Here is a 288,358-nt window from a genome sequence, read left to right as displayed (position 1 = left end):
GTAGTAGATCAGCAAATGAAAGCATACAGCTACTGTTCAGCAGAGGTTTTAGCTAGAACCTTAGGCAGGAGCATGCAAGGTCAGATAGCCGAGGTGTGGAGGTTGGGCTTCAGTGGTTTTTGGAGCATCCTGCAGGGTTTATCTCCTAAGAAAAAAAAACATAAAGAAGTGTGAGAGGAGGAATTGAGAGGAAAACGTATAGGTTTAGTAGATGGTAAGGAAAGGATGTGATAAGGGGTAAGTATAAAGTATAGTAGTCAAAAGCAGTATAGGAGAGGTTGGGAAGGTGGGAGGACAGGTAACAATAGACTAGTAAGACTATAAGGTATGGATATTTCAGGAGAGAGAATAGGGATTAGAGTGAGTGGCATTTGGCAAAGTGTGTAAACAGTAAACATTTCAGTCTGTCTACATAAGACAAATCTGGAAGACCTTGAATTTTAAGGAACACTTGTGGTCTCTCCAGTTATTGCATGTGTTTGGAAAGGATCATACCAAAGGGAGCATTATACTCTGTTATTGGCCTGATGAGGGAGGAGTACCAGGGGGGGTTATAACCTCTCTCTTTCTGGAGGTAGTGCCCTTACTTATAAGATAATCAATATAAAATGCCCTTCTTACCACTGTAAAGACAAGGAGATCAAAGTTAAAGTTGCTGTTGACCTGTGTGCCCAGATCTCTCACCACTGACTGTGTGCTTAGGCTATTGCTATTGATGTGGTAGTTTGCAGGAACATCCCCTTGCAGAAGGGAATGATGATGCATTTTTTGCATGACGTTTTAAGACTATGACTGTGGCACCAGTCATTAGTCTACTAAGACCTTCTTGCAGGATGTTCAGATAGCTAGGGGTTGCAATGATCGCTCCCAGTTTGCAGTCATCAGTAAACTTTAACCACAGTCCTTTAGTTTTTAGCCTGTAGAAGTAGAGTCTGAACAGTAGGTGTCCTAGAACCAATCCCTGTGGAACACAACTAGTTACAGATCTGTTGGAGGAGGTGGAATCCCCAATTTTGACCATATAAGTTCTGTCAATGGGCCAGTTTGCAACCCACCTGACACTATATGGTTTGATACTCAGCTGGGTGAGTTTATCAGTGAAGCCTGAGTGAGGGATTGTGTCAAAAACCTTGGCTAAGTCTAGGTAGGCCATATGCACGGATTTGCCCTCGTCTAGGGCTTTGTTGAGTGTCTCGAAGCCCACCAAGTTTAACAAGCATGATCTCCCCTTGACCAAGCCAAACTGGGTGGGGTTGAGTATTTGGAGGTTGTCTATATCTTTGTTAATAAGGTCTGTGATGATTCATTCCATAGCATTGCAGATAAGGCTGGTCAGGCTAACTGGTCTGTAGTTCCAGGGGGTCAGTGGATGCACCCTCTTCGTGAAAAGGGATGATGGTAGCGGTTTTACATTCTGCTTGAAAGAGGCTAGTGCATAGGCTGTAGTTGAAAAGCATGCCTAATAGTGATGCTAATTCCTGTTTTAACTAATGTAGAGCACAGCCTGGGATGTTGTCTGGTCCCATAAAGGCTGTGTTTTTGGCATTGGAGAGGGCATTTAAAACCTGCTGCTTGGAGATGCTAGATGGGGGGACAGATGGTAGGGATGCTTTGGGGTATATGTGGCAGGGATAGGGCAGTGAAGTTTTCACTGAACCGCTCAGCCAGGTTTGCTATATCCACAGGTTCTGTATATGTAGTACCATTAACTATGAGTTCATTGCAAATCTGGGCCTTATCTTTGAGATTATGGATGTAACTAAAAATGCCTTATTATCCTTAGTTAGGGAAGCTAATATGGATTCGTAGTTAGCTTTGAAGGACTTCACTAGAAGTCTTATTTGTTTGTTTAAGTTGAGGAGGGAGTGTTTCCAGTTTAAGACTGTTCCTTCCTACTCGTAGACAGCAATTTCTTTTTCCTGTTGTATAGCCTATTAATGGCAGTTGTCCACCAGGCAGGTTTGTTTTTCCTTGAAGATCTTGCTTTGGTTCTGCCAGGTACAGCAGAGTCAGTACAATTGTACAGGTGTTCTTAAAAAGCATTGGTGTATAACTCAGCATAGCTGAATGTTCCATCAGTGGGAGGAGGGGCTATGAAGCTATTTATGCTATCACGTAAGAGGGTGTAATTGGCCTTGAAGAATTTTTTTAGTCTAGTTTTTGCTAAGTGGCTCATGTGTTCTAGTTACTTCTAGCGAGACTGATTTGTGGTCAGATCTCACCAAGGATGGCCACTCACTGGGTGTGGTGCAGAGGTCCCCCATATTGGTAAGCACCAGATTCAGAATGTTTGAGCCCCGTGTGGGTGTTTCATCCAGCTAGTCCAGGGCAAGTGAGTTAGAACACGTGCAATTTACCCAGTCAATGGATGGGTAATTAAAGTCACATAAAACCAGGATGTTTGGCTGTGTCTTGATTGACTCAAGTAAATCCATGTAGGCTGAGTAAATGTCCTGATTCATGGAGAGGGTCCTGTAGCTGGCAATGACGTGAAGAGGGGGTCTTATCTACAGTCAGTTGCACCCGAAGTATTCAAGGGAATCATGCTCTTTAACCAGTCTAGAGGTATATTTATCTGTAATGAATATTGATACACCACACCTTCAATTTGTGGTCTGAACGTGTGGAAGGAAATGTAACCTGGTAAGTTGGGTGCTGTCCTTAGCCTGAAACCAGGTCTCGTGACTACATAAATGTCAGCATCTTCCAAGGTGAGGACTGCTTCTAGTGAGTGCAGTTTCTTGTTTAGACTCCTAGCATTTAGCAGCATAACCTCAAGGTTGTTTTTAAGAGGTTATATTTACGTCTGGGAATTTTTTTCTTGTGACATGACTTAAAAAAAAAAATATGGGAGTGGCAAGAGCCTTAGCCAGTAACTGAAATTTCAGGGGTGACATATGATCATCTCTGGCAAAGCATTGAGGTCTGTTGACCATGTCATCCCAAGCTGACAGATACTGATTCCCCTTTGAATGACACCAGAAACTAAGCCAGTTGTTGAAGTCGATCATTTTTTTATTTATAATGAGGTATCATCCATCCTAGGCAAAGGTAAAATACTGTTTAAGGATAGGGACATACCTGCCTGAGACACACAATCACAGTTCTCAGTCATTTCTATCTTCATGTAGTCCACTGAGGTACATCTCAAGCTGTTCACACCAACATGAACTATGATGGTGTCATAACAGTACCTGTCATTGAGAGCCTTGAGTGTGTGTGTGTGTGTGTGTGTGTGTGTGTGTGTGTGTGTGTGTGTGTGTGTGTGTGTGTGTGTGTGTGATGTAGTGGATCCGGACGCCTGACAGACATCTGACCATGACTTTTTCCTTATCCAACCTGGTGAGAGGGACATCCGTGTGTGTGTCACAATTGAGTTGCCTATTACTAAGATGTTTGTTTTTGTGTTGTGCCTTAGGGGCTTGACTTGTGTCACTGGTGTGTGATATGTGTACTCTTTTCTGCAGAGTATGTAGTATGTGAATTGTGTTTGTGTTTGGGAGGTCTGTGATGTTTAGGTAAGCTTCTTGTAAGGGCCTCCACATACATTGGTTTATGTGTTCTTGGTTTGGTAGGTGGAGGAGGTGAGGTGTGCATGCTGACAACCTGCTTTCATATCAGATGAACTGACTGGTGGATGAGAGAGCCTGGATTCTAGTTTCTTGATATAGATGCATCTCTCACATAATGAATTTGTGTGGACTAGAAAAAGTGGGTTGTCAGTTTACATGAGGCAATGCTACATTGCCTATGGATGCCTATGTTGACCAGGCTGGCTGGAGAAACTGTGAGAAACTGTCCATCCATAATGCTAGGTAAGTTGATGTGGTCAGAAAACAGGGAGAGGACAGGAAGGACAAGGTAAAGTAGAGGACAGGAGAAGTGGACAAAAAAATACAAGGTTCTAGTGGGTAGGATCTGTGTTGGTACCTCAGGAGCTTCACTGAATGTATGCATCACCTGTCAGTGAATGACAATAATGAGAATTCACAGATGTAGTGCCAGCAGAGTACTAAGGGAAAATTTGCAAGCAGAAGTGTTTGTGTCTACACCTGCCACTGCTGCTTGGCAGTGCATGATGCTGAAACCCGAGCAAATATGCACCATAGCAAATGACAGCAAACTGATTTAAACAAATTAACCAATAAAAAAGCTCAAACCTGAGCTTTGTTACAGCAGCCTTCAATCTGATGTTTTCTAACAGCACACTCCTGCCACTAGGATGTAGGGGAACCCTCTACAACAAAAGATGGCCTGGTATAATGCTCAAGCTATACAAACAGAACTAGATTCAGCAGGTCTGAATTTAGTCTATGCTACAGCAAGCAAAGTGTAACAGTTTCAGACAAACAACAGTTCAAATAAGCAGGCACGATAAGCCTTTGATCAGCAACTCCAGGCTCAGAAGGGCAGAGATTACACTCTGCTCCCACAAGCCTTCTTAATGTAAAATAACTGTCCTGAAGCCCAAGCACTTAAACTAAAACTAAGACAGAATAACGGGCACACTAAGCCTTCAACCAGAAATTCCCAAGTTATAAGAATATAAACTACCTCTCCTGCCCCAAGAGTGAAGACCCTTGTATTTTTTTGTCCACTTCTCCTGTCCTCTACTTTACCTTGTCCTTCCTGTCCTCTCCCTGTTTTCTGACCACATCAACCTTAATGTAAAACAACTGGCCTGAAGCCCAAGTGCTTAAACCAAACTAAGAGGCTTAAAATAACAGTTAAAAATGAATCAGGCTACTACAACCAGTAATAAATGCAACAGAATAATGCAATTGAACACTTTTAAGAATAAGCAGCAAAAGCAAAGTAGGACAAAACACAAGTACAGTAAAAGCAGCTGAATAAAGTGCACTTTTTAAGTTAAGTGGAAATGGAGTAAACAGAAGCTAACTCAAAGTTAAGAAACTAAGGGGGTGGGTCTTCCCAAATAATCTCTCTGTACTCAGTAGAATGAGCTGATGAGATGGGACTGGGAGGAGTGTCCAAAATCAGATTTATAGTAGTGGTGGGCAACTCAGAAGCCACCAAGTTTAAGAATGCAACAACAGTTGGGCAGGTGAGTGGGAGAAATACAATGCAGACAGTGATCAGCAATATTCATAGGTAGGTACTAGGCTTTTGGCCCTAGGGCATGATTAAGCCTAGCCAACATGTTACAGCTTTTGCCTCCCACGTGGTTTAGTTACCTGCATCTCTGTTGAGCAGGGCCACAGAAGTAATTCCTGGGGCGAATTTCCGGTTTCCCATTCACTCATCAAGATTCTTCTTGAAGAGCGCTAATGAGGAGCTCTGCCCCACCTGTATGGGGACCTTATTCCAGAGCAGGGGAAGTCTCTGGGACATGAATCTGTCCCTCCAACAAGTCCTGTTTATTGTTGAGGTCAGGTTTAGGTCCCTTGAGCATGTAGCTCTGGTGGATTGGGTTTTCCTTAGGTGGAGCATTTCCAGCAATTCTGGGTTTGACATAGCCTTGTATGTCTGGCAGAGATCACCTCTGAGTAGCCTGTATGCGAACAAGTACAGTTTGAGCTTTTTTAGCCTCGTGGCATAGGGCATCTGTTTAAAACACGTTATCCTCTTGTGAAGTATTTTTGAGGCCTCTCCAGTTGTTGCACGTGTCTTGTAATGTGCATCCCAAATGGGGTATTATATTCAATAACGGGTTGGTAATGAGTGATGAGTGGAAGGGGACAATAACTTCCTTTTTCCTAGATGCAAACCCCTTTGTGATCAGGTGGGCCATGTAGAAGGATTTTCTTACCACTTTCGCGATATGGTTGTCGAAGGAGAGATTGTTATCCACTTGAGTCCCTATTTCTCTTATCACACTCTTTAAGTGGGCTGTCACCTATGTTGTAATTCATGGGTACTTGTTTTTTCCCAAAAGGGATAACAATGCACTTTTTGGCATTTAGCTTGAGGCCATGATTTTGGCACCATGTATCTGTTTCAGTGAGATCCTTTTGGGAGGGTGTCCACGTCAGTAGGAGTCTCAATTATGGCACCCAGTTTGCAGTTGTCTGCGAACTTTGTTAGCCATAGTCCCTCCATGTTTACTTGTATCTCCGAGAAGTAGATACCAAACAGGAGGGGTTCCAAGACTGAGCCCTGTGGTACTCCACTTGTCACAGGTTTGGAGTTGGATCTAGCGTTTTTTATTCTCACTGAATGGGTTCTATCCTTGAGCCAGTTAACAACCCATCTTGTAGGGGTTTGTATTTAGGTTGGTGAGTTTGTACTTCCCAAAGGGGATGGTATCGAAGGCCTTTGCCAGGTCAAGGTATGCTGTGTGGACCACCTTTCCCTCATCTATTGCTTTAGTAACCACCTCAAAGAAGTCAACCAGGTTTAGGAGACATGACTTTACCTTTACAAATCCAAACCGGGTAAGGTCTAGGGTTTGTAGCTTCCCAATGTCGTTGTTTGAGTTACATGATGATGCATTCCATGGCCTTGCAGACGAGGCTCGTCAGGTTGATGGGGCAGTAATTCCCGGGGTCAGTGGTGGCACCTCCCTTGTGGAGTGGGATAACTGTTGCCATACGTCACTCAGTGGGCACATAGCCTGTGGTGAGGCTGTGGTTGAACATGGTATTAAGGTGAGGGATTCATTAGTTTTGGAGTTCATGTAACACACAGCCTGGGATGCTGTCTGGACCCATGGATGCTGTGTTTTTTGCTTTAGAGAGTGCTGTTTTCACCTGGTTGTCTGTAATTTTAGGGGCAGCACAGTCTTCTGGTATGGATTTGGGCCCCTTAGGGGTGAGGGTGGGGTAAAATTTGCACTGAACTTATCTGCCAATATGTTGGCGATATCCGTTGGTTCCATGAATTTAGAACCATTATGCTGTAGCTCAGAGCAGATCTGAGAGTTGCTGTTTACGTTCTTGACATAGCTAAAAATGATTTGTATTTGTCTTTGGTGTCTGTTGTGATTTTTCTTTCAAAGCTCACCTTAGAGGATTTTATAAGGGTTCTTAGCTTTCTGCTGAGGTTGGTCAGGGGAGCACCTCCATTCCTGGGTTTTTACTCTTTTTTTGTAATTTGTTCCTTCTATTATATAGCTTATTTATGGCCTGGGTCCACCAGACTGGTTTCCTCTTTTTGGAGGAGTGGGTCATAGTCTTGTTTGGGATAGCACGGTCCATGCACTCATGTAAGTGCTTGTAGAGTGCTTTTGTGTAAGATATAGCAGATTCAATCATATTGACATTCTGCAATGGAGTAACAAAGTTTGCCACCTCCATCTTGAGTAGCATAAAGTTTGCTTTGGAGAAGTTTTTCACCACTGTTTCCTTGGGGGGGGGGGGGAGTGAGGGCGGTAAGTGGATATCTAAGGTGATGAGTTTATGATCTAATCTGATTAATGAGGTATTTACCTCAGGTGTGGAGCACTTGTCCCCCATGTTGGTGATGACCAAGACCAGTATATTGTTTCCCCTTGTGGGGGTGTTTATAAGCTGGTTATTAGTGCTTCTGCAGTTCTCCCAGCTGATCTTTGGGTAATTGAAATCATCTAGTATTAGGGTGTTCAGTTGCACCCTCATGTTTTCCAGTACCTCGAGGAGTGGGTGTCTTGGGGCAGGGATGGTGATCTGTAGCAAGATACAATCTCGACTGCAGTTTTGCCCATTGTCAGTTGCACTTAGATGATCTCTGAGGCATCATACTTTGCAACCAGTCTGGAGGCATGGTTATCCTTGATGAATATGGATATGCCTCCCTTTGTATTTTGGTCCAGGTTTTGTGGCCAAAATGTGTGGTATGAGTTGTAGCCTGGAATCGCTGGGGTGCTGTCTTGAGCCTTGAACCAGGTCTCCGTTACTGCACAGATATCAATGTTCTCCATTTTGAGGAGTGCCTTGAGAGAGTGCATTTTGAGGTTTAAACTCCTAGCACTGAGCAGCATGACCCTCAGTTTTTTTGTCACTAGTACTTGTTACGGAGGTGGGTTTGTCTTTTGAGCCTTGCCTAAAAAAGGCACAATGGGGGTGGCAAGAGCCTTTGTCAGTATCCTGAATCCCAGGGGTGACAGGTGCAAGCCATCTCTGGTGAAGCATCGAGGATTGTCGAGCATGTCATCCCAGGCAGACAAATACTGGATCCCCTTTGAATGACACCAGAAACTTGGCCAATTGTTGAAATTTATCATTTTATTTTTGTACTGAGGTATCATTCTTGGTGAGGGTAAGATGCTACTCAGGGCTAGGATCATATCTGCCTTGGTTACATAATCAGAGATCCCTTCTATGTCCCTTTTCATGTAATCCAGGGAGGTATGTCTCAGGTCATTCAAACCAACATGGACAGTGACAGAGTCATATTTGTACTTGTGGAGTGACCTGGGTAATGTGGCGGATTCTGGCGCCCGACAAGCAACTGACAGTGACTTTCTCTTTGTCCAGTCTGGTGAGTGGGACATCAGTGTGCCTGACTATGGAGTCACCTATTACAAGTGTGTTAGGTATGGTGTTTTGCCTTAAGGGCTGCGGTTGTGTGGCACTCTGGTTTTGGAGGTTGTGTTGATTGCGGTGTGTTTGTGTGTATAGGTTGCTTGCTTGTCTGCTTTGGAGGTGTCTGTTGTTTCCACAGATTTTTATTTAGAGCCCTCCGAATATGTCTTTGTGTATCTATGTGTGGGATTTGCAGTTGCTTGTTTGGTGGGTCTATGTGTAGTAAGTGGGGTGTTGCAGGTTGGTACCTTCTCCTCATGACTGTCAATTTCAGTCATGGCTGGAGAGAGCTTTGCCTCAAGTTTGGCTGTGTAAGTGCATCTCTCGCAGATTTTGGTGTCACGTGGTAGGAGGAGAGGGTTGTCTGTGTACATGAGGCAGTTGTGACATTGTTTCAGGATGCCCAGATTCATCAGGTGAACATGAGAATACACTGGGAGCTGGCTATTGGACATGCCTGAATGGGTTGAGGAACTTATTCTTGTTTACCTGGTGGGAGGAGAGTAAACAGACTGTTCCCTACAAACAACTGTTGGGGATCGAGCACTGTAGTTTGTTAGTGCTTCTGTCACTTTTTTGTAGCAAGTGTTAGTCAGAAAGCGCTGATTTAAGTGCTTGAGTGCAGGGGGTTACTATATCGGTACAGATCAAGTGCAGGGTAAACTACAGCTGACTTGAGTGTTTAGAATGAGAGAAGGCTAGTTTCAAGGGAAAAATTGAAGTGCAGACTTTTTGGCTTTGAGAATGGTTTAACCCTAGCTAACCGGCGCTGCCCGGCACGCAAAACCGCACAATTACGTTTTTTATAGCAGGAAGATCAAAAGAGATAGAATTAGCTCAAACTGGCCAATAAAGCTACAATTTCTGAGTAGAAACCACTCCTCCAAAGACAGATAAGCAGCCCAAGGTTCACCACTCTCACTGATGAACAAAGAAAATTCCTTCCACCTTAGTTAAGGTATGGGTAACACAGAAACTAAAACACTACCCAGAAGTCAGCGAAATCTGAAATCCGGATACAACTAGGTATAGAAAGGCGGGAAACTAGAGTAGAGGTAGAGTACAGCAAGCAAGCCAAATAAGCACTCCAGTTAAATAAAGATATTTGTAGCTAAATGAGGAATGTTATTTCTCAGCTCCTCACACATTAGCTGATGTTATTCACTGTTTGCAAACAAATTCTTTGCTAACATTTCCAACTGACCCTAGCCAAGACCTCTTAAAACTCCAACAGTAATGCTGTCATAATATTCCCTTCCCTCTTATCAATGTATAGCACCCCTTTTACTGTTTCTCTCCGTTATACTAAATTGCCCTAAAGATAAGACTCATAATTTCCCTCTCACACCAATAAATTAGGAATCATATAAGCTCCTGCCATATACTAAATTAGCCCCAATGAAAGCAACACAGTAAATGTACTTTAAGTGAAATAGTTTTGCATTTTCCTTGAATGAACTTTAAGCTTCAAATGATATTGCCAGTAGATCATTTACAGTTGTGGGGCAGTCACAATTGCTATTCCAGCACAATGGCCAAAAGGAAAAAGTTGCAAAGAATAATAAGAACAGCAGAAAAGATAGTTCTCACTAATCTTCCGACCTTACAGGAGCTCTTTGAACTGAGATGTAAAAAGAGGTCCCACAAAATACTGAGTGACACTTCTCATTCAGCGTATGGTTGGTTCACTAAACTTGCTTCTGACAGAAGGTTACAGAGTATCCATTGTAAGACCTCCAGATTCATGAACAGTTTTTATCCAACTCCAATAAGACTCATTAATGCAGACATAAATCTGGATGTATCAAAACTATAATACGTTGTTACTCCCTCATTCTTTTTCTTTTCCATACAGTAATTGTATTTATTTATTGCATACTAAAATTAATATATTCTCATTTAAGTGCAATCCCTGTCACTTCCTTATGTGCAATATCACCCAATCTCACCTCTGTGTATAGTGTGTTTCATTTCATGTGTTATCTAGTAGTCAGTGTTGTCCAATGTAATAGTGTACAGGCATGTGTGACAGCTACTTAGATATTTAGTTTTGTACTATAGATGTCCTTCAACAAAAAGGGATTCGGCTGTAGGTCATGGGGCTCTGGTCAGTCAGCTCAGTCGACGCCATTGGTGATCAGTTCGGGCCGGCAAGCATTCAGTGTCGCCCATTTTCCACCAGTCTTAGGTTGAGAAGCATTAAGCAAACGCCGCCCGAAGCAATCAGAGCAGCTACTGGCGTGGGCGGCACTGACTGCTTCAATCCCGATGAGGCGTGATCAACCGCTCTTGTCGCTAGACGAACTCAGCACTTCTATAATACTTGTTTATCTTGCGGGATTTTATCCTGTACCTCAACCCCTTCATAGAGATAGTTACCTATTGCATACTGTGTTTTGCTTAGCTTGTGGGATGGCAGCTCCTGTCTAGCCTGTGCTTCTTCTTTTGACGACCGCATTTGCGCCACCGGACTTTGCTGAACAGATTTCGGCCAGCTTTTGCTCTATTAAGAGCCGCCCGAAAGCCCCATTTTTTGAATAAAGCAAAAACCTCGATACGTCCGTGGACGGTTCCTCATGTTCCGCTGCAAGCCGCGCAAAAAAACCACTTTTGAGGGCCGGTTAGTGGCCGAACACGGGTTAAACAAAGTCTTGCTGTAACGGCTTGCCAGAAACCTCCTTGCCTTCTTCTTTCAGAAAGGTTTCCTTCTTCAGGCGTTTCTTCTTCTCCTCCAAGGGCTTTCCTGAAATCCATTCCCCTGCGCATTTTTCCTGCTAGGCCAGCATGCAGGCGAAGCTTTAAGGCCCTTGAGCGGGCTCTATGGCCCCAGCACTCAAAGCCTACAATCTCCTAGGCTGCTGCACTTCCCAGCCACCAGTCGCATCAAAACCTGTGCAGCAGCTCCCCCCTTCCCTGCTCCATTACTCCCTCCTCCAGCTGGCTTTTCCAGCTCCTCATCCCCAGAGGGCAAAAGGGTCGTCTCAAAGAGGCCTAGAGCCAGCTCCAGCTGCCCCCCTCCTCCTCTGATGACTCAGAACAGAGCAGATCTTACAGACCCTCCCTCCTCATGACTACTCCTTGATGAGACAGGGCTTGCCAGCTTCTCCTCTCTTCTCCTTCTCTCCTTGAGGTCCTTCAGCTGAGGAGTCCATCCAATTCTTTTCCTTGGAAGGACCTTTCCTTCGGGTGGGAAACCAGCTATGCTTAAAAATTTCAGACAGTGACTGTGCCAAGACAGCATACACCTTTCGCTATTTTTCTGCTTTCCTTTCAGCTATAGCTCTGCTACCCTTTCAGCTAGAGGCTTGATATGAAATTTCAGACTGATTCAACATATCAAATTATGCATAACAGATAAAAGAAAGGTAAACTAAAGCTACATAAAATAGAGCAGGTTAGTAACCATTTATTAAAATGTGGCTATGCAAGGTTATCAAACGGCACTTTAAAATTTGGCTAGAAATGCAGAGAAGGGATGCATTATCAAAAGGCATGCATACCAGATCATGTCAAATCTAAGCTTTTGGATGCACCTATGGATGAAGGTCAATTTATGCTTATCCCCGCACAGCTGGTGTACTAAAAAATGGAAGAAAAAAGATGGATGAGTCAATTCCAAAAAGAACTTGCAAAGCAAAACAGAAAAAGCTTGCAGACTCCTGCAAAGCAAGGGGCAGTGAAAGAAACTCAACAACTTCAACTCTTAGCGCAGGCCCGGAGAGGCAGGAGAGACAAATCTAGAGGCATGCCTACGGGAGGCGCCCAGCACGCCAGAGGCAAGGTAAAGCCAGTCAAACCTACACGCAGGAACAACCAAGCAACATACCAGGACAACGCGGACGCACGCCTACCAGGGACAAACTAGAAGCACTCTAACACACTTGGCGGTGGCACTGAAAACCAGGAAACAACTGAAAGAGAAACTGGCAGAGATTTAAGAAACCTTATTTCAAAGAGGTGGGCATCCATTACACTACTAATCAAGGTTGAGAAGCTCTGAAAAAAATATCTCAATTATTAATCTGACACAAATACTAAAGAAATATCTAAAATCCATAGAGGGAAAGCAAAGAATGAGCAGACAATCTAATGACTCAAAAGGACACAAGTGGAAGCTCTGGAAAAGAAGACAAGAATTGGTAAGGAGATCCTGGTACCCAGAAAAGCCCTAATAGCTTCCCTATTCTTTTAAATTCACTATGCTGTGTCTACACAAACTTAAACCCATCAAAATTCAAAGGCTTCCCAAGCAGCTTCCTCTACCAGCTTAAGCAAGGAGTCTTGGCTGGTCATGTTCTCAAGAGGCAGATCTACCCTCAGCCAGAAGATTTGAAGAGCAAAGATACCTCTCAGCATCTTTGCTTGATTTATCTGCATCCTTCTAGTCTGCCGAAGTTTGTTGGATGAAATGCATGGCATCTGCTGAATCCCTGTATCACAAACTTCCTATCTCACAAATGAACAGCGCCTACCTGAAGGACAATACAAGGGCCAACAACACCGACTTACAGAGAACAATACACAGACAAAAGCCCTGGGATATACAGTCAATATAAAAGAATAAGGCTGATTCCATCCCAATAAAGTCAAGGCTGATTCCATCCCACTTCTACTGCAAACAAGGGTGCATTTCTAACTGCAGATCAGAAAAAGCAAAACTTCTAACTGCAGAAAAGAACTAAAGAAAAAGCTCACATATCTACAAAGCAGAGAAAACAAAAGCTAACTGATCAGGCTGCATGCTCTATGCTACTGGCATCCATACCTCATTGCATCCTGCAGCCAAGAAAGCCCTAAAGAATTTGTGGTCAAGAACAGATCCTGTACCAAAAAATTCAGCCCAGCACAACTGCAAGCAAGAGTAGAATGCCTGGCTCAAAGCCTCCCAATCAACACAGGGCAGCCCAGGCAAACCATCAGGCAACCAAAACATGCAAAAACCAAGACAAACCATCACTTACAGATGGGGGGGACAGATGCCCTGGTGCAAAGCATGGGGGGCACGCATAAGCAAGGCTGCATCTGCACCTGAATATAATTGAAACGAGCTGCATCTAAAGAAAAATCTAAAGATTTCAGACCTTTCTCCAGGAAGGCACCAATTGATAAGGACAGACAACACCACAGTTATGTGGTACATCCACAACAACAAGGTTATGTGGTCTCATCAACAAACGAGGCTGGCACACTACCCCTATGGGATGTGGCTCTGAGCCATATGGCTCTGGGCTCTGAGCTGCAGGCAGGGAAGGAAAACATGTTTCAAAAGGAAAAGGGAACTGGAACTATACAGATGTAACAATGTATGCCAGATGCCCAATACCTGCAATGGCATCCGACAGGAATCAAAACAGACACAAACAGACTTGTTTGCATCCCCATTCAACCACCATTTGAAGAAATTGCATTCCACTCACCACCTGAAACTCACTTGGAAGGTGGACTACCACTTTGGACTCTTTATCTCTGACAGCCTGACTTCCAGTGCATACTGCAGCCACCACTTCCTTTGAAAGTGGACCGCAGGCGTTGAGATTCTGAGGATAAGCCCAAGATGGCCATGAACTCCATTGGAAGCCAACAGCCAGGAGCATGTCACTGCACATGGGGATGATGTCTGACATGTATCCCAGCCCAACACCCACATCCCTGCTAACACAGAACAACTACAACATCCAAACTGCAAAACTAAAACTGCTAACACTGCTAACAGCAATTAACCCACACAATGGTTAAAAGTTAAAATCCCCAGGGTTAGAGACCTTCAACTCCTAGCAACAGACCAGAATGCAAGAAAAAAGCAAAAATATGGAATCATGGAAAAGATATCTCTCATGGCATGCAACAGAAGTGAACAACATGAAATGGAAGGAGTAACATGGAGAGTACTTCCATGGGCTCTTTCAGGCCTTCCCCTATTTTTCCATCATATATGCATCAGCTATTTCAGCTCAGCTGATCTTGGCTCCTCCTGTCTTCCTCTCTCCTCTCAGCTTTTCTGTTCAGAAGAAAATGTAAAGGAAAAATGTAAACCCCAGGAAAACCTCATTGTTTTAGAGCATGGACTGACTGACCTTGCTAGAAAAACTCTTCCTCAGCTCTTTTCGAACCAGCAGCAGAAGCAGAATTACACTACTTTCCCTTTGCTTTCCAGCTTCAATAGAACTACATCAGAAGGTCTGAACTACAGGCATTATTAATGGTGCAACCCTTCCTGATCTCTTCCATCAAGATAGTGTCCATCCTACATTATCCTACATTTATGCCTAGGTGGTATCCAGAGTCTCTTTAAAATCAGGCTATCACCCACCCTACATTCTTCCCAACCCACAGAACAGGGGAGAAAGGCTCTTACACCTTGGATGTATACACACCAATCACTACTACTACCTGGACAAAACAAAAAAAAAAGAAAAAAGAAGACTAACTTCTGGTATGCAACAGGAAAGGAAGGAAAGGAAATTTCTAAACAGACAAAACCAAATGGAAAGGAAATTGATTATTAGATTTTATTTTTGGAAAGAAAGAAGAAAACTCCAACTCCAATCAGGCCTCTCACCACAGAAGGGCTACAGCCACTACACTAGCTTTGCTAGAGGCTACCAGGGACAGCACATTAGGGAGGCTGCTACTTGGACCTCTGCGTGCATACATGTGCACCATTATAACTTACCTCTATACTCTAGATCCCCGTGCTGGTTTGCTGGTTTTGCCACTGCTAACTACACCATAATCTCTTCTCTCTCATTCCCTCCTTCCTTGTTCCTCCCCTAGTTTAGCTATATGTATTCACTGCAGATGCATCCTTGAAGGACATAGTACACAGTTTGTACCCTACCATAAATACCCACCATAATGTCCGATGTCATAGAGCAATCAGGATTACTCCCCCTCCTTCCCTCTGAGGTAGGGCTAGGGTATTTATTTGCCTCCAGCCAGCTTGGGATTATTATGGTATATTGTTGTATATATATACATATATGTATTGTTTGTTGTTTTTTGTCTTTTTGTTTTTGGAAACTTTGGCATTTATTATTTATCCATCAGCCATTAGGGCACAGGCATCTGGGAAACACTGAGAAAAATGAGAAATGCCTTGCCTGCCTTCTAAATAAAAATAATGCATACTGGTGAAGTGGTGCGACACCAGACCAGCCGGCCAGACCCTTTGGAATCCGGCCGACCGGAAGGGCTGCCTGACCAGGACAACCACAACCCATTTGTAAAGACTGCAGATGCATTCCTCTCGGACATCTACATTTATGGTAGGTACAAAACTGTACTTTATTATTTATTCTTAAATACCCTTCATGTCTGTCTTTTTGTGTTTTCCTCCTGTAAAATAGCTGACACTCAAAATGTTGTTTAGGTAGCACTTATGTTTCGTAAATGACAATAAAGTTTCTTTGAATCATTAACTTGGGGTTCTCTAAGGAAACATTTTAGGCCTTCTACTCTCTTCAGTATATATTTACCACTGAATCTGCTGTACTTAAACATCTCTTTGTACACAGATGGCATTGTCATAAAAAAATCTAAACAATACCAGATCTTCCACATTGCAATAAGATTTCAGTTTGTTATAAAACTAGTGCTAGTAATCACTGTACAAAAATCCTCTGTTCTGTTTTTTGGTGCAGCTAAAAGACTATCCAAAATTAAACAAATTGTTAGTCCAGACCCAAGCAGGAATTCAGCTACATAACAAAACAGAGAAAAGATACTTGGAGATCTTACTAGATATTACCTCTACTTGCCAGAACCCATAACCTCAAAAGTCCTACAGTGACTAAAGACAGCCTGTGAAGTTATCATATCTTACATTTGAATCTCATCACACAATAGCCATCATTTTATTGATTTCAGGATGTAACATTTTCACTGCCAGCTCACAGCACTAGCTTGTTACAAACTACCAAAAACAAAATCCTGAAATTAATGCATCTTGCCAGCAACAGAGAGCATCACTGTATAACAATACAGAAAGCTAAATGCTGCCAAGCCCAACTACTTGATAAACTCATTAATTTTCACACAGCTCAAAGAAATATAGTGCCCCTGTCCACCTAACAAACTCCATGTGAAACTATTTACCCCTTAAGAAATACAAATGGCCTCAAGCTTAGTAGATCTCAATAGTCTTTTGCTGCCTGTGGAAGTTCTTTCACTAAACTACTCCTTGCTTACTGGAACAGTCTACCTAACAAAATTACTTCCACACAAACACTGCAACTATTTTATTAAAAATTGAGATTACATCTACAGAAAGAGTTAAATATACTTGTTTGGATAATTTCAGTACAGTACCTCACAACTTCCACTTACAACATTATTGTGCTGCTGGGCAGCCTATTGCTTCAGACTGTGTGGAACATTCCACATCTGAGATTAATTTAGCCCCCTGTTCTACTGTTCTGCATTGAACAGCGATGGTTCCAGTTTGCGACTTTTGATTGGTTTATGTACTGCAATTACAGCCAATCGGGTAATGTCTCCTGAGGCAAAGGGAGCCAATGTGGAGGCACAGAAAGCAGCCAATCATGTGATGATAGTTTTTGCAGTGCTATAATACCTTCAAAGAGGTTATTGCAGGGTGCAGAAAAATCATCACACTTGGATTTACACCTGGCAAGGAGGTCTTCATCTGACTGTATTTTAGATGGTATTTCCTTAATTAAGGAGGGTTTGCATGCTCCGATCATATATAAGACGGGCAAGACACAAACTGGATGAGGAGGTACTGGCTGAATGGGAGTCACTAATGGCACTGCAGTGTATCAGGTACAGTGTCCATACACAAGATCACTAACAACCTGAGGGAAAACGGCTGAGAATTGATTTACTTGGGTTGGGACAGTCGTGGTGGTGGTGCTGTTGTGCTGCTGACTGCTATTGCTTTCTGGGAGCTATACCTCTGCCTTGAATTATTTTCTTTTGCTACTGATTGCATTTGGGGATTGTGGACTACTGGATTTATTGAGCCGAAGCTCCTTTGTTCCCTTATTAGAGTTAAGTGGCTGAATGTGTAGAGTGTAGGAGAAATTAAACATTGTCTCAGACAGGAGCAGAGCTCCATATTTTTTGCAGAATGTCCAGATTATGCCTTATGTTTTTAGTCTGTTCCTCATAAAATTTGTTTTTCTTGCAAATCACTGAGGATTCAAGTAACTAAAAATGACTTGTTTGAGTTTCAGACTTCATATTCTTCAAACAATATATGCTAACACAAATACTGTTATTCAAGCAATGTTCTAAGTTTAAAATAGCAATATTTAAAATCTGTCCCTATTTTTGGCATTTATCCCTCCATTGTTTTAGATTTCTTGCTCCAAGTTCGGCTACTGATAGTGCTCTGCATTATAGGGGGTCTGCACTACAGTACCATTTTTTAAACACATTTATTAAATGTTCACACTTAAAGCAATGATATAGATACACATGTAAGTCTATTTTTTTATTCCTGTTTCTGTTTATGCTCTGCACCTAGATAGTGTTTATGTCTTCTCCCTAAATGCCCCAATCCCTTTTAATCTTCTTTCTGTTTCTACTGTTTGTTTACTTCTGCTATAATTTGGTGCTTGTACAATAATGTCGAATAATATTTTCCTGTAAACATAATAGATATTTCCCTATTTTTTCCTTTTATGTCTTCATTGTTTCTACTGTTGACTGTTCATTACAGTTACTGTAATTTGATGGTTGTGGTTTTCTAATGTAGACAGTATCTTCATATATATATATATATATATATATATATATATATATATCAAAGAAAATATTCTCATGTAAAGACTTCTGACTGTTCATTACTATACTTTGTTTGTAGCTTATTAATGTACATACTATTTTCCTGTAAGCTTAAGTTCCTGTGATTGCTAGTTGTCATCTCCCCAGAGTCAAAGAACCTTGACCAACTTGACCTTTTATTGACATAAGACCATGCGTAAGACTAAAACAACGTAGTGCCACTGTTTTATTTTTTATTCACCTAACTTTATTTTAGTCATGTATTGACCAGTCTATGATTTTTGAATCCAGTGTTAGCTCTTGCCCTTTTAATATCTCCTAAAACAAGTGACTTTTTGTGAAATGTATTGAACTACACTTAATTGAAGTAATAAGAATTAAAAGTAAGAACTTAGTTCAGAAAATCTATATTAATTCACATTCTCTATTTTTTTCAATGTCTCAAGTTAATTTAAGTTAATAGTAACAATTTTTTTAAGTGTCTGTGATTATTTCTGGATTTGTTCCTATGTAGTTGAGAGCTAGGCTGGTGACTTCTTGACAAAAGGTGGTGCATTAAATTAAATAAATGTTGGTAAGTTATAGACTTCTTTCTCTTACTCTGTCCGTGACTCAGGATAATAGCAATCTCTTAAGTTTCCCTGGTTAATTCCAGGTTTATCCCCGACTTTTCTCTGATTTGTCCTTGATTGAGTGAGTTAATGGATTTAGCTGGTAGAGATGTGGAGCGGGTTGGAAAAGCTGGTGCTAACGGACAATTTTTTTAATAGTTACACTTGAATTACTGTTATATAGCCATTTTCTACTGAGTATATTACATTTTATCAGTGGTTTCTGCAATTTTATTTGTTTTATTTATTGACATTTGATTACTGGGGTAGTCTGAATGTGAATTGCCTGCTTAAGTAAATGTTATGGGCTGTAGTTTTAACTTTGAGTTAGATGCAGGTGCTTTCTTAAGATCTATGCTGATCAGTAATACAATTTTTGAGTGTCATTATGTAGCAAATATACTTTGATATTTATTTTCCAGGAACTTTTTAAAGGAATTACAATCTGAGTGTCGGCCAAGTAGAGTGGTTCATAATTTGTGCATGAATTATGGCTTTTCAGTAAGGCAAGGCAAGATTAGTGTCATGCACTATTGTAAAGATAATGTAGATTGAAGCAAACTGAAGCTACTGTTAACTTTTTTAATGAATTATAGCCTCATCACAAATGCTTTTTTACTTTTTCATAATGACCAGGAAATTTAGGTTGCTGTAGGATGTATTTGATTAATCACAATGCAGTTAGTAATGCCTCATGCTGAGTATTGCTTGGCCAATGTATTTTGATGTAAAACCTGTTATATTTATTGCTGTATTAAATTAATTTAAGGCTTTTCAGCAGTGCTACATTAGTTGCATACAAACTGTTCTATTCACTTTTTACACTAACTGCTATTCTTGTATGTAAATCTTGTTGCCCAGAAAATGTAGGTTAATGCATGCAGTGGTTCATACTGATTTGTTTGGAAAATGTAGATAGATGCACAATGTTTCATTTAGATTAAAACATCCTTGCTTTTGACAGTGTAAGTTACTACTTGCAACAACTCTTGTTATTTTTCAGAAAACGTAGGGTGATCTGATTATTATAGGCTATGTGAAGGCTACCACCCTAGCTAGATAGAATTTTGTAAATAATTGTATGTCATTGTAAATATTAATGTAATCCACAAGCTTGTTCTACAAATGTAAAGAGAACTATATGGTAGGATTCAACTATATGTTATACTGATCTTCAAAAATGTAATCAAAGTGCACTCTGCTGGAGGAAAGTTGATAAGTCAAGCATTGTATGACTGATCTCAAGCTCGAAGACAAGATGTCTGGACTAAGGAATTCTTTCTGTTGTCTTAGGACAAGAGTTAATTACTAGATTTTGAATATAAAATGTATTTTATTGCTGTAGCTTCCTACAGGTGCAGATTACAAAAATAAATGTAAATTTTAAGTTCTGTGAGTCTGGGAAACTAAATCAGAACTGTTAAGAATGATGTAATCTGAAATGACTAAGCAGTACTGTGTTATCAATTTAAGGATAGAAAGAAAGGAAAGCATTTTGGATTTTGTCTGAACCTGAACATATCAACTCCCCAGCACTCTGCCTTTGCTCTGTAAGTAGGATTTTAGATCTTAGTATTTCTCTTAGAGTTAGATAGAAATTTAGCCAGATTAGTCTGTTTTCTATATTTATGTCAGACTATTCTACAGTATTATTTTAAACCATTTTCCTGTGATCTCTGAACTCTGTAATGTCATTGTGTTGAAGTAATAAGATTTGTCTTGTGGCTTTATTTATTAAATATGTTTAAACCTTTCAACTATGGCTGTTTTGTGTAAAGGTAATTTAAGCTCTGAGTACATTGCATGTATTTGGTGATACTGTCCAAGCCATTCCAATAGCTTTAGCCCTGGGTCACACTTACTATTTGGATAACAGTAATATTACACAGTGAAATTGGTTACCCTATGGAAAGGGCCTTATTAGTAGCTGATAAGAGTAGTTTGTGGCAGTGATCACTACCTTATAGCCTGGCAGGAGGGGGCATAGCTGGAGAACCTGTGCCAGCCTTCCCCAGGAGTGTGTGTGTGTGTGTGTGTGTGTGTGTGTGTGTGTGTGTGTGTGTGTGTGTGTATGTGTGTATAAACCAAATCTCAAAGTGTGTGTGTCAACTACTTGGGCATGGACATGAAGCATTGGTTGGACAGAGAAGGGTACTGGAGGTTTTGGCTTGACTCCTTTGCTGGGATCTGAACCCTATAGCTGTGCCAGTGGGGAGTCTTATTGGGGATCTGGAGAGAAAGGGAGAAACCAGCCCCAGACTGACTGTGATTGCTGTGCGCTCTTAAGGGAAATTGTACTTTACTGTGTGGGTACTTGTTATCCTTCTCCAATGTGCATGCGCCCCTCACTATTGCTAGTGGTGAGGATTGGGACTCCTTGATTACTGGGCCAGTGCATGGGCATCACATATTAATTGTTTGGCAGTGGTGGGATATCCACATCCAGTATTAATTGGTTGATAGTGGTGAGTTAGCCTCATCACATATGAACTGGCTTGTAGAGGTGTGGATAGTGAATTCCTGCAGCTTGTGTACAGTGATCACTGAAGGTGTTTTTGTGCTCAAAGTCAGCCACGCAGTGAATATTCAGAGTTCAGATCACAATTGTTTTATTTCTTTTGTTAGCTTAGTTCGTCAGGGGGAGCAGGCAAGCATATCAGCAGAGGAGTATGGCAAGCTGACAAGGAGCCAGTTGGCTGAGATGTGCCAGGCTAAGGGTCTGGTGCATGGAAACCTGACTAAGGCAGACATGATTGCAGCTTTGCTCACAGCTGCATCAGAAAACAGTAATCAGGAGGATAATCAGACTGACAATGGAGATGTACAACACTCAGAGAATGGACAACTCAATCTTTCTGCAGAGGATTTAAAAATCCATCTGGAGCTAAAGAGACTTGAGTTGGAGGCCAGGCATTTGGAAATGGAAGCTGTGGAGAAGGAGAGGCAGAGGCAGCATGAAAAGGAGGTGCTGACTCTGCACCAGAGTCATGGAAGTAATGGGGAAGGGAGTAACCGAACCCCAGAAGTACAAAAGGTCAGTAAATTTCTTCCAGAATTTACAGAGGGGGATAATTTTGATAGTTTCATTCGTATGTCTGAGAGGGCATGTAAACAGTATGATGTTGACCAAAAGTTCTGGGTATGGTTCTTGACCCCCTTACTCCATGGCAAAACTGTAAATGTACTTTCCAAATTATCTGACATTGACTGTTTTAACTATAATGCTGTAAAAGATTGATTGTTAGAATTTTTTAAGTTAACACCTGAAACTTATAGGAAAATGTTTTGTGAGCATGACACAAAGCAGATGAAAGTGTGTGTGAATATGTTGCTGAACTGAGCACATATTTTCAAAGGTGGGTGAGTCAACATTAGGTCTCCACTTTTGAAGGGCTGGTAGACCTTTTGGTGAGGGAACAAGCCCTTAGCACTTTGCCAGAGGACATGAGGATCTGCTTAGCTGATAGACAATGTGCTACATCAGATGATTTGGGGAAGAAGGGAGACCTATAGCTAGCAAGCAGGGCATCACTGCACAGGAAAGGGGCACCCAGTGCTGCTCATGGGTCTAAGGGAACCCATGGTGTGCAGCCCATACTACCCCAACAGAATCTGCCAGTAGCAAGGGAAGCCACTAGTCCAGGTACACATCCAGGACCTAGGGTTAAATGTTTTGAATGCAGCCGGTGGAGCCATGTGGCATATAGATGTCCATGGAGGCAAGGTGGGGAACAAAAGGTGAGGAAGCCAGTAAGTGGGAAAGTCAAAATGCCAACAGTAGGTTATCTTGAGACAACAGGGGTACCAAACTACCACAAGAGGTTATATCCTATCCTAGTGAATGGCAAAGAGGCCATTGCTAAGAGAGAGAGAGAGCCTCTGACATAGCCATTGCACAGAGGAGCACTACTTGCCTGCCCAGTCTACTCAAGTCAGAGCTTTAGGAGGGACCCCATTCAAAATACCTTTGGCTAGGGTTCACCTTGACTGGGAGGGTGGAAAAGGATGCCAGCAAGTAGGTGTGTTTGAGGTTATCACTGCAGATGTCCTCATAGGGAATGATTTTGATAATCCAGTACCATGTGCTCATGCAGTTACATGCCATCAGGCTTGAAGACAAGCATGTGGGTCTGACATCCTGGGGGAGACCCAGACAGTGCACACTTGCAGCCAGGAATGGTGAGGTGGTTACTTCAGGGAGGGAGCTACGGCATAGCAGTGAGACTGAAGATGAGCCACAGCTGCTTGTGGGTACTGATGTTTCCTTGGACAGAGTGACTGCAAGGGTAGAGTTGAGTACCCAGGCTGACAGTGAGCCACTGCTGTCACAGGATAAAAGACTTTCTTTGGAAGGGGAGCTGGGAAGGGTTACTAAGAGAGAGTTGAGACAGGGTCAGCTCTCAGACCCTACATTGCAAGGCCTGAGGCAGGTAGCTAATGAGGCACCTGACTCTCAAGGGAAGGAGGAATCTGTATAGTGGGACAAACGGTTACTGTATAGAGAGTGGACCCCTGAGGGAGAGCTAGAAAGTGAGAGAATACAGCAGTTCGTAGTGCCTATAGCCTTCCATGTAGCGCTTTTAGCCATAACCTATGATATTCCCTTTGCAGATCATATGGGTATAAAACATACAAAGAGATGTATTATGCAGAACTTTTATTGGTCTGGGATTTCCAGAGATGTAACAGGGTACTGCAGGACCTGTGAGCAGTGCCAAAGGGTAGGCAAGGCAGGAGACAAGGTGAGAGTTCCTTTGTCTTTGCCTGTGATTGAAGAGCCATTTCAGAGGGTAGCCATGGATATTGTGGGGCCTCTGAGTACCCCAAGTTCCACAGGGAAAAAGTATATCCTAGTGATAGTAGATTATGCTACAAGATACCCTGAGGCAGTGGCTTTGTCCTCCATTGAGGCAGAGAAGGTGGTAAATGCTTTGTTAGAGGTTTTCAGCAGGGTAGGTTTCCCAGAAGAAATACTGACTGACAGAGGTGCCACTTTCATGTCAGACCTGCTGGCCTGTCTGTGGAAGTACTTTAGGGTGAAGCACCTGAAGACCACCCCCTACCATCCCCAGACTAATGGTCTTGTTGAGAGGTTAAATTCTGCAGTCAAGTCCATGTTATGAGTATTTGCAGACCAGTTTAAGAGGGATTGGGACAAATATTTGCCCCATCTGTTGGCTTTCAGAGAGAGGTACCCCAGGAATCCACAGGTTTTTCACCGTTTGAGTTGCTGTATGGGCATAGAGTGAAGAGACCTCTAGATTTCATTTGTGATGAGTGGGAAGGTGTGTGTGAATCTTACAAGGAGTCTGCTGTGGCATATATCCTAAACCTCAGGACAAGGCTCAGGGAACTCATGGAATTGGCCCAGGACAACCTGTCAGAAGCTCAACAACAGAAAAAAGGTCTGGTATGACGGGAATTCTCGAGCTAGAGAGTATGCTGTAGGGCAGCAGGTAATGGTTCTCAGTACTATCAGATGCAACAAGCTGCAAGCAGCTTGGGAGGGACCCTACAGGCTGGTAAGAAGGGTAAGTGATGTTAACTACATGGTAGAACTGCTAGGCAGGACCACATATTGTACCATGTTAACATGATGAAACCTTACCATGATAGGGAGGCTCTTGTGCTGAGTATTTGCAGTGGATTGCAGGAGGAGACTGAGGAAGATCTGGTAACTGATCTACTCAGTGAGGCTCAGACTGACACATCAGTGGAAGGGTAGCAATGTCCCAGCAGCTATCTCCTACCCATGTTTGAGAAATCCGAGCAGTGTTACAGGAGTTTGGGGGCATGTTCACTGGGAAACCAGGGTGCACCCACCTGGTGCAGCACCGGGTGGCTACAGAACCCTAAAAGCCTATTAGGCAGACCCCTTATAGGGTGCCTGAGAGAGTCAAATAGACTCTGAGGGACGAGATACAGGAAATGTTGGAACTAGGGGTGATTCAAGAGTCCAACGGTCCCTGGGCCTCCCCTGTTGAGCTCCTGCCAGTGAAGGATGGCAGCACCAGGTTCTGTGTGGACTACAGGAAATTAAATATTCACACACAGAGTCAGATGCTTACCCCATGCCTAGGACAGATGAGGCCCTAGAGCATCTGGGTGGGGATAAGTAACTTACCACCATTGATCTTACCAAGGGTTACTGGCAGGTGCCCTTGACTCCCAGTGCTAGAGATAGGCCAGCCTTTGTGATTCCTTTTGGCTTGTATGAGTTCACAAATATGCCCTTTAGGATGAAAAATGCCACAGCAACTTTCCAGAGGCTGCTAGATCACATCCTAGCAGGAGCAGGAGGGTTTGACATTGCTTACCTAGATGATATTTTGTTTCTACAGCCATTCCTGGCAAGAGTACCTTCAACATGTTAGGGAGGTGCTGCACAGACTACAGAGGTCAGGGTTGATCATTAAGCTGAACAAATGTCAGGTGGGTATGGCAGACATAGAGGGGGGAGTGGTAAGATCAGGCCAGAACCTGCCAAAGTGGAAGCCATTCAGGCATGGCCTGCACCTGTTACAAAAAAGCAGGTGAGGGTATTCTTAGAGACAGCAGGTACTACAGAAAGTGTGTCCCCAGTTATAGTACCATAGCTGCTCTCCTCACAGACCTGACAAGGAAAAACAGGCCAGATAAAGTAGTGTGAACCACTGCATGTGAGCAGGCATTCCAGAAGCTTAAAGAAGCTTTGGGAGGACCCCCTGTATTAGCCAGTCCAGGTTACAGCAAATAATTTGTTGTGCAGGTGGATGCTTCAAACCATGTGGTGGGGGCTGTACTTAGCCAGATTTCTTCAAAGGGTGAAGAGCATCCAGTGGTTTATCTCAGTCGTAGGCTCCAACCCAGGGAGGAATGCTATTCAGCTGTAGAAAAGGAATGTCTAGCCATAGTGTGGGCACTGCAGAAACTTCAGCCTTATCTTTATGGAAGAAATTTCACTGTAGTTGCAGATCACAATCCCCTAACATGGTTACACCGAACCAGCATGCAAAATGCCAAATTACTAAGATAGAACCTAGGGTTGCAAGCACATATATCAGTGCATTACCACAGTGGGGTTAACAATGCTAATGAAGATGGGCTCTTAAGACAGGGAATTGGGTAAGGTATACTCAGACCTAACCCTCTCAAGCAATGTTTCTCAAGGGTCACTTGAAAAACTAGATTGAGTTCTCCAGGGAGATATGTGAAGGCTACCACCCTAGCTAGATAGACTTTTGTAAATAGTTCTATGTCATTGTAAATATTAATGTAATACACAGGCTTGTTCTAGAAATGAAAAGAGAACTATAAGGTAGGATTAAACTGTATGTTGTACTGAGCTTCAAAAATGTAACCACAGTGCACTCTGCTGGAAGAAAGCTGATAAGTCAAACATTGTATGACAGCTTGATCTCAAGCTCTAGGAGACAGGATGTCTGGAATAAGGAATTCTTTCTGTTGTCTTAGGACAAGAGTTAATTACTAGATTTTTACATATAAAATGTCTTTTATTACTGTGGTTTCCTGCAGGTGCAGATTACAAAAAATAATGTAATTTTTAAGTTCTGTGAGCCTGGGAAACTAACCCAGAACTGTTAAGATTTATGTGATCTGGAATGATTCAGCAGTACTGTGCTATCAGTTTAAGGACAGAAAGAAAGGAAAGCATTTTGGATTTTGTCTGAACCTGAACACATCAACTCCCCAGCACTCTGACTTTGCTCTGTAAGTAGGATCTTAGATCTTAGTATTTCTCTTAGAGTTAGATAGAAATTTAGCCAGATTAGTCCAGCTGGTTTCTATATTTATGTCAGACTATTCTACAGTATTATTTTAAAGAATTTTCATATGATCTCTGAACTCTGTAATGTCATTATGTTGAAGTAATAAGATTTGTTTTGTTGGTTATATTATTTATTAAATATTCTTAAACCTTTCAGCTGTAGCTGTTTTGTGAAAAGTTAATTTAAGATAGTGTAAACTCTTAGAGTACATTGCATGTATTTTTGGTGATAATGTCCAAGCCACTCAGATAGTTTTAGTCCTGGGTCACACTTACTGTTTGGATAACAGTAATAATTACACAGTAAAATTGGTCACCCTTTGGGAAAGGCCTTATTAGTAGCTGATAAGAATAATTGGTGGCAGTGATTACTACCTTATAGCCTGGCAGGAGGGGGCATAGATGGAGAACCTGTGCCAGCCTTCCCCAGGAGTGTCTGTGTGTTTGTATATAAACCAAATCTCAGTGTGTATGTCAGCTACTTGGGGAGGGACAAGAAGCACTGGTTGGATAGAGAGGGTACTGAGGTTTTGGCTTGACTACTTGGCTTGGATCTGAACCCTATAGCTGTGCCAATGGGGAGTCTTATTGGGGATCTGGAGAGAAAGGGAGAAACCAGCCCCAGATTGACTGATCTCTGTGTGCATTTAAGGGAATTGTACTTTACTGTGTGGGCACTTGTTATCCTTCCCAATCTGCACGCCCCTCACTGGTGCTATTGGTGAGGATTGGGGCTCCTTGATTACTGGCTCAGTGCACGGCTGTCATAGGCTATTAGTGCATCGCAATGTTTCATACTGATTATTATAGGATTTTAGGACATTGCGATATTTTATAGTGATTATTATAGGATGTTAGGACATTGTAATTTTTTATACTGATATTAGTACGTTGTAATGGTTTATACTTTTTATTATAGGACATTAGCATTTCCTGCTTCACAAAAGGCCCTTGTGGGGTATGCTATGTCCTTCTGCTTGAAGATGGAAAATCTTGCTCATAACCATGACTAGAATCACTTGCTGATACTGTGAAGGCTTCCAGATTCTGATTCATTTTAATACTGCCTACTTGATTTTAGTCAGAAGTCAGACCTGACAAGACATCAAGTTTCATGTCTGTTTACAGATTTATGTCCAAATTCTATCATGTTATGTCTTTTGTGAATGTCACATTCTATGAAAAAGTACTGAGGTACATAGTTTGTATTAACTTTTAAACTCTAAACTAGGCACTTTTGCCAAGTACAGACCAGTGTATGCAGGGCAAGGCTAGAACGCATCTGAAGTGGTGACAGGGAAGTAAAGTACAGGTGGTATTGGCAAGATATTTGTGTGTAGTAGTTTATATATTCATTGCTACTGTTTAAGTACATAGTGTATCCTGTAGGTACAGTTCACGCTTCAGTTTGCACAAGTGTTCTGCAAGTACATTTGTTAAGCTGAGTTTATTAATATTTAACATGGATTTGAAAATAGTCAAGGGTGTTGAGCATACTGTAAATTTCATCTGTGCAATGAAAATCATACTATCTCTCACTGGCAAGGTGGGCAAATGAGCACCAGAGGATTGCAAGTGTCATCATGGAGGCAAGGGAGTGACAAACCTTCAGCAAGTTAAAGTACACTTAATGTGATCATGCAGGCCTTTGATCAAAAGGAACAGAGATGAACAGGAGGAGTTGCTGCAGAGGCAGCAAACTTTCAGTGATGTGGGGAAGTCGTGGGCCTCTTGACACTTTTCTTTGATCTGAGGAGACTGGTTTGCCACTTTTTTAGTATAACCCCATTACTTTCTCTTTGTTCATTAACATCCCTGTTTTACAATCCTGCTTGATACAGACTGCCTGGCTCATGACAAGGGCAGGGGTGTGGATATAGATGGCACTCCAAAGAATTTATTTGCCTTTCTTCACCGGCAAAGTTTGACTGGGTAATACCCATTTTCAGTGGAGGCTTGGTGAGAAAAGCATCATTTGCTCACATTGCATTATACTAAGTGCCATTTAAGCACAGAATGGTAACATTTATACACAAATAGTAGTTACATTTATCCATTTTAAGATTTTACAGAGGTGAAAGTTACTAAAGAGAAAGCCCACATGCAACTTATTGTATTGCACAGGCAACAATTATGTATAAAAATTATTTCAAGTGAAAGATTGAGAGTGTTCTGTTTAAGAAGAGAAAGAGATGTACAATTTTTTCAGCCAAGTTGGCAAGTGCATTTGACTGGTTTTCTTTGAGTAGGTGTGGAATAAAATATGCTTTCTACAATACCCGCGGCACCAATTTCACAGTTCATCATGATGGACAGCATGATTTGCAGTGACATGCCAAGCATGAGAAACAGACAGAATTGCAAACGTGTAGCTGGAAGGACTATTGCAGACTTCTTTGGACCTCAGAGATTAACAAGTACAAGGATTATTGTGGCAGAGATTGGTTTTGCGTCTCTCCTTGCAAAATACGACTTGTTGTTTGAAGCAGCAGAACACATCCTGAAATTTATTAAGAAATGTGCAGAGGATCAGTATGTTCTCAGGAAAAGGAAGTGGAGCAACAAAGGCAGCATGCATTGCATGGAATGTTCTGGGGCCTCTCATTACCAGAGTGAAGCTGCTGCCAGTTGCCAGAAATCACCATTCTGTGTGTATATGGACCGAAGCACAGACATGGGAGATGACAAATGTTTGCTGATCCTTGTCAGTTACCTAGATGAACAGACAGGCAAAAATGTAATATGTTTCCTTCTTATGCCAAAACATGTGCATCAGGAACTGGGCAAGCATTGTTTGATGCTTTTATGCCAACTCTGGCAACATTTGACATTCCAGTTTACAACATTATGGGGTTTTCTCATACGATTCTGGCTCAGTGATTGAAAATCACAATTCTGTGTGATCTTGTTAAAGGATGTGAAGCCTACCATGATTAACATGGAGCGTCTCTGCCACTTGACAGATCTACGTAGTAAAGCTGGTGTAGAAGCACTACAATCACCAGTTGACAAACTTGTATCTGATGTGTACTGCTGTTTCAGTTTCAGTGCACAAAGATAACATTGCAAGAATTTGCTTTGTTCACAGACACTGAACCCCTCAAGGTTATTAGACATACAGCTGCTAAATATCCAAGTCTTGGAAAGGCCATTAGCAGAACCTTGGGCATGTGGCCAGCCCTAAAGTCATATTTTTTTGTGTGCAGAGCCACAGTCTGCTAAAATTAACTTGTTTTCCACCCATCTGCAGAGTCATGAATTGCATATGATTTTTATGCTTCCTAGTATGTACTGGAATCATTAGTTCAACATTCAGCTTCAGAGCTGAGACAATCGGCTACTGACACTGCATGTCACTGTTCATAAACTCCTGTAGCGGTATGCTGGCAGACTCCTGACACCTGCAGCTGCTGTCTGACTTGCCCAACACAGTGCTGTTTCTGTGCTGAACTAACTGTATTCTTCCAAGCAGAGATCTGTGTATTGGCTATTATGTCAACCAGTACATGAATAGCAATGAGGAGGATTTTCCTGAGACAGTTTTAGAATTTAACTTTTATATAAAAGTTACAGCTTTTTATGCTGCAGTACTGCAGAAAATGGTTAGCAAGTTCTTCATGCAAGACCATTTATTGAAAGATGCTGCATTTGTTATTAATCTTGACAAAAAAAAATTGGACATACCTTCTGGACTTTTCATCAGGAATTTTGGTTTCCATCTGGGTGTTTTTGGGAATGATGCTGAGACTGAAGAATTAATTGATGGGTTTACCCAGTATCAGATTAAGAACTCAGGAAACCTGACAAATCCAGTAGATGAGTCCAACTCCTATGTGTCCAAGTTCTGTGCACACCTTCTGAAGGATCTTTATGGTGATTAGAAGCTGCTACTTTTAAAGCAGGTGATGATGACTTGACTTTGCTTTCCACATTTAAATGCAGAAGCTGAAAGAGCTGTTAGCATGGTATGGAAAGTAAAGACTGAATTGCATCAGTTTCTCAGTGTTAGCAGTTAAAAATGAACAAAGAACTGGACTGCTGTGATTTTAAGGTACCAAAACATGTCTTAGATGTTGTTAAGAAATCCACAGCAGCAAACAGTAAGTGTGCATCTAAAGTATGATAGGATGCTGTTTGTTCATGCACTTCATGCAGACATGCAAATATGGAATCAGTTGTGGGAAATATGTAGCAGAACTGTTTAGAAAATGTAGTAAATGTAGGAAGTGGTGTTAGTAAGCATTTTATTTTAGTTTTGGTTCTATATAGAAGTGCTGTTTCATATTTATTTATGTTGTAGTTATAGTGGTTTTGCAGATTATAAAATAAAACTTTTGGATTTAAATCACAACTGCGTCTTGCTGTACTTTACAAAAGTACATTATTCACTAACTTGATAATTCTGACAGAAAGCCCACTTCAACAAGGCTGCATGGAAATGGTTCATTTATGTATGGTATGAAAATATGGTGCTCCACATTTTGTATGGTATGAAAATAGGATGTTCCACATTTTGTATGGTATGAAAATAGGGTGCTCCACATTTTGTATGGTATGAAAATAGGGTGCTCCACATTTTGTATGGTATGAAAATAGGGTGCTCCACATTTTATATGGTATGAAAATAGGGTGTTCCACATTTTGTATGGTATGAAAATAGGGTGTTCCACATTGAAAATAGGGTGTTCCACATTTTGTATGGTATGAAAATAGGGTGCTCCACATTTTGTATGGTATGAAAATATGGTGATCCACATTTTGTATGGTATGAAAATAGGGTGCTCCACATTTTGTATGGTATGAAAATAGGGTGCTCCACATTTTGTATGGTATGAAAATAGGGTGCTCCACACTTTGTATGGTATGAAAATAGGGTGCTCCACATTTTGTATGGTATGAAAATATGGTGCTCAACATTTTGTATGGTATGAAAATAGGGTGCTCCACATTTTGTATGGTATGAAAATAGGGTGCTCCACATTTTGTATGGTATAAAAATATGGTGTTCCACATTTTGACTGTCACACTGTGCTAGGCTCTGCATTCCACGGTGACCTCATGAGAGGTTGAGACCTATGTTGTGTTGCTTTTCATTGTCTTCTGCTTTGCTATGTATATTTTTATGAGTAAACCAGTTTTGTTCATTCAGGTTGTGGCTGTAAAGAGTCCCAGACAACATTCACCCTGTTAACAAAATAAATAAACATTTTCCTTCAAACTTATACAACCATTTATTCTGTCCACCACTTTCTTTTAACAAATGATGTCACTGTCTGTTTACAAACTTTACCCATAACAGACTGAAACCTTCAAACCCAAAATGGATTCCCTCTATCACCCTGTCAGCTGTGTAGCCACACCATTTTCTTATTATTATAATCCTGTCTTACTAAGTTTCTCTCTTAGACACCTTTACAGCCTCATGTTACTTAAATCACCACCCAGTAAAACTATATCATCCGTGTAAGCTGAAACACAATTACCTTAACCCTCTCATAAATTAATCCTTTCACCAATACTTCTCATCTTAAAAATTCTCAACAACCATTTCTACAAATACCAGAAAGTAACAGACTTGGTGGGCACTCATGTTTTATGTCCTTCTCAATGCATATCCATCTCACAACTATATCTCTCACCACTGGCCTATGTGCTCATCCCTATACACCTCCTTTAACCAGCCAGTTTATAATTGTTCCAAACCTATACTTATACTTTTAAGAATTCTGTTATGTAATACATTGTTTAATGCTTTCTTTATACCCAAGAAACATTAAATGTCTTGCCTTCCATTCTTATTTAATGTTACATTAATAATACTTATTGCTTTAATAAAGCTGATTCTTCTTGTTTCTTCCATCTTCATCCTCTCATATCTTTCTACCCTACATTTTATTATTCTAGCAAGGACTTTACAGTAAGTGTTCAACACAGTCAAAGGCTTCCAATTCTTCAAATTCATTTAATTCCCGTTTTGTATGCATATCAACTTAACTATACCGTCATACACCTCCCTATGGGGACTGTAGCCCAGGTGTATTCATCCAGTGTGCATACCATAATCTGTAGCTGCCACTTATATAGATTTAAGTAATATCCATAAGCTAAACCATCTCCTACAGCTGCACCCACTACTTTACTTCCATCAAAACCCATTCAATATTTTCTTCTGTAATAATTATTTCCCATAATACCAAATACCTGAACTTTCTTGTCCTACTGACTGCCCTTCTTAATTAAATTTTGTTTTCGCAAGTTCATCTTCCCTCTAAATTTTACACTCATTGTTATGTACCCGATACTTTCTTTCATACTTACTTTACAGGAATGATGAAATATTCTTCTTCCTTGATATCTAGAACATCTGTTTCTTTTACAAAGTCTTTAACTTTCTCTCCATTTGCTTAACAGCTCATTTCCCTTGACAAGAATTTATTCCTTACCATATTCTAACTTTTTGTGCAATAATTCCATCACATGTTTGTAACAACTCCTTCTAGAGTACCTCACCTAAGTTTACGCATGGGTTTACTATGTTTTTGTGCTATTTTCTTGCTGCTACTTGCTCCGAAAGGCAAGTACTCTCACTAACTCCATCTTCCTTAAGTACTTAGCCCTCCTCACATCCTGTACAATAAAACTGTGCAGCCCCACCAGAACCCTTACTCTAAATGTAAAAATCCATGCCAAGTCCCTAAACCTAAAATCCCATTCCTGCTCCCTAACCCTAAGACTCCATTCCCACTGCCTAAACAGAAAATCCCCCTCCCACCCCTAAACCTAAAACCCCTTTCCTGACCATAGCCCTAATCTGCACTTCGCCACCTCCTACTCCCTCACCATGGCTGCTGCACTTAACTTTGCCTAAATTGAAATAATGTCTTTGGCTAAGCTGCGGCAACTGGCTTGCCTGAACATGCAACAAGCAGCAACCTGTCAGAGCTACAAAACACCCGCGTCCTTGGCTTCAAGACAGTAGTCTTCAATCGCTTGTAGAATACCTGTTTACCACAGTGATCTGAAACCCTCAGCATATAACATTCAAAAGCAACATTTTTAGGCTATACAGCTTGTATCTTGTCCATCTCATCATCCTTAAATTTTTTTCGTCAGCAAAGAACCATGTAGAGTCTAATGAAGTAATTTTGCTTTTGATGAAAGCCCTCACTCTAGAAAATAAAGTTTGTGTTATTCCTTTGGTATATTTTTAGCTCCTTCAAGCCTCCTTCCACTGTGAATATGATTTTTTTTTTACTTTTACCTTTATTTTAGTTCCAGTAAAAGGCTTTCAGCTTTTCCCAGTTAGAGGTCGCCACAGTGGAATGCCGGTCCGCTTATGATTGGCAGTAGATTTTACGGTGCCAAGGTGCCAGCCTGATGCCCAGACTTCAATGAAGGTACACCCATTCACACACGCACCTACCTGCATGTCTTTAAATGTCACTCGACTGGGGAGGACATGCAGACTCCACACAGAAAGTGCTCCAGCCGAGAATCGAACCGGAGAACCTCTTGCTGTGAGGCGACAACGCTAACCGCTGCATCACCGAGCCTCCTTTATTTTAGTTCCAGTCCAGTAACAGCTGTAATATCTTTATATCACCACTCTGCTTCCATCTTATCTTCTCCTACAGTAGATCTCTCTCTCAATACCTCTGACTTCCCCGCCTCTAATTATTTAATTTCAGTATTTTCAGTCACAGTTTTCTAGAACTTAATAGTTGTTTCAGTTCCCCATACATCCCTCAGGAAAGCAAATGGACCCATTTTCTGTATAGGTCCATTACCATCACAAAAGAAACATCTAGTTTCTCCCAGATTTCAGATATTATTTTTCCCCTTAAAAATAAATCACCAGTATTCCTGGGTTCATCATTTTCTTTATTTTTAACAGCATATCCCTTTTCTACATCCAGTCCATATTCCATTTCTTTCACTATTTAGTGTCACCCAAATGGTATAATTTATTGACAAAGAAAGTCTTTGTAAATGGAATAGTGTAATGCCTGCAAATGCCTGTATCTTTCTACACCTGCTGTCCATTTAATGAAGACAAGTGTAGGTTTTTAGTAAAGTCTTAGTATTCAGGGAGTCAAAAAACAGAAACTCAATACTGTTTAGATTTGAAGCACATGTCAAATGGCTTCTCAGACTCATAAGTGTGTCAGCACTAACTTGCTATACTACTGCACCTATGGGTCTATGTGCAGTCTCCCAAAATACATAATAACTCAGATCATTGACTGCTTTTCCAACACCTGAAAACAAGAAAGCAGTGCTCGGCACCTTTGTAGAAAATGTGCAGTGGTCCCTTTCCTTCCAACACTTGCACAACATTTTTCTCTTGGTCTGTTCTCTGTAGCACCTTTTTTTCCTTCAGTCAAGGAGCATTGATGCAGGTTTTCAATTCAACCCTCTAGCACATCATTTTGGGCTCCTGTTTATGTACCAGTAGGAAATTATTCCAACTCTGAGATCACTCATTCCATCATCTCGGATGAGGAAACATCTATGGCACCATTTGCAGTTCCGCTGGGTTGAAGTAAGATCTCAGGTAAACCATCCGTGATGTTAGAGTCATCTGTTTTGCTCTGTCACTACCATCTCCCTTTTATACTACACCTCCATGGCACCCAACACAGCTGTTTAAACAGGAACTGGAAAGGGCCATCAATAAAAGAGTAGGAGCATTTCCACAATGTCCTTGCCAAATTACTGCTGTAATCAATTTTAATACCATCATAGGTATTAAATAAAAATAGGCCTTATGCTTAGTGGGACTGACCCAGGCAGCAAAAAGGTAAACAAATTTGAACCAGTAAAGTCCTAGCTTCTGCTGCTTCCTGTAGGGGAACTTAAGTCCAGGACATCAGCAGTGCTGCAGCATGGACTACTGGTCATACAAGTATCAGACATTGCAGTCCGGACTTTCACGCTGGAATTTTGAAAGACAAGTCCTGAATATCGTCCTATAGTTAGTTAAACTCTGACCCAATTAATTTGAATCAATAGCTCGGTACTCATTTTTGAGTCAGTCACTGTGATGTCCCAGATCATAAATGCTTTGGAAATGTAGCTTGCACCAGATGTAACTCCGGACTGTTAAAAGTAACAGATCAAAAGGTGCAGTATTCTACTCGCCAACCTACCTACCTGCCTACTTCCTGAGGTATGGTACTGTCATGATTCCTTTGACAAGTGGAAAGGGTCACCTTGACTTTGGAGTCTTATCCTTTCATTTTTGGATATGAAAGAATCGCGATAAAGGGGAGATCTGACATTCTTTTTATGACTGTCCCTTCTGTGACACTGATGTGGGATGATTCCCAACAAAGAGGAGTGAACCCAATAGAGAGAAACATTTGGCTGAAGTCTTCCATTGGGTGGTTTAAGGATATATTTGTTTATTCAAATTTCTTTAAAGATACATTGCTGTCGAGAATTTGGATTCATGGTGCTGCATAACTTTCCTTTTCCTGTGTTTACAGATTTTATCATAAGAAGTCTTGATTTAGTGTGTTGCCATACAGTATGTTGTGGCAAGATGGGGTGTGAAGTAAGATAAGGTTATTCAGGGAGCAGCACTCCAAATCATGGGATTTCCCTGTGTAGAGTATTGTTTATTACACTAATTTCTTCACTACAGTCTGTAATCACCTGCGATGTACACGCTTTAAACACAGACTACTATCTCATCGGCAACAGTTATTTATTTGCTATGCCATTTACAGCTTATTATATATAAGTTGCAACAAAACAGCTGTTCAAAATAAGTGCATCTTGCAGAAAATGCATTTTTAAAAATTGCATTTACCCATTATGGGAGATTTGACTGAAATTTCATAAATGAAGTACAAGAAGCTTTAATAGTTATATGTATTTTTTATTTTTATTATTATTACATTTTTATTTGTTTGTTCTTGAAGTACTAATTGAGAAATCATCCTCTTGGTCAAACTGTCATGTTCTGTATTGTATATGCCCACATAGTATTTAATGTGTATCCTTACTACTGTTATTCCTGGCTATGGAGTATTTTGCATTCTTACATGCTGAATGCTCTGTTTTGCAATTATGTTATTCTTCCATGTTGCAGAAATAGCTGTTAAAGGTCTTTTTCTTTCCCTGTTACAAATTTGAAGTAAGTAGAATTTAGCTTGTTAAGATGCGTATTTTCTGTCATCAACAATTATTACTAATTGGATGAAAACTGAACCCAACAATTCTGCAGTTAATTTCCAGGACATTGAAAGACTAGAGGTAGTGCATAGGAAAACTACACAAATAGTAAAAAAGAGTACATGTGATATCTTCCAGGTTCATAGGTAAACACTAGGTTAGCTGCCCTTGCGGGCCATTTTAAGCCTAGCTAATTTCCCTTTTTATATTCATAATAACCTATCCCATTTGGTTATAGATTGGCCTTACCCATCTCATGGTCAATAATTAACCATATTACCCTTAATAAGAATAACCGTGATTATACCATAGATAATTTGAAGGGACCCATGTATGGGATAACACATGTAGAAGCTGCCTCTGTCCATTAGTAGTACAGGGACAGTCCTGGGGTAAATTTTCTTTTTCCCATCCATAGTTCTAAGTTCCACTTAATTTTATGGCCAGGGATGAAGTTTGTTTTATGTGGTTGAGGAGTCTGTTCCACAGCAGTGGTATCCTTTGGGAAATGTATCTGTCCCAGCAAACCATTCTATTGCTGTTGCAAAAGAGATGTAGATCCCCAGACCAACTATTTCTGATGCCATTTAACTTCCTGATATGCAGTAAATCCATCAGTAATGGGTCAGAGGATGCCTTATATGCCAGATACAGGTCACCTCTTAGCAGTCTGTAGGATATCGAGTATAGTAAAAGGACTTTGAGTTGGTCCATGTAGGAAGGTATTGTTTAAGCCTTGTATCCTTTCAGAAAGGTGTCTCTATGGCCATTGCAGTTGCGGAATGTGTTTGAACAGATACATGCCAAAGGAGGCATTGTATTCAATGATTGACCTAGTGAGGGCTGAGTAAAGGGGGACAGTGACTTCCCTAGATCTAGACACAATCCTTTTGTTTATAATCTGTGCAGTATAGAAGGACCTTCTTACAATAGACACATGTTGGTCAAAAGTTAGGTCACTGTCCACTTAAGTTCCCAAATCCCAAACAACTGGGCTACCTCTTAAGGGCATGTTGTCAGCATGGTATTTCCCTAGGGTAGATGACTTCTCAAAGGATACAATAATACATTTTTTGGCATTTAGTTTCAGTAAGTGATTTTGACACTAGTTATTTTTTTGGGATAAACCTTCCAACACAGGTTTAGTGACTTTGTATGCTCATTCCTGAGATTTGTGAGGAAAGTTAAGAAATAATGACTACAGTGTCCCCAGCCCCTATACAAACAATAGCAACATCCAGTGCACACCTCTGAGGTTTGATCATGAAGAAAATTAAGGAAATAATGACCACACCATTTCTAGCCCCCACACAAACACTGTGAGTAGGGCTTGTTATAAAACAGGTGGATTTCAGGGTAGATGCTATCATGAAGTTCAAGTCAAAGTCCACTAATACAGATTGAAGTATGGGGGCCACTGGACCTTCTATAAGCTCTAAGGGTCTGGATCATCTGTGGTGCATTTTATGCCTTATTTCTGAAAGGTAATGTCTTTTTAACTTCTACCTAGAAGCGTTATGTATGTGCCCATCACAACTGCATGTGTCCATAGCTAAGAAGTGGTGAAAATAGTCTATCACAAGATGCACAAGCAGACTTTTTGTGTACTCATGCTTCAGGCAAATTAGAGGAAGGCCATTTCCTGTACAGAATTTCTTTCAGGTGTTAGATGAAAACAGAGCTCATGAATAAACTGAGCGAATGGACAGTTCCTTTCACACACATCCTGCTCCTGCCAAGCCACCAAAGATGGTCGCCATCATGTTTAAGACTAATGCATGTGATGGAAAGTAAAAGACATTATCCAACTTATTTCTCCTAAATGCTTTGCAACCCCCCCAACCTCTCAAGTGTGCCTCATTATGAGGAATGTTTCTCATTCTGAACCTTAAAATTTCCACTTATGTTCTTCAATCTCAGTCTTAAAAAGTCTGTGTTCCTCCATATTCACCTTCAGTGAATGACTGCATTGCAGTTTAACACTTGCCTCGGGCAACTATGTACAGCATATTCTCTACAGTTAATAACTTATTGGTAGGAATTTAAAAATGATCATTGAATGTTTGGTAAAGATGAATTTTGCTTAAGTCCATATGGTGCAAAGTTTGTCTTTAGTAAATAAAATACAAAATCAAGACTTTTTATAAGTAAAACAAAATCAATCAATGATGGCTTAACAGTTCTATAGAAGTATACTTCTGCAATGTACAAAGTCCTCACAATTAAGCACATGAATTAGTAAGTGTATTAAATGTAGAAAATTCCTCTGTTACAGTAGTTGAACTATGGGATAGCTGTGAATTAGTGTTCCCAGGTTAAATAAAATATGACTATTTCAGAGAATCTAAGAATGGTGCTGCTGTTCTTGTTGATAATACAGTGACCTCTGACATTATTTTAAGGATATTACAAATAAGACATTAGTTGTATATTTAAAAGTTAGAATAGATAAGGAAGATATCAGGTTTATAATCTCCTATAGGAAACTATCACTGGAGAAAATATCGAATAAGAACCATTTACATTGTCTTAGCATGGGCTGTAATAATGTGATTCTGATTAGGGACCTATATTACCCAAAGATAGCTCAAGTTAATTATACTAGTACCCTTTTCTGATCATGATTTTTTTGTATATTATTCTAGATCATGGTTGGTCACGATTAATACGAACACCAACAAGGAATAGTAATATTTTGGACATACTTGTCAATATTATTGCCCTGAAATGCCCCATGGAATATTAGATCGTAAACCCATTGATTTTTAGGTTAAGTCCACAGGGACTAAGTCATCTATGTCTTATAAAAAGTATAATTTTAGTCTACATAACTGTGATGAGATTATTAGTAATCTGACCAAGTATGATAAGACTATTTGTGATGACCATGCTGGAATACATAAACTTGAAATTATTATTATTAGTTATATAGATAAGACAGAGGCACCTTATGATAAGCAAAAACGGTACTTGCGTATTATCGCAACCAGATTGTTAATGGCAATACCAGTTGCTTAACGATTATGAAATACGGTCAGTATAGTTGTACAAATGTTGTCTAATGTGGGTCCTTGTAGCACAACACTCTTTGGGTACTTCTGTTTTTTTTAGTTTTTTTTTAAACGCATCTTCAAATAATCCAAAACCTGTGTTATACAATACTGCCAGCATTTCTGTTATTTGAAGCCCACCTGCTGCATGTTTCTTTGTCGTTTAATTAATTTACTGTCAGTTGTACAACCCAGGTTTTGGATTATTTGAAGATGCATTTAAAAAAAAAGGAAAATAACATACTGCTTGGCTTTCTGTCTGCATTTTACTGTCAGCATTTCTGTTATTTTAAGTCCACATGCTAAGAAAGCAAGGAATGCAGTTCAGGGTGAAAGCAGCAATGGTAAGTCAGGTGTGCGTCTATAAGGCACGCAAAACAGGAAAAGGATTTCTGAAACTGTTCATGTTTGTAAAAGTAATTTAAATTTTTTTGGCAGTACTAACAACTTAGAATGACAGTTTCAACTATCATATGCAGTTGTATCTGTGCAGGTATGCACTTTTCGCAACTGAGAAAATCTGGTTGCGATAATACATAAGTACTGCAAAAACAAATGTATCATTTTTGGTGGAACAACTGCTTAGTGAAATAATATAAAAGGGAAAATAATATTTAGAAAGTTTCTAACAAGACACAATAAAAATATTCTTAATAAAATGTGCAAACAGTTTAAGTTGCGTCTGAAAGAGGAGAAAATAACTTATGAAAGGCATTTGCAGGTGATGATAAGAAATTATTTATGACTAACACTTGCAATCCTGTATCACCTGTAATTCACCAAGAAATGTTAATATCTGAGCCACAGGTATTTATTTATTATTTATTTATTTATTTTATATTTGTTAACCGGGATGGTCCGACTGGATGCATGTCCTTTTTCAGTGGAGGCCCGGGGAGAAAAGCTCCAACAGAGTTACATTGATAATTAGGTACAGTAAATGAGCTGAAAGAACTTAACAAAAACATAGGCTATTTACATACAAGTACAAGACTGCCATTACTATTTCTGAGATTACTACAAATGTAACATTATTAACATATTAGCAAGGACGGTAGGCAGTATAATGACATAGAGTTAGACAGGATACATATTTCTTTATCACAGTATACAAAGTACTTATCATCTTAGCTAGTTGTTTATGTTTTAGTTAATGGCACAGAGCTAGTCTGGGTTTGAGCAAGGACATAGCCAGTGTGACTTGAAGTGGAGTTTTAGACTATTTTTGAATTGACTTAGAGAAGTTGCAAGCATGATGTTATTTGGGAGAGAGTTCCATATTTTACCAGTGGTGTTGGCAAATAGCGCGTCACCACCTAGGTTGAGAGATTTAGTTGTTTGGACAAGGAGTCTGTTTGCTGAGCGAAGGCAGCTTAGATTGGAGTAGGGAGTCATTAAATTCTTTAGTGCTGGGGTATTCTCAGGTTGTTTAAGGATTTTGAAGGCCTCTATGAGTTGGGACTGGTGAAGAAGGAGTGGGAATTCTATCCATCCAAGCTTTTTCAGGTTAGTACAGTGGTGTGTTCTGTAGGGTAGGCCTGTAACGAACCTGGCAATGTGATTATAGCAGGATGAGAGCTTGGCCAGATCAGATTTGTTAAGGTGAGTGAGGACAGGAGAGGCATATAGTAGGGTAGAGAGAAGGTGTGAACAGGCTGTGGCTGCCCTGGCATTCGGGGTAAGGAAGGCTTTAATTCTATATAGGGTCCCAAGTTTCTTGTTGACTGACTTAATGGCTTGGTTGATATGTATATCAAATCTGAGTTTATTGTCAATGTTTACTCCTAATAGCTTTGTATAGGTGTCTGGGGAGATGATGGTCCCATTATTGGATTTTATAGTGAAGTTTTCAGTCGGAGATCTATTGGTTGGGTAGAAGAGAAGTAACTTGGTTTTGTTTGGATTTAAGATCAGGAGATGGTTGGCAAGCCAGTTTTCGACTTTGGTGAAGCTATGTTGGGTGGTAGTTAGTAGATTTGCAAGAGAGGCATTGGAACATATTATAGTCGAGTCATCTGCATATTGAATGCAGGTGGCTTCAGGGATGACTGTTTGGATGTCGTTTATGAAGACTGAAAAGAGGAGAGGTCCTAATATGGAACCTTGAGGAACTCCTATGGTATTTGGTAGTAGGCAGGAGAGCTTGTTTTGCCACATTACTGCTTGTTGTCTCCCAGTGAGGTAAACTTGAAACCAGTCAAGGGCTGGAGTATCTAGATACAGGGATTTTAAAGTATATAGAAGTAACTGATGGTTTACCATATCGAAGGCTTTCGATAGGTCCAGGAAGAGAGCGGAGGATATTTTTTTATTATTCCGGTTAAGATTAATGTTTTCAGTAAAAGAGAGGAGGGCAGTGGTTGTACTATGATGGGGTCTGAATCCATATTGAGAGTCTGTGAGTAGTTTATTTTGGGTTAGATAGAGCATTAGTTGGTTGTGCATGCACTTTTCCATAATTTTGGCAAGTGGTGATAGTATGGCTATAGGTCTAGTTCTGTGGATGAACCTCCTTTGTGGAGTGGAATAACATAGGATATTTTCCAAATTGAGGGGATTGAGGCCTCGGTTATGGTTCTGTTAATTAGGATTGAGATAGGGTAGGCTACGACATCTGCAGCAATTTGCAGGTATTCAGCCGGCAGAAGATCGGCTGAAAGGGTGGTTGGCTTCAGTTTTTTCAAAAGGGATCTGATAAAGGATGTGGACACTGGCTGGAAGTTAAAAGAGAGTGGTGAGTCGGGTATAGTGTTTATAGAAGTGTGGGGAGGAGAAAGTTGGTTAGCTAATGACTGGATGGTTTCTGTGAAGAAAGTATTGAATGAATTGGCTATATCTTCTTGGCTCTTGTCAGATAATGTTCCTGGGGTCGGAGTAGTGGATTTGCCTGGTTGGAGAAGTTTATTTATGCCTGCCCAGTACTTTTGAGGGTTATTTTGATGTTTATGTTGCAGATTGTAGAAGTAATTTTTCTTATCTAGTATGATGGCTTTTTTAGTCTCATTTCTAAGTTGTTGGAATTTGATACGATCTAGGGGTAGTTTGGTAGTGCCCCATTTATCCCACGCTTTGTCTCTAGTTGTTATTTTGGTTTTGGTGTCTGTTGTTAGCCAGGGTGCTAGTTGAGTTTTAATTCTTATTGAGCGTTTAGGGGCATGCGAGTCAAGTATAGTAAGGAATGAATTGTTAAATGATGACACTGCCTCATCAAGGGGAAGGAACTTTAGTTTTGTCCAGTTACATGATTTGAGTTCAAGTTGAAATTTAGTTGGGTCAAAGTTTTTCTTGGATCTGATAGACCTATAAATAGGTAAGCTTGTACAATTAATTTTGTCTTTCATGATGTATGTGAGCAGGTGATCACTAAGATCATTAGGGAAAGTTCCAGACATATAGTTCTGGGGATGACTGTTGGTGAGTATCCAGTCTAGTATACTCTCTTTTTGGTTATTGTTACCTGTACGTGTGGGAGATGATATTATCTGAGAAAATCCATGTAGGTTAACAGGGATGGGGTTGGACTGTGCTGTGCATTGGTTCCAGTCAATATTAACATCGCCCAGGACAATGGTTTCTTGAGGGTAGTTGATGGCTATCCAATGTAGAATGACCTCTAGTGTTTCTACATTGTTCCTAGGGGGAATATAGGTGACAATTAGGTTAATGCCCTTATGATTATTTAGTAGAATTTTTAGAGCTAGTATTTCAGCGTTAGAGACCTGGGGTGGTTGTATAGGGTTAGTTATGATGTTAAGTGTGCTATTATATAAGACGGCTATTCCACCTCCTCTTTTCTTTACTCTATCTGCCCTAAGTATATTGTAACCAGGAGGTAGGATCTCATTGTCTTTGGTTGATGGCCGGAGCCATGTTTCAGATAGACACATTATGTTGGGGAGGTATGTGGCTAGTAATTTCAAATTTATTCAGTCTTATGATAAATTCTTCGACTATGTGGAAATGGGATAGTGAGACTTTTTGTTAACTCCAGTTCAAAGTATATGACTAACTTTAATTATGACAGACCAAGCAAAGTAAGGAATAGTATGTCAGTGGAACCTGGAAGTTTAATAGTAAATATACAAGAAACACTGACTATATTGCATAAATTTTAATAGACTTTTACAACAAGGTCTAGTTCGGGAATCATGAAAAGCATCTTCTTCTGTGACTCCTGTTGTGAAGAAAGGAGATAAATTGAATGTTAAAAACTATAGATCGATTAGTTTGACTTCCTTATTAGGTAATGGTTTTAAAAGGTGTATTACCCAACTTCTCTTAGACCCTGTAAACAGTAAAAATAAAACTGATCTAGGTCAACATGGCTCTACCCCTGGTAGAGCAATACTCATGGCTATTCTAGAATTCTATGACCAGATTACACTAGCTATCGATGAAGGCTTATCGCTGGGACTTGTGTTTTTGGATCTCACTAAGGCATTTGATACTCTTTCTCATCATGCAATATGCATTGCCTTTGCTGGATATGACTACAATCCTTATATGATTAACTTGATTATGAATTGGTTAACCGCACAAGATATGGTGTACCTCAGAGGTCTGTTTTAGGTCTATTATTGTTTAATTTGGTATTTCCACCAGTCCTGTTTGTAATGTTTGTTGGGCCAATAAACATACTGATTACTGTAACATTGGTTTAATTACATCTTCAGATGAACATTTTAACGACATAATTTATCAGCATGGAAGACAGTCTGAATATTTACCTATAGGGTGTCAGGTACCTCAGAGGTCTGTTTTAGGTCCATTTTCATTTAATTTGTTTTCCACCAGTCCTGTTTATAATGTTTGTCAGTCCAATAAACATGCTGGTGTTTGTAAAACTAGCTTCATTACATCATCAGATGAACATTTCAATGACATAAATACATTTTTAAATAATTTATCAGCATGGAAGACAGTCTGAATACTTACCTATAGGGTGTCAGGTACCTCAGAGGTCTGTTTTAGGTCCATGTTTTGTTTAATTTGGTATTTTTCACCAGTCCTGTTTGTAATGTGTGTTGGCCCAATAAACATGCTGATGATTGTAAAATTAGCTTTATTGCATCATCAGGTGAACATTTCAATGACAAACATGGCAAACATTAATGGTTGCATTTAGCTCTAATAAGTTTCAGGTCCTTTGTTTTGGAAAGACTGTTAAATAAATTCTGCTTAATGAATGTATATTATCAGCCATAAATGAATATAAAGATTTAGGAATTATGGCTGATAAACTTTCGATTCAAGCTCACTTACATGTCACCAAAATTAGGGCACCAAGAAATTTAGGTTTAATTTTCAAATCACTGTCATTGAGAGAGATCCTTTATAAAGATATATGTTGGTGTGCTACATGACATTCTGTATGTATAACAAATGTGAATTACAGAAATTGGAGTCTGTTCAAAAACTTTTCATTAAGTGTTTACCATCTGTAAATTACCTGTTATAATAAAAGATGCAGTTATCTGAATTTGTTCCCCATGCATTACAAGTATTTTAAAGGTAAGGCAATCATACTGAGCCTTGAAAATTATGATCCTTGACATCTATAAACCTAAAAAATCAATTAGTGAAACCCTCTACAACTATCTTCCCTCTATCCACTGGAATAAGCTGCCTTTAACAATCAGATCTTTTACATAGCCCCACCATTTAAAATCACCCTAAAAGTCCACTTTACAAATACCTGGACTTGCTCCTGTACACAACCACAGTGAACTTAATCACTTGGCCCTCTTTGCATACATCCCCTTCTCAATTCATACATAATTTTTGCTATAGAAATCTTAACTCCTAATACCCTTTTCACTTAATTTCTCCACTATTCATATTTACCTCCCTCCCTTCTTTTCCTAATTAGCTTACTCTCCTTTCTCAGATTTCACTGGATTCTAACTACCACTACTCTCTTCTCTTATTTACACATTTAAAAAAATCTCTAATTTTCTCTCTTTTACCCATAGCCACCCCCCTTTTTTCCTCGTTACTTTACTTTTTCTATTACCTGCTCTCTCCATCAGCTTCCCCTCTGTTTATTATTACTGATGTACATGCTGTTGCCTGTAAGAACTAAGATTTGATTTACAGTACTTCTGTACTCTTTTCTTAAACTCTGAGTTAACTGTCATTACTTCCCCTCTATATGGTGAAGTCCTTATGTACTGGAAATATATGAATGACTTTAACATATTGTTTTATTGTCTTTTTTTTTTTTTTTTTGTAAATAACACCTTTAAACTCTCATGCTACAACTGGGAATCCAGATATTATAATGCATGTTTATATTACCTCATATATACTGTATTGTTTGTAAACATTTTTGTGGTGTATGTAATACTTTTCTCCCCGGGCCTCTGCTGAGAAAGGGCACAAGCTCAGTCAGACATTCCCGGTCAACAAATGTCAAATAAACAAAAAATAATAAATAACTCTTTGAACTCACAAGTATCGGGGTATTGCTTTCCAAATTACACATTGTAAATGTTCCTTACATAGTAAATATATTATACCATAATTATGGAACTGGCTACCACATACATTAGAATGGCTACAAATTTAACCAAGTTCAAATCTAACCTGGACTTATGGATGGAAAACTGTTTTTATTCTCATACTTCAGCTCCCTTCACACATACACACACATGCCATTGTAATGACAGGTTTTGTATCACAATGTCATTTTGAGAACAAGAAGTATGAACATCTAAAGTCAGACAATATTGACTGATTGCAATCCTCAGCTGATATACAAGAAAATCAAATAGTTTTTGAGGGAAAGTGTAGTGCCACACATCTTATTGTTCAAAGAATGTATGTTGTTGCAAAATGTGTTATTAACGTAAAAATAAATTGTTCCTGATTTTGTGACTTCAGTGCTCTATTTTTCACTTTGTCCAGAATTCTTGAGTAAATAAGTTGAGAATTACAGTATATTGTTTCCTGCCAATATTTATGAAAGTCTAAGAAAGAGAAAAACCCTCTCTGAAGATCAAGGGTGACTGCTCTCTTCTCGAGCACTGAGACTGATCGCTCTAGGCTGCTTATCTACACTGCTTGTCTCACACAGTACGTAATAATTATGAGCTTGCAAGCAGGATGTGTGTTTGTATTATTATTTCACATTCATTCTCCGATTACTCACATTACCTTGTTTAAGATAAAGTGCATGAGGAGAGAATGAATCGTTTGTCTGCCCTCCTTTTCCCCAATCAGTGGCAGCTTTTGTGGGGCACCCATAATGTCAAGCCCCTGCAGCTGTGGGTAGTGTGGGTGCCTAATGTCACTTTTGGCACATTTTACTATAAAAAGGTGAACGTAGTTGTGAGATTTGATAGATCTGTGTGTGATCACTGGGTTATATTACTTTCATGTTAGAGAAGTGCATGATTGTAGGAACTTTGTCCTTTTGATTAGTGTCACTGCCATTCCCTGCTAAGAACTATACCCTGGAGAAGAAAGAGTGATTGCTAGATATCAAGAGAGTTAAACCAATTATGTGTTGTCATGGCTGTATTTCTGCTATACATATAGCTTCTGTGCATGTATAGTTTTATCTTCCTTTGTCAATTGTTATTCTGCAGTTTTTTTTTTTGCCTTGTATTGTGGTTCTGTTCTTGTTTTACAAGTACTGTAGCTATGCTTATTTTTGTATTTACCTATAGGGTGTCAGGTACCTCAGAGGTCTGTTTTAGGTCCATTTTCATTTAATTTGTTTTCCACCAGTCCTGTTTATAATGTTTGTCAGTCCAATAAACATGCTGGTGTTTGTAAAACTAGCTTCATTACATCATCAGATGAACATTTCAATGACATAAATACATTTTTAAATAATTTATCAGCATGGAAGACAGTCTGAATACTTACCTATAGGGTGTCAGGTACCTCAGAGGTCTGTTTTAGGTCCATGTTTTGTTTAATTTGGTATTTTTCACCAGTCCTGTTTGTAATGTGTGTTGGCCCAATAAACATGCTGATGATTGTAAAATTAGCTTTATTGCATCATCAGGTGAACATTTCAATGACAAACATGGCAAACATTAATGGTTGCATTTAGCTCTAATAAGTTTCAGGTCCTTTGTTTTGGAAAGACTGTTAAATAAATTCTGCTTAATGAATGTATATTATCAGCCATAAATGAATATAAAGATTTAGGAATTATGGCTGATAAACTTTCGATTCAAGCTCACTTACATGTCACCAAAATTAGGGCACCAAGAAATTTAGGTTTACTGTTCAAATCACTGTCATTGAGAGAGATCCTTTATAAAGATATATGTTGGTGTGCTACATGACATTCTGTATGTATAACAAATGTGAATTACAGAAATTGGAGTCTGTTCAAAAACTTTTCATTAAGTGTTTACCATCTGTAAATTACCTGTTATAATAAAAGATGCAGTTATCTGAATTTGTTCCCCATGCATTACAAGTATTTTAAAGGTAAGGCAATCATACTGAGCCTTGAAAATTATGATCCTTGACATCTATAAACCTAAAAAATCAATTAGTGAAACCCTCTACAACTATCTTCCCTCTATCCACTGGAATAAGCTGCCTTTAACAATCAGATCTTTTACATAGCCCCACCATTTAAAATCACCCTAAAAGTCCACTTTACAAATACCTGGACTTGCTCCTGTACACAACCACAGTGAACGTAATCACTTGGCCCTCTTTGCATACATCCCCTTCTCAATTCATACATAATTTTTGCTATAGAAATCTTAACTCCTAATACCCTTTTCACTTAATTTCTCCACTATTCATATTTACCTCCCTCCCTTCTTTTCCTAATTAGCTTACTCTCCTTTCTCAGGTTTTACTGGATTCTAACTACCTCTACTCTCTTCTCTTATTTACACATTTAAAAAAAATCTCTAATTTTCCCTCTTTTACCCATAGCCACCCCCCTTTTTTCCTCGTTACTTTACTTTTTCTATTACCTGCTCTCTCCATCAGCTTCCCCTCTGTTTATTATTACTGATGTACATGATGTTGCCTGTAAGAACTAAGATTTGATTTACAGTACTTCTGTACTCTTTTCTTAAACTCTGAGTTAACTGTCATTACTTCCCCTCTAAATGGTGAAGTCCTTATGTACTGGAAATATATGAATGACTTTAACATATTGTTTTATTGTCTTTTTTTTTTTTTTGTAAATAACACCTTTAAACTCTCATGCTACAACTGGGAATCCAGATATTATAATGCATGTTTATATTACCTCATATGTACTGTATTGTTTGTAAACATTTTTGTGGTGTATGTAATACCTTTCTCCCCGGGCCTCTGCTGGGAAAGGGCACAAGCTCAGTCAGACATTCCCGGTCAACAAATGTCAAATAAACAAAAAATAATAAATAACTCTTTGAACTCACAAGTATTGGGGTATTACTTTCCAAATTACACATTGTAAATGTTCCTTACATAGTAAATATATTATACATATTATACCATAATTATGGAACTGGCTACCACATACATTAGAATGGCTACAAATTTAACCAAGTTCAAATCTAATCTGGACTTATGGATGGAAAACTGTTTTTATTCTCATACTTCAGCCCCCCTTCACACATACACACACATGCCATTGTAATGACAGGTTTTGTATCACAATGTCATTTTGAGAACAAGAAGTATGAACATCTAAAGTCAGACAATATTGACTGATTGCAATCCTCAGCTGATATACAAGAAAATCAAATAGTTTTTGAGGGAAAGTGTAGTGTCACACATCTTATTGTTCAAAGAATGTATGTTGTTGCAAAATGTGTTATTAGCGTAAAAATAAATTGTTCCTGATTTTGTGACTTCAGTGCTCTGTTATTTTTCGCTTTGTCCAGAATTCTTGAGTAAATAAGTTGAGAATTACAGTATATTGTTTCCTGCCAATATTTATGAAAGTCTAAGAAAGAGAAAAACCCTCTCTGAAGATCAAGGGTGACTGCTCTCTTCTTGAGCACTGAGACTGATCGCTCTAGGCTGCTTATTTACACTGCTTGTCTCACACAGTACGTAATAATTATGAGCTTGCAAGCAGGATGTGTGTTTGTATTATTATTTCACATTCATTCTCCAATTACTCACATTACCTTGTTTAAGATAAAGTGCATGAGGAGAGAATGAATCGTTTGTCTGCCCTCCTTTTCCCCAATCAGTGGCAGCTTTTGTGGGGCACCCATAATGTCAAGCCCCTGCAGCTGTGGGTAGTGTGGCTGCCTAATGTCACTTTTGGCACATTTTACTATAAAAAGGTGAACGTAGTTATGAGATTTGATAGATCTGTGTGTGATCACTGGGTTATATTACTTTCATGTTAGAGAAGTGCATGATTGTAGGAACTATGTCCTTTTGATTAGTGTCACTGCCATTCCCTGCTAAGAACTATACCCTGGAGAAGAAAGAGTGATTGCTAGATATCAAGAGAGTTAAACCAATTATGTGTTGTCATGGCTGTATTTCTGCTATACATATAGCTTCTGTGCATGTATAGTTTTATCTTCCTTTGTCAATTGTTATTCTGCAGTTTTTTTTTTTTGCCTTGTATTGAGGTTCTGTTCTTGTTTTACAAGTACTGTAGCTATGCTTATTTTTGTATTGTACCATATATTGTACCGGGCACGCAGTGGTGCAGCAGTTAGCATTGTCGCCTCACAGCAAGACGTTCTCAGGTTTAATTCTTGGCTTGGGTACCTTCTGTGTGGAGTCTGCATTTCCTCCCTTCATTAGGGTGAGTTTCCTCTGACGTTCCAAAGACATGCGTCTGAACCGTTTCTTCCTTGTCCTCTGCTGAAAATGGACTCTGTCCCAGTCGGACTTTCCTGGTAAGCAAATGTTAAATAAATGTGTGTGTGTGTCTATATATATATATATATATATATATATATATATATATAATGTGTATATATCATTCTCTGTATAGCTATATAATATACGTCTGTATTATATACATACATACATATATATATATATATATATATATATATATATATGTGTGTGTGTGTGTCTGTGTATCTATACACAGACACACACACACACACACACACACACATATATATATATATATATATATATATATATATATATATATATATATATATATTATTTTTTTTTAATTATTTGTCTTTGTTTACCAGGAAAATCTGACTGGATAATACACATTTTCAACAGAGGTCCAGGGAGAAAAGCTCCATTTGCTTAGATTGTATTATACTAAATTCTAGTTAAACACAACATTTATATTTACATGAATACACATACAGTAGTTACATTTATACATTCTAAGATTTTACAGAGGTAGAAATTACTAAAGAGCACACATGCAACTTAATGGATTGTACAGGCAGCAGTTATGTAAAAAAATTGTTTTGTCATTTCAGTCAGAGGCTGACAGTATTCTGTTTAAGAAGAGTATTTGGTGAGCATTGTATGGTGAGCACAAAGTCTTAAGCTTGTGATGAACATGTGCAGGACCAAGATTGGTTAAGATGTTGTTTAAGCAGTAGTTTAAAACTATTGAGTTTTAGAGTTTTATTTGTGTGGGGATACTTTTCCAGAGTTTAGTAACATATTATGAGTAGACAGGAGTGTCCTGCAGCATTATTTGACTTTATTTGTCAGTAATAAGAACTTGTTACTAGAATGGAGTTTTGTAGTGCAGCACAGTTTTTGGATGATGAATGAGTTTGTGATAGCTGTGAATATGTTGGGTAGTTGTGCAGTTCAAGCTAGTTTCATTGCTTTAAGCTGTGACAGTGGTGAGTCTTATGAGAGAGATTGGCGGCAAATTTAGTTATTTTATTATAGCAGCAGACAACTAACTTTCTTAGAATATTGTTTAAGTTTGTGTGGATAGGAGCAGAGTATAAGAGAGTTAGCAATAAGAAGGTGGTGGCTAGAGTTTTTCTTGCAGTATTTGTAAGGAATCCATTGATCCTATAAAGGCAGCCTTGTTTCTGGTGTGTAGATTTAATGATGTGCAGTATATGCTGGTCATAGTTGAGATTGTCATCTATTATAATTCCTAGAAGTTTACTGTGAGTTATAGTTTCAATGGTAGTATTTGCTGACTTTATAGTAAAATATTGCTTTTGATTTTGGCAACTTTTTGATGTAAAAAAACATTAACTTAGTTTCTATGGGATCGAGTAAGAGGTTTGATGCTTTGAACCAGGTTTCTATGGAGGAGAAAGATTTTTGGGAAATGTCTTGGAGTTTATTTATTGCTGAGGCTGCACATATTAATGTTGAGTCTCCTGCATACTGAGCTAAACTAGCATCGTGAGTGAAGGTGTCTAAGTTATTAATAAATGCATTAAATAGGAGATAACCCAGGATAGAGCCCTGATGGACATCTGAAGTAACTGTTTGAAAGGATGAGTAGGTTTGTTGCCATTTAACAGCTTGTTGCATTTCAGACAGGTAACTAAGAAACCACAACAAGGAATACTATAAAAGTTCTATTGAGGATAGTCCACTGTGCATTTGGTGGTGTGAGACAGCATCAAATGCCTTTGCCAACTCTAAGAACATGATGGACTCAAGTAGATCATTGTTTCTATGTTGGTTTATTATCTTGGTAAAATGTAGAGCAATAGTGCTGCTGCTGTGCTGGGGTCTAAAGCCATGTTGTGTTTCTGAGAGCAGTTTTTTTTGAGGTTGGGTATTGCATCAGCTGCATATGGATGCATTTCTCTAATATTTTGGAGAGGGGGAGGGAATCGCTATTGGTCTGTAGTTATTAAACTTGGTAGATGTACTGCCTTTGTATAGGAGTATGATGTAGGATTTTTTCCACAGTGATGGGATGTATCTTTCTGCTATGGACCTATTAATTAATGTGGCCATTTTTAGGTTGTCTGATCATAGTTTGTCTACAGCTACAGAAATAGTTTTTAGTTTAAGAAGCAACTTCATTATGAGCTAGCTGGGTATTTGACTAAACTTGTGCTATGGGTGGTTTTGGTTGGACAGGGGTAGAGGGGGCAGATGTATTAGTGTCTAAGAGAGAGATAATATTGATTGTATAAAGTAGGAATTAAACTGTGTGGGGACAGAATCTGTCATATAGTCTGGTTTTGTAAAAGGAGTGGTGGTCTTGCCAGGCTAAAGTAGTTTAGTAGTTTATTTAGTGATGACAAGAAAGTTGTGGGTTGTTTTAATGTTTGTCTTGTAGGTTTGGTATAGTTTGTTTGCTTGTCCTGTTTGACATGGAGTTTTGCATGGTTTCTAAGACATCTAAATTGCTGGAAGGCATTTTGAGTTCTATGTTTATACCAATTTTTCCCGGCTTTATCCCTTTTTATCATGAACTTTTTGTTTCTTTTGTCAGCCATGGTGTGGGGCTGGACTTTACTCTTTTATTACATACTGGAGCTAGATTACTTAAGGTCTGTAAGAATGTTATTAAAGTGTTCTACAGCAGTGTCTAGTGGCATTGTTCTAAGTACATTCCACTTATATTGTTTTAGTGTTTAATTAAAAATATATTTTCTGAAATTGGTTGTATTTTCTATTTGATCATAGATAATATGTTTATCTAGGTTATGGTGAGTTCTAATGGCATATATTGGTATATGGTCACTTACACTATTTGACAGGCAGCATATTTGTCAGTTTGTCTGGTTTGTTTGTAAGAATCCAGTCTAGTGTTGTGTTTCCCTGAAGTTTTATTGAGTTTGGTGGGTGTGGTTATTAATTGTTTGAAGTTGTACATGTTTATGGATTCAGTGGGGGTATTTGAATTTGAGTTGTCCAACTATATTTAAGTCTCCCAGTATTACTGTTTCATGATTAATTTGTTGGGATATGCAATACAGAATGTTTTTAGCATTATCAATGTTATTCTCTGCTGGTATATAAATTGCTGTATAAACATATAGTTTTCCTATTGTTGATTTTTAGGGGTATTATTAGAAGTTCAGCATTGTTAAATCTGGGTATTTCCTGTGGAGTAGGTTGATACTTAAATAATTTTTATAGATGATTGCTACACTACCTGTACACTTCTTTTGTCAGTCATGACTGAGTATATTATATTCTGGGTGGGATCTCATTATCCTTTATTTGTTTTTTAACCACGTTTCTGTAGCTATGACTAGATCAGTAGGGTATCTGACAAAGGAGGCATTTATGTCATATATTTTATTGCACATGCTTCTTAGGTTCATATTTAGTTAGGCAAATTTGGGTTCTGTTTTTTGTTGAGAGGTATTAGGTGACTGGTTTGTTTTGGGGTTGGAAATTATGGTTTTATGAACAGTGGGAACCAAGGTTGATGTAAATATCTCCAGTATTTTTTTTAATTGACATTTTACAGAGAGAAGAGTGTGGCCAGTTATATTTTGGTTGTGGTTTGGTATTTGACCATAAATTTGGATACTTAGTTTTGTGATATTTATAGAAAAATTAGATGTGATTTGTTGTAGAAATAGGGTGTTGTGAAGAAATACAAGCTGGGTAGATATTGACATTCTTTGCGAGGATTGGTTGAAACCCTAAGTGTCTGAAGGAGGTGGGTTTGATAATTGGTGATAAAGGCTAGTTGAGTGAGGAGGAATAGTAAAATAATCTGAGTTAGGGGCATCTTATTTAACTTGGGTTTTATCTTTGTGGTAAATTAGGATTAGAAAATGTCAGGAGAGTACTGGATTGGTTGTAGAGATGTAATGTGTTTTTTATAGGGGCAAGGAGTACAATAGTTTGAGAGAGAGTCTTGGGTGGTAAACTAGAGTGGGTGTTACTATTGGGAATAATTCTATTGATTGTTTTCTTCTGGAGGGAACTGATGGTATTGATTTGAATAATATGTGGGTGGTGCTATTAAAGTATAAATGTAGAGTAACAAGGGTTGGGTGGGAATTGGGGGTAGGGTAGGGGAGCAGAGAGAGAGAGACTGAGCATTAACAAGGGTGAATGAAGTGGGTTGAAAACTTGGCAAAGAGACAGAGAAAAATAATCAGTGACTGAACATTCTGTAATTTTTATGAGACATCTAAAGATGTATTCACTAACAAAATGGTTATAGTTGCTGTCTGTTTCTATGTATATATGTCTGTATTTCTAAAGTTAAAATCCAATTCCTTATGCAGTATGAATAAAATGGTGCTGCACCGTTTTATTCATACTGCATAAGGAATTGGATTTTATCTGTAGGTTCCACAGTTGATTCGTTTTTCGTTGTATTTCTAAAGTTGTGTGAGTATGTCTGTCTGTCCTTCTGAGTGTGCCTGTGTGTGTGTGTGTGTGTGTGTGTGTGTGTGTGTGTGTGTGTGTGTGTGGACATTAAATACTTAGCATATTTTGGATATACAGTACTTCCTCCAATAACAATTACATATGCTACAGCAAGTTTAAAGCATTAGCCAGTGGAATTACTTTACATTAAAAATACAAAAAGGGACATAATATAAAGACAAATACAAAATGTATCAGCTAGCCCATTCTCTAAATACAATAATGCTTTCCAGGGTTTGTGTTATTGTATAAATAATGCCCTTCCAGGGATTTAGAAGCCCAATACTACATATGTTATTTACACAGTAGTATACACCCTGTCAGGCATTATTGCTTACTTAAAATTAAATAGTGGAAAACATTTTGGATACAGTTAAGTATGTGACTATTCTGCTGAGGTACAGACTCCTAGATGGACTATTTTCGACAACGAGTCTCTATTTTTAATTACTGAACATCTGTTAAATGTTTTTCATCACCCAAGTCCAGCAAGGCCAATTACAAGGCCAGGACAGCCTCCCAGGCTAAAGACAATCACAAGGCCGCTTTCAGCTATGTCAGGGATCTTAAAGGTAATACTTAACAGTGCACAGAACTAGTGATAAATGGCACAACCTTCACTGACCAGGGTAACACAGAGAAAAATTAATTAGCCAGTTGATTTGCTAACTTCACCCTCCCCACTGCCTACCATGACAACCCTTTTAGCACATACTCCTAACTATCAACATGGAGTAGTTCCTGGAAGTGCTCGCTAAAGTAAAAAAATACTGCTTCAGTCGGCCTTGAAAATATCCTCAGTTGCCTGTTTAACCTAAAATATGACCTAGCAGGACCATTTGAGGCACCCTTCAACTACAGCCTCAAAACAGGTTAAGTGCCAGGTGAATGGGAGGCTGCAGTAGTCATCCCTCTTCATAAGGATGGACCATCAACTGACCCCAGGAACTTCAGACCCATCAGTCATATAAATCCAATATGCAAAGCCATGGAATGAATTATCATGAAATGATTAACAAGGAAGGTGGCTTTTTTAAGGGGAAGGTCTTGCCATGTTCTTCGTGTTTCACTGTTGCAGTCGTTACATTTGGGTAATCTGCTGGCAGGTTGCCCACAGTCAGCCTGATTAACAAAGTCTTGGGTCCTGTGTCGGTTGCTGTCCCTTCTTCCATGACATCAGGTTGTCAGGGGTATAAAACATGGAGCCGATGCCATTATATCAGTCTTTCTTGCCGCACGGTGCCCAAAGCAGAAGCAGTTCGCAAGTGCCCATCGGCCGACTCCTGAAATTTTCTTTTTTGAGTTTCAGAACCGAAGTCTTCAACTAAAAGGTAAGTACCCCAATGGGAAACTTTTGCTTCCTCCTTACCAATGTCAGTAAACATTAATAATTCCATTACTTGTGGGAAGCAAATACCTCATAAGGATTTTCATTTGTACCATATTCCTTGCCTAGGCCCTGATCATAATGTACCTTGTTGTCGGTTTTGTGCTAGATTTAATCAACGCACTATTAAGCGTCGGTATATTTTTGCTTCTAAATACTTTGGTTCACGATTTAACTATCCAGAAATGTCGTCGGTTAGCAATCCGACTACCAGAATATCTAAAAAATGCAAAGAAAAAGACAGAGACAGGCCGTCGAGGTCCAAAACTGATGACGACGCTTCTCCTAAGCCAGTCGGTAGTTCGCCGGTACTCAGTGAGATGCTTTTGCAGCCTCTGATGCCCACTACTTTTGACTCGCAGGCCTCTACTGAGACCCATTTGGAGTCCGGTATGCCACGAGATGCTTTAAGTATTGAACCCGCAGATGTCTCTACCTTGGATGGGTCTGGAGCCGCTGTGCAGGCACCGGCTTCTGAGGGTGTCTTCAGGCCTAAAGATTTGTATATTAAACCGACGCCATCTTCAAAACTAAGGCCAAAATCTACTTCTATGTCTAAAAAAATGATGCTTGGGCCACTTGTACAGGCCCCTATGCCTAAAAAACAAATGATCAGAATGGCTGAAGATTTAATTACCCTGATTAGGGGTAGCCAACTCCCTCCTTCTAAGAGGCCCAGGCAAGACATGGATTATGAATCTTCTGAACAGGATTCTTTTTCTTCTGACTCTTCTAATGAACAGGATTTGTCTTTTCCTACTTATGAGGACTCTGATGCAGAAAATTCCATTTCTTTTGCTTCTCCTCCTGAGGATTTTTCTTTTGGGGAAACTTTACATACTTTACGAGAACATTTCCACTGGGAAAGTCAGGATTTCTCTGAATCTAAAAAGAGACTTAGGGATTTTCTTCTTCTTCCTCAGCATAGGTCTTTGGCTATACCTCCTGGTGTAGACATTGTTCATAGGTTCATACTAGGCTATCTGCCCTGGGGCAATTATAAGTCTAGCCTGATTCTGTATGGCTTACGCCACCCCTTGATTTGAGTATACTGTGCCCTTTTTAAGGTTTAGTTTACTGTGCCTCTGTCTAATAGGACACGGGAGTAGTCCCTGGGACAAACCTACGATCCCCCATCCACCTATCGAGATTCTTCTTGAAGAGATTCAGTGAGATGCTCTGCCTCACATGAACTGGAATTCTATTCCAGAACGAAGGGAGCCTCTGGGTTATGAAACTGTCCCTCCAGCAAGTTCTATTTATTTCTGTGCTGAGGTTCAAGTCCCTCGAGCGTGTGGCTCTAAGGGATTTAGATTTACTGAGGTGGAGCATGTCCATTAATTCTGGATTTGACATATCTTTGTATGTCAGGCATAGATCGTTTCAAAGTAGGCGGTATGCAACTGAGTAGAGCTGGAGTTTTTTTAACCGAGCAGCATATGGCATCTGTTTGAGACCCTTGATCCTCTTGGTGAGATACTTTTGGGGTCTTTCTAATTGCTGCAGGTGTCGGGTAAGGTACATCCCAAAAGGGGCATTGTATTCTATGATGGGCCTGATGAGGGATGAATAAAGCGGCACGATTACCTCTCTTGATCTAGATGTGAAACCCTTCGTGATGAGGTGGGCTATGTAGAAGGTCTTTCTAACCACTTTGGCAATGTGGTTTTCAAAGGAGAGATTGCTATCAACTTGGGTCCCCAGGTCCCTAATAACTTTCTCTGTACTTAATGGGTTTCCGCCTATGTGGTAATTTGTGGGCACATTGTTTTTGCCAAAGGGTATGACTATACATTTTTTGGCATTTAGCTTTAAACCATGGTGCTGGCACCAGTTATCTGTCTCTGTGAGACCTTTTTGAAGGATGTTTGTGTCAGCTGGAGAGTTGATTATGGCGCCCAGTTGGCAGTCATCTGCGAACTTGGTGAGCCATAGTCCTCCCACGTTTGCCTGTACCTCGGAAAAGTATATATCGAATAAGAGTGGTCCCAGGACAGAACCCTGTGGGATGCCACTTGTGACCGGTTTCGAGTCTGACATGGCTCCAGCAACTCTCACTCTGTGAGTTCTGTCTTTGAGCCAGTTTGCGACCCATCTTGTGACATAGGGGTTTATATTTAATCTGGATAGCTTATCTATGATGCCCGAGTGGGGTATTGTGTCAAAAGCCTTTGCAAGGTCCAGATAGGCTGTGTGGACTACCTTCCCTTCATCTATGGCTTTGGTGACTGTTTCGAAGAAGTCAACCAGGTTCAAAAGGCAGGATCTACCCTTGACAAAGTCGAACTGGGTAGGATCTAGTGTCTGTAGGTCCCCAATGTCTTTGTTTATGAGCTCCATGATGATCCTCTCCATAGCCTTGCAGACTAAGCTAGTCAGGCTTATGTGGCGATAGTTTCCAGGGTCCGTAGAGGCTCCACCTTTGTGGTGTGGGACCACTGTTGCTGTACGCCATTCTGTGGGCACATATCCTGTAGTGAGGCTGAGATTGTATAGCTGTTTTATTTGAGGGATTAGTTCCTCTTGGAGTTCATGTAGGACACAACCTGTGACGCCATCTGGTCCCATGGAAGCAGTGTTTTTTGCTTTGGAGAGGGCAGCCTTCACCTGAGCATCAGAGATGTTTGGGAGGCAGCCCTCTGCCGGATAGATACTTGATCTTTTGGGGAGTTTGCACTGAACCTGTCTGCCAGGATATTGGCGATGTCTGTGGGTTCAGTGTATTTTTTGTCGTTTAGAATCAACTCAGAACAAGTCTGGGAGTTGCATCCCAGGTACCTAACATAACTGAAAAAAGCCTTATGATTGTCTTTGGTGTCCTGTGCAATTTTTCTCTCGAAGCTGGCCTTGGAGGATTTTCTGAGGGATCGTAATTTTTTGCTAGTACTGATCAGAGATGCCTTCCCTATTAGGGATTTTGCTCTATCATGTAGTAGCTTCCTCCTTCTGTTGCACAGTTTATTTATGGCAGGGGTCCACCAGACTGGACGCCTGCCTTTGGATGATTGGGTCGGTTTTGTTTGGGATAGCATGATCCATGCATTCCTGGAGATGTCCGTAGAATGCATTTATATAGGATTCTGCAGTTTGGGCCATAGTTCCCACTGGCCCTGGGGCCTTGAAGGATTCCACTTCGGTTTTGAGAAGTGAGAAGTTTGCTTTTGAGAAGTTTTTCACTGTGGTTTTCTGGGCTTGGGGTGGGGTCGGGATGTGGACATCCAGTGAGGGATATACCAATGAGGGATATACTTCTGGTGTGGGGCATAGAGTCCCCATGTTGGTAATGATCAGGTCTAGTATGTTGTCCCCTCTTGTGGGAGTGGTGACAAGTTGTTCCATAGCATTTGAGTTTATAATTTCCAGGAACCTTTGGGCTAAGGTGCTGGGGCTTGAGTAGTGCTCCCAGTTAATGTTTGGGTAGTTGAAGTCGCCCAATATAATGGTGTTCGGAGAGATCTTCATGTTCTCCAATGTTTTCAGGAAAGCCGAGTGGGATTCCTGACTTTGAGAGGGTGGTCTGTAGGATGCTATAAACTGAAAAGCAGTCTTGCCCACTGTTAGTTGTACATGGATGGTCTCCGATACTTCGTGCAATGTCACTAACCTGGAGGTGTGGATATCCTTGATAAATATGGAAACTCTCCCTCCTTTTGTGGTTCGGTCCGGGTTTTGGGGCCGAAAAGCATGATATGAGGTATAGCCTGGTAGTGCTGGGGTGCTCTCTGGAGCCTTGAACCAGGTTTCTGTCACTGCACAGATATCAATGTTCTCCATACTGAGGAGAGCTTCGAGAGCATGCATCTTGAGGTTAAGACTTCTGGCGTTAAGCAGCATTACCCTTAGTTTCTTGTTCCTTGTGCTGTCTATGGGGGTGGGTTTGACTTTTGAGCCTTGCCTAAAAAAGGCACTATGGGGGCGGCAAGAGCCTTTGCCAATATCCGAAAGCCCAGTGGTGACAGGTGCAAGCCGTCCCTAGTGAAGCAACGTGGCTTGTCGAGCATGTCATCCCAGGCTGACAGACACTGGATCCCCTTTGAATGACACCAAAATTTTAGCCAATTGTTAAAATTGATCATTTTGTCTTTGTACTGTGGCATCATTCTAGGTGAGGGTAAGATGCTGCTCAAGGTCAGGATCATACCAGCCTGGGCTACATGATCAGAGAGCTCCTCTATGTCTCTTTTCATGTAGTCCAGGGAGGTACGTCTCAGGTCATTCACACCAGCATGTACTATGACTGAGTCATATTTGTATTTGCTTTGGAGTGACCTGATTGCTTGCGTTATGTGGTGGATCCTAGCACCCGACAGGCAGCTCACCGTGACCTTCTCTTTATTCAGCCTGGTGAGCAGGACGTCAGTGTGTCTGACAATAGAGTTACCTATTACAAGAGTATCAGGTGTGTTATTCAGCCTTAAGGGCTGTGGCTGCTTGGCACACTGGCTTTGTGGGCTATGTGTTGTGCGTGTTTTGTTTTGAGGTAGCGTTTGCTTGGATGTCTGCTTTGGAGGTCTCTGTTGCTTAGGTAGATTTTTATTTAGAGCCTCCGAGTATGTTTTTGTGTATTTATGTGTTTGGTTCGCTGATGTGGTGGGACTATGTGATACTGGAATTGTGTTGTGTGATGTTACCTTCTCCTCCTGACTGGTTACACCAGTTTTGAGATGAGAGAGCTCAGCCTCCAGTTTGGCTAAATAGTTGCATCTCTCACATATATTTGAAGCTGTTTGGAGGAGGAGAGGGTTGTCCGTGTACATGAGATAGTTGTAACATTGCCTCAAAATTCCCAGATTCACCAGCTGGACTGGAGAGGAAACCATTGACTGACCTTTGGACATGCTAGAGTAATATAGGGAAACTGAATTTAAGATGGACCAATAGAGGACAGGGTAATCATAGAGAGTATAAGAGTAAGTAGTGCTTATGGTTTAATAGTGATAACTTGTAGGATTACTTAATTGGACCAGTGAAGGGCCTTAGAATGAGAATATGGTGTTTAATTTGAGAGATAGAGCAGTTCTAAGGGAAAAAGTGAAGAGCAGACTTTGTGGAGCCAGGAATAGTTTAAACCCAATTAGGCGGCGCTGCCCGCTGTTGCGCTATGCACAAAAACACGCAAAACCGCACAAAAGAGGGTTTTAAGAGAGGAAGATGAAGGAGTTTGGAATTGACCCAAAATGGCCAATAAAACTACAGTTTCAAGTCAGTAACCACTCCCACAGGGGCAGACAGGCTGCTCAATGTTTTTCACTGCCACTGATCAACAGAGAGACTTCCCTTTAGCCCAAGCAAAAAATGGCCTCCAAGAAACTTACAAAACAGTTCAAGAACAGCAAGCCTGTAACTGAACTTTTTTAAATCTCAGAAAAGTGGGAAAAAAGCAAGATTTTTTGTTTTTTCAGAGATAGCAGAGGTTCACAAGTATCAACAAGTTATAACAGTGCAGTAAATGACCCCACACAAGAGTGCTAGGCCAAAGACAGATAAAATGCAAGTTTTGAGAAAAAAACGATTTTAAAAATAAGTGCAAACATGAAATTCAGTGAACAGCTCTAGGTTGCGCTCTAAATACAGTTACTAATGCAGAAATCAAGTTTAACAATCCAGAAAATGCTCAAAATATGTGGCTATGCAGAAAAACTTAGCAAATAAACAGATGAAAAATACTTAAAATCTCAAAAGTGGCTCCTTTCTTCTCTCAGCGTTTTCTCCTCTTGGTGGGTGCTTCACCAACAGCCGACAAGAAGAAGAAGTTGGTGATGTTTTTTTCAGAATCTAGTATGGCTCCTGATTCTCTGCCTCTGGCTCCTTGTCTTCTGCTTCTCCTCCTGAGGATTTTTCTTTTGGGGAAACTTTACATACTTTACGAGAACATTTCCACTGGGAAAGTCAGGATTTCTCTGAATCTAAAAAGAGACTTAGGGATTTTCTTCTTCTTCCTCAGCATAGGCCTTTGGCTATACCTCCTGTTGTAGACATTGTTGGTGATGTTTTTTCAGAATCTAGTATGGCTCCTGATTCTCTGCCTCCGGCTCCTTGTAAACCAGACAGATACTACAGAGTTCCTGACTCTCACAAATTCCTTTTCAAAAATCGCACTGCTGATCCTGAAACCATTTATCAGGGTCCCGAGGGCATTAAGGCCTTTACTGCTAAAAATCCTACTCCTTCTGATAGAGATTCCAGGGCTCTAGATAGATGGGGTAAGAAGGTTTACACTTCTGTGACCTTGGCAATCAGGACTTTAAACTGTCAGTTTCATATGCTTAAATATTAACAGCATATCATGGGACTACTTAAACAGAAAATGATGTTAATTTCTGACTGTCTGGAAAATAAAGATTTACAGGATTTATTGCATTCAGCTGAACAAGTTGGTAAACATACTTTGCAATGTGGTTTTGATTCTTTGGAGGCCTCTTGCAGGGCTGCTGTAACTGGATCTGTGCTAAGAAGGCATGCTTGGCTCAAAGAGTAAACTCTGCCTAACCATGTTAAAGCAAAATTGTTGGATGATCCTTTACAACAGGACCATCTCTTTGGTAATAAGGCTGAAAAGTGTTAAAAAAAGATGGAAGATAAAGCTAAATCTATGCAAACTGTGAAAGATTTCTTACAAATGCAACCTCCAAGATTTAGTAGGCACTGGCCTACTAAGAAGTGGTCCTTTCCAGTCCCCTCGAGAGCCGCTCAAGTCAAATCAAGACATTCCAAAGGCTCCAGCTTTCAGTCATAAGGAACTTTTAGAACAAAACAATGGGGTGCCTCCATCTCCAAATCTGGAAACAAAAAGGCACCTCCCTATGGTAGACAGTCTCAATGACTTTCCTCTACAATCACCAAGCACTTACCTGTTAGCCGCCCCTTTGGGAGGAAAACTGGCACTTCATGCGCAAAACTGGAAACTTATTACCCAGGACAAATGGGGTTTTTATATAGTATCCCAGGGATACAGATTTCATTTCCACACATTGCCAATCCCAAATGGATGGCCAGATCTGCCCCCAAATAAGTGGGCAGAGGCCCAGAAACAAGTTCTGTCCCTCATGAACATGGGGGCTATTCAACCAGTACCAGAAGAGGAAAAGGGGCAAAGTTTCTATTCAAGACTTTTCCTGGTACCCAGAAAAGACAAATCATGGCGTCCAATTCTGGACTAATCCACTTTACGCACATTTCTGGACATACCAAAATTCAAGATGCTGACTCTTCAACAGTTACTACCTATGCTAGGCAAAGATGCCTGGTTGGTAACTCTAGACTTAAAAGAGGCTTACCCTGCATATCCCAATCAGGGAATCTTGCAGAAGATACCTCTGCTTCAAAGCAGGCTACTTGCATTACCAGTTCTCTGCATTGCCCTTTGGCTTATCTACTGCGCACAGGGTCTTCACAAAGTGCCTGGCACCAGTAATTGCATTTTGCAGGCAAAGAAATATTCAAATATATCCATACCTGGACGATTGTCTAATTCAGGCAGAAAACAAGGACATTCTTCTAAAGCAGGCATTTGTAAAAAGGGTTCTAACTTGTCTAGGGTACACCATAAACGAAAATAAATCACAACTGGTACTCCCTCAAAAAATTATATTCCTGGGTGCAAGCTTGAATACAACTGCCCAGATGACTTACCTTGCAACAGAAAAGAAAATTCAATTGGTGACTTACTTCAAACAGGTGGCCACAAAAACCCTGCTATCTGCAAGACAAATTCTTCAAGCCTTGAGGTTCAGGGCCTCCTGCATTCTTCTAATTCCATATGCAAGACTGCATATGAGGAAACTTCAGTGGTACTTAAAAAGTTTATGGAGTCAACATTGTCACAGCCTGGATACAATGATTTCTGTCATACCTTGCCTGCAACTAGAGTTCCTATGGTGGGCAGAGGCCTGCCACCAAAACAAGGGACTGCCTTTCACTCCACCCCACCCAAACCCTAACTACAGACGCATCAGACTATGCTTGGGGGGGCTCATCTGGCAGGGAAGTGCATTCAGGGCAAATGGAGCCCAATTCAAATGCACCTACATATCAATCAGAAAGAGATGCTAGCTGTACAGAATGCACTGACAGCCTTCAAGGACTACCTTCATCCAGGACAACTAATGATAAAGACAGACAACACCACAGTTATGTGGTACATAAACAAGCAGGGGGATACACATTCCTACCCCCTTTGCAGACTAGCCATGGCATTGTAGAACATGGCCTTGACCTACCAAATACAAGTACAAGCTCAATTCCTGCCAGGAAAGCTAAATACTATGGCAGACGAGCTAAGCAGAAATCTCATGGACCCACACGAATGGAAACTGGAACCACAAGTTTTCAACATGTTGACACGCAAATGGGGGAGCCCAGACATAGATCTTTTTGCCTCACCCCAGAACTATCAGTTGGACAAATTCTGCACAAGAATTCATCACAAAAAAGCTTGGAAAGTGGATGCTCTATCATTCAGCTGAAAAAACCTATCCGTCTGTGCTTTTCCCCCACTGCCTTTGCTCTCCAAAGTTCTACTAAAAGTCAAACAGGACAAACCAAAAATGATTCTGATTACTCCTGACTGGCCTCGCCAACATTGGCACCAACTCCTGCACACTGTGTCACACCTTCCTCCATGGCACCTGCCTCAGACACCTTACCTACTGTCTCAGCAGAACTACCAAATTCTGCACACTCAGCTCCAAACATTGAATCTTGCAGAGTGGGGCTAATCAACTAATTTCACCCTTGACATCCCTCAGCAAACCTGTGATGGATGTCATTTTGAAGGCTAGAAGGCTTAGTACTAGAAAATCCTATGCTGACAAATGGAAAAGATTCTGTGCCTGGAACCAGTCACAAGGAATAAGCACAGCAATGCTCAATATTCCTCAGATTCTGCAATACTTAACTGAGATGCTTCACAAGGGCCTATCTTTCTCTTCCATAAAAATCCATGCCTCTGCCATTTCAGCTCATTACAACACAGAACCTCCCCTCTTCTCTCATCCTCTGCTTAAGCAGTATCTCAGAGGGGCCAAAAATTTAAGACCTCTCAGGAGAGCACCAGCTCCTGCATGGGACTTCAATTTTGTTTTGGAAAAACTCACTCTCCCTCCTTTTGAGCCAGCTGCTACTGCAGGCCTAAAATTTCTCTCCTGGAAAACAGCTTTCCTTTTAGCAGTCACTTCAGCTACAAGGATTTCAGAATTACAGGCTCTTATGGCAGTGGAGCCTTTCATTATTTTTCATCTGGACAGGTTGGCTCTCAGGACCAATCCATCTTTCATGCCTAAGGTGGCATCCAGTGTGGCTCTTAATCAGACAATTCATCTGCCAACTTTCTTTCCCAATCCACAGAACAAGGGTAAGTGGATTCTGCATTCATTGATATACACAGACAACTTAGATTCTACTTAAACAGGACAAAATCTCTAAGAAAATCTGAACAACTATTGGTGGCATTTGCTGCAGGGGCAGAGGGAAAGGCTATTTCAAAGCAGACTATTTACAAATGGGTAAATCATTGTATTCATTTCTGCTATATGCACTATGGTAAACCTATCCCCAAGGGGATCAGATCTCATTCCACCAGGGCTGCCTCTACTTCTGCAGCCTTTCTCAGAGGGGTTCCTACCAAGGACATTCTAGAAGCTGCTACCTGGAGCTCAGTTCATACATTCACCAAACATTACCATTTACCTCTCTTCTCTAAATCCAGAGCTGGCTTTGAGGAACCCCTCTGAGAAAGGCTGCAGAAGTAGAGGCAGCCCTGGTGGAATGAGATCTGATCCCCTTGGGGATAGGTTTACCATGGTGCATATAGCAGAAATGAATACATTGGGAGGGTGGCCTAATGGTTAAGGTGTTTGCCTCACAAACACAAGGTACAGGGTTTGAGTCTCGCAAGGGATAATTGGCTAGGCTTAAAATGGCTCGCAAGAGCAGTTAGCTTAGTACTAATCTATGAACCTATGAACCTATGAACTGCTGTCCTTATAGCTGCTCCTAATGCTGTATAAATCCATCCTCCCAACCATATCTTTGGGATTCTACCCAAATGTAATGACTGCAACAGTGAAACACGAAGAACAAAGTACAGTTGTGTACACTTACTATAAATGTAGATGTTCATAGAGTTCATAGTTCATAGATTAGTACTAGGCTAACTGCCCATTTGGGCTATTATAAGCCTAGCCAATTACCCCATGTCAGAATCAAACCGTGCATCTTGTGTTTATAAGGTAAACACTTTAACCAGTATGCCAACCTCCCACCACATGCTCAGTGTATTCACTGTTGCAGTCCTGGTTACCCACCCTCCAGCCCCCTGTTTTTCTCTTACTATACCTCTCCTTTCTTTTACTATGCTTAAAAGCCTTTTTGGTGTATTTTCTTTTGTTTGGAGGAATATTTGTTTGTGTTTTAAATTATATACATATATAAATATATATATATTTTGCTCCCCATTGGGGGGGCACCTGACATCTGGGTCAAGAAAAACTGATGTAATGGCGTTGGCTGCATGTTTTATACCCCTGACGACCTGACGTCATGGAAGAAGGGACAGCAACTGACACAGGACCCAAGACTTTGTTAATCAGGCTGACTGAGGGCAACCTGCCAGCAGATTACCCAAATGTAATGACTGCAACAGTGAATACACTCGAACATCTACATTTATGGTAAGTGTACACAACTGTACTTTCTTAACATACAGCCAAATTTATCGGGAGTGCCACCATGGCTATGGATAAGGGGGGAAAATGGTGCATACCACCTACCTTGACCTGGCCAAGACGTTGAATACAATACCCCACTCTGGTATTATTAACAAACTCATACAACTAGGCATAAATCTGTACCAAACTCACTGGACTTCCAGCTGGCTCACAGATAGGGCACAAGAAGTCAGGATCTGTGAGACTACCTCCACCAAGATACCAGTCACCAGTGGAGTACCCCAGGGCTCTGTGTTGGTCTTGCTCCTGTTTGGCATCTATTCCTCTAAATGAAGTCAAGGCTAATGTTAAAGGCCTTTGACTTGCCAAGTTCACAGATTACTATAAATTGGGAGCAATCACAAGTTCCCCCCATGACACCAACATTCTGCAAGAGGGTCAAACAGAAACAAATGACTGGTGTCAAAGCCACAGATTAAAACTCAATGCAAAGAAATGCATTATAGTGCCCTTTGAGAAAGCATCCACCCAAGCTAATTACTTCATTGATTAAACACCCCTAAGAGGTGACCTGATAGAGGTCAAACATTATGTATACAGTAATCTGACATTTGAGCAACATGTACCCAAGATAGTAAGACAATTATTTTGTCGCCCAGCACATAAGCAAGGGTATGGCATCCAGGTCCAAGGAAGTAATAGTACCAGTCTACTCAGCCCTTATCAGACCACTCATTGAGTACACTGCCCCCTTTGGCATGTGTGCAGTCAGGCACTTAGAACAGTTGGAATGCCCTCAAAGGTTCCTCAGCAGAAGCATCCAGGGTATGAATACACTGCCCTACACAGATCGACTTAAGGTCCTCTCTCTGTACACAGGCTCCTATAGATTACTGAGAGGCCATCTATGCGCAGCACGTAAGGCATCTAGCTCTGATGGGTCTGTTGCACATCTGCAAGGCAAACAACACCAGAAACACTAGATCCAAGAACATGATCTTTTGTCTGCAGCATAAATAAAACCTGCTGGAGGAATTGATATGTGTCTCAAAGGATCCCCCTTTATGGAATAAGCTCCTTATCTTCATGAAGCAGAGTTCATCCCTGACCTTGTTCAAAAAAAACCTTGATCACTGAATGGGAAATTGCAAATTCATGCCTGGCATGGCCCCATATCTCTGACTGACAGATCTACAGTAAGTAAATTAATCCCCAACTAACATACCCCTTAGCTACCTCCTTACTAACATACCCCACCATATAGGTGTGCAAAGAACTCTGGGACAAAACTGGGTTGGGTTGCACAGCTAGGCTTGTAAAGACCCTGGTCGTCATTGGCCTAGTTTCCATTACTGGTTTATTTTCAGTCAAGTGGATCTTGCCTGTACACCCTGCACTTGAATTTAACTAGCTTCAGAAGAAGTCCACCATGGCATTATGTTGACAAGTTAAGTCTCAAAGGTGAAACCTGTACTTGTCTAAAGTGTGTTATAACTTAAAAAACAACCAGATAAATGTAACTATGCAAATGTATAGTAAATATTTATTGATGCTTGCAATGATTTTATATATAAAATAAGCACATTATTGCATTTTTATGGCATACAGGAGTGCTATAAAGATCTCTAGTAACTTTGTTTCTTAATTTTATATAATTGTAGGTCATTTTCCTGTATTACAAGCCCAGTGCATTACGTAACTGGAAGATGGAAGCCATATGTATATGTAATAAAATAAAATAAAAATACGAGCCACATCCAAGAGTAGTACATTCTTAAATGCCTCTTCACTGCCATTGTTGAACTTCTAAAACTGGTGGCTTAACTAAGAGGAAATACAGAACAGAGAACAACTAACATAGATTATTCACCTCAATGTCTGCTTGCCACTAATTTACTGATTTATTTTATAGGAAAGTCCTAAAAATTTGTTTATTTTAATATATTTAATAAGACATAACCCCTCGCTGACCCTCTTCAAGCGAAATCTGGACGCATGGATGGGAAATCGCAAATTCACCCCTGGGATCTCCTCTGTGTCCCTGCTAGACAGAGGCACAGTAAACTAATCTAATAGGGAGGCGGAAGCCAAATACACTCTGGCTAGGCTTATAAATGCCCTAGAGCAGATAGCCTAGTATCTACCTATGAACCTATATAAGTACTGCTGGAAATGGTGTTAAATGATCAGCCATCCAGAAGTGATGTAATTAGCTGAACTGAGCACTGTAGCTTGACTGTTTATCGAATTGTAATAATGAATGCTTGTGATTTAGCACAGTGAGTAAATCTATTTTGTTTTAATGTATTTTTACTAAATTGTTAGTATCTAAGTTGGTAATGAGTGCAACTGAAAAGCTTTGTTAGTAAGTGTATGCACTACACCAGGTCACTCCGCATGCTCTGTGTGTCTGAGGTCATCCAAGGGCAAATGATTAGTTCCTTTAAGCAAGTAACATGGCCACTACAAAGTCATGCCAGCACAGTACAGCTGCTCAAATTCCTGCCAAGGAGTCATTATTCCCAGACCTTCTTCACTGTCTACTAACTTTGTTCTTTAATTCTATATGATTATTCATTTTATTCTCCTGTATTACAAGCACAGCACATTAAGTAATTGGAATATATAAAGTATATGTACATGTATTAAAATGAAAATATGAGCCACATCCATGAGGAGTACAGCATTACATGCCTCTTCACTGCAAAGTGCTTCACCTAACCCTAACTCCATAGAAAAATGCTTTTATAGGTGCCAGCCTTACCTGTGCTGGAAGAGGTGAGCTAATGTGTTGAGTTTGGTCTTTAGATTTGAGCTGTGATGTTTGGAAGAGAGAGCAGCCTTATAAAGACAGATTTAACAGCTGTGATAGGGTAAGCTTGATATGTATGCATTTTTCCATGTACAGTAATCCTTAGCATATGGCCAGTGGAGAAAATAGTGCATAAATCTGTACATTATGTAGTTTCTATAGAGTGTCTTATTGTTGCAGCAGCATTGTGGACTACAGTTTTTTCCCTCTGCCATACACACTACATTGATGTGTGACCAAGACATAGTGAACTGACTGCACTGTATGTCTTTGTTTCAGCAGAGTTAGTACTCTTAACTTTTTTTTGTACCATTAAGACTCCAAGATGGAGAAACCCGCAGATGAGCTTGTGCAAGTGACACTTTGAGTGTTAAATTGATATTTCCTGTTTAACTGGCCTCCCATCTCACAGTATGACCAGCAATTGTTTGTCATTCCTACATATCTGTTTAATATGTCATTTCGCAGTGACATGCCTGCTGCTATAGACTTAGTATGTCAAATGATGGAGAATGCTTCTTGCACAATTAAGTACAAAGACCGTTTTATGTTCTTGTTACAAATGTGTATTTGAATGTTCGAAGTCCATTTCATAGCTGCTTTGCTTAATGGTTTGTCTTTACTATAAGGTTGTTTATAAGATGCACTGTTAATTCACTCTAGTATTTAAGTTGCTGTTTAGTTCAAAACGTATCACAGTAGCTCATTTGTGGTTCTGTAGGAAAGGTTAAACTGCAAGCTGAGACTTCATAGATCTCTCAAGTGAGTTAAATGTGTAATCACAATGATAAAATAGAAAAATTGAGTTTGGTGTTCTTGATCATGTGAAGACAGATTGACTGTAAATGAGAATGGGTATAACCTCTCAACACTGCATCCTATGGTAAAAGATAGTCTACTAATCCAGAAGTCTTTGAAGGAGTATTACAAATGTGCATTCTCTGGTGCAGGTTTTTCTTTTTTGTGGTGTATGACCAAAAACTGGGCCATTTGCAAATTGGAGAACACAGGAAAGATGGAGAGTCCCCACATAAAAAATATTAGGAAGTATTTTGTATTGATTAGTTTTTATCCCTTTGAGAAGTTGTGAATTTATGATTAACATCATAGAACACTTTACTGGATGATCCGATTACCATAGGCACCATCTTGAACTGCTGGATTTGGTAAATAGGAGAAGGAAAGAAAAAATGCAGAGATAAGGTGACAAAGAAACAAATGTAAATCAGGTAATAGAAAGATCCGTACTTAGACATCTTTATTCTTTCTATAATTAATCATAATCCACCTGCAGCATGCTATAATTAATCATAACATTCTTAAAAAGTACATTCCACAAATTAAATCTAAATAAAATAAATATGCAGCCACCCTACACAGATGTTCCTGGATCTGTTATCAACAAATTACTTGCACTAAATTTTGAGCTGCTGTTCCTGTGTTTTAAAGTAAATACCAGCACTAGCTGGCCTAGGGCCACCTTATCAGCACATTCACTGAAGACATTGGTTTACTTAAAAAACATTTTCTGGGAGGTACGTAAGAACTTCCTGAATGAGAAGAACCAGCTTATCTGCTGAGTGGGAACCGCAAACATGGTGGAAAGTTAGAGGGTTCACTAAGAATATGATGTTGGTAGGCAGGACAGCTGACCACAGAAAAGGTATGAGACCAAACATTTAACAACACCAACATCCTTCCCTGAGAGTGGTAAGTACACGTTTTGATTTCTCTTCCTTTTTGGAGCCCTGCTGTTCAACCAGTAAAGCAACACAAAATTGAGACTGATGGAATGAGGCAAAAACCTCACTCCTGCTTGAAGTCTGTATAGTCCTCCTAAAAGAGGTTACAAGCATAAACAGGGAAGTCAGTGTCATTTATTCCCAAACATCCATGATGGATCATAACCAGGGAAATCAGTGTCATTTATTTTCAAACATCCATGGCTGATCATAACCAGGGAAGTCAGTGTCACTTTTTCTCCAAACATCCTTGATGGATCATAAACAGGGAAGATGGTGTCACTTGATCCCAAACATCCATGATGGATCATAATCAGGGAAGTCAGTGTCACTTGTTCTCCAGACATCCTTGATGGATAAAAACTAGGGAAGATGGTGTCAGTTGTTCCTCAAGCATCCTTGACAGATCATAAACAGGGAAATATATGCCACTTGTTCCTTAAACATCCATGATGGATCATAAACAAGGAAGTCAGTTTAACTTGTTCCCTAACATCCATGATGGATCATAAACAAAGAAGTCATTGTCACTTGTTCACAAACATGCACAACTGATTCAGTGGTAACGATGATACTCTTGTAAGCTGTAGTTCCACATACAGCATCTTTAACTACCCCAATCGGTATATACATATACAAATAAATGAGCTGTTTTCTTTTTTTTAAGAACTCTGATACTTTAGTAAACATTTTAGATATGTGAAGTCACATGGATGATGCTTTGTTATAGATATATCCAGTGGCTGGGCTTTAGGCTTTGAGACTCACTGTCGCTTCTAGATGTCAGAATGAGTGAGTTGTGAATACTGATTGATTGTGTCTTCAGTTCTTCCATTGGTGCAGCTTCTAGGAAGAACAGCAACACATTATCCATATACTAAACCTTGTGACTGGTGCGGTGCTGGTTGTCTTTGCCTGATTCTGAAAAAGAATGTTAAGATGGCTTCACATGTGCAGTCTTGAGCTCTTAAGTTAGTCTGTGTTGTCAGCAGCAAAATAAATGCATTTTCTTGTTTGTTGACACAGTGAATATTTGCCTTTATTTTATATAAATAAATGCATTTCTTCAGCAATAATTACTTTAGCATTATGTGCTGGGAAATTGTGCTCTAACAGTGTCTTCACATGTACTGTTGTGTGTTCTGTGGGCCATTTGTAAGACAGTTTTGGTCAGAAGTTCTTTCAAGGACATATACCAGGCAGCAATAGGAGTACACAGTCAATAATAACTTTAAGGGGCACATAACAGCATTCCTTACTTGTTTCCATATCCAGCACTAGGGATTAGGTCAGATTATGGTTGTTTTTTAAGGCCTGCTGAAGACTGTTATCAGATATATGGGATCAGTCAGCAAGAAAACTTGAAGTTTTGTCATGATCCAGTTCCTCCAGGGATAAGTCTGCAGTGTTTCAAGGGATCTAGCTCTGGTACTAAAGAAAACCATCCATGAAATACACAAAGACCAGCAGAGATTTAGGATTAATCTGCTTATTTTAGTCTTAAAAAATGGGGATCTAAGATCCATTTTGAATGTTGTTCATCTCAACCTTTCCAGATGTTATTTTTTGACATTTTTAACACTGTATTTATAATGGGTGAGATCATGGTCACAGTAAACGGTTATTACTCTAGTCCTGGCATTAGGACACTAAGTCTAAAAGCAAGATATGCATCCCTGGTTAACAGCCTGTATAAATTGTAATTGTATTCAATCGGTTCAAGTCTTATTCCTCTAGTAGGTGTGCGTGTGTGTGTGTGTGTGTGTGTGTGTGTGTGTGTGTGTGTGTGTGTGTGTGTGTGTGTGTGTGTGTGTGTGTGTGTGTGTGTGTGTGTGCGTGTGTGTGTGTAAACCTAGGTTCATCTGCTCCCATCTGACCCTTACAAAATCCTAACGTATGGTTCTAGGGATATTAGAAAGCCCTTGCAGGATTATAAACCATAACAAATTTATTATCACAGCCAGTTCCAGACAAGGGTAAAATCATTGTGCAGTTCCTCCTGTAATGTTTTATTATAGGAAACTGATTTCAGTACCGATGTATCACCTGTATACAGTGTGATAATTTGAGAATTTTAAAAGGCAAATTATGAGGGGTCCAAGGAAGGAGCTTTGGGGAATATCTTCCTTAATGATCTCATCCTTGAATGAATCCTAAAACACCACGGTTGAGAGAATCAAACCACTGTACTGTTTCTTCACTAAGAGCACAGAATGAGAACATTCCTAACAGCAGGCTGTAGTCGATTGTTTCAAAGGCCCTTTCAAGGTGTTAGCGCACCTCCATTAATTCATTAAGACCTACCAGCAGTCAGTTAAGTATGACATTCCTGACTGCCAGCAGGCTGGATTACAATTGCCTAAAGCTGCAAGTCAGAAAGAAAACTAAGTGTGGGAAAATCTTTTTGGCTGAACAAGAACATTTGCTTTTTGCATTGTCTAAGATGTTGCTGTTCTTAATCATGGCTCTGAATACTTCAAATTAAGTATTGTGGTTAAGTTACAGTGAAATACCAGTACTGTTTGTAGTCCACCTTTCATACACTGTTGTTTTAAATAGTACAAGGAAGCCCACACAACTAGTGTTATAAAAGTAATAACATCAAATGATTGATCCATATTGTCATATGTCTGATTGGTAATACAAGACAGCACAGCTGTGCTAAAACCAGTCTTAATCTCATACTGTTGTAAGGAAAGGATGTTAAAACAGTTATATATATATATATATATATATATATATATATATATATATATATATATATAAACTCTCCTTCAATGGAAATTCCCTGGAGAGCAGACATCAACTGTTGCCAGTCCCTGATGGCTTTTAAAAATATTACGCCTTGCATATTTAAAACTGTAAAAGAATGCCAGTTCTAAAAGGGAAAGATTGAAAGTGTGAATAGTTTGGCAAGAACAGGACATCTTGTCCACAAGAATTAGTGTGGAGTGTATTTGCTGCAGTGTTTTTGGAAAGATAACTTTATTCATGAGATCAAATGCTGCCCTATGAGCAATCTGCAGGAAGTAAAATGGGGGAAATGCCAGTAGCAGGGGTTGGAAAACATACCCGTGGAAAGCTTATGAGTGCTTTGTGGGGATGCGGGATAATAAGGTCCTTAAATTTTAACAGCAAATTCATGTCCAGTATTGTATATTTGTCTTACTAGCCTTAGTAAGATATGAGTGTTCTCCAGAACTTCACTTCTTATGTAGCCAGAGATTACCCATTTTATAGACCTACAGTAAGTCAATTTATCCACATTAATGACTTTTTTGCTGTCCCTTCATAGATCTCACAATTTTTGATGCTTAGGAAGGTCACTTAACTCCGGTTTACAAATCTACAGTTTTTAACTCTCTCCTTTCATGTTTTTTTCCTAAGGGAATAAATAAATTATGGGCATCTGTTGCCTTTAATCCTCATAGTCATAATATGAAACAGTCTCTCTTCCACCAGTAAAATGAGGTTAAAAATGATATAGGCAGGGCCTCTGTAGGGTTATTCAAGTTTTACATCTGGTTCCAGTCATTGAATCCACCTCTGCTGCCAATGTGATTGCCATGCCTATATATATTGTCCAAACAAAGGGGACACTTTCTGTGTTTTAAGTGACCATTGGGTCATTACTGAGCAGTGAACACTGATAGAGTTTGGCAAGACAAAAAATTACAACAACCTGTTGACATTATTATTTATAGTACCTGCATCTAATATTGTCCCAACACCAGTACTAGGAATTTATCTGGTAGGGACAATGACCAGCTGTGTCAGATTCAGAAAATACATTGTTGGTAGTGTCTTAAAAGAGCCCCCTTAACCAATACATTTTAAGATCCTTAAGAAAAATAACCTGTCATTATTGCAGCTCATGAAAATTTTATTTATATATTCCTTACATGGAGAGGGGAAGAAGGTTGGATGAATATATAAATCAGAAATAAGAATAATCGTCATTCAGTAATGAGTTAACTTTAATTTTGTTATCCATTCAGAATCAGAGTTAAGAGATGTTACCTGCTGTACACTTTACATGACTCTGCTCTTGGCAGTGGCAATCAACTTATGAAGTCACAGACCCCCCCCCCCCCCATTTCATTTTGTTCATCATTACAGTACTGGGCATAGCACTTGATAAAGGCTTTTCTATGTCGTACATATGTTACTGCCAAACCCCATACTTTGAGGTCATTCCTGACCTTTAGCTAGTATCTCTCTGGAATTTGCTTGCCTTGTGTGTCTAAGTCAGTTTTCTTCAATCACTCTGGTTTCCCTCTGTTTTTTTCCACCTCCCAAAGACATGCTGTTTGATTGGCTGTGTGATGCCTGTGCACTGGCCCAGCAATCAAGGAGCCTCAATCCTCACCACGAACACCAGTGAGGGGCATCCATATAGGGAAAGGATAATAAATACACACACAGTAAAGTACAATTTCCCTTATGAGCACACAGAGGTCACAGTCAGTCTGGGGATGGTGTCTCCCTTTCCTCTCCAGATCCCCAATAAGACTCCCCCATTGGCACAGCTATAGGGTCCAGATCTCAGCCTAGTGGACAAGCTAAAACCTCCAGCACCCTCTCTGTCCAACCAGTGCTTCATGTCCCTGCCCAAGTAGCTGACACACACACACACTTTGAGATAAGAGTTTTATACAACCACACAGACACTCATGGGAAGGCTGGCACAGGTTCTCCAGCTGTGCCCCTTTTACCCAGACTATATGGTAGAAATCACTGCCACCGCCCAGCTAATATTTATCAGGTACTCAATGGCCATTATGAAGGGTGTCCAATTATTACTGTGCAATATTATTATCCAAAGGGTAAGTGTGACTGAACAGTCAAGGCTTATTAGAGTGACTTGGTACAGTATCACTATGTACATGCAATGTACTCTAGAGCTTAAATTAAGTCTACATAAAACAGCCACAGTTGAAAGGTTTAAAACTATTTAATAATAAATAATAAAAACACAAGACAATACTTCTTACTACACACTGCTAGTCAAGAGTTCAAATATCACAGAAAACTACTTAAAATAATAGGGTCTATATCAAAATCACAAAAGACGGGAACCGCAAATACAAATACGTCGACAAGTAAAGAGTGAACTACCATAAGAGCAAACCACCTAGTGAGCGAAAACTAAAACATCGAATGGATTTCCCTAACCAACAGTGCCATGCAGGTATACTTAAACTAAGTACAAAAAAGTAACATAACACACTTTTGCAGGGGGAGGGCAAGCCCCCCTGCACCCCCACACAAACCCCCCTACTTAAATAAACCAACTCTGAGAATGCACTACAGTGGGGGGAAGGGTATATTCCCTTATCCCCAGAATCGCACTGCTGGCCAAACAAATCCGTTTGATGTTTTGCCTTTCGCTCAGTAGGTGGTTCGCTCTTCAGGTAGTTAGCTCTTTACGTGTCGACATATTTATATTTGCAGTTTCCATCCTTCGTGATTTTGATATAAACCTGTATAAGATGGTCCAAATGCATTGCAGAAAAAGCTCCAAGAAGTTTTCAACAAGATCAGGGTGTGTTTTTCAACCAGTCAAAAAAGCAGGCAAGGTTACATCTCCAGGAAGTATTGAGCAGAAAAGAATATCCACCAGTGTTGTAAGAAACAAGAAAAATGGGAACATAAAATGGCAACAATTTCAACCACAGCCATGCTTTCTAAGGAAACAACCAAAGGAACAACTGATGACTGCAGTGTACTGTTTAACTCCTCCTTCCATTTCTTCTGCAAGCTGCAAGGTAACAACTTGCGTATGTCTACCTTTCTTGACATGGAAATATCTGTGTTAAGAAGACTTTTTTTTATTCATTCCATTACTTAGAGCAGATTTAACTAACGGTATTATTGAGCTCAAACTGATTATCAGAACATTAACTGAAGTGCTGGGGCTGGAATTAGTTTTTTAATACCTTTATTAACTTCACACATTAGACAGTTACATGAGTACACACAGTTATAAAACAGAAAGCAAACCATTACAAAGATTTTTTTTTCCTTTTCAGTCCTTATACATGGTTTCTTTTATAACAATTACTCAGTTTAATATTACTTAAATGTCCTGCTTTCCCTGAAATTTCATTCTTCCTCATAAGCAATTTTCTGTATTCATGTATTGTTTCCACAGATTCCATTCATTGTTATGCAGTTAAGATTCTGCCTCCAATATTTTTATCTTGTTTACAGCACTCAATTATTTTGTTATGGTTGGTCTAGTTTTTGATTTACTAGAAATTTTTTTGGCAGCCAACAACATTAAACTTAGCATGGCCTTACTTGGTCAAGGCAATTCAGTTTCTATATCCCATCTGAAAAGATGATTTCCTTATTTACAATAATTTGCACCCCAACATTTCTGACAAAGTACCTTGTAGTAAGTTTTTAAAATATACCAACTTATTGTTTTCCCAAAATATACATGTTCCTAAATACTTCTTCTCATTCCCATCACACCTCCGACAGTTGCTGTCTAACTGTGAAAGGGTTTTCCCAAGTTTATTTGAGGTATAAAATACCTATGCAAATATGTCCATGCAAAAATCCCGAACTTTCAAAGTTGTGTTGCATTCTTGGAAGGCATACAAATATCCTTCCATTCTGCTTTTATATATTACCTTTCTATTCTCTTTTCCATTATTTTGTAACCTTTTCTGTTAATATTATAGTTGTTGTTGTGTCTTTCGGCTTTTCCCGGTTAGGGGTCGCCACAGCGGAACTCCGGTCCGCTAATGATTGGTAGCGGATTTTTACGTGCCGAGTTACCAGTCCTGACGCCCAACCTTCAATGAAGGTACGCCCATTCACGCATGTCTCCACGCAGATGACAGTCTAGCTGAGAATCTAACCGGACAGCGTCTTACTGTGAGGTGACAACGCTACCGCAGCACCGCCACCGCGGATTGTTTATATTATAGTTATCGTGCATTATTTTATATGCCCTACTAATTAGCCTTTTTTTAACAGCAGCTTCTGTTCTAAACTGAGCTATAAACTCAGTGATTTACCACCACCCATCCCTTTCTCTTTGACTATACTCTGTTATCAATCAATGGTAGGGAAGGCAGTCTCCAACCTATAGTCCAAAATTGTTCCTGGCCTCATCCCACTCTATGACTTCTCCTCTAGAGTTATTTGCTCCCAATACCTTGGTTCCTTTGCTAATTTTATCCAATAATTTCCAGCTCTATCTTATCTATTTTATATGTCCCTACTTGTGGTTGTCCCTACAGGTAAAAATTTCCTTTTTCCATTCCTGTATTGGCTAAGTTTTCAAAATGCTTTCTGCTACTTTGTAAGTATAATATTCTGCATGGTTGATATTGTTCTCCTTTTAGACCTGCATCCAAAGTCCTGCTGTCTACTTATATTATCAACTCCCCCAATTTCGACATAATTTTTTCCACTTTGAGTTGCAGTTTTCTGCTTGTGTTATATATATGAGCGTTAACCGTACAGCTTTAAATTATCTATTCAAATCTGGTAATCCTAAACCACCTTGTTCTGTTGTAAGAAGCAACTTATCCCACTTACTTCACCCCCTCTTTCCCACCCAAATAAATTATTTCAACTCTTTATTAAATATGGTCCACATCTTCTGATCTGGATGATAAAAATATGTTTGACTTGTATATATAAAATACTAAAGGGACTAAAAACATTGTCACTGCTTGTACCTTACTATCCATATCCGTACTCAAGAGGTTGAACTTCCCAGTGTTTGAATTATCTTGTGTTTAGTCCCTTCCTGCATAACCCAGCTATGTAATAGAATCATTTTAATGCATATACCTAAATATTTCATGTTGTTATGTCCCCATAAATATGGATATTGCTGAACCAATTCATGTGTGAGAACATGGTTTATTACTATAGCTTTTGTCTTATCTTCATTTATTTTAAATCACTGAAAAACTTGAAACTGTCTCAAAATGTTGCATAATACTGAAATACCCTTTTCTGGTTTTATCAAGTACAAAATTATATCATTTGCAAATAGGTTAATTTTTCTTGAGTGTCATACCAGTTATATTGTTAAATTTGTGAGGCCCTTTATTTTCTGTGCCAGTGTCTCTATATCAATTTGTCGAAGGTTCATCTCTATGAACCTTTCTTCATCTACCAGAAACTACCAAATGTTCAGTTCTGCGAACATTCACATCAACGAAAGATTTAATTAGGGAAAAGAAGCAGTTGGCCAACAACACAAATTTGCCCTTTTCCCCCCTATAGTGTGATCTTGGAGTTGATATATATATATATATATATATATATATATATATATATATATATATATATATATATATATATACATATATATAGAGAGAGAGAGAGAGAGAGAAAGAGTTAGTGGGGGGGGCACAACCCCCCACTTGGGTGTGTTTGACATACTATGGTATGTGTGTTCCGATGTAATGTTGGCCAAGTGCTTCCCTTCCCTGGTGAAATATTTTTTTGATGTGAACATTCGCGGAACTGAAATTCAGTGGTTTCGGGTCGATGAAGAAAGGTTCACGGAAGTAGACATTCAACAAATTGATATAGACCCATCTCTAAGTATAAGGCAACTAAAAGAGAAAAAGGACACTCTGCCTGGTTTCTCCTTGTCAAAAAGAACCCACCCCATCTTGATTCTTCCCTCTTACTCTTCATAAATCTTAATTAACTCCATTATTATTTCAGGAAATGCAAATGGTGCCATTGTCCTACTCATAAAATCCCAGGTAACTCTACCAAATGCCTTCTCGGCATCAAGACACTCCAACAATATCAGGGTCTTCCTGCACTCTGCTTCCATTTGGATCATCATTATTCTGTTAATACTATCAAATGTTTGCCTCCCCTCAACAAAACCACACTGATCCATACAGATCAGTTTTGACAGCAACCTCAGACATTGTCCTAGCCAGTATAGAAATAAACGCTTTATACTCATGGTTGAAAACTGAAATTAGTCAACATGAAGTTGAATTTAGAGATTCGTTGCTGTCTTTGGGCAATACATCTACCACAGCTTGCTATTAAGATGCTAATACTCTCCCACCTTTTTAACATACTGTTAAATAAATCCTTCTAGATCTTCATTGCTTTTTTCCCTCCTAAATTCCAAACTGCTACAGGAATACAATCTGTTCCTGGGGACTTCCCTGTTGAATGGTTATACATCCTTACTTTTATCATGAGTGGAATTAGATTAGGTGAAAACAGCAGCCGCTTGCCCAAGCCAAGCACATTTAACTTCCATCCCCCACATTTTCTCCTTTAGCACCTTCTAAATCCTTTTGTGAAACCTACATCAGGGAAACTTTAAGCTTAAATGGTAAAGAGAGACAAACATTTGTCAATTTATGCTACAGCAGACATGTGGGATTCATGAAAGATGACAAAAGTGGGAGTCTTGCTATCAGAGATAGAATGATATATGAAACCTGTCATATATTGAATGACAGACAGTTCTAAAGATGTTGACCTAACCTTCTTGGACTCATTACTTAATTATTTTAGACACTTCTGTACCTACACCTTTTTCCTGGTCCAGTATACCAGAACATGGTCTAAATTCTACTGAACCCACTTTTTGACCTATAGTTGCTTTGAGGGGGCACCCGTGGTAGTGGTGCTGCGGTAGCGTTGTCATCTCACAGCAAGACGTTGTCGCGTTCGATTCTCAGCTAGACCGTCTTCAGTGTGGAGGCATTCGTGAATGGGCGTGCCTTCGTTGAAGGTTGTGCATCAGGGCTGGTAACTCGGCACGTACAAATCCACTACCAAACATTAGCAGACCGGAGTTCTGCTGTGGCGACCCCTAACCGGGATAAGCCGAAAGACACAACAAGTTGCTTTGAAGGGGCCAGAAATGTAATGTATTTCATTATATTTAGACACTGTTCTTATTAAGATCGCTCAGTGCACAGTGACTTTTATTAAAGAAATGGGATTGTCAAAATAAAAAAATAAATAAGCTGGTTCAGTTAAGTCTGACGACGTGGCTGGTGAAGTCTTTTTAATCCTTGCATATAATACTTTAATTTATATTATTTTTCCCTGGGACAGAGACACTGATATGGTTCAAAATTTGTTTACAAACTAATTAGAGAAGTTGCCATAAGAGCAGCAGTTAACTCAATGTCTGCAAATTAGTTCTAAATGAGTGAGAAAGTTATAGTATGGTTATAGTATGTATACCTTACAGATGTATAACAAGATTCTGTTCTGACTTTAATCAAAAAAGGTTCTCATTGGATGTGTATAGAAAAGCAAAATTTAGTAATAATTACATTCGTGCAGGTAGTGGTCATCCTCTACTAAAATAAATGTAATCAGGAATTAAGCTGTCAAGAGTGGCATCTGACAATGAATCTGTAACTGGTTTGCAGGATTTTACAATGTTTTTCGAAGAGAAGAGAGGGCATGGTTCTATTTTCAACGAGAATATTGTAAATGGAGTAAGATGAGGTAAAAACATGTATTTTCCACTTTTATATAATTCAAGTACAGACGTAGCTGGAAATAACTCTTGAATGTTTTTGCCCAGGTTGATAAGGGCATCTGTAATAATTATGCACAAACATGCACAACTGATAGTGATTCTATCAAACATGTTCTAGGTCTATTTAATACATTTTGAACTGGTTACTGCCTTGGGCTTGAGCAAGACAAAGACTTCCAAAGACAATGAGAATTATCCTGATGGCTGCCACAAATGATGCTGTTTTATCAACAATGGACCAATACTGATTCTGTCTTACACAGGTACCAGTTATGCTGTTTTATCAGCAATGGACCAAATTCTGTCTTGCACAGGTATTAGTGGTGCCGTTTTATCATCAGAGGACCAATACTGATTCTGTCTTACACAGGTACAAGTGGTGCTGTTTTATCAGCACTGAACCAAATTCTGTCTTACACAGGTACTAGTGGTGCCATTTTATCAGCAAAGGGCCAATACTGATTCAGTCTTACACAGGTACCACTGGTGCTGTTTCATCACCAATGAACCAATACTTATTCTGTCTTACACAAGTACCAGTACAGGAATCATTGAGAAGTTTTCTTGTAGTAGCACAGGGGCAGTTTACTATGCTACCTGCACATCTTGTTCTACATTTTGTATTGAGAAGACCACTAATAAACTGAGCTTAAAAGTATTATACATGTCTATGGTACAAAAACAAAAATAGTGGTAATGCATTGTTCAGGTACTCAGGCGTTTTAACAATTTTAAGAAAGTTCCAATTTTGGTTCTGATATAAGTTGCTGAGAATATACATGGTGGAGATGAAAAAAAAATATTCTGAGATATTAGATCTACACTGGTAGATTAAATTAGACGCCTGCCGACTCCCTGGTCTTAAATATTAACATCACAAATGTGGATTCCCTGGTCTTCATAACCATTTAAATCCCAAATGTATTAAACTCATGTGTGTTTACAAATTATGGCATTCTGTTTTGAACTTAAGTACTTACATATATTTGTAACTTGTATCTTAAATGTGCTTTGTACAAGTGTTTATCAGGTTCTATCACATGATCAGCAGTAACTTGTTAATTGGACTATTTCATTACATATTGCATTTCATGCAAAAAATGTTGCTTGTATTTAGTGTAAATCAGTTCTGAAGTCTGATGAGATAAAAACACAAGATCAAGTGGTGAAATAATCAGTGTCATTTTAGAGGTGGTTCATTTTGTTTGTCTTCATTTTCCTAGTGTAACATTGGCTTGGAAGAGGATTTTTCTTAGTAGCTTTTAAAGTACTGTTGAAGTGTTCCACCAACCTGCATAACTGTTTGTTGTACTGCTTCAGCTGGTAGTATACAAATGCTGTACTCTGTGTTTTACTATTTGCTAAATGTTTTTTCTTTTCTTATTAGCCTTTCCTGTTGTCTCTTTTGAGATCCACTTGACTAATTATATTACCTTTTCCTTGACTTGCTTTATTGTAACATTTTGTTTCACCTTTGATTGTAGTTTTGATATTTCCCTAGTTAGCGCACTCCTCTTCCTAACTGATTTTCAAACATTTTGTGAATTTTTCCCATGTTCTTAAAGTTATCTCACTTAAATCATTCTATACTTATAAATGGTACAAGGAAAGATGACAGTGAACTATGTATAGTATCAAGTTGCTCTTTGTGAGAACGATAGTAGCAGGAAGTGTCCTTTTCTGGGTGTATGTCACACTACTGCTAAAATGTACTAAAAGAGATAAAATCCCTGAGGAGCAAGTTTAGTAAATACCTATAAACCCTTAAGAATGACCTCAATGTCCAAAATATTTGTCTATCTGTGAAGTTTGCTAATCAGTCATTAACTCTTTGCTGCAAACATCTAAAAGTGAGCTTCCCCATCTCAAATTCTCAAGAAAAGTACAGCAGTGGTCATTTGATTGTCTGGTTCCTCTCTGCTAAATGTGACGCTACTGGATACATTTAATTAGTTTTCCCACAAAAAGAAAATCTCTACTACAAAGCAAGGTCAGATATTATTTTCACTTTGGTACCATTGTGAACTTCACGATTCAGTGCGATTTCAAGATATTAAGCTCCATATCTGTGAGGAGGTTATTTCAATGCCAACAGGGAAACATTTTGTTAGCCAGGTAAATTAACTGGCTCTTATCAGAACCTTCAGACCCTCCTCAGTCACGACTGTTTGATATGAGCAAGGATAAATGTAAAACATATGCAAAATATTGATCAGCCTGTGAAGGCTGTAAAGGCTGCCAGCCTAGCCAGATAAAATTTTGTAGATAATTCTGTCATGTGTAAATATTAATGTAAGACAGGCTTGTTCTCTTAAATGTAAAAATACTGCATTGACTATTGAACTGTAAAAAATGTTAACAGTGCACTCTGCTGTAAGAAAGCTAAGTCAAGCATTTTATGATGGTCTTTGATATTAAAATTCAGAGCCAATATGTCTAGAGGGAGGCATCCTGCCTATTGTTTTAAGATTAGAGTTAATTGCTAGAATTTGCATGTATAAATGTCCTTTATTGCTCTGGTTTCTGACCAGGTGTAAAGAATGGAAATGTAGTTTCTGTTAGCCTAAGAACACCAGAGAAATGTGAAGAATTATGTCATGTGAAGTAGCTCTGTGTTATCAATTTAAAGACAGAGAATCAGAGAGCTCAGAGCATTTTGTCTTAAGAACATCCAGCATCACCAGCACTGCTTTTCTCTAGATGTAAGTTATTTAGAACTGTGTTTTCTCTTAGAAATAGCTAGGACTTAGGAAGATTAGACTAAGTGTTTTTCTGTGTTGATGTCAGAACTTTTCTACGGTATTATTTTAAGTATTTCTCTGTGATCTCTGAATTCTTGACTAGCACTGTGTAGTAAGAAGTATTGTCTTGTGTTTTTATTTATTATTAAATATTTTTAAACCTTTCAACTGTGGCTGTTTTATGTAGAGTTCATTTAAGCTCTAGAGTACATTGCATGTATATAGTGATACTGTACAAAGTCACTCCAATAAGCATTGACTGTTCAGTCACACTTACCATTTGGATAATAATATTGCACAGTAATAATTGGACACCCTTCATAAGGGCCTTTGAGTAGCTGATAAATATTAGCTGGATGGTGGCAGTGATTTCTATATTGTAGTCTGGGTAAAAAGGGCACAGCTGGAGAACCTGTGCCAGCCTTCTCCATGAGTGTCTGTGTGGTTGTATATAACTCATATCTCAAAGTGAGTGTGTGTGTCAGCTACTTGGGCAGTGACATGAAGCACTGGTTGGACAGGGAGGGTGCTGGAGGCTTTAGCTTGCCCACTAGGCTGAGATCTGGATCCTATAGCTGTGCCAATGGGGAGTCTTATTTGGGATCTGAAGAGAAAGGGAGACACCAGCCCCAGACTGACTGTGATCTCTGTGTGTGTATTTATTATCCTTTCCCTATATGGACGCCCCTCACTGGTGTTAGTGGGGAGGATTGAGGCTTCTTGATTGCTGGGCAAGTGCACGGGCATCACATATTAATTGTTTCACAGTGGTGAGATATCCACATCACATATTAATTGGTTGGAAAATACTAACTGGCTTGTAGTGGTGTGGGTAGAGTGAATTCCTGTAGCTTGTGTACAGTGATCATTGAAGGTGTTTTATACTCTAAATCAGCCACACACTGAATACTCCGAGTTCAGATCACAATTGTTTTATTTCTTTTGTTAGTTTAGTTAGTCAGGGAGAGCAGGCAGCATGTCAGCAGAGGAGTATGGAAAGCTGACAAGGAGCCAGCTGGCCTAGATGTGCCAGGCTGGTGCATGGAAACCTGACTAAGGCAGACATAATTGCAGCTTTGGTCACAGCTGCATCAGAAAACAGCAACCAGGAGGATAATCAGACTGGCAGTGGAGATGTACCACCCTCAAAGAATGGACAGCTCAACCTTTCTGCAGAGGACTTAAAAGTCCATCTGGAGCTAAATAGACTTGAGTTGGAGGCTAGGTGTTTGGAAATAGAAGCAGTTGAGAGACTGAGATGTCTGCAGGCTGAGGAGAATGAGAAACTGCTATGCCTGGAAGCTGAGGAAAAGGAGAGGTAGCATGAGAGGGAGATGCTGACTCTTCACCAGAGTTGTGGAGGTAATGGGGAAGGAAGTAACTGGACCCCAGAAGCACAAAAGGTCAGTAAATGTCTTCCGCAGTTTAAAGAGGGGGATAATTTTGATAGTTTCATTCATATGTTTGAGAGGGTATGTAAACAGGATGATGTTGGCCAAAGGCTCTGGGTACGGTTCCTGACCCCCTTACTCCATGGTAAAGCTGTAACTGTGTCTAAAATGTCTGATGTTGACTGTTTTAATTACACTGTTGTTAAGCATTGCTTGTTAGAATATATTGAGCTAACACCTGAAACTTATAGGAAAAAGTTTCATGGGTATAGATGCAAGGCAGATGAAAGTGTGTGTGACTATGTTGCTGAACTGAGCACTTATTTTCATAGTTGGGTGAGTGGATGTCAGGCCACCACTTTTGAAGGGCTGGCAGATCTTTTGGTGAGGGAACAAGCCCTTAGCACTTTGCCTGAGGACATGAGGATCTGGTTAGCTGATAGACAATGTGCTACTTCAGATGAGTTGGGAAAGAAGAGAGACCTATACCTAGCAAGCAGGGCATCCCTGCACAGGAAAGGGACCCCCAGTATTGCTCATGGGTCTAAAGGAACCCATGTTGGGCAGCACAGACTGCCCCAAAAGAATCTGCCAGTAGCAGGGGAAGCCACTAGTCCAGGGACATGTCCAGGACCTAGGGTTAAATGTTTTGAATGCAACTGGTGGGGCCATATGGCATACAGATGTCCACGGAGGCAAGGTGGGGAACAAAAGGTGAGAGAGCCAGTAAATGGGAAAGACAAAATGCCAATAGTAGGTTGTCTTGGGACAACAAGGGTACCAAACTATCATCCTGCAGATGTCCTGATAGGGAAGGATTTGGATGAGGCAGTACCATGTGCTTATGCAGTTACATTCAGTCAGGCTAGGAGACAAGCATGTGGGTCTGGTAGCCTGGGGGAGACCCAGACAGCCTGCATACTTGGAGCCAGGACTGGTGAGGGAGTTACTTCAGGGAGGGAGGGAGCTACTTTGTAGCAGTGAGACTGAAGGTGAGCCACAGCTGCTTATGGGTACTGATGTTCCCTTGGACAGAGTGACTGCAAAGGTAGAGGTGAATATTAGTACCCAGGTTGACAGTGAGGCACCACTGTCAGAGGATGCCAGACTACCTGTGGAAGGGGAGCTGGAAAGGGTTACATAGACAGAGTTGAGACAGGCTCAGCTCTCAGACCCTACATTACATAGCCTGAGGGAGGTAGCTAGTGAGGCACCTGATTCTCAAGGGAAGGGGGAATCTGTATACTGGGACAAAGGGTTACTGTCTAGAGAATGGACCCCTGCGGGAGGGCTAGAAGGTGAGAGAGTACAGCAGTTGGTAGTGGCTAGAGCCTACCATCTGGCACTTCTAGCCATAGCCCATGATATTCCCTTTGCAGGCCATATGGGCATAAAACATATTATGCAGAACTTCAATTGGCCTGGAATTTCCAGAGATGTAACAGGGTACTGCAGGACTTGTGAGCAGTGCCAAAAGGTAGGCAAGGCAGGAGACAAGGTGAGAGCTCCTTTAATGCCTAGGTCTGTGACTTAGAAGCCATTTCAAAGGGTAGCTATGGATTTTGTGGGGACTCTGAGTACTCCAAGTTCCACAGGGAAAAAGTATATCCTAGTGGTAGTGGATTATGCTACACAATACGCTGAGGCAGTGGCTCTATCCTCCATTGAGGCAGAAAAGGTGGCAAATGCTTTGTTAGAGATTTTCAGCAGGGTAGGTTTCCCAAAAGAAATACTGACAGACAGAGGTGCCAATTTCATGTTAGACCTGCTGGTTTGTCTGTGGAAGTACTGTGGGGTGAAACACCTGAAGACCATCCTCTACCATCCCCAGACTAATGCTCTTGTTGAGAGGTTAAACTCTACAATCAAGTTCATGCTACGGGCATTTGCAGACCAGTTTAAGAGTGAGTGGGCCAAATGTTTGCCCCATCTGTTTGCTTACAAAGAGGTTCCCCAGGAATCTACAAGTTTTTCACTCTTTGAGTTGCTGTATGGGTATAGGGTGAGGGGACCTCTCAATTTAATTTGAGATGAGTGGGAAGGTGAGTGTGAATCTCACAAGGAGTCTGTTGTGGCATTTGTCTTAAAACTCAGGACAAGGCTCAGGAAACTCATGGGCTTGGCCCAGGAGAACCTGGAGGAAGCCCAACAACAGAAAAAAAGGTGTGGTATGACAGGAATGCTCGAGTTAGAGAGTATGCTGAGGGGCAACAAGTAATGGTTCTCATTCCTGTCAGACACAAGCTGCAAGCAGCTTGGGAGGGACCCTACAAGGTGGTAAGAAAGGTAAGTGATATTAACTACATGGTGGAAGTGCTAGGCAGGAAGCAGGGGCACAAACTGTACCATGTTAACATGATGAAATCTTACCATGAAGGGAGGCCCTTGTGCTGAGCATTTGCAGTGGATTGCAGGAGAAGTCTGAGGGATATCTGGTGACTAATCTCCTCAGTGAGGCTCGGACTGATTCCAAAGTGGAAGAGGTAGCAATGTCCCAGCAGCTATCTCCTACCAGGTTCAAGAAATCTGAGCAGTGTTACAGGAGTTTGGGGACATGTTCCCTGGGAAACCAGGGTGCACCCACCTGGTGCAGCACCAGGTGGATACAGGACCCGAAAGGCCTATTAGCCAGGCCCCTTATAGGGTGCGTGAGGGAGCCAAATGGACTCTAAGGGAGGAGATACAGGAAATGTTGGAACTAGGGGTGATCCAAGAGTCCAACAGTCCTTGGGCCTCCCCAGTGGTGCTGGTGCCAAAGAAAGATGGCAGCACCAGGTTCTGTGTGGACTACAGGAAATTAAATAGTCACACAGAGTCAGATGTTTACCCTATGCCTTGGACAGACAAAGCCTAGAGCAGCTAGGTGCGGCTAAGTATCTTACACCCATTGAGCTTACCAAGCATTACTGGCAGGTGCTTTTGACTCCCAGTGCTAGAGAGAAGTCAGCCTTTGTGACTCCTTTTCATTTGTATGAGTTCACAGAGGTGCCCTTTGGGATGAAAAATGCCCTAGCGGCTTTCCAGAGGCTAGTAGATCATATCCTAGCAGGAGCAGGAGGGTTTGCCCTTGCTTACCTATATGATATTGCCATCTACAGCCATTCCTGGCAAGAGCACCTTCAACATGTCAGGGAGGTGCTGGGCAGACTACAGAGGGCAGGGTTGACCATTAAGCCAAACAAATGTCAGATGGGTATGGCAGAGGTTTCCTACCTCTGATATACAATTGGGAGTGGTAAGATCAGGCCAGAACCTGCTAAAGTAGAAGCCATTCAGGCATGGCCTGCAACTGTTACCAAAAAGCAGGTGAGGGCATTCTTAGGGACAGCAGGGTACTACAGAATGTTCATCCCCAGTTATAGTACCATAGCTGCTCCCCTCACAGACCTGACAAGGAAGAACAGATCCAGCCAGCAAAGTGCCAAGTTGCTAAGATGGAACCTAGGGTTGCAAGCATATGTCAGTGCAGCACCTCATTGGGATTAGCAATGCCAACGCAGGTGGGCTTTCAAGACAGGGAATGGCATAAGGTATACTCAGATAAACCTAACCCTCTCAAGCAGTGTTTCTCAAGGGTCACTTGAAAAACTAGCTTGAGTTTTCCAGTGGGGAAGATGTGTGAAGATAGGTTAATTATGCCAGCCTAGCCAGATAGAATTTTGTAGATAATTCTGTCATTTGTAAATATTAATGTAAGACAGGCTTGTTCTCTTAAATATGAAGACTGCATTGGATATTGAACTGCAAAAATGTAACAACAGTGCACTCTGCTGTTAGAAAGCTAAGTCAAGCATTTTATGATTGTCTTTGATGTTAAAATTCGGAGCCTATATGTCTAGAGGGAGGCATCCTGCCTATAGTCTTAAGACTGGAGTTAATGGCTAGAATTTGCATGTATAAATGTCCTTTATTGCTCTGGTTTCTGACCAGATGTAAAGAATGTAAATGTAGTTTCTGTTAGCCTGGGAACACCAGAGAAGTGTGAAGAATGATGTCATGTGAAGCAGCTCTGTGTTATCAATTTAAAGAGAGAGAATCAAAGACCTCAGAGTAATTTGTCTTGAAAACATCCAACATCACAAGCACTGCTTTGCTCTAGATGTAAGTTATTTAGAACTGTGTTTTCTCTTAGAAATAACTAGGAATTAGGAAGATTAGACTAAGTGTTTTTCTGTGTTGATGTCTGAACTTTTCTGCGGTATTATTTTGGGTCTATATTAAAATCACGAAAGACGGAAACCGCAAATACATCGACACATAAAAAGCAAACTACCAGAAGAGCAAACCACCTATTGAACGAAAAGCAAAACATCAAACAGATTAGTTTGGCCAGTAGTGTGATTCTGGGGATAAGAGAATATACCCTTTCCCCCACTCTAGTGCAGTCTTGGAGTTGGTATCTTTAAGCAGGGTGGGGAGGAGAGCGCAGCCCTCCACATGGGGGGTGCAGGGGGCTTGCCCCCCTGCAAAAGTGTGTTATGTTACTTTTTTGTACTTATTTTAGGTATACCTGCATGGCACTGTTGGTTAGGGAAATCCATTCGATGTTTTGGTTTTCGCTCACTAGGTGGTTTGCTCTTTATGTGTCGACGTATTTGCGGTTTCCATCTTTCATGATTTTGATATAGACCCTGTTATACATACTGGTTCTATATCCCCCAAAAAAATCATCTGCATTAGAAACCCCCCCTTTCATTGCTGATTGGCTCAACAGATGCTATACCACTAGCCTGTCTGTTCTTTTATCATTGTTGTAGTTAGAAGCTGGGACAGAATATGCATTACTGTTATCGTATGCTGATGTCCCTATGTAATTTCATCTTCCTATTTTCAAACTGATTTTAAAATTGACAAGTACTTAAAAGACGTTATCATATTCTGTCAGGAAAAGTATTATCTGAAATTATTTTAACATTCAGATCAAAAATTTTATTTTCTAATTTAGCTGTTGCATCACTATGTTTGAGTAAAACAGACATGAAATCACATCACAGTTTACTTCTTGTTTTACATACTACCACATATTGCATTTCATTACAGAATCCCTTATAAATCATATTTCTTTCTACTAATTGTAGGTATCATTAAATCGTTCTAACACATAGTTCTTTGCTGTAATTGGAGGATACTTATTTGAACCATCACAGCTGGTAATCACGGTGTCATCATCTGGATGTACAAAGAATGCGACAGACTGACGGATAATATTCTTGTCATCAGAGGGCAGCATTACTCTGTGTTTCTGTGGGGAAAAACACATTTTGTTCTGAGTGATAATCTTTGTTAGAGAAAAAACATCAGTGGTAGAGATATTATAAACTGAGTGTAGTACTTTATAAAGGAGAAATCATTTTTTACAAAAATATTAGGTTTATTTCAATTTATTAACTAAATGATATTCTACAGGACAAGCAAATCTGTAAAACACAGAGTGTACTCCAGTTAGGTCAAAAGGTTGGATTTTGTTTTCAGCAATTGCTCCAAAGTTCTCATAAGGAAGTGCCTTCCCATTTTCCTTTTGTGAACTGCTTGATTTGTCTGAAAATGTGACAGTGGTTGGGAGGGAATCTGATACGCTAAAATGAGAAGTTAGAGACATCTTGAAGTGAAGTGGGCATATTTTACAGTATTGAGCACATTTAAAGGTATGTTGTACTCAGAATATAGAGAAGATTTGTTGATGGAGTGAAGCACTGGTTGGTATTTGGAAGTGTCTGTGAAGCTTTCTCCTGTCATTTTCAGCCACCTTTCCTTTTCTTTTTGTTTTTTCTCTTCCTGCTTCCTTTAAAGAATTATTGAGAACTATTGACTTAAACACAAATTACAATTTGTCAATAGTGTTGTGCGGATGAAGTATCTGTACCATTGGATTCATCTATCCACCCGTCTGCATCTGACAGTCTACCTGGCAAATTATTTAATACAGCAGCTGGGGCTATTGCATGTCCAGTCTCATTTCTAATAAATCGATCTGTATCTGAAAATAAAATCCACTCACTATGGAAAACAAATCGTTCATTATTCAACTGCACAAGGGTGGAATCAATACAAATCTTTCAAACTACAGGCCGACTGCCATTTTGTGTCCCTTATCAAAATCTTAGAAAAATGTATTCATACACAACTTCTCAACTGTTTACTAGAGAACCAGCTTCTGTTTTCAACCCAACACTGCTTCTGTCCTCATCACAGCACAACTTTTATACTGAATTCTGTTAACACTCACAGAAATGACAGAAACCTAGGCTCCATCACCTCATTTGACTTACTAAGAGCAGATGAAGTTAGATCAGAGGAGCTGTCTGAAATTCCATTTGGAGTAAAAAAGGCCTGACACTTCTTGGCATCTAGGGGAGTAACAGTATCCCTAATGATAAAAAAGTCAAAAGTAGTGTGTCCCTGTACTAGATGAGACCATCTTGGTTATCGTAAATCAGAAACCATTGGTCCAAACAAGGAATCAGTTTTGTTCCTTGCAGTGGCAGAAAAGTTGATGCTGTCAACTTGCACTTTGTAATCAATCTAGGGGTTGAAGTAAAGCCACATGGTGATATTCTGAAGTGATAATGACTAGATCCTGCTCAAGACTGAAATAATCTTCTTGCACTCTTCCTGAGTTCACTTAGGTCCAATATTGGCCTTAGATCCCATATATCTTTTGGAACAAAAAGAAATCATCTGGAATGCTAGGTATGACACTTCTGGTCATGTACAACCTCCTGGTTGATTCTTTTTTGAAAGCCAACTGCACTTCTTTACTTGTTACACTTTCTTTTTAAAGGAGAACATCTGACAAGGGTAGATAGTAGGACGGAGTAAAAAGGACAGAATGTCATGTTTGACTGTCATTTCCCTTACCCATGTAACAGCCTTGATACTGAAACAGGCCAATGCAGGAAGGGAACATCCCCCCTTCCAGCAGTGGCCAGACTGAACTCCCAGAAAAATGTTTATGACCTCAGCATTTGGATCAATGTCCTTGTTTGTAATCAACCAAGAAACTTCACTTACTTACTTGAAGTTTTTATCACACAAGCTGCAGGTTTTGGTGAAACCAAGGTTTCCACTGACACATGTGTATTCAAGTGCAGCAGAATTGTGACTGAGGATCCCACATGTATTTTTAAGGGTTTGCCCTTTCTCCTCCATAGATAGTGACTTATCAGTTTCTGGTACAAACAGCAAGACACTCCCAAAGAGCAAATCCATAAAGGACACTTTGACATCCTTCAAAATGCAGTATGTAGTCTATGACTATGCCACTTTCTGCTATCATAGCAACCCACCCACCTCATCATATGTGGAATGGAACACCAGACTGCTTTAAGATGATGCTGTGGAAACCTAACACTTTCCTTGAGGTCACAGTCATGCAATCCCTTGAGGAAATGCTGTACTTAATTCAACAATTCTGAGCCCACAATAAACACACCTTAAGGGGACAGATTATTCAGTCTGCCTTACTCATTACTGGAGCCTGGTGTTAGGGTTTTTAATGTGTAGTTCACAATGTCCATAATAATACCTAATGCTTGTACAAACACCCAAGAGGGTTTCTCCATTGCCTGAAGATGTTTTCATCTTTATTGATGATGGAATATCACTCGTGGACCATCTCATCTCTTGCACATAAGTTTTAAAATCTGCCCAAATTTTGAATTATCTAAAGTGAATAAGGAAAAGGTGTCCCATCCTTCCCGTTAACATCTTTAGAATTGTGTTCATAACTTTATGAGGGCTCCAAGCATGTCTTGCCTTCTTTATTATCCAAGGTCCCAACATGGCAAACTCTGCTGGCCTTGTAGACTTGCTTGGTTGTGCCATTGGGGTATGGAGGAGAGGATGGATCACTGACTGGAGAAGGCAAACCTCAGGGAGGATGGATCACTGACTGGAGAAGGCAAACCTCAGGGAGGATGGATCACTGACTGGAGAAGGCAAACCTCAGGGAGGATGGATCACTGATTGGACAAGGTAAACCTCAGGGAGGACAGATCACTAACTGGAGAAAGTAAACTTCAAGGAGGATGGGTAGGAAGCTGCTAGAGACAGAGAGTTACAGAGATTTGTCAGAAGGGGACTATGACTATCTTAAACATTGTAGACTGGAGTGCAGACCATGGGTGAGGTAAGTAATTCCCTCGGTTATAATAAATGGGGCTGCCACATTTTCACCCTTTGCTTTTGGCCTTAATGCTAAGAGAGCACTAATCACACCAGTAAGATCGATGCCTGCAGAGATGGAGATGGTCCAACCACAGCTGAATATCTGACACTGAGACCATTTATGGCAGGTAGGCTGACAGTGGAGGCAGAGGTTATAGGGGGGCCAGCACATGGGGATCCACTGTCAGGTGAACCATCACCTGTTTAGCAGGCATGGGGTAAACAGTTGTCTGTATACTGTTATCAGGTAAATCAGTCCCTAGTCTTGCTCAAGTATGACTCTCCCTGAAAATCCTTCTGCTTTCATGTTTTTATGGTAGCTGACACCTTATAATCAGCCTTGTGTGTGATTGCAGTACAACTGACAGTAGAAGTGAAGACCAAATAGTGCAGACAGCTATGTTCCTGCGAAGGTGGAGGAATTTGTAAACAAAAAGCATAGGACTAGCAAAAGGAGCCTCCTGAGGCTAAGTGACTATCAAGATAGGCAGCTTTGTTTTGGACTCTGCCTCTTGTTCCATGAGGTTTTGTAATGTTTCAAACATTTTCAGGTGAAAGGCTAGAAGGCTTAATGCTGCTAATCACTTTTTTCCCCTTCTTATTATGCTTCTTGTTTTGAGAAGATTTAGCTGAATGGAAAGTTCCTGATCTAACCATTAAAGGCTGTCTGACATAAAGTCGTTTTTAAATTTTTTTCTGCTGTACCATTTTGTGGGAGTGTTACACCCTCTACAGACTGAACAACTTTGCGTATAATGTGATAGACTCAGACAAATTAAACTCAAGTTGTTTTTCTGCAGGAGGATTTTTTTTTTGCCCCTATGGCACATGGTATTAAAAAACTGTGATGGACAGACAGTCTAAAGTCCGACTGAGAATGTTGGCAAATAATATAAAATCTCAGGATGAATAAGTTGTAACTGAATTTGTAATCAAACAAGGCATGAAAAGAATCCAAGAATTCAAGTATGTTTAACTTAGGAATGTAATTTTTTCCCAAAGGCAACTTGGAGTCATCAGGTATGTTACTAAACTCATGGTGTGAAAGAATGGGTTCTTCCAATGACGCTGGCTGTTGAAAGAAAGCATGATTTAGCAGCCTGGGAAAAATGGGACAGCCAAGTGCTCTTAAAACCAGTTGCATCAGTTCTAAAACCCTTCTTGCAGCCAAAACTCTTTGATCTCAGTTTATACCAGTGTTACTTCAGTACTCCTCAAATAACACACAGAATCTTCCAGACATTAATATTTTTACCTTATTTTGTAATTTTCGCATCATCGCCTTTATCAGAATATAATGATATCTCAAGGTTGTATTTCCCAACCTCAGAGATTTCAATTCAGTTTTATTTCTATCTAGGAAGTCAGTCTATCTGGCACATACTGTACTTTTCCTTTAGCACACTTAGTTTTCATCTTGTGAAGTGAAAATGTAACAGCTGCAAGATTTAAGTGCCTGTTCTTGTGAGTAAGAGAGTTTCTTTGCTGTCCTGGGCAGTTTCCTTCGCAGTGTAAAGACCACCTGGAGTATCTCCTGAAAAAAGGCCACAGATCTAGTGGGATTTAAATCCACAAATACATTAATTTCTGAGTTCTTTAAAAGCACAGCTCAAATTTAGTGGAAGAAATGTGTTACGGCAAGATGTAAATCAGAACATAATTATAAATGAAAGAAGAAAAGTTAAACCATAACATTTCAAAATTGCAGTATTTCTTAGTCTAATAAGATGTTTAAGGTGTGTATCATATAGATTTTACCACTGAACAAGAGGTCAAAGAGACACTCACTTTGGATGTGTTTCATAATGGGCTGGTTGCACAATACACACCCCTGTATTTACAGCTAACACAAGTGTTATCTAACAAAATGTAATCTCAAAGTATGCAATATTTGATGAAAACTGTAAAAATATAGTACCCTTTTTGGACTTACATTACAGAAAACAATAGCCATATATGACTACAGAATGCATGAGAAAATTATATAATCACTGGTCACATAACATTATGCTGTCAGTGTAGAAAAAAAACCTCTCTCTGATTGTTTTTTCTTTCATAAAGCATGGATGACTTACTGTTGAGATTAGAAGATCAGACGTCCATCTTTGCATCAGATCTCCAATATTAACAAGAACTGCTCCTGGAATTGGTGGACTGTAAATATATTCTCCAGTTCTGTGCATTACCTGCCAGAGAATCCAATAAGTGTTTATTGCTTACTGTACTGTTGCCAGTCTACTTTTATTTATAAAGTATTTTCTTAAATTATGACCAGGAGTACATTAAGCATCTCTAACTCTTACATATGTACTGTAGTAGCCATACTTCATAAAAATACATATGTTTAGAATGTTTTAACTAATTTGCATGATGCTGTTTATTTTTTATTGCCAGCATGTAAAAGATGCAACCATTCACAAAGCAAGCAAAAAGAAACCATCAGTGCTTAATACATTAAGGTAGTTTGTAATACCCCCTTGTAAAAAAGGACAAAATGAACAAGGGCTTTGTGTAATGATAAAACACCAATAAGAAAGCAATAGCAAAGAAAGGGCATTTCTGCTGACTACCAAGCATTCCTGTTCCTGAACACATTATAGTCGAGTGAAACTAAACAAATGTGATACAGCTCTTCTGTATAAGGTCTCAGAGGAGTGCAAGCAAAATAAGATAACATAAGGGGTACTGTAGCTTGGTTATTAAGGGCACTGCCTGAATGATGGACTGACACAGCATCCTACTGGTTACTTCCAAAGTGGGAAGGGGAGGCTATAATGCTTCAGGGGGCAAAGCAGACATCTGGCTAGTTGCTAGGTGAATTGCTGAAGCCATTACCCTCCAACAGCCTTAAATCTTGAGTATGATAGGAGCCTGAGCTGACTCAGACTTCTAGAGGCATGATGCAGTTTCAGTAAAAGATAATACTGTCCATTATTTACTAAGTAGTGGCTTGCATGTCAAATCAGTGAAAAAAAAGCCTTCAGATCTTATAGGCATTGTACTTCACATATATGTTCCCTGCACAAGACATATAACATAAAGGTGACATATGGACTCAAACACTCAGAACTTCTTTGCAACCAGTCTGAACATCATTATCATACATTGGTCTGCTGTGCTGTTACCCAACCATTTTTCAGATAAGTGCCCTGTTGGGGTTTCTTCTCTTCTTTTTTTTTACTATTGTCTGGTATTGTGTTCATGTCATCAGGAAAGGGAAAATGTCAGTGGGGAAGGCAGATTCCACAAAAAGACCATATGATAAGTATAATTTTTGCATGGTTGCTTCCCACAATCATACACACTGTTCTGTCTGCCAGGTGATTGCGCCTAAGACTCTACATAGTTGCCTATCTTCATTATCCATATATCTTGAGAACTAATGACTTAAGCTGTTGACTCAGGGTGTTATGGTGGAGTCCTGCTGTCCCAAGGGCCAGCCATCTGCTAAGAAGGCCAACAAGGTTAGGCCTGACCCAGTTGTTCTCCAGATTCTACTGAACATTTCTTTAGAAGCTATTGAAAGTCCTGAAGACCATCTGGTGTTTGCTCTGGATTCCTCTGCTGCGACCCTGTCAGAGGCCATCATGGATCCAAATTCTTACATGTTCTCTGAGGCTTTACCAACATCTGCACCCGATATTGAGGGGAAAGCTCAGCTGATTATATCTGAGGGACCGAGGGGGATTCCTCAGATTTTAGTGAAGGAGAAAATTCCTACCACAATTATTGAGTCGCGTCAAAGGTCTGACCCACTGAGGAATTTCTGGTTGGATGTCCCAGGACAAAAAAAAAAAAAAAACAGAAGCCTAAGCATATTTCCCCATCGTTAAGGATCCCCAGCATGAATTGCCTCAAAGCACTGTTGGGATAGGTCACTTGCTTAAGGTCTCACACTAGGCCAAGGAAAGGCTGAAGAAATCAAAACCCTTAACCATGCAAAGCATCTCGTTAACAGCTCATAACCTTAACCCTAATAGAATTTAAATGTGAATTTCCACAAGGGTTATCATCTCCTGCCCTTAAGTTAGTAGGACTTTTAATCCACAGTCTTGGAAAAATCATTTTAAGAAATCTGTGTCTGTTTTTTGTATTATCCATCACAGTATTATTTTTTACTGATATGTCAGAAAGATTTGATGTATACGTAAATATCACTACATGTATAATTTTTGTTTTGAATGTCTGAAAATGTTTGTCTTCTATCAACCAGTAGTTAATGCTGCAGCAATTGTCTGTAGAGATCCTTGATCATTAATTATATCTAAAATTTTCAGATTAGTGCCTAAAATTTAATAGTATGGTCTCATTTCTTTTGCTCAGAGCTTTAAAATATAGGCCTAAAAATTCATTTATTTGTTAATTAATAAAGCATAGCGTGTGGATTTTGTACCAAGCCATACCCATATCTCCATCAGGTCTCCAAAGTGAAACAGCATTGCGCATGTTAGAACAATGTAGATAATGGGAATTAGCAAACCAAATGTCTAAACCCAGAATAAGTGATAGCCAAAAGGGCTGTATATGACAACCTTGGTCATATACTGTGACTGGAAGAGGCATGGCCCTCCTCCCATGCTTTACTGCAAAGGGACCAGGAGAGAGAGGGAGATTTGTGGTGACTTATTACCATAATAGGCCCTTCCTGTGGATTACAGTGGTTGGAGGTGGTAATGACCAGTATTCTGAATTATCTGAATTATATCTGAGAATATCAAAACAATCCTGTCTTGGTTTGTGATTTGTTGTGGAGTTGACTGGTAAGAGAAGTTTTATTTGAATTTATATTGCATTTGTTATCACTATTTTTAACTGTTTGTAGGTAGGAAGAGACTGCTTATTAATAAGCTTTACTTTGATTCATATTTTGTTGTTTTATCTTTAGTTTCACTTTTGGTTGTGAGAAAGGGATAGGTTTTGGACAGGCAAGCTCAAGCCACCACAAGGGGCCTAGACAGCTATAAATTTACACAGACTGCAAAGAGGAAAATTCTGAGCATATCAAAACAATCCTGTCTTGGTTTCTGATTTGTTGTGGAGTTGACTGGTAAGAGCAGTTATATTTGAATTTATATTACATTTGTTATCACTATTTTTTAACTGTTTGCAGGAAGAAACTGCTTATTAACAAGCTTTACTTTGATTCATATTTTATTTTACCTTTAGTTTCACTTTTGGTTGTGAGAAAGGGATAGGTTTTAGACAGGCAAGCTCAAGCCACCACAAGGGGCTTAGACAGCTATAAATTTACACAGACTGCAAAGAGGAAATTCTGAGCATATCAAAACAATCCTGTCTTGGTTGCTGATTTGTTGTGGAGTTGACTGGTAAGAGCAGTTTTATTTGAATTTATATTACATTTGTTATCACTATTTTTAACTGTTTGTAGGTAGGAAGAGACTGCTTATTAACAAGCTTTACTTTGATTCATATTTTGTTGTTTTACCTCTAGTTTCACTTTTGGTTGTGAGAAAGGGATAGGTTTTGGACATGCAAGCCACCACAAGGGGCATAGACAGCTATAAATTTACACAGACTGCAGTAGCGTTGCCACCCCTCCGTTTTTTTTTCCAGAGTGCCCGGAAATCAGTAGGGCACTCCGGTTCTCCGGTTCTTGCTCTCGGAGTCCGGAAATAGCGACGTCAGGCTCGTCAGCGCGTATGGTAAAAAAAAAAAAAAAAAATTAACATTCCCGTCTTGGACTCTCGTTGATTGGCTGCTTGCTGCAGATGAGGCTCGTGCAGCAAGGAGCCAATCAACACATAGAATTGCAAGTCAAATCCCCGCAAAGCCCGCGAAAATTACTGCATAAAAAGCGGCGCTTCAGCTACTAATTTTACCTTTTACTCTCTACTATAAAAGGTGGTGCTTAAGATCTGAAATTTCTTGGACGTCTTCGGTGGATTGCTGGTTCATTTGCTGCTGCTGCCTGGAAGGATTGCCCTAGCCCTGCTGCCTGGAAGGATTGCCCTAGCCCTGCTCCCTGGAAGGATTGCCTAGCCCTGCTGCTTGCCTTGCTTGCTGGAGTCTTGCCCTGGAGAAGTGCTGTGGACTGGCCGACTGGGTGGTGTTGTGTTCCCCTGCTTGCTGGCCCTTTAGCTGCCTGTTCTCTTCTGCCGCTGAGAGCTTGTTTAAGTAGCCCTGCTGATGATTTTTCTGGAGGTAAGTGGAATTTTTTTAATGGATGAATTCTTTGGAATTAAGGTAGATTTTCAAAGATTACTGTGACAAGGGAATGAAATATTGCCAGCACAGCTACTAGTGAATTTTTTAAATATTAAATTTATATTAATTCACTAGCTGTGCTGGCACTATCTCATTCATTGATGGTGACAAGATGTGTGTAACTGTATCTAGATGTTCAACATGTGGTGATTATTAACTAGAACAGTTTCTAATCTGGTTTTGGACTTGGTTGCAGTGAATATATAATGACTTCATGATTTGTATAAGATGCTTGGACTGTAGATCTGTCTTTTCTAGTCTGTCATCACCGTGATGTTTACCTTGACCTGTGTTTCTTCCTAGGGTGTCTATGTCGTACAGTCTTCATATTATAGTGAGGCTTAAATGTAGCTTTTTGTCTAGTTTGTCATCACAACTGTTTACCTTTTATCTGTGTTTTCTAGGGTATACCGTCTATACCAAAGCTTAGCTCATTTGATGTTACAGTGAATATATGATTACATGATTTGTATAGGATGCTTGGACTGTAGAACTGTCTTTTCTAGTCTATCATCACCGTGATGTTTACCTTGACCTGTGTTTCTTCCTAGGGTGTCTTTCTAGGGTGTACAGTCTTTGTATTATAATGAGGCTTAAATGTAGCTTTTTGTCTAGTTTGTTATCATAACTGTTTACCTTTTATCTGTGTTTTCTAGGGTATACTGTCTATATACCAAGGCTTAGTTCGTTTGATGTTACAGTGAATATATGACTACATGATTTGTATAGGATGCTTGGACTGTAGAACTGTCTTTTCTAGTCTATCATCACCGTGATGTTTACCTTGACCTGTGTTTCTTCCTAGGGTGTCTTTCTAGGGTGTACAGTCTTCGTATTATAGTGAAGCTTAAATGTAGCTTTTTGTCTAGTTTGTCATCACAACTGTTTACCTTTTATCTGTGTTTTCTAGGGTATACCGTCTATACCAAAGCTTAGTTCATTTGATGTTACAGTGAATATATGACTACATGATTTGTATAGGATGCTTGGACTGTAGAACTGTCTTTTCTAGTCTATCATCACCGTGATGTTTACCTTGACCTGTTTTTCTTCCTAGGGCGTACAGTCTTTGTATTACAGTGAGGCTTAAATGTAGCTTTTTGTCTAGTTTGTCATCACAACTATCTGTGTTTTCTAGGGTATACCGTCTATACCAAAGCTTAGCTCATTTGATGTTACAGTGAATATATGATTACATGATTTGTATAGGATGCTTGGACTGTAGAACTGTCTTTTCTAGTCTATCATCACCGTGATGTTTACCTTGACCTGTTTTTCTTCCTAGGGTGTACAGTCTTTGTATTACAGTGAGGCTTAAATGTAGCTTTTTGTCTAGTTTGTCATCACAACTGTTTACCTTTTATCTGTGTTTTCTAGGGTATACCGTCTATACCAAAGCTTAGCTCATTTGATGTTACAGTGAATATATGACTACATGATTTGTATAGGATGCTTGGACTGTAGAACTGTCTTTTCTAGTCTATCATCACCGTGATGTTTACCTTGACCTGTTTTTCTTTCTAGGTGTCTTGGGTATATAGCAAGGCTTAATGTAGTTGCTTTTCTTTGGGACTGTCAATGTGAAATATCTTGTGTGGTTTTTGAGCTTGTTACAGTGAATATACACGGGATATTTTCTAATGTTTTGTTGTGTAGATATTTAAGTTTTGAGACTACTTAAATATTTATTTAGTGACACTGGGCCACTACCTTGGCATTGGTCAAACTAGCAATGTTTATTACTATTGCACAGAATGGCTGAACACACTTTGTTAGGGCCTTAAAGTTGCTTATAAGGAGTAGCTGGCTGATTATGTTGTAGTCTGGGGAAAAGGGGGGCATAGTTAGTAAACTTGTGCCAGCCTTTCCCTTGTGTATATAAATCGGACCTCAAGTGTGTCTCAACTGCTTTAGCAGGGGCCCAAAGCACTGTTTGATAAATAGGGTGCTGGAGGTCTTCACTTGGCCACTATGCTCAACTCTAACTGTGCCAGTGGGAAGAGGTGGTGGTGAGGATCTGGAGTGGAAAAGGGGAGAAACCAGCCCCAAGTTGACTGGTCTCTGTGCTTTTAAGACAAATTGCACTTAATATGGGGTGTTGCATCTGGAATTGTGGGGCTACGGAATTCGTCTTTATGTCTGCCCATATGGTCTGTTATCATTATGCAAGTTATTACTGTTGTAGCCAGAGGGTATTATGATTGCTGAGTTACATATTTCATGTTTATCATTGTGTTGGCCCACACTATGTCCTGTTTGTCTTTATGCAAGTTATTACAATTGTAGCCAGAGGGTATGATTGCTGAGCTGCCATGTATTTCATCTTTATTTTGTCAGTCCACAGTATGCCTGAACTTTCTTGCTGTGTTCAGACTCAGCTGGATAACGTTTGCACTGGGTTCTACATAAAAGTAGAGGGTCTTAATTTGGTGCATTGCTGTAGTGTCTGACCCATGTGTTTTACACACAGTCGAATGCCTTCTGTGCATATTCTGCTGTCACACCAGGTTCATGTGTAACAGCTGCAGAAAGTCCCTCAGACAGGAGTTGCTTCTGCCTTTCATTGCTTTACCTTCACTGTAATTTTTCATGAGGAGTCTCATTTTTTTTCCCTATACCAACTTGGTATTACTAGGGTGTGAAAGTCTGGAGATTCACATGTGAATGTGAACTCTGGCTAGTGGCTACTGACTGACACAGGTCCCACCAGGCACTGGTGTTGGTCACAAGTGTTTTGATTTTCTATTAATAGCTGTTTTGGTTTATTATAGTGTTGAGCAAGGATCCTACAGGAATCATGTTCAGGAAAAGGTCAATGGATCATCAAGAAGAGGCTGAAAGCGTCTCCTAAGAGGTTTTTCTGCAGTTATAATAAGGTGTGGGAGCAAAGCTACTCATGGGTGCGACCTGTTCCAAATGCAGATGCCATGGCAAAGTGCACATCCTGTGGAACAACTTTCACTGTAAAATGGGATGGGGAAAAGGCATTGAAAAGCCATCAGAAGTCAGACAAACATCATCAAAGCCTTCAGCTCCAGAGGCAGAACCTCGTAATGACCAAGTTTATTCAGCCACGTAGTGTAACCAGTGAAGCTTCCAAAGTCACTGCAGCTGAAGTGACAGCAGTCTATCATGGAGTGAAACATGGTCACTCATATGTATCCATAGATTGTGGAGGTAAGCTGGCACCGACAGTCTTCCCTGATTCTACTTTGGCTTGAAATTCACCTGTGGGAAGACAAAATCTGAGAGTATTGTCATGAATGTCCTTGCACCTCATTCAGAGGAGCTCCTTCTGCAGGAACTTGGCAATTCCTATTTCTCAGTGGGATCAGATGCATCCAATAAAGGGAACAGAAAAATGTTCCCTTTAGTTATTCAGTACTTTACTCACACCCATGGCACACAACAGAAACTCCTTGATTTCTATGAGGATCATAACGAAAGTTCTGAATGTATCTTTACTAGAATAAAGGACATCCTTGTGCATAAAGGACTCAAAGTACAAAACATTGCTAGCTATGCTGCAGACAATACCTCAGTCAATTATGGAAAGCACAGGTCTGTTTTTAAAAGTTTGAAATCTGAGGTGCCTCACATCATTGCAGCAAACTGTTTATGCCATGTAATACATAACTGTGCCAAGCATGCAAGCAAGGCCCTTGCAAAGTTTGATGTGGAGACTCTGGTTTTGAAAGTACATAGTGAGTTTTCAGCATCTGCTAAAAAAATGGCACTGTTGAAAGGCTTCTATTCTTTCCTAGACCAGGACTTTAAGGAAATAAAAAAGGAGAATAGTTGTGTACTGTACCAAAGTCCAGCCTACGAAACCAGTATCAAATAAAAGTCAAATAACGCGGCAGGACACTGCTATTCCTTAAAATCTTTATTGCATATAAACACAAGATGAGCACTTTCGGGACAATTCCCTTCATCAGATAAAATTCACAATAAAATAACCCTTTTTTAAACTAATACATATCCAATAGGATTCAATAAAAAACCTGCCTATTCTGGAGGGTGGGTTTAACCAGTACCACATCATTTAAACCAGGTGTACGATTGGCCATAAGCTCAATGATCCACCTGGATTCTGCTAATTCAGTCAAATGCTTCACATCACCCCCTCTGTTGTTAAGTTTTATGTTTACTATAGCTCTAAAGGTAAAGTTATGTGTGGCGTTATCCATCACATGTCTACTTAATGCATTGTGTACATCCCCATTTCTAATGCTTGATAGGTGCTGTAATATCCTTGTCTTTAACATCTGGTTAGTTTTCCCCACATAAAAACTGGGGCAATGACTACACTCAGCTAGATATACTATATCAGTCATACGACAGGTGGCCCTCCCTTTCAGCAAGAATTGCCTATGTGTAACAGGGTGTACAAAATTGGTCTTCTTATTAATATGGCCACAAGCTTTACACCTCCCACAGGGAAACGTACCTGTTGTCATTGTGGTCACTGAATTATTACTGTTTAACCTTTCTTTACATAGCAAATCCTTCAGATTCTTGTTTCTTCTATATCTGAAGTTGGGTCTTTGTCCTATTATATCAATTAGCCCTTCGTCACTGGTTAAAATATTCCAATTATTTCGAACGATATTACAGATGTCACCTATATTACTGCTATATGTAAACATTACTTGGGGACTTCTTATAGCTGTAACTTTCTTATGAACTCTATCCATCTGGGCTGGGGTACGTCTTAACCAAGGTTTATATTTGTTCTCCCTAAAACCTTTACTGGTATTTATTAAATTATCCACATTTTCTTTTTGATATCCCCTCTGTTGTAAGCTGCCCTTAAATGTAACTAGTTCTTTTTCATAATCATCATCATCCAGACATATTCTGGAGATCCTACTCGCCTGTCCCTGTACAATGTTTGAATATGTATAACGTGGATGCATACTGTCATGCGGCAGTATCGTATTCTTCCAGCATTCTTTCTTATATAACCTAGATGTAAAACCATCAGCATTCTGTACTAAGTTCACATCCAAAAAATCTATAGAGTCAAATGAGGCTTTTAAGGTAAATCTAAAAAATGTGGTAGTAGAATGTAAAAATCTCACAAACTGCTGCAGCATGTTCAAATCCCCATCCCACAGAATAAAAACGTTGTCCACAAAACGCACATACATCTTTAAATATCCCTTCCAACCATCATTACATAATATATGGGTTAGGACAAGATTAGCATAAGTGTTGGCACAGGGGGTGCCCATGGCTACCCCCTGTGCCTGTCTGTATATGGAGTCCGCTCCTATGAATACGTTATTCTCCAATACCAATAGTAAAAGCTCCTTTATCAAATTAGTCTTGACCTCAGTTACTCCTATATCCTTTAGGAGGGTGCCTAGCATAGCCACTCCATACTCATTGTTGATAACTGTGAATAAGTTATTAACATCTAGAGTGGCCATCAATAACCTATCCTTTTTATCCATATAATCCACTCTACCCAACTTCATTAAAAAGTCTCCTGTATCCAACAATATATTTTCGATCCCATCAACATAGGGTTTAAGTTGATGTTCCAACCATATAGAGATATTTTCAGTTACCCACCCCCTCCCTGAAACTATGGGTCTTAGGGGTGGGTTTTCCAGAGACTTATGAATCTTTGGGAGTGCCTTAAAAACAGGAGTAACTGCTTTTTCTAACCAGAGAAAATCAAAAGTTTCATCAGTGATTTTCATCTCAAACTTCAGCCTTTGCAGGGCATGGTGTACCCTGTCTATAGCTTGTCTCACTCCTAATGGATTAATCTGAACATACGTACTTTCATCTAGGAGCAATTCTCTTAGTCTATCATTGTACCAAGTTGTGTCTAGCACAACAACCGCCCCTCCCTTATCTGCCGGTTTTATGGTCAGTTCTTTGTTGTCACATAAACCTTTCAAGGCTGTCCTCTGTGTTGGAGTAAGATTGTAAAATTTACTGGTGTCTCCGTCAGTGAAATATCTAATCAGGTCTTGCTCACATCCCCTAATGAACAAATTTAAAGTGGGCGTAAGTGGTGGTACAAAACTGCTCGGTTTCTTTAGGGTCACATTACTTTTTATATTGTCCCCATATATCATTTTCAAAGTTGTATTACGACAGAACAACATGATATCCATTATTATCTCATTATAAACACTGCAATTGCTAGGTACAAAGGTGAGGCCTTTGTTCAATACTGCTAACTCATCATCATTTAAAACATAAGTAGATAAATTAAACACAATACCAAAGTCCAAACTGTTAGTCAGTCCAACATTTTCCTCCTTTTGTCTACACTCCGATCCTCGCTTAGCGACCTTTTCCATGCCCCTTTCTTCTTCATGGGTGCAGGCAGCATCTCCAAAAAATGTTGTTTCCCCCGTTGTACTTTCGGACGTGCCCCCATGTTACTTTCTCCTGGTGGTATATCTCCTACCAACATAACAGCTGTTGTACGAGCTTCTGTTGATACCTCCGGAGGAATAATGGAAGCAGAGCTGGGACCAGGCTCTACTCGTATCAAACTGTTATGATCCTTTTCAGGCAAAAACTCAGCCGATATCCCAGGCGCAGTCGGTGGAATCAACTTTCTTTCTGTATGTTGTTCTAGTTCAGCTGCGTTGAACATGCCAGCCTCCTGCTGAGGCATTGCAACTATGCTAGCGCTTCGACTCACCCTAGCCTGTTGACATGACTTTTCCCATCTACGTGCGTTGCCATTGGGCTGGAAGCCATTAGACTGCGAACCATTGGTTCTGGGCCAAACGAAGATATTACCATTGGTAAAATCTTCGAAATCTCTCTGTATCTTGCCCAGTTTTTGTTTTTTTAGACGCTCATCATTAGTTACAAAAGTAGCATATAGTTGACTCAAACGTTCTATGCTCCTTCTGTCTACATAATCATTGTCCAACTTATTCTGAAGCTCAGCTACTTCTCTTTTCAATTTTTCAATATCCGGTGCAAAATGCTCATTCAGTAGCTCCATGTACTTAAAACTAGTACAAATGTTCAGTGATTGCCACTTAGCCAATAAATCCGGATAGCGGTCACCCTGTGCTGGCATACAGAGGATCCTCATCCCTCTGGGAACAATACCATAATCTATGCAAGCCTCTAGATGAAAATTCTGCCATTGTAAACATTGTAGCTTGCTCACCTTATAACTCAAGTCTCTGATCGCTTCATCAAAAGTCTTATCTACTGCTGCTGGAACTTGTCGCTCCATATTCCCATCTCTTTGGAACGTAAAACCCAAATTCAAAAGTGGATTCTCACTTTCAGTATATCTTTTATGACTCCACTTGGCAGTGTCACCTCCTCCACATCGCAAAACGGAGGAAGTTGACTCTTCTGCATTCAGCCTTCCTTCCATAGCATGTACAGTACTTAAACAACAAAATGAAGTAAAAAAGGAGAATAGTTGTGCACTGTACCAAAGTCCAGCCTACGAAACCAGTATCAGATAAAAGTCAAATAACGCGGCAGGACACTGCTATTCCTTAAAATCTTTATTGCATATAAACACATGATGAGCACTTTCGGGACAATTCCCTTCATCAGATAAAATTCACAATAAAATAACCCTTTTTAAACTAATACATATCCAATAGGATTCAATAAAAAACCCGCCTATTCTGGAGGGTGGGTTTAACCGGTACCACATCATTTAAACCAGGCGTACGATTGGCCATAAGCTCAATGATCCACCTGGATTCTGCTAATTCAGTCAAATGCTTCACATCACCCCCTCTGTTGTTAAGTTTTATGTTTACTATAGCTCTAAAGGTAAAGTTATGTGTGGCGTTATCCATCACATGTCTACTTAATGCATTGTGTACATCCCCATTTCTAATGCTTGATAGGTGCTGTAATATCCTTGTCTTTAACATCTGGTTAGTTTTCCCCACATAAAAACTGGGGCAATGACTACACTCAGCTAGATATACTATATCAGTCGTACGACAGGTGGCCCTCCCTTTCAGCAAGAATTGCCTATGTGTAACAGGGTGTACAAAATTGTTCTGAAGGATTTGCTATGTAAAGAAAGGTTAAACAGTAATAATTCAGTGGCCACAATGACAACAGGTATGTCACTGTGGGAGGTGTAAAGCTTGTGGCCATATTAATAAGAAGACCAATTTTGTACACCCTGTTACACATAGGCAATTCTTGCTGAAAGGGAGGGCCACCTGTCATACGACTGATATAGTATATCTAGCTGAGTGTAGTCATTGCCCCAGTTTTTATGTGGGGAAAACTAACCAGATGTTAAAGACAAGGATATTACAGCACCTATCAAGCATTAGAAATGGGGATGTACACAATGCATTAAGTAGACATGTGATGGATAACACCACACATAACTTTACCTTTAGAGCTATAGTAAACATAAAACTTAACAACAGAGGGGGTGATGTGAAGCATTTGACTGAATTAGCAGAATCCAGGTGGATCATTGAGCTTATGGCCAATTGTACGCCTGGTTTAAATGATGTGGTAACGGTTAAACCCACCCTCCAGAATAGGCGGGTTTTTTATTGAATCCTATTGGATATGTATTAGTTTAAAAAAGGTTATTTTATTGTGAATTTTATCTGATGAAGGGAATTGTCCCGAAAGCGCTCATCTTGTGTTTATATGCAATAAAGATTTTAAGGAATAGCAGTGTCCTGCCGCGTTATTTGACTTTTAAGGAAATAATGCAACATGTTGTAACAAGGTGGCTGTCTTTGTTCCCAGCTGTGGCAAGGCTGGTAGAATGTTGGCCTACTATTAAAAGTTATTTTATTAGTCAAGGGCCTGAGGACTGTCACCCCCTTATCTGGAAATTTGTGGAGGCCGATGAGGATGGCATCAGTGGGGATGTGTCTGAGGCAGAGTGCTACATACATTTCATGCACTACATCCTGCAGGTATTCCACAAGTCTATAGCAAAACTTGAAAGTAACACTCTCTCTGCTCCAGAGTTGTACACCGTGATAAAAAGTTTAAAAGATGAGTTGCAGAGAAGGCTAGATGACCAGTTCTTTGGTACTAAAGTTTCATCTGCCTTACAGCACTTTACTCCAGCTGTCGCACAGCAGGTCTGTAGGACCTTCTATGATTTTTACAGTAAAGCACTTTGTTACCTACAGACGTGGTTTGACTATGATAATAGTCCCTTTAAAGCTATGCAGGTCCTCAGCCTCCAACATCCTGTAACTTGGCCAGAACTGAGTACAGTTGCAGACCTCTTCAAATTGGATGTGGACATTGAAGCACTTTACTCAGACTACTGTACTTTAACTGCTGCATTGCCAGCCCTGTTACAGATGACAGAGGCATCTGTAAGTGATCGCTGGGTGACTTTTTTTAGTAAAGCTCCAGACTGCAAGCCACTTTACAGACTGGTGCAGTTTGCTCTTTCAATCCCCCCCAGCAATAGCTTTGTGGAAAGGGTTTTTTCACTTATGGGGAATGCGTGGACTGATGTAAGAAATAGAATGCTTGTGTCACTTGTGAAGGCAGAGTTGCAGGTCAAGCTAAACTTTAACATGAGTTGTTCGCAATTTTATTCATTTGTGAGAAATAACCAGCCATTACTTGAGGCTGCTAGATCAAATGCCAAATATAGCTTCAAGTATAAGCAATGCTTTCTAGCAAAACTGAAGATACTTTAAACAGTTGCTTTTATTTTACTATTGTGTGTGGTGAACCCTTAATGTACTGCTTTGAATGAACTGGTGTTTTTAATATCTAATTGTATTTCCATTTTAGTACTACCTGTGATATGAGACTTGGGCTTAGTTTTCCCATGCTTGTGTGTGATGTACTGTTGTATGTAGTGAACCTTTTGAAGTATTGCTAAATAAAGTTTTTTTAATTTACTTTTGACTCGCACATTTTTCTACTTATTGGTAACTGTATGTGATATTAAAGACTTATGCTGAAGGGTGCTAGAGTAAAGGGGTTTGGCTATTAAAAGGAATGGGTGTGGCTTGATTGTGCATGGGGCGGGGCTTGTTTGTCAGGAAATGGCACAGTAGAAAGGTGGCAACCCTAGACTGCAGAGAGGAAATTCTGAGCATATCAAAACAATCCTGTCTAGGTTGCTGATTTGTTTTTGAGTTGACTGGTAAGAGCAGTTTTATTTGAATTTATACTACATTTGTTATCACTATTTTTAACTGTTTGTAGGTAGGAAGAGACTGCTTATTGACAAGCTTTACTTTGATTCATATTTTGTTGTTTTACCTTTAGTTTCACTTTTGGTTTTTTCGAAAGGGATAGCTTTTAGACAGGCAAGCTCAAGCCACCACAAGAGGCCTAGACAGCTGTAAATGTACACAGACTGCAGAGATCAAAATCCTGAGCATATCAAAACAATCCTGTCTTGATTTGTTGTGGGGCTGACTGGTAAGAGCAGTTTTATTTGAATTTCTATTGCATTTGTTATCACTATTTTTAACTGTAAGTAGGCAGTGACTGCTTATTAAACTTTACTTTGATTCATATTTTGTTGTTTTACCTTTAGTTTCACTTTTGGTTGTGAGAAAGGGATAGGTTTTGGAGAAGCAAGCTGTAGCCACTACAGGGGGCCTAGACAGCTATAAATTTACACTGACTGCAGACAGGAAAATTCTGAGCATATCAAAACAATCCTGTTTTGGTTTGTGAAGAGACTGCTTAATAACAAGCTTTACTTTGATTCACATTCTGTTTTACCTTTAGTTTCACTTTTGATTGTGAGAAATGGATAGGTTTTGGACACGCAAGCTCTGGCCAACACAAGGGACCTAGACAGCTATAAGTTTACACAGACTGCAGAGAGGAAAATTCTGAGCATACCAAAACAATCCTGTCTTGGTTTGTGATTTGTTGTGGAGTTGACTGGTAAGAACAGTTTTATCTGAATTTATACTGCATTTGTTATCATTATTTGTAACTGTTTGTAGGCAGGAAGAGAGTGCTTATTAAGCTTTACTTTGATTCATATTTTGTTTTACCATTAGTTTCACTTTTGGTTGTGAGAAAGGGATAGGTGTTGGACACCACAAGGGGCCTCGACAGCCATAAATTTACAAAGACCTCAGAGAGGAAAATTCTGAGCATATCAAAACAATCCTGTCTTGATTTTGTGATTTGTTGAGGAGTTGACTCTTAAGCATAGTTTTATTTGAATTTATATGGCATTTGTTATCACTATTTTTAACTGTATGCAGGTAGGAATAGACTGCTTATTACCAAGCTTTACATTCATATTTTATTTTACCTTTAGTTTCCCTTTTAGTTATGAGAAAAGGATAGGTTTTGGACAGGCACCACAAGGGGCCTTGCCCGCTATACATTTACAAAGACTGCAGAGAGGAATATTCTGAGCATATCAAAACAATCCTGTCTTGGTTTGTGATTTGTTGTGGAGTTGACTGGTAAGAGCAGTTTTATTTGAATTTATATTGCATTTGCTATCACTATTTTAACGCAGTTTTATTTGAATTGATATTGCATTTGTTATCACTATTTTTAACTGTAGGCAGGAAGAGACTGCTTATTAACAAGCTTTACTTTGATTCATATTTTGTTGTTTTACCACCAGTTTCAATTTTCGTTGTGAGAAAGGCATAGGTTTTGGACAGGTGAGCTCTAGCCACCCCAAAGGGCCTAGACAGCTATAAATTTACACAAGCTGCCGATGAAAATTCTGAGCATATCTAAACAATCCTGTCTTGGTTTCTGATTTGTTGTTGAGTTGAGTGGGAAGAGCAGTTTTTTTTAATTTATATTGCATTTGTTATCACTATTTTTAACTGTTTGTAGGCAGGAAGAGACTGCTTATTAAGCTTTACTTTGATTCATATTTTGTTGTTTTACCATTAGTTTCACATTTGGTTGTGAGAAAGAGATAGGTTTTGGACAGGCACCACAAGGGGCCTAGACAGATATAAATTTACACAGACCTCAGAGAAAACGTCTGAGCATATCAAAACAATCCTGTCTTGGTGTGTGATTTCTTGTGGAATATACTAGTAAGTGCAGTTTTATTTGAACTGATATTGCATTCGTTATTATCTTTTAACTGTTTGTAGGTAGGAAGACTGCTTATTAACCAGCTTTACTTTGATTCACATTTTGTTGTTCTACCTTTCGTTTCACTTTTGGTTGTGAGAAAGGGATATGTTATGGACAGGCAAGCTCTAGCCACCACAGGAGGCCTAGACAACTATAAAGTTACATAGACTGCAGAGGAAAATTCTGAGCATATCAAAATAAACCTGTATTAGTTTATGAGTTGTTGTGGAGTTGACTGGTAAGAGCAGTTTTATTTGAATATATAGTGCATTTATTACTATTTTTAACTGTAGGCAGGAAGAGACTGCTTATTAACTAGCTTTACTTTGATTCATATTTTGTTGTTTTCCACTAGTTTCACTTTTGGTTGTGAGAAAGGGATAGGTTTTGGACAGGCAAGTTCTAACCACCACAAGGGGCCTAGACAGCTATAAATTTACACAGACTGCAGAGTAAAATTCTGAACATATCAAAACAATCCTGTCTTGGTTTTTGATTTGTTGTGGAGTTGACTGGGAAGAGCAATTTTTTTTTAAATTTATATTGCATGTGTTATCACTGTTTTTAACTGTTTCTAGGTAGGAAGAGACTGCTTATTAACAAGATTACTTTGATTCACATTTTGTTGTTTTGCCATTAGTTTCACTTTTGGTTGTGGGAAAGGGATAGGTTTTGGACAGGCACCACACGGGGCCTAGACACCTATAAATTTACAAATACTGCAGAGAGGAAAATTCTGAGCATATCAAAACAATCCTGTCTTGGTTTGTTGTGGAGTTGACTGGTAAGACCAGTTTTATTTGAATTTATATTGCATTTATTATTACTATTTTTAATTGTCTGCAGGCAGGAAGAGGCTGCTTATTAACAAGCTTTACTTTGATTCATATTTAGCCACCCCAAAGGTGTCTGTAGGTAGGAAGAGACTGCTTATTAGCAAGCTTTACTTTGATTCATATTTTGTTGTTTTACCTTTAGTTTCACTTTTGGTTGTGAGAAAGGGATAGGTTTTGGACAGGCAAGCTCTAGCCACCCCAAAGGGGCCTAGCCAGCTATAGATTTACACAGACTGCAGTGAGGAAAATTCTGAGTATATCAAAAAAAAAAATCCTGTCTTGGTTTGTGATTTGTTGTAAAGTTGACTGGTAAGAGCAGTTTTATTTGAATTTATAGGCATTTGTTATCACTATTTTTAACTGTTTGTAGGCAGGAAGAGACTGCTTATTAAGCTTTACTTTGATTCATATTTTGTTGTTTTACCATTAGTTTCACTTTTGTTTGTGAGAAAGGGATAGGTTTTGGACAGGCAGCACAAGGGGCCTAGTCAGCTATAAATTTACACAGACCTCCGAGAAAAATTCTGAGCATATCAAAACAATCCTGTCTTGGTGTGTGATTTCTTGTGAGTTGACTGGTAAGAGCAGTTTTATTTCAATTTATATTGCATTTATTGTCACTATTTTAACTGTTTGTAGGTAGGAAGAGTGCTTATTAACAAGATTTACTTTGATTCATATTTTGTTTTACCTTTTGTTTCACGTTTGGTTGTGAGAAAGTGATACATTTTGGACAGGTAAGCTCTAGCCACCACAAGGTGCCTAGACAGCTATAAGTTTACACAGACTACAGACAAGAAAATTCTGAGCATATCAAAACAATCCTGTCTTGATTTGTTGAGTTGACTGGTAAGAGCAGTTTTATTTGAATTTATATTGGATTTGTTATCACTATTTTTAACTGTTTGTAGGTAGGAAGAGACTGCTTATTAACAAGCTTTGCTTTGATTAATATTTTGTTGTTTTACCAATAGTTTCACTTTTGGTTGTGAGAAAGGGATAGGTTTTGGACAGGCAAGATCTAGCCACCACAAGGGTCCTAGACAGCTATAAATTTACACAGACTGCAGAGAGGAAAAATCTGAGCATATCAAAACAATCCTGTCTTGGTTTGTGATTTGTTGTGGAGTTGAATTTATATTGCATTTGTTATCACTATTTTTAACTGTTTGTTGGTAGGAGGAGACTGCTTGTTAACAAGCTTTACTTTGATTCACATTCTGTTTTACCTTTAGTTTCACTTTTGGTTGTGAGAAAGGGATAGGTTTTGGACAGGCACCACAAGGGGCCTAGACACCTATAAATTTACACAGACCTCAGAGGAAAACTCTGAGCATATCAAAACAATCCTGTCTTGGTTGGTGATTTGTTGTGGAGTTGACTGGTAAGAGCAGTTTTACGTGAATTTATATAACAATTGTTCTCACTATTTTAACTGTTTCTAGATAGGAAGAGACTGCTTATTAAGCTTTACTTTGATTCATAACAATTATAATGCAACAAGTGTGGCAGCAACTATCGTCAGGAAAGCACGGACACTTCATATAAGCTTTCATTCACTTTAATAAACATGAACTTCTTCAGAAAAAAACATCTACCCCTTTGACAATATTAAATATCCTCTCCAATGAATCACACGTTAAATTGTTAATAAAAATTTAAAGAGCCAATGAAAAATGCTCAATAGAAATGTACATACAAAAACTAAATGAATATATACATAAGCCATTCACATAAAATATTTAACATAGGAACTACTAAAAAAATATATATATATATATATATATATATATATATATATATATATATATAAACTAATTTATGTGTATTGTAAAAAACATTTTAAATTCATAACTTCATTTAGACCTGGCCGTTTGTCAGCACCTAAACTAATTTGCCAAGTACTTTCCTTACATTCTAATCTGGTTTTAAAATTACCAGAAAATACATCACAATCTACACTGTCAATAACTGGAAAAACAAATTTCTTAAAAAATTGACATACCTTAGCATGACTAGCTAAGGCATTTTTATCATCTCCTTTTTTATAGCTAGTTGATGTTCATATATCCTCCTTTTTAAATATCTAACAGTTTTCTCTATATAATAATCTGAACAGGAAAGACTGAGCCACATAGACAATCAGACTACTATTAAATTGTGATGTATTTTCTGAGCATATCAAACAATCCTGTCTTGGTTTATGATTTGTTGTGGAGTTGACTGAAGAGCAGTTTTATTTTAATTAATATTGCATTTGTTATCACGATTTTTAACTGTTTGCATGTAGTAAGAGACTGCTTATTAACAAGCTTTACTTTTTTCATATTTTGTTTTACCTTTAGTTTCACTTTTGGTTGTGAGAAAGGGATAGGTTTTGGACAGGCACCACAAGGGGCCTATACATCTATACATTTACACAGACCACAGAAGAAAACTCTGAGCATATCAAAACAATCCTGTCTTGGTTTGTGATTTGTTGTGGAGTTGACTGCTAAGAGCAGTTTTATTTGAATTTATATTACATATGTTCTCACTCTTTTAACTGTTTCTAGATAGGAAGAGACTGCTTATTAAGCTTTACTTTGATTCATATTTTGTTGTTTTACCTTTAGTTTCACTTTTGGTTGTGAGAAAGGGATAGGTTTTGGGCAAGCTGTAGCCACCACAAGGGGCCTAGACAGCTATAAATTTACACAGACTGCAGAGAGGAAAATTCTGAGCATATCAAAATAATCCTGTCTTGGTTTGTGATTTGTTGTGGAGTTGACTGGTAAGAGCAGTTTTATTTGAATTTATATTGCATTTGTTATCACTATTTTTATCTGTTTGTTGGAAGAGACTGCTTATTACCAATCTTTACTTTGATCCCTATTTTATTGTTTTACCTTTAGTTTCACTTTTAGTTCTGAGAAAGGGATATGTTTTGGACAGGCAAGCTCTAGTCACCACAAGGGGCCTAGACAGCTATAAATTTACACAGACTGCAGAGAGGAAAATTCTGAGCATATCAAAACAATCCTGTTTTGGTTTGTAATTTGTTGTGGAGTTGACTGGGAAGAGCAGTTTTATTTGAATTTATATTGCATTTGTTATCCCTATATTTAACTGTAAGTAGGAAGAGACTGCTTATTACCAAGGTTTACTTTAATTCATATTTCATTGTTTTACCTTTAGTTTCACTTTTGGTTGTGAGAAAGGGATTGGTTTTGGACAAGTAAGCTCTAGCCACCACAAGGGGCCTAGACAGCTATAAATGTACACAGACTGCAGACAGGGAAATTCTGAGCATATCAAAACAATCCTGTCTTAGTTTGTGATTTGTTGTGGAGTTGACTGGTAAGAGCAGTTTTATTGGAATTTATATTTCATTTGTTATCACTATTTTTAACTGTTTGTAGGTGGGAAGAGACTGCTTCTTAACAAGCTTTACTTTGATTCATAATTTGTTGTTTTACCTTTAGTTTCCCTTTTGTTTGTGAGAAAGGGATAGGTTTTGAACAGGCACCACAAGGGGCCTAGACAGCTATAAATTTACACAAGCCTCAGAGGAAAATTCTGAGCATATCAAAACAATGCTGTCTCTGTTTGTGCTTTGTTGTGGAGTTGACTTGTAAGAGCAGTTTTATTTGAATTTATATTGCATTTGTTATCACTATTTTTAACTATGTAGGTCGGAAGAGACTGCTTATTAACAAGCTTTACTTTGATTCATATTTTGTTTTACCATTAGTTTCACTGTTGGTTGTGAGAAAGGGATAGGTTTTGGACAGGTACCACAAGGGACCTACATAGCTATAAATGTACACAGATTGCAGAGAGGAAAATTCTGAGCATATCAAAACAATCCTTTCTTGGTTTGTGATTTGTTGTGGAGCTGACTGTTAAGTGCAGTTTTATTTGAATTTGTATTGCATTTATCACTATTTGTAGTTGTTTATAGGTAGGAAGAGACTGGTTATTAACATACTTTACTTTGATTCATATTTTGTTGTTTTACCTTTAGTTTCACTTTTGATTGTGAGAAAGGGATAGGTTTTGGACAGGCAAGCTCTAGCCACCATAAGGGGCCTAGACAGCTATAAATTTACACAGACTGCAGAGAGAAAAATTCTGAGCATATCAAAACAATCCTGTCTTGGTTTGTGATTTGTTGTGGAGTTGACTGGTAAGAGCAGTTTTATTTGAATTTATATAGCATTTGTTATCACTATTTTTCAACTGTAGGCAGGAAGAGACTGCTTAGTAACAAGCTTTACTTTGATTCATATTTTGTTGTTTTACCTTTAGTTTCACTTTTGATTGTGAGAAAGGGATAGGTTTTGGACAGGCAAGCTCTAGCCACTCTTAAAAGGAGGGGCGACGGTGAGCGATGTAAAATTACAACTTTTGTCAGGCTGGTAGAACTTGTATGGTTAGAAAAACGTTATTGTATATTATTATTTAGTTGGATATTGCTTTTATAATTTTTGTCATAGAAGTTGATTTAAGTTCCTTTCAATTCTTTTCTACTGATTTTGTGTAATTTTTTTCCTTTGCGATATTTTATTCAATTAAAACTGAGTAAGGATTCCTTAAATGAGTATGCAATTAACAATTTGCTAATGTACAAGTATCTTGTACAGTGTAATAAATGCTAAGCATATTTAAAGGTAACAGCTGATAACACTGGTGATCTTTGTTCCTCTTGTTAAAAGTTGGATGATTTGCTTACCATTGTTAGAAGCAAATCTCAACTTAATGATGATTGCACTTGTGCAATTCACATGGCTTGGAGAACTGTTGTATCATATATTAATGACTGGACCGTTGAACTAAATAATGTTAGGCATAAGAACAAATAGAACATATTTAGGAAATGATGCATCTATTTTCTGCAAAGAACATTCAACTTATATGAAACATGATGAGGCCCCTGAGAACTATGGAATTGTGGATGCAAGTACTCAGCAATCTGAGGATCCGGTTTGTTTAGAAGGAAACAAAAGAAAGGAAAAAGTTCTCAAAAAATAACAAGGAAGAAAAATAAACTGACTAATGACTGTAAAGAAAAGAGAATACATAGTAAAAAGGATTCTGCTTTGTTATGTAACACACTGGTGACAGGGAATGAAGATGTCTGTCTATCAGAAAACCCCCAGTCTACAGAAAAAGGCATCACCTTTCCAATGGAAAATGTAGAAAAAATAGGCAAGGGGCAGGTGAAAAGGAAGAAATCAAAACTGAATGTGGAACAATTGAAGAACATTACTGTAAGAAAAAAGAGAAAGACAGATGTTGACTACATGGCTCAAGATGTGGATTTACAATGCCAGCTGGATGAGAATTTAATATGCAATTAAAACAGTGGAATTAATAAGACTAATAGTGATGAAGATCTATCCTTCATAACAATTGATAGAGCAGAAATGACTGTATTAGAAGCTGAAGATTCTTCAGAGATGGTCAGCAAAGATATTCTTGTAATTGGATATTCAGTTATTAGAGGAACTGATACTTATATTTGCAGAGATGATGATGAACATCAAGTAGTGTTATGCTTGCCAGGAGCAAAAATAGAAGATGTGAAACAAGCCTTGGAACGCCTAAATGTAAGGAAGTATGGATCTGTTTTTATGAATGTTGGTACAAATGATGTCACCAGCAAAGATTCTCTGACTGTTAATCGGGAACTGACAGCCCTACTAGATAGTATAGTGTGTACTTGTGTTGGGACATATTTTTCACAAATCCACTATAGAAAGGATAGTCAGGTCACTGTGAATGAAAAGATGTTTTGGATAAATACCTACATGGAAAAAAATGTCCTGTTTTAAAAAATGGAAATGTGTAGAGCATCCAAGCCTTCTTTTGGGCACACGTGTTCAGACAGAATGTGCATTTGTCTAGATCAGGGAGGAGAATTTTTGCAGCAGATATTTTGCAATATTTGACAACCACTAGCCAGGATTTTTGCCAGGTCAAAAATGTAACACTTCACAGATAGCAGCATTTGATGCATCTCTGATGGTTGTTAATGCTAGGAGCACTGATGTTTTTTTTATTAGAAAATTTGCTACGTTCCCACAAGATTGATATTATAGTTTGTAAAACATGGTTAAAGAACAATGACTGGAAACCAGTTCTGTCAGGGTATAAATGTTTTTACTGTAACAGACATTCTAACAAAAAAAATCAGGTGGGCTTGTTATGATACGGATTAAAGATAGTTATGAGATTTGTGATTATTACATGTTCAATGATAACACCAATACTATAGACTGTGTAACTGTGACAATAAAGACAACCCTGGAACATATAACAATTGTTGGAGTGCACAGACCACCAAAGTCAAGTGCAAATGACCTATAGGAATTCATACATTTCTTACATGAAACACAGGAGGAACGAATATTAGCTGGGGACTTAAATTTACCAGAAACAGACTGGAATAATATTGATTCAACAACGTTACTAAAGAAATTATTCACAGAGTATATTCAGAAACAACAAATGTTTCAGATTGTAAAAAAAGCCTACCATGGGACTGGAATATATTATATATTTGTGTTCCGAAAGAAATTACTGTAACTTCAAGTCAAGTTTTACCACCATTGATGTGCATTGATCATGGGGTCATAAAGGTTAATTTGTTGCTAGATAATTCTGCCAAACTGAAATCTAAGCCAATGCACAGAAGGTTAATTACAGATTATAGGGAAGCAAAACAGTTACTATATAAAACTAACTGGAGTGAGGTGTTCAGTGTAAAAACTGCAGATGGAATGTGAAAAGTTTTGAAAGAGAAATTGTCTGAGTGCAAAAAGTCAAAAAAGGTTTAACATCAGGATCTAGGCACGCAATATCAGGGGGGTATATTTCCATAAGAACAAGATACCTGATTAAGGTGAGAGACAAAAAAATATAAGAAATGGAAGAGAAGTTGAATTACAACTTTGAAAACTGAAATAAATGAGCTGGACAAACAGATTAAGCATAGTGTTAGGCAAGATCAAGACCATTTTGAAGAAAATGTATATAAAGATATTGAGCATAATAGGAAACCTTTTTTATAGATGCATAAGATGTGGACGGAGTAAAGATACACAAATTGATAAACTGTGTGCAGATTCTAAAATTAATTCTCAGACGCAACAGATTATAGATATATTTACAAAATCTTATGCAAAACAGTTTGGCTCCACAAAAAGGGTAGCAAGTTGCCCTAGTGACATCCAGGTAACCCCAGATACTGGAATCAAATTAGATTATATTGAAAAAGAACTGTGCAAACTGGATCCAAACAAAGTGCAGGAAGGAGACGGAATAAGTAACAATGACCTGAGAACACTTAAGCAAGAACTTACACTGTCATTACATCTATTATTCACTAGGTCATATAAATATGGGGAGATTACTCAAGATTGGAGGCATGCACTTATTAAACCTGCCTTTAAGGGAAAGGGGAGTAGGACAAACCCAGAATCATATAGACCCTTAAGTCTACTTTCATATTGTGGAAAAATAATGGAGAAGGTATTACTGGATAAGTTATTGTCAGAACTGGATAGGTTGGGACTTGAAACCATATATCAGCATGCATATGTTGAAAATAGATCTATTACTACATGTAACATGTTGTTCTATAACAATATAACAGCTATAAATGAAAAAATGTGATGTGATTTATATAGATTTAACTTCAGCATTTGACAGGGTCATGCACAAAACACTGATCAATAAATTAGTACAACTAGGTATTGATGTATTATTGATAAGATGGATAGCTGCATGGCTTACAGATAGGACATTGCAAGTATCACACACCAACTGGACAGGTGAATTTCTTGGTTACAGTCAAGGTGTGGCCCTTACTTGTTTAAATGATATCTTTCAGACCTTTTTCATCTGAGTGTTCTACAGTCTATATAATGACGACCTGAAATTGGGTAAACTGATTGCAAGTGTTGGTTCATGTGATTACAAGTGTTGCAGATAAGGCATGTCTGCAAAATAATTTGACTAAATTGACCATTTGGGCACAGGAGAATAATATGTTGATAAATACATCAAAAACTAAGCATATGAGATTTGGGAGACATAAACTGAAAGGTGAATATTTAATACAGCACAGAGTGACTGAAACTGTAGACTCATTTAAGGACCTGGGTATATGTGTAGATTCAGCTATGAGTTTTTCTAATCGTATCAACCAATTGGCTAATAGTTATAGTGCTATAGGTTGTATAAAAATATTTCTAAAGTCTAAGAAATCAAACATAATGAAGTCATTGTTTTAGTTACATTAGACCCAAACTTGAGTATGGAATAACAATATGGAAACCCTATCGGAAAACAAGCATGAATAAACTGGAAAGAATACAGTGGAACTATGCAAAGGGCATCCATTCATGTGAAAATGTAAGTTATTATGAAAGACTAAAATATCTGAACTTGTGCAGTGTCTCTTACAGATATTTAAGAAGAGATCTTATTCAGGTATATAGGGCATTTAGGGACAACTACCTCTGCGAATCTTTGGGGTTATCGAAAAGTGCTAGAGAATCATCAGATAACCTATGTAGAAGATTCTATAGGAATGAGAAGTGTATTAATTGGTTCTCTGACAGAGTAGCTGATGCTTGGAAAAGACTACCAAATTACATTAAAGCAAGTACTAGTTTAGATATTTTTAATAACAGCCTGGACATTTATTATGGGAACAAGCATTTTGGTATATTGGCAAGCTAGAAGGGCTTTAATGCCAGTGGTTGAAACATTTGTATGTATATATCCAGCAGCACACAGCTGACTTAGAACTGATGATCAAGTGAGTCTGACTAATTAATACAAAGTATTGTGAAGGCCCAGATGGGTGGTGATAGTGTGATCTCTGCCCAGTGCTCCAGAATATCATAATTAATAAGTAAATGGTGGGCATAACTCTGGTTCTTTCAATGCAGCCTGACTTATAGTGCTGCTCATACAAATTGTACACAATGTAGCTATAGGAAGGCATGTCAAAGCCCTTTGTAATTCATAAAGCATGGTACAAAGTTAAGTAATACATTGTGTGCAGTTTTATCCAGCTATGTAGCCCTAATACTCCATGTATAGTGTACAAATGCAAATGACTCCCTTCGCTCACCGTACATAAGTCAGACATAACAGTATCATGTACTAGCTTGGCCCCAACAGGGTAATTTCTGAGGCTTCAGCTGACGAGTTGGAATTTGTGTAATTTTTTGTTTTAGGGGTTTTTGATACTTTTTCTTGGTTTGTCATTATTGCATTATTGCTAACCAATATCAACACAAACATGGTCTGGACCTCCAAAAGGTGTCACTGAAAAAAAGTCTGGACAAAAATTCATGTCCAAGAAAGCAAAGGCTCTTGTCTCCTCAGCCATCATGATTTTGGAGATTAGGAGAGCATCTAAAGCATTATTTTATTCACTATTGCTACCAAAGTTAAAAATGGTTTGCTGAAAAACCTGTTAAATGTTTTCAGAAATTACTTGATAACCAGAACACTTAATGTAGCTGCTTCACACTCTGATGTTGGAATGTTTAGTTCAGCAGTTTCAAGAAGTTCTAGTTTTAGAACCTACTTTTTTCTTGCTCTTCTGAAATGACCTAGCGTTGGGCTTAAATGTATTTATTTAGTTCCATACATTTACTAGGCGTGTCCGATTGGGTTGCAAAAGACAAGTTTTCAGCAGAGGCCCAGGGAGAAAAGCTCCACAATATAAATCAAGCATCAAAATACAAATAAAGTTCATGCACAATACAAAATATGTACAGTAGGGAGAAGATAAAGTTCCATATAGTCATGGTGCTGCGGTAGCGTTGTCACCTCACAGTAAGACGTCCTGTTCGATTCTCAGCTAGAGAGTCTTCTGTGTGGAGACATGCATGAATGGGCGTACCTTCATTGAAGGTTGTGTGTCAGGGCTGGCAACTCGACATGTAAAAATCTACTGCCAATCATTAGCAGACCGGAGTTCCGCTGTGGCGACCCCTAACCAGGAAAAGCAAAAAGACACACACAACAACAACATAGTCGAAAAAAAAGAATAACATTTGGTGAAAAAATTGTTTTGGTACATAGTTTTATACTTTTGCACAATGATGTAAAGACAAATATAAGAAAAAATTAAAAAAAATAAAAGTATAAAGTCTGTGCATCATCAGTAGGGAGAAACAATGTTACAAAATATACCAAATGGCAGAGCATGGAATAGTAGAGGTATTAGAAGAAAATGGGAGGGTGGAAAGTAGCATTAAAAATAGAAAAGGAAAGTAAATAAAGAGGAATGGTAGTAAGATGTAGGAGTAGGGATGGAGATAAAGGTAACGCAGGGGCTGTAGTTAGCCTGGCTTGTAACAAGAGCAGTCAGGTCTTGAATAGATGTTCCTTGAGTAGGAGTTTGAATTTGGCAGACTGTTTTGTGCGGAGTATGCTCTGAGGCATGTTTTTCCAGGCCGTGGAAATGCTACTAGAGTATAAGGACTCACCATGACTATTGCTGGCTTTGGTGAATTTCAGCAGAAGTTTGTTGGAGGATCTAAGTTGTCTGTTATTGGAGTATGGTTGAATAAAGTTGCTTACAGATGGGCAGTTATCAGGGTAGTGCTGGGTGGTATGGGCTATAGTCGGTGGAATAATAGAATTTTAGTTAGCTTCAGCCAGTTTAGTTGGCGTAGGGATATACAATGATGAGTTCTGGAGGGGTGGTTGAAGGGAAATCTGTCTATCTTATTGTATAAGGATTTAAGTTTGTTTAGATCACACTTTTTTAAGTTAGTGAATATGGGAGCAGCTTATGAGTGTTTAGAGTAGGTGAATCTTTTCAGTTGAATGTCTGGTAGAGTTTATTAGGAAGGGCTTAATTCTGTATAGAGAACCTAACTTAAAATGGGCCTTTTTAATAATTAATAATGATTGTTAAATATAAGATCTTTATCTATCGTGACTCCTAGGAGCTTGGCGTGGTTTGTTGGTTAAATTATGGTGTTAGTGGAGTAGATAGTAAAGAGCTTTGGGAGATTGTTTTGTTATTAGAGAAGATCATGAGTTTTGTTTTGTTGGGGTTGAGAATGAGTTGGGAGTTAGAAAGATATTTTTCAATGTCCAGGAAGGATTTTTGGGTTCTGTGAAGGATGCCCCATATAGGGAGGGAGCAGAATAAATGAGGGAGGGGTCATCAGTATATTGGATAATGGTTGCATGTTGAATGGCAGTGCAGAGCTTGTTAATGAAAATAATGAAAATAAGGGGACCTAGTATAGACCCTTGGGTTACACCCATAGAGACAGGCAATTGTGGTGAGAATACATTTAGCCACTTAGTGGCCTGGTGATAGTCAATTAAGTAGCTGATAAACCACTGTAGGGAGGAGTAGAAGAGGTTGAGTGAGGCTAGCTCTTCAATAAGTTTTTGATGTGAGACTACTGAAGGCTTTTGATAAGTCAAGAAAGACAGCAGAGGTGTGTAGACTGTTGTTTCTGTGTTGATTGACTGTACTGAGGAAATTGAGTAATGCTGTAGCTGTACTATGTTTAGGTTGAAAGCCATGTTGAGTTGAGGATAGGAGGTTGTTTCTGAGAAGATGGTCTAGGAGCTGGGTCTGAACACATATTTCTAGGATTTTGGCTAAGGGTGAGAGGATGGCAATTGGTCTGTAATTTGAGAAATCGGTGGAATTGCCACCTTTGTGTAGGGGTGTTATTGAAAAATGTATTTTAATTTGCGCACTTCTTCTTTATTGTGCTGGATCCAAAGTCTTCTTAAGACACACAGTCTTGCTATGCTATTTACTGGTGAATCAGAGACAGAGAGCTTTGCATGACTCCAGCTGTAGTCTGTTTAAACCACCAAGCCTTTTAAATTGCACACTGATAAAGAAATATATTTTGCAGCTATAAGCACAGTTACAGATAACTTATTTTATAATAAACCACACATTCTCTTTCTGTCAAATTGTAGCATATATTTACAAAGTTTTCCTTCATTACAGATATGAATGGTGACTTCTACAAAATACCTCTCTCTGTCCTTCTCTCTCATAACTGAATAACTACAGTTGTTATATAGAGTGCTAGTCACACACACAGATTTTGTTATTTCCTCTTGGTATCTTTTTCGGCATTCTGTGGGAAGTCACATAATGTCTGTTTTTAGACTTTTCTATTGTCCTGTCAGCAGTTCTGCTGATGTGAAAATGCACAAATGCACGCAATCAGAATAACAGAAGTATAAAAGGAAACATCTGTTCTGTTCCTATTGAAAAAACATCACATATTGCTGAGTTTAGATATTTGTTCTGCAAACACGAGAAAACCATGTGATACTTGCTTTCCGATATTGCTTTGTTAGGCTTTTCTGATGCTGTGAAGAGAAGCCTGTCTGTTATTCAAGCAAACTTTTTATTCTATGCTTTATCTTTCATATATTTATAGCAGAATTAATTTCAACCTTGTAGTCACAATTCACAAACTCTAACAGTTACATATGATATTTTCCAGAGTTTTGGTACATACTGTTTAGAGATGGACTGATTGATTAGGAGGGATATAGCGTAGACAATAATGTCTGCAGCAATTTTGAGGTATTTGTTAGGGACTTGTTTGGCAGCAGGAAATGAAGGTTTGAGTTTAGTTAGTAGTTTCTTTATTATGTTAGTCTGGACAGGGTTGAAGTGGAAGGCTAGTGGGTTCAGTTTATAATCTGCAGGGACTGAAATATGATTATTGGTATTGTTTTTAGCTAGGGATAGAATAGAGCAGATGAAGTGATTGTTAAATTGTGTGGAAATATTATCAGTAGAGTTTAAAGTGGATTAGAGTGGGATTACACTTTGACCTGGATTTAATAATTGGTTGATAGCTCCCTAAAAGTTTTTTGGTTATTTTGGTACTTCTGTTATAAAGTTGTATAGTATAGCTTTTTATCCTGTTCATACCTCTCAACTTCTTAGAGTAAGAAATCTGAACAAAGCCATAAAAAAGTGGTACAAATAGGGACAAATTTGAAATATTGCTCTTATAAACTTAGAAAGTTGATAGAACAAGTTTTGCATTAGCATAAATTTTCTGAAGGATATGAAGCCTGGAACACAAATGTCTGTCATTATTTTCTAACTTCAGTCTTTAATGATTTGCCACTAATTTGCTAGAAAGCCACAATTTTGTGAAAAATGGAGCAAAAATATAAGGCACAAATCTGGACATTCTGCGAAAATCTGTACAGTTGAAAGGTATGATCCTGTTTGATTTGTTTGTTGCTAAGTTACAAAGTTTGTGGTAGTTCTGCAGGGTATTTGGGTTTTTGGAGGCTTGGTAGAGATGCCAAGCGTTATCTCTGTTTAAGGAGTAATTTGGTCTCCGAGATAAGCCACTGAATGGATTTAGATCTTACATGGGTTTTCCTGTGAGGGGCTAGGTTGTTAAGAATAGTGAGAAAATATTGAACTACTGTCAGCAAGGCCAAGGTGAAGGTACTTTAAGGGGTACCAATCACAATGAAGTAGATGTGTTTTAAAAGTATCAGGGGAGAAGTTTATTTTGTTATGGATAAATCTGAAGAGCATCTGTTTAGGTGTGCATGAATGTTGTGTTAGCAGATCAGTGAGAAGGTGGTTACTATAACAGTTTAAGATTGAATTGGTGGCAGCCCAGTCTAGGATAGATAGTTTATTACTTTGTTTATCAAGTCTAGTGGGTTGTTGTATTAATTGAGAGAAGCATAGTAGGTTGATGAAGTTTGAGTGGATTTCGGATGAGCGTGTAAGCCAGTCCAAGTTCAAATCACCCATTATGACAGTTTCCTGATTAAATGTTGAACACCAGCTGATGAGATGTTCAATCTTTGTAGGATTGTTGTCATATGCCTATGCTTGTGGCTGATCAGCTACTCCTGAAATTAGTAAGACAAATCAGTAGCATAGTTAAGGATGGGCAAGTGGGGCAACTGCCCCGGGTGCAAAGTAATGGGGGGGGGCACAACTAACTGATCCTGATCTTTTGTTAATGTAAAACTAGCTTTTAAAAGCTGGTATTGTATTTTCAGTCAAACCTGAGCACTGAGCGCTCCCTGACTCATCTAAACTGTAGTTTAAAATAGTAATATTTTAAAAGTAAAATATTTTTTGTTTTAATTAAAACCAAGTGCCGCAGCGCTGTGTGCAGGCAGGGTATAAACTGTAGCAACTGTTTGCTGCATTTGGAGCAAGCAGTTGCTATAGTTTCAAAAGAAGATTTTTTTAACTAAAAAATGAAATGAGCACCATAGTGCTCCTTGCAGACAGGGTATAAACTATAACAACTGTTTGCTACATTTGTAGCAAGCAGTTTGCTACAGTTTAAAAAGTAGATTTTTTTTTTAAAACCAAAGCATAAGTGGTGTAGCGCTCTGTGCAATTTAAAAGAAATAAGGTGGTTTGGGGGCAGGATACAGAATTGTGACCTGAATGGTTGGGGGGGGGGGGGCTTTTGTGCATCTAGCCCACCTGTTTGGTATGCCAGTAAAAGGAACACACACACACATATATATATATATATATATATATATATATATTTTTTTTTTTTTTGCTCTTCACTGAAGAGTGGAGGGGGTGGGGCACTGGCTCATCAGGTGTAGTGTACTGGTTGAACCAGCTAAGCTTCAGTTCTAAGACAAGGACAGCTGTGGAAGAAGAATAGCAAAATTACTGACAAATGACACTAAGTGCAAACAATACATTTAATGGCAACTTCATTCATTGTTATTTCTTTGCACCTAATAAAATACTCCTTTTGCTAAGTTTATAATTACCTTAAGGCCTGTATCTGTCTGGTCTGCCAGTACAAATATCCTGCATTATTGTTGGACCCAGCAGTTTCATTCAAAATACAGTCAGAAACCAGTGTAAATACATTAATAAATCTGCTCTGCTTTGAATCTAGACAGACCAAAGGCATCAACATCTTTAAGCCAAAGCTCAAATCTGTCCTCCCAATGTTAATTCTAAACTCTGTGACTAATACTTGCACCCACTAACAGCAGCAAATATGATAAGTAGATTCATCCCACTTTCTGACCACTATACCCTCACTGCTTCTCTCTAAAGGATACTTAGTTCATTCCAATTGTCACTGTCCATCATAATCATTATCAACCACACTTTTCCCATTTTTTGCATGGGGTCAGGGTGTCATGTCAACTGCCACCATCTCTGTCGATTCAATGCCATTCTTCTATCTTCAGCATTCACACCTGACTGTTGAAAGTCTTCTGTCACACAATCCATCCACCTCTTTGCTGGACACCCTTGTTTCCTCTTGCCTTCTTCCTGTGTGTCCCAAATCATTTTCACCAGATTGGCTTCTGTTTTTCTGAACATGGACCTAAACCAGTGTAATCTGGTCTCTTTGAACATGTTTACAAGTGTAGCTATTTTGGCTTCTGCTCTGATGTCCTCATTTCTTCATCTGTCCCACAGTATGCATCCTACCACCCATGTCAGGGACATTGTCTCCATCACATCTAGCTTGCTCAGCTTCTCTCCCTTTACTGCTTAGGTTTCTGTACCATACAGTGGTCTGCTCAGGCTACTGCTTTGCACATCTTACATTTTAGCTTCTTTGGTATTTTTCTGTCATACACTGCCCCTGACGATCTGTGCAAGTTGGCTTCACCCACTCTGATTCTAGATTTGACCTCCTCATTCAGCCTTTCCTTCTCCTCAACCACCCCCAAATACATGAATCTGTTAACCTGTTCCACTTTCTAGCTTAATTATCCGTTTCTTCTGATTTCCCCCACTTGCTTCTATTACAACTGTCTTATCTGTACTCAGTTTCATCCAGTATGCCTTTGGTTTTGTATCCCATTCCTCTATTCTTTGCTGAAGTTCTTGCTCAGATTCTGCATGTAATGCCACATTATCTGCATACAACTACTTTGTTGTACTGTCTCCTCCGACCTATTTGCTAATGTAGTCCATCGCCAATATGAATAGCATTGAACTTAGAACTACAGCCACTCACACTGGGAACCCCTGTCTGAGACCAAACACTGTTTATACTTGAGTCATTTGGTCTTTGTATATAACCTGAACTAATTCTACCAGTCTTTCTGAGACTTAAAACTACTACAGGATTTCCCAAATTATCTTTCTTGGTACCTTGTCTTATACTTTATCCAAGTCTAGGAATGCCCAATTGTGCTCTTTCCTCATCTCTAGCTTCTTCTCAACTATTTGTCTCTCTGCATATATCAGGTCAGTTTTGCTGCATCCTGATCTGAATCCGAACTGCTCATCTCCCATCTTACTTTCTACTACTCTGCATATTCATTTATCAGTCACTATCTCCAGGAATATAATGCAGTGTAACAGGAGTTTGATATCTCTGTACTGCCCACAGCTGCAGATGTCCCCTTTGTTCTTGTACACTGGCAGGAGTATGCTTATTCTGCAGTCATCTGGGATATGCCTTTCTCTCCACACTGCTATGAGTACCCTCAGGAGCCATTTCTCCCCATCTCACTCAATATCTTTAACATATCTGCTGTGACCTCATCTGAGCCTGCTGCTTTCCCTAACTTTATTTCCTTAGTGCTGTTCTTACATCTTCTGTGGTGAGCTCATCCTATTCTCTCATCATAGACTGTATCTGGGGCAGTACAGCTTCTGTGGGGTTGTCATTCAGAAGTTGCGGGAAGTACTCCTTCCATCTGCTATTGATGTCCTGTGGACTGGTGAGTACATTGTTGCTGGCATGACTTATGAAGGGTGTCTGACTATTTTGTTTACTTTTCTGTTTTTGCCTTGCAATTTGATAGAGTTTCTATCTGCCATCTACCAAGTCATTTTCCATAATCCAGTAAAGCACCTCTCATGTCTTGTTTTTCCCTTTTGCAATTCCTCTTTTAGCCTGTTTGTCCATCTTTTCTATCTCCCACTTTTTTCCTGTACTCCTTTCTTTTGATGACTTCCTGGATTTCTGCATTCCACCATCAGCTTTCCTTATGTACTTTATTCCCATACTTGGCTTGTCTGCTTATCTGTTCTTAGTCCCCACACATGCATTTTTGGCACTGCCATTCTTCTTCATCCTCAACTTTCAGGTCTTCAGCCTAGTCTCTGTCAACCTTACAATCCTTTCTCTCCACTTTTTGCAGCTAATTGTTGCAACCAGTAGTTTATGCTGTGGCTGACTGTTTCAGTGGGGATGGCTTTGAAATCACTGATTCTATCCTAGTGCCCTTTCCTTACTAGGATGAAGTCTACCTGAATTGCATGTTGGCTACTCTTGTTTGATCTCACTTGTGACTGTCTCTTACTGAGCCATGCACTGGTCACCATCAAGCCATTTGCCAGAAAGAAGTCTAGAATGGTCTCTCCTTCTTTATTCCCGTTGCCCCATCCAAATGGACCGAGGCAGTCCTCATCCTGTTTTGTCTGTTCCAATATGTACATCCAGGTTACCCATTATCAACATCAATTCATGTTATCCTGCTTTATCTAGTATGTCCTGCAACTGCCATCTGAATGCACACCTTTCTTCACTATCGCAACCCTGCTGTGGGGAACATGCTGATATTATAAATAGTGCCCTATCCTTACAAAGGAGTTTCCCATGAGTCTATCACTAATTCTAATGACATCCCTCATCCCTCACTTCTTCTGAAGACTCTCCCTCAACACAATTTTCACACCATTTCTGGTCTGTATTCCTCCCAAGTAGTAGACTCTGGATCCTAAGAAAAGTGACTTTGCTGCATTGCCCTTCAATCTTGTCTCCTAGATACACAGGATGTGCAGCCTCCTCCCTACCATCATGTCATCTACTTCCAAGCTGCATCCCATCAGTGAACCTATGCAGAGTGTAATGGTCTTTTGTTCGTATTTGTCAGGTTGATTGGTTTTATGTCCAGCTTTCACTCAACAGCACTATCCCAGGTAACCCAAGCCGGACAAGTGGACACCATCCACATGTACATATAAATTAATATGCCTTCGATACTGCCTCTCATTAACTCACTGGCTAGAAATTAAAATTAGCAGTTATACATTGAGATCCTAAGGACAAGGTGTCCTTTCACAAAAACGCCATATTTTGTAATAACAGTAAGAGGATATTTAGCAACATTTCCCAAATACGTCTTGCCTGCTACTCCAATAGATTAGCATTGAACAAAATTCATATTCTGTTCCATTTTCCCCCAGCGCTTCATGAATATCACTGAATGTTGCAATCTAATATTGTCTTGTGTATGTTAAATGACCAGTTATACATCATGGTTCCTCTTTTACTTGTTCACTTGTATAGAAAGTACAGTCTATTGCAAACTGTCATTTTCTTCTACATAACCATAATATAGAAGTACAATGCTGCAATCTTCTTTGTTGAGACTCTACATTCTTGCAGCCTTATGTAGTAGTGTTACTTATGCCTTTGTACACAGGTCATAGAAAAGGGTATACACACCAGTCTGCTAATGCACTTAATTAGTTAAAAATAAATAAAACCTGTCAGATGCACAGGATAAGTAGCACAATGCAATACAAAGTTCATGCCTCAACATGCATACCTCTAACCCTCCAGAGGAATCTTGAAACAGTAAGGTAATTGTCCCATAGTCAGAATGCTCTCCACACCGTGTCTGGCCCTTCTTCACTGTAGATTTGTCAATGGGTGGATAATACAAAGATCTGAGAGTGGTCATATTTTTATTTGCTGTAAAAATAAAATAGCTTGTTAACGTTTCATGTTAAGGTCATAAGTTAGATAAAGTGTTCAAGCCTTAAAGCTTTCAAGAAACACAATCTCAGTAATTGTTGGATCAAACAACATAGCCCCAGGTCAATCATTCAAAGATGCCTTAAATTTTACTAGACTATTCACACTTCTGATATATTCAAGTCATTTATTCCATAACAGTACCATCATGTGTATTAAATAAAAACATCATACTTTTTATTACATAACTATAAATAAAACTTTAAATTATAATGTTTATATATCTTTGGATTATTATATACTTCCAAACCCAGTAAAGACTTAAGAAAAGTGTCAATAAACACCTTGTATGCAAATAAAAGTTGACCCCTTATATATCTATAATGGAGGATATAAATAACTGCTGAAATGCATCTCTCCTTATAGCATAAATGCTTTAATATCTGATATTCTTTTTGTAAATTTACATCACACAGATTCTATGCAATTAATTTGTTGAATATTAAGAACAGAGAACATGGTATTGTATTCCAAAATTGGTTTAATATGTACCTTAAACATAATTAGGTAAGATAGTAACCCCTCTCATTGTAAAGTTTTTGATAATTAAACCCATCTGTCTCAAGGCCTTAGTATAGATGGTTCTCACATGATTTTCAAAACAAAAAGAGGAATCAGTCAATACACCAAGATTCTTATATTCACTAATTTCCAATAAATCAAACAGTGACAATTTAATAGAGCTCCTTAATTTTTGTTTACCAAAATGCATAACATTACATTTTTACTCACTAAATGAGAGACCAGCTATGCTAGCCCACTTACCTAAGCATAGTAAATACTTATTAGCACTGGAGAAGACATCTTCATTATTAGCAAAAAAAAAAGCCAATTTTACAATTGTCAGCATATGTAATGTACTTAACCCACCAATGATCAGCATATGGAATAGAGGCAAAAACACTATTAAGCAGTAAAGGCCTGAGTACAAATACTTGAGGAACACCTGATCTCACCAGTGATGGATTTGTAAGCCAAAAATTAATCTACCTACATTAATATTGATGAACCTTATATTGTTCCAATGCCAAATCAGTATTATGGAATGATATTAAGTCAAAAACTTTAGTTAAATCCAAATCAATTACAAATGCACTAATTCCCCTTCTCTATAGCCCTATATATGTAATGATAAATGTTTGACAAATTAGTGAGTGTAGAACAGCCTTTCAAAAACATGTTGAAAAATAGCAAGCTATGCAAAATTATTTTCTTTAAGTATGATTTCACTAATATATCTCTCAAAGCATTTGCATAAAATTGGTGTTAGACTTATTGGACAATAATTTTGTAGTGCCATCTTATCTCCAGATTTAAAAATTGGAGTAACTAATGAATCCTTTCAAGAACATGATACATATCCATTACAAAGCATAGAATTAAATATCCTAGTTAATATAGTCACTAAATAATAATTTATATTAACCAACAAAATTCCAGGAAAACAATATGGTCATTTCAATGTATCAGATATAATTTTATTTAAGGCTCTTACAAAAATGTATTCAGTAATATTGGAACATTTTGTCATACAATTCTTTTTACCATGGATTGAGAAAAATCAGTCTTAATACCAAAACCAGTAAAATACTCATTAAATGTATTAGCTATCAATTCATGATCACTAATCATGGACCCATCTACAAAAATAGAATTACTATGATCTGTTTTATTCTTGAAGGAATTAATATACTTAATAATTTGCTGGTGTTTGATCATTTGCAAACAAATTTTCATATTTCATTTTTTTATTTCTTATACTTGGTGATAGTTCCTTACTTCTCAACCGTTTTTTTTTTTTTTTTTTATTAAACTTATTTAGAACTTTACAGCAAACAAAGGAAGCCCTCTATTTCATATTACACAATCTGTATACATTATAAGCCCATCATACTGGGAATTGATTTTTGAAATGTATTATTTTATAGCAAGTTGTCCCAGCTGCACTGTTATACAATAAATATTCTATATTATCATAACCCCCAACTAACTGACCCAGCCATCTCTACTCAGTCCAAAGATAGCAAATTATTCTTTAATTCATAATAACCAGTTAGACTGTAATTATGTTAGGTCCATACTCTCATTTACCCTTAGCAACTATTTCAAATGAGAAGGACAAATGATCAGATAATACTGGAAGAGGAGAAATCTGAATATTTTCAATAAAAATTAGATTATATGTACCTGACAAATTTAGAATATTACTACCTTGAGTCACTTCCAGTATTAATTTTGTAATATTATTATATTTGAAAATTTCAATAAATTTCAATAGCTTCTCTTTCACAATTATTTCCTTCTTCATTTACTTGCCAATCAGCACCAGGCTTCTATATTCAAAATTAATATTTAATATAGATAGATAATTTTAGTGAGTATCTAAATCCACTGTAGCATACAATAACAAAGTATCAGTGTTATAGGATCATGCAATATTTCATAAGCTTGGACTATTACACACTCCAACTCAGCAATAGTATTTGCTAGTTTACAATAAATTGACATTCTAACCCATAGTTATGCCTCTACCTCTCGTCTATTTGTAAGCACTGAAATTTGTTATAACCTGGTATTTGTAAGTCAGATGAATTTCATGTCTTGTTTTCACTAATAGAAATTAAGTCGTATCCCTTAAAAAGTACAATACATTTTAACTCACTTTGTTTCCCAAGCTTACAATCAAAACATTTTAAAGATCTACTAAATTTCCTGTTTTTGTTGCACAAATGGATCTGCTCATATGAGGCCCTTTCAATACAATTCCTAAACAAGTCTGACAATTAACGGATGAACTCCATCCCTTGAAAACCTTTTTAAATCATAGACAAAGATTTCTCAAATTTTTATTAATTTAATACTGCAGACCAAAGTTGTATTAACCAATTGTTAAATAATTTTGCCTTTGAGCACTGGTAATCAGACCAACACAAGCTAGGAAGGATTTTACATAAAGGAAACTCTTAATTTAAAGTTTCAAAATACTCAAAAAATATTAAGAATTACACTTAGATCTTATTTAATGGTGAATACCTTAAAATGATTTTGCAGGAGGGTACTAATGATTTATTATAGCTCAATGTAATCCTAGTTAACTTTGTTAACAAATCTAAATAACTTCAACCCTGGTAAAGAGAACATTGTAGTATACTATTTATTCAGTTATCATTTGGTTAACAATTTAATTTTATATGAGAGTACCCAATTACCAGAAGTTCAGAACAACATCCTTTTCTACTGTTATGTTACTGAAATAAAACCCAGACTTTTCACTGAGTTTACTAATATCTCTATTTTCACTTATTTTTTCCCTGCTAAAGCTATTCTTTTTAAGTTTTATTACACATGAGATCTCTTGCCATCCTTTATTCTGCCCATTAATATAATTGCTAATATTGTCAGAGCAATGGTTATATATACCACCAGCTGAAAAAGAAGAAAGATTTTCATCCATACTCTCTGTATTTAAAACAACCTCTTGTTTACTAGAATGAATCAAACATTGATATTTACTTTGGCTGAACTATTCTCAGCTTCAGTCTCGTGTAATAACTACTTAAAATTAGGGGACAGAGAACCCTCTAATGGTGTCTTCCTCTTACAGTTCAAGCTATACCCTTCAACCAATAAATCATCACTCAAATTATAAATGTCTCTTTGATCTAAGTTTCTGTTCTTATATCTGATATCAGTTACATTAATGTCAAAGAAAAAATTTCACCAGTAAATGAAATTGTACTGTCATCATTTACCAACACACAGTTAATTTTATATTTTGAAACATTAGAACAATCAGATTTATTGGTACAACAACTCTTTACTCTCTTTATTATGGCATGTACTAACCCGCACATATCCCTGAAAGAGAAGATATAACCAATGAGTTATCCATCAGGATGTTAGAATTGACTAAATCTTCTTTCCTAGTTTATTCACTTTATTCCTTATTAACAGATAAGACTGTCTCATTTCAAATAGCGCTTGATGAACTAAATGAAATGCATTATACTAAACTTGTCAATGTGGAAGATTTACTAACATTCTTCTTTTTCTTCACTCCATTAGCATTCTCAGCTTTATTTTTTCTCTTAACTGGGATTTTAACTGCTTTGAAAAGTAAACTTTTTTTTCCAGCTTGCTTTCTACCTTGATCCTTATAACGTTTGACTGATCAACCTTACCTCCCTCATTTCCATCCTTACTTTCTTAATATCTTTACTTTTTATACCTAATTGTTCTAACTACCAATTTTTAACAATTTTAGAAACAGACCTTAGTCCTAGTCCATTATTGAGGTGTTCTACAGCCTGGATGCAGATGACCTGAAATTGGATAAACTGATCATATGTGTTACAGATAGGGCATGTCTGCAAAAGAACTTGACTAAATTAACCATCTGGGCACAGGAGAATATGTTGATAAATACACCAAATCTAAGCATATTAGATTTAGAAGACATAAATTGAAATGTGAATATTTAATACAGCACACAGTGACTGAAACTGTAGATTCATGTAAGGACCTGGGTACATGAGTAAATCCAGCTTTGTTTTCTAATCATATCAACTAATTGGTTAATGATAGTTATAGAACTATAGGTTGTATAAAAAGATTTATAAAATCTAGAAAATCAGAAATGATGAAGTCAGTGTTTGTTAATTACATTAGATCAAAACCTGAGTATGGAATAACAATATGGAAGCCTACAAGAAAACAAGTATAAGTAAACTGCAAAGAGTAGAGCAGAAATATAACCAAGGAATCCATGGATGTGAACATTTAAGCTATTACAAAAGACTAAAATATCTGAACTTGTACAATGTCTCATAAATATTTAAGAGGAGAGCTTATTCAGGTACATAGGGTATTTGGAGAGAACTACCTCTGGAAATGTTTAGGGTTATCAAAATGTAGTACAGAATCATCAGACAACCTATGTAGAAAATTCTATAGTAATGACAAGTGTAATACTTGGCTCTGTGAGAGAGCAGCTGATGTACTTTCAGTGCTGTACAGCTAAATAAAATAAAATCAAAGTTTCTTCACCTATTTTCTCACAAGGATAGCTAGAGGAGAGTTTACAGCACATCAAGCACCACCAAACAACAGAACGTAGTGTCTGCTGAACAGCAAAACAGTTATAGCTCAGCAGACAGCCCCAGACATGAAGACATGTCCCCTATTAAACAGCACATACTTTCAGTGCTGTACAACTAATAAAAATAACAAAATCAACATTTATTCACCTATATCCTTAAAAGGGCAACAAGGGAAGATTTTACAGCACAGCAAGAACCACCAAATAGTAGAATATTCATCTGTTATACTCAGCTGCTAAACGACACCATAACCGCCTTCATGGATAATACAGAGGAAGTACATATTGAACTAATTTACTTACTAATTTTCAGTTTTTACCAATTATTCCTTTAGAATTTTGGTAACTGAATTTTCAGTTAGACAGTTACTTAAGAGTCGTGGAATGACAATGGTGCAGAGTGATTCATTTATTTTATTTGTTTTACATTTGTTGACTGGGAAAGTCTGACTGGGTATATGCCCATTTTCAGCGGAGGCCCGGGGAGAAAAGCTCCATATATTCAGACATATGAGATTTACATAATATAAGAGTACAATCTAGCATATCAGATGAAAAAAGAAACAGTATTATTATAGTAAAGACACAGTTCAACAGGAGAAATGACCTATATGTCAGAGTATAATATCACAAGGAAGGCTCTATATATTCAGACAAGCAAAATTTCACATAATAGACCCGCGGTGGTGGTGCTGCGGTAGTGTTGTCGCCTCACAGTAAGACGTTGTCTGGTTCAATTCTCAGCTAGATCGTCTTCTGCATGGAGACATGCGTGAATGGGCGTACCTTCGTTGAAGGTTGTGCGTCAGGCCTGGCAAGCCGGTACATAAAAATCAACTGCCAATCATTAGCGGACCGGAGTTTTGCTGTGGCAACCCCTAACCGGGAAAATCCAAAAGACACAAAGACAATAATAGTATAATCTAGCATTTATAACAGAGCAAGAGTCCTAGGTAATGGGCCTTGCTCTACAACCATAGCATGCAAGCACTGTCCACTAAATGGATCTTGTTCTTCACTTGATTACCTGCATAGTTAATGTGCCTTATTCCTCAAGTGATCACCTGCATAGTTAATGTGCCTTGCTCTATAACTGATCTCTTGCATAGTTAATGCTGTGAGTATAAACCAAAAATAATGATCAGAATTCATATGAACAATAAAATGAAAAACATGCAGACGGCAGATTAGACTAAGCTACTGTACATATAAGGGACAGAGAGAGAATAGCAGACTCTGAAGAAGTATTCTTGTATCCCTTGAAGAAATACAGTTAAGAAATATATAGAATGTCTAAAAAAGAAAGGAAGCTGTAAAGACAAGTATACTTCACTAGTGCTACCTATGTAATTTTAACTACTTATGACATATGACACCTAGCCACCACGAGAGTTAAAGCAGGTATCTGTGTGTGTGTGTGTGTGTGTGTGTGTGTGTGTGTGTGTGTGTGTGTGTGTGTGTGTGTGTGTGTCTAAGGCTGGGATGGAAATTGGTAAATGCCTCCTTCCTCCTATCTCAGGTTAATTTATTCTGTGTCTCTTTAATATGACATCAGCTAAAGATCACAGTATTTCCATTTCTTCTTAAAGCTACCCCAATAAAATACATGAGCAAGACTTGCATGTACAATGTTTCAGTGAAGTACAAAGCTAGAGCTGTAAGACCTCTGAATGACATCTCTCAGATGCTGGTACTTAAACACCATACTCTCACTGTGGACAGTCACTTACTGTTTTTGCCTTTATGTTATACTTATATATAGTACAAGGCAAAGAAATGGATGAAGGCAAAATCATACCCACTATATACCTTGACCTGGTCAAAGCTTTTAACACGATCCCTCACTCATGCATAGTAGAAAAGCTAAATAAACTGGGAATAAACCTTGACCTGGCTCAGTAGTGTACACAGCTCTGACTATGACAACAGTTCCGTAATTAATTGCTAACTTACAATAGTTCCTAGACAGAGCTATACAGTTTTGTTTAGTTAAATATAATGTTACAGTTATTATATAGTGCCTAGATGTAGTTATACTGTTTTAGTTATACACTACGTTTAACTCTTCTCACTACTTGCACAGTCTCCCTGAATTGAAGCTGTCCTTTTTATTTATACTTCATGGGATATCTGAAAATTGTGATTAGATAATTTATGCAGTTTTTTGGTATATGCTACATACCTCTGCTTATATTGTTTGCCTAAACTGACGTTCTCCATTTTTGCAGATTGTTCTCCTCTTACTCAACATTTAGCTGGTTTATGCTTTGTGATTGTGGATTGTGTGTGTACTGACTTTAATGAAGTAAGATTTAGATAACTGCATTCCTCCTTGCCTACCCCTGCATAGCCCTATATCCTACCTTTTTTATGTTGCTTTTCTCTCACTTTTTCTACTTTACTCTAACTCTCCCTCAACTTATCCTACATATATCAAGTCACATTCTTCCACTCCTCCATTGCTCATCACTCTTGCCTACCTCCACTCTCTCCTTCTACTCTACTTGCTCATCTTCTCTCTTTGTTTTATCACCTAACTTGTATGTTTTTACTCTCTTCTCCAGTACTGCACACCTGAAGGTCCCTCTCTGCACCTGGACTCTAAGAATTCACTCCTGCAAAACCTCTGCTGATTTTCCACCTCTGCTGATTTTCCAGGACATACCTACCTGCTAGTCTGGGCCATTCAAGGAATACAACTACTGTTCGGACCCCATTTATGTTCACATTTGAATGTATGTAGCCTTGTACTAGACTTATTAATCCAAGAATACCTATCTATGTTGGCTTGTTCTTCCGTGTGTGTGAATCAGCAGCCTACTGCAGTCCGGTACCACCCTCTCTCCCACCTGCATTCCCTAATTTCTAGTCAATTAACTCCAGGTAGCTTATTCTAAAAAGGACTTACTTAAATAGGCTCCCCTATCTTATTCCTTCTCTAGCTGCTATCCTTCCTTTCTACTCTAGGTGACAGTACTCATACTTCCTACAGTTTGTATCTTTTTTGAACCCTAATGTCTAACATTACCTCTATCTGCCTGTAACTACCCAATAGCCTCCTAAATCTCTTTCATACTCTCTGAATCCTAATGTAACCCTCCCCCCTAACCTTAACCAGCCAAGGGATAAAACTCCTCTATAATTGTCTTTTCCTTGTTCTTACATAAAGTAATACTTTATATAGTTTTTCTATCCAGTAACCTACTTACCTTCCTGTGAACAGCAGTGGCTGATACTTTTTCAGCTGGTCTCTCTCACTCTGTTGCTCTATCCCACTCCGTTCTCCCTTCGGGCTCACTCCGCTCCCCTACCGTGCCCCCAATTCTCACCTGCCCCCAATGCTCCTACATTTATTTCACTACTAGGTACACACCCATCCTATTCCACTCCAATCAGATAGATCTCATTATAAACTCACCCAACCCTTTTTATTGTGCATCACACCCACTAATTAACTAACCTACCTCCTCCCCTATTACTTAAGTCATACTACTACTCCTCACCTGTACCTTCAATCTACCTCTTACCTTCTTGCTCACCCCCCAATCATTAAAATGTATACAACATTCACCCCTTTACAACTTAAACTACTTATCAGCTTATTTCTATCTTCTCTTGTAACTACTTATCTCTCAACCTCCTATGAATACTCACCTTACTCTACTCTTCCATTTCCCTCTAAACACACCTCTACACCTATATCACCTCTCTCTCCTACCTTCTTAAATCTCACTACTCAACCCAACTACCTACTAGCCAAACACCACAGGCTAGCACACTTCAAGTTTAGCAACCAAAAATCTAGGAAACTAATTGACTGCTTCTACAAACTTCTCCAGCCCAAATATTTTAAACTCCTCCACTTACTCTTGGATGGAGATAGTCGTCTTAACCCTGGCCCACACCATGCTAATACTGATGCTTATAATAAACAAGATAAAGCTACTTCTTTATCACCTACCATACATACCAACTCTCTCTCTATTGCTCATATCAATATACAAAGTATCTGTAATAAAATTACTGAAGTCCATGCCCTTCTAGAAATCCATCAACTTGATATTTTATGTTTAACTGAAACATCGCTAAAGCCTACCATTAAAGACAATGAAATCACCCCACCCGGGTATAACATCATTAGACTTGACCGCACTGCCAAAAAGGGAGGAGGGGTAGCAATTCTCTATAAAGCACAATTCCAAATTAGTACTACAAATCTGATTTCTACCCTAGAAAATAATGTCGAAGTTATCAGCTCTAAGCTACAACTCAACCCTAGTAAATCTACAAACATCATTTGTGTATATCTTCCTCCAGGAAATAACATTAACACACTAGAAAGTATCCCCAGTTCACTCTCTACCAACCTCCCTCAAAAAACATTAATCCTAGGTGACTTTAACATTGATTGGAATTCCTGTAATAATACAAACCCCACCTCTCACATAAACCTATATGGCTTTACACAACTTATCAATTGTCCTACCAGAACTAATAAAACCAATCACAACGAAGCCACCTTAGACTGGATTCTTACTAATACTCCCCAACAAGCCTACCAGTCAGGCACCCTTCCAGATGATCTTAGCGACCACTCACTAACTTATGTCATTAGACATAAAACCAACCTAACTTTACCTACCACTTATAGAACACTACGTTCAAAAAAGAAATTTAACTCTGAACATTTTCAAGCTGAATTAATACAATGTAATTGGTCCCCACTAAAATATCTCCCACTTAATGAAGCAGAAGAATACTTCAGTTCTACATTCTTATCTATCCTGGATCATCATGCCCCAAGTCGTACTATTAGAACCAAAGCTAAGGCAGCACCCTGGTTGACCAATAATACTAGGCAAAAAATCATTCTCAGAAACAAATCTTGGGCTAAATGGCATGCCACTAAGAATCTAACTGATCGCCAGAACTTCAGAGAACTTAGAAACAGTACAAAAAAGCCATCCTAACAGACAAAATAAACTATTACCTTCAATTACAACAAACCTCCAAAAAGCAACCTAAAAAATTCTGGGCCAGTATTAATAATCTTTTATCCCCAGGCCAGTCTATTACACCTAACCCTCAGGACTCTAACCCAGAGAATCCCACACAGATGGCCAATGACTTTAATTCTTTCTTCACTAATACTATCCAAACTCTTGCTAGTCACCTATCTCCAGACACCTCAAAGCTACTCTCACCTACTTTAAATCCACCTCCCTTCACTTACAACCTGTTTCTACCTCCTTTATCTTATCACTGCTCCAAAAATTAAAACCTACCACCCCTCTGCAGATAAACTTCCTGCAGAATTCTTGAAAATAGGAGCCAAAGCTATTGCCTATCCCATTTCTATTCTGATAAATAGGTCTATAAATGAAGGAATATTCCCCTCTATCTGGAAGTTATCTCACATCATCCCTCTACACAAAGGGGGGAAACTCTAATGATTACTCAAACTTTCGCCCCATAGCACTTCTATCACCTATAGCTAAGATCATGGAAAAATGTATCCATAAACAACTACTTAACCACCTTCTCCATAACAACCTACTTGCTAACTGTTAGAATGGATTTAGACCTTCCCACAGTACCACCACTACTTTACTCTCCTTTACAAACTCTATCAACTACAACCGCAACAACAATTGTCAATCATCTTCAGTCTTCATTGACTTATCTAAAGCTTTCAACATGGTTAACCACAAACTTCTTCTGCACTTACTAAAATCTCTCTCACTTGATCCTCCTTCCTTAACTTGGTTTACATCTTACCTTGAAAACCGTCAGCAGGCAGTACTCTGGAAAAACTCACTATCTAATCTCTTTCCTATCTCTCTAGGTGTACCTCAAGGCTCTATCCTAGGCCCCCTTCTATTTTCTATCTTTATTAACGACCTCCAATCAGCTATCCCAAACACTACCTGCATACAATATGCAGATGATTCGACTATAATCTGTACTGCTACCTCTCAAACTGAACTCCAGTCTCTTACCCAAAAAGCTTTTACTTCTGTTGAACAGTAGTTCTTAGACCGTTGCCTACTCCTCAACCCTAAGAAAACCAAACTGTTATTGTTCTCACCTACCCGTAAATCTACCCCAATAAACTTCACTTTCACTTCCACTGATAGTGCTGTTATTTTTCCAGATTCAACTACAAAATTATTAGGGATAACTATTGACAATAATCTCAGCTTTGACGCTCATATCAACAATACATAAAAATTAGTTAATAAAAAAATAGGATACCTTTACAGAATCAAGCCCTTCCTTACACCCATAGCAAGGACCACATTAGCCAGATCTCACCTAATCTCTACTCTTCTATATGCTTCTCCCATTTACACTAATCTCTCCAAAAACAACCTTAAGAAACTAGCTACATCTTACTATAATATTGCTCGATTTGCTACAGGATCCCCATTTAGAACTCACCACTGCCTGAACCTAAGACAACTAGGTTGGCTTGAACTTCCTAACCAGTTTGTACTTCAATAGCTCTTAATAGCTCACAAGATTCTATACTACCCAACTAAAATACTAATACTTTCGAACCTCATTTCACCATACAATAACCTGAAACATCTACGTTCTTCTAACAAACTACTGATTAATATTCCCAAACCCAAAAACTCTGCAGGTGACTCCCTCTTTACCAACTCTGGTGGAAAAATGTGGAACAAACTCCCTTCTGATATCTCATCTTTATCCTCTCTACCACTTCTTAAAAAGCAACTGAAAATGCATCTTAATAAACACTGGCTTTGTTCCTGCACCAACCCAGATTAACTTTCCTTCTTCCTCTCTCTCCTTTCTTCTTACATGATTCGTTCTTTCTCTTCTCCTTATATCCTGATAGCTCTCCCTCTACATAACATCTATGCAGATATATGCTATCACATATACACTGAATGACTTTTGTAATCCAAAATAACAAAAAAAAAAAAAAAAAAAAAAAAACCTTTTTTGGTATTTTTATTTTAAGACATCCTATGATTATACTTTTCGTTTTTGCTCCTATCATATTTGTGTATTTGTGTATTAACTAGCTCTGTTTAAAACTTTTAATCTTGTATTACCTTTTCTCTATTTAAACTTGTAATGACTGTTGGAGCTTATCTCCCCGGGCCTCTACTGAAAATGGACATATATCCAGCTAGACTAGCCCGGTCAACAAATGTAAAATAAATAAAAAATAAATGACCTGAGTTTGAACAGTGGCCCAGGTGCTAGAAGAGGTGGGAAAGGGAGCGGCCATTCCTAGTTTTCTCACCTTCACCATGAAGGTAAGATTGGTGGATCCAGTCTGTTGCTAAGATCACTTCCCAGCAATTGGAGGCTTGCTGTAGCACATTGCTGTTATACTGGAGAAATACTCTTGCCTCATCAAGCCAGTGAAGTTAGCTCACATAGGAGGAATTACTGTGGACTTGCCAAGATAAGCGTGCTGACATTATTAACAAGGAGGTGAGGTAAATGCTGATAAATCCTGATTCTTACAGCTGTCTTGTTGATCAGAGTACCACAGATTACTTTGACCCATGGAATGACAAATGAATGCACAGTGGTGGTGGCTTAGTGGCCAGCAAGCAAGCAGGGCACTAAACTCTTCCAAAAATTCCATTCTCTTTTCACATACAGTTTTACACATTTGTAATTCTTCAGTTAACTGCCTGACTTGACAGGAAGTGATCTTGCTGGTTCTGTACATACTCGTGTTTTTACTTTAATGCTAAATCTACTTTTCACCATAATTGGCCCTTAATGTTAGCATTTTCTATGACATACACAGTGTGTCCTTAGAATATTGAATCATGTAACTAACTAAACTCACAATCTCTGGTATTATCTTTTTTCCAAAGGATTCATTAACATTTTTACAGTCCCTTAAATGGGATACATGTCCCTTAAATGGGATACATGGGATTGTCAAGGCCATGACATTAGGGAGATACTATTTTATCTATCTTCATAGTGTTAGACCACATGGCATTAGGGATACACCAATGCCAAACACTGATCATGCACAATATGCAACATTCATAGATGTTTTGACATGATATACTACAAAGTTGCATGGGGACACCAGGACAAATGCACTGCAGTTGGTGGTAATCCTATCAAACTACCACAGACTGTTCAGAGCACATCATTCCTGTGTGCCTGCAATCTGCAGTCATGACGAGGGCTGATTCATTAGAGTTTTGGGCAGTGTTGCCTTGACTGTGGTGGTGAGAGTCATGAGCATACTATGCTACTGAACGGATCAGGGATTGTGGAATTTCTCATTGGTGGGAGCATCATCACAATGATGGGGGCATGTGATTATAGCAGTGTGTAAAACTGTATGTGAAAAGAGAATGGAATTTTTGGAAGATTTTAGTGCCCTGCTTGCTTGCTGGCCACTAAGCCACCACCCTTTATAACTTACAATGTCCAATATGGTACCAGTCCAAGTTAATGATGATTACATTTACTGTTGTAATTGCACTGTAGCACAGTTAATCATGCACATGATCAGTTCACATTCCGATATTTATATTATATAATTTAAATAAATCTCATATGTTACACTGTCAGCTGCAGCCTGATTCCTACTTCTGGCACAAATAACATTATCTTGTAGAAGATGGGTATAGAGGAAATCTGACAATGTCAGATTTCCTCTATACCCATCTTTTACAAGATAATGTGAATTACTTGATCATTAATTATTTGTAACTTATTTATTAACAAGTAAATAAATTATTTCATGCCATTCTGCATAATTCTAGTGATGAAAATTGAAAAACAGCCGGAACACTAAGTCAATGAGCCTGGATAAATCCAAATTTCATTGAACCAACCAGAAAGAGACCGGTGTCGGCATTAAAGCCTTCATTAGTGAAATTTAAAAATACAAAAAGCCTGCCTTAAAAGACAATAGAGGTTCAATGACTGGTTGTTTATAATTGGTCATTAAGCCCAGGTGGAAACACCCACCCAGCCAACCACTTTTGCCCTTTCTACCATACTGGACAAACCTCTCGCCTCTTTAAAATAAGAATTTCTGAGTGATATAAGATGCAGATGCAGTTTGAATGCTTTATAAATGTTCCATTTTACATTCTTCAGCCAGGTTTAATTTTGTTATTGACAAAATAACTTTGGATAGAAGGGACAAAAGTGTTTGGCATACTTTATTAAATAAAAAAGAGAAAATTTGGATTGTAAACTTGGGGGGGGGGGGTTCTCCCTGGGCTTAATGACCATTTATAAACAACCAATCATTGAACCTCTATTGTCCTTTAAGGAGGTTTTTTTACTCATTCAAGGATCTCACTAGAAAGTAAACCAAATGTTGTGACTTCAAAGAAAGGAGACCCATAAAGCAGTTCCCCATATACCTTCATCCATGATCCTCCACAGATAAGTTATATAAAAGAGAATCTCTTAGTTAGTGGTTGGTGGGCTGGTACTCCCAACACTTTTTCAGCCATGCCCCAAGCCTTGTAGGCAATTACAGAGTTTACTTAATATAAGGAAGGAATGTAGGGTATCTAGGGCACTACAACATAATTCAACATGCAAAGACAAGAGCCGCAGAAAGCTCCAGGGAACACAGTATGAGCCATCAAATAGTGACAAAAAAAGCTGACTGTAGATTCTACCAAAGAAGTAAGCCCAGCACCAACAACTAGAATATGCTCCATCTGAGTGAAGGGTCCACAACTGTAGCTCAGCAGTGAAATCACCATAAATGGGTAAACCCAAAGGGAAAGTAGAGTCCATGAAGAGCTGTGCTTCCAGTATCATAACACAAGCATTCACAGATGTAACTGAGGTTTTAGAGTGAAGCAGTGGCAGATGGTTAGGCATAGAGGCAACAAACAGCATTAATATCAAAGAGCATGCCCCAACAGCTCCGGGGTTCAAACCCTTCAGGGGTACAGCAATAAGAGATATTAGGATAAGTAAACTCACTATGAACAGCAAGTGTTACAGGCAATAACCCAGATACAGCAAGGATAACAATAATGCTACAAAAGAGCAGTAGCATCTAAGCAACGATTAAACACTAACATAACTAAAAGCAGATAAACTAAGTTCTAAACCATATATTTAAATGAACATAAATAACAATAGAAGCAGCCAACCTCCACCATTCTGATTTCTCATTCAACATTCTATGAATTTCTATGGCAGAACACACGCTCATAACTGGTTAAAATATAGTATGTTTATTCAGATATATGTGGAGTATAAAAATGTCAGCTATTTAGGCACTATGGAAATACTGCAGAGCTGCACATAAGTCTAAGAAGAACAACAAATTCCATAATAATTTACACACAGGACACAACTTCTGCTGTACCTTGTAACAGTTTTCAGTTTAGACATCTTGTTTAGGATATAGTTCTTTAAAAACACCACAAACTGAAGAACAAAACAGGAGGTGAAGACTTTGGAGCTTAAGTCCACAAAATCACTTTATTAAGCACTTTCGTCCTTGGTATAACAGGACTTCTGCAACTACTCACTTTTATATATTAATCAGTTAATTAACTAATCCCATCTCCCCAGTCAGTCACCATGGAGACTGTTTAAGCTAGTACCACACACTACCTAAAACCTTAAAAACATATGTTGCAACAAATTAAGTATAAATGACCATTGCATACATAAAATACATTCCTAACTAGATAAACCATGACCAGTGATGCATTAAAAGTACTTGCTTTAAAAACAACTCTTTTTATTTTGCTTTATTTTATTTTGTATTTTAAATAGAAAGCAGCTCTCAGTTTTAAAATACTAGACAAAGAGGTGGTTTCATTCAAACCAGGGTACACAGTGGCATTAGTTCTTAACTGCCATCTAAGCTGCTGACATTCCAAAAATCATCCACTGGTCCACCTCTCTGCCCTAGCTCTACCTGATCACTAACTAAGAATTTGAAACTATGAAACAGGTTTTTTTCTATATGCTTGTATAGTGCATTCCTTCCATCCTTTTTCTTAATGTCGTAAAGGTGTTGATAAACCCTTTTCTCAAACTAAGTTTAGTTTTCACTATGTAAAATGCACTGCATGGTCACAGATGGCCAAGTATACTACCCCCTTACTGGCACAATAAAATTTCCTTGGAATATCAATCTCCTTGTAACCTTCTATCACCACAGATGTCCCTTCCCAAATGTATGGGCACTGAGAACAGTGGCCACATTTAGCCATCCTTCCATGTTGCAGCTCCCTCACTGATCTTTCCAGTAGTCTCAACACATAAATCTTTCTTGTACACAATGGTAGGCCTTTTACTCACAACCTCCAAATGTTCGTTTTCCACCCCAAAAACCCTCCAGTTCCTTTGGATAATAGATTTCAACCCAAAGAAATCATTATTATATGTCAAAATGAGGGATATGCTATACTCATGCACACCTTCCTCTCCATGTGCATAACTAAACACCATCTTATCCCTAGACCCTAATAGCGGTGTAAAATGGCCTGTCCTTCTCTTTTTATTTACTTCTGATAAAATGTCTAACAAAAAGTGTTCAGGATATCCTCTCAAACTAAACATATTCCAGCTGAAAATCGATGTCATCTGTGACTATCCTGGCCAGGCTTACATACTGTCCATTCACAAGGCCCTTCTGATGAATAGGGTGCATACTGTCAAAATGTAAAAAAGAATTGGAGTATATAGGTTTACGATAGATTGCTGATTCAAAATACTTTATTTTATTTTTCCTAATAGTCATATCAAGAAAATTTATTGAATCAGCCTGAACATCCATTGTGAACCTCAAGAAAATCAGTGGTGGTGTGCAAGTAATCATAAAATTTCTGTAACTTAACATGTCCTTCAGTCCATAAAAAATCTTGTCCAAAAATCATCCATAAAACACCCAGCTAGCCTTGAATTTGGAATTAATGACAAATTGGGTCTCTCAATAGGCATGAATTACATTAGCAAACATGGGGGCACACCGCCCCCATGGCTATCCCCATCTTTATTTTTTTATTTTACATTTGTTGACCGGGATAGTCCGACTGGATACATGCCCATTTTCAGTGGAGGCCCGGGGAGAAATGCTCTACTGTATACATAATAAAACATAGCAATAAGGACAATATCATAGAAACAAAGGTGAATGTAGCAATGCAGACAAATACAAGTAAGCAATTACAGTTAATATTTTGACATTCAAAAGTAGACAGTTATATGACATTTGTAAGCAGTAGTTATAGTGAGGAGAAATGAAAAACACATTAGTATTGACATCTAGTAGATTTTTTTACATTTTTGTACATTTATTAAAGATGGCTAGCCAGGTTTGTTACAGTGACAGAGCCAGTTTAGTGCCAGATGTTGTTTAAGTTTGGTCTTAAATTCACGTGGGGAGGAGAGCATAGTAATATCAGATGGGAGTTGATGCCATGTTCTACCTGCAGAATATGCCAAGAGAGATACTCCTGCTGTGTTGGTTTTGATTGTAAGAATTTGAAGTTTATTAGAGGATCTAAGCAGTCTCTGATTATTTTGGGCAGTGATATTATTTCTAAGAGCTGGTGTGTTATCTGGATTATAGAGAATCTTGTTCGCTATGATCAGAAGGTTATATTGTATGAAACTGGGGAATTCTAGCCACCCTAGCTGTTTGAGGTTAATGCAATGGTGGGTTCTGCATGGCTGGCCAGTGACAAATCTGGCAATGTAATTGTAACAGGTAGACAGTCTGTTAAGTAGTGACTTGTTTAGATTAGACAGAAGGGGGGAAGCATATGTAAGTGTTGAAATTAGGTGAGAGCGGACAATGGCAATTTTAGCTGGAGGGGTTAGAAAGGCTTTAATTCTATACAATGAACCAAGTTTTTTATTAGTGTTCTTTATTATTTGATTAACATGAAGTTCAAATTTTAGGTTATTGTCAATAATGACACCAAGCAGTTTTGTAGAGGGGTCTGGGGAGATAACAGTACCATCTTTTGCGTTAATGGTGATAGAGAAAGTTGCAGACCTTTGAGTAGGTGTGAATAGCAACATTTTAGTTTTTTTGGGATTTAATAATAGCCGTTGACTAGTGAGCCAGTTTTGTACAATATTAAAGGTGGACTGGGTAGTATTCTTCAAATCTGCGGGAGATGTGGCTGAGCAAACCAGAGTGGAGTCATCAGCGTATTGGATACAGCTGATGTTTGGGATGACAGTATGTCATTAATGGAAATTGAGAACAGTAGGGGCCCTAATATGGAGCCTTGTGGTACTCCAAGGGTGTTTGGTAGTAGTTTAGAAAACTTGTTCTGCCAGAGAACAGCCTGTTGCCTCCCAGTCAGGTAGGAGTTGAACCATAACAGGGCATTAGAGTCTAGATTGAATGTTTGCATAGTGTGTAACAAAAGTTGGTGATCTATCATATCAAATGCCTTGGAGAGATCCAAGAAGAGGGATGAGGAGATGCGATTATTATTGTGGTTGTTGTTTATTGTATTGGTAAAGGCAAGTAGGGCTGAGGTAGTACTGTGGTAAGGTCGAACGTTGTGTTGAGTATCAGACATTTGGTGATTTTGGATTAGGTGGTGCATGAGTTGTTTGTGTGTACATTTTTCCAATAGTTTTGCAAGTGGTGAAAGTATAGCTATGGGTCTATAATTGGAGAATTCAGTGGAGGAGCCTCCTTTATGTAGTGGGATAATATAGGATGTTTCCAAATGGTGGGAATTTTTGCTTCTGCTATGGTACGGTTAATATTGATAGTGGATAAGCTATAGCATCCGCTGATATTTGAAGGTATTCAGCGGGTAGTTGGTCAGCAGATAGAGTGGTGGGTTTTAGTTTTTTGATAAGGGTGTGGATGAGTGAAGTGGGAACTGGTTGGAAGCTAAATGAGAGTCTATCTAAAGGGGTGGTATTGTCAGGCCTGGGGGAGCTAGGAGGAAGTTGGCTAGCCAAGGTTTGAATTGTTTCAGTAAAGAAGTGGTTGAAATTGTCTGAGACTTCTTTAGGAGATTTGTCAATGAAACCAGTGGGGATGGGAGTGGATGTTTTTCCTGGGTGAAGTAGGTTATTTAGACTAGCCCAAAACTTTTGAGGATTGTTTTGGTTTTCAGTCTGGATTTTGTAGTAATATTGTTTTTTTGTCATTTAGAATTGCTTTTTTGGTGTCATTTCTGACTTGTCTGTACTTAACATGGTCTATTGTCTTTAGTGGACCGCCAATGAGCCCATAATTTGTTTCTAATATGGATTTTTTGCCTGGACTCTTTCGTAAGCCATGGTGCTGTAGCTGCTTTCGCTCACTTTGAGTGGACAGGTGCATGCAGATTAAGGATTTCTAGAAATTTATTGTTAAAATAAAGTACAGCCTCCTCTAGGGGTAGGTGTTTTCGTACAGACCAGTTGCAGGAGGTAAGTTCCTGTTGGAATTTTGCCTGATCAAAGTGTTTTTTGTGCCTGACTTTCCTGAGTATGGGTGGTTGTGAGTTAATAACTTTTTGCTTAACTACATAAGTGAGGAGATGATCACTTAGACCGTTGGGAAAGGTCCCCACAGTGTATAGTTGGGTATTACTATTTATAAGCATCCAATCAAGTATACTTTCTTTTTGGTTGGGTTTACCTAGCCTGGTAGGAGAAGTTATAGTTTGTGTGAAAGCATGCAGATTGATGTGGGTAGAGGGGGATTCAGAGGAACAGGTTCCCCAATTTATATTAAGGTCTCCCAGCAGTAGGGTTTCTTGAGGGTAATGACAGGACAGCCAGTGAAGAGTTTCTTCCAGTGTGGCTATGTTATTGCCTGGGGGGATATACATGCAAATTATATAAATGCATTTACTTTTGTAAAGCTGCAGTTTAGTGGCAAGAATCTTCTGTCTAAATAAATTGTTATCAAATACCAAACAATTGTTTTCTAAAATCATGTACATAAAAACTCTCAACTTACTAACCAACCCTTTATCAAGGTTGGTAAAAAAACAAAGGTATTCATAGAACCATTCAATACCCAAATCATGGGGAATGATAGAATATAGGTCCTGAATGTCTATTGTAACAAATATCAGACCCTCACTAATCATCTCATTAGAAATTTTTATTAGAAAATCCCATGAATCCTTCAATAGGCAACCATGATTCTCGAATACATGTTTTGTGTGAAAGTCAATATACTTGTCTAGACAAAAAGTTTTAGATGCTTTTGCATCCACAATAGGATGCATTGGCGGGTCAGCTAAACTCTTGTGAATCTTTGGGATCCCAAAGATGGTGGGGACCTGGGGTTATGGACCACCAAGTAATTAAATTTGTCAACAGTAATCAAATTCTCAAGTAACATTTCTTCCTACATCAAATCTGTATTTCTATAAGCTGTGTTGAATTATTTGACTGAACCCTCCTCTTATGTATCTGAATATAAGATGTGAAACACTCTGTTTATATAATCATCGGTATCCATAACCACCAGGCCCCCAACCTTGCCAGGTTTCATTATCCTAAGCTGCTTGTTCTGAATAATCTCATTTAACAAGTTTTTTTCCCCTCGTGGGTCAAATTATGGTAGACAACAGATCTAAAACCATTTTAAAAAAAAATGCCTAAAATCAAACTCGCACAGAAATTACTTTGACACTCCTGAAATCCCCGTCAAGAAAATGTGCTACTTCATTACCGGGTCTGTTAAAACTGAGCATTACTGCCTAACTCTGTTCAAAGCCAAGTGGTCCCATGTAAAACAGAAAGCAGTCCTTCTACTTGGCATACAGTAATTAAATTACTATCTCAAGAAACGTTCACCCTGATCATCAAAACTGACTGAAAAAAGTGTCTACTTATAACCTCGGGAATCACTCAGTCTAATCCCAATGTCCAACCCCCATCCCCTCACAATTAACTTGCAGCCTGCCAAACACTCCTTCTCCTCCTCTCTGGTCCATTATATCTCAACCTTTAAGTGCAAGAAATCTAGACAAAGCTAAAAATATTTTGAGGGGACAATAGCCAAACATTAGGGACAATTTTTAAATATATTGCTTTTATAAACTTAAACTTGGATGAATAGTAGGTTTGGCATTAGGATGTATTTTCTGAGGGATATGAAGTCTGAATCTCAAATATGTCATTACTTAGCAACTTCAACCCCCCACTGATCTGCCAAAAAAAACACAAATTTTATAAGGAACAGACCAAAAATATGAGGCAAAAATCTGGACATTCTGTGAAAATCTAGACAGTTGAGTGGTATGGCCCCCTCACTCTGCCAGTTTCTCACAGATGTTAAACAAGTCTCTCAGCCAAAATTCTGCAGCCATTTCAAGAAATTTATCTTCAATTAAGCTAAATGCACTTGTCTCAAAAAGGGTCATGCAACCCAAGTACCTCTCAACTGCTGTACTCTCTCATCCATTGCTACTGTTAACATGTTTAATGATTTCTGTTAATTTTTTGATATGTTAAAGTTTGCTGTATTTCCTATCTTTTTATATGTCAGTTTTGATGAGTGTACTGCCTCGGTTGACAAACTTGCATACATGCCTAAATAAACAGAATACTTACTACTCATCAGTTTATGCTGGCTAACAAAGTCACTGGCATTCAGTCCCAGGCCCAAAGCAATTATGTTCAGTATACGGAGAGAAAGTTGTTCACAATGCCTGAAGAAACCTTCTAGGGTAGTTTGGAACTCATTAACAAGTGAATTTGGAGGCCACTTCTAAAAGTAAAATATATAATATTGCATTTAGAGTTAAGGACAGCAACTTTGCACATTACATAATTATACCACACCAAAATGGTAAAATGTACACCACAGCAAAAACAAATAATTACATAATTTTTCTTTAGTGCTGTTTCAAATTATTTATTTTGGTTACTCATAACTTTATTCTGAAGCAAAAATTGTTTTATTTTATGGAGATCGAAGTACAGTATGCATGAAAATAGTCTATCATGATATATCCTTCATCATTGTATACTAATAAAAAAGAAGAAACATTCTTTTCCATTAATTGATAATAGCAATACCACATTATTATAAGTAACCAGTTGTATAAAATTCCTTCATAGAATCTAATTAGACTAACCTAAAAAAATTCATATTAAATAAAAAAAATCCAAAAATCATTGAACAGTTTATACTAGTTTTGTTTCCATTTGTATATAAAATCTCCTTCCCCATTAATAAACTGCTTGCATATTTTTGTAGAAATTAGTATACTGCAATCAGGTATGCTACACAACACTGTACATTTCCAGTTTTTTGCAATTAGGTATGCTACGCTACAATTTACATTCCCAGTTTTTACAAAACCAGACAGAACAGTCATCACAGCTTAAAAGATACATGCTGCTTTGTGCTAAGTTATCATCCTTGTTACCATCTGCCCTGACAATCTAGTGCTGTGAGAATGCTAGCCTAGAATGATAATGTAAGGGAGTCATGCCCTACTGAAACAGGACAGACTCATTAGCCCATGATGGAATGAAACAAGGAGCTCTCAAAGATAAGTTTGTATAGGAACTGTAGAGTTCTACAGGGCCAAGGAAACTGCACTGGCATATGGGGGTCAGGAGATATATTTAGCTAATGATAAGGAAGGGAGGCAAAGATACAAGTAGGGCCATTATCTGTGTTGAGTGTTTACCCAACTGTTCTAAGCAAGTCTCAACTCACTCTAGTTCAAAAGCCATAATATCATAATTCATAGTAGACTGTGTCAATAACTGTACTGTAGAATCAGTCAACTCCCTTTCTGTATTTTTACTGTTTTGTTTTCATACTAAACCACATATTACTGTAATTATGCTTATCTGAAATGGCTGCAGTTCCTCATTTTAACAAAGGTTTTAGTATCGTTGGTGAGATTGTATTCTCACAATTTATAAATTTAGGTCAGAGTTACGTACTTATTATTACTACAAACATGTCTGTGTTAGTAATGCCACCAAAAGTTACAAGATTGCATATACAAAGATTATTCTCCAAAACTGCAGCTCATGGCTGAGGGAATAAAATATATAAAACCTAGCAGGATCTTTTAAACCAAATCAATTTCATTAGAGTACGTAATACAATTCCTACCATATTTTATGAAATTTCACAAGCAGCTGACTAATTTTGACTGGAGTTGCACAGTTATGCAAAGTGCATGCATGTATCTAGCAATTTTTTTACTTGGGCAAGAAGTCATTCTGTTTAAAGGTGTCAGCATATCTCCTTATACCTAAGATGTATTGACCCATTAGCTGATTGTGTATGGTGGTGTGGGCTGGCGGGAATAGTGAGGGCAGCATCCTACACAAGGATATGAAGGATTTGCCCCCCCCCCAAAGAAATATAGGTGTGAGAACACATCAAACTGACTTTTATTGCTTTTTTCCTGCAAAACTGTATTTTATTTGATTTGCTTTCAAAGAATAGTTGTTGATGTGATTTTAACAGTTTTACATCTGAATTTTCATTGCACTCAAAGGATACTGCTGACAGCAGACTGCATGTTCTTCTTCACATTTCCATTAATAAAGAAATGGATAATTTAATAAATGATGGGTGCTAACTAAAATGTTATCTTAATCCTGCTATAAGCAAATACAATAATTTGCTTTCATTCAGTAACAATAGTAGTTCTGTGTATTTTTATCAAGGAATATAAAAGGTTTGGAGATTTAGTGAGTCCTGGTCATTCTGTTGCCCTGCTACAGATTTGTAAGGAGTAAAACAGAGTACACAGTATAGACTCAGAAGGACAGTCTTGCCATCAGAGTTCATAATCACTATTCCAAGAGCGGTAACATGTACTTTTGATGCTCCTTCAATATCTAAACAAATGAGGTCTTAGAGCTGTACTCTCTACACACTGGTACTTCTGACATCCACTTAAACCAAGGGCAGTAATTTGCACATTTTGCTTATCAGTGAATGCATTAGCACGTGAGACTTTAGAGTTGCAATGGCAAATGAGGATTTACAGTTGTACTCTGGGTACTCACTGGTACTTCTGACATCAATTTATCTCAAGATTTATAAATTAATTGAAAGCAATGTATTATAGGGGTGCTGAATATAAATATTGATGACTGACAGAATGTAGACAAAAAATGCACTGCTTTTCTGTTTATTATTTGAATATTTTTTAATATTAGTTATGTATTGCTATTAACTTATTGGAAGGTGCTGAAGTGCTAACTAAAGCAGTATATATTCAACTAATCAAATGTGAGTAAAGAAAATAATTGTAACTATGTTTTCAAGTTTTATTAGCATTAATACTTTTTTTTTTTTTTATATTTAACTGCTGAATCTATAAAGAATTATTAAAAAAAATAACTACACATGGGGAGCAACCTAGACATCAACAGTGTGTATTATGTGAAGGAGAGGAAATGGGGATATACTGTTTGTACAACATACCTGCACAGTCCTGTTGTCTTTTCAGAAGGACTCCAGAGAGCTGTGCGTGTTTGTATCAGCCTGAAAAGTTAAATGTTTCCAACCATTTGATATACCTATATAACTCAGGGACATTCTCTTTTTGCATTTTTACACTGCAGTTATTTTGCAAAAATGTAAGCTGTTTTTGCTTGCTTTTTCCACATTTGAATCGCTGTATGCACTGACTGGTTTGACTTAGCTGTTTTGGGCCTGCTATGGGCAACATCTTGAGGCAGTAGAAGTTGTTGTGGAAGTATATTAATAATAAATAAATAAATAAATAAATAAATATTAACTGCTGCTATTTTTGAGTTGCGCAGTACTAGTTGGTCTAATTTATAACTTTTCATTAGTCCTGTATTTTTTACCGCTTACCGAGAATAGCCGTAGTTGTAGCTGAATAAGTAATTACTGTAAAATTACTTCTTCCTTCACTTCACAGATGACTACACTGTTCCAGTCTGGGTTTCACATATTTGTGCTTAATCGTAGTGATTTGTACTACATTACACGGAACTGCCATGACCTGCTATCAGCTGTGCTGTAGAGTTGCTATTCTCTGTATATCTGGTGTGAGTGTGTAATCTCCCTCACTCCTTCTCCCCTTCTAAGTTAATATAAATTATAACACTGTACAGCTTGAAAAGACAGCAGATTACATCCCCTTTCTATTGCTAGCCTTCTAGTTCTTGGTATCCTAAAGTAGTGTAGGGGCAAATACATAGCTAATCTGGAGGCATCCGCAATTAATCTATTGCATACAGTGAGTATCATACTGTCTTACCCCCATTTGTATGAAAGCAACATTTTCATTCTGATTAAACACTAAACCGTCATACACTGATGTCTTAAATAATTGTACCAATATACACCCATGTGAGCTCCAGAATGGACCCCAGACATGCAGCCACCAACATGAGTGATATATCTGCTCATTTAGATAAATGCCTTGACTGGGCATTCCCACCCACAGCCAAACAGAATGGCAAATTTAATAACAAGCTGCCCTGGTGGTCAGTAAATATTAACAAACGATACATCAGCAGGAAAATAACTGCTTAAATTACTTGTAAGGCCAGAACCAGTCATCAGGAGGAGAATATAAAAAAATATCAAGAAACTGAAGGTAGCCATTTGGACCAACAAAACATCCCATGAACTTAGTCTAGCTTCTAAAGTTGAAGATAATTACAAGTCCTTTAGTTATATTAGAAAATGAAGGACTAATTCACATCACCACTCTGAACTTTTCTATAATGGTACCGTCTACTCCAATCCAAAAGACATCACTAATATACTAGCAAGTTGGCTGACAACTTCTCCCCAAACCTGTTATCCCTATTCTAAACATCGCTGAGTCACATCCCCCACGAACACATACACCATCTCAAGAATCATCTCTTTAAAGCATTCTCTAAGACAAAAATGCCTCTTCCACAGGTCCCAACAGTCTGTCAGGTTGTCTAATGATCAGTGTCAAGAAAGCGATCTCTGATCCTCTCCTTAACTTGTTAAACCTAAGCCGAGCTACAGGCTATGTCCCCAAATCCTGACACATTGCAGTGGTGATTTCCCTCCCGTATGGATGTCAACAAATTAGTTAATGAAAGTAATAGAATTATAGGTTGTATAAAAAGATTTATTTAGTAAACCAGAAATGATGAAATCCTTGTTTGTAAGTTACATTAGATTCATACTAGAGTATAGAATAACAATATGGAAACCTTATAAGAAAACAAGCATCAGTAAATTGGAAAGATTACAGTGGAAACATAACAAGGACATCCATGGATATGAAAAAAGAGTAAAATATATAAATTGTACAGTGTATCATACAGTTACTTAACAGGAGACATTATTTGGGTATATAGGGCATTTAGAGCAACTACTTCTGGAAATGTTTGGGGTTATCAAAGTAGTAGTGAATCATAAGACAACTTATGTACAAGAATTAAATAGTAGGGGACCCACAAGAATACATATGCATGAACTAAACTAACAAATTCTATTAAAGCATTACTAGTTTAGCTATTTTTAAGAATAACTTGGACACATTATGGGAATGATTATTTTGGTTTAGAGAATGGGCAAATTGTACATCAGCACCCTGACTGGAGAACAAATGTTCTTGAGCAGGGTATTAATGTACAAGCAATGCCCGCTGAAAAACAGTCTGACCTGCCGTGGAGCTCAGACTGAGAAAACGGAATGATAGCCATTATTTTACACTCGTTGAGCAGCACTTTTGCTGTATAGCGAGTGTAAAATATGAAAAAAAAGAAGTCAAATAAAAAAAATTGTGTGTTTAGGTTTGTCTGTGAGTGTATGCACGTATGTCAGTGTGAGAGCAAGCGAGCCATTGTTTTACAGTCGTGAAACAGTACTTTTGCTGTTTAGTGAGTGTAAAATAAAAAAAAGAAAAAAAATTAAAAATAAAGCACATGTGCAAGAGTGTATGCATGTATGACAGTAAGAGAGATAGAGAGAAATCGAGCGAAACACAACAAAAACTGTGTGTGCATATGTGTTTGTTTCTGTCTGCGTGCGTGACTGAATGCATGCGTGAAAGCAGAAGACATTGTGTGTCTGTGTGTGTCTGTGTGTGTCTGTGTGTGTCTGTGTGTGTCTGTGTGTGTGTGTCTGTGTGTGTCTGTGTGTGTGTCTGTGTCTGTGTGTGTGTGTCTGTGTGTGTGTGTGTGTGTGTGTGTGTGTCTGTGTGTGTGTGTGTGTCTGTGTGTGTGTGTGTCTGTGTGTGTGTGTCTGTGTGTGTGTCTGTGTGTGTGTGTGTGTCTGTGTGTGTGTGTGTGTGTGTGTGTGTGTCTGTGTGTGTGTGTGTCTGTGTGTGTGTGTGTCTGTGTGTGTGTGATACAGAGAGAGTGAAGTGTGAATCCCCTGGCAGCAGCCTACAGCATCGGGCCTCATAATACCCCTGGGCATGTGTTAATTACACATTAGCACACACCCTGTCCGGCATTATTGCTTGCATATTGGTAGGCTTGAATGGCATTATTGCATGTACCTAAAATATTTATGCATGTACATGACAGGCCCCACCGCTGACCTGAGTTGGCTCTTGGTACTGGGCTGCTGAGGTACAGCACCCCCACCTTACAACAATTAACAAAAAAAACAAGAAAGGTACTAACTCAGAAAGTCACCTATTTTTTAAATTAAAAATAATAGTTGACTTTCTATTGTGTTCTGGGTCCTTGGAATGCCACGGTTCTGAGGAAACCTGAAACAAAAAAAAAATTAAGCCTCTTATACATGCTATATTCAGATGTGATTGGCAGCATTCGGAAGTGACAAGAACTGTTGCTCAATGAGTGATTCGCAGGACAGCTGCATGATGCAGCAAAGAGCCCTTCCTATTAGCTCAGGCTGCCTCAGGTGAGCCAAGAAGGAGGAAATAGTTAGAAGAGGAAGCACAAGTGCAGGAAAAGTTTGTTTTTTAAAGTATTTTTTAAGGCACTATGTCTGCTACTGCAAGGATGTGGGAATATGGGAAGAAGGTAAGAACTTTGTGTGTGTGTGTGTGTGTGTGTGTGTGTGTGTGTGTGTGTGTGTGTGTGTGTGTGTGTGTGTGTGTGTGTGTGTGTGTGTGTGTCTGTGTGTGTGTGTGTGTGTCTGTGTGTGTCTGTGTGTGTGTGTGTGTGTGTGTGTGTCTGTGTGTCTGTGTGTCTGTGTGTGTGTGTGTGTGTGTGTGTGTGTGTGTGTGTGTGTGTGTGTGTATACATTGACAAACTACTGAAGAGATTGGGGGGATTATTCATTTTGATGTCATTGAAGTGCTTGTGCATACATGGACAAAATAATGATGGGATTGGTGGGGAAATGGTGTCATTTACTGCGCATGTGTACAGTGTTAAACTACCGAAGGGATCAATGTGGAAACAACTGATGGTCACATCTTTGTATGGCTGTTATAATAAATTACTTTGTACAGTTGTTTGTATTTGTATTTTATTACAGCTAATGTACAGTAAAGCAGAACAATTACAGACTAAACCAACGCTGTTGTGCTTGCAAGAAGGCGACCAAGGACCTGTGAATTAAATCACTTTTATTATAAAACAAAAAATAAATTAAAAAGTAATCAATTTGTTAAGTGCTTTTGTCCATTTTAATGTTAATGGACTTCTTCAGAACTAACAGAAATAATCTAACTACCTTCATTTAAACCGTTCCAGTGTAGGCATCATCCAAAAGTAATTAAATCTTAAATAAACATGCACCATGACATTTTCATATTCACTAATATGTAGAAAAGTTCTGTAATTCATTGAGATATAATAAAAATATATGAATTTGTAATATATTAAAAAGATATAAAATAATTTAAATATGCCATAGATTGCTAATAAATATATTGTTCATAGACTTAAATTTTTTGACTATCTCACTTTTTCTTCTTTCGGCTTTTCCCAGTTAGGGGTCGCCACAGCGGATCACCTGTCTGCTCATGATTTGCAGTGAGGTTTTACGGTGTCAAGTTGCCAGCCCAGTACCCAACCTTCCACAGAAGGCACACACACGCACACACTCACACATAGGGCCAATTTGGAGTGTCCAATCCACCTACAGCATGTCTTTGGGATGTGGGAGGAAACGGGAGCACCCGGAGGAAACCCACATGACCACAGAGAGAACATGCAGACTCCGCACAGAAGGCACCTCAGCCAAGGATCGAACCGGAGAACCTCTTGCTGTGAGGTGACAATGCTAACCACTGCACCACTGTGGCCGCCCTTTTTGTCTGTCTCACTATTTAAAAAAAATAATAAATTTAACAGTTAGGTTTTAGTATGTACATATTTTCAAATGATAAATAGCCCTAAAGAAAGAAGTCGCCCATTAACTTTAACACGGAAGAAAGTGCTTAACTAATTGATTATTTTTTTTATTTTTTGTTTTATAATAAAAATGATTTAATTCACAGTTCTTGAGTTGCCTTCTTGCAAGCAGAACAGCGTTGATTTTATTACATCTGATACCTTGTATATTCAGTCAATAAATTAGGCTTTAATTGTTGGAAACTAATTATCTGTGGATTAAGTGACATTTTTTTTAATTTGTTTAAAATAAGCATTTGTTGTTCTGGCTTTGTAGAAGTAGTGTGCATATTTTTTTCATTTTCTGTAATAGTCAGGCACCAGCACTGCACTCAATACATAGCTGTCTGTGGTGGTCTGGCCAGGATGCGTATGACACCAGCTAATCATTGGCAGAGTGTTGCACGGTGTTGCCATATAACAGCACTTTTGAGTTTCTGGCTTTTTTATTCCTTCTATGTGAAGTCCTCCTTTCTTTGTGGATTTTATCCAAGTACTTTGGTTTCTTCTCCCAGACCCTCAGCGGTAAAATGCATGCCTCTGGCCATTTGTTCTTTTACTTTTCTTCCCAGCTCACACCTTACTGGTACACAGAAGATAACAGGTTTTTTTGGAAAGGTAGGAAGGCAGGAACTATTCCCAGAAAGACTGAATATATTTCCTTTCTCATAATTTTTTGATCAGGCCATCGTCATTATGTCAAAAGATAGTAAAAAAAATCTAAGCTGCACCTCAGTGCATCTACAACTCCATGATTTCTGGGGTCCTAGCAGACCCCATTTTAATTCAGTTACTTTCTCCAGACCTGAATTACAGTGGCGTATTGCCCAGTTATTGAGTGTTAAAAGCATGGGGGGGGGGATAACACTAAATATGAAAAAGCAACAAAGAAGTAATCTGTTTGGATGTTGTGGGGCCAGGATACTGAAGGAGTGCAGGGGAGACTAGTGGGTAGCAATGGGACCAATGGAGTATTGATTGTACTTAGACATCTAAGGTGTATATAGTCAGCAAAGTGGCTATAATGACTGGGTTTGTACTGAAGCAGTCTTTGCATGAAAGTGAATGACCACATCTAATCACAGAAAACTTATTGACCTGCTGTAATACAGCCCCCCTCTCCTGTATTCGGCTCCACCCAGTCAGTTGCTTCCTGCAACTGCCCTTTGTTTTGAAGTCACTAGCAACCACTGCCACTTACCCTGGAAACTACAGACTCATTAGCCATACATGTATTGCCGGCAAAGCTATGGAGCACATCATCACCACTAACCACATAAATCATGACATTAATAATTTGATCAGGTTCAACTCAAATCATTTCAGATTTAAGGGCAGTTCATGCCTGCTTAATCTTGTAAGTTTCATTGAAAAGGTCATGCAAGCAGTGGAAGTTAGTAGATAGTAATCTCCAGTTAGAATAATCACATTAATCTCATTGCAATTAACGCATTAAAAAAGTCTATAGACAATCAATCTATGTGGGGATCACCATCACAAAAGGGTCAGTCCTCATCTCTCATCTCATCATCAGTCAGACCGTAGGTCATAGAGCATCATTTAAGTCATACAGTACCTTACAAAACTTGGGCAACAGCTGAGAAGAATCAAGAAGTATCAAATCTCAAACAGATCAACCTCATTCAGACAGTCACCCAGCTTCAAACTGAAGAAACTAGCAGCTGCCTCTCGGGAATATTGCCTACTCAGAGGCCATATTGCCTACTCAACAAAGGCCATGTTCAACATGCTCCACCTGGAGAAACCATATCCCCCCCTCGATGCCACTCTAGCCACCATCTCTAGGAAATGAAACCTCACCATAATGGGTTGGAGGACATGCTGGAGGGGGATAGAACTCTGTCCCAGAGACTCTGCATGCTTTGGAACAAGATTCCAATCTACATTAGGCAGAGCTCCTCACAATCCACCTTCAAGAAAACCTTCTGGAAATTGATGGGAAACCTTAGTGACTGGATGGGAATCAGAGTGGATGCCTCACATCTAAAGAGGCTGATAAAACTAGCAGGGGCAAGATTAAAAGCCAAAGGCATGGGAATTAATAGGGTGGATAGCAGATAGCCACCTACCTAGACCTGAAATGAACCTATGAACCTATAAAGATTTAGCCTTATTTACTGAACTAGAATACATGCTAACAGATGCTAACCTAGTTAACAAAAAAAAAATGATTTTCCCAAGAGGAAATCTGCTAAAAGTATCAAAAAATAGACCACAATATTTAAAGTAGCCCATGTATATAAAAACTATACATTGGGTTGTTGTTGTTGTTGTTGTTTTGTTGTTTTTGTCTTTTTCCTTTGCTTTTTGAGTTCAGCAAGCGATTCCGTCCGCTGATTGGCAGTGGATTTTTTGGATTTTTTCGTGTTGTGCCCCTGGCCCATCACAACCTTCAACGAATGCACCGCACACGCATGTCTCCACACAGGAAGGCGCTAGTTGAGAAAAGATGCATGATAGCGTCTTACTGAGGCTGCACAAGCATTGCAGCAGCACCACCACCAAAATTGTATGGTTCATCAGATGAGGAAATGGAAGCACAACTGCAAGTGGTCAAAACCTTCACAGATGACATAAAAATTTCGTCATTTGGTCTTGATAATGTGCAACAGCAACTTTTAAAGCAGGAAAGCTGTAGTACCAATGTAATCTTTGTGGAGAGCCAATGCCTTTTAGAGTTTTGCTATCGTCCACTCCCTTTATTCAGCATGGATGTCATTTATTCTTATTGTATTCTAATCTTCCCAGGTCATGCTTTGATGAAAACAGTTTGACTCTCATGAGCAGGGGAAACAAAGAGCCTATTCAGTAAACCTGTTGCCCTTGCTTAACAGATTTTTACTATTTTGCATTTTTTGTATTAAACAGTGATACGTTTTCAGGTTATTATAGATGGAAATGAATGCTAGCTAAACCTATGTACAGTATTGGAATGGCTTATTTTGGAACACTGAACATTTCCTTTTTTTGGGTTGAGTTGAAAGACTAATGTTTTTGATTATTGGCTGTTGCAACTTACTAATTAGGTTTCAGATATCCAGTGTAATCTACAATGATTACTGAAATTCCAGGCAAAGTATTCTGCTAATGAATGTCTTATTTTTTATAATCCCTTTGCATTTGGAATATGGTTTTGATTTTCAGAAAACCACATTATATGTGAAATAAAGATGTAAGTATAATTCTTTATTTCAAGAAATTGAACGGTTTTCCATATTACAGCTTTAGAGATAGTGAAAGTATTAGTGTTACATTGTGAAGGGGTCTGGGTAATGTAAAACCCTGGCAATTTTCTCTTCCTTATTAAACCAAGTGAGATGGAAAATCTTTGTATTTCCAGAGGACATAAACTTAAAATGACTAGAGAACAAGGGTGTTTGTAGGAAGAGATGGCATTAATCAGATGTGAACAGGGTAAAGAGGAAGTGAAAACTGAGATGATCAACAATGTAATCCTTTCATGCAGTAAAATAAGTGGAAACTTATACAGTGTTGGGTTCATTTAATTAGACTTTTTAGTAGGATAATACATGGAAGGTAAAATAGTATATGGAAGAAGTAGGAAATAACATTTTAGCACTAAAATCTAATATAGCAATAACCCACGCCTGGGTGTGGGTAATGCGGGATTTACCCACGGTTGGCATGGTTTGGTCCCGAGGGCGAAACAAAGACAACCGTGGGTAAATCCCGCATTACCCACACCCAGAAGTGGGTTATTGCTATTATACTATGACATTATTTAAGAAAAGAAACAATTACTTTTCTTACATAATGGCATTGTATAATGCCTCTTTGCTGCCCTTCCGCAGCTGTCTGGCATCCGCGGCAGTTCTGATGTACTGCGCATGCCTACGCAGTACATCAGAGCTGTGGCCAAAAGCAACGGAGAAAGCAAGATCTCCGTTGCTTTTTTACTGTTTCGCTATGTTAAATGGGTTTAATATAGCGAGATAGCTTTAAAATAAAGCAATGGAGATGTCCATTGCTTATTTTAAAGCTGTCTCGCTATGTTAAACCCATTTAACATAGCAAAACAGTAAAAAGCAACGGAGATTTTGCTTTCTCAGTTGCTTTTTTTTTTAAAACCTGTCTCGCTATGTTAAATGGGTTTAACATAGCGAGACAGCTTTAAAATAAGCAACGGAGATCTCCGTTGCTTTTTTTAAACCTGTGTCGCTATGTTAAACTCTTTTAACATAGCGAGACAGTGTTTTAAAAAAAGACTTGTACTAATGGAAAAAGTCCGGGCGACCGGACCTTTTTCCATTAGTATAAGTTGATTTACAACGTGCACACTGGCCAATCAGCGTGCACGTTTTGGAATATTAATGGGGTGTCATGGTATAATGGTAGAGTACCACTGAAACAATGCATTTGTTATACAGAGCTTTAATACTTTTAATTATCTCTCTAAGAGATTGCTGTTCCAGACAGAACAGAGAGAGAGAAAGAGAGACTGAGTGCAACTGTCCGTACTTGTTTATGCGTGTGTGTGTGTGTGTGTGTGTGTGTGTGTGTGTGTGTGTGTGTGTGTGTGTGTGTGTGTGTGTGTGTCTGTCTTACCAAAAGCAGTGAATGCAGTTTGTGTAGTTATATGAGGAGTAGCAGCAAAATTAATTAGGAATGAAAGTCCCAAGTCAGGGACAGTCATTATTTACTGCTATTGCCCACTTAAGTACTACAATAAAATATTAGTTATAATATGTTTTTTGAAGAATAAAAAAAACTAGAAATGTGATTATTAGTGTTGTTTAGGGCTGACTGTTTGAACAACTCTTTTGATTTCATTGGCACACCCAGGGATGTTTCTGAATATTTAGGAATTAGTTGCATGCTATTGTGTTTGAAATTATTGTTTTGGTTATATTTTGTGTTATTTAATATTTTGTCTGTATTTCAATTTGTGTTTGAATGTTGGTATCCCAGAATTCTGTTGGAGTGGGCAGGGTTACATAACTGCATGCAAATTTTATGTTAATGTACCTATTTTATGGGACTTTGTCCAGATTTTTGATGTTTGCAGGTTGAGAGGTATGGTTAGCACATGCACTATCCACAGGCTCATTGCTGCTTCTCAAATGCACAACTTTCTTCACTCAAGCTACAGAAGAGTATGGTCTTTGAGTTAAATACATTTATTTTACAATGCTCCCAAACACAGAAAACAATGCGATCTGCAGATCTTAATACCATGGCAGATAGCCCACTGAAGTATATACTTATGTGACATTCGTAACAAAACATATGAGAAAATAAAACTTACTATTTCTAGGGACAGTGCTTCAACATTGAATGCCTCTTTCAGATCTCCAGGCCGTGATGTATTTAACCTGTGAAATGTTTAAAAAAGGTCATTTTATAATTACTGATGAAAACTGCTTTTTAACCCTTTGACAAACAATACTTCTACTAAGTACAATAACAGAGTATCTTACATCTTACACAAATTTTATTTTCAGTGTCTCTGCTTACATATCATAGACTGTTACTAGGATAATGACCTGGGAGGGTCTTTCTAAGCCTAGCCAAGTTTTCCAAAAAGAATGACATCCTATATCTAAATAAGGCACTGACGGCTAAGCATTTATAAGCTACCTTTGTACATCATTTTTATTTATTTATTTATTTTTTATTTATCATTTGTTGACCGGGAAAGTCTGACTAGGTTCCACAGAGCCTGTTTTCAGCGGATGTCCGGGGAGAAATGCTCCAGGGCATTCCATGCAGGGCATGGGTACCAGGCCCAGTGTAAAATTTCTATTCCCCATCCACTGATTTTAATTTGTGTAATAGGGAAACTGAGCTTCACATGGATGAGAAGCTTGTTCCACAGGAGGGGAAGTCTTTGGGACATCTGTCTCTCCAGCATGTTCTGTTTAAGTCACAGACAAAATATAGCTCCCTAGACCATGTATTTCTGGTACTGCTTGAATTAGAAATATGCAGGAGAATCGTAAGTGTGGTCTAGTGTTTGTGGATGCCTTCTAAGCCAGGCATAGATCACCCCTCAGCAATCTATAGGAGACTGAGTAGTGTGAAATGACCTTAATTTTCTCTGCATGAGTCAGGATGGTTACGCTTTGTATTCTTTTTGTAAGGAACCTCTGAGGTCACTCTAGTTGCTGCATATGCCTGGTCAGGTACATACTGAAAGGAGCATTGTACTCTATGATTGGTCTCATAAGGGCAGGGATAATGACCTCTTTGGGCCTAGATGCCATGCCCTTATTTATAAGTTCTGCAACATAAAAGGATTTCCTCACCAGTATGACCACATGGTGGTCAAAGGTAAGGCTACTGTCTGTGTGCATACTCACATCCTTGACCACTGGGTTGACTGTTAGGGGGCATATTATCAACATGGTAACTAGCCAGGATGGCTGGCTTCCCAAAGGGTAAAATTATGCATTTCTTAGCATTGAGGTCATCGTGTGATGTGACTTTGAGCATGTTAGCTGTTAACACCAGGATTCAATGTTTGCCTTAAAGTGGATTGTACATCTCACAGCCCTTCCTAGTTACCAAAAGAATGAAAATTATTCATTAAGAAACAGTTAAATGTTTATGGGCATTATGTTCTGCTGTATTTTACTTACAACTGCTGACATGCAAACTCCATATAACACTACAGACAAAATTATAGGTAGGTTAAGATTCAAAATGTATATTCTGTCTGCCACAGTTAATAACAAGGACTCTGTCATGGACTTCTAAATCTAAATTCTGTGTAGTGTTAGTTTGCCTACTAAAGGTTCTATTTTTTGTTCCTTGGGAGTATGAACTTCAAATTATTTTTCACCGTGATGGACTTGTTGGTTATACTCTGTTACTCACCATTGGTTCTGTCCGCATCCCCCTCCTAATTTTGGAATGTGAGATATTCAGCGGTGTTCATTCTTCCATGCTACACAGATAAATAAAGGAAATGTGCGAATCATGCACCTTCACTTCTACTGAAATGAGCAAGGTGTGAAGAAGTGGTTCTGATTTTAGATCTTCTAACCTTGCAAGGGGATGCCATTACTCTTTTGCATATCTTCATTGTTGTAAATTCACAAGGAATTACTGCAATTACATGCATAAAAACCCATACGTACATAAAGTCTTGAATGCTGTTGTATATTTTTGCAAAGCGGCAGCAGGCACAAACTTGAGTGGATCTCTCAAGACTTCCACGAGATCCTGTGCTGGGCTTAGGGCCCCTTACTCGCAGCTTATCCAAACTGTTTTAAGTTTTTTTTAAATCACACTGAGGATGTTCTTATACATAAACCCTGGTATGGCTTTTATAAGGTTGGGAAGGGGGGACTACGACAGATAGAAGAAGAGGACAGCAGACATGAAAACCACAAAAGGAAGACATTAAGAGGGTTATGCAGGAGGAGTTGGGAAAGGATAGGTTCTATTTTTTGTTAGGGTAGACAGTATACAATTTTCATCATTTGTTGAATGCTGTATGTATTTTGTGGATGATATTTTTAATTTGGACTACAAATAATTCATAGTTAGAATGTATTCATTATTTATTGGAAATACTGAATTTTTAAATTTTTCTCTTGAATATTTTAATTCCCAGATAAATTTTCTGGATGTTACTTTATCCAAAGAAAATGGAGGTATTATCAAAACCAATCTTTATAGAGATGAATGTAAGAAGAATATGTACATTAATAGAAGTGGTAAGCATCCTACATTTGTTTTTAGAAATATTTTGCAAGGTCAGTTTTTTGAGGGTATCTAGACTTACTAGTGAGGTTTTCGAATTAAGGATAGTGTTCACTCAGAGGGAGATTTTGTGCACAGGGGTTATGACGAGTTATTTCAGATCAATGGCCAGAGAATTAATAAATCTGAGAAGTTCCTCAGTGGCCCCATTTTTTGGGTGAGTATGCGACCATAGTAATATCTGGAAACTCGCCAGATATTAAGGCCTTAAGGGCTATTTTAACCTATTCCAGAAGTATGGGTAAGATCTGTGACATTATAAAACATAATTGGCTGATTTTAATGACTGATGAGACTGTTAAATCAGTTGTGGGACTGGCCTCTTCCTTTTCTTTTAAGAATTCACCATCAGTGAAAGGATGATAATATACATACTCCACCGGCCACTTTGTCAAAAAACACTGGTACTATTCCATGTTATAATTAAATATTGTATGTTTATATTAAAGTCGCAGAATTTTATACATTCAGAAACTAAAAGTGTACACATGTAAAAGATATATTGATTATAATACATTAAATGTTATTTATCTTGCTAAATGCCAGCTATATACATGTTTCTACGTTGGGAAAACAAGAAGAACTTTAAAGGATAGAATCCGTGAAGATATACATGATATGAAAAGGTTAAGAACAACCAATGTTTTGGCTAAGCATGTATTATCAGTTGGTAATGATCATAATTTTACATTTTTATCTCTACAAGAAGTAACTACTTCCTGGTGGGGGGTGATACTGAAAAGATTGAAATAGAATGGATTATTAGGCTATGTGCTTCAGCTATGCCAGGTTTGAATGACTGTTTCCTTAAAACCTATAGTACAATGAGGTTTGAGCTGTTGATTGTAATTATGTGATGGTTATTAAGATTTTATTTGTATGAATTGTCTGAACAAGTGCCTTTGAGTGTGAACGCACTAATGCTTTTATCTTATTAAATTTTGATACTTTAGCTGTGGTGAACAAGTTCTTTTGTTTAAGTAGCTATATCTGGTCTGGGCGTGCTCTTCAACACCTCAGTCACAACCTGCTGGTATAATTAGCACTTGAGCCACCAACCCAATGACCACTTTTCACTGTCCAAATAATGATAGCTAATGTCTTGTGAGGAAAAATATCTGATGTACAGTGTATGTTGACCAGTCACCAATCAGCATAGCCCCCCGAGTAACACTGCATGCACCAGATATTATCTGTGTAACTTCTCAGTGTTACACAATGAAAGTCATGACCTATAGCTGTCAACTAGATGCTGTTTCTTCACCTGTGCAGCCATGTACCATGCATGAGCCTGCTGACAGTGATGTGATGCCATACTACTGACGGGTGGCTGCCATCGCAATAGCCACTGCTGGGACAATTGATAGAGAGAGCTGCACTGTCACTATGGGTAACTGGCTGTGCTGTTGCACACCAGATTGACACATGATCATGTAATACTGTAGGTAGTAAACATCCTGCATGCAATAGCAGAGTCATACTGAATTGCACCCTTGACTCATCCAGGCAATAGAAACAGACTTTGAGCACACCAAACACTTGCTCAAAGACTATCTGTGTCTGGGACAGGGCAGTATTAAAGCTCTCCTCAGCAACTTCCTGGGAGTTTCATGCCAGTGTCTTTAGCAAAGGTTTGAGTGGGTAACCTGTGTCAGCTGGAAAAACTAGACAAGGGGACATGCATCAAAACAGGGGGTGATTACTCAGTGGTGTCTGCCACTGTATAGAGACAGGAATAAATATGATTAGCAACATTGTAATAGTTTGCACTTAACATGTATATGACTGTGAGAAGAAGCACTACAGAGAGCTTGCATGCCAAATAAGAGAATCTTGGGCACTACCAGAATGCTGGGCTGACACATTGGTCATGCACCCCCATGCATCACACATTACCAGGTAGATAATGGAATGGTAGCCGTTCCTGTTTTGGTACCAATCCCTCCATGGCACAGATAAGGCTCTTATAGTAACATGGGTGCAGTCTATTGTATGAAGTACCTCAGGAAAGTGTGCCATTCCAAAGAAGGCATTTGTGGCACTGCCTTGGTCCTGTGGTGCCACTAGGAAATAGTTATGCTGATCCATGTGTGCCAAGAGTATGTCAAAGTACTGCTGTAGTATCGTCAATGCAGAAGCCTGTGAGATACCCATCATAACCCCAGTATGTGTCTCTTAAGATCTCATTAGCAAGTATTATCAGTGTTATACATTCCTTGGTATCCACAGGTATAGGAAGGTATGCATTCCCCAAGTTCATGTCTATGGGCCATACAGACTCACCAAAGCACATATAATAGCCCTAAACACTCTAAACATGTCCAGTAATTTCTGCTGAGCAATGATGAGGTACGTAATCCTTTGCCTATATCATCTTCTTCTTCTTCTTGTCTGTTGAGTGCTGCTTCAAACACTGGATTTTGACTCAAATGAAATGGTCAGCTTACAGTGGTACACAACTAGACGGGCAGCAAAAGCAACTAACTTCATGGAATACAAATCGGAGTAGAAAGGCAATGATTGACGTCTTATAATTCATCTGCAAATGGCAAACTTGTGAATCACATAAAGGTGGGGAAAGTAGCTTACTTGCACAAAATGGTCACAGATTTTTCACACATTCTTCATTTACATCTCATTATTTCCTCATTAAGATGTTTTTCTCAAAATGGTTTTATTAGTTGTGCCTAAGCACAGTTACTGTCTTTGAATTACTCCAGAGCTCTGCTTATTCACAGCCCACTCACTTACCTGCCGTGCTTATGTGTAATGACTATGAATAACACCCTTTGCAATAGTCAAAACATGATTTTTCTTTAGTTAATTAAGAACTGGGTGAGAGTTGTGTCTTTTGTGCATGGAGCAGAAAGGCAAGAACTGCACAGAGTGGTATAAGCAAACACATAGGTTACCCTGATCCACACAATGGTGCACAAACAGCAAATGTATATCTTCATTACCTCCTGAAAAATTATATGATGTCTTCCTTTTGTTTCTTGCTGTGACTTGCATTTACATGCATGCATACCACAGTTTATTTAACTATTTATTGTAATCAACTAGTCTTATTACTGTATTGTACTGAGTACAATAAATACACAAAGATAACTTTCATTTAATACGCTTTACTATCACATTTTTCTTTTCAGATCTACAAGCATATAACACAGATGCTGTCAGCTCTCTGACATATACCCAAAGCTTGTTTATGCACAGTCATATTTATACCAAACGGTCTGATATTTTTCTCAGTCTGATATAACAGTTCTTTCTTTGTATAACAATTTTTCTTTGTTCTTCTAATTTATGTATTGTCCTGGATTTAAGTTCGGTTGTCCAAGGAAACGCAGTTATCTGAAACATAGTGTTTCACCACTATCTGATGTTCCAATTTTATCTTGCTTGATGTTACACCTCTTTACTTCATTGATGTCCTTCCAGCTGCCATCTGCGCAGTTATTTTTACAGAGTTTATTTCTCAATAACATACTCCTTTACATGGATGCCAAAAATCTAACTAAGCTATATATGCTTGTCAGCACACTTACTATTTTTCTGCTTTTTATACTACTAGATTAATCCTTTATATTTCATATCATTTTTGCAGCCTTTATTCAAGCTAATAAGCATGCTAGCAACAGTTTGAAAAGACAGTGTAAATAGAACAGAGTACTAATATTCTTTCAGTTCCCCATTTTTTTGTATGTTTGAGGAATGGACTAAACTTCAGTTAAAGAAAAGACTGCATTTGTTTCATTGGCATTATCATTTACAGCATTTACGACTTTGCTCATATTTACAATCATAACTTGTTGAGTTATTGCAACTCTCCATAACCTGCAGCATATTAAACAATTCCAAGCTGTCATTATTATTATGACTCCTAAGACTACCAACACTGGATTTATTAACCAATTTAACAATTTTATTCCCGATGACCACCCTGTGAATATATTCCACCAATTATGGGCAGTGTCAGCTTCTGTTTTTTCAGCCAAATTTACCAATTTGTCTTTTACTATTATACTATTTACTTCATACCATAATATGTTGTGGTTATGACACTACCTCTGGATAGTGCTGTCGAATTCTTCAACTCTACCTTCTTAGACACTCAACTCCCAAGCCCCACCAAGAATAAAACGCATAAAAACCAATTCTGCCCCTTGGCTTAGTAAAGATGCCAAAACATTCATGCAACAAAGAGACAAGACCTGGAAACTCTATCATCGTGATAGGCACTCTAACACCCTTCTTAAATACAAACAACTCCAAAGTATCATACAAGACAAAGAAAGCATATTATATCAAACTCCAGTCTAACCACTCCTCTAACCCCAAACAATTCTGGAAATCCGTCAACTCACTTCTCAACCCAGGCACAAAAAACAACCCCTGCCCCGACACTAGAAAATCTGACCAAGAAATAGCCACTCTGTTCAACTCCTTCTTTACTAACTCTATAGCTGAACTCACTAAAACATTCCCAAACAACAGCAGCTCCCCTCAGATCAGACCCTCTGCTCAACCTTCCACCACAGATACACCTCCCATATTCCACCTCAAACCTATCCCCACGTCTTATATTAAAAAACTTCTCTCTAAGCTTAAACCCTGCTCCAATGCTCCTGACAATATCCCCTCACTCTTTTTAAAAATAGTAGCAGACAGCCTCATCATTCCCATTAGCATACTCATCAACAGATCCATGCATGAATCTTATGTCCCCAAACTGTGGCGTGCAGCCTTTATCCTTCCCCTCCATAAAGGAGATAAAAATAATAACATCTCCAATTTCTGACCCATAGCAATCCTCTCACCTATTTCAAAAATTCTTGAGAAATGTATCCACCTCCAGCTCATGTCATTCATTACACACAACCAACTCCTCACCCCACCACAACATGGGTTCTGTCCTGGCCATAGCACAATAACAGCTCTTCTCTCCTTTCTAGACATCATTAACCATGCCCGGGACTCCGGAGAACTCGTATCCACAGTCCTCCTTGACCTCTCCAAGGCCTTCGACACAGTCTCCCATTCCCACCTTCACCACCTTTCCAATCTTAACCTGTCACAAAACACCATTACCTGGTTCAACAGCTACCTCTCTAACAGATCTCAGGCAGTAAAATGGAAGACTGGCACCTCAGCCTTCCTTCCCACTCCAGCTAGAGTACCCCAGGGATCCATTCTTGGCCCTATGCTCTTCAATACCTTCATTAATGATTTCCATGCAGCCATTCCTAACACCAAGATAGTACAATATGCAGATGGCTCAACGTTCATTTGCTCTGCATCAAACCTCCCAGAGCTACAAACAAAAACTCAGACTGCCTTCTCAACTACAGAGAACTGGATGCTCCAAAATCACCTCTCTTTGAATGCCACCAAATCAAAGATCCTTCTATTCTCTCCCTCAAAATCTATCCACCTAGACAAAACCTTTTTTAAGATTACAAGCCTTGCCAACTCCACTATAGAGGTTGTTCTTTTTGCTAAACTTCTTGGAGTTACTATTGACGAACACCTAAAATTCGATACCCATATTCAGCTAAATATAAAGAAAACCCATCAGAAACTTGGCATGCTGTATAGAAACTCCCACTTCTTCTCCCGATCAACAAGACAGACCCTCACCACTACCTTCTTACTACCTTCACTAATGTATGGCGCTCCCCTACTAACCAGCCTATCTTCCTCCATCTCTTCTAAACTAGAATCCAGTTACAATAAAATCTCAAAGTTCGCCACCACCTCCAGTTACTCCACTCATCACTGTAAACCTCTCCACCAGCTGCAATGGCTAGAACTTCCAAACTATCTTGACTACCTCCAACTCATCACCACCCACAAGGTCATTTTCAAATCAACGATATGTCCCACACTATCAAACATCCTAACATTATACACCCCTAACAGAACTCTAAGATCTACCCACCAAAATCTAATCTCTGTTTATAAACCAAATCGTCCCGCTGGTCAGCTCCTGCTATCCTTCTCCATTGCCAAAAAATGGAATTCTCTCCCTCCATCCTTAAGAACGTCTGAGAATGCTGAACACTTTAAAACCCTGCTGTATTCTTACTTCTCCCAAAAATGGAAATGCAATTGCACTCCAGCTACCTAAGCTGCTCAACACATAAATTCTTTATTACACAAAGTTTGTTCTTTCTTACACACTATTTTTTAACCCTCTGTACTGCCTTCATGTAAATATTTCCTCTATACCAATTCAGAGGATTAAACCTTTGTATTAATAAAATTTATGCTATTATTCATGCATAAAGAACTCATCCATGCTAATGTTACTTCTATATCGGTGTTTTAATTTAACCTTGCACCACTGTTCTCTACCACTAAATATGCAAATATATTCACATCCTTCTCTAAGCTACTGTTTAACATTTGTTTAGTTTTGTTTGCTATTTTATATGTAAAATTTGCTGAACTTGTTTCTGTTTCCACATTTTTGTACATTATATTTTTGAGATTATACTATGTATTATTGGAGCTTTTCTCCATGGGCCTCCACTGAAAATGGGCTCTTTGAGCCCAGTGGACCTCCCAGGTCATCAAACTGAAAATAAATAAATAAATAAATCCAAGTAAGCTTTAAGATCATCTGTGTCTTGTATTTTTCTTATCTTGTCTAAAGACAAAGTTGTTGTTGTTGTTGTATCTTTCGGCTTTTCCCGGTTAAGGGTCGCCACAGTGGAACTCCGGTCCACTAATGATTGGCAGTAGATTTTTACATACTGAGTTGCCAGCCCTGATGCACAACCTTAAACGAAGGTATGCCCATTCACGCATGTCTCCACACAGAAGATGCTTTAGCTGAGAATCTAACAGGACAACGTCTTACTGTGAGGTGACAATGCTACCGCAGCACCACCACCGCAGTACTGTCTAAAGACAAAGTAATGTTAGGAAACTGAATCATTTCATATTTCCACTGAAATTTTGCCATTTTTCTAGTACTGGTAGAAAACACAAGTCTCATTTCCCCAGGTTAAATGCGTGATATTACTGATACATCCCACAAAGGGTGTTTGCTTGTATTTTAACACTGGTTTATTTGAAACCACACATACAAATTGTGGTGCCACTTCAACAAACATTTTGAAGTTTGAAGGCAATATTGTCCATTTGCACATATTTACAGAATGTTGTAAAAATCATGGTTCATAGATGGGAGAATGCTGCCCACATATGAGACCATTCATAGTTTCTGTACAATGTTTTAACATGTGCGTTTTGTTATCCATATCGATGTAATTTTCTTCAAGTTGAGGTAACCATAGTTCAGTATTGTTATAAGTAGACAAGAATATTATGGGTAATACCATGAATTGACACATTACTGTTTGTTTTGTTACATTATAATACATGACTTTACCAGTACAAAAATTGTCCTCACACTGAGTCTGTCCTGTGAAAAGACTTACCCAGCTAGTGGATGGAATCCATCTGCTGAATAGTTGTGGCCACATGTACTAATTTTTTAACATCAGCTTTGTCTGTAACTCATTTTGCTGTATTTTAACATACGATTGTAAAGTACATTTTGTCCAGTCTGCAAATACAGATACATTGGTGTCAAATTGCAATCTGTCTATTAATGATACATTATAATGATTTAAACAACCCTCTTGATACTGTGCATTTTGTTTATGTACATACGAAATAGTGGGCTTGCGGTGGTGGTGCTGCGGTAGCGTTGTTGCCTCACAATAAGACGTTGCCCTGTTCGATTCTCAGCTAGAGCGTCTTCTGTGTGGAGACATGCATGAAGGTTGTGCTTCAGGGCCAGCAACTCGGCATGTAAAAATCTACTGCCAATCATTAGCGGACCAGAGTTCCGCTGTGGCGACCCCTAACCGGGAAAAGCCGAAAGACACAACATACCAAATAGTGGGCTTCCATTGGGCTTGCAAATGTACAATTTGTGATATGTCTTGTCCTAGTAACTTTAGCTTGTTTTGTAAAATTTCAATATCCACAGCATTTATAGTTCCCACTCCTGCTCCTACTCCCCTAAGAGTATGTCATACCAGGCTATTTTAAATCTGCATTTTGTCTGTTTAAAACTTGGAAATGTAATTCTGAAGTGCAATATTGTTTTTTGGTATTGTCCTATCATGGTACAAGTGGATGGTATTTTTACCACTTGATCTGTATGAAGTACTGGTTTATTACCCAGAATGGTAAGTATTCCGACCCATGGTCCTTTTCATTGTATTACTGAGTTGTTTATACAAATAAACAGAGTATTGATAGAAATTATGCCTGTTCTTTCCCCTGTCAAATTTATTATTATTTTTGTGTTATTATCACACTGACATTTTTTGTATGATGTCTTTTCTTGTCAGAATTGTCACATTTTCAGGGGGTAATGTACAGCATCTAATAGAGACTGAGCTGTTTACTGAAATGTTTGTGTCAGTCTTTGACTCTTTTTCTACTTTTATGTATGCCTGACCCTATTTCGCTAATCATGCTGTTATATTATTAAATGTTATGCTTCCAAAGATGCACTGTTTGCATTTTACAACTGGAATTGTCTGGTATTCGGTTTTGTGTACCATTTTCCCAACTTTGTGTTAGTTGTGAAATGTTGTAATAAACAACCTCAATTCCCTCTGTTTGGCAATCTACCAAAAGGAGTCCACTGAGCACAATACTTGCAATAACATTCACGTTTTTCATGTTTATTAAAACTTGTTTGTTCTATCAACCTTTTTGGGAGTACTTTCAACAAACTTTTCACAATGCTTGGCATTCAGTCTTGTACGTTGTTTTTAAAAAACAAAAACAAACTTTATTGAGCATCTGCTCCCCCTCCTTTTAAAGGTGATGCATTTTGCTGCTGATCACTACAAACAATGACTCTTATTTGATCCCTGTGAACTAGAAATGTCTTGTTTTTCTTGCTTTGTTTGACTTTATAGACCAAAGGTCCTATTTGTTCCATTACTTCAAAAGGTCCTCACCAATTGCTATTCCATGGACCGTCCATCTGAAACATTTTAATACCTTTGTTCCAGAGGGAAGGTATTGTTTTTTTGGGATTATGGGGACCTTTTTCAATAAACGGAATGCTTGCTCCCTTGCCAAGTATTCACAGTGCTCTGTGATGTCTTTTAACCATGTTTGATGTTGTGCTACATCTAACAAAGGTCTGTTATGTCCAATCTCTGGATCAAAAGGTAGTTATGTGGGCATTTTCCTACCTTTCATGATTTTAAATGGTGAAATTCCTGTCTTGCTGCTTGGGGTAGCTCTTACCCCTAACAAAATTCCTGGCAAATGTTGCACCCAATCTCGTCCCTTTTCCAAACATGTTTTTTTTAGTCTCTAATGGTTCTGTTCATTTGCTCAACTATCCCAATGGACTATGTGTGGTAGGGTACATGAAATCTTTGTTGTATTCCTAACAAATTACACATTTGTTTGATTAGCTGACTGACAAATTGTGGCCCGTTATCAGACTCGATAACCCGTGGCCATCCTCAATGACAAAAATGTTTTTTCCATAAAGCTTTTGCTGTTGCCTTAGCGGTTGTGTTTTTCTGGTAGGAATTGCTTCTACCCATTTTGAAAATACATCTACTACTACTAACAAGTAGCAATACCCTCCTTTTGCCGGTGGTAATGGTCCTGCATAGTTTATTTGAACAGCATACCATGATCCATCTGCTGGCATGACCCTGTGTAACTGAAGCTTTTTACTTTGGCATTAACCTGTAAACAGATTAAGCACTCCTCTGAAACTATCCTACACAGCTTTTTAAAAGCTAGGTTCTAATACTTTTCTTTGACCACTGGCCATAACTTTTCACTACCTACATGTCCTAGCACTTGATGATTCTGTTTTACTAACTGTTTTGCTAGATGATGTGGCACATAAGGTAACTGTAATCCTTTTGTAGTAGGATAAACCCAGAATTCTCTAGATGGGATCCTGTCAATCATACATTGACTAGTCTCCTCTTCCAAACCTTGTTGCCTCTGAATTTGGACTAAATCCTCAGTGATATCCCTGTCCTTATCTACTACACTAGCGTGCTGTATTGCTTCAGCTGATTTTAAATCAGGATACAACTGCCATCCTGTCTTTGCGACCTGCTTGGCTAAGACATCTGCCTTTGCATTTAATTTGAATACTTCTGAAATTGTTTTTTGGTGGGCTTTTACCTTTAAAATGCTGAATTGCCCTTGTACATTCTTTTGCCATATGATTTTCCATGTATTTTGCAAAACTTCTGCATGTCTGTGGTTTTTCTGCACTGTCTACAAAACCTCTAAGAGCCCATACTGTCATGTATAAACATAGTGAGTTTACCACATATGCACTGTCAGAATAAATATTGACAGAATTGTAATGCTGTAGTACATACAGTACTGCTTCTAATTCAGCCCTTTGAGCTGACATGTGACCTGGGAGCTGCACCAACTCTGGAACTCCCAAACTTTCTTTGTCTGGTAGTATGGCAAATCCTGTCCATTTTCCCAGTACCTAGCTCCATCTACAAAGACAGAGGGCAAAAAATGATTGTAGTCTGGTGATCTGGGGGATTTTTATGGCTTTGTCAGATTGTCAGTGCAGTTATGCTGCTTTCCCTCATATCCCAGCAAGTTGGACAAATAAGATTTTTCTCCTGCTTGAATGATTATTGTTCTTGTACTGAAAGTAGTCATCCACCTAGCAAATACTGCTTGACTGATACCATCAGTAATCTTGTTCATTTTGAAACTGTCTACTAATACTTGCACTGCGTGATGTGGTGTCTGCACTATTATGGATGAAAAGACTGTTAGATATTCTGCCTGTTTGATTCCCCAGTATATAGCCAATAATTGCTGAATGCAGGGGTGATATCCCTTTTCTACCGGAGACAAAAGGTAACTGGTCTTAAACTTTTTTGCGATCTCCTATCTACCCCGTGTGGCCACGCTTGAAATAATACCACTGATAGTGTGCTTTTTCCTGCCGCTGCTTGTAAAATAAATGGTAACTTTGAGGTTGGTGCTATTAGTTCTGTAGCTCTTGCCAACTTCTTTCATGGTTGCAAAAGACTGTTCTTCTACAACACTCCATTCTAGTGCCATTATTTTTTTGCATGGACAGCATGTTGTACAAAGGTCCTGACGTCTGTGGATAGTTTTCAATGAATTCTCTGTTGTAATTCATAATACCTATGAATTTATGTAAGTCTAAAATGGTTAAGGGCTTTTCCATCTGCAGGATACCTTGTACTCTCTCTGCACATGGGGATCTCCCTGTGGGCTTGATAATGGTTCCTAAAAATTTGACTTCTTATGAAAGAAACTGAATTTTTTCACTTTTTACCTTGAATCCTGCCTCCTGCAGTGTTTTGAAAACTTCTTTTAATTTTTTTAAATGCTGCTCTACTGTTTTTGACTGTACCAGTATGTCATCTATGTAATGAAGCACTGATCCGTCTTTTTAGCTCACTTAAAATTTTGCCTACCGTTTGGAAAATTATCGGACTATTTTGAAATCCTTGCGGTAACCACATCATAAGATACTGCTGATAAGGGTAAAGGCAAATTTGGGCCAATCCCTTTTCCTCAGTGACACGGCAAAAAATCCATTTGCCAAATCAATGACTGTGAACCACTGGCTTTGTGGTTTTATATTAGCTGCTAATTCTGGAACTCCTGCAATTACATGTGCCCTAGGAGTGGTGTATTGATTTACTTTTTTCAGATCTATGACTAGCCTGTAACTGCCATTTTTTTTAACTGGCCAAATGGGCGAGTTTGCTGGACTTTCACCTTTTACTATTATGCCTGCCGTTTCCCAATCTGCTATGCACTTTTGCATATCTTCCTCTGCTTCTTGTGGTATTGGGTATTGCTTTTGAAAAGGTGGTATAAAATCTCATTCATTTCCTATTCCTGCCAGAATTTCTAGTTTTCCACAATCTGTTGGTCCTTGTGACCACAGAAGCGGAAACTGTGCCTGTAAGGACTGCCGTGCAAACTGTGCGTCTGCATGTACTGCACCTTGCATTTTTTCAGTGTCTCTTCCATTTGTATGACGCAGCATGAAGATCCTTCTGCACCCGTCTATATTATGCCATTTGGTACATCTATGACCAAACCAATTTTGTTCATAATATCCATACCTATAATGGTCGATGCACACAAAGGGTGCATCAAAAAAGATCCCTGTAGGCCTGCATCATTTTATGTAAACTGTATGGACACATTTTTAGTAACCACTGCTATGCAGCCAGTGCCATTAAAACCTGAAATGCATGTTCTTTTTTTAGGATCTGGTGGAATTGGTCGGATAGTAACTGAAACAGCTGCTCCCATATTCAATAATACATTTTTCTATAGGGTCCCCTCTACCCAAATATCAATTAGGGGCCTTCCATCCCACCCTTTCATAAAAGATGTCAGAAAATAATTTTCTTGGGTGGGGGGCACACCCCTATTGTATATTTTCCCAATCATCTGTATCTGATGTTTTTTTAACTGCACATAACTGTAACTGTACTACTTACTCCTCACCCTCATTGTCATCCCCTTCACTGTCATCTGTGTACTTAAACTTTGTAACTTCTGCTTTTAAACCTTCTGCATATTGTGGATTAACAGGTGTTTGGGACTGAAAATCTTCCAGACAATCTACTGGACATATATCCTCCTGTGGTGTCATTTGTTTTATCTTATAATTATCCTTTCCTTGGTTATAGGGCCTTTTTACCTTTACTTGTTGCTTTCCTGTATGTTCATCTGTAACTTAACAAACTTACCCTTATTTTCTTGAACTTCCCTCCATTTCCTGTAATATGGACAATCCTTTTTGAAATGACCAGTTTGCTTACAGCAAAAACACTGTAGAACTTTTTCCCCCTGTTCTCCAGCATCCGTTGGAGTTGGAGGTGCGGAAGCTACTCTCTGCTGCCATTGTTGTCCTTGATCTGTTCAACGGCTTTTACCCCGCCCTTTTGTATGGACTTCTACAACTTCAAAGGTTCCATGTCTTCATCTAATGCGAAGACATGGTGAGAAAAAAAGATTGCCATTAGCACACATTGTCTTGCCTCTCTAACTTTTGCACTAAATCATGCACATTTTTTTAAGTTTTCTGATAAAGGCACTTAATATCACCTGGAACTCCCTTCACTTGCTCCAAAAAACAATGAATAAGCTGTTTTTGAGTGTCTTCATCCTTCATATCTTTCTCAGAGTTATTAAACACTACCTGATATGCCAACTGAAAGTGATCTGCCTGTTCAAGCATTTTGTCTGAAATGGAAATATTACAATGATCTAGCAACCGAGTAGTTAATGGTTGCCCTTGTGTAAATGCCTGTAACACTGCTGCCATCCGTTGCAGCTGAGTGGTGAGGATAGTTTTTTAGCTGAATAAATGTTTTAAAACACTTAGGAATAAATGTCCAAAAACATTTGGTCAAAGAATCATTCCATGCATCTGCACCTGCCATGTAATTAATCCATTCTTCAAAAGCTAGCATGTTGTAAAACATACCTCTTTTATTATTCCATTTGGGGACGGTCTCTAACACTCTTGGTTGTTGATACAAATCAGCTGATGTTGCTGCCCCTATGTCTATGGGCTGTCTGATGTTTTCACCTGCTGGAGCATTGAAAAATTATATGATGCCTTCCTGTTTCTTGCTGTTACTGGCATTTACATGCATGCATACCACAGTTCATTTAACTATTTATTGTAATCAACTAGTCTTATTACTGTATTGTACTGAGTACAATAAATACACGAAAATAACTGTTTCATTTAATATGCTTTCCTATCACATTTTTCTTTTCAAATCTACAAGCATGTAACACAGATGCTGTCAGCTCTCATGGCAAATACCCAAAGCTTGTTTATGCACAGTCATATTTATACCAAAAGGTCTGATATTTTTCTCAAAGTCTGATGTATAACAGTTCTTTCTTTGTGTAACAGTTTTTCTTTGTTCTTCTAATTTATGATTTGATCTTGATTTAAGTTTGGTGGTCCAAGGAAACTCGTTATCTGATACGTGGTGTTCCAGCACTATCTGATGTTCCAACCTTATCTTGCTTGATGTTACATCTCTTTACTTAGTTGATGTCCTTCCAGCTGCCATCTGCACAGTTATTTTTACAGAGTTTATTTCTCAATAACATACTCCTTTACATGGATGCCAAAAATCTAACTAAGCTATATATGCCTGCCAGCACACTTACTATTTTTCTGCATTTTATACTACTTCTAAATTAACCCTTTATATTTCATCATTTTTGCAGCTTTTATTCAAGATAATAATCATGCTAGCAACAGTTTGAAAAGACAGTGTATACTAAATAGAACAGAGTACTAATATTCTTTCACCTCCCACTTCACGTAACACAGACTGCTGATGCATAAGGTGCCCCGTGTGTAGTTATTTTTATTGCTTTTTTATCAGTTTAGCATTTAACCATAAAAAAATAGTCAAAACATTATTAACATTAACAAAATCCAGAAATGTATTTACAATTATTAATTTATTAAAAAGAAAGAAAGAAAAAAAACATTTGCCATTTGAAGGTTTCCTACCTGTACCAACAAAATCTCACCCCCAGTTAATCCTGTCAATATCTGTTTCCCTATAAAATTTCTAATATAGCCTTTAAATGCATACTTTTGCCTTGTAGTTTTCTTTGTAATTTGACTTGAACTTCTAACTCATCCGGAATTATTGTAACATTTTAATTGCTGGATCCATCCTAGAGTCCCAATTTTGTGCACTTTTTTAGCTACTAACATTATCAAGAACAGCATTGCAGTTGCTTTGAAATTATTACACTGAATATTTCATCACAGACTTTTTTCTAGAAACTGAGATACTAATTCTGCCAGCTCATACTTAAATGTAGCTAAACAAGAACAAGAGTTTGAAAAACCACCTTGCGCATCCTTCCAACAATGAGCAGCTACACTTGGGAACACCTTCAAACTCTGAGGTGTAAGCAACATTTATGAAGACATTCCAATGCAAATATTTGAAAACAGCGTGACTTAGTAGCCTACCTAATCACCAGTCTCCCATGTATTGTTATCAATCTCCACTTTCAAAAGTTGGCCCTGCTCATCTTTAATCTTTTCCAGTTTTGTACAATGAACTCCTTAACACTTTTTGTTCTACAAACCAATCTCCTTGCTTATAAGGATTTAATAAGCTAATGACCACAATGGCCTTTTTAAGCCTAGCCATGCATCCAAAATCTCTGAGTTCTTGTGCCCTTGATAAGTGTAAACAGGGGCTTGATTGATGAAACATTTAGAAGCAGGGAGATTAAACATTTAGAAGCTGCCTGTGTCCACTAGAGACATAGGTGCCAAACCAGGGATGAATTTCTTGTTTCCTATCCAGTTGTCCAAATTACACTTGAATTGGGTTAGGGAGGAATTCTGCTTCACATGGATGGGGAGCCTGTTCCAGAGAAGAGGTAGTCTCTAGGATACATACCTGTCTCTCCAGCAGGTCCTAATTATATCACAGGCAAGGTGTAAGTGTTTAGAATGAGTAATTCTGGTGCTGTTTGTTTTGCAGATATACAGGAGGTCCACCAGAATGGGGTCTGACAATGCCTTATAGGACATGTTACTTACTCCTTGTATTCTTTAAGTGAAAAACCTCTGTGGACATTCCAGTTTTTGGATATGCCTGGTTATTTACATACCAAAGGAGGCATTATACTCAATGATAGGTCTGATGAATGTTGAATACAGTGGAACAATGACTTTATTGGACCTAGATGTTATCACTTTGTTTATAAGTTGCACAACATAGAATGATTTCCTCACTAATGTAAACACATGATATTTAAAGGCTAGATTATTGTCTATGTGTGTCCCCAAGTCCCTGTCTACTGGTCAACTCTTAGGGATATGTTGTCAATATGATAGTTACCAGGGGTGGATGAATTCCCAAAAAATACTATTATGCATTTCTTAGCATTTAATTTTAGTCCATGGCTCTGACACCAGTAATTTCTCTGTCAGTCCTTCCTGGAGAGCATTTGTGTCAGTTGGGGATTCTATGACTACTCCTAATTTGCAATCATCTGCAAATTTAGTCAGCTAAAGGCCAGTGACATTGGCCTTGACTTCAGAGAAGTAAATGTGAAACTGGAGTGGTCCCAACAAATCGTAAAATGGAGTAGTCCCAGGACCAATCCCTGAGAGACTCCACATATAAATGGCCTCTTTGTAGAGGTGGACTCCATAGTTATAACTTCCTGAGTCCTGTCAGTGAGCCACCTGGCTATCCACTGGGTTGCATAAGGGTTTATACCTATACTATTGAGTTTGTCAGCAATGCCTGCATCTGGTATTGTCAAATGTCTTGGCCAGGTCATGGTAGGCAGTGTGAACCACGTTGCCCTCATCCAGTTCTTTGGTGACCTTCTCAAAGAAGTTCTCCAGGTTGAGTAGGCATGATGTGCCCATGACAAAACCAGATTGGGTTGGGCCCAGTGTCTGGAGGTTTCCAATGTATTTATTGATTATTTGAATGATAATTTTTTCTATGACTTTGCATATCAGACTAGTGAGACTTTTGGGTTTGTAGTTTCCAGGATCTATAGATGGCCCATCTTTGTTCGGGAAATGACTGTTGCTGTTCTCCATTTGTGAAGCACAAAGCCTGTTTGGAGACTGTGGTTAAATAGCAGTTCCAGGAGCCTGATAGGTCATGTTTCATGTTATTTAGAAGGCATCCTGGGATATTGTCTGGGCACACACTGATGGAATGTTCTTGACCTTAGAGAGAGCTAATGATAGCTGGGGGAGTTATATTTGTATTTATATTTCCTGAGGGAAAGTAGAAGTGGAGAGAGGGGTAAAGTTGGAACTGAATTTGTTGAGCAGTAGGTTTGATATATCTACTGGCTCAGGATCGGTGGCTCCATTAACAATGAGCTCTGCACACAATTTTGTCCTGCCTTTGAGATTGCAGACATAGTTAAAGAATGCCTTGTGGTTGTCTTTGGCCTGGGAGGCCAAATTTTCCTCATATTTGGCTTTGGTAGACTCTATTTGTCCTCTGAGTTTTTTTTTTAGTTTGAGAGTGTTTTTATCCTGCTGGGTGCTGCAAATCCTAACTTTTGCCATGATTTTCTTCTTTCTGTTATACAGCCTGTTGATGTTGTGATTCCACCAGGGTGGCTTGTTTTTTTTTCAGTTAGTTTTGTACTTCTTCCTGGTGGCTACAGCTGCCTCTGCAGCTATTAACATGCTTGTATAGAGTTTCTGTGAACAAAAGAAAAAATGCCAGCACCAAGGAGGATCTGAATTATTTTATTGAAAGACTGAAACTAGACCGGTTTCAGCACAAGGCTTTCTTCAGTAGTAAATTTCCAAACTGTCAAAAATCATCAACTTATATAGCTTCCAGGCATTGAGATAGAATGACATTACTTCCTGTAGTCAACATAAACCAAAAAGATGGTTGATAAAAAATAATTGTGATAAAAACCATAAAAAATGTTAACTGAGGAAATGTAATGTCAGGCCTTCTATGTTGGACAAACATCAAGACAGTTCCGTATCAGGATCTCTGAACATCTTGGGGACATCAGGAACCAAAGATTAACTAATGCACTATACAGACATACCACTAAACATTCCACTGCTAAATTTTCATTTACTATTATTGATCGTATAATTGGTAACAGATTATTTAAAACAGGGTGGCATGACATTCTGAATAAAAAAGAAAAAAGATGGATTATTAAACTTGGGGGGCTTTTCCCTCCAGGGTTGAATGACAAATTATGACCTATGTTTTTTCTAAAACATCTCCCATCCTACAAGACATTTTTTCATTCATCTCTATTGAGACATGATTATTTAGTTATTATTATTTCTTTCCCAATGCAACGGTATTATTGATGATGTTTTTTCACTTCTGCATAATTAATCCTCATGTTCTCTATTTATAGGTATATAATATATGCCAGATATATCTATTTTATGTGAATATTCATGATGATAAATGAAATATCAGGGGCTGTTTAATACCATCATTACATTTCCTCAGTTAACATTTTTTATGGTTTTTATCACAATTATTTTTTATCAACCATCTTTTTGGTTTATGTTGACTGCAGGAAGTGATGTCATTCTATCTCAATGCCTGGAAGCTATATAAGTTGATGATTTTTGACAGTTTGGAAATTTACTACTGAAGAAAGCCTTGTGCTGAAACCGGTCTAGTTTCAGTCTTTCAATAAAATAATTCAGATCCTCCTTGGTGCTGGCATTTTTTCTTTTGTTCAGCCGAGCTTGTTTGCCTGGCACTAGCCTTACTTGCTAGCCTTCTCTTGACATAGAGTTTCTGTGAACAGTTTTTTGTAGGCAGCAGTGTTCTCAAGGTTTCTAGGGGCTTGAAGTTTTGCCAGGGTATCACCTGATAGTAGGAAGTTACTCAAAGTACTTCCTGAATATTCCAGGGTTAGCTGGGGTTCCAGGTTTTATTTTTACTTCAAAGGAGACCATTTTGTCATCTGACCTTATCAAAACACATTACACAGGTGGTGTGCAGCACTCTCCCATATTAGCGAGGACCAGATTGAGTACATTTGCACCCCTGGTCTATGTATTGACAATCTGGTCCAAGCAGTTTGTGTTTACAAAATCCAGGATTCTCTATGCCTGTATGTTTGGTGTTGTAGATCATTCCCGGTTAATAGTGGGGTAGTTAAACTCACCCATGAATATGGTATTGGGCTGGATGCTGAGTGGTTCCAGTAAGTTTTAATACATGTTATGGGTTTCCTGGGTCATATAGGGTGACCTATAGTTTGCAGGGAAGTGGTATGGGATTATGCCTATGGTGATTTGACCATACAGAAGCTCAAGTGCATTGTTCTGTTTGACCATCCTTGAGGTATATTTGTTTCTGATGTAAATCAAGACACCTCTCCCTGTAGTCACTGTAAGCAGGGTATCTCCTCTGTCCTCCAGTAATAATTACATAATTTATGGTGAAATCCTTTTTTGAAAATTTTTTAGGCCTATATGTTGACCTACACTAATTAGCCCTTGTATTCTGTTAGCAAAAGTCCACAGCCTATATTTCTGCTGCACCTATATTCAAGTACCTCAGTACTCATCATATTTCATTTGCTTCCAAAAAAGTTACTTCTCTTTCCATATCTCTGAAGTACTTTAAGCCTCTTTCTTCTGGGATTTCCAAATTACATTCACTTATACACAACAAATTAATTTCTCAACCTCTTGCCTACATAACAGGCAACATATGAAACTCAGTCTGAATCATAGTATCTGTCAAATCAACCTAAGTCTTTCTTCATCAGCTTCTTCAATGTCTTCCACTTTACACAGTAATTTGAAATTGATATTAAATATAAGATGTTAACATGCACTACATCATAATATAACGAGGTCTGGTAGAGTACATAGTGTTTATATCCCACATGGGACTTCACAGAGGAAATTTGATGAAATGTCGAATATGATAGTTTCTCAGGAGGGAATTGCAGTGTGTATTGAATGCTGAAGTGTTGTTGGTATGGATGAGGTAAGTTGTGCACCTAAAATGTCATTTGTTTCCCAGGTTCATAGGTAATTACTAAGCTTACAGTCTAGGGGACCATTGAGGTGCCTAGCCCAAATTCCCAGTTGCCCCCAGGCACTGTCTGGTTAAGTAATTTGTTCAAGGTCACACAATAGGAAAATGAGGACTGATGGAATCAAAGCCCATACCACAAGAACTACAGCTGACAGCCAAACCCCCATGCACCGACTGTCTGACTGCCCAAACCCCATGCACCGACTGTCTGACTGCCCAAACCCCATGCACCGACTGTCTGACTGCCCAAACCCCATGCACCGACTGTCTGACTGCCCAAACCCCATGCACCGACTGTCTGACTGCCCAAACCCCATGCACCGACTGTCTGACTGCCCAAACCCCATGCACCGACTGTCTGACTGCCCAAACCCCATGCACCGACTGTCTGACTGCCCAAACCCCATGCACCGACTGTCTGACTGCCCAAACCCCATGCACCGACTGTCTGACTGCCCAAACCCCATGCACCGACTGTCTGACTGCCCAAACCCCATGCACCGACTGTCTGACTGCCCAAACCCCATGCACCGACTGTCTGACTGCCCAAACCCCATGCACCGACTGTCTGACTGCCCAAACCCCATGCACCGACTGTCTGACTGCCCAAACCCCATGCACCGACTGTCTGACTGACTGCCAAACCAGGCAGGTAAGTGTGTAGCATTTATGTACGTTATTGGGCTTATCTCAGTTCTGATATTAAGCTAAAGAGCAGGCACTGTTCTCCATCAGCTACCTGATTACAAACACAGCTTCAATGTACTTGTTCCAAACTATGACAGTCTTTTTCATATGATTGCATTAAAATACCAAACTAAGTTCCATCCACAACTTTAGCAATTTCTACAGAAACAAAACAAATACAACTACCGAACTACAAGACTTCTCAAATCAGTTAACCAAATGCTCTCTCTCTGTCTCTCCACTATTCCTCTCCAGCTCACTATCTTTGCTATAACATATTACGTTTGATATAAGTACATAGCATCATTATTCAATGTTAAACTACAAATATCTGTGCATTATTCTATGTATGACCCTCTATAATTTCTTGTACACTGTTACTACATTCTGTTTTCTGCTGGTTGCTATTGCTTACATTTTCCTGCTCATGTTTTGCAGAACTCAGGCTGGGTGTGCAGTTGGTCATGCTTTGATCAGTGCTCTGTCCCATTAAACAAAATGTAAATAAGTAAAATAAACAGACAATCATGACAGTGGTGTGATGGTCAGTTGCCATAGGGAATAGAAACTTAGAAAAAAAAATAATACTGAAGCAAGTTACAGACCTCTTCATACCTTTTAGTAGTTACTGCTAGTTTCTTTAACATACCTGGATTAGTTATATGTAAAGCATATAATTCAGTTAGAAAAACAAATTCTCATAACTTATTTATAAACTGTATACAATGTAATTTAAAATATGTTTTGCTAATTAATTCACTTAGGATTACAAATATTTTCAAAAACTAATGAACAGCAACCATCAAGCATTACAGGTGAGCCATAAGCAACTGCAATCAACTGCAAAGCTTAAAAGAGAGTTTAGTAATCCAAAATCCCACTCCAGTTCACTCAAATATCTTCCAGTCATAATTCAAATATTTCCAGTTTTGTTAATTACTTTTTGCTTGAACTGTATCATTACTCAACACATTTTATACAATATGTCTTCATTACTGACATTAGAAGATGCTGCCTAAAAATTAATTCTGACTGCGTAATCCTCCAGTCATATCTGTTAAACACTCATTATACATTATTTTGAATCTTGTCTATCTCCCAAAGGGTCAAGGCTCCCCCCACCCCACACAGTGAGATATACCAACAAAACATTATACAATCTGAAAAGCAGATATTAATTGTTAGGCACAATAAGCAAGACATGTATCATTATTAGATGTGCTTTGCCCCACATGTAAGACACCAGTTCTTTAAATACATCATCACTTTTTCTTCAGCCTCATAGCACTTTTACTCATGCTGATTACAACCTTTGGCTTTTGTAGCATGTGCACTTCCAAAGTCCTCAAGTCCTCATTTTGCACAGATATGCTAAATTGTGTTATCTTATTCTGAGCCACAAGCCACACATTCTTTACACTCGCTGATCCTTTAATACTCTTTCTTTACAGCCTCTCTTAGTTACTCCCACTTTTTATCTCATACTTACAAGTCACTCTTGTGGCTTCCTGCACATCAGTAAATGTCTTAACGACCATGTTCAAAGGCATGATGTGAAATGCCACATCCCCATTCCACTTTTGTCTTATGTGACTGGTGATTGCACTACATTGGTTGTTTGGGTCATGTTTTTTACATAAAATAAATACTTTATACATAAATATGAGTTTTAAAAGAGTTTGGCATCTTGGCTGAGCCCTTCCAGGCAGCTATGTGGCTGTGAAGGGTGTAATATGATAGTGTGGTTCTGGGTGCAGTAATTTTCCTGCTACAGCCTCTGCCTGTGTTTAGGTTTGCAAAAGTTTAATATTTGTAATCTTGCATTAGCTTTTCAAAAAAGCTATGCCAGTTGCAAATATTGACTTCTAGTGGTGTTTTTTTTTTTTACTTTTCTAGATGCCTTGTTCTATCAGGTGTTTCCTGCCCAGTACTGCTAAGCATCCATCCGTAGTGATATGATTTCCTGACTGCATGTCACATGTTTGCAACATGCATGTTGAAAGACAGTATTTTTGGTTTAATTTTGAAATACTAAAGATAACATGTACTTTCATTTCTGTAATACATTCTGGAGTCAAAATGCAGATCCTACCTTTCCACCCCCTTCGCTGGAAGTGTCACCTGGTAAATGAATAATTTCAACACAATCTGTAAACCCAATTGAAAAAATATATATAATCCTTCTATGGGTGATAGGGACTGATTTTATCTTTTCTGATCTTGCAGCCTGACATAGTGATCAAAAACTGTACTCTCTCCCTCTCTCTTGCCCTTTCCTTGTACATATGCATTTTTCATTATCACCCACTTTACACAGCTTCCCTTACTTCCACAGTAATGGCAGACTCTTGATCTTTAAAGTCTCAGATCATGCAGAGATATGCTGTGGATACTTGCTATTTCTAGCTGTGCTGAGTACAAGCCGTTTATTTGCCCACTCAATCTTCACCTGTCTAACAAGTAAACACTTTCCATCTGCCAACTTTTCTTGTATATAGGACAAACAGTCCTGGCCTTCGTCTTTCTGTACACTTTGTAATCCAGATTAGTTTACTTTCCTTCTCAGTCAGCAGACACTTCTATTTTCCTTTAAACCTGTGTTTTCTCATCATAGCAGCTGACCAGTGTAACTTTACTGCCTCCGCCATTCCACTTTGTGTTCCTTTGACACAACTAAATGGTTAGCAAAGTTGCAAGCTCACTTTATCTTATTGTGGAAGTTATCTTTGAGATGAGCCCAAGATGTCTTCCCTTGCTGCCAGTCTTACTCAGTTGTTGACTTAAATTCTGAGTTCTGTTGTACACTTTCATCACTTATCACACTGAATTCCATTGCACTCAACAGATAAAATACTTTATGCTGTTTGTTAGCCTTATTTTTAGTTTTCCTGCCAGTCTAAGTCATGAAATATATTTCTCCAGCTTCTGATCCATTCACAGTAGCAATAAACTTTAGCTAAACTGTACTTTAATGCCATGCTTCTCAGGATTATCTCGGCCTGGTCAGGGTGCATGTCTACATTTTACACTACCATCACCAGAAGTTGATAACAGTAAGTGTAGGTAGTGATGTGTTCAGTGTCTAGGACTGTCTCTAGCCCTTAAAATACACACAATGTCTGTTGATGTCCCCCCTCCCCCCATTCCTTTTTAAAGTTATAACAGAGTTCTTTGCCTGAGGCACTTCCTTACAGCCGTAATTGATTGATTGGACAAATCAGTCACTGTGCGCAGAGTAGACCCAACCTTACCCACATAGACAATGCTTACTGGCTGTAGCTTCTAAAAACAAAAGCTATAGGTGCTACATTGTCTTTTCCAACAGGATGACAGCAGTCTGGAAGCATCCTTACATAAAAACACAAGACACACGAACGCTCCCGAGTCCCTAAAAAAGTGGCAAAAAGGTACATTCAGTATAATGCACTGTGAAAATATTGGAACATACACTTCCTGTGCAAGCTTTCCCCAGACGCAGAAGATGACAGAAGGGAATGGCTTTAAGAAGATGTTTGCTGATACAATGGCACTATTTAAAGAGAGGTTTGTTTTAAAAAATAGTGGTATGATATAAAAGCAATAATCCAATTCTCTCTGTTCATAATGCTGTATTTTCCCAATGTTGGCTGTGTTTAATCAGCAGGCTTCAATCTCATAAACAAATCAGACCAGCTATGGGGTAAACTCTGCATTTCCCCCACCAAATCATGGATCATTTCTAAAGCATAAGACACTGCAATCCAGGGGTATTCCCACCCCTCCTGATGTTAGGATAATTATATATGTGCTCAGTGTCCACTGGTATGGAAATACTGTTGCAGCTGTAGCACTACTATGACTTCTTCTAGTATGCCATGCTGTAAGGTAGCACACCAGAGTGATTCTGGAACATGCCACTTAAGAAGCTATTCGTATCAACATTTCTGTTCATCTTGGTATACAAATGTCACTTAGGCAGAACTGGTAAAAGCAGAATAGTCCGATATATTCACACTATGTGTGGAGGTGAGGGGTAGGTATGTCCACCCCAGCTATTAATAGATGCAACACAATACTACATACTGCTGAGGGGGGGTGCGACAAAGTTGTGGACCAGAGAAGGATGGCGAGTGAGATAACTTTGTAACACTACTGGTCCTGATTGCTGTGCCTCTTTTTAATGTGAATTAGGCCCAGGCATCACATAGCAGAATACTCAATTGCGTTCTTTTTTTGCCTTTTGGCTACATGTTAGTACCAACAGGAAGGAAGAGTTATGATTATTTATACCTATGGAAGACCACAGCATAAAGACTGTACAGCTTATTCTGATACATGAGCAGGCTAAGAATTAATCTTACCTGTGATCATATAAAACATATATTCAGACCTACATTTTGAATAAATGCAAGCTTATGAATTCAGGCATAATAATAATAAAGCAGTAGTTTAAGTAACCCCTATGGTATGTTTCCATAAAGTTTTAGTTCAGTTTTATAAAAGACTCGCGTACAAAGGCACATTCTGTAAAAATATATATCTGCAAACAATAAAGATAATTTATCAATGTTCAGACCAGCAAAAATCAAGGACATCAAGGGTACTTTTTAAACTACTGACATTAGTTTCTTACAAAGAGGACAAAATAAGAAAATTTGTATTACGGTGCCTTCCCCAAAAAACAACACATCCATAACTGCAATACAAAGACTTGTTTAACAACCACAATTCACACAGATTTTAAGAAGGAAAGACTAGAATTACAAGGCCCAAGTTAGAGAGATCCCTGAAAATCAGGGACAGCAGAGAGCTATGGTAAGGGAAATCCCTGAAAGCTAAAGAAAGCAGAGAGCTAGGGTTAGGGCAATCCCTGAAAATCAGGGACAGCGGAGACCTATGGTCATGGGAGGGCAAGTGCTAGCCTGAGAATGGCTGAATCACTCTAATGCTTTCCCAATAGTCCCAGTTTGGCTCAGGTAGACACAGTGCAACAAGTCTGAAAACACACAAAAGTAAACTTTAGGTAAACCTAATCATTACTTGAAAAACCATAGTGATCACCATACTTCTTCTTGCACCCCACCCCAAGAAAAGCAGTGACACTAAGCAAAATAGTCAGCATAGGGCCTTCCCTGCCATATATCAGCCTTCAACATACACAGCATTTATCCACAGAAAAGATAATAGTATGATACACAGAAAGCATGTTTGTTAGTGGTGCACTTCACTATCTATGGTATCACAATGAAGGGAACGTGCATTATATAATGCATCATGAAACTGGTCAGTATAGTGGATCAAGGCTATGAACTGTTAACCTGCTTCATGTAGTCGAGTTCAATTACATCACCCTCTACTTAGCTACTGCATAAATTTGAGCAAATCACCTAACCAAACAGTGTCCCAAGAATGAGTTTGAAAAGGTTCATGTGATCAGTGATTTACCAGAGATAACAAATACAAACATCTTTCTAAAAAATTTTGCATGTCCTAAGACCAGATGAGTGACAAATTCTGCGAACCAAAAACATCAATTTTAGGTTTCATAGTTTCATAGTATAGTACTAGGCTATCTGCCCTGGGGCATTTGTAAGCCTAGCCATAGTGATGTGACTTTTGCCACCCCATGAAATGGTACAAAAAATGTACAGAATAAATTTAGAATACTGTGCCTCTGTCTAGTAGTGACACAATGAAGGTCCCCTTATATAATAGAATTAGTTTACTGTGCCCCTGTCTAGCAGTGACACAGATGTGACCCCTGGGGTAAACTTATGATCTTTCATCCACTCATCAAGATTTCTCTTGAGAGTCAGTGAGGGGCTCTGCCTAATACGAACTGGGATCTTGTTCCAAAGCATGGGAAGCCTCTGGGTTATGAATCTATCCCTCTAGCATGTCCTATTCATACTTGTGCCGAGGTTTAAGTCTTTAGCTCTCGTGGTCCTGATGGATTTTGATTTTTTGAGGTGGAGCATGTCCATCAGATCCTGATTTGACATGGCCTTGTACGTCAGGCAGAGATCACCTCTGTGCAGGCGGTATGCTACTGAATAGAACTGAAGTTTCTTTAGTCTGGCAGAATAAGACATATGTTGAAGACTGTTGATCCTCTTGGTGAGGTACTTTTGTGGTCTCTCCAGCTGTTGCAAATGCCGGGTGAGGTACATACCAAATGGGGCATTGTACTCAATCATGGGTCTGATGAGGGAGGAATATAGGGGTACAATGACATCCTTGGATCTGGATGTGAATCCCTTCATGATGAGGTGTGCAAGGTAGAATGTTTTTCTAACCACTTTGGTAACTGAGTGTCAAATGAGAGGTCGCTGTCGACTTGGGTCCCTAGGTCTCCAATTACTTTTTCCGTACTCAGTGGGTTGCTGTCTATGTGATAATTTGTGGGTACTTTGTTTTTCCCAAAGGGGATGACTATACATTTTTTGGCATTTAGTTTAAGGCCGTGACTCTGACACCAGTTGTCCGTTTCTGTGAGGCCTTTTTGTAGGATGTGTGTGTCTGCTGGTGTATCAACTATGGCGCCTAGTTTGCAGACATCTGCGAACTTTGTCAGCCACAGCCCTCCCATGTTTGCTTTAACATCTGAGAAGTAAATGCCAAACAAGAGGGGTCCCAGGACAGATCCCTGTGGGACACCACTTGTGACTGGCTTTGAGTCTGACATTGCTCCAGCGATTTTAACTTTATGGGTTCTGTCCTTTAGCCAGTTTGCAACCCATCTAGTGACATAAGGGTTTACTTTTAAGCTGTTGAGCTTATCTATGATGCCTGAGTGGGGTATTGTGTCGAAGGCCTTAGCCAAGTCCAGGTATGCTGTATGGACTGCTTTGCCCTCATCAATGGCTCTAGTGACTGTTTCAAAAAATTCAACCAGGTTTAAAAGGCAGGATCTGCCCTTTACAAAGCCGAACTGGGTGGGGTCAAGTGTCTGTAGGTCCCCTATGTCTCTGTTTATGAGTTCCATAATGATTCTTTCCATAGCTTTGCAGACCAGGCTGGTTAAACTTATGGGAGGGTAGTTTCCAGGGTCTGTAGAGGCGCCCCCCCTTGTGGAGTGGGACCACTGTTGCTGTACGCCAGTGTTCAGGTACATATCCCGAAGTAAGGCTAAGGTTAAAAAGCATTTTTATGTGTGGGTTTAGCTCCTCTTGGAGTTCACGTAACACACAACCCGGGATACCGTCAGGTCCCATTGACGCTGTGTTTTTTGCTTTGTTTAGGGCGGTTCTCACTTGGACATCTGAGATTACATTCAGCTGGGATAAGTATTTCTTCTTTTGGGGGTGAAGGAGGGGAGAAATTTGCACTGAACCTGTCAGCCAGAATGTTGGCAATATCTGTGGGTTCAGTGTATTGTTTGTTGTTTTGAACCATCTCTGAGCATATCTGAGGGTTTCCGCCCAGGTTTCTAACATAGCTGAAGAAGGCTTTGTGGTTATCTTTAGTGTCCTTAGCGATGTTTCTCTCAAAGATGGCCTTGGATGTTTTTATGAGAGAACGTAGTTTTCTGCTAATGTTGATCAGAGATGTCTTCCCTTCATGGGATTTTGCTCTGACGTGCAGTAGCTTCCTTCTTTTGTTATACAATTTGTTTATGGCTGAGGTCCACCAGACAGGACGCTTACCTTTGGTGGAGAGGGACTTGGATTTGTTTGGGATTGCATGATCCATGCATTCTTGGAGATGTCCATAGAAAGCATTTGTGAAGGATTCGGCATTGTGGGATGTGGTATCCACTGGCACAGTGGGCTTAAAGGATACCATCTCAATCTTAAGAAGAGTGAAGTCTGCTTTTGAGAAGTTTTTTACTGTGGTCTTTTGTGCTGGGGGTGGAGGTGGGATATGTATATCCAGGGTGATTAGTTTGTGGTCAGATCTCACTAGTGAGGGGTATACTTCCGGTGTGGAGCATTTTGTCCCCATGTTTGTGATGATCAGGTCTAGTATATTATCTCCCCTAGTGGGAGAGGTGACCAGTTGTTCCAGTGCATTTGAATTTATGAATTCCAGGAACCTTTGGGCTAGGGTATTAGGGCTAGAATAATGTACCCAATCTATGTTTGGGTAGTTGAAGTCTCCCAGTATGATGGTATTTTGTGATACATTCATATCCTCCAATGTCTTCAGGAAGGCTGAGTGGGGTTCTTGAGATTGGGAGGGTGGTCTGTAACATGCTACCAGTTGTATAGCAGTTTTGCCTATGGTTAGTTGCACCTGTATGGTCTCTGATGCTTCATGTGTTGCTACTAACCTGGAGGTGTGGGTGTCCTTGATGAATATGGACACTCCCCCTCCCTTTGTGGTTCGGCCCGGGTTTTGGGGCCGAAAAGCATGATACGAGATATAGCCTGGTAGTGCTGGGGTGCTCTCAGGAGCCTTGAACCAGGTTTCAGTTACTGCACAGACGTCGATGTTCTCCATGCTGAGGAGTGCATCAAGTGCCTGCATCTTGAGATTTAGACTTCTGGCGTTGAGCAGCATTACCCTTAGTTTTTTCCATTTTTGTTTTCTAAGGAGGTGGGTTTGTCTTTTGAGCCTTGCCTAAAAAAGGCACTATGGGGTGGCAAGAGCCTTAGCCAATATCCGGAAGCCCAGTGGTGACAGGTGTAAGCCATCCCTTGCAGCAGCGTGGCTTGTCCAACATGTCATCCCAGGCAGACAGACATTGGATCCCCTTAGAATGACACCAGTACTTGAGCCAATTGTTAAAGCTGATCATCTTGTCTTTGTATTGTGGTATCATTCTTGGTGAGGGCAAGATGCTGCTCAGGGTCAGGGTCATACCAGCCTGGGCTACATAATCGGAGAGCTCCTCTATGTCTCTTTTCATGTAGTCCAGGGAGGTATGTCTCAGGTCATTCACACCAGCATGGACAATGACGGAGTCATATTTGTACTTGCTTTGGAGTGACTTGAGTCCGTGTGTTATGTGGCGGATCCTAGCTCCCAATAGACAGCTCACAGTCACCTTCTCCTTGTTCAGCCTGGTCAGTGGGACATCAGTGTGTCTGACTATAGAGTCACGTATTACTAGTGTATCAGGCAAGGTGTGTGGCCTTAAGGGCTGTGATTGGTTGACACACTGATTTATTGAAGTATGTGTTGCATGTGTTTTGTTTAGAGGTGGTGGATTTTTGGATGTCTGCTTTGGGAGCCTCTGTTGTTTTGGTAAGTTTTTTATTAGAGCCTCCGAGTATGTCTTTGTGTTTTTATGTGTTTGGTTTGCAGTTGTGGTAGGTCTATGTGGGACTGGGATTGTTGTGTGTGTGGTTGCCATCTCCTCCTGTCTGGTCATGCCAGCCCTGAGTTGAGAGAGTTCAGCCTCCAGTTTGGCTATATAGTTGCATCTCTCACATGTATTTGTGTTTGTTGGGAGGAGGAGAGGGTTGTCTGTGTACATGAGACAATTGTAGCATTGTCTCAAGATACCCAGATTGACCAGCTGAATTGGAGACGACGCCAGTAATCTACCACTCGACATGCTAGAACAGTATAAGGGAGTTAGGTTGAAACCTAAAATATCAAAAAAAAAAAAAAAACTTTTTTGTTTCTGGGGGGTGGGGGTGCAAGCTCCCCTGTACTCCCCATATCCCCTGAAACTTATATATACCAATTCTAAGGTCATACAACAGTTAAATGTATGTATTTTTTGCATAAATAATTTCTATAAGTGCAACAAATAAGGTGTGCAGGCAGGATAGGTAATGTGGGATTTCCCCCAAAAAACAAATCATATGAATAAATCCTACCCTATTCATACCCAGACATGACAACAAACTTGAAAAACTAGTTAAAGATTTAATAACAGTGCGCTTGAATTGCAACCTAAATTATAAATTTAAAGGAAGATTGTATTGCCAGCACACTTTATTATATTATATAAATAATACCCTGGAGAGATGGAGATATGCTCTAGATATGCTCTAGAGAGAAGAGGAATGAAGGTCAGCAGGACTAAGACAGAATATATGTGTGTGAATGAATGAAGGTCAGCAGGAGTAAGACAGAATATATGTGTGTGAATGAGAGGGAGGATAGAGGAATGGTGAGGATGCAAGGAGTAGAGGTGGCGAAGGTGGATGAGTTTAAATACTTGGGATCAGTAGTTCAGCCTAATGGTGAGTGTGGAAGAGAGGTGAAGAAGAGAGTACAGGCAGGATGGAGTGGGTGGAGAAGAGTGTCAGGAGTGATTTGTGACAGACGAGTACCAGTAAGAGTGAAAGGGAAGGTCTACAAGAGGGTAGTGAGACCAGCTGTGTTATATGGCTTGGAGACAGTGGCAATGACAAAAAGGCAGGAGTTTGAGCTGGATGTGGCAGAGTTAAAGATGTTAAGGGTGTGATGAGGGTAGACAGGATCAGGAATAAGTATATTAGAGGGTCAGCCCAGGTTGGAAGGTTTGGAGACAAAGCCAGAGAGGCAAGATTACGTTGGTTTGGACATGTGCTGAGGAGGAATGCTGAGTATATTGGGAAAAATATGCTAAGGATGAAGCTGCCAGGTAACAGGAAAAGAGGAAGGCCTAAGATCAGGTTTATGGATTTGGTGAGAGAGGACATGCAGGTGGTTTGTTTGACAGAGCAAGATGCAGAGGACAGGAAGAAATGGAAACAGATGATCCAGTGTGGTGACCCCTAATGGGAAAAGACGAAAGAAGATGATGATGTCATACCCAAATAAACTCTAAGTTGCCTATGCATCTTCAAAGTATGCAGTACCCTCTCACTGTCAGTTTGCAAAGAGGGGAAAAAGCAGGCAGATTAATAGACTGATTAAAAGATAGCTCATTAACCACCTTCAGCATAAAAAAAAGTTAGTGCGCAAGGGCACTCTGTTCTCATGAAAAATCAAAAAAGAACAAGCCATAAATGCCTGTAACTCAGACACCCATCTGGCAGAAGTAAGCGCTAACAAAAGCTCAGTCTTCCAGGAGCAATGTTGCAAGTAAGCTGAATCAGCAGGGTCAAATGGAGCCTAGGTCATCTTCTCCAAAACAAAATAAAGATCCTAGGGAGGAGTAGCAGGCTTCCTGGGAGGTCTAATATTAATGACACCTTTAATAAATTGTTTCAGCTCAAATCTAGTAGCCAAAGGAGGAAGAAAAGGCAGACAACCAGAGATAGCTGATAGGTGGACCTTAATAGAAGAATAAGCCACACCAGCATTGAGCAACTCATACAAATAAGAGAAAACTAAAGACACATCCACAGTAAGTGGGTCCAGGTTACGAGAGAGCCAACAAAAAGTAAACCTCTTCCATTTAGATAAGTAGAATTTCCTAGTTGTAGATTTCCTGGCTGTAGATCAGAGTGTGTGTTGAAACTTTAAGAAGCATTTGCAAGTGTAGGCACATGCATATAGTGAGTACATGCAGGCAGCAGTGCCGTTTTGAGAGAACAGGCAGAGTGTTAGCATGTATAAGTGTAGTAGTCAATCTGTTTATAAGTTTATTTAAGTTTAAGTTAATAAGCCTCAATCCTGATGTGTTTGTACATAATAAAGCTGCTTGAACCGAACCAACAACTGTTCATCTGTTTTATCCTGACCAGACGAATGACACTGGCCTCTTGCAGCACGTCTTCAGAAAAAAAAGGTGTCTGTGAGGAAACAAAATCCTATCACCCACAGTGTCAGTTGAAGCATGGACAGGTGGGGGTGTATAAGAGATCCCTTGTCTTGTGTGATTAGATCCACCCTGTGAGGTAGCTTGTGATGATTGCCCCTGGCTAGATACAGAAGAAGAAGGAACCACTGCTGTCGCAGCCAGAAGGGAGTCACCAACAAGCTTTTGGGAGCATCCTACTGAATTTTGAACAGGACATTCCGAATAAGAGGAAGGGGAGGGAATGCATAAAGAAACATCCCCTTCGAAGAGAATGAGAGGGTGTCCGCCTTTCATACCAGAGGACCTGAGACTCTGGGACAAAACAGAGGAAGTTGTCTGTTCAGAGGGGAGGCAAAAAGATCCACTTGAGGAGTACCACACTGGTGAATAATGTCCAGAAATACATCCCTGTGAAGCATCCATTCATGGGACTGAATTAAGGAGCTTCTTAAAATGTCTGCCACAATGTTCTGACCTGAAGGGATATAAACTGCCTGAAGAGTCACTTGACACTTGACAGCAAGCTTCCACACCAGAACTGCCAACTGGCAAAAAAGATAAGATCTTGTTCCTCCCTGCTTGTTGATATACCACATCACTGTGGTATTGTCTGTGAATATCTTGAGAGGCCCTGGAGAAAAGAAAGACTGAAAGGCCTGAAGAGCCAACAAAACAGCTCACATCTCTTTGACACTGATGTGCTCCTTCTGCTTACAAGGCGACAACACTCCTTCTACCTTTAGGGAACCAAAAGTCGCCCCCATCCCATGTCTGAGGCATCTGTGAACAATTCCTGAAAGGGAAGAAGGGGATGAAAATGGATCCCTGGATTCAGAGACAACTTCTGAATCCACCAGAGAAGTTCCTGTCTAAGGCAATGAATAAGAAGAATTACAAATTCTAGAGGATGAGCCTATTGAAGTCACACTGACAGAAACCACTGAAACTTTCTCGTGTGAAGTTTGCCAAAGGGGGAGTATCAGAGTTGTGGATGCCATGAAACTCAGAACTCTCAAACTCCTTGGTGGTAATGGAAGCCAGACGAAGAAGAGTGTGAAAGAAAGAAACGAGAGTTAAGGCCTTCAGAGGGGGCAGTGATGCAAGCATTGGCACAATCTGAATCCTGCAACCCAAAAAAACATGATCCTGAGAAGGAGTCAGGGAAGACTTTGAAATTTATAGTGAACCCCAGGCTCTGAAGAAGGAATACAGCAAAATGAAGATTTTGCAAAAGGGTCTCTGGAGATAACACCTGAATCAACAGGTCATCCAAGTAAGGAAATATTTGGATTCCTTGAAATCTGCGAAAGACAATCACAGGAGCAAGACATTTGGTGAACACCCTTGGGGCAGTAGAAAGGCCAAAGGACCAAGCAGAGATCTGAAAATGCCAGGAAGTAACAGAGAAATGCAAAAACATCCTGAAAAGAGGACAGATCAGAATATGGAGGTAAGTATCCTTGAGATCCAGAGCCCCCATGCAGGCCTGATGGAGCAAGTGAGGAAACAGAATCTGAAGGGACAGCATCTGAAAGGAAGGTACCTTTAGAAAAGTGTTTAGATGAGAGAGGTCTAGAATACATCTCCAAGTGCCCTCTTTTCTGGGCATTAGAAACAATCAGGAGTAGAACCTTAACCCCTTTGGGACACAGGCACCTCTTGAATAGTACCCTGTGACAAGAGATCCTGAAGGACCTCTGGTAAAAAGGGAAGATGTTTCTGAGGAGGCTGAGGAATGCCCATAAATGGAGGATGGGATTTCCACACTATGAAGTACCCTTGACGAATGATTGACAGAACCTAATAATCCTGAGTGATCTGAAGCAAAATTGGAAGAGAAAGAGGAATGCGGCTGGGAAGGGATAGTCACACAGCGCCAGTTTGGTCCAGAAAGTAAGGCTTCTGAGTCCCCAAAAATTGAGTGTCCGTAGCAGGAGCAGTCAGTTTGTCACTATTCTTACCTTTACTAGAAAGACGTTATTGCCTATGAACAAAGGTAGGCTTATAGCAGGGTAGTTTCTCTGAAATTTAGGCACAGGAGAAACAAACACATTTTAAGTTCCTGTAAGGCCTTATCCTGAAGGGACTCAAACGAACCAGCAGCAGCTTCCTCAAACAAAAGTTTAGAATCCAGAGGGGCATCCATCAACTTAGTTTTAATATCATCAGGTAGACGTTGAAGCCTAACCCAAGAATACCTCCTCATCACTGAACCAAGTACAGCAGCCCTAGAAGAGGCATCCACCACATCATAACTACATTTAATAGAATGACGAATGATTTGAGAGGAAGCCCCTAGCAGGGAAAGAACAGAGGTTTTACCCTTAGAGTCTGGAAAATCCGAAATAATTTAACAGGCCTGAGAAAGAAGAGCCAACGCATACTTAGATATATGGGACTGATAATTAATAGCCCTAAAATCTAGGGTAGCAGAAGTGTAAATCTTTTTGCTCAGCCTGTCCATAGTTCTGCTGTCCTTATCGGAAGGCAATAACTCAGCAGAAGAAACAACTGAGTTGGCTTATCAGAGGCTATGGCCATTACCAAAGGGTCAGCAGCAGGACATTTATATAAAGAACAATCCTCAGGAACCCTATAAAACCTATCAGGCTTCTTGGTAGCAGGGGGGAGAGAATCAGGCATCTGAGAAGCATTGGAGAAAGCATCCAGCAAAGCAGCCAAGACATGAGGACTAACAATTCATATTACCTTTTATGGATATCAGAGACCGGAGTACAATCCCACTTAAAACCATCCATTATCTTAGAGAAAGTGTCCCTACAAAGAAACATCAGGACTAATAGATTCCTCCTCCTCTGACCCATAGTCCAAATGAGAAGGAATTTGAATAGAATAATTTAGGGATTCATCAGCAGAAGAATCCTGGTCTCTAGACCTTTTAAGAGGAGTAGAGGACCAAGGAGGAGCATGAACTGAAACCCCATGAAGAGGCTTTAAGGACATTAAGGCAGAAAATAACCCCTGAGTAAAAGCCTGCCACTCGCTTTGTGTATCTCTAGAGGCAGAAGAAGCATGTTATTTTTTTCTTTTTTAAGGGAATGTCCTGAGAAGGCTCAGATCTAGAATGACAGTTAAGAACCATAACAGGAACTTCTTCCAAACTAAACTAGGAACTCCCCTAGGCTCCTCAGAAAAAATCACTGTGGTTCCCTTTGAGCATCCAAGATGGATGCCTGCAAAGCCTCTTTGGACATATTGCCATCCAGATCCTCACCAGCCTCCAACATGGTCACAGCAGAGAAATCTGACAACACGGCCAGGTAAGCCTTTGGGTTTGTAACTACCTCTGGAGAAGCACCTGGCAGAGGCTGTACAGCAGAAGATTCTGGTGTTACCTTTTTCTGCTTCTTTTTCCCTAACAGCTGACTTTCAGAGCAGGAGATTCCTTCCATAGTATCTTTAGCTAGTAGCCTAAGACACTCATTCTCAGGATACAAGGAAAGGGAAGAAAGTCTGCTGTGAATGGTTTTCAGAACAGATGCCTGACAAAGAAAAAAGGAGGTCATTGTCTCACTGTGCTCATCCCTCATTAGACCCATTATAGAGTATAATGCCCCATTTGGTATGTACCTCACAAGACATCTGCAACAGCTGGAAAGACCACAAAAATACCTCACGAAAAGAATCTCAGGCCTAAAGCAAATGCCATAAGCTGACCATCTAAAAAACTCCAGCTATACTCTGGCATATCGTCTACTCAGAGGCGATCTCTGCTTAACATACAAGGCCATGTCAAACCCTGAGCTGTTGGACATGCTCCACTTAAAGAAATCCCAATGCCTCAGAGCCACACACTCCAGGGATCTAAACCTTGTAATCACAATGAACAAAACATGCTGGAGGGATAGGTTCCTAACCCAGAGGCTCCCCATACTCTGGAATAGACTGCCCATATATGTCAAGCCCTCTTCAAAAAGAACCTTGATGATTGGATGGGATATAGGAAATTCACCCCGGAGATCATGTCAGTCGCCATGCTAGACAAGGGTCCAGAGAAGTATATATTGTGGGAAGAAGTATCCAGGGAATTATGGCTAGGCTTGTATAGGCCTTAGGGCTGATAGCCTAGTACCAACCTATGAACCTATAAATAGAACAATGGTCATTAAAAGCACCCAAGCAAAAAATACACTTATCGTGGCTGTTTCTATGGGGAATCTGTCTTCCACACTGGCATTTACCCTTCCTGAATGTGACACCCATGCACTGGCCCAGCAATCAAGGAGCCTCAATCCTCACCACTAACCCCAGTGAGGAGCATCTGTATAGGGAAGGATGATAAATACACACACAGTAAAGTACAATTTCCCTTAAGAGCACACAGAGATCACAGTCAGTCTGGGGCTGGTTTCTCCCTTTCTCTCCAAGTCCCTAATAAGACTCCCCACTGGCACAGCTATAGGGTCCAGATCTCAGCTTAGTGGGCAAGCTAAAACCTCCAGCACCCTCTTTGTCCAAATAGTGCTTCGTGTCCCTGCCCAAGTAACTAACACACATACACTTTGAGATAAGAGTTATATACAACCACAGAGACACTCTTGGGGAAGGCTGGCACAGGTTCTCCAGCTGTGCCCCTTTTACCCAGCCTATACTGTAGAAATCACTGCCACCATCCCCTAATATTTATCAGCTACTGCAAGGCCTAAGACACTTGTTCTCAAGATACAATGATTATCTAAATGTGTAACTGAACAGTTAAGGATTATTTGGAGTGACTTGGAAAGTATCACTATATACATGCAATGTACTCTAGAGCTTAAATTATCTCTACACAAAATAGCCACAGTTGAAAGATTTAAAAAATATTTAATAATAAATAATAAAAACACAAGACAATACTGCTTACTACACAGTGCTAGTCAAGAGTTCAGAGATCACAGGAAAATGCTTAAAATACAGTAGAATAGTTCTGACATCAACACAGAAAAACACTTAGTCTAATCTTCATATTTCCTAGCTATTTCTAAGAGAAACACTAAAGTCTAAGATCCTACTTACATACACACACAGGCAGATTGCTGGTGAGTTGGATGTTCTCAAGACAAATGCTCAATGCTGTCATTTTTTCTCTCTTTAAATTGATAACACAGTACCACTGATTCATTTCTGATTACATAATTTCTTTCTGGTTCCCAGGCTAACAGAACTCAGAGGTTAATAGCCCTTTTGATCTTGCAGCTGGTCAGGAAGCCAGAGCAATAAAAGAAATTATACATATAAATTCTAGCCATTAACTCTGGCCTCAAAACAATAGGCAGAATGCCTCCCTCTAGACATTTCGGCTCCATGTTTTAGATCAAAGAATTTCACAATGTTTGAATTATCAGCTTTCTTACAGCAGAGTGCACTGTTGTTACATGCTTACAGTACCACATCTAACAGCATTTTCTTCCATTTAAGAGGACAAGCCTGTGGCTTGTATTAATATTTACAAATGAAAGAATTATCTACAAAATTCTATCTGGCTAGGCTGGCAGCCTTCACCTATCTTCACACTGGATAACATTAACCTCAAGGGACATAAAAAACAAGAAAAAACAAAATCCCCAATGGGGTACTTATCTTGCTAAAACAACAAACAGGCATAGAAGGGCCCTGGAGAATTAAAATGCATTCAACTGGCAGAAAACAGATGCAGGTAAACAGAAAGATGGTGTAAAAGATACATTCAGACTGGCAGCAAAGAAGTTCTGTTTTAGTAAACCTGAATGTCACCTTTATGCCGTATGTTATGCAGTGTACGTATGGCGACGTTCATCATACCTTTTAAATTCAGAAGTCTTTGGAAGACTGACCGGACTTCAGGCTTTTGTGGCAAGGAATCCCTGTATACTTAAGAATACTGCAGCAGTGAATGTAAGGACATTTACATAAATCTACATTTTCTACCCAAAAGCTCAAGCAGGCTTATGTCCCCAATATGAACCTTAGAACAACATACAACATACAACAATATACAACAGAATATCATATATAGCTGCAGACACTGCACTATGTTCCCCAGATATGTTAGTCACTGCAGAAAATTAGCTATAACCAGATATAAAAGATTAAGAAATTATCCTACCATGATAAACTATCCCAATAGGTTCATAGGTAAGTACTAGGCTATCTTCCCAAGGGCATTTATAAGCCTAGCCAGAGTGTGTTGGCTTTCGCCACCCCCTTAGATTAGTTCCCTGTGCCTCTGATGAGCAGAGCCACTGCAGTGATCCAATTTTCTGTTTCCCATCCACCCGTCAATGTTTCTCTTGAAGAGTGCTAGTGAGGGGCTCTGCCTGATGTATATTGGAATCTTGTTCCAAAGCATGGGGGAGTCTCTGGGTCAGGAATCTATCCCTCCAGCATGTCCTATTTATCATTGTGGTAAGGTTTATATCCCTAGAGTGTGTGGCTCTCAGGGATTTGTTTTTTAGGTGGAGCATATCCATCAATTCTGGGTTGGACATGGCCTTGTATGTCAAGCAGAGGTCACGTCTGAGTAAGCAGTATGCAACAGAGTACAGCTGGAGTTTTTTTAGTCAGGCTGCATAGGTCATCTGTTTGAGGCCAGTAATTCTCTTGGTGAGGTACTTTAGCCAGCAGGCTAGTCAGGCTTATAGGGTGATAGTTCCCGGGGTCTGTTGTGGCACCACCTTTGTGGAGTGGGGTAACTATTGCTGTGCGCCACTCTGTGGGTATGTAGCCTGTAGAGAGGCTGAGTTTGGTCTTTCCAGCTGTTGCAGGTGTCTTGTAAGGTCCGTCCCAAATGGGGCGTTGTTTTCTATAATGGTCTAATAAGTGATGAGTAGAGAGGCACAATAACCTCCTTTGTTCTGGATGAGAACCCTTTTGAGATTAGGTGGGCCACATAGAAGGATTTTCTAACCGCCTTGGCAATATGATTACCAAAAGAGAGATTGCTATCTACTTGGGTCCCCAGATCCCTTATTACTTTTTCTGTATTTAGGGGACTACCACCTCTGTGGTAGTTCACTGGTACTTTGTTTTTTCCAAAGGGGATGACTATGCACTTTTTGGCATTCAGCTTGAAGCCATGATATTGACACCAGGTATCCGTCTCAATGAGACCCTTCTGGAAGGTGTCTGTATCAGCCGGAGAATCAATTATGGCCCCTAGTTTGCAGTCGTCTGCGAACTTGGTCAGCCGAAGTCCTCCTGTGCTTGACTGTACCTCAGAGAAGTATATACCGAACAGGAGGGGTCCTAGGACTGAGCCCTGGGGGGCGCCACTTGTAACCGGTTTGGAGTTGGACCTAGAGTCTGCAACTCTCACCGTGTGGATTCTGTCCGTGAGCCAATTTGCAACCCATCTCATGATGTAGGGGTTAATGTTCAGGTTGGTGAGTTTGTCTATAATACCAGAATGGGGAATGGTGTCAAAAGCCTTTGCAAGATCTAGGTAGGCTATGTGGACCTTCTTACCCTGATCTAATGCCTTGGTAACTGTCTCAAAGAAGTCCAACAGGTTTAGGAGGCATGATCTGCCCTTAACAAAGCCAAACTGGGTGGGGTCCAAAGTTTGAAGGTTCCCAATGTCTCTGTTAATGAGTTCCATGATGATGCTCTCTATAGCCTTGTAGACCAGGCTAGTCAGGCTTATAGGGCGATAGTTCCCAGGATCCATTGTGGCACCACCTTTGTGGAGTGGGATAACTGTTGCTGTGTGCCAGTACGTAGCCTGTAGAGAGGCTGAGTTTGAACAGTGTGTTTAGGTGAGGGGTTAGTTAATTTTGGAGCTGTTGTAAGACACAGACTGGGACAGTATCCGGTCCCATTGAGGCTGTTTTTGGCTTTGGATAGGGCTGTTTAACCTGTGTGTCAGTGATTGCTGGGGCCTTATATTCTTTTGGTATGGTTATGGGCCCTTTAGGGGGTGAGAGGGGTGTGAAGTTTGCACTGAACCTGTCTGCCAAAATGTTGGCAATATCAGTCTGTTCAGTGTAATTTGTGTCATTCTGCACCAACTCAGAGCAGATCTGAGAGTTTCCACTTAGGTTCTTGACATAGCTAAAGAATGCTTTGTAGTTATCTTTGGAGTCCTTGGCAATTTTTCTTTCAAAGCTAGCCTTGGATGATTTAATGAGGGATCATAGTTTCTTGCTGATACTGATCAGGGATGTCTTTCCTTCTAAGGATTTTGCTCTTATCTGTACTAGTTTCCTCCTTCTATTGTAGAGCCTGTTTATGGTAGGCATCCACCAGACTGGTTTCCTTTTCTTGGAGGAGTGAGTCTTGGTTTTACTTGGGATAGTATGACCCATGCATTCCTACAGATGATCATAGAGTGCCTTTGTATAGGTTTCAGCAAATTAAACAGCATTATCCATTGGCCTGAGGGCTGTGAACCTTTCCACCTCGGTCTTAAGCAACATGAAGTTTGCTTTTGAAAAGTTTTTCACAGCGGTTTCCTTGATTGGGGTTGGAGGTGGAATGTGAATATCCAGAGTGATTAGTCTATGGTCTGATCTAACCAGCAAGGAGTTGATGTCAGGTGTGGAACACCGGTCACCTATGTTGTCGATTACCAGGTCCAATATGTTGTTCCCTCTGGTGGGGGTGTTGACCAGTTGATCCAGGGCATTAGAGTTTATAAATTCTAGGATGCGTTGGGCAAGGGAGTTAATACTTGAGTAGTTCTTCCAGTTAATGTTTGGGTAGTTGAAATCACCCAGTAGGACCTTCATATTTTCCAGTGTCTCCAGAAATGCAGAATGGGGGTCCTGGGTCATGGTGGGTGATCTGTAGCAAGGTACAATTTGGTTTGCAGTTTTGCCCGTTGTTAGTTGCATTTGGATGATCTTTGATGCATCGTGCTGTGCCACTAACCTGGAGGTGTGAGTATCCTTGATAAATATGGATACACCCCCACCTTTTGTGTTTCAGTCCAGGTTCTGTGGCAGAAAGGTATGGTATGAGTTATAGCCTGGTAGTGCTGGGGTGCTCTCTGGAGCCTTAAACCAGGTTTCTGTTACTGCACAGATATCGATGTTCTCCATACTGAGGAGTGCCTCAAGTGCATGCATTTTGAGGTTTAGACTTCTGGCATTGAGAGGTTACACACATTAGGGGCAGAACTTGAAATCAATGGTCACTAAACAAATTTCAAAGCAACTGGCAAAACTTTGGAGATCTTAGAAAAGTGTACCAAATTATGTATTAAGAGACCAAAAAAATCTTCTACATTAACCTCCAGGAAAAAAAAAACATAATCTAAAGCTGTTCCAAGAATAGATGAAAGAAACAAGCAAGCTAGAGGGTAATCACTTTTATAGCAATATCCTTGAAATGACTCACCATCACAACCCCATTCATTAGTTTTAACAACATAGAAATATGTGTTTCTCAGCTAAAGCTTGACAGCATTTGCATAACAGTCCTGCACACATCCCCCTGGTAACAATATCAACACTTCAGAAGAAATCATATGTTGTATAGCCACAAAAATAAGGGATAAAACAATTATGATGGGAGTCCTCAACACTGACTGGCAACTAATATGCTTAGATACCCCAGTTACACAATAAACTTATATAATCACACAACTCATCAGTGCCCGGACTAGGCTTAATAAAAATACCAGTAGAGACTCTACATCTGAATTCTCATTTCATCTCCAAACAAACTAATCACCAGTGGTTGCCTACCAGACTCCAACACTAACTATCTAATGACCTTTAACAAAAGGCAGCAGAACAATACCTACACACACCCACAATACAAGCAGGCATGTAAGCTCAGCAAATTCCAAGTGCAGACTTTCATTTCCAGCCTTCAGCCATGCAAATGGGATATGTTAAAAATGCCTCTAGAAGAAGCATTCTCAGAATTTAACAAAATAGTTTTAAATATTCTGGTTTCCTTCAGAATAAAAAAGACAAAAGCTAACCCAGAGCATTGAATAACAAAAGAAACCAAAAACTCTATACATACCTCTCAACCACTTAGTGCAAGAAATCTGGACAAAGTTTAAAGATTTGGAGGCACAAAGGCTCAAAAATAGGGACATATTTTAAATATTGCTCTTATATGAAGTCTGTAACTCAAATTAATTTATTTAGTGACTTCAATCCTCAGCAATTTGCCAGAAAACCACAAATTTTATGAGGGACAGACGAAAAATATGAGGCAAGAATCTGGACATTCTGCGAAAATCTCTAAGTTGAGAGGTTACACACATCAGGGGCAGAGCGTGAAATCAATGGTCATTAAACTAATCTCAAAGTAACTGGGAAAACTATGGAGATCTTAGAAAGTGTACCAAATTATGTATTAAAAGAGACCAAAAAAATCTTTTACATGAACCTCCAGGAAAAAAAAAACATAACCCAAAGCTGTTCCACTCAGCTATCAAACAAGCTATCACTCTGCAGTATACCAGTAGCTGCAACAAGTCTTACAAAACTCTAAACAATCACTCAGGCATCCTTGTACTGTGTTGAATCCTGGCTAAACAAAGCAAGCCAGTTCTTAAACCCTAAAAAAAGCAAATTAATGCTATTCACATCCAAACAATTCTCTGCCCTCAAACACTCTTTTAATGTTATATTACCTAATAATACTACTACCATAGAAAAGGTAACCCACACAAAATTATTAATCGTAACTGTAGGCATAAATCTAAAATTTGATCAGCACATACAACAAATCATTAAAAAATGGTTCTTCTCTACTGGTCAAACCCATATGTAACTGATGCAACAAGGAATATTATTGTCCAGTCCTCCTTCCTTCTTACACTCCTGTATGCATCAGCCATGTTTACAAACGTGCAAACTAATCAATAAACAAAGACTGAAGCATGCTGTGACAAAGTAGCAAAATTTGCTACAAACCTCTCTTATAGGACTCACCACAATCTTGCTTTAAAACAAATAGACTGGATAGAACTAGCACAATACCTAATCTACATTGAGCAAGTCATATCCCATAATATTATCCACAACCCTGATAACTGCCCCTCATTAAACATCCTTCATTAATATTCTCCATGCAGAGACTTACAATCAAGTGAAAAACTTCTTCTGGCTACCACAAAGTCAAACAATGCTGCAGAAGATGCTTTGTATTCCAGTTATCATCAGACTTTGGAATAAGTTACTAATTTCACTAAAACACACAGAAAAGTTAAAACGCTTCAACCCCAAATTAAAACAGCACCTGAATGAGTCCTCGCTGTGCTCATATAGCTCAGTAGTATAATGTAGAACCTCCAAGCTACAACTTTGTCTAAGAGACACCTGGCTTATAGTCAACTTAAGTGCAAACCACAAGTCTCCTTACAATTATTTTAGCGTTGTTGCCTCACAGCAAGAGGTTCTCCCGTTCGATTCTCGGCTGGAGTGCGGGGAGTGCCTTCTGTGTGGAGTCTGCATGTCCTCCCCGCGGTTGGGTGGACATTCGAAAGACCTGCGTAAATGGGCGTGCCTTTGTTGAAGGTTGAACGTTGAGCTGGCACCTCTGTGTTCATGAAAATCTACTGCCAATCATTAGCAGACCAGAGTTGCACTGTGGTGACCCCTAACCAGGAAAAGCCGAAAGACAACAACAATTATTTATATTCGACCATTACTCTATGTGGTGCTGTGGTAGCATTGTCACCTCACAGCAAGACATTGTGCCGTTCGATTCTCAGCTAGAGCGTCTTCTGTGTGGAGACATGCGTGAATGGGCGAACCTTCGTTGAAGGTTGTGCATCGGGGCTTGCAAACTCGGCATGTAAAAAATCTACTGCCAATCATTAGCGGACCAGAGTTCCGCTGTGGTGGCCCCTAACAGGGAAAAGCCAAAGGACACAAACAAACAAACTATGTTGTTTATATTGCTAATGTAGTGTTTCACTGGAACCCTATATATTAAATCTTTGTATGTTGTCACTATTTGTATTGTAGTGTTTTCCTTAGAACGCCATGTATTAGAATATTAGCGTACATATTTTCATTCTCACAATTTGGAGCTTTTCTCCTGGGCCCCCCATAGAAAAGCAACATTTTTTCCCAGCAGACTATCCTGGTCAACAAAAATAAATATTAGTTTCTTCAGTTGTTTGACAGCTGTTCAAAATTCTGGCAAGAAAGACACACTGAACCCAAATCACTGTTTATAGAAAATACCATGGAGGGGGGAGAGAGAGAGAGAGAGAGACACTGAGTGAGACAGTCAGACAGAGAAAGAGAGAAGAATAATTCAGGAGTCAAATCCTTAGTCCTGGAGGAAAAGAGTTAATAAAGGACTAAAGATAGTAATCAATCAGAAGGATTCCAGGCTAAGAAGGAATTACAAAAATACAATTAGATCACAAGTGTGGCTGGTTTTACCAACTGTAGCTTTGATGTTGGAGTTTATAAGGAGAATAATAATGTCTTTTGGCTTTGCCCGGTTAGGGGTTGCCACAGCAGAACTCCGGTCCGCTAATGACTGGCAGTAGATTTTTACAGTGCCGAGTTGCCAGCCCAGCGCCCCACCTTCAAAGAAGGCACACCCATTCACGCATGCACCTACCTGCATGTCTTTATACGTCACTCGACCATGGAGAGGACAGAATGAGAACCCCAAAAATGTTTTAGTACATAAAATAGAATACTTTCTTTGAACCATAATGTAACAGTCTGAAAAAAGATGCTAGAATATGTATATTTTGTATGGTTTACTATCAAATATCCGAACGTCAAAATAAATTCCAACCTCAAACATCGACTCGTGTGTGCAAATCGGAATGTCGAAAAGGTCAGAATGTCGCCACACTTCCTGTTGCAAATTTGACCTTTGTCAACATCTGTAGACTGCAGTCTGACACTGCACATCATGTGACATAATGATTTTGCAAGGAAGCAAGCCCCCCTATACCCCCAAACCCCCTGCAGATTACATATTCCAACTCCAAGATCGCACTACAGTGGGGAAAAGGGTATATTTCCCAATCTACACTGTACTGTGATCTCTAGTACTACGGCTGAACACGTATGTATGAATGCACAGTGCATTCGTACAACGGATTCTCAGTCTTGATGGTCAGCAATACAGAATGCTATCAAATAACTTTCAACATTTCATTGTCGCCGAACCATCATTCTACATTTTCAAAGTAAACCATTTTGTATACATCTGTCAAGCTGTGCTAAGCAACAGATTTTAATTAATTCAGAAAGATGTGTTTTATGGAACATTTCCTCTCTCGTCACAATAGCATTTTATTAGCAGAAAATATGGAATTATGGTACAGTACACTGAGATACAAAAGTTGCTATTCTAATTTCTGCTTCATGTAGATTGAATTATGGGCTTGCAGACATGCTGAAATAAAAATGTCACTGGAACACTAAGTATAATCAGTTTAAAACATCTACACTGGTCTTTAATAAATTGTGGAGTGCCATAAGATGAAGGCAGAGATTTAAAGATAGATACCATTTAAATGGCTACCTCTATTTAGATTTAGGTCATGCGACAACCCTAATGGTGTATATATATATATATATATATATATATATATATATATATATATATATATACACACACACATACGCACACATAAACAAACACACACACACACACACACACGTGTGTATAAACTATTCAGATGTATACAGTCAAACTGGATCTTCCTATTTATTCGCTGTATGTAAACTTAATACTGTAGAAATGAGGAAAATAAGGTAAAGTAGCAAACATGACAAAAAACAAGGCTGTAGGACAGTAAAGTGAACGCTAGTACTTGATACAGTGTTTCCTATGAAGCAGAACATATTAAATGTCATTCAAACAGAAATGAAAATGACCCCACACACTCCCTGCTGATGGCTATGCTAGTAATGCCCCCTACTTGTTATAACTAACTCTGAGGTCACTGCACTTTCGGGAAAAGTAGGAACCCTTTTTTCCATTTCAGAGACCTGGTTCAGAGTTTCACAAGAATGACTCATTTACACAGAAATTGTGCATGAGTAAATCCTCCTTTCAAGAACAAATGCTAGTTCTGTTAATGATAGTAAATGTTATGGCCAATAGCTGAGCAAATAGAACATTTAAATAGTGTTACACGTTTTAAGGTGCAGAGTGTTTTGCTAATACAGCTTTTTCCCATAAAAGATAACACATTTATCTTTAACACGAGAATTGTCAGTAGGAATTAACATTTTTCTGCTCAGTTCTGAATATATCACTTCCTTGCTGAAGTGTTTTTATGATTCTGGTGGTCAGAGATTAAGCTAGTTTAAATTTTTTTATTTACTGCGCAAGTCACTAGAGAATGTTCACTGTTGAAATGCCAGATTGTCTCTTTTAGCCAAGTGAAATGTATGTTTACCAATTGACTTTAGTACTTTTAATGTTCTCATATCTTAGGATGCATATTTTAAATGACAATGCCTAAAATTACTAACTTAAGCACCCATTTCTGTTTTAATACCTTACCCTAAAGTACTTTTTGAATACATGTGAACATGCAGTAAGTGTTATGGGTGCCTTATTTAGCAGAGAATAAAGTACGAATGATGAACAGAATGGTGTACATAACATCAAGGAGACGAGTGTTTGTGTCAAGCAACTGAAGAATTAATGTACAATTAAAGGGTCAATATTTAATTTTAAACACGTGTACTTAGCCTGCATAGTCTTCTGATAAGTATTGTTTTATTTATTTTTATTTATTTATTTATTTATTTATCTTTAGCCTGCATTATCTTCAGATAAATGTTTTGTTGGATTTATCTGTTGCTATGTCTATCTTTAGCCTCCATTGGAATCAGATAAGTATTATTTAATTTATTTATATCTCTTTATAATTATTCTTTTCTGACCTGCTGTACTACAATGTTTGTAGAATGCACGTCCTGCTTCAGCACAGCTTTATTCCAAATAGCACAGTTTTCCCAGATCCACTTTACATTCTTAACAGGCTTATTCCCACTAGCTTGTCCTTTTACAGAGAATACACAGGGGAAAAACTCTCCACTGTACAAACATGTGGGTAATGTACTACACTTACAATTTAACCCAAGCTGTGTGCCTTTCAGATATGCAAAGATACAAAGATAAAAGTATATCATACAACCACCCAGACAACACCCAAGCCAACAGAAAGCCTTATATAAGATAAAATAGTCACATCAAAGTATGTGAAAATGTAAGAACCTTGAATGCACATTTGTTTTCTCTGTTGGTTCTGCAGAATGACTATCTGCTAATCTGGCAGTTTAGATACACATTGCATTTTACGTGTCTGCGTGTGTGTGTGTGTGTGTGTGTGTGTGTGTGTGTGTGTGTGTGTATTATATCCCTTGGCACTAAACATTAACATGCTAATGCCCTAGTGTTATAATATGCTCTTTCATTTGCTTTTGTATAATTTAATCTTGGTCTGTGTCTTCTCCAGCGATGAGTGCCAAGCTGATTGCAATTATGCCTGTTAATTTAAATGTATGCCTGTTCACCCTGTTGCCATTTCCATCAGTTAAAGTAAGGCAATTGACAACTATCATTGTTCTATCTCTCTCTCTTTCTCTTAGTCAACTGCCTAATATTCCATTTTTTGTGATTGTGTTACAAAAACTATAACTCAGTAGTTTGCACTTTTTTCAGTGGCTCTAACTCTTTTACAAGTGGCTGTGTGGATCCACATAAGCAATTGCCACTGGCTGGTGGACATAGCAGCCTGCACACATCAGAGTAATTTACCAGTGACAGTTGCACATAAGTGGGGTGGGGGGTGCCTGCTGTCACATCAGTGCTGCAAGCCTGCTGTTTGTGAGTGCAGATATGAGACCATGAGACTCGTATGTGAGTTGGATGGATGTACAGACAATGCTTCTGGTGTGGGTGGGGGGGGGGTTCACAGACAGGGAGCTCTTCTTATAGGAGTCAGGAGCTGAGACAGGGAGCTCTTTGAATAGGAGTCAAGAGCAGAGACAGAGAGCCTGCTCTACTATGTTTGAAACCAGATGACACTGAGATCTTTCTGTGCGAGAGGGATAAGACAAGACAGGAGGGAGCCTGTTTCATATCTATGTGAGGTAATCGATGCTGACTGACTGCTTTGTGTGTGTGTGTGTGTGTGTGTGTGTGTGTGTGTGTGTGTGTGTGTGTGTGTGTGTGTGTGTGTGTGTGTGTGCGCATCTGTGTGTCTTTGTGCGTGTAGAAAGAGTTAACTGGGAGCCTACTGGGTCTGAATATAGGGATGAAGTCTCAGAATCACCTAGATGGCCTTTCAAACCCTGAGAAGGAAATTTAATTGACCCTTTTGACTACTGAGCCACACCCACACCAAACATTTGATAAACCGACCTTATCTGAAAGTCATGCAAACTATTTTGTATATGCACATCAGGAAAGTTAACATCTTCATTTAAGTAAGGGAGTATGGTGCTGCCATTTCCAATGCAGCAAAGTCAGGTCTGTCACCAGATGAAGACAAAATGTCACACCAGTGTCATAGATTCAAAGATCAACACAAAGGTTTCAGCAGCCCTGCTCCAAATGTCTGAAAAAATAAAGTGTTAGCACTCATCAGTAGCTGAATAGAAGGATTGGAGGGAAAATAGTACTATGCATATGACAGGGTCACAGAGCTGGTGTACAGGTATGGTTGGTCTGAAGGTGGGAGTGAGAGAAATTGTGATATTCCAAGCAGTTTAAAGGGAGTTGATCAGAACATCTGAAGAAAGCCGCACACATCTGCTGCTATCACGTGTGGTTTCACAAGTTTCTTAGTGGAGGTGGAAGAGAAGTAGGACAAAATAGGAGTAATAAATACAGAGTTAAAAAGTTTTCATTATATATTGCTCTTTTTTCATTTCTGATGTCCTTGCATCACTTTAAATAGTTATTATTTTTCAATTTATTATGCCCCAAAATAGTTACATCCACTACAGCTTCTCTATACCCATGAGGCCACATCAGAAAAGCTCTGCAACAAAACCTCTTACATGGTGATCCCAAGTGCATAAACTTGCAGAACAAGTAGTTGGGCTCATTGTGATAAAAGCAAATGGAACGCACAATATAATTCCCCATTTTGGCATCTTTGCCCCTATTATTATTATTATTATTATTATTATTATTATTATTATTATTATTCTCACTCAATTTTTACTGTACCTTTTGGGACTAGCAATCACTAACAAGTGAAATAAAATCTCTCATACTTTCTCTGGGAAGGTGTGAGATGGCACCACCCACTAATCAGTAACATACAAGCACTACAGCCTACAATCTCTCTTTCTGTGTCTCATATGTGAACCCAGCAAATGTGGCCTGGATATACAATAACTCGAGCTGTGTTGATTGAGAGTTTATGGTACCAGCTTAGGCGATAAAACCAATTAAGAGTATATGTAAGTCAAAATGGCTTCATGGGGGGGCAACAGTGCCAATGACTGGTCTGGTGCCTATGTTTTTGACTGACAGGGGCAACCAGTAAATCATCCCAATATAAAACAAATTTGTGGGTCACATTTGGGTTGCGTGGCTAGGCTTATAAGGGCCCTAGTGGTTGTTAGCCTAGAATTCACCGTATGAACCCATGACTGTAATTTAATTTTACAGTTATAGTTTGAGCTTCTATGATATAATTTTATGAGGACATAATGTATTTTCTGACTAAATGAACATGTACTGTGGCCTTGTTTTCATTACATAACATAGACCTGTATTTTCCTACTTCTGTGACTGAAACTAGAAAGAATATCACTTTGTCTTTTTTCAGTTTCTTTATCTGAAGTTTTCTTTCAAGTGATCATCTGTTAGCATTTTAAAGTACATTTGAATGTAAGGCTTTAAAGGGTCTTAAATAAACTACTTATGTTCAAACTCTAAACTACAATCCTAAACTACAGTTTCAAGCTTAAGTGTACAGCTAGTCATCTGCAGCTATTTGATTCTGCTCAGACTAAGCCAAACGTTGTTACCTAAATTTGCAGATGTTAGCAGATTTTATTTCTCCTGTATCTGGAATTAGAGGCTTAATTAAAAATACCTTAAATATAAGTATTCCTATCCTTAGTCATTGATTGCCTCAAACCAAGAGTGCCTGTACAATGTAACAGATCATGTGATGAATATCAAAAGGAAATAATATGAAATTCTGCAGAAAGATTAATTTATCTGGAAACTGTAAAATCATGATGTCAGAAAAATAAGAGATTAATACTTAAATTGTGTTTTTCCTCTATATTATACATTCCTGGGATTGGATAAAGGAAGATAGGCAAAGTGTGATTAAAAAATTAACTTGCTAAATATCTGGCAGGAAAGAGTGACTCTAATCGGCTGAGCCTGGAATTAGTCTTGCAGGGATCAATGCTTTAACTCAGTAATGGTAAGCAAAAATGTAAACAAATAAAATAAATAAATGTACACACATTATATTTATGGCACCTTGGTATATTCACTTTACCTCTAAACAGTGGCGGCTGGTGATTTCAAAGCAAGGGATGGGGTCTGTAGACAACTAAATGGGTGGGGCCAGATGCAGTGGGGCAGGGCTCTATTGCAGCAGATCAGTAACTGTTACACCTGTGATCAAACAGATGGGGTCATTCACTTTCAGACTCATAATTCTTCAGTATACACTTACCATCTTCTAGTTAACTGCTGTCAGAATACAGCGCAACCCACTGCAAACTTCCCCATCACATCCATCTCAATTTCTTATTATTCAGGGAGAAAGCTAAAAAATAATGATGGACAAAGGACCAAAATCATCAACAGCTATTGCTTTTATTTACTTAAAATCTTCCTAGGATAACAGGCTTTGCATTAACATGTTTTTTGAAGGCTACGTCTGAAACTAGCATGTCCGTCATCATTATTTAGTAACAGCAATCCTTACTGATTTGTCAGATAAAATACAAACTTTATGAGAAAACATGCTTAGCGGCCTGAGAACTCAAAACAAAAGAGAAAGTCCCCAATATAATAGACTTTCTTAATCTTTAACAGATATTCCTTTGTTTTTTATGGGGGGGGGGGGCTACATAGCTGCCCCTGCTCTAAAGTAGAGTGATCTTGGATTTAGTACATAAATGTAGTACGGGTGTTTAAGGCACAGCACCCATGTAAAGGGGTCCAGGGCATGCTTTAAATAATACTATACTGAGTTCTGATGTTCACTCTACGAAATGTAAACTTTTTTTGGGAGGCTTGCAATTACAGGTCTTGCATGTTTATCACACAGCTGATAATAAATGCACTAGTTTTTATTCAGATTCACAACTGTGGCTTCAGGTTACACTTTCTAGCTGCGTTGTGAAATTCATCACATTTAAAAATATTAATTTTGTAATCTGTGCAGCTGCGGTGGTGGTGCTGCGGTAGTGTTGTCGCCTCACAGTAAGATGTTGTCCTGTTCGATTTTCAGCTAGAGCGTCTTCTGTGTGGAGACATGCGTGAATGGGCGTACCTTCGTTGAAGGTTGTGCGTCAGGGCCGGCAACTCGGCACGTAAAAATCTACTGCCAATCATTAGCGGACTGGAGTTCCCTAACTGGGAAAAGCCAAAAGACACAACAACATTTTGTAATCTGTGCCTAGATTTATGCATTTTTTGGCCCAGAAGCTAGAATCCACAAGATGTCTTCTGATTCAGTTTTGGAAAAGTTATAATTAATAATAATTAACATTTCTTTTTAGCTTGTGTTTATGGTAACATTAAGGTGAATGTATTGGCTCCTTAAATTGTAATAATAGCATTTTTATGTGCAAAGGGTTGGGATTCTATCACCACATGACTTTACTCATAGATAGGCTACTATTTAAAAGACTGTTTGTAGTTTGGTCACCATTCTGATGAAGCCCAGTTATTTTAATGGATAAAAGCATTTAATACATTTTTCTTTTGTAAGTTACTTTTTGTGCTACTATTGCCACTGACATCTTGAAAGTTTGAGGACTTTTGTTGTGGTTGACTTTTGTAATTGAGATGTAGCTACTCACATACCAAAACTGCTTACATGTTACAGCATATGATGTGACAAATATCGCATGAAAATGAGTCAGCTTCACGTAGTGAAAGCTGGAGTTCTCATTTCATGTCTGCTCAAAGTAGCCTGCTTGATCCATTTCCTGATTATCTGCTTGATAATTACTGTAGCGATGTGTTTCAGCTCAAGGGTACTGTATTATTACGTCTCAGAGACTGTTCCATCCAGGAGAAAGAGCTAGTTCTGGTTTTATTATTTCTTAATGTTTCTCTTTATCCAAGTTACAGCAACATTAGACTGATAATATTAATTAAAGAGTGAAGGAGGGAGATTCTTACTGTTTTTTACTGGCTAGCTGATCAGTTGATTGACAATCAGAACATCAGCATTGAAAAATAATTGGCATATTACCATGGTGGATAGACTTGAAACAAAGAGAGAAGGCAAGTGTTGCATTTTCCTCACTTTTTGTCTCTCTCTTCACTGTGTTTGTATGAACTCAGAATTTGGTATGCATGTGTTTAACTCTCACTCCCTCTCCCTGTCTCATATAGACACACACACACCCACACACACACATGCATGCATGCACATATTTAGATTTGGAGATGTGGTGGAGTGACTCCACATTAGTGGGTGCTAACCCCTGCAAAAACTTTTTTTTGTGTGCAGTGACTTTCTTATGTGCTTGTGCACATGCATGCATGCATGCGTGCGTGCGTGCGTGTGTGTGTGCGTGTGTGTGTGCACTTATCTATCCATCCATCTTTGAGTATGTGTGTGAGAATATTTCCACACTCCATACTGCAGCAGACATTTTAGAGACATATTTTCCCTGTACTATAACCAACATGTTACAACTAACTCCTTCCAACACTAAACTAGGGATTTTGGATTTATTATGATGGGTTATAGGCCCTTGATAACACATCAACATTTTAGCATTTCAGCTGGCTATAACAGTCCTATGGATCACTGTATACTGCAAAGGTTGGAGGGATAGCTCCCACCAGCTCAGCTTTGTATTCACATCAGTCTGCCTACTTAATCGGTGCAATGGAGCATGATCTGTTACCAAATTAAAATGTTTACCTGTCTTAAATGATAGTAGCAATGTTTTTGCTTGGCCAAAAACAACAGGCCTTTCTGTTGAACAACATGAAGGCGACAACATGGTGCGCTCCTCTTCAGCTGCAAAAACAGGTACTTCTACGAAGCCTTCTATAACAAAGTTGAATGGCATAGCCAGTACTTTTGATGATTGTGCTATATTGACAACTCCTGTGCTTTCCATTATTCAAGTCAATAATAAGATAGAACACGCTATTCAACAGGTACGAGAAATAGCTTTTCAAGGAAATGAGTCTACTTTTGCTGTGGCAACAGGTTCCACCCCTCCACCCAATCAGTAAGCCTTAGCTAAACCTAAGCGATTTACTCCTATTAATATGGAGAATTTTTTACCGTTACCCATGAAACAACATTCAGCACACACTCCAGGTTCGATGAGTCGAGGGTGACGAAAGAGGAAGTTTTCTGGAGAAAATATCTCATTGAACAGGAAGATGCGGCGATGAAAGGTTTAGTCATTAATATTTCTGACTATATGCCTATGAAGGATGAAATTGCCCTGCTTAATAAGGGTTTATCCTTCATACCTGAGACATCTACATACGTGAGTGATATATTAACTGACTTGAAACTTTTCTCACGCAATGTAGCTTTTAAACCGATTTTTAAAAACAAGTTGCAAATTGAACATGATAAATATAGGAAAGTGAGTTCATTTAATCCCATTTTACCTCCACATATTGACTCCTTTGTAAGAATATATGAAAAAGAAATATGTGTTAATTTATATATTAACATGAAGAGTTTTTATAATTTGAGTCATGCAGAACAGACAGCACTGTATACTCTGAGGGATAACACTGACTTATGTATTAGACCAGCAGACAAGGGAGGTGCTGTAGTTCTATTAAATAGAAATGATTATGATTTAGCCATGCGTAATATGTTAAATGAAGCAAGTACTTATAGTCAGTTACAACAATCTGAGTTTGCTACCATTGTACAAACGATACCATTTATGATTTATTGATGCATAGACAGATTGATGAGACATTATATAACTATTTTAGAGTTGAGCACCCGGTCATACCCTATAGTAAGGGATTACCCAAGGTCCATAAATCTTTAAATATGCCACTCATGAGGCCGATAGTGGCTGCGGGTGGTTGGGTAACAGAACCCCTGTCCATTTATGTGGAAGGGAAGTTGGGACTGGTGGTTGATGAAGTTTCCACCATTCTTAAGGATACAACACAGTTTTTGAATAGCCTCAATGCCTGCAGTGATGAGTTAGACTTAACTCACTGCTTGATGGTTACTATGGATGTTCAAAGTTTGTTTACATCCATACCAAACGATTATGATATAGAGGCAGTGAGACAAATATTAACAAATTTGAAGGTTCTTTGTAACGATGAAGTTATTTTGATATGCACATCATTGGATTGGATTCTTTCTCATAATGTGTTTATGTATGATGGCAGATTGCATTTACAAAAGTGGGGTGTCACTGTGGGCACCCCATGTGCAAACTCTTATGCTAATTTAGTTGTGCACTATTGGGAAACACAACATTTGTATAATAATACACTTAGTGCTAATATAAAGATGTATAGACATTTTCTGGCCGATATTTTTATGCTGTGGGAAGGGGATTTACCCTCCCTGGCTGACTTTGTATGTTATTTGGAGTCCCCCTATGAATTTTTTGAAATTTATTGTAACACCTTCTAGCACTAAAGCTGATTTTATGGATGTTTCTATTGTTAAAGGCAATGCTGGGGTAATTTTTACTACTTATTTTGCAAACCATGTTGGTGAAATAATATATTGGATAATAGTAGCATGCATACTAGATATACATTTCCCAATATAGTGAGAGGTCAAATGAATAGGGTGAAGAGGATTTGCAATAATGGAGTAGCTTTGAACAAAGAAGTAGATAAACTTGAGCGAATGTTTATTGATAGAGGCTATAAGGGGTCTTCGGTTAGAACTATAATGGAAGAAGTTTTTAGACCTGAATTAAAGTCTGGATCTGATTGGCCTTTGAAAAATATTGGCAACAGGGAGAGGGAAGTTAGGGTCCCTTTTGTTACTAAATGCACTAATGACAGCAATGTTGTATGTAATATTATTAAGAAAAATTTGGTATCTTTTGACAACTGATAGGATGACAGTAGCAGTTGTAGGTGATATAGCTAGGTTTACATATAAGAACAGCCCCAATTTAAAACGGTTATGTAATGATAGACATCGAAGACAGGAAAATTGGTATAAGGTGGGTACATTCCCCTGCATGAGCTGTTCAATGTGTAAAGTTATTAGTAAGACACAGTGTTATGAACATCCTACTATTAATTTTGTATTTAAACCCAGATTCTATGCCTGCTGTAACACCACTAATATAGTATATCTTGCTACTTGTAACTGTTGCTCAAGTTTCTACATAGGAAAGAAGTTGAAACGACTATGAGATAGGGTGTATAGTCATGTATATGATATAAAAAAAATTGGAATATACATAACGCTTTGGCCAAACATATTGTAGAATTTTCCTCCCACAGTTTTAGTTTTAGGGTTTTACAGCTGGTGTATAAAAACACAAGAGGGGGAGATAATAATTATTTGGAACAAACTGAACTTAAATGGATTTTAAGGATGCAAGCCCATGTTTTTCCAGGGCTTAACAATAATGTATGTATTAAACCAGTATTATCTGGATATCACCTTAAGAAATAGAGGTATATTAGATGGATGTTGTTCCATTAATTAGTAACAATTAGCACATGGTATGTGTTTAATGGATAAATTATGAGTATATAATGGCTATAGTAGCATTGTTATTTTTAAGGCTCTACATGAAAGCGTTTATCCATTTTATGGTGTTTTATTGTTATGTTCTATTAAGTAGTAGTAACTGCCGTGGTTGTCCTGTCAGTTTTTATGACATAAATGATAGTTTAATGAAGGTGTTAAATAAAACAAGTCTCACTCAGTACCATACTTAGGGTGGGACAAAAAGGGGCCAGCTGCTATGGACACAAACTGTTAGGGAGCATGAAAGGCACCTCAGAAGAGTTGCTTATCAGGTTTGAGTGCAGTAACAAAATTAATTTAAGGAGCACAGCTGATGTTGATGCTTAAATGATTGCATTTAGTTGTTTGTAGTGTGTTTGCAAGTATGTTTATGATTGTTGCAGAAACCGTTGTAAGCTTTTTGCAGATTTATTAGGTAGAGGAGTTATCACTCTGGAAATTGCCCAGGGTGCTACTTGTCCTAACTATGAGTCTCGGTCCACTTTACTGCTAGACACTGTCTTCCATTGGTTGATTATATTATTATTATTATTACTATATTATTATTATTATTATTATTATTATATTATGATTGGTTGATTAGTTGATTGGTTGATTGGTCTTTTATGTATAGTAATTAGCACAAATGCTTTCAAAGGAAATGACTTCAAATATCAAAACATGGGGAGTACATACAAATAAAAACAATCAATTAATCAATAAAACCATTAAGCTAAATACAGCATTTTAACATGGGAAGCAATGCAGTTTATACAATAAATACAAATAAATAAATAAATGTAGATATTATCATTAAACACGTTAGTATATGGTAATGTACCTTTCTGAGCCTATGGCAACCCAGCCATGATTCAAGTGCTTTGAATCAAATGAGCGAGAGAACTGCTCCTTCACGGCTTGTGGGAGTGCGAAGAATTTTCTGCTGATGTCCATTACACTAAGCACCTAATAATATGCAGGAAAAACATAACTAGAGTTAAGATAAGACCAATAACTCTTACCATTACTCCTACACCACATAATGTCTTTCAAAGACCTGCCATCTGAAACAAACATTGCTCTATTTGCAAAGGCAACTTATCACAAATTCAAGAGCACAGATAGACTACATTCTGTTAATTTTGAGCATGATGCTTTTCTGTAGTCAGAAGATAACAGAAACTTCCAACTGTTCTTAACTCACTTGTCTGTATCTTGAATCTAATATGATAATTTTATTTTGAGACATAGTCTCCACTTCTCTTCTTGGATTTACTTTGACAAAGTGCATATTAACATAGATTTAACCATCAACTGACTTAGTACAGTTATTTTTCAGGAATATCCACATGATTACAGGAATCTATCATTTTGAAAGAGTCAGCAGTTCATTAGTTGCACGCCCTGTTTTACTCCAACCATTACCTGGCAGTGCCATTTATCAAAGAGAAGAGAACAATAAAGTGGAAGTCAGTCACTGCTATATGCAGAGCTGCTAACACATAGCTCTCAACTGTCCAAACATTTTCAGAATGTCCAGATTTTTGCCTCATTTTCTTAGTATGTTTTTCATAAAATTTTGGTTTTCTGACAAATCGTTGGCAAATCATTGAGGATTAAAGTCAGAAAATAATGGCAGACATTTGAGTTTCAGACTTCATGTCCTTCAGAAAATTTATGCTAATGCAAAATCTGTTATTCTATCAATCTATAAAATATCTAAGTTTATAAAAGCAATATTTAAAAATGTGTCCTTATTTTGCGACCTTTGCCCCCCCATTATTTATGGGTTTGTCCAGATTTCTTGTTCTAAGATGGTGAGAGGTATGTGATATTGCTGTCTATTGCTGTTTTCTTGCTTCTCTAAACGTATGTACTATTGCTGTTTTCTTGCTTGCCTACAGGTATGTGCTATTGCTGTTTTCTTGCTTCTCTAAAGGTATGTACTATTGCTGTTTTCTTGCTTCCCTACAGGTATGTGCTATTGCTGTTTTCTTGCTTCTCTAAAGGTATGTACTATTGCTGTTTTCTTGCTTCCCTACAGGTATGTACTATTGCTGTTTTCTTGCTTCCCTAAAGGTATGTACTATTGCTGTTTTCTTGCCTCCCAACAGGTATGTACTATTGCTGTTTTCTTGCTTCCCTACAGGTATGTACTATTGCTGTTTTCTTGCTTGCCTACAGGTATGTACTATTGCTGTTTTCTTGCTTCCCTACAGGTATGTGCTATTGCTGTTTACTTGCCTCGTACTGGTATGTACTATTGCTGTTTTCGTGCCTCCCTACAGGTATGTACCATTGCTGTTTTCTTGCCTCCCTACAGGTATGTGCTATTGCTGTTTTCTTGCCTCCCTACAGGTATGTACTATTGCTGTTTTCTTGCTTCCCTACAGGTATGTACTATTGCTGTTTTCTTGCCTCCCTACAGGTATGTACTATTGCTGTTTTCTTGCTTCCCTACAAGTATGTACTATTGCTGTTTTCTTGCTTTCCTACAAGTATGTGCTATTGCTGTTTTCTTGATTCCCTACAGGTATGTGCTATTGCTGTTTACTTGCCTCCTACAGGTATGTACTATTGCTGTTTTCTTGCCTCCCTACAGGTATGTGCTATTGCTGTTTACTTGCCTCCTACAGGTATGTACTATTGCTGTTTTCTTGCCTCCCTACAGGTATCTGCTGTTGCTGTTTTCTTGCCTCTCTACAGGTATGTGCTATTGCTGTTTTCTTGCCTCCCTACAGGTATGTGCTATTGCTGTTTTCTTGCCTCCCTACAGGTATGTACCATTGCTGTTTTCTTGCCTCCCTACAGGTATGTGCCATTGCTGTTTTCTTGCCTCCCTACAGGTATGTGCTATTGCTGTTTTCTTGCCTCCCTACAGGTATGTACTATTGCTGTTTTCTTGCCTCCCTACAGGTATGTGCTATTGCTGTTTTCTTGCCTCCCTACAGGTATGTACCATTGCTGTTTTCTTGCCTCCCTACAGGTATGTGCTATTGCTGTTTTCTTGCCTCCCTACAGGTATGTGCTATTGCTGTTTTCTTGCCTCCCTACAGGTATGTGCTATTGCTGTTTTCTTGCCTCCCTACAGGTATGTGCTATTGCTGTTTTCTTGCCTCCCTACAGGTATGTGCTATTGCTGTTTACTTGCCTCCCTACAGGTATGTACTATTGCTGTTTTCTTGCCTCCCTACAGGTATGTACCATTGCTGTTTTCTTGCCTCCCTACAGGTATGTACCATTGCTGTTTTCTTGCCTCCCTACAGGTATGTGCTATTGCTGTTTTCTTGGCTCCATACAGGTATGTGCTATTGCTGTTTTCTTGCCTCCCTACAGGTATGTACTATTGCTGTTTTCTTGCCTCCCTACAGGTATGTGCTATTGCTGTTTACTTGCCTCCTACAGGTATGTACCATTGCTGTTTTCTTGCCTCCCTACAGGTATGTACCATTGCTCTTTTCTTGCCTCCCTACAGGTAAGTACAATTCCTTTTTTCTTGCCTCCCTACAGGTATGTGCTATTGCTGTTTTCTTGCCTCCCTACAGGTATGTGCTATTGCTGTTTTCTTGCCTCCCTACAGGTATGTACTATTGCTGTTTTCTTGCCTCCCTACAGGTATGTACTATTGCTGTTTTCTTGCCTCCCTACAGGTATGTGTTATTGCTGTTTACTTGCCTCCTACAGGTATGTACCATTGCTGTTTTCTTGCCTCCCTACAGGTATGTATTATTGCCGTTTTCTTTCCTCCCTTCAGTTTGTACTGCAGTAAAACAGCTGCATTCAGCATTGGTTACAAAACCAAAGATGTTTATATCTGAACAATTTTAAAAAATGCTTTGAATTAAGGTAAGTTATGGAAATTAATAATACTAACATATATTCAAGAGTGCAATATTCAAGAGACAAATGTAATGTAAGGCTACACAAAATTGCTGTAACACAGTACTGGGAAGTATAGAAAGGTGTGGCATAAGTGAAACTGAATTAAAAATGTCAAAATAATGTACAGAATTTGATTTGTTGACATTATTGCCACTGCAAATACTTTATTACAAATTTTTGTACATGTAGGGAACATCTCTAAAATATTTTGTGTAGTTATTTGGCATATAAGAAAACTATTCTAAACATAAAAACACTTGAAGGAAAACAGAAAAACTGCATCCAGACTGGAAACATAATATTCACTGTGAATCCAGTCATGGCTAATAGACAGTACTAGTCATGTACCACATTACAAAAGTTAAGGGACTGTGGCACTGTCTGGCTACTGTGTCCTGAAGTGTGTTGAGTGTGTGTGTGTGTGTGTGTGTGTGTGTGTGTGTGTGTGTGTGTGTGCGTGTGTGTGTGTGTGTGTGTGTGTGTGTGTGTGTGTGTGTGTGTGTGTGTGTGTGTGTGTGTGTGAAACCCCTGAAGAACTATGAACTGCTCATTGAAAACATGCAGACAATCATACTTAGAGCTCACACCACAACTGTAGCAATACAGGCTAATACACTAAACCTGCCCCGTTACTGAAAACAGTGGAGAATTATACAACTGTGTTTGCTTACTTAAAACAGGAACTCCTATGCAGCTCATGGATATGCCACTAACACATCCAGATCAGGTACACTATTCCACATCACAGTGTTCCAACATGTTCAAATTAAGTACGGACTTCTGGCACAGAAAACAGAAGTCTACTGCAGGAATGCAGATGTTCAAAAATTGGAAGGTTTCCAACTGTCATAGAAGCCAATGACTATACCCATGTGTCTACTAGAGGACTAACTTATGTTATTGCGAATACTGACATCTGGCATAAATATGATCTATGCCACAACGCTGAGCCCTATGACAAATATGTCATCATACCCCTCAACTGTCCAGATTTTTGCAGAATATCCACATTTTTGCCTCATTTTTTGGCTTGTTCATCTTATAATTTCTGGTCAACTGGCAAATCATAGATTACTAAACTAAATAAATATTGACATAGAGATGAGTTCAGACTTCATATGCTTCAGAAAAAGCATGAAAACACAAAACATGTTAGTCTAGCAACTTTATGTAAAATATGTCCCTATTTGTTGAGCCTTTGCCCCCCCCCCCATTAGTTTTGACTTTGTCCAAATTTATTGCACTAAGAGGTTGAGAATGAATGTGATAATTTACCAAGCCTGTCTTTGTTTATGACATATTTCTCAAAGCCAAAGTGCATTACAAATTAAAATAAGTAATGTAAATAGTAAGCATATAAAACATGTTCTTAATAACAACAAACCACTTTAATGAGTAAGGGAAATTTAACCTCTAACACTACACATTCCTCTGTAAGATATATATATATATATATATATATATATATATATATATATATATATGTATATAAATATAATATTTTGCAACTAGTTTTTACTGACGTTATATGTTTCAATGTATTTTTAGTGGAACACATATATAATAGTGCATAAACTGCAATTATGTGGGAGACTATGCCCCCCACACCTCCCAATGTAGGGGGCTGTGCCCCACAACCCCTTTACTTTATATTCTCACTCCAGGGTCGCACTGCAGTGCACACACACACACACACACACACACACACACACACACACACACACACACACACACGGATCTACTTCAGTAGATTGAAATTTTAAATGTTCAAAGCCCATATGGCTGAGATCATAACATCGAACATTCAAAGGTTTGAACACTGAATTAAAACAAAAACAAAAAAAACTAAACGTCCATAGCAGGGGGGAAAGCCCCCCCCCTGCACCCCCCGCTACTTAAATATACCAACTCTGAGATTGCACTACATTGCGGAAAAGGGAAATCTTACCATCCGCACTGTATGGGGATCTCCATTCAGTCCATTCAAACTTTTAAATGTTTGATCATATGGTCTCAGCCATATTAGCTTCGAACTTTTAAAAGTTTGATCAACTGAAGGGGACCCATATATATGTGTGTATATATATATATATATATATATATATATATATATATATATATATATGTGTGTGTATATATATATATATATATATATATATATGTATATATATGTGTGTGTGTGTGTATATGAGTTCCGTTTGGTTGACATCTGTTTAATTGACTGCATTTGGTTGATTATACAGCTAGCTGACAAGTGTGCAAGATCAACAATCCCAGGGTAGGGGAATATTCACTTTCCACTGGCATTATGCGATCTCAGTGTTAGTAAATATCATTAGCAGGGGTCTGGGGGTGCAGGGGGGAATCCCCCCAGGGAAAAAAAACAATGTTTTAAAGTTGCACGCTCTGAGGTTCTTCCTCGGCACATGCATACTAAATAGTCAAAGTTTCGGTTCGACATGAAGTGGTTACCCTCAGGATCTCCATGTTAGTCAACCAAATGAAGGTAAATCGTGTGTGTGTGTGTGTGTGTGTGTGTGTGTGTGTGTGTGTGTGTGTGTATATATATATATATATATATATATTTATACTACCATTAGCATGACACCAAAGTTCTTAAGTATTAGTACTGTGCTGAAGCATGCATTCATCAAAGGAGGTCACTGCTGTGAAGGTTTATATTTTGGCATGACATGCTGTATTCTTAGAGTTAATTATTAAGCATGGATGTAGGTGCCAAAGTCCTCTACATGTGAAAAGCTATTTCAAAACATGAGTCACTTACAAAAAGGCTGACTTTTTTAAAGATGGACAGACATGAATCTGTTAGTTGGGCAGTATGCTTTCTTGTTGTAAGCCACGTGCATGGTATTTTTCTAAGAATATTAATATATTAAGCAGTAAGAGTTACACTGAACTACATATTAGTGCATAAAAATAGTAGATCCCTGTTTCATACTCTGTATTTCAAAAAGTGTAATAAAACAAGAGTGCTGTTGGCTGCATAGGTTATGAAGCAAATATGCAATATCCAGTTTGACACACAAGGCTGAAAATTAAGCATCAACTAATAAATTATGAAATCGATGTGGTGGGTCATATATATATATATATATATATATATATATATATATATATATATATATATATATATATTTTTTTTTTTTTTTTTTTAGAGAGAGAGAGAAAGAGAGAGCTCATATAACAATATATTGATTAGCAGACATATATCTGTTTATGAAATGATAGCACAACATAGATGAGAAAATGTAATTTGCACAACTATATATTAACCATTGCAGTTTCACACACATGATCTGTGGCTGACCAAGTTTGCAGATGACTGCAAGCTCGGCACTATTTTAAATTCCCCTAGTGATGTGAACATCCTCCAAGAGGGCCTTACACAAACTAATGACTTGTGCCAGGAGCATGGCCTCAAACTGAATGCTAAGAAATGCATCATTATCAGCTTTGGGGAAAATGGCATCCCCACTAATTATCACATTAATAACAATGAACAAGCACTCAAGCAGTTGTGAGGGACTTTGGCACCCAGATTGATAGCAATCTGAATTTTGACCACCACGTTGCCTCTGTTGCATGGAAGGCTTTCTACGGAGCCCACCTCATAAGTGAGGGTAGTTCATCCAGGAACAAGGAGGTCATAACATCCCTGTACTTCTCCCTTATCAGACCCATTATCGAGTACATTTCCCCCTTCAGCTTGTACCTTGCCAAGCACATGCAGCAGCTGGGGAGACCACAGAGCTTCCTGACCAGGAAAACCCAGGGTCTCAAACACCTGTCCTATACAGATAGGCTAAAAGCCCTGTCCCTCAACTTAGTCTTGTATAAAATGCTCAGAGGTGACTTGTGTCTGGCAAACAAGGCCATCTCAGAACCAGCCTTGATGGAGTTGCTGCATATCCACAAGTCAAAATCCACTCGGGCAACCCACACACAAGGCCTAAACCTGGCCTGTGACATTTAACAGAACTTGTTGGCTGGATAGATTTGTGTCCCAGAGACTCTCCCATCTGTGGAATAGACTCCCTCTCCATGTTAGGCAGAGTACCTCTCCAGCCCTCTTTAAGAGGAACCTGGACGACTGGATGGGAAACAGAAAATACACCCCTGGGTCCCATTTGTGTCCCTGCTGGATAGGGGAAACGGGGGCTGACTTTGTGGGAACATGGGTGAAATTCTCGGCTAGAATTCTTTGCTAAGGGCCTCCAGGTTAATAGCCTAGTATCATCCTATGAACCTATGAGTGAGCCAGTCACACAGTATGCATTCACTATGATACTACATTCACATTTCAGTCCTTCAGTCGTTGTCAGAAAAAGAGAAAATTTGCAACACTGCACATATCACATAAAATATAACTAACAGAATGAAAATAATTGCTTTTATTGCTCTGAAGACATCAGTCATCAGTCCTTGCAGCAGAACCTTAATAGGAACCAAGAAAGTGTGACTTTAAGTGAATAAATGCAAAGTGGGGCAACTGTGAGTATTAAATCTGTTGTAGATGCGCTGCTCATTAAAGGTGTACTCAGACAATTACTTGTATTTAATAAAGGGATTTTTACCTTTCAAACATATTTCTAGTGAAAAGGGTACATATCAAAACATGTCATAATAACTTAGTGTCATATGTGTGAAACAGCACAAAGAAGGATGATTTGAAGCTGTACCTTACAGGACAAGTAACATTTTCATTGCTTGTATGCTGTACATGGCCAGTGATCATAAATTACTTTTTTTGTACATGAGTGGCAACCCTGCAGAGAGCAACACAGCAGAAAAAGGGGGAGAGTAACTGCAGTTTGAGAGCAAAGATCTACAGCCAGTCAAGACAGACAGGCAGCAGTCAATATCATATACAGTGTCATTGATGAATACAAGGGACAACAGACAATGATAAAACTTGCATCTGAGTAAGACATATTTAGTACACATTTGTCAGATTCTTGACATGAGCCTGTGGTGTAGAAAATATAGAGTGACAGCACTATATAAGCATAAGAGCATACAAGTGCCAAGGTGTATTGGATATATTTTTTCACCAACCATAAACATATATTACATAGCTCCTGCAAAAAACAGTATTTGTTCATTTGCAACTGAGATCATAACTTTTTTAGATCACCAACATACAGCTCAATGCCACAGCAGCCTGGAAAAACACAGTGCATGGCATTTTGTAGTCATTGATCACATGTACTTATGCTATCCAATGGATGAGACCATTACCAGACAGAAATATATTGAATATATAATAGTTCTGTGGACAGCTGTGCATAATCAGTGGTGCAAGTAGTCATATTACGTCTGACCAGTGAAGACACCACAGGTCTGTGGATATGCATGGCTAGTGAAGGCACCACAGGTGTGTGGATATGCATGGACAGTGAAGACAGCACAGGTATGTGGATATGCATGGCCAATGTAGACAGCACAGGTGTGTGGATATGCATGGCCAATGTAGACATCATGGATATGTGGATATTCATGGCCAATGAAGACACCATAGGTGTGTGGATATGCATGGTCACATGGTCAGTGTACACCTCACAGGTGTGAGTGGATATGCATGGCCAATGTGGACATCACAGGTGTGTGGATATGAATAGGCAGTGGATATGCATGACCAGTGTAGACATGACATGTGTGTGGATATGCATGGCATGTGTAGAAACCACATGTGTATGGATATGCATGGCTAATGTAGACACCACAGATATTTGGATATACATGGGCAGTATATGCATCACAAGTGTATGGATATATATATTCAGTGTAGACATCACAGGAGTGTGGATAAGCATAACCTATGTAAACACCACAGATGTGCGGATATGCATTGCCACTGTAGACATGACAAGTGCTTGGCTATGCATGACTAGTGTAGACATCACATGTGTGTGAATACGCATGACCAGTGTAGACATTGTAGATGTCACTTATGTTTGCTACTTTGAGGTTCTGAGGTAGCAAGTGTGTCTACACGATGAAATGCATTTCATAAATTGCATACATGCAGCTGGTGTGAAGTTGCATCAGAAGTGTGGAAAATTGCAAAACCCTATGCAATGAATGCCTATGGGAATTGTCAGCTATACTGCAAGATTAAGAGATCTTATGAATGCATGGTGCAGAGGTATCTGATAATGTTGCATTAATAATGCAAGTATACTATGTGTTAATGCCACTGCATTGCTACTGCAGCATTGCCATGAACTTGCATGAGCCATGATAGTTTTCTCTTTTGTGTAATACATTTTGCCTGTGACTGGCACATATAGGTGACAAGTGTCTCACTCAGTTCCAGACATCCCCATATAAGCCTATTATGTTCCTTCAGATAACTGTCAAGAGTTTTCAGGTTGTTATAATGCCTTTTCTGTTGGTTAGTATATATCATAACATTTTTATCTTGTAGAATATTCACTGCTGGTTGTAGTGTGGGAAATAGAATACATACATACAAGAGCTGCCTAGAGAAATTGCTATTCTGGTTTCAGATATCTGCAGGTGCTCTGATGCCCAAAATGTGCTCTGTTCATGTGTCCAGTAGCAACCATTAAAGCAGCATCACATACCTGCTCACTGCATCACTTCTGCCTATAATCCTCTTCTACTGTTCTACAGTTTGTCATTTTGCAGTAATGTTTATGCTTTCATAAGCATGTCTTTATCTCTAAAGGTACAAATACTAACTTGTTACACAGCCAATGTTATGCTCTCCCACAGACTGTTAGTGTGAAAAAGAATACAGTTTACAGCTTTATGTTCCAATACATGGGTAACATTGCATACAGAAAACAAATGCCCTGCTTCAAAAATTAACAATTTGCTGTTAATTTCCCACTTTTCATTTTATTTTATGCTTCTTGGATACTGTCTTATAGGATGAATTTTCTTCTTCCAAACCACTTTTCAATGTAGGTAGTTTTGTTTTTATTTTTTTCAAATATTAAACTTGCAATTGTGTCATAATCCTTTTGTGCAGGGGAAAAGCTTCTGCATAGTTACATGTCTATGTGATGAAGCACATTAAGCTTTACTTTAGATTAATGACGTAGCATGAAACACTGAAACTGTCTCTAACTTTTGGCATTCAACAAAAAACATCCAGAAATTGAAGACTCTCTGGAATCTACACAACTTGTGTTCAGATGTGCAGGAGTCTAGTTAAACAGCTACCTTCATTACAATTCAATACAAAATACAAAACTGCATTCCTACTAGCAGACACAAACTGGTCATCTTCCTCTACCTAATGCAGAATATTGGTTTTCCATTTTGTCATTTCATTTAAGGTGCTGACATATTTCACAGAACATGGTTTGGACCCTTAAGTAATAATGATTTCTCTCATATTATGTTTGGATCCCACTGTACATCTTATTACTGCACCTGTACGTTTGTTGTTGCTGTTATCAGTCCCTCCTCCTCACTGGAGAGAAACGTATTTGCTCAGTGCAGTGCTGTCATAACTATAGTTTGGTACGAATACTTTTCCCTTTACCACAGCTTCTTTCCTTAGATATTCCTCTCTCCCCCTACACCTTCTACTTTATTCTGCTCCTCGGATTTCTCCACTTTCACCCTTATTCTGAATTTCTGCCCAAGCAGCTTAGCTCTCTCTTCTTTTCATCCCCTGTATTTTGAAAATATTGCCTCTGTAATCAGATTTTTATCCCAACCCAGTCAGCTTACTGCCTCTCACCTGTATTTTAGTTATTTTATCTCTATTGCTGCTGCTATACTCTATACTTTATCTTCCGTTCTGTTCTTTGTCTTGCCTTTTTTGTTTATCCTCCTTTAGTGTTTGGGTACATGTGTATATATGTAAGGGGGTCTCTGCATGCATGCATGCATGCATGTGTGTATACTTCTCCATCCCTCTTTCTCCATTTGCATCTGTATCATTACTCACTTCCTTCACACAACTCATTCAAATTTCTTATCTGTGCCCAATGTTTTTCCTCCCATGGCTTTTCTTTTTGCACCTCTTGCAGCTTCTGTCAAAGTATAAGACATTTATGTGAATATCTACATCTCCATAAATAAATGAGTGTGTGTGTGTATATATATATATATATATATATATATATATATATATATATATATATATATATATACACACACACACACACACACACACACACACACACACACACACACACACACACACGTGGTTGTCTTTCAAATATTCACATTCTAGCTGATCATATCTCTGACAGACTCAAAAACACAGAAGTGGTTTATAAACTAATTTTCTCCAAGTTGTGGTGAATCAGGAGACAGAATATTTAGAGCTTTTATGAATATAAAGCCCCCTCCCCATATCAGAGGCAAAAGCAAGCTCCCCTGCAGCAACTACTTTATGTTAACTCACTACCTACTGTGAGTTCAAGCAGTTTGTCATGATTAGTAGTGAAATAGTGGAGTGTAAGTGAGTAATACTTCAGCTAATGATGAAGCACTCAGACACACCCACCCACCTACACATATGCACATGCACGTCCGCGCACGAACATACATACATACACAGATACATACACATGCATACATATGTACATACATATACATAAACACACACACACAGATCCATACATACACATGCAAACACAGATGCACACAGACACACAATTATACATACAGGGATACAGACAGATGCACACACTCATGTACTCACACACACAAACATAGATGTACTACATATACTCACACACTCACTACAGACAAACTTTCATATCATACTTTGGATTTCAGTTCCCATTCACTTGCCTGGGTTGAGGTAATTATATTAGTAGCATGGTTAGTGTTCTGCATATGGTGTGAAATGGTGTGTACAGGGGCAGCTCGTGCTATAGGACTGTAGGACTGCAGCCTGCCCACCTGTAAAATGGGTCCCCACCTGTAAGTCCCCCCCACCATAGAACATATAAAAATAAAAAAATATCTCCCACCGTAGAACATATAAAAATAAAAATAAAAAAATAGCTCCCGGACTCTGCACATGCGTGCTTAGTTCCTGACTGCTGTGTTAAGCAGACCAGAACTCCAAGCAAGCATGCTCAGGCATTCCTGAGCTCCAGACTGCTCAGTTAGGCAGTCCAGATAGGGAAGGCAGGAAACTCCACCCTTCCAACCCAGAGATCTGTGTAGTGACGACCGCACAAACCGGAAGGTCACCAGACTGCATTGCCCACAGGCTGGACCAATAGCAGGAGGCTTCAGCCTCCTCACATCTCACGAGAGACCACAGAAGGATTACGGGCGGGCACAGGGTCGCAGACATTTCTGGACTGATCGGGTGGGCACAGTATTGCAGACATTTCTGAAAACATTATGGAGGACTGATCGCACAGGATCTGGGCATGGAAACAGTATGGAGGACTGATCGGGCAGGCACAGGATCGTGGAGACCACTGGAAACAGGTGATCACTGCGGAGGAGTGTGTTGCAGGCTGTTCTGGAGACTGGTAGGTGGTAATCACTGCAGTGTGTGTGTGTGTGTGTGTATGTGTGTGTGTGTGTGTGTGTGTGTGTGTGTGTGTGTGTGTGTGTGTGTGTGTGTGTGTAATGCCCCAGTTGCTTCATGGTGGTGGGTAGAGAATAAGGATTGAACCCTGTACCTTGGGCCCAAGTGACAAGAGCCTGAATTCCCTACCCACCACCATTTCTAAAACATTTGCAGATTTTTGCCTCATATCTGTTCTGTTCCTCATAAAAATCTGTGTTTTTTTCTGTATTTTTGTTACTTAAAACAAACAGTAGTGCAGTGGTAGCAGTGTTGTCTGACAGCTATGGGTTGTCTGGTTTGATTCTTGGCTGGAGTGCCTTCTGTGTGGAGTCTGCATTTACTCCCTGTGTTTGTGTGGGTTTGCTCTGGTGTCCTCAGTGGATATTTGTCCCTTTTTCTTGGACTGTATTCCCCCATTATTGCCTTCATCCAGGTTTTTTGTGCCAAGGTTGAGAGCTATGGTGATAACTGAACTCAATGAATATGTTTGGGGGCTGTATTCCCTCATTATTGGCTTTGTTCAGGTGTTTTGTGCTAAGATGTTGACAGCTATGGTGAGAAATGAATTCACTAAATAGTAGCCATTAAAGTTTCAGTCTTCCTTTCTTTTATAAAAATAGATGATTTGCATAGTGGTATGTTGCTCTGGCTGTTTTGCACAGGGACCTGGGTTCAATACTTGGCAGTGAAATGTATGGTGGTAACACAACATTTTATTCTAGCAACTTTCCAACATTATACAAAAAATGTTTAAAATGTGTCTCTGGTTTTTGGGCTTTTGCCCCCCCCCCAATAAATTTTGGCTTTGTCCAGATTTCTTGTGCTGCAAAGTTCAGAGATACAGCTGAGTGTTGAGTAGATTTTACAAGGAGCTGAGAGCTGCAGGGGAACAAAAGTTTAGTGCTGCTTATGCTGAGTCTGCTTACACTGTAAATACCACAACAGGTAGTGTACTTGCTTTTGATGCAGAAGGCTGTGGGTTCTACTCCCACAGTAGATAGATGCATTGCTGATACTGTACTGTGTTGCAAACGGGATGGATGCTGCAGTTCTCTTTGACAAAGATACCTAGTAACTATGAACTTATCAGTTTGCTATCCATTCCCTGTTGCGATATTACTAGCATTATAATTTATTTAATGCAACATAAGCAATTTATTCCTCAAGGGCAACAAGCACTTTATTTGCAGATGAAGCAAAGACATATAAAGTTGTTTGCTAGCAGTAACCTCTTCATAAGTTAACAGATTTCTTTAATGTGGAATTATTTAGATGACTTTTACTTCACAGATCGTGCATTTTTACTGATACTTGTGGCTGTTGAAGTTTGAGTAGACTTTTATGATGGAAATGTTCTGAATTGGGCTGTTTTTTCATTATTGGTGCATGCATTTTGTTTCATTGTTTACTGGAAAAATGTTCAAAACAATAAATTTAAAATGCCCTCTAACAACTGTACTGTATTGTACAAGGAATATAATTTAATAGTCAGGAATGTGTATCAAAGAACATGTGTATGTTTCCTGTTCAAGGGGCCTACGATTTGAAAACAGCCCAAAATTAATCTTTATCTGCCACTGGCAAAATGTATTTTCTTTGAATGTGGGTTTCAATGCTGTTTCAATGAATGTGAGTTTCAAGGGCAGAGAAGTTTTAATGCTAAGTCTATTTTCATTGTGAGACTGTATTGTTTGGTTTAGCAGATATCTATTAGGGTTTATGCTGTAAAATATAAAATAAAACTTTCAAATGAAATCCATATCATCGCAGAAGTAAAACAGTATGCACATTACAGTGTTTATGGCAAATGGGGCGAAATAACCAAGGAATGGGATATTGGAATGGCTGCAGGGGGGACGCTCCATTCTACCATGATTTTGTGCAGGGGGGGGGGGGCAGCAAACTCAGACAGCCCTGGCTGAACTATACCTCTCAACTGTCCAGCATTTTACAGAATGAATAGATTTTTGCTTCTTATTTTTGGTTTGTTCCTCATACAATTTGTGGTTTTCTGCCAAATCATTTAGGAATTAAGTCACTAAATAATGGCAGACATTGAGTTTCAAAACATCATAACCTTCAGAAAAATGCATGCTAAAGCAATACATGTTATTCTATCAACTGTCTTAAGTTTTTGAAAGAGCAATTTTTAGTACTGTTTCCATGTTCCCCCAATATATTTGGCCTTGTCCAGATTTCCTTCATTGAGGTTGAGAGGTACGTGCAAATAAATCGCTTTATAGAATTAGGAATATCCAAACCTCTCAACTGTCCCCAATTTTGGCTCAAAATGTTGCTGTCCCCCTAATAATCCCTCTGCAAAATGGCAATTTTGGAAGAAAATGTGGAGGGTTTACAATTATAAATAACTGTAATGATCAGAGTTATAGATTACTTTTATTTCAGAAATGCATGCGGATGATCTTATTTTGTCAGCTGCTCAAGTTAACAGTACTAATTTTAAAAAGGTGTCCCTTCTTTGACAGGTTCCCAGCTGTATTGTGTGGCAACTTTATATTTTTGCATAACATTTCTGGTCTGTTTTTCATAAAATTGTGGTTTTCTGGCAAATTAGTAGCAAATCATTAAAGAATGAAGTTAGAAAATAATGGCAGACATATGAGTTTCAGATTTCGTACCTTCAAAAATTCATACTAATGCAAGAACTACTACTATTCTATTATCTTTCTAAGTTTATAAGAGCAATATTTAAACATTGCCTTTATTTTTGGGCCTGTGTCCCACTTCTATGTATGGCTTTGTCTAGATTTCCTGCTCTGAGATTGAGAGGTATGAGTGTCAGAGCCATGACTTTCAGCCAGAGACATTTCAAACTATGACCTACTTGTACCCCACTCCCCATTGTAGTGGCTCTGGATGTGTCCAAGCAAGGCAAGGAGCAGTTATGCAATGTAAGTGTGCAGAGTATTCCCCCATCCAAGGTAGACCACAAGTACGACCGTGGCTTTTCATCTGTCCTGGACTTTGCAGAATGTTCTGGTTTTCTGTCATTTTTTTATACTGTTGATTTATGCTTCTTATTATTCAGAAAATGCATGCTGTTGCAGTGCCCTGTTGCGCTGTATTAAAGTAGCAATGCTTTATTGACCATCAGGTAAGCTTGTCGGAGATTGCAAGATGCAAGTAAGTTTTAATAAGCATACTGTTAAAGAATTACCAACATTGTAAGCCTTTACATTGTTGCCATGCAGAGAATATTTACATAACTGGATAATGTATAAGCCTTAGATATTGAAATGCATATGACAGTATTTGAAATAAAGGACAGTATTACAGTGTTTTCAGAAGCTCATTACATTTGTTGGAGACTTGCAGTTATCTTTGCAGGCTTTACCCGTAAACTAAACAGAATGCCAATCTATCATGTGTGGTCCATAACTTGTGCAGTAATCCTTTAAGCAATTTATCTTAAGCTTGTTTCTTGTTTGCTGTTCATTTTTTACTTTGATCACGTGCTCACCATGAAACAAGCAGATAGTTGTTGTCAGGCAGCAGGTCTTTTTTGGATAAGAAACATTTTTACAAGTGGGGGTATCACAGAGATTGCTACTTTCAGCATGTTACTTGGTAATTTTATAAAGCTGAATATAAATTATAATTAGAACTGCAATGCAAGGAGAAGTAGTTTGAGTTGAGTGCTGCTTGTTTTATTTTATACTTGATTTTGACTGGCATTCCAGTAATGTATTTAAAAAGCAATTTATTTTTTCATGCCTCGCAACCTTTGTGTTTCCATCTAGACATTAAGTAAGTTGTTATGTAGCAAATGCATTGAAATATTTTTTTCTTCTACACTTCATTTTGTCTTGATTGGACTCTCATAATGACATTTTGGCACCCAAGGCAGCATATTTAATTAAAGTTCCAGTTGTTGTGGTTCTGAACATAGTTCCACCCTTTTCTAGTTGGTCACACCCCTTCCCATTGGCCCACCCATTCAGCTGTCTTCTGCAGCCCCCCTTTTATTTGAAGTCACCAGCCGCCACTGAGTGTGTATATGCTTTTATGAATGGTCTGCTTTATGAATGGATTCCTGCTGTTCTATGGTTGTTCTGTGGTTTTCTAGAACATTTGAAATTTTGTGATAGATCAGCAAGGGTTATGTTAACATTGGTTAGTTTTTTGTTAGTTTTGTGTTTTGTTAGTTTTGTGTTTTATTTCCTTAGAGTTACAGAATACTTCTCAGTTTTTAGGTCTGATTTGGTTGCAATGTATGTCTTAAGTTGTGATTTTCTTTTTATTATTTTTGTTTCTTAAACTTCACTCCTAGGGCATCGGTAGTCATAGCTGTTATTTAAATTAGTGTCTAAATAGTCCTTATTTCATCTATGTATTGAAATGGATCTTATTTAATATGTACTTTAGCTGTTTTTAATTTTTGCTTGATGAATTTCACCTATTTTGTAAACTTATTTGTAATAAAGTAATATAAGAAATGCTGAGAAGGCTGTTGATATTTATTATTATCCCTCGTGACTGGTAACGGCAATTGTTCGATATGTTGGAGTGGTAATAACTGTCTGGTGAGGCATATGGGGTAGTTATAAATACAGATATCAGCAGTGAGCTTAGTGTTTTTTGGGGTTTTGTTTACTGCTTTATCACACAGTGACAGTGGATTCAGTGTTGGTGATACTGTGACAGCTACATCTATCTCTCCCAATGTACTATCATGGCAAATTAATTAGTATTACCATCTCTCTGCTCCAGAATCTCTGAAGTGATCTTAACATCCCAACTTTTTTCCCTCTCCTCCTCCCACAAAACACAAATACATGCGAGAGATGCAACTACACGGCCAAAAGGAGGGTCAGGCGCGAGGCCACATAACGCGCCCACTCAGGTCTCTCTCTCAACAGCAGGTACAATACAACAATCATTCAGTCCACGCTTAAAAAGCCAGCTGTCTCCTGGGACCTGATTTGGTACACATACGAAAAGAGCTCTCTCTGATTATGTATGTAGGACAGGTATGACCCTGACCTTGAGCAGCATGACCCCTCCACCAAGAATGATGCCATTCACCACACAGAACAGAGATGATCAGATTTAACAATTGGCTTAACAATTGGTGTCATTCAAATTGTCAGGATCAGTCTGCCTGGGATGACATGCTGATGCTGACAAGCCATGCTAATGGACGGCTTGCACCTTGCTTTCACCCTGTCACCGGATATTGGCAAAAGGCCTTGCCCACCCCATAGTGCCTTTTTTTTTTAGGGCTCAAATTCTTCTAAACCACCACCCTAGAACAAAAAAAAAAAAAACTAAGGCACAGCATCATGGGAGATGGTCCCCCCCCTGTGCTGTGTGCCAACTGAACTCAAATTAAAACCCACAGCTAGGGACAGCTGTTTATCAAAGTCTTACTCTCCTCTGAACGCACTCCAGAGTGGCGCACTGCAACTGTGGTAAATTCGGTATCAAAAAAAAATCATCAAAAATCATGTCAACCCATACATCAAGATGGGGCAAACAAACTGGAGTGACAGAACCACAGGGTCAGGTCAGGCTGCTGGCGCCATGTCAGACTCAAAGCCTGTCACAAGTGGTGTCCAAGTTTGGTTGGTTTGGTAATGAGCTGCAAACTGGGGCAGGAGACTGAACAAAAGACACAGATATCCTTCACACAGGGTCTCACAGAAAGGGTCTCTGGATACAGGGCCCACGCCTCACAGCCTAAGCCAAAAAAAAGCCAAGCCCAAAAATAAATGAAAAAACAGGTTACCCCCTCCTCTACAGGTAGGGTACCAAACCACTGAGCACAGAAGAGAACAGAAGAGGGACCAGGGAGGGTTGGGACCCAGGTTGTCAGTTATAGTGACACATCATGTAGTTAGGAAGCAGCTAAATAGGTTTGAAGACCTTCTATGAATCATGAAGGATCATATCTAGATCAAGTCAGGTAGCCCTCCCCTTCACTCATCAGACCAATACCTCATGAGTACAATGCCCAATCTGAAATGTATCTGACCACTTGCAGCAGCAGCAGCCAGAGGAGGCCAAGTTCCAAAAGACCAAAAGGAAATAAAGGGTCTCAAATTCTGTCCTATGCCCCCTGCCCGACTGAACTCCATTCAGTTCAGTCGCCATCGCTTGCTCAGAGGGTGACCTTTTTGCCTAACAAGGCCTATGTCAAACCCAGGATTTGATGAATATGCTTCACCTCAAAAAAATAGAGATCCATCAGAGCCACAAGGGAGGAGACTTAAACCTTAGTATGAACCTATGAACCTATGAACCTAAATATTGCCTGAAAGGAGTCCACATTTTTTCCCTAAGATTGTACTGGCATCCTTTCCTTTCCTTTTGTATCACCAAAACAGGCTGCCCAGATTGACTGACTCCATTGGCAGACTGTCCTTGGGTTGCACTTTGTAACTTTTTTCCTTTTGTCTCCTCTGTAAATGGTGCTTGTCTCAGTGAAATCAACCCAGTAAAAGAAAGATAAAAAGAAACTTAAAAATGTGTTTTTTTTATCATGTATTTATATTTTGTGATAAAAGATTGCATCAGAAATGGTCCAACTGTTTCTTATTGTATTTTAAATTCTTAAATCTCAAAATTGCCACCATTTTTTGTATGATAAAACTTTCTGCTCTGTGAATCTGCATCACAGCTAGACCTCTGCTGACTCCAGGTGTGTCTGCACCTACATCTGTATCACCACAGCTGGTGCCATCCTGATGTGATAATTAAACTTCAAGGGAGCTCAGAACAGTGACATATGCCATGTAACTATGTCATTTCTTCAGTCTTTAGTAAACTATGATGTTTGTCATTTTATCTCATTCAAATTAACATCAGTGTCCTCACTCACAAAAAACTATCAGCTGTTCATTTCCTTTCAGCTATGTATTTTTCATACTCAATTTTTTTAACTTCTGTTACAGAAGTTCTGTTACCACACTAGCTCGAAATCTGGTTTTCTCCATCAGAAAGCTTGGGTTTTTGTTTTCTAAAAACTCCCTCTCAGTACCCTACAAAAATTATTTATTATTAGCGAAGCATTTTTCTCTGCTAAGACCCAGCAGTAAAACAAGGTCCCTCTCAGATTCAAAGGCACAACAGGAAGTACAGTCACCTTTGAAGCAGAAAGCTGTGGATTCTTTTCTCACACTATGTAGATCAATTGCTGACCCTGCGGTGCAGCATAAGGGGGCTGCTGCACCCTGAGAGTCTTGTCCTTCAGAAAAAAATGTTAAACCAAGGCCCCATCTGCCTGAGTTGGTGGTAGCTCAGGTGGAAGTAAAAAAGATCCCACAGCACCTACTGAAAAGAGTAGAAGTCCCCTGATTCCCTGGCAAAATTTCCCCTAGTAGTATAAATACCACCTCAATTGTCCCCTGAAAAGAGGCTACTAGCCTAGTAGGACTAACCTGGTCAACAAAAAGATAAATAAAATAAATAAAGATTCAAACTGCAATAAGACGTTTTATTATAATAATGAATAATTTAGCCAGTTAGATCATAGATACCTGTTCTACACCTTTATGTTACTACACTAAGTTAGATAACCCAGCCACATTGTATGTCCTTGTTCTGTTATCCAAATTCTTAACCAAGAAGCAACATGAACTTTTTTCTCTTGAAATGCTTGGTTACTCTTATCTTCTCTATTGCAGATGTCAGTTCTAAATTATGATATACACTCCTATGTATAGTCTAGTCAGTTTTAGACTGGTGGTTTTATACATTGTCTGAAGTTATATATTTTGTTTCAGTACTACATAGAAAAATTATTTTTTTAACTTAGTTGCTGTATCGCTTACTCTTTTAACATTTCTGTGGTGTATGCAAAAATTTGTATTTTTTAATTAAAATTTTTAAATTTAAAAATTTGTGTGTTTGTATTCCAAAGATATGCATCTGGAGCATTTCTCCCCAGGCTTCCGCTGAAAACAGGCTCTGCGGAACCTAGTTGGACATTCCCGGTCAACAAATGTTAAATAAATAAAATAAATAAATAAATAAATATGCGCATGCATACATAAATATATGCAGTTCTCATTGCCTGGTTGCTTGTGAATTAATTGAATGACTGAAATCCCATTGAATGTTAACTTCATCATATGTTAAGATTTTGGATGAAAGGAACATCAAATGTGTCAAAACTTTCAAATATTCTGAGGGTTTCAGTACTGGGGGTTAGAGTGTTATTTGTGCTTGTGTAGGCAGGGTAAAGTTTGCATAAAGGTTAAGGAAGGGGGTAGATTTAGTGGTGTGTGTGTGTGTGTGTGTGTGTGTGTGTGTGTGTGTGTGTGTGTGTGTGTGTGTGTGTGTGTGTGTGTGTGTGTGTGTGTGTGTGTGTGTGTGTGTGTGTCAGAGACATCTTGTTTAGTAACAAATTTATGGGAAGGGTTTTAGTCATTGGGTTAGGGGTTGGGTACAATGGTAGGGTAGAGTTATGTATTAGTAAGGTGTTGCAGGTGGGTAAAAACTTCCTGCACTCACCTTACTACTGCCAGTTAACCCTGCACCTTACATTTGTAAAACCATTTCCATAGCATTATCACTATTCAGACAAATTAGATCTAAATATGTGATGGGATTTTTGGTGATTGATCCCAAAAAGAAACAGTTTTGCATTTTATTTATTTATGTTTTTTATTTTTCTTTATTTTTGTTATAGTGACTTTTAGAAACACTTGCATTAATTACTTTAGTGTTGATATTTTTGAATTTTCATAAATAAAAAAATAAGTCTTTGTATGTATGTGTGTGTGTGTATATATACATATATATATATATATATATATATATATATATATATATATATATATATATATGTGTGTGTGTGTGTATGTATGTATGTATGTGGGTTTGTATGCATCTGTGTGTGTGTCTACATATATCATTATCTCCTTTCGGCTTAGGGGTCACCACAGCGGAACAACTGTCCGCAGAACGATTGACAGTGAAGTTTTATGGTGTCGAGTTGCCAGCATGGTGCCCAACCTTCCACAGAAGGTGCACACACTCACACCTAGGGCCAGTTTAGAGTGTCCAATCCACCTACAACATGTCTTTGGGATGTAGGAGGAAACCGGAGCACCCGGAGAAAATACATGTGACCACAGGGATGGCATACAGACTCTGCACAGAAGGCACCCCAGCTGAGAATCGAACCAGAGAAAATATATATATATATATATATATATATATATATATATATATATATATATATATATATATATATATATATATATATATATATATATATATATAGATATGTGTTGTGTGTGTGTGTGTGTGTGTGTGTGTGTGTGTGTGTGTGTGTGTGTGTGTGTGTATATGGGTCTACTTTATTCGACGAAAATCCCACTTACCCAGCTTTCATAATACCGAGAAGACAATGCTGGCAATCCATAACACTGACAACCCACTACACCAACTTTCCACTTCAGGTAAGTAACCACTTGGCCAACCTGAAAAACAAATTAAAACCGAAGCAAAGTAAACCGACCCATGTGGGGGTTTTGCCTGCCACAACCCCCTGTGTGGTATTTTCAGATTATAAATGACATAAACAATATATATATATATATATATATATATATATATATATATATATATATATATATATATATATATATTGAATTACTATTTCATCAGATATTGTTTTGGTAGGTTTATGTGGACTGCAGAACACTGGGGGTGAATTTTGCTTTTTTCTCCACTGCTGTGAATCCAGAGTTAGTATATTTAATTTGCACCTGCCCATACAGTAACCATTTGAAATGTCAGAGTTCGATAGAAAAGTAATGAAACATAGACTGTATGGCCAACAGACTTATGTAAGTATAAGTTCAAGGTGACCATTTCTCAGAATATTGTCTTTTTCCAAGGTATGGTGATCTCAGAGATGGTATATATAAAGTTCGGGGGAGTAGGGAGACTTGAAGTTTAAAGGACAAAAGCGATGTTTGAGATTCAGTCTTCCCATGAGTTTTTGATATTTTTTTTTTCAGTCAAATGCAAACGTTTCAATAGGGAGATACACAAACACTATGTTTCCCTTTTTTGTAGAGATGATTTGTTGGTTTATTGCTGTTTGTATGTTTGGAGATGGTGGGTAGGGTTTTTATTTGTTTATTTACTTGGATCCCACTGTGTTGTGATCTCCATTTTATTTTTTTTTTGGGGTGGGGGGGAGGGATCTATACAGTATTAAATTTGACACTTTGGGATTCAATGTATTTGTGTTCCATGCATCGAGTTTTGATGATTTAACACTATATACCCAGTGCGGACATACATACATACACGCGAGCGCGCGCGCACACACACACACACACACACACACACACACACACACACACACACACACACACACACACACACAGAGAAAGAGACAGATAGTGAGAGACAGAGAGATCGATAGATACAGATATGATTGTATACAACTCCTCCCCTTGTCACATTTAAATATATAAGATGAAAAGGCAAGTGCAGACAAGATATGCTCCAGAGACCAAAATTCCATCCTAGAAACTACTGGCAGTTGTCAACAAAGTGGTAGATGATCTTGCTTTCTTCTAGAAGAGTTAACTACAAACATAACTGGAAAGGTAGCTTTGGGGATTACTGATATTGGCATGAAGCCTATTTAAAGTAAATTAATTTTAATAAAAGAAAATGTAATTCTGTGCAGTCACCAATGTTGAAGAGGCGGGATCACAGAATGGCTAGTACTGTTCCATACTGGGAGCAGCCTGATCCAGAAGTCCCTTTATCACTAAAACCCAGGCAAACTGCCTCAAAACGTGTACCAGAGTTTCATGTCTGGTGGCAGAATAACTATTCTAGTTAGACTACTCAAGAAAACCTGCACAAACATTATTAGTCACTGTGGGTCCTTTCATACACCCATGTTTAAGTCTACTGATTGACTGAATTTAGTGTATAGCAGATCTACAGATGGGACTACTAAAATTTCAGTGGAGTCTCCAGATTAACAGGATACAGCACCCATCAAGTGAACAGACGCAAGCTTCCTGGCTCCATGACACAGAGAGATTGAGTCCTTACTGCAACACAGGTAACCAGTGATTGAATGACAGCCCTGATACTGAAGAAGCCAAACAAGGACAGACAGGAATGAAGGGATGTGGCCAGCTCACCTCTCCAGAGGGGTGTTGAGGGTTGTGGGTACTTACAGAGCACACAGGGAAGTGCAGTTTCTATGGTGGAGACTGAGAAAATAATTTCCTGTGCTTGTGGAGGGGGTCAGGACTGCTTGCTGGCAATGTCCATTGCAGAATTAAGGGACAACCAGCTCACATAGCCGTTTCACATCCCTCTTCAGCCTTACAAGTTGAGTGCCTGAGTGGAACAGTAGAGGTTAAATTAGACAATTCTCTAACTACTCCAATGGCTGTTTGAATGAGATCCATCTCTGGTTGACCATTACCCTATTATTGAGAATGAATTGGCCAACTGGTTGGGAGGATGTTGATAGCTGACATGCAGTGGGAAATACTGCAAAAACATTAATGTAAAAAAGGTGAGCAGACATAGACTTCATGTGGCACAGTACAATGCATACAAGTAGACACAGGTTACCAATGCTGTTCTCCATGTACTGCAACACTCAGCATGTGATCAGATACAGGATGCCAATTGTGTATCCCAAGTGCCACAACACTCAGCATGTCATCAGATACAGGATACCAACTGTGTTTCCCACCTTTCCTATAACTAGTCTAGTCCAGATATAGATTTGCTGTATCCAGGACTGCTTGTAAGCTTCTGAGCCCTCCCCAAGCCTTTCTGTGTTGGAGCGAAGCCTTCTAGCTTATCAGTGGAAGTGGTAAGCACTAGGTAGCCTATCTATCACAGGAGTGGTTTCTGGCCCAGAAATTGTAGTTTATTGGCCGTTTGGGCAGTTTTTCCATCTCTTTCAACTTTTTGGTTTAAAAGCCCGCATTTGCACTTATTTCCCACCTTTCCTGTAACTAGTCTAGTCCAGATACAGATTTGCTGTATCCAGGACTATTTGTAAGCTTCTGAGCCCCCCCCCAAAGCCTTTCTGTGTTGGAGGGAAGCATTCTAGTTTATCAGTGGGAGTGATAAGCACTAGGTAGCCTATCTACCACAAGATCCAGGTACAGATTCTTAGTTTTAGCATTTGAATTTGCGTATTCATGCTCAGCACTTGTTCAGAACTTGTTAGCACTAAATAAGCTACAAATTACTACAGCACTCAATCTTTCTCTTTACCTAGAGGAAACAGTTTTTGTACTTTCCTCACTTGCTTAGAGAAAAACAGCTCTTATACTCACTTTTGTCACTTGTCTAGAGGAAAGTAGTTTTTATTCAGGCATGTCCAAGGGTCAGCTCCCCAGTGTTCTCTCCTGTCTATCTGATGAATCTAGGCATCTTAGGGCAATGTAGCAATTGCCTCCTGTACACAGACAACCCTCTCCTCCTACCACCCAACACCATAACCTGTGAGAGATGCACTTATCTAGCCAAACTGGAGGTAAAGCTCTCTCCAACCAAGACTGAACTTGACAGTCAAGAGGAGAAGGTAAACAATTGGACCACACCACACTCATCACATAGTCCCACTAAACCTACACAACCAAAATCCACATGTAGAAACACAAAAACATTCACTGAGGCTCTCAGTAATAATCTGCTCAAGCAACAGAGACCTCCAAAGCAGAAACACAAGCAACATCCACCCCCAACACAACCCAAATGACACATAGCCCACAGACTCAGTGTGCCACTCAACCACAGCCCATAAGGCAAAACAATGTACCCAACACACTAGTCATAGGTGACTCTATAGTCAGGCACACTGATGCCCCATGCATTACCAGGCTATAACTCATACCACACTTTTCGGCCACCTAACCTGAACAGCATAGGCGGAGGTGTGTCCATATTCATTAATGATATCCATACCTCCAGGCTAGTTGCTCAGCATAATGCGTCCAAGGTTATCTAAGTGCAACTAACTCTGTGCAAAACTGCAATCCAAATTGTAGCTTGGTACAGATCCCCCACCATGCCCCAGGATTCCCACTCCTTTTTTCTTGATATACTGGAAAATATTAGGGTTCAACCAAACAACCTAATAATGGGTGATTTCAACTATCCCACCATTAACTGGGAAAACTATTCATGTACCAACTCCTTCACTCAACGCTTTCTGGAATTCATCAATTCCAATGCCCTGGATCAACTTATCCACACCCCCACCAGGGGCAACAATATCCTAGCCCTAGTCATTACCAACATGAGTGACCAGTGTTCCACACCTGAAATCAACTCCTCATTGGTCAGATCCAACCATCGTTGGTCAGATCCGACCATAAGCTAATCACCCTAGATATCCACATCCTGCCCCCTCCCCCCATTAAGGAAATCATGATAAAAAATTTCTCCAAAGCCAACTTCGTGCTTCTTATGACAGAAGTGGCGAACTTCATGACATCCATGCAGATGGACAACACAGTTACAACTGCTGAATCCTACACAGATGCACTCTATAAGCACTTACACGAGTGCATGGATCATGCTATCCCAAACAGAACCAAGACGCTATCCTTCAAAAAAAGGAAGTCAATCTGGTGGTCGCCTGCCATAAACAAACTCCTACAACAAAAGGAAGAAACTGTTGCAAAAGAGAGTAAAATCCCATGAGTGGAGGAGTTCCCTGGTCAGCCTCAGTAAGAAGCTGAGATCCCTTATAAGATCCTCCAAAGCTAGCTATGAAAACAAAATTGCCACTGATTCTAGGGACAACCACAAAGCATTCTATAGCTATGTCAAGAATCTCAATGGCAACACCTAGATTTGCTCTGAGTTACAGCACAACGGCATGAAAATTACAGAACCAACTGATATTGCCAACGTCCTGGCAGATAGGTTCAGTGCTATCTTTACCCCCCTCTCACCCCCTAAAGGGCCCATATCTATACAGGAAGAATGCAGAGTCCCTGTAATCACAACTATGCAGGTAAAAGCTGCACTGTCTAAAGCCAAAAACACAGCATCCATGGACCGGACAACATCCCAGGCTGTGTTTTACATGAACTGGCTCCCCATCTATGCACCATGTTCAGTCATAGTGTCACATCAGGCTTTGTGCCCACTGAATGGTGCACAGCAACAGTTATCCCACTCCACAAAGGGGAAGCCACTACTGATCCTGGGAACTATTGCCCTATTAGCCTGACAAGCCTGGTCTGTAAGGCCATGGAATGTATCATCATGGAACTCATAAACAAAGACATCAGTAACCTCCAAAGTCTGGACCCCACCCAGTTCGGGTTTGTGAAAGGCAGATCATGCCTCCTGAACCTGATCAACTTCTTTGAGGCAGTCACCAAAACTGTACACAAGGGTAAGGTGGTTCACACAGCCTATCTTGACCTCGCCAAGGCTTTCGACACCATACCCCATTCTGGAATTATAGCTAAACTCACTAAACTAGGTATAAATCCCTACATCACAAGATCGGTTTCCAATTGGCTCACTGACAGAACCCACACTGCAAAAGTTGCAGACACCAAAAATTACTTCAAATCAGTGACAAGTGGAATACCACAGGGTTTAATCCTGGGACCTCTCCTGTTTGATATCTACTTCTCTGAAGTACAGGCTAACACAGAAGGCCTTTGGCTAATGAAGTTCACAGATGACTGCAAACTAGGAGCCATAATTGAGTCCCCAAATGATGTGGACATCCTACAGAAGGGCCTCACTGAGACAGATGCCTGGTGTCAGAGCTATGGCCTCAAGCTCAGTGCCAAAAAGTGCACTGTCATCCCCTTTGGTAAAAACTCTGTACCCATGAACTACCACATAGGTGGCAGTCTACTTAATGGTGAATGTGTGATGAGACCTGGGGACCCAGGTGGACAGTAGTCTCTCCTTTGATAATCACATCGCCACAGTAGTCAGGAAATCCTTCTATGTGGCACACCTCATCACAAAATGTTTCTCATCTAGGAAAAAAGAGATCATTGTTCTCCTCTACTCAACACTCATTAGACCCATTATAGAGTACAACGTCCCTTTTGGAATGTACCTCACAAGACATCTGCAGCAGCTGGAAAGGCCACAGAAGTACCTCACAAAGAGGATTACTGGCCTCAGATGCCCTACACTGACCATCTCAAAAAAATCCAGCTTTACTCCGTAGCATATCACTTACTCCAAGGTGATCTCTGCCTAACATATAAAGCTATGTCAAACCCAGAGCTGTTGGACATTCTACAATTAAAGAAATCCCAATCCCTTCGAGCTACACACTCTAGAAACCTAAACCTTGTCACCACAATAAACAGGACATGCTGGAGGGATAGATTCCTGTACCATAGACTTCCCATACTCTGGAACAAGCTACCCATCTATGTCAAGCAAAGTTCCTCATTAGCATTCTTCAAGAAAAATCTTGATAAGTGGATGGGAAATAGGAAATACACCTCAGGGATCACTTCGGTGGCTCTGCTCGACAGGGGCACAGGAAAATAACTTTCTTAGGTGGCGTAAGCCAGGGAGCCTTGTTGGCTAGGCTTACTTAGGCCCTTGGGCCAATAGCCTAGTACCTACCTATAAACCTAACTGTCACAATACTCAGCATGTGATCAGATACAAGATACCAACTGTGTATCCCAAATGCCACAACACTCAACATGTGATCAAATACAGGATACCAACTGTGTATCCCAAATGCCACAACACTCAGCATGTGATCAGATACAGAATACCATTTGTGTATCCCAAGTGCCACAATATTCAGCATGTGATCAGATACAGGATACCAGCTGTGTATCCCAAGTGCCACAACATTCAGCATGTGATTAGATACAGGATACCAGCTGTGTATCCCAAGTGCTAAAGTGCTGGAACAATCAGTAAGTGAGCACATACAGGCAATCAGTACTGTACCCCATGTGACACAATGCCTAATAAACTGACAATGCTGTATACTATGTGACACAGTATCTGAATAAGTGAATCAACATGGGCAGACAATGCTGTATCCCATGTGACACAGTGCTGAGCAAATGAGGAGTCACAAGCTGCCAATACTGTATACTGCCTAACATGGAAAATATCCATTCCTTCAGCTATAGCAACCCTTGACCTAGGGCTGTGGTGATGTGGGTAACTGCAAGGTACCTCCTTCTTTATACAGTGGCCAAATACCCATAAGCAACAGTGGTCTTATTAGATGGTAGCTAGCAAAAAGAGGTGGATATCCAACCCAAAGTAAACCTGCTATAACAGCACCAAAACCAAACAGTAACATGCTTTGGTGGTAACTTGTATAACATGGCTACAGACGTCAGCCACCAGCTAAATTATGACTGTATTGGTCTTGGAACTCCTCTGGAATATTCTGCTGCCAGTATACACAGAACTAAAAGGGTATATCCGTCTATTCTTCAAGGCCCCAGTAGCCACACCAACTGCTGTCCCTAGAGACAATGGAAAACACGGCAACAAAGTGAAAAATTGCAGAGAAATTTCTCAGTGAAATCTTACAATCTGAAACAATAACATGCCACCAACTCTTCCTTTCTTCCCTAAATCTTCTTCTTTTGGCTTTTCCCAGTTAGGGGTCACCACAGCAGATCACCTGTCTGCTCATGATTGGCAGTGGAGTTTTACAGTGTCGCATTGTCAGCCCGGCACCCAACCTTCCACAGAAGGCACACACATGCACTCAAGCCTAGGGCCAATTTAGAGTATCCAATCCACTTACAACATGTCTTTGGGATGTGGGAGGAAACCGGAGCACCCGGAGGAAACCCACACAACCACAGGGAGGACATGCAGACTCTGCACAGAAGGCACCCCAGCCAAGGATCGAACCAGAGAACCTCTTGCAATGAGGCGGCAACGCTAACTGCTGCATCACCGTGGCCGCCCCTAAACACACGCACAGATGCACACACTCACATGCGCATGTGCAGATGCATACACGTACACACACACATGCACATACATGCACACATGGGCACATGCACATGCACACATACACACTGGAGCATTAAGTTTTATATCTGCTATTTTTTTAAAACTGCACTGCACATTTTGTTTAAAGAACAAAAGGGCACTGAATATATTACATGCCTTTTTTATGTTTTATCAGATTAAATCAGCTTCAGTTTTAGTGATCAATCTCTGGCCAGAAAGTTGTAAATCCCAATAATCTTGTTAGCTCCAGCAATGTTCTCACTTATAATGTACTATGATTCTGTTCATTATGACAAGAACTTCACTGCAAAATGCTGTCCCTATACCATTAGCTTACCTCACTGTTTTGGATGCCAGTGTTTATCAGGTATACAAATCCAATGTCACTTAATGCACTTGTGATTTGTTTAGCAAGGATCCCCAGTTCCACGTCCTCAGCCTTATTGATTTGTAGTCCATAACATCCAAAGTCAACCACTGTGATGCTCATTTTCAGAAACCTCCGTCAGATCGTTCACTTTGGAGAACGAAAGTGAAGAGACATGGAACTAAAATGTTAAACCTACCATAGCACACAGTCCTACTGCTGCTTTACCTCTTTTACAAAGTTATTTTGTCACTTGACAGGAGTGTGTATTTAGACAAAGTTTAGCAGAAGTGAGCTTTGTAATACTGAAGCAAGTCGTCACTTTGAAAGGTCAATGTACTTACATTTACATGTATCTAGTGTGCCGTATTTACATTATTTAACTAAGTAACATGGATGGGGGAAGGGTGCGTACTAAAATTCCTTGGCAAGTAACTACCACAGTAAAACCACTAGATGTGTGTTACTGCGATAGTTGCTAAAAAAGAAATGTACACATTAGCAAAAAGTGTAGATCTGAAATTAGAAACAATATACATTGCACTGCAGATTTTTGTTACTTACACAGTAATGATGTAGTCACTTGTAAAACAAGAGTGTTTGCCAGCATGTATAAATGAAGAAAACACACACACACACACACACACACACACACAGAGAAAACCAAGAGGAAATAGGTAGAAAATACAGTAAAAAAAAACAGAAGACAGTTGAAAATAAGGAAGAAACACTTTAACAAATTACTGTTTTTCCCTAAAATGCTTTGTTACTATATTTTTCATATTTTACTATTATTTTCATTGTTTACGCACTTTGTTCACATTTTGAGCATTGCAGAATGCCCTATGAAAAGTAATTTATGCAGGTATTGATTTCAACAAAAAAGCAATAAAGTACAAATTATTTAGTTTTATAGAGTTTTGTAGCATTTTTTTCTTTATCATGCTTTCATTCAACCACTTTATTCATATTTGATGCTTCAGAGAATATACTTTTATGGGTAATTTGTACAGGGGCATAGCAGAAAGTGATCAGTTTTAGTTGGCTCACTTTTTATATTATCCACAGTAATTTGCTCTTTGGTTAATGGCTTTCATATGGTCTTTTGTGTAAATTTATGTAAATGCAGTGACTTTGACTGTTCCTTGTTCTAGCAAAAGTCTTTTCAAAGTTCAAGATGAAAGTGCTGAATGTGATATTGGAATTATCTTTACTGTTTGTTCTCTTTTAAAGTTACCAGAAGTTTACACATAATAACCACCACTGCCTGTCTTTGTTTTTGCTATGGTCAAAGCTGAAAACAGTACAAGGACCTGCCCAACTATCCCATTACTTAATACAAATAAAGTAAAATATTTATAAACATAGTGTGCAATCCTGCACAAAGGGTGTGTTATATGGCCATTCAGTTATCATGGTCAAAGAGCAATTCATAAATCTGAATAATACTGTTGTCATACTATACTCACAAGGTCACTGTAGTAGAATAGTGGACATTGTCTGCACACATACATATACAAACTATACTTCGAAAGTTGCTATAATAGGTTTTTAATTAGCATGTATTCTATGAAGGATATGAAGTCTGCAAATATCTGTCATTATTTAGTGAGTGCAATCCTCAGTGTGTGACAGAAAACCACAAATTTTAAAAGGATCAGACTAAATATATGAGAAAATAACCAGGACAGAGCATTTGTGAAATCAAGTACAGTTTTGAGGTAGTATTTACTGGAGTTGCAAACGACAGCCGTATGATGCATTTTAAAGCTATAAAAGGTGCAGGAATAAATCCATCCTCTATCCCAATAGTATAGTGCCCCAGGAAATGTAGAATTCATTTTTTATGAATATAATAAAATGGTGTGAATGAATGAGCTGTAGTTGGCTCACCGCATGCAAATAGAACATAAGGGCAGATGGAACCATAGACACCAGTCTAGACACATCATCATCAAACACTTGCATTATACACAAGACAGTGTATAGCACAGGTTCAGTGTAATAAAACACTATGGTAAGTCAGGGCAAACAGCTGTAGATAAACTATACTTTGGCAAAATGGAATCAGTTCTCACTACTTTAGCATGCATAAAATATAACTCGGGGCATAAAACTTAAGGTTAGTAAATACCAAATAAATAATCGAATACCCCTTTACAATGCTTAAGGGGAAGTAGAATGGACAATAACATGACCAGTAAAGGTTCAGGAAACATAAATCAAAGAAGACATGCTTCCATCCTCAGGCATACTGTAATCACTAGACAGACAGAAGACCATCTTGAAAGGAGAGAATGGGCTCCCTTCTAGAGTCTTCTAGAATATGGCCAAAGTGCTACAGATCACCTGATGGGGATCATCAACAGATCAGTGGTCAGTACAAAATGGACAGAAAAATGGGCGGTACAGAGCTACTTTAGGACTGGAATATCACAAGTGGGGTACCCTTGCAAAATGGAGGCACAAACAATATAAGGAACTAAAGGCCTGTTATAAAACAGCTATAATATAACAGCGAAAGACATAAAATAGAATCCTTAAGGAGGTTCAACTGAAAAAAAAATACAGTAATACTGTAGATTACAAAACAGTTTAATGAAATAAAAAAGACACCTTGTACCTCTGCTTAATGCCTTACAAGTCTGTAAATTCTTCACCAATACTTAACAAAAACACTGGAACACAAACATGATATAATACTTTTTACTGGACTAAAATGGTTTTGCAATTACTCAGTCTTTCAAGCTGACATGAGCCCTTCTTCTGGAGTTATTAAATTTCTGATATCAGATACCATGCTTAAATACCCACTAGTGACTTGAAAAGGAAGTATATCTTTTCTTTCTTTCTTGTTGGCTAAGAAACAACACTTGAAAAATGTCATTGTGGAGAGAATGCATACAGCTTAGATGCATAGTATAATAGCTACAAATCAGAGATAGCCATAGTCATACATCTTAACCTCTAAGCACAAGAAATGTGGTCAAAGGCAAAAATAATGGAGAGGGTTCAAGGCCCAAAATCAGGCACAGGTTTTAAATATTGCTGTTATAAACTTAGAATAACAAGTTTTGCTTTGGCCTGCATGGGTTGATTACTGCGAGAATCATGTGAAGAGCAGAAAAGAGACAGCAAAGTACAGAAAGTGGTTAAAGGGAGAGATGGACAAACTGTTAGCAATGAATATTAAGGAAGAAAAATAAGCCTACTAAAAGTATGTAGATGACAGGAAGAAGTTAAAAAATAGTGAATTTGTTTGAAAAGGGCAATATGTAAATATATATATATATATATATATATATATATATATATATATATATATATATATATAAGGACGCCAGGGACTGAACAAAAATTCTTTACTACTGCTTTACATCAGTACTCACCAGGAAAATAAATGGAAGGTAACAATTGTTAAGGGCATGACAGATGAAAGGGCAATGGAGAGATAATGACATACAAGCAGAAGAAGTTATGCAGACATCTGAGGCATACAAGGAGAATAGTGTTCATGGGATAGACTGGATTTAATCTAAGAGCCTAAAAATGCTCCAAAGATATCAGTCAAATCTCTTCAATAAGTCCCTTAGGGAGGGGTCCTCCTGCCAAATGATGGCAAGCAGTGGTAGTGCCAGTCTATAAATGTGGAGCAAGTAAAGGCTTAACAAACCACAGGCCAATAAACCTAACTTCACTTGTCAACAAAACCATGTAGACAATGCTAAAATCATGGATTGTGAGGTTACTTAGCAGTAATGGGCGTTTTTTTTTTTTTTTTTTTTTTTGAGTTCCAGTATAGTTTCACAACAGGCAGATTCTGTTATATTAACCTGAAAAAGTTTTATGACTGAGTTACTAGTGAGTTACACAGATAGAAGTATATAAATATGATTTGTTATGGAATCAAGCAGAGGCCTTTACTTAGTATTTTACCACAGGATGCTAGTAAACTGGAGGATGAAAGCAGGTAGTAAACTGCCAGTTGATGGACAATTTTTTAGAAGGCAGTGAGGTTAATTTGGAAAGAATCCATCTGCAGGGAAAAAAAACAGTGAGTATAATTTGGTCCTGGGTTATACCCTATTTAATATATTCATCTCTGACTTTCTGCAGAGAACTGGATGGGTCTCTTTGTTGATTACATCAGATTTGAGGGAGCATTATCAAATAACTGAGCAAGCCAGGAGAGTGACTTGATGAGACTAGAAGTATGGTGTAAGAGGTGGCAGAGCCATGGCAGCACTTCCAAGGGCTAGCTGCTGCATCTTGGGAGTGACGACCCTGAGCTGGGTTTACCCTTAAGAAGAGGCTAAACAATCCAGGAGAGAAAATAGGTTTATCAATTATCATTCAACAGAAATTGAACCAGTGGTCTCAGTAGGTATGGACAAAGGCAAAAGTACACCAAATGTTTTGATAGGAGGCTAAAATTTATCGATAGAAAGGTTGTAATTACCCTGTCTTAGGCACTAATAAAGCCACATTTGGAATTTAGCATGCAGTTCTAAAAACCTTATACAGAGACAGAAATCACTCTACTAGATAAGGCATAGAGAAAGAAAATTAGAACAGGAAGAGGCAGAAAAATGTTATATGAAGACATTTTCACAGAGTTTGACCCACTTTTGCTAGATACAAGAAGAGATGATGACATAATATAGGCTTACAATATACTGATGGGGAGATGGAACAGGTTCAAAATGGAACGGAAGGACAGGGCTCAAATGATAGGGACATAGGACAGGAGATCAAAATTAAGTATATATATATATATTAAGGAATAATTTTTCTTGGGAGGGAGGTATTCAGGTGAATTCAGCTTTCAAAATGGAAGATAGAGACTAAGGGAGCTGAAGCTTTTAAAAGGTTTGGGACTGCTAGGATGTTAGAAAGGAAAAGGAAAAAAGGCAGCTGCTTATGTTTAGCTGCAGTATTCAGGCAGATGAAAGAGACAAAAATCTCCTTCAGCTGGCTTCTGCCACCAACCACAGCCTCCTTGGATACACTTAACTTATTAAGGGTTGTTACACTCCTCTGACAAGCTGTGTATCTTCTTCCAATCCCAGCTAAAACAGACATAATCAAATAAGCTTCACCAGAAGCACTGCTTCAATAATCCACCTTATTTCCTTAAATAAAATAAATTTTAGATTTCAAAAATGTGGTTACTGACAGCTGTAATTGCCTCTGCTGTAACCTACAATTTGCCTTCTTTTTAATTATGTGCTCTTCTCTCTCAACTTAGATTTCACCTCCCTCTTAACAATCATTCCAGATTATTCCACAGCTGGCTCCTCCTCAACACCTCTGCCCACCATACCTGTTATTTGGAGTTGAACTGACATGCTGCAGCACTAGCAAGAACCTGGCAGAAAAAAAAATAAAATTAGTGGCTGTAAAACCTAGAAAATGCACTTCTGTTTTCTTGGTCTTGTCTTGTTGTTTCACTATTTTTGTGTTTGCTTGAGCATGCACAGTTGCAACACTCAGGTTCAGTTAAAGTGGCTGGCATGCAAATTAAACCCTGTTTCAAAAAGATTGCCCACTGCTGATAAGCACTGCACTAAGCCTTACTGTTTTCCATTATATTACAGTTCCTTTTTGTTAGGCTATAATTATAAACATTGCAGTACATTTTTAAATCTTTAGCCATATGCCCTTCACTGGTGCTACCCATTATGCCATAAATGTTTTCCATTAATCACAGTTGCTACCGGGATTGCTTGGCATTAAGCCATCCTAATAAACCTATAATGCTGTATGCTGTGGCTCTGTGTCAGGTTTCATTTATAAAACATTATCACTTGTAGTGTTTTACTTCTCTTGCAATACCATCATTACCCCCTCTCTCCCCAGTCCCCTACTTCCAGTGAACCTGCTCAGTGGCTCCCCTGCTTTTATCTGTTTAGTCTTGCAGTTGAGTGACGCTAAAGACATCCAGGTAGGTGCGAGTGTGAATGGGCATGCCTTCTTTGAAGGTTGTGCATCGGGCTGGCAACTCAGCACTGTAAAAACCCACTGCCAGTCATGAGCGGATCAGAGTTCCACTGTGGCAACCCCTAACTGGGAAAAGCCAAAAAACTTTTAGTCTATTTGTTCCATCAGAGGCAAGAGACAAATCACCCTGGCCTAGGCAAGTGTCCTATGACCCATTTGTTCCTCCCTGGAGAGGTCAGTCAGCTCACAAATTCACCTGTTGATGAGAGTTAGGTGGTAAGGAGTGATCCATTTTCAGGTCCATTGGAGCATCCTTCCTTCTCAGAAATACAATCCCACATGGCAACTTTCTTGAGTTTCACAATACTGCCTACACTGCAGACACACATCTGCCTCCGCATAATCATTATTTTCACGGTTGCTTCTGGGCAGCTGGGCTAGGTGTGCTTGTGGGCCATTTTATGCCTAGTCAATTTCTTGCAAAGGAGAGACCCAAACCCTCTACCTTGTGTCTGTAAGCATTATGCCAACCCCCAACCAGTAAAGGGGGTTGCTGTTCCCACAACCGTATATTATTTTTTCTTTTTTTTAGTATTAAAATCATACTAAATAATGACCTTTGATGCAAAAATGTGTCAGCTAGATGCACTTTTTTCGTTATTTCTTCTTTTGCTCCCACATCCACAAGCAAAATGCAGAAGCAGAATATTTTTATGTCACTAAAGGTTTAGCTTACTATGTTGAATTATTTAAAATATTCTACTGAATAAAAAGTACAGTGCAAGAATATTTCACCTCAGCTTGTATTGTATTAGTGACGCTTGACACAGTGCCTTTGAAAGAAATGTACATTTTCTGTTTATTATTTTCTGTCTGACGTAGTGTAGCCATCTAGTTATGTTTACAGACATCTTCTCTAAAACAGTACATTGATAGGGAGTGTAGAGACAGCACACAAGCAGACCTTCCTTTAAACTAGTGATGTATATCAATAAACCTATCATTCTGATGATGGTGCCCTGATGAAGCTTTTTGTTTTTTGTTTTTTTTGACAAAGCTTATTTTCATGGTAATATAGGGGCAATACAACTTGGAAATAATGACTAATGAGCTTCGTAGCTGTATATATGTATATATGTGTATATATATATATATATATATATATATATATATATATATATATATATATATATAAGAATATACATCTTCAAGTTGTCCTGCTATTTCTCTCTATCAGTGAAAAAGTAGTTGCTGATTTTGTCAAACCAGACTGTATAATATACAAAAGGACAGGGAGACAGATTCATAAAAGTTCAAAGACAGCTCTACCACAGTTTTCTTTGCATGAATACGTGCACTCTCTTTCCTAGAACTGCCTCCATGAAGGCATGTATGTCCTAAGCACTGCAGCTCCTCCCACATTATGGTAGTGAACACAAAGGGCATGTACAGCCATTGCATTAAAGGTAAATACTGGGAAGTGTAGTAATAAGGCAGAGTTAGATGGTTTGTGTGTTTGTGTGTGTGTGTGTGTGTGTGTGTACATGCTTGGGGATGCATGTGTGAGTAGGTGTATGTCAGTACATGTCTACTTGGGAGATAGTAGAAAGGGGTAGTGCGGTGTTAAGTTAGGTAGGTGCTTGTGCAGCACGTGTGTGTGTGTGCGTGTGTGTGTGTATGTGTGTGTGCACGTGTCCATGTGTGTGTGTGCGCTTGTGTGTGTATGAATAAATGGATAAGTGTCTGTGAGTATAATCAAGTGGGTAAGGTGTGTGTGTGTGTGTGTGTGTGTGTGTGTGTGTGTGTGTGTGTGTGTGTATGATTGGGTTGGGGTGGTTTCCCTGCCTCAACTCACCCAAGACAATCAGAGTCTGTAGCCACCAGGGATAAAAGGTTCATGTGCCTTCATGGAAATTAAATAGTACAGGAATTGTGGAGGACATGAGGGTGGACACTAGGCACTAGGGATACTCAATATGGCATGCTTTAAAGGCACATGTTTAAACAAGTGGTGTTGGGAACCACTTTATTATCAGGAAAGATTTTCATACCTTAGAAAGCACCGGAAGTAATTAGTTATCTGCACCACCAATAGACAGACACCAGTGATTTGTTTAAAAAATATGTAGGAAAAAATGTACAAGGGGGAAAGGGAAATGAACTGTGCACCTTTGACGTGTGAACCCCAGGTACTTCTTCGCAAATATTGATGAAAAACATTATGCAATGCCTGACATAGGTTGTGATTTATGAGGGAGAAGCCTGGAAAATGTTAAACACATTTTTCATGCTCTCATTCTCCTAAGCAGCTTTTCCTGTAGCATGTATTTAAAGGCTAGGAAGAGTGAAACAAGAATGCCTGGCATTATAGAATCTCATCCTCTGTGAAGAACATGGCAGGAGAAAAGAAGACATCATGGACAGTCTGATGATAGGACCAGGTAAGGGATGTGTGGTGCATGTGCAGCCATTCTGACAACAGGGGCAGTTAAGGGGCATTCTGAGTGTGTGTATGTGTGTGGTTTACTGTGTGCTTGTGTGTGTGTAAGAAAGTGATAGAGGGTGGTGCCTGTGCTTTCATGATGGAGCCAACACAGTTAACTACTAAGGGAAGTGCTGATCTGCACTGCAATTCATAGATATGCAGATTAGCTGATAATGAGGTCTGTCTTCATTGTGGCTAATGTGTCTATGAATCACAAAAAAGCATTGTGTAAGCAGGGCTTCTTTACATTGGCTGTACAGCCTGCACAGGGGCTGCTAATGAATCACTGAGAGCATGTATGAAATTAAACAACACCAACATTATTTGCTTTGGATGCAGGGAAAAGGTGCTATTGATGACCACTGCTCATTTTCATGAAGTCTAAGTAATTGGTAAAATTAACACTGATTGCTCTATTACAAGCCAAAAGGTCTCCAACAGGGTATTAATGTACAGATATTCCTCAGTAAAAAACAAGTCTGCTCCTTTGTGGCAGCATATTAAGCTGCCATGAAGCAGGGATGGAAAAACAAGCAATTTTTCTATGGTAGTTAAATGCAGCCTTGTTATTTAACAGGTGTAAAAAGTTGTTGTTGTATCTTTCAGCTTTTCCCGGTTAGGGGTCGCCACAGTGGAACTCTGGTCCGCTCATGATTGGCAGTAGAATTTTACATACCGACTTGCCAGGCCTGACGCACAAACTTCAATGAAGGTAAGCCCATTCACGCATGTCTCCACACAGAAGACACTTTAGCTGAGAATGAAACAGGACAACGTCTTTCTGTGAGGCGACAATGCTACCACAGCACCACCACCCCAGCTGTAAAAAGTAAAAGTAAATAAAGAGAAAAAAAAATAATGTGAGTGCATATGTGGTGTGTGAATGTGTATGACAGAAGGAGAGAGATAATGAGAAACTGGACATCTATATCTCCACTTTGCTAAAGAATGTTGCATAAAACCAAAAATATGAGGGAAAAAGACTCAAGACCAACACCAGACGCAGTTTTTAAATGTAACACTAATTCATGTAATAAACAAATAGAGCAAGAGGTTTTACATCAATGTGCATTTTCTGAACAGTTAGGGGACTGAAACTGTAATGCCTGCATACCTCTCAGCTGTCTAGATATTTGCAGAATGCCCAGATTTTAGCCTCTTATTTTGGGTCTATTCCTCTTAAAAGTTGTGGTTTTCCAGCAAAAAAACTGAGGATTGAATTCAATAAATAATGACAGACGTTTGAGTTTTAGACCTAATACCCTTCAGAAAATGCATGCTAATGCAAAACCTGCTATTCTATCAACTTCATAAATTTATTAGAGCAAAATTTAAAAATTGTCTGGTTTTGGATGTGCAGTGGTATAGTGGTTAGTGTTGACCCCTCACAGCAAGAGGTACTCTGGTTTGATTCTTAGCTGCCATGCTTTCTGTGTGGAGTCTGCATGTCCGCTCTGCGTTTGAGTGGGGTTCCTCCAGGTGCTTCGGATCCATATTCCAAAGACATGTATCTGGAGTGTTTCTCTCTGGGCATCCACTGAAAATGGGCTCTGTGAATGTTAACTAACTAAATAAATACATTTTGGATCTTTGTTCCCCCATTATTTTTTGCTTTTATCCAGATTTCTTGCACTAAGAGGTTGACAGGTATGAATGCCTGGCTTTACTGAGTTACAGTAATCTTCACTGATTACCAGAAAATGAATAATTTGTGAGGGACAAAGCCAAATTAGGGACAGCTGAGAGACAAGGAAGGGTTGCAATGCTTTGCACTGCACCATTTATTTCATTCATTTGACTAGAATGAGACATCTGATTTGTAGTCTTTCAGGAAAGTAGCTGTAATTGCTGAGTAGTGTGTGTGTGTGTGTGTGTGTGTGTGTGTGTGTGTGTGTGTGTGTGTGTGTGTGTGTGTGTGTGTGTGTGTGTGTGTGTGTTTGTTTCTGTATATATGTGCATGAGTCTGGTTGTCTGTACTTCTCTAGCAGTGTGTGCATGTGTTTGTGTATTCCTTTCGGGATGTGTGTAAGTGTGCAGAATCTTTGCATCTATTTGCACCTGTGCATAGTGTTTGTATATGCGTGTGTGTGTGTGTATGCATGCATGAATGGACATTAAGTATTTGCTTAACTTGTATTTCCATATGCTACAGCAAGTATGAAACATTAGGCAAAGGAACTATTTTTTGCTCAAAAATATATAAAAATATTTATATTAATAAAGAAATGCAGAACAATAAAGCGTCTTATCTAAGTGTAATAATGCCTTTCAGGTTGGATATTATGGTGGCAATAACACACCTTTCAGGAGTGGTTAGGCCTTCTGTCTGTCATACTGGGCCTCACAACACCTCCTGAACAGTCTGTTTTTTCACTGATAACACCCACTCACCCTCTTAGGCATGATTGCTTCCAGATAGCAAACTCAACAGTGGTTAGCTGTTTTTTTTATTTTGAATGTTTCTTCTTTTGGAACTGAAAGCCCATAGTATATGCAGGATGACAAAAAATTGAAGTCACCACAATAGTGATCAATTCTACGTTACTTTAAGACCACTTTTAGCAAAAGCAGTCTTGTGTACCTGTTTTTGTTTATTAAATCATGGTGATTGATGCATATTGAAGTATAATGCAGTTTATGTTATTCCATGGGTGACTATGCAAAAAAAAAAGGAAAATACAGTTTTTTTTTCTACAATACCATGTATCATTATGCTACAGCACTTGATTATGTCATACAAAACAGTTTCATAAGGCAGCTCACCCCTAAACCATGTAACACACGTTTGTCCTGATGTACTATTAGCTACCACCGTTTCTGTGCTATAATTGTGCATGGATTCAAGTGTTTGTATGTCAAAATGCTTTAAAGTAAATGACAACCTGAATCATATAAGTTGAACTGAAAGGCCAGTAGTAGCTCCTGAACAGGGATACACACAACTCTGAGGCATAATCATTCCATCTTCTGCAGCTTTACTTTCAGGATTACACAATTCTTCACTTGACAGGTGAATTAAATGTATGCATGTTTGCATATAATACATTTGATATTCAGTGCTTTAGTACTGTGCTACTATAGTCACAAAACATTGACTCCAGAACAGGCACAGAACAGTAGCAGCTATATACATACACTGTATATAAAATGATATTAAGCTTTAATAAATTTCATTTTACTTATTATTTGCAGCTTGTCAATGATCTCTTGCTTGACTTGAACATGTCTGCTTTATCTTGGAGGTCAGTATAGTCTGATCTGGGAGTGGAAGCCCCTGAAATGACTCCCTCTCTTGCTCTTGTATCTATTACTGTAAATAAAGTGCCATTTTAAGGGTTTATAATTAAGCTGTTGCAGTGCACCCTTTTTTTATTTTACTATTGTTTACAGTGATGAACAAATATTATATACATAAAAATAAGAACAAAGTGAACTTCAAGAGATTTGGTATATCTGGCAATCTAAATAAATTAGAAGAGCACAACTAGGAAGGAATCCTGGATCTTTGATACCCGAGAGCATTATTTGCAAACTGTGGTTATGGTCAAATCATAAAAAACAGAAACGTGGTGATTGGGGTGAAAATCACTCCAATCTTGCAGACGTAAGGCGCCTTGTTGATAAAACCAGACCAGAAACAAGTTGTAATTATTATTTTTCTTGTAGGTATAGTCCATAAATTATTAGGCTTTCAGTAAAAACGCCACAGAAAACTAGAAATAAAAATGTTATAAGATTAAAGAAATACACAGTATGAAGTAATGACAGTCAGAGAGTGAGGCAAAGTCTAAGAAGCAGTTTTAAATTGTACTAGGATGTGCCTGATCCATCTGAACACCACTGAAGTTTCTTGAAGAGCTGTATAAAAAGAATAAACAGAAACACACACACACACACACACACACACACACACACACACACACACACACACACACTCTAATACAAGCAAATTATGGCCAAAATGCAAACTTACACACACAAATACATACTAAATAATAACACGAGGGAGCGGGTGAGTCACCTTATCCCTGAAAAGTGCTAAGTGCATTAAATGGGATGGTAAGATCAAAGCACTGTAACCTTGGTTGATTCTTACAACAGTGTTCATTCCCCATAGCCCCTCCAAGATACAGGCTGTCACTGGAAAAAAGACAAGAATGTTTAAGGCTCGACTTCTAAGATGGCTGCACTAATCAACAAGGTGATCTGTGCTTCCCGTTGTAAAACAGAAACTGTGAAAAAGATTAGTAAAGCAGTCAGTTTTGGGTAAAACAACTGGTCAATAACTAGTAATTACACTACCTGGGTGGCAAAATACAAGAGAAAATCAACCAGAAAATAAGAAGAGAAAACTCTTACTGAGAATAATCATTCAGCTGTTCAGCAAAAAGTAGTTCATGTTGAAGCTTTGGTACAAGAATGGCTTCCAATAATTTAGAGGAAAAAATAAATCAAATATACTTGAAGGTGATTAAAATAAATAAAACATTGAAGGAATATGTCAACTCATATAACAAAAGGCTGGAAAAAATAGAAGTTTTAACTGACTGTTCAGATGAACTGAAGAAAAGGTGGACTGAGCATGAGGCTTCGCAAGAAAAGCTGTTTCAGGAATAACAACAGTTAGAAGACAGAACTTAGAGAATACCAGGAAAAACTGGAAGGAACAAATTGTATTCATTTTATGAAAGTACAAATAAGCAATTGGGCTGGTTTTCCACAGCAGGATTTGTTAACCGAGAGGGTGCATCATGTGTATGCTTCAATCCTGGGCATGAGAAAGCAAACAAGACTTATATTAGTAAACATGCAATCATAACCAAAAGAAAGATTTTCTTTTGGCAAAATTGGGGAAGAAAGAAAAAAAGTATTAATAATTAGAGACAACAGAGTGCTTGTGGAAAATGTGTATTCACTATTTACTATGCAAAAGAGAGGCAAGCTTATTACAACAATCCAGGAATGTGGAAAAGCATGTGTGAGATTCAAGCTGCTGTATCCAGCTGTTTCAGAATATTTTTTCTGTCAGATCAAAAAACAAATTCTTGATGCACAATATGCTAAGGAGGAAATAAAAATGTTTATCCAGCAAAGATAAACCAGCAAGCAGAAGGGGACTCATTTCTCATACTTCTGACAACAATGCCCATGGAGACTTTTGTCAGTGAACCTTTTCCATTGCACCAAATGAAAATGTTTGTGAGACGGTAAAAAACACAGGAGTTGACTAAAACAGTCAGGAGTAGCTTGGACTTCAATCAGAGACTTATGCTGGGAAATAGAGATGATCAAGTAAAAGACCAGCAACAGTAAAATTAGTGAATAAACAGGAGACTATAAAGCATCAGTCCCACTGGATATAGGAATAGACATGTAAAATATGGCTTTGCAAGATAAAATGCCTGAGAAAGACTGAAATATTGTTAACTTTATTAAACTTCTAGGTGAACTGTAAAGTATGTACTGAATTTTATATCATTAATGTTTAGAAATACACTGAAGGGAATGAAGAGGTAACTGTAAGTAAAACAGCTTTTATTCTTATTAATATCTGTATAAAAATTTCATGGTGTGAATTGCATTTTATATTGTACAGCAGTTTTGTAAAGTGTGTAGTAAGGAGTATTTTAAATGTGGGGTGGAGAAAGTTTTCTCAATGACAGTTGTATATGTTGTAGATATTAAAGCAAGGCAGTATTTCTCTTAGTTGTAAAATATACAGGCTTCACAGAGTAACAAAATAAGAAAGACTGGACAGAAACTACTTAAAGCTAATATACTGTTATGATGTTGGGCATTTGGGGTGCAAATGGGGTAAAAAGTGCATTGTTCATATTAAATGTAGAATTAACATAATTTCCCTTATTTTTACAGGGGTGGATATCTATATTAAAGTGTTTTGGTCACATGTATTTTCTTGCCTTTGTAGTATATCAAATAGAGTATGAAGTGCAGACCAGCATTTTCTCACCATTGATGTAGGTTTTTTGTTGTTGCTTAGTAAGAAAAAAATGAAAATAGCACTTTCTCCTATGATGATACCACTGAACTTAAAATGCAAACTATGAATGTAGTGCCATCATGGTAGGGAAAGTGTGAAGTGTACCTATAGACTTTAAGGAGCTTGTTTTTGAGCATATGTGGCAGAGTGCCATTAAAGTCTATGGACAAAAGTCTCACTTATCCTTCCATGACATCATGAAGAATACTTTAAATTTGTTTGGGCTGTAATGTGATTATGTAAGATATTGGCAGCTATGCCAGGAGAAATACGGCAGTGGATGGGTAACATATGCCAGCATAGCTAGCTAGAGTTTTGTAAAGAATGATATGTCATTTGTATATCAAACTCATTTGTACAGGTGTTTTTGTTGTAAATGTATTTCCAAAGTTACTTGTGTTAAAAATGTACCAACAATGTGCCCTGCTAGACAGAAATGAAATATACATGTATGTCAATGTACTATTCAAACTGATTAAAGGTATATATTGTAACAGAGGATACTGGAAGAGAAGAGTTTCATCTCAGTCCAGCTAACTTTGAAAACTAGTCTGAAATTAAATTACCTAGTTTAGGCCATAAAGATTGTATCTTACAGTTCTGATCACAGCCATAGATGAAATGTCTGTAAAAACAAGGACTAGGAATCTTGCTGCATTGTCCTTAGCAGTGAGCTAATTCCTAGCCTGGAAGCGCGGAAGTGTTCATAGGTTCATAGGTTCATACTAGGCTATCTGCCCTAGGGCATTTATAAGCCTAGCCAGAGTGTGTTTGGCTTTCGCCACCCATTTTAAATGAATTTTGCTATGCCCTTTTTCGAGGTTAGTATACTGTGCCTCTGTCTAACAGTGACACAGAAGTGATACCTGGGGTAACCCTATGATCTCCCATCCACTCATTAAGATTCCTCTTGAAGAGAGTCAATGAGGGACTCTACCTAACCTGGACTGAGATTTTATTCCAGAGTGAAGGGAGCCTCTGGGTTATGAATTTGTCCCTCCAGCATGTCCTATTTATTTCAGTGCTGAGGTTCAAGTCTGTCGAGCGCGTAGCTCGATGGGATTTGGATTTTCTGAGGTGCAGCATGTCCATTAATTCCGGGTTGGACATGGCTTTATACATCAGGCACAGATCGCCTCTGAGCAGGCGGTATGCCACTGAGTAGAGCTGGAGTTTCTTTAACCGGGCAGCATGTGGCATCTGTTTAAGCCCTTTGATCCTCTTGGTGAGGTACTTTTGGGGTCTTTCCAGTTGCTGCAAGTGTCTGGTAAGGTACATCCCAAAAGGGGCATTGTACTCAATTATGGGCCTGATGAGGAATGAGTAAAGAGGCACGATGACCTCCCTTGATCTAGATGTGAATCCCTTCATGATTAGGTGGGCTATATAAAATGTTTTTCTAACCACTTTGGCCACGTGGTTTTCAAATGAGAGATTGCTATCAACTTGGGTCCCCAGGTCCCAAATTACTTCTTCTGTACTTAATGGATTACCACCTATGTGGTAATTTGTGGGCACTTTGTTTTGCCAAAGGGGGTGTTTAGCTTGAGGCCATGGCTCTGGCACCAGTTGTCTGTTTCTTTGAGGCCTTTTTGTAGGATGCTTGTGTCGGCTGGAGAGTCGATTATGGCGCCTAGTTTGCAGTCATCTGCGAACTTGGTCAGCCACAGTCCTTCCGTGTTGGCCTGTACCTCTGAGAAATATATACCGAACAAGAGAGGTCCCAGGACTGAGCCTTGTGGGATGCCACTTGTAACTGGTTTGGAGTCTGACATGGCTCCAGCAATTCTAACCATGTGGATTCTGTCCTTGAGCCAGTTTGCAACCCATCTATTGACATAGGAGTTTATATTTAAGCTGGTGAGCTTATCTATAATGCCCGAGTGGGGTATTGTATCGAAGGCTTTTGTGAGGTCCAGGTAGGCTGTGTGGACCACCTTCCCCTCGTCAGTGGCCTTGGTGACTGTGTCAAAGAAATTGACCAGGTTTAAGAGGTAGGATCTGCCCTTAACAAAGCCGAACTGGGTAGGATCCAGTGTCTGTAGGTCCCCAATATCTTTATTTATGAGGTCCATGATGATCCTTTCCATAGCTTTGCAGACCAAGCTAGTCAGGCTTATGGGGCGATAGTTTCCAGGATCTGTTGAGGCACCACCTTTGTAGAGAAGGACCATTGTTGCTGTACGCCACTCTTTGGGTACATATCCTGTAGTAAGGCTGAGATTGAACAGTAGTTTTATGTTTGGGTTTAGCTCTTCTTGGAGTTCATGTAGGACGCAGCCTGGGACACCGTCTGGTCCCATTGATGCTGTGTTTTTTGCTTTGGAGAGGGCGGCTCTTACCTGAGCATCTGAGATGTCAGGGGGGCAGCACTCTGCTGGGATAGATATTTGCCCTTTTGGTGGGGGGGGGAGTTTGCGCTGAACCTGTCAGCTAGGATGTTGGCAATGTCTGTGGGTTCGGTGTATTTTTTGTCATTTTGGACTAATTCTGAGCATATCTGGGAATTCCCACCCAGGTTCCTAACATAACTAAAGAAAGCCTTGTGATTATCCTTAATGTCCTGTGCAATTTGTCTCTCAAAGCTGGCCTTAGATGATTTTATGGGTGCCCGTAGTTTTTTGCTAACACTGATCAGAGATGCCTTCCCTTTTTGGGATTTTGCTCTATCATGTAATAGCTTCCTCCTTCTATTGTAAAGTTTGTTTATGGCTGGGGTCCACCAGACAGGACGCCTGCCTTTGGAGGATTGGGTCTTGGTTTTATTTGGGACTGCATGATCCATGCATTCCTGAAGGTGTTCATAGAATGCATTTATAAAGGATTCTGTGGTCTGGGCCATATTTTCCACAGGCCCGGGGGCTTTGAAGGATTCCACCTCGGTTTTGAGGAGTGTGAAATTTGCTTTAGAAAAGTTTTTCACTGTGGTTTTCTGGGCAGGGGGTGGGGTCGGGATGTGAATATCCAGTGAGATTAGTTTATGGTCTGATCTTACCAGTAAGGGATACACTTCTGGTCTGGAGCATAGAGCCCCCATATTGGTGATGATCAGGACCAGTATGTTTTCCCCTCTTGTGGGAGTGGTAACAAGTTGTTCCATAGCATTTGAGTTTATAAATTCTAGGAACCTTTGGGCTAGGGTGTTGGAGCTAGAGTAATGCTCCCAGTCTATGTTTGGGTAGTTGAAGTCACCCAGTATAATGGTGTTTGGAGAGACCTTCATATTTTCCAGTGTTGTCAGGAAGGCCGAGTGGGGTTCCTGGGTTTGGGAGGGTGGTCTGTAGCAGGCTATAAACTGGAAGGCAGTTTTACCCACTGTTAGTTGCACATGGATAGTCTCTGATGCTTCGTGTTGTGCCACCAACCTGGAGGTGTGGGTATCTTTGACGAATATTGATACTCCCCCTCCTTTTGTGGTTCGGTCCAAGTTTTGGGGCCGAAAAGCATGGTATGAGGTATAACCTGGAAGTGCTGGGGTGCTCTCGGGAGCCTTGAACCAGGTTTCTGTTACTGCACAGATATCAATGTTCTCCATGCTAAGGAGAGTTTTGAGTGCGTGCATCTTGAGGTTTAGACTTCTGGCATTGAGTAGCATTACTCTTAGTTTCTTATCCCTTGTGATACCTATGGAGGTGGGTTTGTCTTTTGAGCCTTGCCTAAAAAAGGCACTATGGGGGTGGCAAGAGCCTTTCCCAATATCCAAAAGCCCAGGTGCAAGCCGTCCCTAGTGAAGCATCGTGGCTTGCCGAGCATGTCATCCCAGGCTGACAGGCATTGGATCCCCTTTGAATGACACCAATACTTAAGCCAATTGTTGAAATTGATCATCTTGTCTTCATGTTGTGGCATCATTCTTGGTGAGGGTAAGATGCTACTCAAGGTCAGGGTCATACCGGCCTGGGCTACATGCTCAGTGAGCTCCTCTATGTCTCTTTTCATGTAGTCCAGGGAGGTACGTCTCAGGTCATTCACACCAGCATGGACAATGACTGAGTCATATTTGTACTTGCCTTGGAGTGACCTGAGTGCTTGTGTTACGTGGCGGATCCTAGTGCCCGACAGGCAGCTCACTGTGACCTTCTCCTTGTTCAGCCTGGTGAGCGGGACGTCAGTGTGCCTGACGATAGCGTCACCTATTACAAGTGTATCAGGTGTGTTGTTTAGCCTTAAGGGCTGTGACTGTTCGGCACACTGGCATTGTGAGCTATGTGTTGCACGTGTTTTGTTTTGGGGTAGCTGTTGCTTGGGTGTCTGCTTTGGAGGTCTCTGCTGCTTAGGCAGATTTTTATTTAGAGCCTCTAAGTATGTTTTTGTGCATTTATGTGTTTGGTTTGCTGATGTTGAAATGGTTTTATGGCTTTCAGATGCTATAACACATCTTAGACGCTCTTTCTGTGTGCTTGATAACACATATATGTAAGATTCTGGTTCAGTTTCTAGTAAAGGCTGTAGTATGTAAACCAGAAGTCAGATGACCAGATGTATATGATGTCATTCTGTAATGCAGCACTGAAATTATGTTTTAATACTAGATGAGACAGAAGTCTCAGAGCAGTCTGTTTTTGGAAACCTGCCATAGAAGGATCACTCATCTTGCATTGTCTAGTAAGTAGCCAGTGAATAGCAATTCTTTAGATCAGTCAGGACAATATAGTGAGATTAGTTAAGTACTGTTTTTTTCTGTGTCTATGTGAACCTATCCATCTGTGTTATTGTTATTATTTCCTGTGACTGAAATGCTGGTGTTTATTGCCAGTAGATATTTAGTTTTTCATATTATTTTATTAAATATATTTAAACTTTTCATTGCAGATGTTCCTTCAGAGAATATTTTAACCTTTGAGAGTACTTACATTTATTTTGTGGCCACTCCTGAAAGCCTTACTGAATTAGTTAAACGCTACCATTTGTATTACTATTAATTTCACTCAGCATAATTGGGTACCCTTGTAAGAACCTTAGAGTAGCTGGCTTTGGAGTGTCCTAGTGGCTGTATCTACCTTATAGTCTGGGCAAAGGGGCATAGCTAGTAAATCTGTGCCAGCCTTTCCCCTGTGTGTGTGTGTGTGTGTGTGTGTGTGTGTGTGTGTGTGTGTGTGTGTGTGTGTGTGTGTGTGTGTGTGTGTGTGTGTATGTGTGTGTCTGTGAAAATGAAATCTTAGTGACTGTGTGTATGTCAGCTAGTTGGAGCTGGGACACAGAGCACTGGTTTCACGGAGAGAGTGGTGGAGGACTTGGCTTGGGACACTCGGCTGAGGACTCAACTCTATAGCTGTGCCAGTCGGGAGTCTTACTGGTGGCCTGGAGGGGGGGAACCCAGGCCATGGACTTGAGTGTGTTCCCTGTGTGCTCTTAAAGGAAATTGTGCTTGGTGTAGTGAGCTGCATCTGGAAGTACCATGTGTGTCTATCTTTGTTCCAAGTGAACATCCCTCACTGTCATCAATGGTGAGGATTCAGGCCCCTTGATTATATTGGCCCGGGGGGGGGGGGATGGCATCACACATTGGTGGCAGTAGTATACTCAGAGAAAGCAGGCAAAGATGTCAGCAGAGGATTATGGCAAGTTGAGAGAACCAGTTGCCAAGTTGTGCGAAGCCAAGGGACTGGTGCATATCAACCTCAATAAAGCCGAAATTATTTCAGCCTTAGTTGCAGTTCATTCCAGCAACCAGGAAGATAACCAGTCTGGTCATGGGAATTTGCAGCTCTCAGAAACAGGACAGTTCACCTTTTCCTCAGAGGACTTAAAAATCCATCTGGAATTAGAGAGACTTGAACTGGAGGTCAAACATTTTGAATTAGAATCAGAAGAGAGACTGCAGGATTTGGAGGATGAAGAAAATAAAAAGCGGTGTCAACATGAGAGGGAGATGCTGACTCCTTGACAGAATGGGGAAGGGAATAACCGAACCCCAGAAACAATGAAGGTCAGTACATTTCTTCCTCAGTTTACAAAGGGTGATAATTTTGATAGTTTTATTCATGTATTTGAAAAAGTATGTAAACAGTATAATGTTGACCAAGACTCTAGGTACAGTTCCTGACCCCCTTACTCCATGGTAAAGTCGTAACTGCTGTTTCTAAATCATCTGATATTTATTGTTTAAACTATGATAAAGTAAAACAATGTTTACTAGAATGTTTTATGTTAACACCTGAAGCTTACAGAAAAAAGTTTTGTGAGCATAGACACAAGTTAAGTGAAAGTGTACATGATTATATTGCTGAATTAAACACTTATTTTCATAGGTGAGTGAGTGGGTGTCAGGTCACCACTTTTAAAGGGCTGGCACACCTTTTAGTGAGGGTGTGAAGAAAGGAGGTACAGCCAGCACAGATAGCTGGAATTTTGTAAATAATTATATGTTATTTGTGAATATTGAAATGATTTATACAAGATGCTTGTGTTACAAATGTATTAGAACTGTATGCCATGTGTATATCAAACTGCTTGTACAGATATGTGCATTTAAAAGGTATTTGTAGAGTGCTGTGTTTGAAATGTAACCACAGTGTGCCCTACTGGAAGAGAACAGAAATGTACCTGCACTACTGTAATTGCTAAAATGTATATGCTTAACAAAGGAAACTGGGGGGTTAACCTCAGTCCAGCAAACTTTAGAAAAATATCTGAAATTAAATTACTTTATAGGCTATGCAATAAAGAGGCTATCTCTCAAGCTCTCAATGCAGCTAGAGACACAAAGTCTGTACTAAGAAGCTTTCTGTATTGTTCTTGGAGAGAACTAATTGCTGCTTTTGAAGCATGAAGAAATGCAGTTGCTGTATTACTTCCAGCATCTGCCCAAAGATCTGAGCAAAAGCTCTTATCTGTATATTTTTACAAGTAGATGCTAAATGCTGCAAGCTTCTAGCAGTAGGGGTTTTGGCCTGGGAACTAGAAGTCAGATGACCAGAAATTATGTAATTCTGCAAGCTATCCCAGCAGTAATATTTTAAATATTAATCTGAGAAGTCTCTCATTGAGACAGAGCATTCTGCATTCTGTCTTCGACCTGACAACAAGAACCACTCAACACATCTGCCTTGCTGTAATGAAGTAAGTTTCTAGGGAACAGTAAAACTCTCTTAGATACAATCAAGAAAATAGCAAAGCTTAGTTTAGATTTTGTTTTCCTTTATTTGTGTGAAGCTGTACTGTAATGCTATTTTAAATATTTCCTGTGATTTTGAACTCTGATGTCATTGTGAATATATATTTAGAATTGTCTTGCTCTTTTACTATTTATTATTAAACATATTTAAATCTTTCATTGTGGCTAACCTGTATAGAGATATTTACATTTTTGAGTACTTCATATTTATTTGGTGACACTGTGTAGCCACTCCTAATACCCTTGCTCTTGGTCAAACTACCATTTGTATTAATATTAATATTACACTGTAAGAGTGGACACCCTTTGTTAAGGGCCCTGAAGTAGCTGATAAGGAGTGACTGGTAGCACTGATAATTCCCTTATAGTTTGGACAGAAGGGACATAGCGAGTAAACCTGTGCCAGCCTTTCCCAGGTGCATATGTGTGTTTACATGAGTATGTGTGTGCGTGTGTGTGCGTGCATGTGCGTGCATGCATGTGTGCGTGTGTGTGTGTGTGCGTGCGTGCGTGTGTGTGTGTGTGTGTGTGTGTGTGTGTGTGTGTGTGTGTAAATCATATCTCAAAGAGTGTGTGTGTGTAACTACTTGGGCAGGGACACGAAGCACTGGCTGGACAGAGAAGGTGCTGGAGGTCTTGGCTTGTTCACTCACCTGAGATCTCAGCTCTATAACTTTGCCAGTGGAGAGTCTTACTAAGGATTTGGAGAAAGAGGGAGAAATAAGCACCAGACTGACTGTGGTCTCTGTGTGCTCTTAAGGGAAACCACTTGATGCAGAGAGCTGCATCTGGAAATACTGTGTGTGTACTTCTTGTCCTCCTACTGAACGTCTCCCACTGTTACCACTGGTGAGGACTGAGGCTCCTTGATTACTGGTTGGCAGTGGTGGGTTGTCACATAGGGAACAAGCCCTGAGCACTTTGCCAAGGACATGAGAATCTTGTTGGCAGACTGGGAGTGTAACTCTGCAGATGAGCTGGGAAAAAAAGGGACTCTCTACTTAGCAAGCAGGGCATCGTTGCACAAGAAGGGGATACCCAGTGCTGCACATGGGTATAAGGGAACCCTTGGTGGGCAGCCTAAAATCACCCCAACAGAATCCAGCAGTAACAGAGGAAGCCACTAGTTCAGGTACATGGCCAGGATCTAGGGTTAGATATTTTAAATGTAACCACTGGGGCCATATATCATATAGATGTCCATGGAAGCAAGGTGGAGAACAAAAGGTGGAGGACCCAGCATGTGGGAATAACAGTATGTCAGTGGTAAGTTGCCTGGAGACAACAGGGGTACAAAACTATCACTAGAGTTAATATCCTATTTTAGTGGATGGAAAACAGGCTACTGCTAAGAGAGACACAGCCTCTGATATAACCATTGTGAAGACTACAGTGGTTAAAGAGGAGCAGTACGTGCTTGGGCAGTCCACTCCAGTCAGAGATTTAGGAGGCCCCCCATTCCAAATGGCTTTGGGCATGGTTTGCCTTGACTAGAAGGATGGAAAGGGAAGCAAGCAAGTAGGTGTGTTTGAAGAGATCCTTCCAGATGTCTTGATAGAGAATGATTTTGACAATGCAGTACCTTGTGTGCATGCAGTTACATGCAGTCAGGTTTGGAGACAGGCATGCGGGTCTGGTAGTCTGGGAAGACCCAGGTAGACCCCACACTTGAATCCAGGGATAGTGAGATGACTATTTCAAGGAGGGAGCTAGCATGTAGCAGTGAGCCTGAATGTGAGCCACAGCTGCTGGTAGGTACTGATGTTCCCTTGGATAGAGTGACTGCAAGGGCAGAGGTGAGTGGTAGTACCCAGGCTGACAGTGAGGCACCGCTGTCAGAAAATAACAGGGTTCCTGTGGAAAGGGAGCTGCAAAGGGTCACAAAGATATTGTTGAGACAGACTCAGTTCTAGGACCCTAAATTATGAGGCTTGAGGGAGGTAGTAAGGGAGGCACCTGATTCTCAAGGAAAAGGGGGGGGGTCTGTATACTGGAACAAAGAGTTGCTGTGTAGAGAGTGGACCCCTAAGGGAGGGCTAGAAGGTTAGGTAGTACAACCATTGATAGTTCCTGGATCCTACTATCTGGCACTTCTAGCCATAGCCTATGAGATTCCTTCTGCAGGTCATATGGGCATAAAGCCTACCAAGAAATAGATTGTGTAGACCGTTTATTGGTCTTGGATAGCAAGACATGTAACAGGGTACTTCTTATTTTCTGGTTGATTTTCTCTTGTATTTTGCAAATTTCCTGTTTGGCTGCCACCCAGGCAGTGTAATTACTAGCTATTGACCATTTTTTTTACCCAAAACTGACTGCTTTACTAATCTTTTTCACAGTTTCTGTTTTACAACAGGAAGCACAGATCACCTTGTTGATTAGTATGGAGCCATCTTAGAAGTCAAGCCTTAAACATTCTTGTCTTTTTTCCAATGACAGCCTGCATCTTGGAGGGACTATGGGAAATGAACACTGTTGTAAGAACCAACCAAGGTTACAGTGTTTTGATCTTACCATCCCATTTAATGCACTTAGCACTTTTACAGGGATAAGGTGACTCACCCGCTCCCTCGTGTTATTATTTAGTATGTATTTGTGTGTGTAAGTTTGCATTTTGGCCATAATTTGCTTGTATTAGAGTGTGTGTGTGTGTGTGTGTGTGTGTGTGTGTGTGTGTGTGTGTGTGTGTGTGTGTGTGTGTGTGTGTGTGTGTGTGTGTGTCTGTTTATTCTTTTTTATACAGCTCTTCAAGAAACTTCAGTGGTGTTCAGATGGATCAGGCACATCCTAGTACAATCTAAAACTGCTTTTTAGACTTTGCCTCACTCTCTGACTATGTCATTACTTCATACTGTGTGTCTCTTTAGGCAAAGCAGAAGAACAAGATCAAGGCTCCTTTGAGGCCTTTGTCTGTTATTGAGGAGCAATTTCAGAGGCTAGCTGTAGATATTGTGCAGTCTCTGAGGACCCCAAGTTCCACAGGGAAGAAGTATAACCTGGTGGTAGTAGATTTTGTTACTATATACTCTGAGCCAGTGGCTCTGTCCTCCAATGAGGCAGAGAAGGTAGTAAATGCTTTGTTAGAGATTTTCAGCAGGTATGTTTCCCAAGAGAAATACTGACTGACAGAGGTGCCAATTTCATGTCAGACCTGCTAGCTTGTCTGTGGGAGTGCTGTGGGGTGAAACACATAAAGACCACCCCTACCACACCCAAACTAATGGTCTTGTGGAGAGGTTAAACTCTATATTAAAGACCATGCTAGGGGCATTTGCAGACCAGTTTAAGAGAGAGTGGGACAAATATTTGCCCCATTTGCTGTTTGCATACAGAAAGGTACCCAGGAATCCAGAGGTTTTTCACCTTTTGAGCTGTTGTATGGGCATAGGGTGAGGGGGCCTTTAGATTTGATTCATGATGAGTGGGAGTGTGAGTGTGAATCCCACAAGGAGTCTGTTGTGGCATATGTCCTAAACCTCATGACAAGGCTTAGGGAGCTCATGGCCTTGGCCCAGGAGAATCTGGCAGGAGCCCAACAGCAGAAAAAGGTCTGTATGACAGGAATGATTGAGCCCAAGAGTATGCTGTAGGATAGCAGATTATGGTTCTTATTCCTGTCAAATACAATAAGCTGTATGTAGCTTGAGAGGGGCCCTTCAAGGTGGTAAGAAAGGTCAGTAATGTTAAACACATAGTAGAATTGCTAGGCAGGGGTACAACTTGTACCATGTTAACATAATTAAGCCTTACCATGATAGGGAGGCTATGTTGCTGAGTATTTGCAGTGGGAGGCAGGAGAAATCTGAGAGGGGATCGATGGCTAAATCTAGACAGCCAGCAAAATGCCAAGTTATTAAGGTGGAGCCTAGGGTTGCAGGCATATGATATGGTAGTGCAGCACCATAGTGGGGTCAGCAATGCCAATGCAGGTGGGTTCTCAAGACAGGGTATGCATTAATGTGTTCCCAGACAGGCTCATTCCTGTCAAGCAATGTTTCTCCAGAGTCACGTGAGAAACTAGCTTGAGTCTTCAAAGGGGAGAGATATGACAATGTGGGGTATTGCCAGCTATGCCAGGAGACGTTGGGTAGTAGAGGTATAATATATGCCAGCATAGCTAGCTGGAGTTTTGTAAATAATTATATGTCATTTGTATATCAAACTGATTTGTACGGGTGCTTGTGTTGAAAGTGTATTTGCAAAGTTAATTGTGCTAAAAATGTACCAACAGTGTGTCCTGCTAGACAGATAAGAAATATACATGTATGTCAGACTGTACTACTGTAACTGATTAAATGTATATATTGTAACAGAGGATACTAGAAAAGAAGAGGTTAATCTCAGTCTAACTTTAAAATAGTTTTGAAATTAAATTAACCTGGTTTAAGCCATAAAGATTGTATTTTACAGTTCTGATTGCAGCCAGAGATGAAATGTATGTGAAAACAAGGTCTAAGAATCTTGCTGTATTCACCATATCAGTAAATTAATTGCTAGCCTGGAAGGGTGGAAGTGTTGAAATGGTTTTATGGTTTTCAGATGCTATAACACATTTTAACTAAGCTCTTTCTGTGTGCTTGGTAACACATATGTGCAAGATTCTAGTTCAGTTTCTAGTAAAGGGGTAGTATGGGAACCAGAAGTCAGATGACCAGATGTATACGATGTCATTCTGTAATCCAGCATGGAAATGATGTTTTAATACTAGATGAGACAGAAGTCTCAGAGCAGTCTTTTTTTGGAAACCTGACATAGAAGGATCACTCACCCACTCCATCTTGCCTTGCTGTAGTAAGTAAGCAGGGAATAGTAATTCTTTAGCTTAGTCAGGAAAATATGGTAAGATTAGTTGAGCACTGTTTTTCTGAATCTGTGTGAATCTATCCATCTGTGTTATGTTTAATATTTCCTGTGACTGAAACTCTGGTGTTTATTGTCAATAGATATTTAGTTTTTTCATGTTCTTTTATTAATAATTTAAATATATTTAAACTTTTCATTGTGGCTGGTCCTTTAGACAATATTTTAACCTTTGAGAGTACTTATATTTATTTGGTGACACTGAAAGCCTTACTGCATTGTTCAAACACTACCATTTGTATTAGTATTAATTTCACTCAGCATAATTGGGTACCTTTGTAAGAACCTTAGAGTAGCTGGCTTTGGAGTGTCCTGGTGGCAGTATCTACCTTGTAGTCTGGACAGAGGGGCATAGCTAGTAAAGCTGTGCCAGCCTTTCCCAGGTGTGTGTGTGTGTGTGTGTGTGTGTGTGTGTGTGTGTGTGTGTGTGTGTGTGTGTGTGTGTGTGTGTGTGTGTGTGTGTGTGTGTGTGTGTGTGTGTGTAAATCAAACCTCAGAGAGTGTGTATGTCAGCTACCTGGAGCTGGGACACAGAACACTGTTTTCACAGAGAGAGTGGTGGAGGACTTGGCTTGGGACACCGTCTGAGAACTCAAGTCTATAGCTGTGCCTGTGGGGAGTCTTACTGGGGGCCTGGAGAGAGATAGAGAGGGAAACCCAGACCCCAGACTGAGTGTATTCCCTCTGTGCTCTTAAGAGAAATTGTGTTTGGTGTAGAGAGCTGCATTTGGAAATACTGTGTGTATCTATCTTTGTTCCAAGTGAGCGTTCCTCAACTGTGTCAGTGTTGAGGATTCAAGCTCCTTGATTACTGGCCCAGAGTGGGGAATATCACATGTTGTTTAATAAAAAGTGTGTAAATCTGAAATAAATGTAAAACAAGAATGGCACTTAACTAAATGCTGTTGTGCTCTTGTTAACATCAATAAATAGCTTTAATGACCTTTGCATAAGCTGTAGACAAGGTTTCTTTAAGCAAATAGGCTCGAAAACTAAGACAAAATGATGAAAGCATAGAAAATGGCAAATTTCTTGCATCTGTAAAGTTATTAGCTTTATTTTATTATTCATTAGCAAATGTTCTCAGTACAAGGTAAGACAATTAAAAAAGCAAAAGAAAACAGAGGAAAAATAGAAAAGAAGATTAGTAATGGAGAAGTTAAACACGTTCATAATTTTGTCTTAGTTTTCAAGCCTATTTGCTTAAAGAAACCTTGTCTACAGCTTATGCAAAGGTCATTAAAGTTATTTATTGATGTCATCTCTAGTCCCATACCAGCCCTTACTCTCCCTTTTGCCTTTCAATTTTTCCTTTCCTTACACTCACAACCACTGCCTTTTTACTTACCTTCCCTTGGTCTTACCTTCTACTATACTGATTGTTTTTCTCCCTGCTATTTCCTTCCTTTGGGTCTTCCCCACTCAGTTGGCCCTGCGGGCTCACTCTGCTTCCCTACCCTACCCCCAATTTCCACACACCCCCAGTGGTCCTAGCCATATACTTCTGTAGACACCCCCTCCCATTTTCATCCTATCTCTTACCTCCTCGACTTAACAGCCCTACCCCCTACCTCTACAATTCCTTAATTAAACTAATTACCTTTCTTGGTCTACTCCATTACCTCTCCACACCATATCCTGCACTGGTTATTTTTTAAAGCATCTCTCTTACAACCAACTTTATTTTACTTAATTGGACACTTCTTCCCTACTCAACCTCTTACAGCACTCTCTCCTTTTACTGACTACACTCCTTTCCACAATATACTCTAACCACTTATCTACATATCCTAATGGCCCCAACACACAAGACTATATTCACAAGCATACTACTCTTAACTACAACTCTTGCTTCTCTTACAATACCATACATACTAACCTTCTTTGAACATTTTTCACTTCCTGAACAACACCACCACTACCAGCAAACTCTACCATCTTCTTGCATTTACTCCCTCAACCACAGTAACATAACCTCCACCTCTATATATTACCAAAATATCATAGAGCTACGCATGTTACTTCCTTATCAAAAAAACCTCAAATAATTACTACAAATTCCTTAAGTTTGTACAATATCCTCAACAACACCCCCTATTAGATGGTGATATTCACCCAAACCCAGGACCCAATACTGATAATCCCAATAACCTACACAACCTAACATCGCCTGTTATCACTACCTTAACTAAACCATCTAACTACCTCCTGATAGCTCACCTTAACATCCATAGCATAAACAGTACAATTACCCACCTACATGCACTCTTAGATGTGCACTCATTCAATATTCTCTGTATTACAGAGACATGGCTAAAGCCCTCAACTCTGGACCAGTAGATTACCCCTCCTGGATATAATATCCTGAGATGTGACCATAAAACCAAAACGGGTGGAGGTATAGCCATTTTGTACAAATCTGAACTCCAAGTTTCACCCTTCAATGTACTCCTACCATCAGATACCAATTCAGAAACCCTTACTGCCAAACTTTAAATCAACAACTCCAAATCTATCTATCTAATTTGTACATATCTCCCCCTGGAAATAATATCAATACTCTTGAAAACTTACTTAGTTACCTCTCTACCCACCTACCTCAGGAGACCATTGTATTAGGTGACTTTAATATAGACTGGGCTACCTGTAGTTCCCCTAATCCTACTAATCACATAAATCTTTATGGATTCTCACAAATTATAACCACTCCTACTAGAATCCATAAGCCAAGCAGTAAGGAAACCACCCTAGACTGGATCCTTATCAACAGCCATCTTGATACTTATAAACCAGGAACCCTTCCTGACGATATCAGTGACCATATGCTAACCTACATATTAAACAAAGAGTCCATATCCCAACTACTAATAATTTTAAAACCTCCCATTCCAAATTTTTTTTAAATCCAGAGAGCTTCCTAAATGAACTGAAAGCATGTGACTGGTCACCAATGTCTCATCTTCAACTTGATGAAGCAGTGACCTACTTTAACACTAAATTCCTTCAAATCCTAGATTACCATGCCCCCTATCGCTCTTCCGAAATAAGAACCAAAATTGCCCCCTGGCTCACAAAACAAACTAGGCAAAATATCCTCCTCAGAAATAAAATCTGGGCCAAATGGAGAGCCTCCAAATGTCCATCAGATCGCCTTTACTTTAAAGAAAGATATTCTTAGAGACAAAAAAAGACTATTACCTTCACCTCCAACAAACCCATCAACAAAAACCACAAAAATTCTGGTCAGGCATAAACAAACTTCTTCAGCCAGGGCACTCAACCTCCTGCCCCTTCAGGATTCAACCATAATAACTCTAACCAGATTCCCGATGCCTTTAATAACTACTTTACTGAAGCCATTCGAACCCTAGCCAATACTTTACCACCTATTACCACTTCCCCATTAAATACCAGTAAGACTCCATCTCCAACCTTTCAAATACAACCTGTACCTACATCCCTCATCTGCAACCTCCTTCAAAAACTAAAACCATGCACCCCTTCTGATGACTGTCTGCCAGCTGAATACCTGCAAATTGCAGCAAAAGCCATTGCCTATCCCATCTCCATCCTTATAAATAGAACTATCTTAGAAAGCAAAATCCCTTCCATATGGAAAGTATCCCAAATCATCCCTCTACATAAAGGTGGGTCATCTACTGAGCTCTCCAACATTCGGCCTATTGCCTTACTCTCTCCATTAGCTAAGATAATGGAAAAATGCATACACAGACAACTACTTGACCACCTTCTCCAAAATAATCTACTTGCCAACTGCCAACACGGCTTTAGGCCATTCCATAGCACAACAACTGCCCTGCTATCCTTTTCTGACTCCATAAACAAAAATCGTAACAATAACACTTTTTCCTCTGCACTATTTATTGACCTTTCAAAAGCCTTTGATAGGGTGAACCATAACATGCTTATAGACATACTAAAAGCCCAATCACTTGATTCACAAGCATTACAATGATTTAAATCATATCTGGAAAACAGACAGCAAGCAGTACTCTGGGATAATAATCTTTCTACATCCCTCCCGGTGAACATTGGAGTACCCCAAGGCTCTATCTTAGGACCTCTACTCTTTTCATTGTTTATTAATGATCTACATACCAAAATTCCTCAAGCCACCTGCATACAATATGCAGATGACTCTACTTTAATTTGTTCAGCCAAGTCCATAACCGCTCTCCAGTCCCTCACCTAAACTGTATTTAAGTGTTGAAAATTGGTTCATGCAACACTGCCTCCTCCTGAACCCGAAAAAAACAAAATTATTGCTCTTTGCTCCTACTCATAAGTCACCTCAACTGCACTTCACAATAACCTCTAACAATGCAACTAACATATCCCCAGACACTACAACCCATCTATTAGGAGTAACAATTGATAACAACCTTACTTATGATGACCACATTAATTCTACAATAAAGTTTGTCAACAAAATTCGGCAGCCTTTACAGAATCAAACCCTTCCTTACCCCTTCAGCCAGAATGACTATTGCCCAGACCCACCTTATCTCTACCCTGTTCTATGCTTCTGCAATATATACCAATCTATCTAAAAACAACCTCGCCAAACTTTCCACCAGTTATAATAACATAGGCAGATTTGCCACTGGCACCCCCTTTAGAACTCACCACTGTCTCAACCTCAAACAACTGGGATGGTTAGAACTGCAGAACCAACTACTTTGTCAACAACTTGTTATCACCCAAAAGATCCTTTACCATCCTAATAATACCCCTAACCTCACTAATCTGATTACACCCTACAAAAATCTTGCAACACTACGCTCAGCTAATAAGCTCCTAGTTTCCACTATTAAATCAAAAAACAAAGCTGGGGACTCACTTTTCACCAACACAGTAGGTAAAAACTGGAGCCAGCTTCCTACTGAACTTTCAACCCTTGCTTCCACTCTTCTTTTTAAAAAAAACATCTTAAAGAACATCTTAAAACTCACTGGCTTTGTCCCTGCTCAAACCCTGACTGATATCTCATTCCCCTTCTTGCACTCTCTATACTTCTCTACTCTACTATTCTATGCCACCTATCTGTAATTAACAATTTCCTTCATACTACGAAAAAAAAATTATGCTTTTGCTCTCTCAGCTTAAACCTACTAAATGACTCAGTACTATTTTGTTCTGACCAATGTAGCCAATGTACTGTAATTCACTTGACTATTACTATATATTGTATTATTTGTCACTGCTGATGCTTGGAGCTTTTCTCCCCGGGCCTCTACTGAAAATGGACATATATCCAGTTAGGCTAGCCAACAAATGTAAAATATATAAATAAATAAATAAACACATAGAAACAGGTTATGTATCACCTACGAAGTAAAGGATTTATTGTAGAAAATCTAATTCTGATAACACCACAGCAGGATAGAGCAATGGATCCCCAAATTAAGAGGAAACCAGTGGAGCAGAAAACATCTGATCAGTTGCCATATGAAGATACTTTGGAGCCTTCCACAGGAAAGCAGTACAAAAGTACAGTTGGACTTGCACAGCAAGGGAAGGAACAGGAAACTGTGGCAACTCTTACACAATCAGTGGTGTGATAAGCCAGTGAGTTCCTATATAAAAGAACAACAGATGCCACAGGGTGAAACTGAAGAGAATATGGCAGAGTAAGATACTCTGAAACTTTCTGTAGAATGCCCACAAGAAATGGAGAACAAAGAATGTGCACTCAGTTTAGAAGAAAATGATCTAAGAGAAGAGTTGTTTTAGTCAATAGAGATGGACCGACATATTTAGATTAATGAAAGAAACAGTCTACAGAAAGTCAGTAAAACCCAAAAAGTTAGAAGCTTGATAAAACAAATGAACACAGTAATTAGGATGGCCATAGAAGTTCATGTGATATAACAGAAGTAAATAGGATATATTACTGTGCAGCTAAATTAATAACAGGTAAAGATTTACCACAAAAACATAAGGCAGTCAGGGAAAGGAAGAGGAGAAATGAAATGCCATTATTGAAACATCGAATAGAGAAAACT

General features: G+C 39.1%; 1 protein-coding gene across 1 annotated transcript; it reads right to left on the bottom strand.

Annotated features, from left to right (window-relative positions):
- Positions 1-90,445: 90,445 nt before the first annotated feature.
- LOC122810862 (2-oxoglutarate-dependent dioxygenase htyE-like) lies at positions 90,446-256,195 on the bottom strand. Its single transcript, XM_044082414.1, has 7 exons — positions 255,900-256,195; positions 226,016-226,140; positions 166,987-167,053; positions 153,993-154,149; positions 132,147-132,292; positions 96,558-96,668; positions 90,446-91,558 (listed from the first exon to the last, which is right to left on the bottom strand). The coding sequence occupies exons 1-7, from the start codon at positions 256,050-256,052 to the stop codon at positions 91,385-91,387; spliced, it is 933 nt and encodes a 310-aa protein (XP_043938349.1). The 5' UTR covers positions 256,053-256,195; the 3' UTR covers positions 90,446-91,384.
- Positions 256,196-288,358: the final 32,163 nt, after the last annotated feature.

This window comes from Protopterus annectens, chromosome 9.part0 (genome assembly GCF_019279795.1).
Source record: "Protopterus annectens isolate FY-2018-M chromosome 9.part0, PAN1.0, whole genome shotgun sequence".
In the NCBI taxonomy this organism is placed as follows: Eukaryota; Metazoa; Chordata; order Ceratodontiformes; family Protopteridae; genus Protopterus; species Protopterus annectens.
This window is presented reverse-complemented; position numbering and strand designations above follow the sequence as displayed.

What these genes read in the sequence shown, in the direction of transcription:
- LOC122810862 (XM_044082414.1), bottom strand. Translation starts at nt 256,052, where the DNA reads ATGAGCATCACAGTGGTTGACTTTGGATGTTATGGACTACAAATCAAT. An exon ending in CCAGCATAAACTGATGAGTA is followed by an intron (nt 132,293 to 153,992) that starts GTAAGTATTCTG and finishes TTATTTTTACAG; the next exon opens with CAAATAAAAATATGACCACT. An exon ending in ATTCCTCTGGAGGGTTAGAG is followed by an intron (nt 96,669 to 132,146) that starts GTATGCATGTTG and finishes ATTCTCTGGCAG; the next exon opens with GTAATGCACAGAACTGGAGA.